The following is a 263,974-nucleotide window of genomic DNA, read 5'->3' as shown; positions in this document are numbered from 1 at the left end:
CTGTGATAGTTCAGAATTGTGACTGGTCTGATAAAGCAAACACACAAGTGTCAAGCTAGTTTAAACTTAGGTTTTTTAATATTAATGCTTTCAGGTGTATTCCCTTTAGTACATGCACTGTAGACGTCTACAGTCATGCATTTGGGTTTGCATTGATATTCATATAGTTCTATTCACCACCAAAGGTCATATTGGTACGAGAATAGAGCCGTTCAGTACCGAGGGTCACGCTGGGACAGGAATATCCGAACACCAGCATATACTTTTTTTTTCTTTAAACATTTTTTAAAAAGAGAACTTTCATCTGTTCCTCCAAATTAACCACTTTGGATTAGCAACTTTAACAAATGAATGGCTCAGTTTGCTTGCTTAGCTATAATTGAATTGCTTCCTAGTAGTAGTGGGAGAAACATTTTTAAGCTAATAAGAGCTTTGCTGATACAGCAGAACATGGCCTGAAGATTGCATGGATTGATCTGTGTAGCTCTGTTTGTCACAGTAAGTAGAAACGAAGCTGGTTAGCCAAAACTTCCACCTAGAATGGGATTTTTTTGAGCAGGGCTAGCATTAAGCCTAAGAACATGAGAAGAGCCCTGCTGGATCAGACCAGTGTTCTTTCTAGTCCAGCATCCTGGCTCACACAGTGGCCAGGCAGTTCCTCTGGGGGGCCAACATCAGGGCATAGAGGCCACTGCCTTCTGCTGATGTTGCCTCCTGGCGCTGGGATTCAGAGGTTGACTACCTCTGAATGTGAAGGCTCCCCTCAGTCACCATGGCTAGCCATGACAGACCTTTCCTTCATGAATCTATCTAATCCCTTTTGAAAGCTGTTTATTCCCATGGCCCTCACTACATTCTCTGGCATTTTAATCACTCTCTGTGTAAAGAAGTATTTCCTTTTGTCCATCCTGAATCTGCCCATCCGCTTTATTGGCAGCTTCCCAAGTTCAGTGCATTTACAAATCAAATTTGCTCTTCTTGCAAAACCGTTATGCCTGCCATTTTAAATAATGTGTATGTTGCATGAGTGTGTGCTGGTTTTATGTCTTTGCAGTTAGTGGCATTCATCATTGTGCTTGACAGCGGTGCCATTCAGCTTTCAGCAAGTGCTCTGAAGGCATTGTGATGCATGATGCACACAGTGTTCTGGACAATGGTTGTATGGCCATCTGGGCAATGTAATGCCCTCACATAGGAACCACCGTTCCCAAGTAACAGTGTAAGAATAAAGTTAGAGTCCAGTGGCACCTTTAAAACTGACAAAGTTTTATTAATGGTATGAGCTTTTCATGTGCGTGCACACTTCCTCAGATAAGAATGTGTATGTGCATAGTATTTGTGGCTTGGTTTTTTATATCTGCGTCCATAAGGCAGCCCCATGGCGCAGAGTGGTAAGCTACGGTACTGCAGTCCAAGCTCTCTGCTCACGGCCTGAGTTTGATACCGGCGGAAGCTGGGTTTAGGTAGCCAGCTCAAGGTTGACTCAGCCTTCCATCCTTCTGAGGTCGGCAAAATGAGTACCCAGCTTGCTGGGGGGAAGGTGTAGATGACTGGGGAAGGCAATGGCAACCCACCCCGTAAAAAGTCTGCCGTGTAAACATCGTGATTCAGCATCACCCCAGAGTCGGAGACGACTGGTGCTTGCCCAGGGGACTAACTTTACCTTTTACCATAAGGTTTTATATAGACCTTTTATATCAGGTGAACTTGGAACACATGCTACACACCTGGCTGTTCCTTATCTTGGGAAGAGAAGCTATCACAAAACGGCAAAGCTGTGGCTGAATATTTTTACTAGCATCTGGGTGCGCTTGGCCAGCTGGGATGGGGAAAAGACAAGTGTTTATTCTGTACCAGTATTTTCCCTTGAATCTATGTACATGCCCACACAGAGCCCACTAAAACATGAGCTAAATGTTTGTGATCCAGTGTGTAGAACACAACATCAAAAGCAGGCCTTCTTTTTTAGTGTTCAAAGATGCTACTTGCAATTCAGTCAAGCAAAGGAGCAATTGCTCATGGCTACTGAAAACTAGTGTCTCTTGACCAATGAATGCAGAAGCATCTAGATGCTGAACAAATACTTGGAACTTCAATTTTTCACCCTTAAATGCGAATAAAATTCTTGGACACATGTAGGCATCAGACTATTTTTAGTCTTGGCTGTTCTCCATATGATTGCCTCTCCACCACAGTTGTAGGGTGTATCATAACTCCCAGCTAATAAGGCTTCTCCAGCAATGGAAAGTACAGCCTTCTGGAAAATGAATAGTAGCTGAATGAATGCTGGTTCTGATAAGGCATGCTGTGTTAGGAGCATGATAGTGACTCTGTCTTGCCTTTATAGCAAGTGGGAGGAAAGAAGGAAGAACAAACCAAGACAGTGAAACCTATGGAAGGGTTTCTAGCAGAAAGGAGCATGGCGTGGCTCTCATTGAAGTGCAGATCTTAGCTGTGTGACTTCTGGGCTTATGTGCTCTGCCATTCAGAGCTATCTGGCATCCCTCACTTAACATTCTGTAGTTGGTGACCGAGTCAAGAAGCAGATAACAGCACCATGGGTGGAAGGGTGATGGGGGCCAGCCTTGTATTCTCAAGAGACCCTGAAACCAGAGTTACCAAATAGTGCTCCATTTGTGTTGCACAGTTTGTGTTTTTGCAGTGCAAACTGTAGTCATCTTCCCTTCTCCCCTGGTTCATTTATTGCGATGAACAAACTTCTGGTAGGGCAAATGGCCTGAGGATCGTGATGGAGAACGAGGATTTGTGCAGAGGAAAAAAATATCCAGTGTCCAAATGAAAATGTTCACATTTTGCACAGATCTTTCTAGCTTATCAGTGTTCTTAGCAGGTACCCCCTGATGCTTTTCAACAGGTCTGCCTGGTGATCAGAAATCTGCTGCTGCTGGGTGCACATTAACATTTATTGAATGGCTGTGGCATGCTAGGTACTGCAAAAACATAAAAACTAACACGGTCCCTTGGAAGTGGCATACAGGAGGACATGACCAGACTGACAACTGACAAAGATAACTATGTGGATCAATTCAGTCACTCAGGAGTCCTACAGGATGTGGCTTTTAAAGGGGGATTTAACAAAGGGGGGAGGGCTTTCCATGCTCCATAATGGGGTTGCAAGACAACACCACAGAAGCATGGTTGCAAAGCAGAGCAAGGAGTGGTGAAGGCCAGGGCTTTTTTTGAGCACGAATGCACAGGAACACAGTTCCAGCTGCCTTGGCATCAGGGGGTGTGGCCTAATATGCAAATGAGTTCCTGCTGGGCTTATTCTACAAAAAAGCCCTATACTAAACAATGGTGATGTCAGGGGGTGTTGCCTAATATGAAAATGAGTTCCTGCTGGGCTTTTTCTACAAAAAAGGCCCTGGTGAAGGCTATAGGTGGAGAACTTTACACTTGATAAAGAAATTACAGAGAACATTTCAGATATTTCACAAAGTACATTATTGGAAATGGGTGGCTGTGGTTTTGAGCAGAGGTGTCCTGTGTTAAGAAGGGGGCTGATGAGGTACAGCAGAAACGAAGGCCAGTAAGGAGAACACAATAGTCTAGCCCAGGGGTGGCCAAATTGCAGCTCGGGAGCCGCATGTGGCTCATTCACACATATTGTGTGGCTCTTTAAATCACTTCACCAAGCCAGTTGGCGGCTTGGAGAATGCATTTAAAGTTCAAGTTCCTTCCTTCGTCTTGCAGCTCCCAAACATCTGATGTTTATTCTGTGTCGCTCTTACATTAAGTATGTTTGACCACCCCTGGTCAGCCAAAGAGTCTTCATAGTTTGAGAAGGTGTGTTAGCACTCAGCAGGAAGCTCAGTTAGGAAAAGGTACGAGCATGCCTTATTCTTATAAGAAAGTTTGTTAGTGAGAGACTGAAGGTATTGCCAGGGGTAAGTGTGTGTGGGCATTCCAGTATCATCTATCCATCTGCGAGGGAAAGCAGCGTTTTGATTGGAAAAACAAGAAGTTCAGTGATGACCTCGTTCAGTTTCAGATGAATGCAACCACCCACAAGGAAATGAAAGCGAGGGAGAGTTGGAGGTAAGTCCCCAAAGAGCTATCATATGCAGTGATTCATAACACAGTTGCAAAGGCATACACTGGCTGTTGCTCAGGCCTGAAACCACTTTCCCATGTTTCAATGAAGTTTATTGTGAAATGTTGTTGCAACTGTGCCATATGATATGTATCCAAATGACAGGAAGGGTGGCGGTGATTTTTGTCTGCTCTCCCTTTGCACTGTGGACCCCAGCTTTGTCTTGTATGCTGTTCCTGAGGGTTTGCTGACCCAGGAACAAAATTTAAGGAGATTCAGTGAGCTACAGCAGTAGGATGAAGCAGGAAAGTCTGGATGATCAGACAGGCTTCTGTGTGTGTGTGTGTGTGTGTGTGTGTGTGTGTGTGTGTGTGTTGTTATGCATGTTTAACTGGGGTATAGCATGTAGCACTGCCCTTTTTTCTTTCATGGGCTCCAGTCGGCACATTGATCACACTAATGTGGTTACATAGACCGTAGTTAAGTGTTTTATTGAAACTCCACCAAAAATTATGGTGGTAGGTGGCTAGTCTGATTGTGTGAATGTTCTGCAGAAGAAACTGGCTTAGTAAAACTGCTTGAAAGGTTGCCCTGGCCCTTAGGACTACCTTCTAATTTGTGATTTTCATTGACAGCATCAGGCTGAAGCTCTTAACTATCCTAGATCTGAATCTGGCTTAAGCATTGCCCTCTGACATCTTTTTACATTAAGCTTGCTGCCTGCAGCTGCTTCGTATCTATAAAATTAAGTTGCTTTTCTGCAGCTTTCAGGCTTTCCTAATCTCTCGTCTAGACAGCCTGAAAATTAAATTTCTTCATTTTTTTTTTAAAGCTGGGTTCTTAATGTATCCAGAGTTCTGCTTCAATGTTGACCTGGCACTGAATCCAATTTAATTTCCATATTGGAAGCCACAAAAACTATTATGCATAGAATTGTTATGTATGATGACTTAAATCCCTTTGGGGGATTCCTTCACTTCAGTTCCTCTTAGCCATTGTTGGGGGGGGGGGTTTAAACAGCTGTTTTGCCTTGTTGGAGTTCCTTGGTGATTCTTCTGCGGCCGATGAAAAGTACAAACACTGCTAAATTAAACTGTTAGCTTTATTTGTATTTGGTTCATACCCACTTCCTCTTTTTCCTTCTACGCATCAAGAGAACTCCTGACCTGGATAGCCCAGGCAAGCCCGATCTAGTCAGATCTCGGAGGCTAAGCAGGTTCAACTCTGGCAAGTTCTTAGATGAGAGACCTCCTTGGAATACCAGGACTTGGGAGGGGGGCAGGCTTTATTCAGCTACCTCCCTGAATATCCTTCAGGCCTCCAATAGGGATCAATCACCAAAGGTTGCCATGAATTTCCAGGTGTGCCCATGCACACGTGTACATATAAATACAAAATAAAAGCCACCCCCAAAACGACTGAGAGAAATACTTCAAGAAGACAAACCAAGGACAGCTGGATCCAGACTTCAGAACATCTTAAGCTACTTTCTACATCTCCTATATCTTCTCCCCCCACAACAGATACCCTGTGAGGTGGGTGAGGCTGAGAGGACTCTCGTAGCAGCCGCTCTTTCAAGGACAACCTCTGCCAGAGCTATGGCTAACCCAAGGCCATTCCAGCAGCTGCAAGTGAAGGAGAGGGGAATCAAACCTGGTTCTCCCAGATAAGAGTCGACACACTTCACCACTACACCAAACTGGCTCTCAAAAAGGCTTTTGGATGAGGCAGTGGTTGTCCATTTGTTAGATCGGTTGGCCTCCCCTGCTGTACCATCATCAGTGCTGGAAAAATTGTGCTATTAATATAGCATTGCTATTTCATCATTTGAACTGCTGTTATTGATGGGGGCCAGTAGGTTACATAACATAATACATAATACGTAAAGTGCTGATTAGTTTCTGAGCTTTTTGCTGTAACTGATTTTATCATGATTTTAGCTGTTTTAATTGTTTATTTTATTATCATATATTTGATGTACTCCACTCTGAGCCTCCATGGGGGAATGGGCGGAATATAATCATTTTTATTTATTTTTATTTACCTTAAATTTGTATGTCGCCCACTCCACACACGGACTCTGGGCGGCTCACAATCATAACACAACAATAACAATACCGTATGATTTTAAAAGCAGAAACAATAATAATAATAAAGGTCTGCATGTGGTTCTACTTGTAAGGAGAAGAGACAGTGTTTGAACCTTTGTGGAACCAAGTAGACTATGCTTCTGTGGTGCATCTCTCTTGGCATGTGAAGTCCAGTGGTGCGATCTGCAACTGAGTGCGTGTGCTCTATAATTGTGAAGCCCTGGCTGCAGGGCCCCCAGCTTCGTTATAGAGCTTTATCCATAAGCTGCCAGTTTGTTTTGTAAAGTCCACTGCTGATTTTCAGGCAGTTCATGGAAGAAGAGCAGGCCATGATGTGAATCTGGAAGTTGTCTAACCCTGCCTTGGGGAGATAGGTTGAGTGTTCATTTTGTGGCAGGAGTCCAGGACTATCCCTTTCCTTCCCTGATGCTCCATCCTGTGGTGAGCAAGAGAGCTGCATTGTCAAAGCACTGCTTTTTTTTGGTGTATGAAGACTGTACTTAAGAAGAGATTTCTCGAGCAAGTGGAGCAGCAGACTTGAGGTTTGTTGTTGCATGCAGTGTGGATGGTGATTGTTCTGCCTGTAATAGCAGGAGAAGATATTTTGGAGGGATGACCTATGCTAACCTCATCTCATGAAGAACATGAAGCTGACATGTTGAATCAGACCCTCGGTCCATCAAGGTCAGTATTGTCCACTCAGACTGGCAGTGGATCTCCAGAGTCTCAAGCTGAGGTTTTTCACGTCTATTTGCCTGGACCCTTTATAGTTGAAGATGCCAGGGAATGAACCTGGGACCTTCTGCTTACCAAGCAGGTGCTCTACCACTGAGCCACAGTCCCTCCCCAAATACTAATCACCAAGGATGTCCAGGGTCATAACACACAGGCAGGCAATTGCAACCCATCTCTTGCCTTGAAAGCCTTACAGGGTCACCATAAGTCAGCTGTGACCTAACAAAAAAAAAATAGGATGTTTGTGATACTTCTGTAGCTTTTTTTTTTTGCTCAGATCCTGTTTGTGTATAACTAGATCAGCAAGTATTTCAGCATTATCTTCACCAATGTGTTTAATAATAATGGATCCACACCAAATCACAAAATGTTCTTTGATGTAGCAGCAAGAATAAGAGTTCTGCCAAAGTCTGAATTTTCTACATAGCCCAAATAGATTCCATCTTCAAATAATTCATCAAAAGTACTCTACAAACACTGGCATGGATCTAGCTCTTCTGTTCAGTGGCTGCCTTCTGCACTTCGGTCAGGTTTGTTGGAAGGCATTCAGGACTGGACAACTTCATACTATTGGAGGGGAAATGTATATTTCTAAACTGCAGTAAGCACAGCAGGGAGAACTCTGCGCTAAATTCCCTCCACTGATGTGGTGGTTGACTACTGTGAAGAAGCTTTTTAAATGTGGTGTGACATTCCAAAGTATCCCCTAAACCCTACTTCTGCCACCTCACTGGGTGTAATGTGGTTTTTTAAAAAAAATTGCTAAATACTACAGTGAGTAGTGGCCAGATGATGTATAAAATATGTGAAGTACTGGATAATATATTTTAAACTATTTTTGTGATATTAACTTCAAGGGTTCTGTCCCAGGCATTCTGAGAAGCATTCCAAAGGAACATAGCAATGTCAATGCTTTCGTTTAACATGGTGGCTGTCTTTACAATTTTTACTATATTGTATCTTTATGGGGAACCATAAAGTTGGAAAGGACCTCCAGGGTCATCTAGTCCACCCTGCACAATACAATAAATTAACAAATACCTACCCCCCCCCCGTGACCCCTGCCCAGAGATGGCAAAAAATCTCCATGATCTCCAGACCTGGAGAAAAATTGCTAACTGATCCTAAATTGGCAGTCAGCATTTCCCAGGGCATGTAAGAAAGAGCCATGAGAACTACGCACTGATGCAACCCTTCCCGCTCTCCTCATGATCTGCCTAAATTCACCAAATCAGCATTGCCCTCAGATGACCATCTAGCCCTGTTTAAAAACCTCTAAAGAAAAAGAGCTCACCACCTCCTGAAGAAGCCTATTCCACTGAGGAACTGCTGTCAGGAAATTCCTCCTAATGATTTTAGGGAAGACCTGGAGCAGGAGGGGCTTCTCTTGATGAAGCATGAAGGCACCTGGCTGAGTGTGTGTGTTTGAGAGAGAGCTTTGCACCAATATTTTCAATTAAAGACGCAAAAGGTTGTGGTTGGGGCTCTCTGACACCCCACGTTAAATGCTATGGTGAACATGATGCAAAATGTTCACAGTGCCACTGGAGAAAAACATGAGGTGTTTCTCAGCCTTTCAGCTTTCACCCCTATGGCTGTGGCAAGGCTCCCACAAGCCCCACTATAGCTATAGGCCTGCTGCGTGGGAAGAGTAACTTTAGTTCCATACCCTTCAGGCCCTTGGAGGCAAGAGAACTGGATGTGGTGAAAAAATATAACAGTGCCCAGACCTGGGTGGCTAAGGTAGCGGGGTAGGGAACGTTGGTTTTCCGATGTTTTTTTGCCTACAACTCCCATCAGCCCCAGCCATTGGCCATGCTGGCTGGGGCTGATGGGAGTTGTAGGCAAAAAAAACATCTGGAGAGCCAACCTTCCCCACCCCTGGTAGCCTGATCTCGGAAGCAGGGTTGGCCAAGACATACCAAAGCACAGGAAGTGGTGTCTTATTGGTGTTACAAGGTTCATAAGGTTCCTTTCTAAAAAGGATATGTAATTTAGAAGTTATGTGCTTTTGTTTTCTTTTGGATGAGAAGAGGACAGAAGAATAATGAGGAATTGGAATGCATCTCTCTTTGTAACCGCTGGATGGAGTGTACGGAACACTCAATTTTGTTTTAGCGCTTTTATCGTGAGCGCTTTTACCTTCATTGACTCAATTTCCCAGAACGCACGGCGCTCGCCCTTCACCTTCGCGGCCGCCGTTACCTAGGGACCAATGTTCTTCCGCAGTTCGCCCTTTCCTCCCCGCCTCCGCTTGGAACCCTTCGCTGCTGTTGCGCCGGCGCACCACTTCTTCCTGTCAGGGCGTAACTACATCTCCCATGTGTCTCTGCGGCAACCACTGTCTCGTTAGGCGGCGGCGGCGTCACGTGACGCCGGCTATATAAACGGAGAGGCTGCGCCGGCAGCCCTATTGTTATCGCCGAGCGGAGCCGGGGCAGGTGGTCTGTCCGGTCCGGGCTGTCGCTGCCAGAGCCGCCTCCGCCGTCGGTTCCCTGCTCTTTCCCCTCCCCGCCCAAGGCACGGAGCTGCTAACTGACCATCTTCCCCTCCCCAGGGGACCTCGGGCTTCGCCCTGCAGCCCCGGCCTGTGCAGAGGGAGGGGAGGAGGCACCGGCGGGCGGGAGGAACCCCTACCCGGTAAGAGGCTTCCATGACGGCTTGATGGGGTGGAGGAGAAAAGGGTGTGTTTTTCCAAGGGGCGGCGCTGAGGGACGCCCCCGTTATTTTATTTTATTTTTTTGGTTGGGTAAGAAAATGTATGTTAATCTGTGCTCCCGTCTCCCCAAAGACATCTCATTCCTGTTAAGTGGGGTTGTCTTTGGGGTTTGATCCCCCTCCCCCGTCATATTCCATCACAAGATAGGAAATTCTCTTGATTTCGCTTTTTTTTTTAAGGGGTGGGCGTCTGGCCTTTCCTAACCCCATCCCCCCCACCCTTAGCTGTCTTCACTGAAGGCTGTTCTGGGTTCGCGTTACTGTTTCTTCTCATAACCCTTTTAACATTGTAGGACTCAAGTGTCAAAGTTTTCCTTTTAAATCTTTGTTACCCTTGTTGGTTAAGGAAGGGGATACCTTTTAGCCAGGCTGGGTGAAATAGGTCTCCCCGCCCCCCCCAATAATGCAGCACTTTGTTCTTGTGGTTTTTTCCCCCTTTTCTCAATATATGTTTACTGTCATTAACATCAGATGCATTAAGATGCAGCTGAGGCCTATATACGGGTATGCATGTCATGGTTTGGTACCTTGTTATAAACTTGGTTTTTGCCTTTTGGGTTTAAAGCTGCTGTCTTAAGTCTATCTGGCACAGAAAGGGCTGCAGTTAATTATCGTTTCGGCTTGCTGCTTAATAATAGACCTGTAGCTACTGACAGGTGAGGTCAGCAGCTGTCTCTTGGTGAGGCAGCTACTATGTAGTATATGAAGAAGGGAGCTGCTTTCAGGTGGACTTCTTGAAATTTCTTGTGTAAGCTACTGGACTGTGGGACTGAGCAGTAATATTGTGGCAAGGGCTCGTGTGTGAGGAGGTACTCTTTCACTGGATCAAGAGTGTACCCTGCGTGTGCTGATAATTTCCATCCTCTGCTGCATTCCTGTGCGAGGCTCTTACCTCATGATTTCGTAGATTGTCGTGGTACCCACTGGCACCCACCAAGCGTTTTTATAGAAAGTGGCTGGAACCAAGAGGGACTCCTACCAAGCATGGCTTCTGATCAGCTATTAGAGAACCAACTGATTCTGCAGATTAAAATAATATTGTTTCTTTTATAGTTGCCCACACAGTGTTGGTTTTATCCCCTCTCTCTTCTTGCCCAGAATATTTTTTAAATCATTCTTCCCTCATCCTCTGCACTTGGGCTTCCTCGCCCCCCCTTCTCCCCCTGTGTCTGTCTGTGCCATTCTGTGGTTGTCCCCACCGCCCTGTGTCAGAATTCCAGAGGTGCCTGCAGCCTCAAAAAGGATGGGAACCCCTTACATAGATTCTTACAGCTGCTTTGTGGTTGCTCAACCAGTGATGTATTGTGTATGCAATTCTTCATCCTCTAGAGCAGAGATGTGAAAATTATGGCGGAATTAGAGGGTAAGATGAGTGATTGTGGCAGGACAGTATGGCATTTGTAAGAAGGGCTTTCCACATTGATGGAGTATAGAAGTGACTCACTAGAAGTGCTGTTCTGACATATGCATCAGGAGACCCCATTCATTCTGATCAACAGGCAGTGATTTTTCTTTTGGGGACTTGAATGCTTTTAGAGAGCTATTATTAGGAGCACTACTTCATGCTCTTTAGTTATGTTTTTAGTGTATTCATACTAGAGAAGGGAAGTGTTCAGATATCTGACTTGGTCAGAGGAAGCCTGAAGAAATGCTATAGGATTTCTTTTTGATCCTTGGAAGCTCTTGTGCTTCTAGTACCTCTCTTTAGACAGCCTCTCTTTTGCCCCATCTCTTAGCTCTCAGGGACCAGGCCAGAAGGTCATAAGTGACAATACTTCCATGTTTATTTAAAGTAATACTAAATATCAGGGAAAGGAGATGGAATGTTTTTTTTAAAAACTGAGCTGTGTTGGCACATCCTGAGTCAGGATATGCTTCCTCCCACTCTTCCATTGTGACACATTCACAGTTAGTTGCCATCATTCATTTGGTAGCTGTGTGTGGTAGTTCTCCCCACCCCCCCCTCCATTTGCGTAGATGTTTGAGGCATAAAATAGTCCCTGTTTAATCACAGGGGAGAGGTGAAGAATACCTCTTCAACTTCTTTAAGAGTAGTTTTGTTATTCTCTCAAAGTGCAGTGACACGTTACACAAATTGGCCTAATGCTTTATGTACCAAAGCAAGGCATTGCAGGTATACTGAAGAGCAAAGGTTAATAAGGTGGGAGCTTGGGGATGGTGATGATGGAGGATACAACCTGTTTGCTAGACTGACCCCACATCTCTCCCCCCGTACTCCAATGGGCTGGGAAGAAGAGAGGCTTCATTTTCTCACCTCGCACAGCATTTTTGAGAAATGCTGCGACGCCCTATAGCTCAAGGAAAAGGTGGAGTCATTCATGGTGTGTATCACCACCGCCACCAGAAAGTGAGAGGGCTGAAGCATCCTCTGATTCTTCCTAATGTGTTGGATGGTTACTCATGCTGTGTGAAGAGAGTTCCTCTCTCCTGGCCAACAGTTTGATGATGTGAAGAGAACTTAAGGGAGGAGATCTCAGTGTGATCTAAATGTGTTGGCCAGAGAAGAGACTCTTGGTCAGTGGCTGGTATACTTCAAATGTCTGTCTCCAGGTCGTTGTTGAAGCCCTAAGAGAGGCAATGATATTTGCTCCTTAATTGGGATTTTGTGATTATGTGTCCTTAAGTGTTCTTTAAAGCTATTTGTAGTGATTTTCAGGTTAGAGCAAGTGGCCATCTCTAGGGCGCTCCTCCTGCATTCCTCTTTTTAAAGTGTCCGACGAGTTTCTATTCTCTTAGGCACTGTCTATTTGGCTGCTATAAACTGCTAAACAGTAGTTCTAGTGTGCATGACGAAAGTAGAAATAATTGGCCTTCTGATAGTGCAGGTGATCTTAGGCCCATAGTAGATGATAGAACAGCTGGTACTGGAGTTTTTGCCCAGAGCTTGCCATCCTTTTGGTTCAGGACCAGTGATGTCATAATGATTTTTCTAGGATATTAGCTTTCATGGTCTCTGACATGACCCATGAAGAGTCTGCCTTGCTTTCTGTGTCCAAGACCACAAACATAAAAATGGTGTTAATGGAGCTGACATCAAACATATTGTTTAGGAAGGTTATTATATGCTCATAGAAAATTCCAGATGGCATGCCTGCTTTTGAGCAGATTCAGGTTTAGTTTGATTCTCCCAGAGTTGTTGGACTGCAGAAACCATTTTGACATGGTTGTGAAATAATTTGTTTCATGTTTTATACTACTGCATATGGCACTGCTGCTACTATGTGGAGAATGAGAAGTCTGGATTGTCAGTTATCTCTTGTAAATTCTGCAGCTCTCCACTTTCAATCAAAGATACAGTATGGTCATGAGACCCTGCAGCTTCAAGGTGTGCAGAATAGACGTGAAGGCATGCCCATAAACCAGTTGGGCCTAGTGACCCTCTGAAAGAGTGAAGGAATGTAATACGTGGAGCTGACATACATTAATGTCTGACAGAGGAGCAAGATGAGCTGTCTGCTCATCATAGAACTGCATTCTAAAACAGTACATATTTAAACAAGTTGCAGGAAAATTGTAGTTTCTTAGTGGCCTGAGACTTCCTCATTCCTTGATCTCATTTGCAGGCTGTGCACAAGCACAGATGATGATGTAATGATACATGGGGTTCTGGTGCATAATTGAACAGTCATCTCCTGCAATCCAAATGTTATAACTGCTTTAAAACCCAAACAGCATTAAAGCATATTTGGTTGGGTGGGATCACATTTGCAGTTGGACTGCCTTCCCAGTGCTCCTTCCTTATTCTGTGGAAGTTGTGAAGGTTGTGCTTTGTCCTACTTCTTGCACACTCACATGTGTCTAGTCAAGAGAATGAGCACTGTGGAAGTCACACTTATGTTAACTACTCTACAACTAAGTATGATAGTTTGTGTAGAGACTCCTTTGGATTCTCATCTTTTCTTACATGTGTGGTAACTTCACAAGCAATGTATGCAAGTAGGAATATGTCTCATTTCTTCACCCAAAGGGTGATTAACATGTGGAATTCACTGCCACAGGAGGTGGTGGCAGCTGCAGGCATGGCCAGCTTCAAAAGGGGATTGGATAAACATATGACTCAGAGGTCCATCAGTGGCTATTAGCTGCAGCATATTGTTGGAACGCTCTGTCTGGGGCAAGTGCTGCTCTGTATTTTTGGTGCTTGGAAGGGACAACAGTGTGAGGACTTCTAGTGTCCTAGTCCCACTGAGGGACCTCCTGATAGTACCTGGTTTTTTTGGCCACTGTGTGACACAGAATGTTGGACTGGATGGGCTATTGGCCTGATCCAACATGGCTTCTCTTATGTTCTCAGTCCCCTTGTAGAAAAAGAAATTAATATGCCAAAGAAATTGCTGCTCCTTACTGAGACTTTCCAGCACCAGTCTACATGAAGCATTGCATGCTGTCAGACCTTGTGGGCCTTTCTGCAAGTAACTAAAACCCGGGGGGACAGCCAGAGGTGCAAGGCCCCAAAGCATCTTAACTTGTCATTCTTTGTGAGCGGGACCAGGTCCAATTCTGGACATCCGTGTTACGTTTGTATGGCGGAAGGAGGGTTGTTGAGTTGTACGTTTTTGTTTCTATGTGTGCTGTTTGCAAGCCCCTGTGAATCCCCAGTGTGGGAGAAAGACAGGCTAAGAATACTTAAACAGATGACCATTTTAAAAAACCCAGTTGTATGGATTGTTCTTCGCTTGTGCAGGGCATCAGCGTTAATACCAGTATTAAATCATCTTGTATTGAGCAGAGTCACCTAATCTGACCAGTGAGATTGCAGTGGCAAATGTTACGCCAAGTATATTGCTACAGGGTATTCCTGATGCTTTCACAGCAGGAGGTTACTGGGTGTTGGTGTACTTGTTGGGCCTCGACATGTTTCATCAAGTCTTCTGACGACATCACCTTAGACGGATGCCATTTTGCTCCTCTGCAGTGAATGGTGCCTTTTCGTTCTGGGCTGCATTACTTCTGCAGGGTGTGTGTGATGCCTAATATATAGCAACTGTGAAATCAGACACCGAGGAATTCCTGGTGAGCTGATTTTCATTGCAGAAGGGTCTAAAATTGTGAAGGTTAAGAGGGGGTTAGCCTAGAATAGCCTGGGAATTTTCTGTGGGACATTATATCTTTTAGCCTTCTGTATGCCCGCTTCCTGCCCTGTTTCCAAGTCCCAAGTTGGCTTCCATTGATGAGTTACATTTTTACATTTTTTTTTAAAAAAAAGCATTCCTTGAAATAACACTGTGGAGTCCCAAAATAGCTAGAGCCTTTTGCTAACAATAGAGGGAACAGGTGGCTGTTCTGATAGAGCTCGTGCTAGAAGTGGGCGGGGTTAAGCTGTCAAGCCAGTCAATGGGACCACACTGTCTTTGCCCCTTTGCCGGCAAGGTCGATCATCAAGGGAAGGGCAGAGGGACCAGCAAGTTCGGTTCCACTGTCCAGTGGATAGACTCAGAGTGTACTGCACCTTACAACTTGTGTAGGCTACAGTTCCTTCAAACAGATATGGAATCCTGTTTGTGTTCTGTTCATGAGCTGCTCTTACACCCAGACTTTTAATTAGGAATTAAAAAGGTAAGGTAGTCCCCTGTGCAAGCAGTGAGTCGTTAGCAAGCCATGGGGTAACATCACATCATGATGTTTTCCTGGCAGACTTCTTACAGGGTAATTTGCCATTGCCTTCCCCAGTCATCTACACTTTACTTGCAGCAAACTGGGCACTCATTTTACCGACCTTGGAAGAATGGAAGGCTGAGTCAACCTTGAACTGGTTAGTTGAACCCAGCTTCCACCAGGATCGAACTCAGGTTGTGATTAGGGCTTGGACTGCAGTACTGCAGCTTTACCACTCTGCACCATAGGGCTCCTTTAATTAGGTAAACCGCTTTCTGAATATCAGGTGCCCCTGGTTGTACTTCATTACTCTGCCTTGGGTACAAAATACTGTATTTCTGCAGATTGCATCTCCAGTTTAGTTGTCTGTGGGTAGCAATTTAATCGTTCCTTTATCTGTACCCCAGAATGCGTCTGACTTGAATAACGCTACTGTCTTCTGCATCCGATCCCACCCAGTGCAGATGTGGCAGTCATCCACCCACTTCCTAGTGATTAAAAGTAGAAGTGGGCTTTTCAGCCAACTGGCAGCCTTTATCCTTCTCTTTAGCCATCCTGCCATAAACAGGAATTTGTGTTTATGGCTATTAAGGCAGTTTGCTGTTTTTGATAGACAGGGTTGATAGCTCTGCCTGACTTACCATAAAACTTGCATGGCTGCAAAGAAACCATGGTGTCGATTCCTGCTGCTAGTTTCAGCTTTTGGGCCACTATAAACAATTTTCAGGATAGTGTGCAAGCTCTTTCCAGCCTTTTCAGCTTCTCTTACAGCTGCAGCTGTATCCAGTAGGGGGAAAGAGGACATAATTTGCAGTGAAGCTTGCCATGGCTGCTGCACCAGAATTGACCTGGGATTTGATTTTGGCTCACCGCAACTGCTTACAGCAATGTTTACAACATTTCAGACAATTGTGGTCTGTGTTTCCCCTCCGAATTATAAGTGAGAGACATATTTCATCCCTACACCTGAAATAGTTTTGCTTTGACAGTGTGATCCTTTTCAGGTTTAATCAGAAACATTCCTTCAGCCCCATGGGACTTTCTCTCAGGTAAGTGTTCATTGAGCTGCAGCCTTAAGAGCGAGTAGTAATTGCTAGTTCTTAAAGAGCTTGTCAGTTGTTGGTGTTCCAGAGTAAGTTACTGTTCTGAACATCTTCCTGAGGACGAGAGCAGTGATTCATTCAGAGGCTCAGTGGACAGCGTCTGCTGAGGATGAGTAATTCCGCTTCCTTCATCCAGTCCTACCCGGTGCAGATGTGGCACTCACCCATTCCCAGCATTTGGCTGACTGGAAGCAGGCAAGGCCAGAGTAGTGAATCATGGAGAAAGCTGCAAATAAACTTCTTCTGTGGATGGGTGTTCTGGGCTCTTGTGAGTATTTACTCTTCATAGCTTGCTGGTTTGCACTGGCATACAGCTTGATAACTGCTGGCTTATAGCATTGAACAATAAGCTTATATTTATGAGTTCATGGCCTTATTTTCACATTCTGCCATCACTTGCTTCAGAAACATTTCCCTCTAGAATTGCATTACCCACCTTCCCCTTTCTAGTATCTCATTGAACGGAGATTCCTAAATAGATGAGTCCTTATCCTTTCACCGTCTCCTATGACAGTAGGCAGGGAGATAGTAGAAGCACAGTGATTTTTTCAGTACCATTTAAAGCTAGCGTTGCAGTAGTTGCCAATCTGGTGAAAGTAAGGTCATGGGCAAGAAGTTTGTGCTTCTCTCATAGCTGTTTCAGGCTGCCTGCCAACTCTAGAAGACAATGCAGCATTAAATTACATAGCTGTTGTCCTCGGTTGGCTGTTCACACACATTTGTTCTAGAAGGAGTTTTCTTAAAACCTCAAGGTTGTGTTGCAGAGAATCAGGTAGTGATATTCCAGTCACATAAATACATCCGACAAGGAGTTGTCTGTTTTATTACCCTTGGCTCAAGCAGAGGATTTTGTGCTAGGAGTTATTTTAGAGCTGAATCGATGTCTTCCTTAACCAAATGGTTTTTAAAAATCAGCCCTAGAATAGTAGGATCAGAGTACTGTAAAGGCGCGATCAGAGGCAGGTTGGGGCACTTAGCGGGCACTGCAAATAGCTCAGTTCCTGTTTGAAATGGAGAATCGCAGTCAGACACTGCAACCCAGCGTGCCATTGTATTGCATGGGTAGTGCTGGTGCAGTCATACAGTTGCCTCGTGCTGTTTGGTTAGTATGTTTTTAATATAAAAAAATAGCCCTGGCACATGTGCAGAAGCACAGTGTGGAGGGAGGAAAACCCGCTGGGAATGGATTGGTGGATTCACACTGCCAATCTGTTTCATTTGCACTCCCCTGCATTCAGACATCCAGAAACGTAGAGGGAATGCACAGGAAGCCAGTACCACTGGATTTCACCTGGTATCTATTTACCCTGTCTCCAACTTATCTTCCAACGGGATGCTGACGACTGGGGAACAGCTGGTGGATGTGGCTGTGTGAACCATCCAGTTAAACCCTTCCTGGTAAGGCAACTACTTTGGCTTAAACTGCCTGTGTGATCACAACTCTAAGTTGCAGCATGGCTGGTTCCCTGTCTTTGCAATCTAGAGGGGTCGAAACTTTCCTAGAACAAGTATATTTACAGAAAACACTAGTTGTCTGCTCTGTCTGAGACTCTGCAGACTCGAGGAACATCCTGTGAACCTGGGTTGATGTTCTCCTTCCTTCAAATTGTGGAGCTAGCTCTGGGAGGAGGAGTGTCTGCACCTGTGTTCTGTGAACACAATAGGCACCGTATCATTGTCTGCAAACCCACTTCTGATTATGTTTATAACTTGTTAGCAAAATGTCAGTACAAATGTAACACTAGTGGTAGTACTCTGTAACTAAAGAGGCAAGGATACCTGCATGAAGATAGTATCTGCAGGTGAGCTCCGGAGGAGGTGCTCCAAAAAACTTAAATCATTAGTATAAGATTGTTATGTTTGTGTTGAGATGAAGGTGGTGAGGAGGAAACAAAAAAATAGGGTTTTAAACCTGGAACAGTTAGGTAGTCTGGAAAGGGGGGGATTTAACTGTGAAGGTATGATATATATGTTTATGATTTTGCTGTTGATTTTCTGGAAAAGGTTGCCTAACACTGAATATTGGGTTTCATATGTTTGCGGTACATATTTATGGAAAGCTTAACAATGAGGAATTCACAGATGTTCTGATCTTGGTTTAGAGAAACTGATGATAAAACCAAGAACATAGCAAACACTGCCAGAACACGTACTGCTGCAATGAGATTCTTTTTAAGGGGGATGGGGCGAGGGGATTTTGTTTGGTTTTTAAAAATGAAACTACCTTTCACCTAGTAAGGCTGATGAAATTCACAGTTACTTAGATCAATATACAAATTTTATTGCAAGCCTTGGGTGTCATATCATTTCTCTGGAAAGTTCTAAATTGGCTCATAATATAAAACAGCATTTTGGACACGCAAAATTGTATATTCTGTATAGCACCAATACTTTGTTTTAGATTGTTTTAAACTGTAAATTGTTTATGTCTTACTGTTTTAGAGCGAAATTGAGATGTTGGTTTTATTATGATTGTTAGCCACCCTGAGTCCATTCCCTGAGTCCATTTGGAATGGGTGGGATATAAATAGAAAGTAAATAAAATATATAAGATGCTGCTTACTTAATCTGGTGTTTTAGTTCTAGGCATGGACAGTGATGTGGGGTGGAAAATTTTCAGTGCAAATTTTTTTCTATGGGAAATTTTCTTTTCCATATAGCCTGCTTACCTAAAGTTGTCATGGCTGTTGTATTCCAAATTGGTCGCCATGTTAGATGGGCTAAATGAGCGATATAAAGTCTCCACAAATTCTGGCAATTGTACATGGTCCAGGCTTGTTCAGTGTATTTCCCTTATTTGCTAACATTATTTAACTGTTTATTTAAGCTGGAACTGGAAAAAATTCCTATTAAAAATTTCCTGCAAAATCCATGCTCCACTGGAAATGGTCACTAGTAGCAGCTCTCTCACACCTGAGCAAGGGCCTCCAAAAATTACGTGTAAATCTCCAAGGAATTCTGGGTAAGCCTAGGAATAATTTGTAGCTTGAGGAGAAGTGATGTGTATTCACTCCTTGAGTTTGTTTGGCCAGATTGGGGCGGGGGGGGGTGAGCATTTTGCAAATAGATTTTACCCAGAGGATTTGGGGGGCATCCCTCTCCCCCCACTATAACCAAAACAGCAAGAAAATGGAAGCCTTGGGTAAGTGGCTGGCAGATCTTTGTATAATAAGCCATTGGCTGTTCCATTGAGAGGAGTCCCCAGATTTGATCAGACAAGCAAAGGGATTGCATAGCATCTTCCAATTCCCACTCCAGATCATTTGGGGCTTGCCTACCATTCTGTGGTGCAGTGGGGGAAAAAATCATTTGGGGATGTTTGTCTAGCTCGAACAGAGCTGCAACCTGTGTTGTGAATGTGATGAGGTCTAAAAATAGACTTAGAGCAACATCATTGTCTGCACATGTGCAGGATCATTATTGGCACTACGAGTTAATTTAGAATTCTTGAGAAGCAGGCTCCCTGCCCCAGCTGCTACAAATGTCTTAGTGCTTGTAATTGTGAAGCGCTAACTGGTGGCAAGGGTGGGATGGGCTGAAGAAAAGAGAACTTGGTAGTTACAGGTTATTTCCATCTTAGAGTGCTTTCTCTTTCTACTTAACTGCCACCACCACATGTATTCCTCATTGAAACTGGAAAGCTGTCCATCTGGGCAGGAGTCCCAGTAACCCTTAAAGTGGAAGCGGAGAGAGTTGCAGTCACAGCCTGCAAGTATGATAGTGGTCAGCCATACAAGGATGTAAAAAGAACCCTGCTGGATTGGACCAGTGGCCCACGTAGAGCATGCTGTTTCATGCAGTGCCTGGCCTGTTGCGCTGTATGGTCAACAAGCCTCTGTGGCTTGTGCTCCAGTCAGGAGTGCACTTCCCAGCCCATTTGCCATCCTACTTGCTAGCGCCTTCTTTTAAAGTTTTGAAAGGTTAAAAGCTGAGTAGCTTTACTACTCATGTATGTGCTTGAAGGCCATTTTTGCTGGCCTCAAGCAAGGAGAAAAGTGGAATGTTGCAACATTTCTGTAAGAAATGTTTTCATTACCATGTCGCATCATAGTTATGTGTCATTGTCTATTTTGTTTACTGACTTAATGCTTTAAGTGCATGCTAGGTGATTTATGATAAAAAAGATACATTATGTGACCTCAGAGGGCTCACATATCTTAAGAGCTACTCAATAAAGGCGTTATTTAATGCGGAGATTAACCTGAACCATCTATACACACGCAGATTCCCTCATCCTCAATTGGAAGATACAATCTGTCAGCCGTTAGTACATCAGAAAATGCACATTGTTGATATCAGTCCAGTTTAGTCACTCAGAGTGAGCAAGAACATTTTCCAAGCAACCAGGCAGGAAGCTTTTGTAAGGATGAAAAGAGCCAATGATTCCTTCTCCCTCCCACTCAGTCAATCAGTATGCCACAAATGACGGCTTATGGGTGTCTGTGAACAGGCAGCTAGAGTAACTTGTAGAATTATTTGTAGGGGTGAATTAAAAGTTGTGTGTGAACAAGTAGGATATTAGTCTGAGCAACTTAAAGAGAATGTGTGTGTGTGGTTCTTTAACTATATTTTGAAACAAAGCAGGAGTCAAGTTGCACCTTTAGGACCAACGAAGTTTTATTCAAAATGTAAGCTTTCATGTGCGCATGCACACTTCTTCAGACGAGGAATCGGGTATTTTGAAACATGTTTGAATCCTGAAGTCTGCAGCTGAAAGGGACCGATTCAGTCCTTGGCCCAGGAGATTGATCTATCTGCATAGCAAGAATCTTATTAAGGGATGCTTTGCTGTGCTTTCACTGAAATATCATGCTGGTGGTTCATGAAACTGCTGTTCAGGTGTGCCCTCCTGTGCAGGTGTGCCCTGAGACTGGGCACAGGAGAAGGAGGAACCAGGAGTGAGATGAAGGAACAGAATCATGGAATCATAGGCACATTAGCTGGAAGCTGAGAGTAGGCCTGTAATTTAAAAAAGTGGTGTTGCCTGACCAAGAGTAGCATATATGTCCTAATTTAAGTGGAATGGTGGGGAAAGATGGCAGGATACCAGTTAGTTTCTCTGGAGCAGAGATCTTTAAATGTACAGAGTTCTTGATACTTAAAATACCAAATCAGGATTAGGCAGTAACAACGAAAAGGCCAAAATAACACATCTTCCACCCACAGTTCTGAGCTCAGTCTTGTGAGCGGAAAAGGTTAATCACAGGTGCTCTTTCTGAAGGAGGGCAGATTAGTAATTTCTCAGTTTGAAAAATAATTATTTGAATGCCTCTCTGAGAACTTTCTGATGTATAGCTTAGGGGTCAGTGATCTTTTTTTTTTTTACAGTATATTGATGTTAACGTGGCGTATGTGAAAAATTGGCTTCCAAAGACTTGAGTTTTAAACCCCTACAGCTCATTCCAAGGTTAATGTTCCCTTGTCAAGAAGCTGTGTTTCCTTACCAGAAGAGCTACGTTGATAATGTTTGTGTAGGAAAGGGAGTCTTCTGCTTGCTTGAAAGAAGGACACAGTGCCCGCTTTCAAGCATGTAAAAGCAAGTCACTGCTTCCTCCTGCTAATTCTGCTTCTTGTCCAGGCAGGTAGCCATTTTTGCCTGAGGCAGGTCAGAAATGAAAGCGGGGAAGGGGGCTACAGCTGGATTTAGTGACTGCGACTTGCCGTTTGACCGATAACTACATGCTAGTTTACACCTATGTGAATTTCGGTGTTAACTGTGTTGCTGCTCACTATGCCATTGGTACTTAACCGCACTCAATGTATAGTTTTTGTTTGTATGCTGTGAGTGTTTCATTTTGAAAAGGCTGGAACTCTGACTTCCACAGAGGTTCTTGCAAGGTGTTAGGGTGAAGAGAGGATCACAGTTTCTGTGTTTCATATTGAATGCCATTGTGGGCCCTTTTTGCAAAGGATGAGACAAAGTCCATGCATTGTGGTGGTCTGTCACAGTGTCCCCACTTCCAGCTGGCTTGCTTCCCCTGAGCAGTCATCCGTGATACTTGTGGTTCTTCTTTTGGAGCACTGTGGGTTGGTGGCAAGTCCAGTCTTTGGCCAAGATGTCTCTTTAGTTTTTCCATTCTGATTTTCAAGGCTGGTTCGTGCCTGCATTGCCACCACTTGATGATTTACAACTGAATGTGTGTGTGGATTCTGCTTGAAATTTGAGAGTTTATAAGAGGTCTCTGTGGTTCACCGGCTGCACTTTGCACATGCAAAGTTAATTCCTTTCTAGCCATGATATAGTTACATTGGCCGGTGCACAAAGGTGAGGTTGAGCTTTAAAACTGAAATACATAAACTAATTTTCCCCACAACAAAGGCTGCATTTACCCCTGAAATGCAAATTCTTTTGTGGTAAGGTCTTGAAGTGAACCCATAACAGGCTGGAAAGTACAAGTGAAAGTCCTTTTCAGCGCTCAAGCATGCCAAAAGATAGTAAGCCCCCACATATAGGGAGGACATTTCTTATGAACAAGAGGTAAGTGCTCAGGTCTGCAGTAGTTGTGTTGTTTTTGCTGAGCGAGAATTGGGCCTTGAGTGTGACTGCATTGGCACTGCTAGTTCTCATCCAGCCTTTGCTTTCTGGATTAGCTCTTGCCAACAGGAAGTCCTCGCAGATGATCTCAACATACATTCTGGCCCCTTTCCATCCACAATGCTAATGAGTTGACATAAGGACTTCTGACTGTGACTCAGGTCGGTTGCGGTGGCATATGACATTTGTGGGCAGTGATCACCTAAATGGGAAAGAGCTTACAATTAGGGTTTTACTGGAAAAGCAGCAACTAAAACAGTCTGTAATTTATTAACTTTGACTGAAAACAAGGGATCTCCCTAAAGCATGTGTGTTAAATTCAACTGTTCATCATAACCTGAACATAAAGTTCTCATACCTTTTCCTCTCTGCATGTTTATTTATTGTTCTACTAATAGTCCAGAAGAAGATTTAACATACTGTTTTGAAAGTCCCTGTCTAGACTAGAGTTTGAATCCTAATCTACCTTTCTGCTCATGGAAGAAAGAGAGGCCATATTTTACTGATCTCCTTTTCTTATGGCAGCCCCCACCTTCAACCTCAGTGATGTTTCTGGAGGTGTGTGTGTGGGGGGGCCTACTGACTTGTGGGGGTAAAATTTTCCATGGCATAAAAGACTGCATTTGAGGGAAAGAGAAGAAGGGTGCTATTTATGTGCACCAGTTTGGTATAGTGGTTAAGTGCGTGGACTCTTATCTGGACGAACTAGGTTTGATTCCACATTCCTCCACTTGCAGCTGCTGGAATGACCTTGGGTCAGTCATAGCTCTAGCAAGAGTTGTCCTTGAAAGGGCAGCTTCTGCGAGAGCTCTCAGCCCCACCCACTTCACAGGGTGTCTGTTATGGGGGAGGAAGATAAAGGAGATTGTGAGCCACTCTGAGCTTCAGAGTAGAGGGTGGAATATAAATCCAATATCATCATCACCATCATCATCACCTCCTCCTTCTCCTCCATAGAATCATGCTTGTGGTCCCCCCACCCCCACATAATTTATATTCCATTATTTACAAGGGAATAGTAGTTATTTTTGTATTGATCCAGAGTTTGTATTGATCGCTTCTCTTTCAGCATTTCAGGTTAAAATGTGTGCTGTCCTGTTACTTTTGTATATTCAGAGAAAAATAGTATTTTCTTCCCTTGGCCTATGTAGAAGTGTTAAAAAGCCTTCAAATCATACATGAGCCTGAATGGAACTAATTGTAGAGACCTCTGAAGTACTAATGTTGGCATTTCATCTTCCGATGCTTCTGTTTTGAACAGCCTTGAAGTATGAAACGCTTGACTTTTTCCCCTTGATGTGGCCAAATGAAGCGTAGTGGAATAAACGTGGCTTGTTCAAACTGCCCTCTGCTCTTGGTGATCAAGTGTTTAACCAGAGCATGTGTGAGAACTTAATTCCTGTTGCTTTGAACACATGCCTGAAGAACAAATTTCAAAAGCTTGCAACATTTCTCAGTTTGTGGATCCAGCATCATTTCAGTTTAGTGGCCAGTTTAGCGGCCAGCGTCATTTCAGTTTAGCGTGCATTCCTTTTTGTCTGTGCACTGTTTCCATTGTGCCTCATATGTAAGCTTTTGCTACACTAAAAGATTCCTGTGACTTCAGAACCGTGGACAAGATGGTGCCCAGGAAGGTGGGGGAGAGGGGTACAGCAGAATTCTGGTTATGGCTTTTCAAAAATGGCGTCCATGTGGTCACGCATCGGTGTGGCCCCAGAGCTGTAAGCAGGTCAGACACTGCACACAGTCATATGTGAGGGGTAAACATCGCCAGGTGAATAGGCTAAGGCTGTCCCTATTGCGCACTGTAATTCTGGTCAACAAATGGCTCTGTGTTAATTCCAGTCTTACCTCTGGATTTAGGACCCTTTTCAGACTTTGCCCCTCCATCTAATTAGCAACCTTATTAACTACCAGGATTAGTAACCTTATTAAGTATCAGGGTTTTGTTTGAAACCTTCATAACCTTTCATGAACATGTCGCAGCCATTTCTATGTGCATCTGCTCATGCATCTACACGCTTCTCTGTATTTTAACCCTGGCTCCTTTGCCCCCAGAGCACTAGACAGAAATGGCCTGTAAAACAATGATATATAAAGCACACGTCTGTCTCTGGCGGAGCCCAGATGTTCTATGAAAAGCAAGCACTCTGATGAGAGAGAGGAGTCCTTTAGCTTCTCATGTGTATAGCTGCCACTCCGGCCGAGGTGAGAGCTTGCATCTCTTGCAAATATAGCAGCTTCTAGCATGACTACTTAAATATTCCACAACTCGTGCACTCAGCTACGTGCTGGCCTCTCTCACAGGTGGGACAGCCTGCTGTGGTGAATTCTTAACCTTCACTGAGCCGGCAGCTGTTCTCCAGACAATAGGATCATTAACAATACAGACATTTTTCCTTAGCAGCCTAATTCTATCAGGCTGGCACAAACGGGCAGTCTCATCTTGCTTCCTGGAGCCAAAGGGAGGTGGGGAGAAGTCTTAAGGCTTGCATAATGCCAGGATTGTGGGCATTCAGAACTGGCAGGCAAGTCCTGCGGCTCCAAAGCATGCTTTTTGCTTGGATCCTAAACCTTGTTCCCAGTTGAACAAAGCTTGAGTCCAATGGCACTTTTAAAACTGACGAATTTTAATTCTATAAGCTTTTGTGTTGCCACAGAGCTTAAATTTTGGTCTGTTGCTTCAGACCAGGGGTCATTCCATAGAAAAAGAGATGCCGGAGCTCATTAGCACTGCTCATTTGCATATACCACACACACCCCCGACACCACTGGAAGGTGTACTAAATTATATCAGCTTAGCATCTACCTTAAAATGCTTCTTGAATTGTAATTGTCGTAATAAAACCTTACTCTCATCATACTTTTAAAATAACTTTCTCCTATGCGGCCACAGTGGCATGATGATGATTTCCATCTCTCCGCTTTATATGTTTTAGTTATTTTTCCTTCTTCTTTTTGGTGGGGAAAACATTAGAAAGTTTGTCAAATCTTGGAGTTCTGTAAAATTCTCACGGGGGGGGGGGGGAGGTTGAACAATGGAGCCCAGAAGCAAATATTTGGGGGGAGGGGGTTAGAAAGAGCACAAACTTTCAAAGTTCTGGAGCTCCACTTCTGTGAGCTCCTGCCCAAAATGAAACCTGCTTCAGACCAACATGGCATCCCATAATGCTGTAAGGCTCAAGCTACCTCAAAATATTATCAACATAAATATTTATTATATGGTGCACACAGTGGCAAAGATGAACATAAGGTCTGGATATTAAACTGCATAGAATATCAACATGAGCCTTACATAAGCTGTAGTAATTTCACGTACAAAGGTGATGACTTCATATACACAGTTGATGAATGTATCAAATGGCTAACAGACCATATGCGTTTTGGCCTCTAGGGACTTTCTCAGTGGTCATTAATATATACTATTTCAAAAAGACACACATTCAGAAGTTAATATATAAATCCAGACAAGGTGTTGCTTTCTCATGTTGTGTGGTTGTTGAAAGTTTATATAGCAGGCCATGAATACCTTCTCATGCACAACAAAAATCTTCAGTGATCTAAGAGTCTGGTATAAAGTTTCCAATGTCTCTGGATGTATGTGTGTCATCAGTCAAGAGTTGCAGTAAACATATGAGAAAGCAACACCTGGTCTGGATTTATATACTAACTTATGAATGTGTGTCTTTTGGAAATAATATATATTAATGACCACTGAGGAGGGCCCTAGAGGTCGAAATGCATATGGTCTTCCTGGTCATTTGATACATGCATCAACGGTGCATGGGAAATCATCAGCTTTATACATGAAATTACTACAGCATATGAAAGCTCGTGTTTATGTTCTGTGCAGTCTGACTGTACTTCATATAATAAATACATATTTGTTTTTTTTCTTTTTCCTTTTTTGCGTTTCCAATATTTCCTGTTCCAATATTTTAATTCAAAGTTTCCACACAACATAAAATATAGCTCAGACAAAACTTGAACACATATAACAAAACAAAAGTGAGGTAAGCAGTTACTCTCTACTGCCTCTATGTGCAACTTCTTTTTTATTTTTTTTCTCATTCACCCTCTATTCTTAGCCTTCTACCATTCTCATTTAATATTTGCATTCTCATTTTCATTTACATTTGCATAACTATTCATAGAACTTTGACCAGTCCTGTACTTTATTCTTACATGTTTGAGTGTTGAGCATATATGTCAATTCATCTACTTCTGCTAATATCCATTATCTTTACTATCAAGTCATCTATAGTCGGAATCTCTTTTTTCTTCCAACATTGTGCAAATATAATTCTTGCAGCTGTTATTATATGAATTATCATATATTTTGTCCATCTTAATAAATACATATTTGGATGATATTTTATTTGAGGTATCTTGAGCCTTGAAGCATTATAAGTAGATTTTGGATGGAGTAACCCCCCCCCCCCCGGTCTTTCCCTTCATTTGGCTCAACATGGCTACCCACCTGAATCTTGTTCCCAGTTGTGTCCCTCTTTGTCAGTTGTGGAGATGGTTCTGCCACAGCCCATTCCTCTCCTGCAAGGCATTTCTTGGCTTTTTGAAAGATGCCAGTCTTGCATGAGCGGATGTACCTCGATCTAGAGGAACACCTGCTCCACAGTGGAGGCCTGCCTCTGCAGTGGATGCAGAGGAGCTCAAGCAGAAGCACGGTACCAAATCCTCATATGTTTTTGCAACTCTTAACGTGGCAACTCTGAGCCGGCAGGCTGAGAGCTGATGCAGAACAGTTGTTAGGACTGGGTCTGAGTTCAGATGTGCTCGACTATGAAACGGTCATTCGGCGCTTGACAGCTTGCAGAGGGCCAGTTGCATAGTGTTGCTGTGAGGGTGGATGAGAAGAGAATTTATTTATTTTATCAGATTTATATCCCGCCCTCTCTAACGGGCTCAGGGCGGGATATATAGTCATAAAGTGTCTGAAGCACAGAATGATCTGTAAAGGATGGTGATCCATAGGGGTAGCCCTGTCAGTCTGTTGAGACAAACATATATAGAAGTTTTGGGATACCGCAAAGGCTAACAAAATTTTATTCAGGCATAAGTTTCTGTTGGACTGTCCCCAAAAACACGTGCTGGAAAAGAATTTTTTCTAGTCTTTCAAGTACTTCAAGACCCCAGCTTGTGAATGAGCAGTGCTTATTGCCTCCAGGATAGCAGAAATCCTTCTGCATCTGGTAGTGACCACATATTTTTGAAACAAAACAGAAGCCCAGGGGCACCTTAAAGACTAACAACATTCATTCCCGCATGGGCTTTTGTGAGTGAAAATTCACTTCTTCAGATGCAGTGGAAGGAAAACAATTTTCCTAATATTCAGAAAATGACAAAAGGGGAGGGGGAGGAGATGATCAGAGAGTCCTGATATCACAAATCCAGTGAGATTCTTTGTCAGGGACTTGAATGGCTGAGGTAGTCAGACATAACTGCTCATGCTGGAATAAACGTTATTAGTCTTCACAGTGCCACTGGGCTTTTGTTTTGCTGCATTGGACAAATGTATCTGGCCCTCTGGAATCAGATAGTTTGGGACATTCCAGACTTGTGGATCTGGTGAGGGAAGTTAATCTCTTTTTGACTCACTTCTTGTAGTGAATGTGCAGCTCTCTCTTCTACCCAGAGGGGAGAGCAAATAGGTTAGAAAACTCTCTTGAAGTTCTGCCGTTTGACCTTTTCTTTTGGGAGTTGTCTTCCCTTCTCTGACCTCTGCCTTTCAGATTCCTTGCTGTCTCCTCCTCCAATCAAATTAACTTCTCTGAAGGATGAAACTTTTTCTCCCCACCCCTTCCCTTTCTTCTTGCCTCCTTTGTGTATGGCCTGCTCCTGTTTTTCCACCAGGGAACTCCCACTGTTCAGCTTTCCAAGCGCCACAGGGTTTGCCCTCCAGATAGGTGGAATTCCTTTCCATAATGAGGAGCAGGTGAGGCTCTCCCTGCCTTCAGAAACATTTCTCACGTTGGAGTTTAAAGCCGTCAAGGTTTCGTTTTGCTGCTTTCTGGTTAGTTCTGCAGTCAGCATTTCAGGACACGGAACTTTGAAGAGAGGAATCTGTTATAGCTGGGAGCTTTTTTAAAACAGGGGTCTCAATATTGCTCCTTAAGAGTTGAAATAAGGATTAACATCTTGATGAGAGATACTCTTTCACTATGCACAATAAATATACAATCTTAACAATGTGGTGGGAGCCAGTATGTTGTAGTGATTAGAGCAGGGGTAGCCAAACTTGCTTAACCTAAGAGCTACACAGAATACACATCAGTCATTTGAGAGCCGCAAGACATGCACAAATATTACACATGTCTTTATGAAAACTCTTAATACTTTCTTTGCACAGAAAGATAAAATACATATGTATGCACTATATAACATGACCATGTTATAAGGAGACTTTTTAAAGAACAAAAACTGGGAATAACAGTCCCCATAAAACCAGCATAGGGAAGATTTGAGATTAAGTCTGCACTAAGTTCCTCCTTGACCTCCAGGAGCCACATAGTATGTGTGAAAGAGCCACAGCTTGGCCACCCCTGGATTATAGTGTCAGGTTAGGATGTGAGAAGAAAAAAATAAAGGTCCCCTGTGCAAGCACCAGTCATTTCCAACTCTGAGGTGACATTGCTTTCACAATGTTTTCACAGCAGACTTTTTATGGGATGGTTTGCCATTGCCTTCCCCAGTCTTTTACACTTTCCCCCCAGCAAACTGGGTACTCATTTTACCGACCTCAGAAGGATGGAAGGCTGAGTCAACCTTGAGCTGGCTACCTGAAAAACCAGCTTCTGCCGGGGATCGAACTCAGGTCGTGAGTAGAGTTTAGGATTGCAGTACTGCAGCTTTAACACTCTGCGCCATGGGCAGACTCTGGTTCAAATCCCCACTCGGTCACAGAAGTCTGCTGGTGAACTTGAGCCATGGTGCATGTTAAGCCTCACCTATGTCACAGCGGTGTTGTGAGAATGAAAAAGAGACAGAGAGAATGTTCATGGATATAAATTGAAGTAAATAAAGCTGCTTTAAGTGCAGTCAGAGCTTTGGACTATCAAGGCCGGCATTGTCTCCTTTAACTGCAGGCATTTCTCCAGAATACAGTTCTTTTGTATCACCTAACAGGAGATGCCAGCAATTGAACCTGGGACTTGCATGCAAACTGAATGCTTTACTAATGAGTTTACAGTCCCCATCCAAAGGTGATGCTTTGTTTTAGACCTGCTTGGGAAGCAGCAGGCAGGATGCTCCTTGACCTCTTAAGGAGCTCAGTGGCAGATCTTCTGTTTGCTTGTTAAGCTGCAGCATGATAAATTATCACTTGCAAGCAGAACATGCCCATCTAGTATAATGTAGTGTTGCTGAGACAGAAGCCTGAGACCTTCATGCACTACACCTTTGAAACTGAATTGTGGCTCTCTTCTAAGCAGTGGTGTGGGTTCTGATTGCAACAACACAGGCCTCCCTAAAGGTTTCTAGGGAAGGGCATACACATGCTAGGTACCAAGCCAGAAAAGTGTTGTGTTGTTGTTTTGCAAGATTAAGAAATCAAGAAGTGTCCGTTGACCACGTGAGTGAGAGTTGCAGAACATCAAGGTTTTAGATTAGGCCAGACTGTCATCATGGTCCCTCCAAGCCTTGCAAGTTAATCCCACAGAGACGTCATCCCAGCACAGAACAATGTACAGGAGAGCTCAGAGGGGACAAATGTACCTCTCTGTCCCAAATTGTTTTCAGACCAGGTTTTAATGAGTCTTCCTGAAAGCAGGTCACCCACTGAGGGTGGGGGGCGCGGAACAGAGCTAAGTGCGATTACCTTTTTAAAAAAATTAATATACCTGCTTTTTTAGATTGCAAACAATTAGCTGGATGGCTTCCCTAAAGCTCATAGCTGCACATGAGTGCTGTCTTCCCACCTGTTTCTCACTGTTGTGGGAAGGTAACATTTGGGAAGGGGGTTACAAATTGTGTGGAGGGATGCTAGAGGCATTTGGCAAGGTGAAGAGGGAAAGGAAGATGTGCAGTGTTTTGAATTTGAGCACCAAAAAAAATTGGGAGGAATGAAGCCTTCACTACTGCCAAAAGATAAGGAGTTCTTTTGCCTTTCCCTAGGTGGCGGCTCCTCCCCCCCCCCCCCACCCAGCACCCAGTCTGCAGTGTGGCTGGGCCTGCACTGTATGTGGATGCAGGGCTAGTTCCTGCCCAGAATTAAAGCTGACCAGGTTCTTTTGTATATTACAAAGTAGAGTGGCACTCAGGAAAGGTGGAAAAAGTTGTAGTGGGTAATTAGGGAACTGCCAAGCACATCATGAGTACTGTCTGCTCAGCTCCCTTCTCTCTGCAGAAGAACAGCAGAAACCTCTTGTGTGGGATTTTTTTTTTTTGGGGGGGGGGGGGTTTCAGGCTTGGGGAGGGTGGTGGTGGTTGAAATACATTATTTAAAAAGAAGCTGAGTGTTCAGAAGTGGAATTGATGCGTGTGACTGAGAATGTCCTCTCGAGTGTTTTGTTAGAGCGCAGCACCCTCTTCCTACCCCAGGGAACTCAGCCGCAGCAACCAGGATCCTCTTGCCGCCGTCTGCCACAGCTGGCGGGCATGCTTCTTTCAAGCCCATTTGTTCGGCTTTGTTGCCATGGGAACGGTTGCTAGGACTTTGAAGGGAACAGGCAAGTGCAGAGGGGAAGCAGGCAGGGTTGGTCTGGGTGGGTGGTGGGCTCACATGAACGTAGGCCTGTTCCAGGGAAGGTGAGATTCTGCATACACAGCACGTGAAAAAGAGGAGTTGGTGGCAGGGGGTTGTTAAAAAAAACTTGTGATGTAGCAGCTTCCTGGCTTCTCATGTTCTGCTTCGGGTGAAGTGGTACCTTCCTTCAAACTCAGCTGTAACTCCCAAGGGTGGAGTTCCAGCCCCTGCAAAGGGCTTTACTGTGTGATCCATTTTCTTTATTTACTCTGCTGCTTTGAAGGTTAAGGACCCGGCTGATGCTTACCAGCAAATGGTATTGGGGAAATGTAGGAGTTCCTCACGCACTCCTCCTCTGCTTCTCTTCAGTGTGTCATTTGTCTTGACATGTCCTTTGAGGATGGCAGTTGCCTCTTTTATAAACTGTTCCTTCTGCTCGTGTCCACCTGCCCCATTAGTGTTTCCTGGGGGAAGATGGAGGGGCGTGTTAGAAAAGTTGTTTCTCTCTTGGAAGCCCGGGACCGTTGTTCCCAGCCATCAGGCGCAGCACGCAAGCAAAGGCTCACACTAATCTTCTGTCCCCCAGCAGAGTAAAGGCCATTGTTCCATAATGAATGTCTTGGTGCATGACAGGAAACGAAACTGGGCAACACAGTAGAGGCCCTTTTGGATGTGATGTAAAAGTGTTAGCTGGGTTCCGGCATTTGGGTGTCTGGAGGTAAGCTGCTGAAGAGCTTTAGGGTTCAAGGTTTTGATTGAGTTTAGGTATAACACATGGATTTTGTTGTTTTTAACATTTTATGTTGCTATCGACCACAAATTCCAGCGGGCGGAGATGTGTAAGGAAGGTGAATCTGTATGCACTGTATAGTGCATTTATTCTTTCTAGAGACAATCTAAATATCTGTGCACTTCCTAGAGAGATAATGGGGATGGATGAAGTGCGAAAGGGCTTTAATTGTAACCACATCCCAAAGATGAACATCTCATTTATCTGTCTGTCTCTCCTTTCCTCCTCCCCCCCTCCCATCGTCAGACACTAAAGTTAAGTGGGCAGAGCTAATAAGACTCTGCTGCTTGCTATGTAGCAAGGGTTTTTTTTTTTTTTTACAGAAAGACAGAACCAAAAAATCCTAATTAATTTGTGTGTGTGTGTGTTTTCTTTTTTCTGGCTTTCAAACAGCCTCCTGTCTCAACTGATAATCAGAAGCTAGTCTCCCAGGGGAGGGGCCCACATCAGTTCCACTTAATAGCTGTACTCTTTCAAGAGTAGCCTGTTGGGAGAGATTGATATATGTATGGGAGGCCTCTGGCATCCATAGCTTTACCTGTACTGTTAACTATCTATGCTGAAAGGTTGCCTGGCCTTTTTAACTCAACTCATTTTGAGGCCCTGACTGGAAGGGAAGGAATACGTGGGCTTCAGTCTCCTGTTCTGCGTGGAGCTGTGCTTTCTGGCAACAGCTCGGCTGCAGACAAATGAATGACAGTGCTGCATATTTTAAGAATAGGGCCTGTTGCTAAATCCAGACTTACAGCCCGCATTTGTAGCACACGTGGCTTGGCCAGAAGAAAAATAGTAATGTTGCAGTGTTTGTATCTGGATGACTTTGTGCCATAGACAGGTGCAGGGATGACTGCTAAGAACCCAGAGGCGTTTTGAGGCTTGCCTGCTGCTATTCTTGTGACTGCTGAGAAACAATTCAGGTGGGGGAGATAAGCCCAGCCACCACCCCGTGAATTTGTGGCACACATCTCTGTGTGTGTGTGTGTGTGCAAGCTGTGTTTTCCAGCAAGCCGTTTGGGGCTTGCTCACTTAGAGAGATTTAAGCTCTGATTTCTTCCTAAAGGGCCCTAAAGCGTCGGGACACTTCTGCCAAAGTGGGACTCATCTGACCTTTTTTACCAGTTTCCTCTTAATGGAAAACTGGGACATAATCTCAGAAGCACCCCTACACACACACACACACACACTCACATTCACTCATAGGACATTGATGAAGCATGAAGGGGATATGGAGGGAGGGAACAAGTGACTTTGCATTTCTTTAGATGTGAGTTTAAATTAGAGTATCGCAGCTGGTGGCTTAACATTGGTAAGGGCTTGGCATTCAGCAAGGATTTCAGCTCCCAAGTATGCTGCATGCATGATAACTCTGCCATACAAGAAGGTCTGTGACCACTACGACTCCTCTGTGTAGTTGGAAGGGCTCCCCACGGAATCCTCAGGGTCCCAGCCTCTCATTATAATTGAGCATGTTCTGCGGTAGTGCCTTGCATACTACTTTTAAATGAGGTGTTTCTAATTAGTTGCAGGCAAGTATAATAGGCAATGTGTGTGTTTGTGGGCGGGGGGAGGAATACCAAAAGCTCCAACATTGCTCAAGGATAAGGTAGTCTTAATTCTGTCTCTTCCCTTCTATCAGGAAGAGAGGGAGAAGCATCTCTTGTCCCCGTGCTTGCATCTACCTTCCATTTCTTGCCTACTAGCATCCTGCTTGCTATGGAAAGGGAAGATACTCTGCTGGTGATGCGGTGCTGAGATGAGGGAGAAAGCAGTACCGCTTCCATACCTTGGGGCCTCTCTTTACAGACTGCTTAATGTTTTTGAAGGCAAAAAATATTTTCCCCTTTGTTCCTCCTCTGTCCTTACCTGCGCAAGGCAAAAAAGTACAAAATGGTTCATTGTCAATTCTGAAGAAGATAAAGATATTGGATTTATATCCCACTCTATACTCTGAATCTCAGAGCAGTTACAATCTCCTTTACACCCCCTCCCCCCACAACAGACACCCTATGAGGTAGGTGGGGCTGAGAGGACTCTCACAGCAGCTGCCCTTTCAAGGACAACTCCTACCAGAGCTATGGCTGACCCAAGGCCATTCTAGCAGCTGCAAGTGGAGGAGTGAGGAATCAAACCCAGTTCTCCCACATAAGAGTCCACACACTTAACGACTACACCAAACTGGCTCTTTTTCTCTTTCATACACATGCCACTCTTTCATATACATGCCACTGGTACAGGCGAAACGACTCATCTACTAGGACTCTGCCTCCTGGTCCCTTCTGCCTGTTTTTTGCCTCAGTGATGGCAAAATTATCAGTGGTGGTCCTTGGTGCTACAAATACTTTCTTGTTCTGCTGTGGGGTTAATGAGCAACTCTTGTTTCCATTGGCTCTGCACTCCATTTTAGAGTACTGGATGAAGACAAATAGGTGGTAGCAGGGAATCTATACTTCATTTTTGTGGATTTATACTTCATTTGCACTGCATCCATGAGTGAAGGCTCGCTGATCTAGGTCATCCCTTTGGTCACACCCATTTAAGCCTTTTGGAAGAAATATCATGACTTGTGCTTCAGGGTTTAACCTAGTCTCTCACTGTTGGGAGATTAGGATGTGACTGCAGTAGATTGGCAGGATTATCCCACTCCAGCCTAATGCTGTGTGTGATGCCAGCCCTGATTTAGGACCCATGCCAGCTACCACAGAAAGCCATACATGCCTTTATAGGTGGCGTTCAGTTGCCACCACACACTAAGATACAGATATTGTATAATAGTGCCACTGTTGTAATTGGCATAAACAAGTATATTCCTTTGTGGATTGTGTTCCCATTGCAGTCCAACCTTTGGTCCAACTCTGTCAAAGCCAAAGACCTGGTTTGTTCAGGATCCCCATTTTGTCATCTTGAGGAATTTTGCATGTGCAGGACTCTTGTTCTTTTGGTGTCTGCTCAGTGCACAACAAGCAAGGCCAAATTTAATCACTGGGAGTCAGCTGAATGCATACCGCACATGTCTGGCATGTAAACGTATTCAGGAATAGGAGAGCAATTGGTATCTTCAGAATCTTTATGCTCTTGTACAAGAACAGTTTGCATTCAGGGGGTCTAGAATTCTGCTTATGGCTTTGAAAAAAAAGAATTTTGTGCTGGAAGCATTGAAAATGAAGTGGGCTTACCTGGACTTTGGGTACATCTAGTTTGTTTGTTTTCCCTCTGGCTATCCCAGATTTTTCTGCAGTCTGTCATTTTCTAGTTTATTCCTTTCGGACAAAGAGCGAAGGGATTGCACTTTTAGAACAGCAATGCTCCACTGCTCATGAAGAGCTATGTTCACAGTTGCTGACAACCAAAAGGACTGCTGTGGTCCCTGCACATCCCTTGCAAGGCAGAGTTACAACATCAGACATTCTGCAAAACTCTTTATCAAGCTGGATGGGGTTTTGGGGGGTTGTTTTTTTTAATTAAGTTCACCTCTGGATGAATTCTCATGCTGCAGGAGAAGGGGTAGCTAGAACTTCTCTCTGTGCTGATTTTTCAACCAGCAAGGAGTTTTGTTTTCTTTGTTTGCATTCAACAGCAATAGGTCCCATTTCACCACATCACTCAGCTTCATATGTTGACCCAGCCCTCATACTCAGGGCCCCTGCATCATCACAGCCTTGATATAGATTAATCATTGACAGGTTGTGTTGTGTTTTTCAAAATAAAATTGTCTGTTTTTATCTTGGGTCCATTTTAATGATGAAATGGACCCCCATTACGAAAGAGCTCCCTTTACTTTCATCCCTAGCATGGAGCTCACCGCTCAGGGGCCTTGCAACTCACCCATTCTCCAGTCCCTCTGGCAGTTCAAGACTTCAATAACCTTTATTGGCATGATATCAAACATAACAAGGAATCAATCTACCCATTAAATGGCAATTTGCAAATGCATTAAACGCCTCCTAGATGCTAACTATAAAATTTTTGCAACAGTTTCAATTACCAATTGGTTCTGAGCTGACAACAGGAAGACAATTTTGTATTGGTCGCTCTTCTCTGTTTGCTCACAGGGGTCAGTGAGTATGGAGCGCAGGTTAGAGCAAAAAGTAGAGTTTAGGCCTTGCAACTCACCCATTCTCCGGTCCCTCTGGCAGTTGATATTTCAAGGTGGGAACTGCATGCCACCCACAAGCCCCACCAAGCAATGGCTGTGCCCACTTTTCTGGAACATGGGGCAGGGGCCTCATTGGCAAGCTGTTCTTAGAAGAGCCACCAGTAGCTTCTGAGCCACTGAGTGAACACCACGATTGTAGAATATTGGAGTGATGTACATTAAGGGCAACGGACAAGGCCTGCAGGTTATAGAAGGGTTCTTGAGAATGTGCAGAATGACCACTCCCTGGTCTGTCAAAAGTTTCACCCATCCCTAAGAAGGACAGATTATAACAGATTGCTAGAAGTGGCCCCTGTATCTTGGCAGGGGGACAACTGTTCTTTTGAGGGCTAGTGATGGTAGGGAGGCAACTGTTCTGTTTTAGAGACTTGTGTTCTAGAGATTACATAACAGGTATGGAGTTCTGTAAACCTTGACTGTACATAGTTAGATTTAGGAGGCCAAAGGCAAGGCTGGCCTCCAGAACACCTGTAGAGCTTTTAGACTGAACTGCTGCAGGTAAAGTCTGGAGAGAGCTTTCAAGTCCATTGTGTTTTCTCCTTTCTCCCATATTTTAACTTGTTTAACAGTCTAACATTTGGGCGCCAAGGACTGCTAGTTCACTGGTTGGCAGCATGCAGCTCTTTGCAAGCGTGGAACCATAGAGGCATAATTTGAAGTTGTGTGTGAATGATTCCCTCTCACCTTTCAAAACTAAAAGCATTTTCTTGCACTTTAGGGGAAGATGTGTTGATATAAGCTGCTAAGTACCCTATAAGCTGCTGTTAGGTGCCCTGTGGCTCAGAGTGGTAAAGCTGCAGTACTGCAGTCTGAACTCTCTGCTCACGACCTGAGTTCGATCCCTGTGGAAGCTGCGTTCAGGTAGCTGGCTCAAGGTTGACTCAGCCTTCCATCCTTCCTAGGTCGGTAAAATTAGTACCCAGCTTGCTGGGGGGAAAGTGTAGATGACTGGGGAAAGCAATGGCAAACCACCCCATAAAAAATCTGTCATGGTGATGCGACATCACCCCAGAGTCAGAAACGACTGGTGCTTGCACAGGGGACTACCTTTACCTTTTAATGAAAGCATTACAGATTGTGCAAAGAACAGTTTGGGTACTTGCAGTGAGGTTGGACTTCAAAACCTGTCTGTATGGGATGACCCTATAGCACACAATGGGTTAGGACCTAAGGTGAAGAGAGGACTTCTTCCTTAGTGGGAAGGAACCTTGGGATAATTCCTGTGATCCAATCCTAGGAATCCCATCCATGTGCCAGAGGTAGATGGTTGACTTCATAGAGTGTTAACTGACCTGGGCTTGCTCTGTTTTTGTTCTGAATGGAGAGAGCAACTTGAATATGGGAGATGCTTCTCCAAACTCATCTTTTGGGATCTATTACAGGAAGCAGGAAGCTTCTACTAGAGCTATTTAAACCACCGTGGGGGAGGGAGAAGAGCCAGCAACAGGTTCTGAATCTACACTGTCTCTTCCCTCTGTGTGTGTGTGGTGGGGCTATGTGTAGGCCATGCAGACACAGGGATTGCTTTCCCATGCCTGGCTTTCCAAAGCACTGGCTGCTTTGTGGGTGGCCAGAAGTTGAGGGTGGATGGGATGCTTGGAAGACTACAGACAGCTGTTGCTCTTGAAGCAAACTTGGGAGTTTCTTATGGCATTGTGCTGCGCTTTGATTTAGTGTTACGAAAGTGATGGGGAATCAGCAGGGGGCCAGGGCAGAAGGCATGGTCCCTAGATTTGTGTCCACATGCTGCATTGCTTTCATGGTGTGGCTATTTTTAAAGAACTCTTTCTTTGTTCCCCCCCGTTTCCTCCACCCGTTGTCCATTATTAGGTACCTGGTAAATCCCATCAGTAGGCCTGGGGTTGAAGATCTTCCGTTGACACTAGTCCCCTTTCTGTTCTTTGGCTCTCCATGCGAGCCAGAGACCAATGGATGCCATCGCAAGCGCCAGCCTCAAGAGGAAGTTTGATGATGTGGACGTGGGTTCGCCCATCTCCAACTCTGATGATGAAATCTCCAACAGCGACAGCGCAGACAGCTGCGACAGCGTCAATCCTCCCAGCTGTACCGGCTTCATACGTAAGTGGCCCGGTCACAGGGACCTTTGAAATGCACAATGCTCTGTTCGGGATATCAGCGTTAAACTTCCAGCTGTATTTGCAGTAGACTTTACCTGCTTTAACAGCAGATACTTGTAGACAGCCCCACTTAGTCAGCGCTTTTTCGGTGTTAAAACCAAATTGAATAGCATAACCAATGCAACAAGCAGTTTAAAGCGGAGCCTGTGGCAATGGCTTCAGAAGTTCAGAGGGACGCTGCCTAGAATATCCTTTTCTCAAGGGTAGCATTGTTCACATGACTTCAAACTTTCCGTCTGTGATTTAGCAGCAGTCCCTCTTGCAGAATGGAACTCAGATTCTGTAATGTCTGTGATCAGAGCATTTCGTGTAACTTTCAACTACAAAAGTAGTGTTGGCTGTTGGATTGGGACCTTATAGGGTTGGAATGTACAATAGGTTTCAAGTTTCCCTGCTGTATCCTAGGAGAGGATGTATTCAGAGCTATCTGCTTTTTGCATTATGTTTGTTCCCTTAGCAAATTAACCAAATACAGTATTTAGAGAGGAATCTCATAGGCCACAGTTTTCTTGATTGACCATTTGTTGTCTTTTCTCCCCACATAGGACATTAAATATACCAACAAATGGTTGCAATGGATAAGCTTTGGACTGAGTTAATTATGGGTTCACCCATTTAACAGGGTGGTATTTAGGGGTATCTATTTAAAATTATGTGGCTTAGTGTGTAGTATTTAAAATTCAGCTCTCATTTCTAATATTCTGGTAGGTTTACATATATTTTCTTAGTTTCACTATTGCTTAGATCATCTGGACTTTAAAGAGTGATGTGGGAAGCACGTCTTGGGTGGAAACTGGTGGCCACGCAGGACTGGGGGGGAAGGGCTTGACTGAATAAATTTATTTACTTCATTTATACCCCACCTTTCTGCCCAGAGGAGACCCAAAGTATCCTACGTCATTCTCAGCTCCTCCATTGCATCCTCAGAACAGCCCTATGTCAAGTTATTTGAAAGTGTGTGACTGGCCCAAGATCATGCACCAAGCCTCCAGAGCAGAGTAAAGATTTATGCCTGGGATTCCCAGATCCTAGTCTTGAACACAGGCCATTAAACCACACTGGCCCCATCTCAGCTCCATCTGATTTTTCCATAGGGACATTTTTTTAAAGCCACTCAGGTGACAACATATTGTTTGAAATACACTCCTTTTTTCCGCCCTCTGTTGTAGTAGAAGAATGGAACCCTGAGGTTTCTTGAAATCTATCAATGCAACCACCCTTGAAGTTTATTTTGCCTATCAATACTGATCTTCTCATGCATTGTACAGCTGCACGGTAGGGTGGTGGTATCATCAGTTGTTGCAGTCTGCATGTACTGTGTACTCTTACAAAATGCTTCAAAATGTCTTGTGATGTAGATGGGCTCTGTGGCAGATATAACCACAGTGTAATTGTACCCACGTGGATCTTTAGGCATCCTGGTGATAAGGGAGGGGGGAATACATGGGAATGAGGAGGCAGTTCTGCTTTGTTGGTACTTTTTCTTGCCTCCAGTGTTATCCAAAATCCTGTTTTCTCATCTCAGCAACCTCCATCTTGAAAAGGCAGAAGCAGCTGTGCAGGAAGAATGTGCGCTTTGACCAGGTGACTGTGTACTACTTTGCAAGGCGTCAGGGATTTACCAGTGTGCCCAGCCAAGGAGGCAGCTCCCTGGGCATGGCCCAGCGCCACAACTCCGTCCGCAGGTACACCCTTGGTGAATTTGCCCAGGAACAGGAAGTGAATCATCGAGAGATCCTCCGAGAACACCTGAAAGAGGAGAAGCTGCATGCCAAGAAAATGAAGGTACCTTTTTGAGTGGGCATAAAGACTTAGCTGTCTCTATCAATTCTGTCAGGGAGAGTTCTGTGCTGCTCCCTTACTTTTGGATATAGCTCTGTGCATGCTACAAGTAGTGTAGCCCTACAACCGGAGGGAATTTACTTTGCACATACACAAGTAGTATAGCCCCGCCACCAGAGGAAATTTACTTTGCACGTCTGTTACTTTGCACGTCCATTGTGCGGCATTTGTGGTACTAAATTGTTCCTCCTTCCCGAACTTTTAGAGACTTGCCTATGGAAAGGGCTGTGCAAGACATGCCTGATCTTTATTTCCCTGTGGTGCATGTGCAGGACTGCTAGTGTTCTGTTATACTTGCAGTGCAATAATGAAAACTATGCTATTTGTGTATACTTAGTTATTTTGCAGGTTTCCCCCCTACTTCTGTTGGTCTGTACTAGTGCTGTACTTAGTGTTGCCAGCTCTGGATTGGAAAATTGCTGGAGATTTGGTGGTGGAGTTTGGGGAGGACAGGCCTTGGGGAGGGAAAGGACCTCATTGGGGTTTAACACCTCAGAGTCTACCCTCCAAAGCAGCTGATCTCTGTAGGCTGGAGACCAGTAGCAGTTCCAGGCAATCTCCAGGTCCCACCTGGAGGCTGGCAGCCCTAGCTGTACCCTATATCTCAGTACTGAGGGAGGGGGGGTTGAAAACACACACAGGCCTTCACAAGTAGCAGTGAATAAGCAGGTGAGCTTGCTGTCTGCAGAAACAAGAGCACAGGATCTTTGAGAACTTTATCTCAGGGTACAAGAGCCTATGTTTGAAGAGAGCTTTCTGACTGGACATGGTGGAAGACCCGTGCTGGACATGGTGGAAGACCCATGGTTTTGCTTACTGGAGCTGAGGGCTCCCCCCAAAACATCCCTTTTTTGCTACAGAGTGCTTATAGCAGGACTGTGAGGAACTGATCGACTCGTGGCTCTAGCCTGGTCTCCTCTTATGAGCTGGCACCAGCTTTTGCACAAGCTGTCTGTTTTCTGACAGGCTGATATGAGAGGGGGCTTGGGAGTTACAGTCAAAGATTCTGGGTCTTAAGCTACTGCCCTCCCTTAGAAACAAGCTTCAAGCCCCAGCTTTCTCTATATCGTGCCTTCTGGCCTTCTGGCTTGTGTGTCCCATGGGTTGCCTAGCAACTAGGTTTCCCTTCCCAGACTGGATGCTTCTGTCTACAAACCTAGAATTTCCAATCAGGCCTTCCTCAGTCTCCTGCTGCCATGACAACCGGCTCAGCAGGAGACACAGACCCATCCTTTAGTCCAACTGATCCCTTCTCTGTGGCCTAGTTCTCACAAGCAGCAGATGAATTGCTAAACTGATGTCTGGACCTGGATTGCTTTAAGGAGACAGGAGATGGGCACACGGTGGACAGCATCTCTGTACAAAAAAAAAGTCCAAAAGCTGGACTGAAAATTTAGAATGTTTGGGGGAAATTTTAGGTTAGAACCTTTTCTCTCTGACACACTTAACACCGTGCAAAGGATATATTTATTTCCCACCTGTAGCTTGAAGTGGTACAGCACTAACACTAGTCTTTTACACTATCTCCATGTGTGATTTGTGAGAACTGGGCCTAGTGCTGTTTTTGACTTAAACCTCTTTGTCTGAGAACCAAAGGGGGGGGGGAACCTCTTGGAAATGCGTGAGCCACCTCTGGCGAAGGCTTAAAGTATGAGGGCAAACAGTTTTGCAGAACTGCGGGTCTGAAATCTGCTCATTTTTCACCTTACTTATTCCTAGCTTCAGTATCCATCCTGCTTCTTAGTCATCTGACCTAAATGACCATATCCTCCTCCTTTTTAAAAAAAATATGGTTTGCCCACACATTACTCAAAACTCCTCCTTGGAAGCAAAATGAGCTATAAGAAGTGAAGTTGCTTCTCATTGCAGGAAAGATAATGCAACCCAGTTTACTGCATCTTCATGCCCTGGAGGACAACGTCTCTGTCTGTGAGCCGAGAGAATGTTGTGCTCTCCAAGTGGCCAGTAGAGTGGAAATGTTCATAATCTCTACCACGTATAACACTCATATTTCCCCCCACTGTCTTTCAAAGAGCTCCATATGGGGTCTCAGTCACCTCCCCGCTTATGTAGATTCTTAGATAGAGAAAAGGAAAAAAAAATTGTTGCTCATGCCCAGACACTATGTAACTGATGCCTATAATCGTCTAGCCCACCCTCAGTTGGATGTAATCGCTTGCAAACTGGTTTCTTTGATCACCATTTGCCTGGCAAATAAATCTTTAAGCTTGTTACCCGGTTGTCTTCCTGTTTGGCTGTTGGCTACACAACAAATCTGGTGAATTCCACTACACCACACACACCTTGTAAAATAGCAACTTGCACACCAGGTACCAGGCTGCCAGTGAGAGACTCCTTAGTAACGGTTTGTGGTGTCCCCTAAGTAGTGTGGCCAGCCATACCACCCTGGCTGTCACTGCTATCCCTTTGAACAGCGCATCTTGGCTGTGAAGGGACAGAGAATGGAGCCATCATGCAGGTAGCATTGTTCTGACCTCAGTTGCTCCTGAAAGGTTTCGTTGCATCATGTCTCCAAGGTATTGGTCCCTCTGTAATCTCGCGAATAGTCTGATGAAATTGCTTCCACTGATTTTGTTTGTGCCACCAGATCTTTTTGCCTTAAGCCATACTAATATTGGTTGTGAGGATTTACACAAATTTGGAGAAAACACAGCAATGTCTACTTTGCCCTGGCAGCAGAGAAAGGGAGAGAGAGAGAGAGAGAGAGAGTGCTTGTGAGATTTCATAGTGGAATTTACTTTCGAAGCTTATGAGGCCATAAATGCTGTCTCGGGAGTAAGATAACTGCACATCTTACTGGGAACAGATACTTAGAGACCTCTGAATTTTACAGGTCCTTTTTAAAACTGCCTGTTTATAGAAACTAGAGCACTTTGGCTGTTTCTGAAAGATGGAGGGTTTTATGGATTCTCTGAGGCTGTTCACAGAATAAAAATGGCATGAATATTCGTCCTTTTTTGTTTGTTTGTTTGGTTTTCTTTGGGATGCTGTAACTTTTAATTTCTGCAAAACAGAAGTTTTATAAGCTAAGCAGATTCCAGTTGCATTGGAAGAATGTGGAACTTTCTTGTTACAGATAAATATTAGAGTAGAACAAAGGAAAGGATATAGAACATGATACATGGTGTGTGTGTGTGTGTGGGAGAGAGAGCACTTTGGAGCCTAGAATTTTGCAAAGAAAATCTTTCTATTCTGAGGAATGCAGTAAGTTCTGTGCCTCATGGTACAACAGCAGCCATGTAGGCTTTTATCCTTCCTTGGAAAATGCACACAACGACTTGTTGGTTTGTAGCTCCTTCATTAGAACTGCTGTTGTGTGCCCCATTTGAAGCATATTGTAAATTCCTTCGGGCAGGTGGCGGAAGGTGCTGTCAGGGCAAGAGACAAACAGATGGTTTGCCTCTGTGTAGCAACCCTGAACTAACCGGGGCCAACCCTGCTTAACTTAACAAGATCCAACAAGATCAGGCTTGCCTGGAACATCCAGGTCATGGTAGCCATCTCTTATTTTGTTGAATACATAGGTAAAGGTAAAGGTGCAAGCACCAGTCGTTTCCGACTCTGGGGTGATGTCGCATTACGATGTTTTCATGGCAGACTTTTTTTACAGGGTGGCTTGCCATTGCCTTCCCCAGTAATCTACACTTTATCCCCAGCAAGCTGGGTGCTCATTTTACTGTCCTCGGAAGGATGGAAGGCTGAGTCAACCCTTGAGCTGACTACTTGAAGCCAGCTTCCGCCGGGATCAAATTCGGGTCGTGAGCAGAGCTTGGACTGCAATACTGCAGCTTCCCACTGTACACCAGGGAGCTCTATGATTAAATTGATAGCACTAGATAAGTAATATAAACTTTACCTATGGCACCATGTCTCCCGTTACATCCCCACACAAACAACTTCCTTCAGTCATCATCTAAGGGCGTCTTGTAGGTACCTGGTCTCGAGAGCTCATTGAGCTGCCTCAATTCTGGCCCCTACCCTCTGGAACACACTGTTGGATGATACCTGTGCCCTTCTGGGCTTGTTTAGTTTCCGCAGGGCATGCAAGGCCTATTTTGTTCAGGTTGGCTTTTTGAGGTTAACCAGCTGTTCTGGGTTTTTATTAGTGACATGGTGCTAGCTACATATTTTAATAGTTTAATATTTTAATGTTAATATTTTATTATTTGTTTTTATGTTGCTTTTATCTTATATGGTTTTAATGTTGTAAGTCATCTTGACACTCTTTGGGTGAGCAGTGACCTTAAAAAACTAATACATAAGAACATAAGGGAAGCCATGTTGGATCAAGCCAGTGGCCCATCAAGTACTCCGTGCCACACAGTGGTCAAAACCCAGGTGCTATTAGGTCCATCAGCAGGGCCATAATTCCAAAAGCCCTCCCACTGTTGCCCCCAAGCACCAAGAATACAGAGCACCACTGCCGCAGACATAGTGTTCCATCTACGCCTTGTGACTAATAACCACTGATGGACCTCTCCTCCATGTGTTTATCCAAATAAATAAGGGCAGATTTATTTTGCAAGCCATCACACAGAACACCAGACATACTCTCTTCTTCTTTTGTGCTTTTTTTGTGCTTTTGAGGAAAATGTACACACTTTGGTCCGGGAGTTGTTCCTCACAAGAAGCATTTGTAAAAGCTTTTCAAAAACCAAATGTAGCGTGCAGATACAACAAGCAGGTGTGCATCTGTGATTGCATATGTCATGCAGCAAGTAGACTTGGCAGGAAGCTAGAACTGGCTCCTTCTCTCTCTCTCTGGTGACAAATTTGGGTCTGCTGCCACGTGAAATGGCCCTGAGGGAAGATGGCATCACTTCCTTCTCTGTGTGTCTTTTCTGCCATTGTGGGAGGGAGAGCTGTTTGGCCTGGCATGAGGAAGAAATACAAGTGTGGATTTTGGCAAAACTGAATTCCATAAGGCCAGATCCCCTTGCTGAGATGGTGTGAATGTAACTTGCTGTCTGTGGTCCCCCAACATCTGCTTCAGGTAAACCTGAGAATAGAATGCAGTATCTGACATGTTTGGGGCTTTTGTAAATTGTGGGGTTTCAGGAGCCCCCCCCCCCCCATTATGTGTGTGTGGGTGGGAGAAGCTTGATACAGAAGCACAAGGGTCTGTGGCAGCAGCTGGAAGGGGGAAAAGCCAAATAAAGCCCTGTTTTGGAGGTTAGAGCTTATTCCTCTGACAAGGCAGGTATTGGGTAAGGCTGGAGAGCAGCATATGAAAGGCCCAGGAAGGAGCTTTGTGGCTCTCCCTTGCCAGAGAACAAGCAGGGTGGGAATAGTCCCTTTTCTTCAGGGTGGAGGCTAAAAGGGGATCCAAGGTTTGTCCCACCACCTCTCTCTGCAGCAGACCCACTTGGGAAGTGTCCTATCTTAAGGACTAGGTTAGGGGAGGGAATAGGGAACAAGGGGTGAAGATTGGGGATGGTTGGGCTGGCAAATAGTTGCAGTAGCAAAGGACATGAAGACAGTGCAGGGAACCAAAGACCCTACCCCTTTACCAGGAACTGCTCATATGTTTCCAAGCTCTTCCCTCCAAAGTGTGTAAATGCTAGGAGTCTGGGATGTGTGTGTTTAAAAGATATCCAAGGTTCTTAGGATGTTGAATTCTCTGCCAGGTACCAGATGTTTCTCTTGCAAAGCAAACACCCAGATGTGTTGAATACATGTGATTTTGGCAAACTGCCTGGATTCTTAAAGGCTGCTTTTAAATTTGATAATGGTGATTTAGAAAGATTTGCGTGTAGAACATGGCCCTGGTGTAGTGTCTTGTTCAAAGGGGGGCTGCTACCCGTGCAAACCAGTGGTCAGTGTTTAGTTGGAACATGATGCCCGCCAGTTTGCCCCGTGCCTAGTTTGAAACCAGATGCTCTGCATCTTCAGAGCTCTACTGGGGGTGGGAGCACCATTCCCTTGCTGTCCTTGCATTTTTAAATGCAACCTAAGTGTGGCTGGGTTGTGGCGGGAAGAGGATGGCTCCTTCATTGCTGCAGATTTCAACCCAAGGGAAATCTTGTCTTTCACAGGCTGGAAAGCTGAGTGCACTTGCAAGATCTAAAGATTAACTTTGCCTCTCTGTGACCTGTGTTCCCCCCTCCCAGCTGACGAAGAACGGCACAGTGGAGTCAGAAGAGGCGGACGGCCTGACTCTAGAAGACGTCTCTGATGACGACATCGATGTGGAGAACGTGGAGGTGGACGACTACTTCTTCCTGCAGCCGCTGCCGACCAAGCGGCGCCGGGCCCTGCTCCGGGCCTCTGGGGTTCATCGCATCGATGCTGAGGAAAAACAAGAGCTCCGTGCCATCCGCCTCTCACGGGAGGAGTGTGGCTGCGACTGCCGACTGTACTGTGATCCTGAGGCCTGTGCCTGCAGCCAGGCTGGAATTAAATGCCAGGTCAGTGGGGAAACCGCTAGGCTTTGGCCTGAACTATGCTGCGTTGTCTGTGTGTCTGTCTTGGCTATTGAGGGACATGGCGGGGGGGGGGGTCAGAGCTTGCAAGGTGTGGGTTGTGGGAGGGACGTGAGCCTCCTTAACAGCTGTCAACTGCCACACTGCCAGGGCCTGTTGAGATTTTCATATTCCAAAGATTTTGTGGGATGTGACAGCAAGAAATATGGCCTTTATTCTCTCTGGTCTCCAAAGCAAGAAATCCGTCTCCATGACCAGAGTGTCTTTTCAAAAGGGAAGGGTGTCTGTTGAGATCGTTTCCTGCTGGGACTGTGGTGGAGTGGAAGCAGCCATGAGCGGAGGCAATTGGGGAGTAGATGGAGGGGGAGGTTTCTTCCTGTGCTGAGGAGGGCAAGAGGACTCAATCTCTTGTGGGGGGGAGGGGGGGCGGCATCTTGTCCTGTTGCTGAGAGCATGTGGCATCTGCTGTCCCTCTGCTGCCTTCTGCTGGTTGCCTTGTGGAAAAGGTTAATTTGAGCCTGGATTTCTGTGACATTTGTGCAGTTTTAAAGCATGCTTGTGGATGTTGTTGCAATTTCACTACTGCTAGACTTAGGGAAGGACAGGGAACTGTTTAGGATACTGCAGTCCTGTCTGCTAGAAATCCTGAACTCTCGTAACTCTCTTCTGTATCCCCCCACCTCCCAGTTTCTGAAATGCTCAGTATCGCTTATACAATATGATGCATTTCAGAAGCCACGAGGTTTGGGTTGTATTGATGGATCTGTGTCCACCGTCATCCAATTTGGAGTTTTTAGTATTGCTTATAGCCTGTAAGTCTTTCTTTACACCCATAAGAGTGAGTAGCTCACTCTTTGAACGTTGATTCTTAGAATGCTGAACCTGGTTCCAAATTGCACACTTCCTCTGCACACTAGCGTTACATCTTTCCTGCTTGTTTTTCTTTTCAATTCCATCTATGTGCATAGGGCATATCTTTATTTAACATTCTTAATGCTTTCTGGACAGTTTCTCTTTGCATAATAAACATGTCATAGTGATTGGGAGGGAGGGTGTCAAGGTTTTTATTGTCTGAGGGGAGTTTGTTTGTTTTTTTCTTTTCAGGAAAGTGCTTCTGTTACAAAAATTTTGTGTTTTCCCAGCGTCAGAAAATTATATTATTTGGTCACTTGGGAAATCTGCTTCTGCTAAGCATGCCTCTTTGCAACCTCGGCAGTTGGGCAGATACTCCAGGATGCAGGATACTTGGGGTTCTCCTTGAAGTTTAAAAATGACGAGGTAACCAGAGAGCATCCACAGGGATTGGCCAGGGGACTGCATATACTGCCCTGTAGTTCTGCTGTGCAGTTGCTTGCCTGTAAGCTTGCATTGGTTTTGCATGTTCCTTAGTATCCGTTCCCTTCCCCATCACAGCCAAACTTCTGTTCCACCCCGTTGCTTCCACTGTGCTCTCATTAGCCGTAGTTTCACTGTCCCTCGCTTCCCCCACCCAGGTGGACCGAATGTCCTTCCCGTGCGGCTGTTCCAGGGATGGCTGCGGGAACATGGCGGGGCGAATTGAATTTAATCCCATCCGGGTGCGGACTCACTACCTCCACACCATTATGAAGCTAGAGCTGGAGAACAAGCGGCAGGTGAGCCGAGCCCAGACTTTGGAGGAAGAGCCCCCTCACGGTCCCAGCAACGACTGGCTGGGCACCCAGTCCTCGGAGACGCAGGACTTCCAGGAGTTCATGGCAGAGAACGAAACGGCAGTCATGCACCTGCAGACGGCCGAGGAATTGGAGCGGCTGAAGGCAGAAGAAGACTCTAGCAGCGGTTCCAGCGTGGAAAGCCTTGGCGTGTGCATCTTGGAGGAGCCCCTCGCGGTCCCAGAGGGAATGTGCCCCAGCCTGGCCACGCCCATCCTCATTCAGGCCCAGCTGCCTCCGGGGTCCTCGGTCCTGTGCTTTACGGACAGCTCTGAGCAAGTGAGCTCAGCTGAGGGTGACCAGCCCTACTTGAACAATGGGCCTGTCGTGTATTACCAGGTCGACCAAAGGTCGGTGCTGGGGGTGAAGGGAGAGAGCAATGCGGAGGAGTCCGAGATCCCGTCTTGTTACACGGATGAGAAGGAGCTGAGTGTCTACTCTGTCCCCGTTAGCTCGCTGATGCCTTGTGGCAGAGCAGCGGCATCCGAAAGGGCGGAAGCAGGGAAGGCCGCTTTGTCCCTGGATCCCCTTCCTTCCGAAAGCACTCCGTCTGAAGGTCCCCTGCCTTTCCACCCAGATGTGCCACAGGACAGCTTGTGCCCCCAAGGAGTGGGGCAGTCCCCAGAGAGAGTCTGTGAGCTGCCTTCCTCAGAAGAACACTCTCTGGGCCCTGCACTGGCAGTGTGACGCACCCTAGTCTTATCGCAGCTCTTACCCTGAAGTCTATTTATTGACAGAGAGGTTTTATTCCGAAGGCTACGGCCTCTGCAAATTATGTAATATCGAGGGGAGGGGGAGGGAGGCTACTTTGTACAGGCTCATTATAGAATGAACTAAACCAAGCGCTCATGGCTGCCTTGAGGGAGAGGGGCTGCCTCCTGCGGATCGGTGGAGGGGGAGCGAGCTGTCAACGCTGGAGTCGCTGGACCATATACAGGGATAAAGGGACAGTCTCGATAGAACTCCCCCCGTGGCGGAACTGCAGGGAGGTTTCCTTGCCCATTCGTACGTGGACCAAACATGAATGTGTCTCTCATGTAAGCAATAGAGCGAAGCTGCCTTTTCTTGGAAGCGCTCGAAGTGGGCTGGGGGAGGGGGGGGGCGAGGTCAGCAAGGAGAAGGTTGCTATATGATATCAAAGGTCTGTGTGTGCGCGTGAATGTGTGTGCGTGCGTATGGCGGAGCGTCTCTCCATCCGGCTTCTCCTCCCGGGCGAAGCTACTGCTGCCACCTCCATCCGTATCATGCTCTCCGTCATCTTCAGTGCTGTCGTTCTTTGGAAACTGTGACCATATCAGCTTCAAAGTGCTCAAGCCGGTTGCACAGCCCCTAAAGCTCTACCGCCTCTTTATTTATTTGAACACTTGCTGCCCTTCTTTCCCCAGAGGAGCTCTTTTTTTTATTTAATGAAACTAAATTAATAGGGGTTTAACTTTGACAGTGACTGGTTTACATCTACAGTTCATGCGGAAACCAGTAGCTTCATCTGAAGAGGACCCACTCTCCGTCTTGCCAGCCTTAGCATGGGCTGGCGGGATCAATTTTTTTTAAACAAAAATTGTGCTGAATGTTTACTGGGACATCCTGTGATCCATGGCTAACACTCCAATCTGCGTTCCGAGCTGGAGGGGCTGCCTCCTCCGTGGTTAAAACCCTCCTCGAATCTGGTTCTGCAAACATGGACTTCGGTGGGGGAGGTGTGAGCTTTTTTGTGAAGCTGTAAAATCTCTAAAATCTCTTATCAAGAACTGAAGTTTTGAGCACTGGTGTGTATGTGGGGGGGATATGAAAGTTAGCTTCCCCTTCTGTTCTCTGGTTTTAAGAGTTATTTTCTCCCTTCACTTCCCCCTCCCCCTTTCCCCAATTTACTCGTTTCAAAATGTTCATACAGGTTGCACAAGAGTTTGGAGGTGGCTTTGCAAACTTTCTGCCCCCCCCCCCCCAGCTAGCAGCCTGCTCTTCCGGAAGGCTGCAAATGGCAGGCCTGAGCACAGTAGAGCCCCTGCTGCACGAGGGATGAGTGGCATTCAGACAGGCTGGCCCTTTCCAAGGGTTTTGCAAATGTGCAATAAGATAGGTATGAAGAAGACGCCCACATTGTATCCGTCTGCTAGGATCTCCCTCCAAAGGAGGCTGGCAATTAGCTGGTTCCACTGGGTCTCAGAATAAAAGGGGGTGGGATGCCTTGAGAATTGCCACTTGCGCTGTGGCTTGGATCCAAAGTAAGGTTTCCGTGGGCTTAAGGATCCAGACTAAGGTTTCTGCAGGCCTTGTAGAACGTGATTCTTCCTCCTCTCCCATATCTTTCTCCTGGGTCCCCAGGAATAGGGTATTTGGAAAGTAATTTGGGCTGCTGCAGGATGAGAAAAAAAATCATGCTTCCTAAGTGGGTCCCTGAGCCTGCAGAAATGTTTCTTTGGCTCCAACCCTGTATGTCTTGCTGACCTGTCCACTCACGCAGGAAAACAGAAGCACTTTCTCCTCCGGCTTCTTGGGCATCCTTCTCTCATTTCTTTTCGTAGTGAACAGACTGTTATTGCTTCTTTCTACAATCCCTGTTCTGGCCCAGCTCAAGCTGGAACTGTCACAGTGAATTATCTGTGGTGTTACCTCTAAATAGACCAGGGCCTACTAAGATGTTGGCATTGGATTTTCCCTATTGAGGACTTTCGGCCTATTCAAGATGTACCTGATGCGTAAACTCTTCTGAGCATTCAATTCCCTTCCAGTCCACATTCCTTAAGAGTTTCTTATGCAGTTAGAGGCTGCTGCACTTATATTTATTTATTTGGGGGGGGGGGGGTGGGGTGGCAGGGGAGAGAATCTAAGCAGCCTGTGGTGGAAAACATTCTTCCATTATGACTTGCCTCTCATTGGGAATCTGGGGGATGTAACACATGCATAACATTCTATGGAATGTATTTTCTCTGCTCTGAAAGCAATTTCCAAGCTAGCAGAGTTGCTTAGCTGACCTTGAACTGCGCTGCTGTTTATCCAGGGGCTTTAGATGCTCTTTGGCTTAACAGAGAGCTCCGTGTCCATTACCCGTAAAGGTATTTTGGGGGTGCACATTGGGAGCCATTGAGTTGCCTGTTCCATTGTCTAATTTGAGTGTTGGCCACCTTCTTGCCGCTAACCTCAGGCATAACAATAAGCACCTTTACCAGCTTGCCCAGAAAAGCCCAATCTTCCTCAGTGGCACTAGATTAAGTGTTCAGAAGGGGAATAAAAGCCACGTCATCTTGGCAGTGGCGATGGAGGTGAGGCTGGCGCGTTTCTTGTGACGCAGCCTCTTGGCTGTTACACCCTGGCTGGCTACGGAATGCTTTCATTGCTGTATGGATGGGACTTCAGAAGAGGTAGGTGGTTCTTTAACTCTAAAAAGCATCAGTTCATGTTAATGCTTCCCCTTGTTTTACATTCCCCAGTTTTCTTCTGCTGTGTATTTGCAAATGATGTCTGGGATGTACAGTCCACCTGCCCCTCCTGTACTTTTTGTTTCATTAGTAAGTACATAATTGCCGTCCTGCCACCTGCTGTGCAACCAGATATCTGGAAACGGTCCCCATGTATTGGGAAGGAGGCAAGCTTCTCCTTTTTGCGGGAGAGGGAGACAGGACCTCAAGCATCTGAATCAGCGTAGCCTTAAAACATCTATTGTAGTCCCATTTGCTGCCTTGTGCAGTGAAGGGTGATGCACGCAGAGGTTCCTGTGTGACCACTCTGGCCTTGTGGGGCTGGGGAGGTTCTCGCTGCTAGTATTTGAGCTCCCCATGCTTCTACCCACCTCCCCGGGGTATCGTTGGCCTTGAGAGGGCCACTCACCACACTACAAAATGACATGTCCACGTTGCATACTGGCCGTTTACAAAATGAAAAGGTGCTATTAAAAAAAGCTGGCTTTATTCTCAAAGGCAGCTGTTTCCAGATGTGGTCTGATCAGATTGATGATGGATATGTTGGCATTCTGGAGACGTGCCCCCCCCAGGTGGCCTCAGGCCAAGTTCGTGGCTCCTAAAAAGCAATGAAGTGTCTTTCTCTCTCCATTCAGCTTGAGCTGATGTGAGAACATGGTGCATGAGTTGGAGGGGCGAGCTGATGCAGCATTTCCAGTCTCCAGCATCCTCCCTGCCTCTCCAAGCAACTGGTGGCAGATGACAGCTGCAAAGCCAGCATTGTATCTACTCCCCCCCCCCCGCCCCCCAAGTAGGATACTTCTGTGCTCCCAGCTGGCTGTTGTAGCACAGAACCAGTCACCATGGGCAGCTGTAGTTTAGGAGAAGTAGCCAGAGAGACTTTTATGTTTATTGCGTTTAATTCCCATGGCATGACTTTTCTGTTCTGGGATTGGCTGTAGAACCCCCCCCCTCCCCCAACAAAAGCGGAAGAGATGATGGGGTTCACCTTCCTTCTGAGGAGTGGTTTTTGGGATGACTGTAAAACACTCCCCTCTGGCCCATTTCCCCATGCTGACTCATACAGCCCTGCCATAGTATGTCTTCTGCAAACAGAAGAAACATCACCCTTCAAGGATCAGAGTTCCTTTTTGGAGTAGAAGGAGTTCTTCTGATTTACATTCCAGGATGCAAAGATGGTTTTGGAGTAGGTTGACAGAAACCTAACAGAAGAAAGTTTGTAGTCTTAACTTGCGTAGTACGTGTCCTTCCCAGCGGCAGACGACTCTGGTAGCATTTGAACTGCTATCCCTGGCCCTTTGCCATAAACTGCCTCCCTGAGCCAGCAAGTCCTCTCTGCTGATCTTTTGTGCCTGTGACCTTGGCAAAATAAAGCTGTTTCATGCATTGCTTGGAAAGACAAAGTAAATGGCTTTTTGCTAGGTAGTCCAGCATGGGGGAAGGGGGAGTGCGGTTCAGTGTTCCCTTGAACAGTATGGAAGAGTAACTTGAGAATGCAAGTTATTTTTTAAAGTCAAACTACAGAATCTGAGCTCTCGAGTCTTAGAAAGAAGCTGAGGTCTGGTTTTTATCAAACTTTCTTTTTTAAAAGAATGCTCTTTAATGGAATGAAGTGTATTCCCCTTGCTGCCTGGTCTCTCTCTCTTTTTGGGGGGGTGGGGGGAGGGTTTAACACTAATGTGGGCATCTTTGTACTCCTACCAAAACAATTTTTTTTTCTTGATTAGCGAGAGAGTAAAACAATCACCCACCTTTCCCTCCTTTTTGGTGCTATTGAACTGTTTACAGGAGAGCAAGCCTCCTATTACCTGCTTGGAAGACAAGTCTCTATTGACTAGGCCCTGGTCTGAGATGCCAGGCACAACAAGCCGTGCCCTGTTCTCTACATCAGTTGTGACTCTGGTAATTTTATAACTTATTCTCCACTCTCCCGTATTACATGGTATACAGGTGGCATTTTCAATGTGAATCCAAAGCTTGTCAGGTCCTCAACATTTGTTCTGCCTTTTATGTTCTTTTCATTGTGATAATGCTGTATTTAAAGAGGATATTTAAGTGTAAAAATAAAGAAATGCTCGAACTTGCACCAAACAGCTTACGTTCTTTCTCTCTTTTTAAATGACAGTTGAAACTCCTGTGTTGTCACTGTTCCTACTTACAAGCTGTGAGGAGATATGGTTTTTCCACGATATTTCCACTGCATTTACAAGTCATGTAATTTATTTTGTAATGGCCAGCCAAAATGACCTAAGTGTGCAAGAGTTTAATTATTCAGAACTCTTCATTAGGCTGTTCTTATTCTTAAGGAGGGGGAGTTGCCTTGGACCATGATTTTGAAGGCCTTCCCTTGTAAATCATCCTGCATAAAATGCTGAGCAGGTAAAAATGGTGCTGGTGTCACCATATAGAACTGCAGAAAGCTGGCACAGTTGTGGCTCTTCAGTTGGTCCTAATAAGGATTGTTTAAAAAGGTTCTGCTTTGGACCAATGCGGTTGTCTGCAGTTTGTTGCTACAATTAGGCTAACATGAGCATGCTGCTGGTTTTCTGATCTTCCCCTCCGTAGTAGGCTTTTAACTTTGGTTGTTGTATTATGATTTATCAGTGCCAACCACTGATTTCTTGCTAAAGAGGTCTTTAATGGTTTCATTGTATGTTTAAGAGGGGAAGTCTGCTTAGTGAAATGTGAAATTACAAGATAATGCATGGGATGGAGAAAGTAGAGAAAGAAGTACTTTTCTCCCTTTCTCACAATACAAGAACTCGTGGGCATTCGATGAAATTGCTGAGCAGACAGGTTAAAACGGACAAAAGGAAGTACTTCTTCACCCAAAGGGTGTTTAACATGTGGAATTCACTGCCACAGGAGGTGGTGGCGGCCACAAGTATAGCCACCTTCAAGAGGGGTTTAGATAAAAATATGGAGCACAGGTCCATCAGTGGCTAGTAGCCACAGTGTGTGTGTATATATAAAATTTTTTGCCACTGTGTGACACAGAGTGTTGGACTGGATGGGCCGTTGGCCTGATCCAACATGGCTTCTCTTATGTTCTTATGTTAAATGTAATGCTACATCAGTTAAAACAAGCTGTGGGTTGGAAGGGGGAATTTTGTGCATGATGCCTGTTTCATGCTCCCACTGTGCCCAAGAAAGATCAGAAATGTTGCACTGCAAATGCCACCATCTTTCAGAGTGCTTGGTGAATGTTGCAACTTGGAAGATACTTGCTCTATACTGGTCACTGGTTCCCTTGAACGAATGGTTTACCTCTTAAATGGTAAAACACTGCAACGAGCCTTTCCCAAGGGATACTGCTTAGTCCTCTGCTGAGTCTGTGTAAGGTACAGAAATGAAAATTGTTTGGCCACTGTAGCTTAAAACTGGTATGATCCCCTGGCAAGCAGGCTAGTTTGCCTTTCTTTCAGGGGAGACTCTAAGGCCTTATTTAAAAAGAGAATTTGAGGTGTGGTTTACTCTGTGCCAATGCAGACTGTGGGCCAAAACAGTTGCGCTGGGTTGGGGGGAGAGAGCAGGATCCCGGGTTTTGTTGCTGCAAGATCCTAAAGCCCAGTCCTGTTTTGATGGTGTGTGAGCACAGTGATTTGAAAGTAAAACAGAAAACAAGCAAAATAGGATGGTTCCAGAGATTGTGTTTATTGGCCATCATTAATGAAATATTCACAGATAACAATATAATCAATTCAATACATGTTTCCTGCATTTGTGTTCAATTACTAAAAAAAGTGGGGCAGAACTATCCATATTCAAGCAGCCTTGGCCAGAATTCCAGATTCTAAAGGGTTTTTTTTTTGTTGTTTTAAAAAGTTTTATTTAACCAAGGGGTTTTTGCTTCGGGCTGGATAAACAACACCTTCCCTTTAAGTTTTATGGTTGCATTTAAGACCTAGAAATGCAGAAATGGGATGAAGTGCTTTTGGGAAACTGTATTATACATAACCTGTTCTGCAAGAGGTAGCAGCCACAGGCTGGAATCCTGAGTCCCTCTATAACTCCAAAATGCATTTTATAATGCCCTCTGAAAGCCAACTCATCTGTCCAGCAGAAGCACCACAGTTTAAGCACTTATTATGATTTTAAATAGAACAGTATAGTGTTTTGAAGGAAACTACTAATGACCAAGCTTTGCTGATGCTCTTGCAGCGTACTGTGACAACTCAGGAATGGATCACTGAGTTATCACCCATGTCACTTTAACTTTTCCTTAATTTATGGGGATTGGGTGGGGGGCAGCACAAAAGCTCTTCCCCAGAGAATCAGGTTGTGCCAATTTTTGAGGAAATCAGTCCTTTTGGTTGCATTCAAGAGCTCCTTCTCACTGCAGATAAGCAATGAAAACAAACATGGAATTTGAGCTTAGCCTGTCACTGCTGAGCCAGACCAGAAAGTCCTGTGGAATCTGCATTTCTTGTGGAGACATCTCCATGATGCCTGCAGTTGTTTCTTCTCCCTGAAGGTCAGAGCGAAAGACTTCACTCATCCTCAGTGCAGTGCTCTGAACAGACTTATTAGCCTCTACAGGAGGAATGACCTCTCCTGCTGGACTACTGCCATCCTCTTTGGTGCAAACAAAACCTCCATTCCTTTTTTCTCCCTTTGCTGTAGCCCAAGAGTCACTGTCACAGCATTTCTTCATAAGTGGTCCAGGAGGGAACTGCACATTCGTCAGCCCTTGGAGGAAGAGAGGTAATTGGTGGAAAGTAAGACCATGCCATGGGCCAAAAGGGATGCTTCAGTGTCTGAAAGACAAGACAGTATTGTGGTTGCTGTAGTTCTATATTGTACTTGCAGAGAGAGAGAGAGAGAGAGATGGCTGTAACAGACTGCTCTTTGGGGTAAAGACCAGAGAACCACTGAAACTGAGGCTTCAGCCATGATCCTGTGCCTTTGGTTTCTAACACTGTTCTGATTACAACCTAAGGGCACATTCATCCTGTTCACATCACCCAGTTGCTTCCTTGTCTCTTCTGCTCTCTCCTTGTCTTCCCCCTCTTGGGATTAAAATTCTTTGGAGCAGAGATCTTAACGTAGGAAGCTGTCCTTTACAGAGAACTACTGCACTATCCAGCCCAGTGTTGTCAACTGACAGTAGCATGCCCATGCAACTTCCCCAGCAGCATGCCCATGTTCATTGCCACAGATGCTGGCTTACAGACTATCATCATACTACCTCTTTAGGTTTCAACTGATGACAGGTTGCTTTGTTGAACAAGGGACTGTGAAGAACCAGTAGCCATTGCACATTGATAGGAAAATGCCCTCTATCTTGCTACTGGAGAGAAGGTGTGAGCAGAAGTTGACAGGAACAACAGAGGTCAGTGATTGGGTAGTGAATACCACCAGAGCAGAATCCAACTTTTCCCAGTTCGGCTGTGTGAGAGCCAAGAACGCTAGTAGCAGAAGCTCCTTTGGCCCAACTACATTCAGTTTTTCTTACCTTTCAGTGAGCAAGACAGTTCCAGCCACTGATCAAGCCACAGCCTGCACTGTAATGGGCTGAAATGGACAGAATTCAAGCCCCGGGTATAACAAGCCTGCAAAAGATTTAAAAAGCATACTGTTGCGTACAGAAAGATGCCTTAATTTTGAAGTCAGGTGCCATGTTCTGCTAACTGCACAAGAACTGGTTTAAGGGATCTGATGTTGCCCTGGTCCAGCAATGTTTAACCTTTCTTAAATAGGGTAGTGTGACAATGAGAGAGCAGGTAACTGATTGTTCATAACAGGATACGCACAGGCTGAAGAGTACTTGCTGTTCAGAGTCGCAGATGTTCAGGATCTGAGGGCATCAAGATACAAATTTTGATCCACCAATGTTCTTAAAGAGTTGCCACTGAAATCCAGAAGCTCAGACAAAAAAATGAAGTGTGCTACTGCATATATGGATGCTTCCATGCAGATCAGGACCCTTAATGTTTTTCAAAAGGGGAAAGTATAGCAGCATTCCAAAGTGTGTTAGCTATTCTTCATTTGATTGTATGAGCCTGTTTGTTGGCATCTGCATGCTATGCCTAGTATTAGGTGGTGATAATTATATTATTTAAATGCCCTGACCTGGATAGCCCAGGCTAGCCTATTCTCATAGATCGGTCCTGGTTAGTACTTGGATGACAGCACACCAAGGAATACCAGGGCCGCTACACAAAGGCAGGAGATGGCAAACTGCTTCTGAATGTCCTTTGCCTTGGAAAGCCCTATGGGGTCATTGTAAGATGGCTGCAAGCTGACAGGCAAAAAGTTTATTTAAATTAAATATTTTCATTACTCTGCTTCTCTCTCACCTCCATCTTCTAATGGCAACGATTTATAGTTATGCACGGGATGGGGCCCCCAAGATAAGAGAAAATTGACACGAGTTATGACTACTTCCTGGCCACCAGGGGGCACTACTGTAGCTCTGTTACCAGGCCATAAAATTCTGTCTCACCACTTGTACTTCCTCATCCGACAGCTCTCTCACTCCCAGTTTCAGCATGGCTCGGTCCAGGTGGGAGAGTTCTAACAGGTGAGTCCGCAGGCGGTATCTTAAGATGAAAGGCGGCAAGCGAGGCGTCAGGAACAGAACACGACTTAAAACTTTCTGAAGAGAAATAAGGAAATAGCAAGCAATCCACAGAGACTTCAAAACCATCCTGTTTCCCACTGCAAAGTGTCATGTAAAGTAACTCTCTTATTCATCCTTCCTCTCTCCCCCCACCTCCAATAAACCCAGGCAGCATAAACCAAGAGCGGTAAGGTCTAGCAGTCTCCAAGATGTCATAGGCTCACATCTATAGCTCCTTGAGACTGTCCGTTGAGGACCAGGTGGAAATACAGTAAGGCATGGATGATATATTCATAAAATGGGTTGTCTTTATTTTTTAATGGCACTTGCCGTTTGTTGAACATTGAGAGTTTGGATGCTAAAGGGATGCCCTTCAAATAATGTCCTCACAGCTTTAAGTTCTGTTACATCTGGGTGGGATCCTTCTTGCACCTTGAAGAAGATAAGAGGTTAGTGTGGACAGGCTTTCAAGAGTTTTCCAAGAGCAGGCAGAGGCAAAAGACATCATCTGCTGAGGACCACAAGACTCTGCACAAAGTGTATCCTGTTAATTTGTGTCTAACCGTGTATACAGTTTTCATGCCAGGAGCAAGAGAGAAATCCCTCATTTTGATCGCTGTGTGCAGAAATAGTCTCTCAACCTGCTCTGCTTCACACCTTTACTGTGGGGGAGGGGGGAGGTTGCTAGGTAAGGAAGATAAGAGCATCTCCCAGTACTTGGGTTGGATCCAAAGGTGGTTGAACAGATGAGGCTGCCTTTTACTGAATCAGATCTTTGGCCCATGAAGATCAGTATCCTCTATGCCAGGGGTGGCCAAAGTGCAGTTTGGGAGCCACATGTAGCTCTTTCACACATATTGTGCAGCTCTTGAAGTCCCCACTACCCCGTCAGCCAGCTTGGAGAAGGCATTTGTCTGTTTAAATCACTTCCCCAAGCCAAGCAGAAGAATGCATTTAAAGTTAAAGTTGTTTTCTTTCCATCTCTTCCTTCCCTGTGTGTTGCAGCTCTCAAACATCCGATGTTCATTGTATGTGGCTCTTGTGTTAAGCAAGTTTGGCCACCCTGCTCTATGCAAGTTGGCAGCAACTGTGCATGATCTCAGGTAGTGTTAGCAGGCAGACCCCTCCTCTCGCAGAGGGCCAGTTTATAGCTAAAAAACCATAAACACCCCTATGTACTTAAACAGGTCACACATGCAATGCACTGCCTGGCCCAAAATGACACAAAATGAATGTCAGCCAGGACGAGTCTGGACATACAGTTTAGAACTGAACTGACAACCTCCTTCCCACCCTAAAGAGATGTGTACTTGAGGACAAAGGGTCTCCCAGGACAGATACCCTCACCTTGGATTAACCTCATCCACACCCAGCCTCCCTTGCCCATCTCCCTAATTAAGCAACACTTAACACCATTCACCAAACCTGGTAGCTTCTCCTGTCCAATACCTAGAGGGTCATCAAGCACCATTAGCACCTATAGTTCACCTCAGGTAAACTCTTCAAGGTTTTCCCAAATTGTCATTCATCTCCAAAAAACCCATCAAGTTGTTTTTTGGGCCAATACATCACCTTGCCCCAAGGAATGTTTTGCCCTATAAAGTATGGCATCCTGTTCCTTAGCAGTGTTTGTGTTCCTGGTACCAATAGCATGCACTCCATTTGAGTTGCTTCTCTTCTCCCTGTGAAACACTGGCTGTTTTGCTGCTGCTTTTGTGGATCTCTACAAAATCTGGTAATTATAGCCTCTTTTCCCTCATCTGTCCCCTGATTTCCTACTAGCTAGCCTTGCATGTGTTTAAGTGTGTTTGTTTTGTCTTCTTATTTCTCTTCTGCCTGGTTTGAGAGTTCTTTCAAAAGGGAAAAATCCTGGTATACGTTGGTGGAGATCCCAGTTACCTGCTTCTTGCTCTGTCTCCTTAAGCTAATTCTCCCAATTAAATAGGTCCTCCACATCAACTACTATATTAACCTTTATACTGGAGATGCTAGGGGTTGAACTTGTGGTCTTCTGGCATGCCAAGCAGATACTCTACCACTGTACTACAGCTTTCCACTGACAGGCGGCCTTTCTGCAAGCAGAATGGAATGCTCCTCTGCCAGCCCACTGAACTCTCCAAAACACTGTTCCTGGGGGAAAGGGGCACCAAGAAGCTGTGCAAAGAGTGAAATGGGAGACTGCAGAGGAAGGGGGAATTGGTTATAATGCCCCCCACTGACAGAAAAGATCTTTGGATTCAGTCTCTTGTCATAAAAAAGGAACTATGGGTTGGATCCTTGCATCCTGAGAATACAGCATTGACAGTCACTGCCATTTCTGACCCTTGGATATCACTTATGATATCACTGACTACAATATCGCTTTTCTCCTCCCTCTTGCGTGACTGGAGCTCTGCTGATAGAAAACGAAGAAAGGAGCAATTTCACTCCCTTTCCCACTGCAGCCTCCCAACCCATGTGGCTATTACTCCATGTGGGTTTTGTGCCTGGAAAAGTTGCTAAAAGGTGGGAAAGCCATAAAGATCAGGGATCTCTGTGTGGACCTTGTACGGTCTGTGTGCAGTTCAGGTCTTAATTAACAATAGGTTTTTAAATAATCTCACTGAATTTTCACAAGGTTACAATAGTAAGATGATGACTGTGCAAAAAGAATAAGCCATCTTACAGTATGAGTCCAAAGAGCAAGCTGGATACTTAAAGACCTACACAACTGTCTCCCCTGCCTGTCGGGTGGTTTTATTTTAGGATTATATACCTTTCTGCAGAGATGCAACATCCGTTTTCGAAGCTGTGGATCGGCTAGGAAACGAGACAGGTGCATCAGGTCTTCAACCACTTCAGCATATGCCTCCTTCCTTGTATTGTGATATGCATCAAGAAACTCAACTTGTTGTTTGGAAGTCCAAAAGTGACGGATCAAGAGTTGTCTTGGGAACAGATACCTTGGGAAGGAGAAACCTTTCAGAAGAAGTGGCACACTTCCCAGCAAAGATGCAGTAAGTGTTCATACCTGCCCAGTGCTTTATATACTGTACGCTGATGAACATCCCAAGTCAAAAATGTTTAGGTGTCAAGGTAAGTTAAATTTTGCACCAAAAAGAAGTGGATCTTGCAGCTTTTAACTACTCAAGTGTGTCTGTTCTTTAAAATGTACTCTGCTCCATCTAGTCAAGGAAGGGACAAACAGCTTTGCAGAAACTGAAGCCTTGGTCTGTGGAAATGCTACTGAGCCCCTCCCCCTTCCCCTTAGAAAATTAGGCCCTCACATTCTCAAGCCCCATGCTAAAACATGGCTTTAAAGAAAGCAGACATCAAGCTGTAGTCTGTAGGATGCTGAATTCTTTGACCAATATTGACTGCTTTTTTGTTTTGCACAAAATACAGCTTTCTCTGTACTGCGCTGCACAAATTCAGCTGTCTTTGTGCTGCAGTCACAGGCCAGAAAAGTGGATGCTCCAATTTAATTCCTGTTCAGCCTCATTTGACTGACTGGACAACTCATCTTCAGGTTCTCTACAAAATAGGAATTACATCTTATGTGTGGCAGTTATATGATTTAACTGTAATTGATGATAAAATTAAGATGTTTTGGTGATACAAAAGAAGGTGCTCTTTCAAAATACTGTTTGCTAGCAAATGGTATTGTAGCTAGACTAAAATTTAACAAAAAAACAGCAGGAAAAATTCAGAGTTGCCACTATGTCAAAATTTTAGCTGTAAAGATAGTTCAGGTTATTAGAAGTGAAAAATTATATTTAAATAACTAGAAAGGGAGCAGTTCTACCTTTCCTTATGGAGTCAAGGGATGATTCTGCCTTGAATTTGGGTTGAGACTTACACATCAAATTATCTCCCATGCAATACTGTATTTCAGAGCCAGATGTGCTTAATATCAATTACGTATAAAATCTGTCTTTTAAAACTGTATTAAAAAGCTGTAAAGGGACAACTTTTGAAATGAAAGAATCAAATAGAATTTAAGCTTCCCCCTCCCTTCTCTTTAGACACACACCCAGACTCATTTTCTTTTAATCATCTGTTTTGTTTTTTAAATTCCAGGGATTTAGAGAAGCAGTTTAAATGTTCTGCTGAAAACAGTACCAAAAGTTTCCCAAAAAAGTGGGTGGCTGACAGCTGCAAACACATATTCTCCAGAAACTAACAAAAAATCCTTTTTATGCCACAGGCAGCAGGGCATGAAGCAAAAACACAGAATTCTCACTCACAGCTCACAAGCAGAGAAGGTGCCAGTTTCTGATTAATAAGGCATGTTCTTTTTTGAGCTACGTTTGTTGCAGCTAAAACACACAGCTGTACTGTAACAGCCCCCTCATCGAAGAGCTAGGCCAGGGGTGGGGAACAGTGGCTCTCCAGATGTTTTTTGCCTACAACTCCCATCAGCCCCAGCCATTGGCCTTGCTGGCTGGGGCTGATGGGAGTTGTAGGCAAAAAAATGTCTGCAAAGCCACTGTTCCCCACTCCTGATAGGCAGAGCACTTGGCAGCTGATGAGCAAAGAAACCACAAACCACTTAAGTCAAATGCCATTCCTGCTGAGTGACAGGGTCAAGTTAAGCTCCTACAATTTCACCAAAAACCCTGAGGACTCTCCATGTAAACAGAGAAAAATATACTTACATGAGCAAAAGTACCAGGTAGTTAGCAAAGGGTGGAAGTGAGAGAATCCCAATAGGAATGGCCTTGATCAGATCTCTGCGAAACTACACACACAAAACATGATTAGTATGGCTGCAAGGTGCAATCCATGTAGCTATAGCAACCAGGAGAGATGAGCAGGCGAAGGGACTGATGGGGCAGGGGTGTAGAAGGCAGCTGCTGCCTAGCCTGCCATTGGCTGTCACTTTGAAGTGCCTGGAGGCAACGTGTCACTCTTTGCCCCTAGCATGCTAGCAGTTACAATTTCAGTAGCATTCCAGTTGGAAATTGCTTCTTAAAAACAGCAGGGCTGGGCTTTCATATCCCCACAAAAAATGGGGAAGGACTCTTAACTGGGAGAACCGGGTTTGATCCCCCACTCCTCCACTTGCAGCTGCTGGAATGGCCTTGGGTCAGCCATAGCTCTCGCAGAGTTGTCCTTGAAAGGGCAGCTTCTGTAAGAGCTCTCTCAGCCCCACCCACCTCACGGGGTGTCTGTGAGAGAAGAAGATAAAGAAGACTGTAAGTCGCTCTGAGAGAAGGGTGGAGTGTAAATCTATGGTGGTCTTCTAAAACCATGACAAATGTCACCTCCTTCTGCACAAGGTAAAATTTGCAGAGTTGTACCAAAGTGGCCCCAATGAGAAATGTTGTAGGTAGTGTTTCTAAGGTCTTTGGTTTGGGTAGACGTGCCTAGTTGTTTATATATGTGATGGAAAGTGTATTCCTAATCCCCAGCATCCTACTGCCCTCTACTCAATGGGGGCTCCTAGGAAAGTGGTTGTTGGATAGTAAAGGGACTCAATGCCCATGACCCTGAGAGATTATGCAAACATGTTAGGCAAGGTACTGAAATAGCACAGAGTGAGCTCATCCATGCAATTCTTTATCAACACCAATACAGCTCTAATGAGAAGGAATAAATGCAGAAAAGCTGAAGGAAAGTGAAATGGTATTATTTTCCACAAGAAGCTTGGTCAGTTTGTTGTTGAAGCAGACAAAACTCAGTGAAGCCTGTCTAGGAGCCAGAAGATGGGCACAATTATCCCTGCCTACGTGACTGGTGATCCCCAGCCCAACAGATGTCAGGTTGTCCTCAACTAGGGCTGGGGCCCTTTTGGCCCTGGCCCCAGCCTGCTGGAACTCTCAACTTAATAACATCCATAACCTGCAGGACCTTGCTCAGTTCTGCAGGGTGTGTAAAATGGATACGTTCCACCAGACCTACAGTTGAGGCAGCAACAGTTTTTGTCATGGCTTCCATCTGGCCTTGCCAATCCCAGCATGCAATCCACCCTCTATGGATGGAGCAAAATGATGTTTATGTCATTTTTTTATCTGAAGAAACTATACTTAACCGTTTTAACCATTTGTTATTTTCTATTCATAGTGTTAAATGGTTTGTGTTTAATTTATGATGTACACTCCCCTGAGCCTTTCAAGGGAGGGCAGTTTATAAATTTAATAACTATAATACCGGATGACAGTCTAACTGGGTCATCTCAAAATAGTACTAACTGCAGAAAACTTATCTGTACCAAACAGAAGCCAGCTTGCATCCAGTACAGCCCTGATTCTCTTGTAGAACTCCTTTACAATATAAATGGGAGTGGTTAAACAGGACTTCTCATGCAGGAAAACAGAGGCCTTTGCCCAAAAGTGGGAGCTACAGAGCACATGGAAATCACAAGCAAGAGTGCAGGTCAAACATTAGTCTCTGAAATTCTGCCAGGAACATCAGGCCTTGTGTTAAAGCCTACCTGTCTTAGTCTCTCCATCTCCCTGTATGGAAGCTGGTGAAACTGGATATTTTTATGTGCCATGTTGACCTTTATTCTTCTTATTTCTTTTACCTCTGCATAGAATACCCGAACCCCTGTATGGAAGAAACAGACTTTCAGATCTATAGAAATGTTCTTCTTTCTGTGATGTCCATGCCAAAGCCGTTCCTGAGCCTTTCACCTTTCTTTTTGTTTAAAAACAGAGCCTACTGCACATGAAGCAACGACAAAAGATCTTGTCTTCCTCATTCTCTCAAGTTGATTTTTGTGGCCTACTTTAGTTCTCATACTTTCCTGTCTGTAAAACCTTAGTTAACTTAATAATTTTTCACATGTTTCAGTTTCCAAAATTTCAGTGGAAAGGTAGGAATGGAAGTGGAGAGCCCCAACTTTCACACTTTCAAGGTTCTTCGGAATGTGGCCCTAGTCTGTCTGCATCCTTGTCTACTAAGATTTTTTAATGTCATCACCCTTATGGTGATAGTCTTAGCTACAGTGGTGGTTCTCCATGTGACCTCTAGCCATGACTGTAAGTGAAACCATAAGATATACATGCTAGCTGCTGCAGATTCATCCTATAAAAATCAGTGGAGAAAACTGGTGCCTTATGGCAAGCAGTGGAGAAATCATGGATTAATTTCACTGTTTTCAAACTGTTCACGAGAATCTAAAGCCAAGAAGTTTTCTAATGGTAGAAAAGCGTGTCTACAGCTTGTCTACAGCTCCTGGCAGGGCTTTTTTTGTAGCAGGAACTCCTTTGCATATTAGGCCACACCTCCCTGATGTAGCCAATCCTCCAAGAGCTTACAGGACTCCTAGTACAGGGTCTACTGTAAGCTCTAGGAGGATTGGCTGCATTAGAAGAGCTTGGCCTAATATGCCAAAGAGTTCCTGCTACAAAAAAACCCCGTCTCCAGGTATAGTAGCATCCACTGCTGTTTCCTTGTAGTTCACAGTAATTGAAAAGTGTTGGATACGTTCAACTTGCCCCACAATCTTCTACAACAACGCAGAGATTCTGGGCTCAGGGATTCCACAATAAACACTTCCATAGGGAAAATGCTCCCTAAAGGTAAGCCAATGGGCTACAGCATTTAATTTCCAAGTAGAAAACTTGAGATCAACACTTATGGAATTCACTGGTAGCTGTGGGCATGCCACTCAGTCTAACCAATCTCACTGGACTGTAGCTAGAATAAAATGGCATTATCCTATTTGTATCCTAGATTTCTCTCAAGAATCCCAGCTTTCACACTTGGAATGGGGTGATGGAATCTTCTTTATTTCCCGCTGGTTTCCTATTTGTAGGGAGCTAACAACAAAAAGAAAGCATTCTAAAAACAATCTATGATTCTCCATCTGCAGTCTGATGCAATCCATTCTGTCACCACCCCCAGTCTCTGCCAAATAATTGCTCTGCATGTATGAATCAGTTTCCTCGCTTTTCTCCGTTTCTCATTTCTCTCCCCTCCACCTTCACTCTCCAATTAGACTGTGTACACAGGAATTACACTATATACATCATTAGGAGAGAACTTCTAGCACCTGAACAAGGAGCTGTGGGATCTGCTCTCCATATATGATACTGCTCTGATTCAGCCTAAATGATTGGTTCAAATACTGTCCCGATGCTGAAATCATGAAGCCTGTGCAAGGGTTTGGGCTAGATACCCTTGTTTCTTAGTGTTAATACCTACCTTTGAGAAAGGTTGAATAGAGCATGTAGAAACGTGGGAATGTCCTTTCCAGATATCTTTCATATTTCTCATTTATGTATTTGGCTTTTGAGGCCAGGGCAGAAATTATAGTTTTGGAATTTGCCTTTGCAGAGAATTGGCGCACTGGTGGTCTGCAACAAAAGAAAGCTCATGCAAGTATGTGCATTGTTACTGAATAAATCTTTCATGCCCTTTAGATTTCACACACACAAAAGACACAGCTACAAGAACCAAAAATAAACTACCGGGGAGGGAGCAGCTGCATCTGACAAATGTGTCATAGTTTTACACATTATAAAGCAAATCTAATGCTCATAATCCAGAAAGATGGAGCAAATGTCCACAGGAATTAGGGACAAGATGTGATAAGATACACCATTTGTTCATTCTCGTTGCTACTAAAGTATACTTGGACTTTTAAGATTTTGGGGGGGGGGGGGATTTTTTATATAAGATCCCAGATTCTATCTTTTCCATCTGCAGCATAAAGGAGATGCTGAACACCAAGAAAGATAGTTTTTTGCCTAAAACCCTGGAGAGCCATTGCCTATCAAAGTAGGCAATATTGAATCAAATAGACTGCCTGATTCCTATATAAAAACAACTTCACTTGTCCACATCAGCAATAAGGGGCCATGACTCAGTGCTACAGCTAATGTTCTGCATGCACAAAGACCCACATTTAACGTTTACCATCTCCCAGTACATGACCTCAAATTGCAAGTGTTTGAAAAGATGCTTCTATGCTTGAGCCTCTGGAGAACTGATACTAGTCACAGGAGGCATTATGGAGCTGCACTAATAATTTTATTTATTAGGTAGTTTCATAAATTCAGACAAGGGTGTGTTCTCTAACCCCCACCCCCACCCCGTGTTCATGCACAAATGCATCTCCCTTACCTGCATCCTGCAATACTGGAGTCCATTCTGTCCCCTGCTCTGCTACAAGTAACCAGTTCTTATCTGAGTCAAACACCAATGCAGAATAAATAACGGGTGCCTTGATAGAGCAAACCAGTCCATCTATTTCAATATCCTGTTTCACACAGTTACCCTGAAGGCCAGCAAACAGGGAATAGAAACAAAAACCTTCCCCAAAAATTGCCTCCTGAAACTTACTACCCCTGGATGGGGAGATTTTTTAGTCATCACAGCTAGCCATTCATGGATCTCTCCAATCCTTTTTGGATGCTGTCTATTCTAGTAATCATCACTACCATTCACCAGTAGTGAATTCCGTAAATTAATCACCCCACTGAATGACGCACTTTTGTTCATCTTTAATCTACTGCCATCAACTTCATTGCATGCCCCCAAATTCTAGTTTCATAGACCTCATCAATAACTTTATGAACTTATATAGTGCTCCCCTTCTCTTTTTTTTAAACAGACACCCCCACCTTCCAAAAAAGTGTTATAACCTCTTGATCATTTTGACTACCTTCCTCTGTGCTTTTTCCAGCACTGTGATATTTTAGTAAGATGCAATTTTTAAAATAACCCAAAAAGGAGTCTTAGAGCACCTAAAAAAAATTAAAATTGTAGTTCATAGGTATGGTGTGTTCACACTACACTAAATAACGTGTTTTACATCCGGATTTTTGTTATTCTTACACAGTAAAAATCTGGATGTAAAACGCATTATTTAGTGTAGTGTGAATGCACTCAAGAGAATCCAGGTTCAATTCCAGGTTTAATTCCAGGCGTAGCCTGGGCCTGAAGAGGTCTTCTGCACCACCTGCTACCAGATCCTTCTATTCAACCCCACCCTGAAGAGCTGCTGCTTGTCAGACTATGGCTGCGATCACACACACTGAATAATGCACCTTCAATCCACTTTCAATGCACTTTCCAACTGGATTTTGCCAGTTCGAAAGAAAAAAATTAGTTGGAAAGTATGTTAAAAGTGGGTTGAAGGTGCATTATCTAGTGTGTGAATGCAGCCAATATTCCTAAAATGGGGTCTAACTCAGCAAAAGGTAGCATCTTGTATTCACTGTGAAGTAAGGTGGTGGAGGGACACAAAGGGCTAAATGGCGACTGTAGGATTATGGTCTAATACCAAATTATGACTGGTGACTGTGCTTTAGAAACACTGTACACAAATCCTGCCTAACAGCCCCTTGGCAATGCAGAGCCTATTTGCAAGCTAGGTTCAATGTGCTACCATCTGCGATACTTCTTGAAAGATTCCATAAAACCCCCTATGCTAACAGACTATGCACTTGTGCATGTCCAAAGAGAAACTTTAGAACGTGTTCTTAAACTGTACTTTTTACTCTGACCTGCGCGCCATACTCATGGACCCGTTTGAGTGAGCAAACAGCAAAGCACAACAAATATAAAATTGTCTTCTTCTTGTCAACTCGGAACCAATTGGTAATTGAAACTGTTGCAATTTTTTTATATCTATCATCTAGGAGGCGTTTAATGTATTTGCAAATTGACATTTGATGGGTGGATTGGTTCCCTGTTATGTTCAATAGCATGCCAATAAAGGTTATTGTATTGTTCCCAAATTTTTCCCTTTCTGGGTGTATTTTGAATGGATGGATTGAAGTTTATGGCCCTGAAGAGGGTAGTGCTTCAGAAAAGCCGGCGCCCCCACCAGACTCCCTTTTTGTTTTCCCAGCCAAGCGTGCCAGGAGGGGCTTGGCGGGACCCGACGGCAGGTGCCCCATGGGAGCTGGTGCGCTTAAAGCCAGACGGTTTTCACTCACTCACCTCAGCGCCGGCCAAGGCGGAGGGTCGGGCGGCCGCAGGGTCCGATACAGGGAAGCGGCCGGCACGGGAAGGCTGGCGAGGCCGAAACGCAAAACGAAGCGACAGCTCAGCCCCGCCATCCCGGCAACGCCCGGTAAAAATACGGGGTCGTCGCTCAGGAGAAAGGGGGAAAAGGTCGCGCCGGCGCAAAAGAAGGCAGCGGCGGCGGCAGAAAAGGCGGAAGCGGGAATAGTACCAGTCACGTGACGTCAGGCGGAAGGGAAGCGGAGGGCACCGCAGGGAGCGGCTCTTGCAGAGATGTAGACGCCCCCCCCCCCGTCCTCTCTTAAATGAGTTAGTGTGAGCTAGCAAACAGATTTTCGTCTTAGCTCAGGAAGGATGGCCCCAGAGCATACTGATTTACGCAGTAGCCCACAAAGTAGAATTTTTGCTCGCAAGACTGCAGCTTAGAGGAACATTGCCCTTCCCCCCCCACACACACACACCCGTACCTATGATCAAGTGAATCGTCTTTCTTGCCATATAGAGATAGGCTCTAGAGAGGCAGCCCTATTTGTCTATTGCGGCTAGCCCCCCCTGAAGAGTCGGGGAGGGGGCTTAAAGGGCCTGATTCGCCCACACCAGAAGGGGGAATGAGCAGTAGAAAGAAAGGGTCTGGTCACCTGTCTTTGCTTGCAGGGCAACCAGTGGTAAAAACCACTGAGTAAAAGTAACAACTTTATTGGTATTGATAGGGCTTTTTGGTAGAAATAGCCTAGCTGGAACTCATTTGCATGTTAGGCCATACCCCCTGATGTCACCATTGATTCACACGGGGCTTGTTTTTGGTAGAAAAAGCCTAACAAGAATTGATTTGCATATTAGACTACAGACCCTGATGCCAAACCAGCTGGAATTGTGTTCCTGTGCGTTCCTGCTCAAAAAAAAAAGCCCTGGGTACTGACTGAGAGGGGGAAGGCATGAAGCAGGAGAGGGGTGATACCACATCAGCCACTTTGTAAACTGGTACTCTGTTGCCAGCATGTACTCCTTTGCTGTGCTGGTTTTCTAGATTCAGGATGGTAGTTTTTAACGTAGGGATTTTTCTAAAATTGGATCTTCTGGGTAGGGCTGCCTTGAGATGGGACCTGAAGACCTCATGGAATTATAACTCCTCTCCAGAAAAATAAAAGTTCCCCTGAAGGAAACGATTCCTTTGGAGGGTGGACACTATTTGAGATCCCTCCCTAGTTCCCACTCTTCCCAGGCTCCAGCCCCAAAATCTGCAGGACTTTCCCTACCCAGATTTGGCAACCCAGCTTCTCATCTATGCAGTCTGAAATGGTGCAGTTTTTTTCTGCCACATCTTTGCAGAATTGTTCTCTCCCTTGCCAACTCTACAAAGACCAACAGTAGTTGATGAGTGTTTACTCCTGAGAAGGCTCATCACAAAAAGCACTGGCTTTTTTGGTGGCAGCTGGCTGCCCTCTAGAGCTGCATATCTCAGGAGAGGTGTAAATTGCTGCTCTGGTTATATTCCATAGGATGTATAAAGTGACTTTTCTTGCAGCAGGCATTTGCTGCCTCCATTTTTGATGGTGATCATTCCCAGAGGGTGTCCTGTAAGTTGTTCATTGTTGCATGCCTTGAGCTAACTGATTTATACATTTCCTGCCTAGTTGAAGTTATTACATTGGTTCTACTGTTACAGCTGTTTCTGCATGTTTTTGATAGTGTATTTTATCAGTTATTTGCAACTGTTCAAAGTACAGTTAGAAGCCTGGTAGAAGTTGTTAAAGCAGGTCCGATAAATGTCTGAATTGACTCATACGTTGTGATGTATATCTTTCTGGACTGGACCCCCATTTTCTCAGTGACATTTGGGCTTGGTGGTTTCACAAAGAGGTTTCTGTAGCATGCAAGAGAAAGGGGCAGTTAGGGAAGGAGGACGGCTTGCCAGTAGGAACTTGAGGAATTATTGTGGCTGAGGAATAGGTGTTGGTCCAAGATGGGCTAAATGTCTCCCTAGCAGAGGGTTGGCTGCTGACCAACAACGGGAGATAAGTATTTTATGGTAGCTACTAGCTACTTCCATATGAACCAACATGACCACACTGATACTCTTCATGGGCCCTGCTTCAGATGCACCCTCCATCTGAGTCTAGACAAGTGGCAAGACAGGGCCTTCTGGGTTGTGACACCCAAACTTTGAGTTCCAGCAGAGATCATTACAAAGTCTTCAGTTTAATAGGTTAATTTGGACAACTTTGCTGTAAGTTATTGGAAGGAGAAAAATAACTATTAACAAATTTAAATTGTTTTATTTATTTAAAACAATAACATTGTTTAGCATATGTATTCTTGTACTTGCTTAAACATCCATGAGGTTGCACTCACAACGATCTCAAATTCTCTGGATTATGCTGCTCAGAAAGTCACTTTCATTTGTACTGTTTGCCCATCCCTCCTCATACTTAGCTCTTCGCAGACCTATTCCATCCCCCCATCTTTTGTTCATTGAACGTTTTTAAATGTAGAACTTAAGAGGTAAGGGATTGATTCTGCTTGCATAGCTTTGCAGAGGAACAATAGGATTGAGCTGTCTTTCTCAACTCTTTATGTTTATTTTTAAACATTTTTCCTAATAAGAAGAGGCATGTTATCTCTGCAGGCACAAATTCAGAATTCTGAGAACTGCAAGCATCTGTAATGGTATAGGAAAAGTACCCAAAATAATCTAACAGAAACCTCAGGGAGAGCATGTGATGGGAGCCCTTATGAATGAATTAATGTACGTAATTCATTTGCCAAAAATTTTAAACATTGTGTAGTGTATCGTGCTTCAGTTAAGCACTGCGCGACACGCAATAGAGGTGACCAAGGGAAATCCCCTGGTCACTAGACACAGCGCGCGAAAGCGACCCGCCAATCAGGACCAGTGGCGGGAAGTTTGACGGGACAGGATAGGTCTGGGCCAGCTAAGGAGCCGTTACGGGTAGAGTGTATATAAAGCGGGTCCCGGCCCGCGTTGCCCCGTCTTGTTGTGATGTACCAGTAAATAAAGCATGTTGCCTTCAACACGTCTCGTCTCCGAGTACATTACACATTGCATGAATAATAGTCTCAGACTGCATAATTCAACATCAGTCTTTATGAAGAAAAACACTAGCACATAATGCATCTTAAAGGGAAATCTATCTTTTCCCTCAATAATAATAATAATAATAATAATAATAATAAACAACTTTTATTTATACCCCGCCCTCCCCGCCTAGGCTGGCTCAGGGCGGCTAACAAGACATGGTAAAACCATGATACAATAAAACAGTATATAATATAATTAATAATTTAAACAGTAAAACCAATAAAACAGTATGACATTATGGTACAATCAAATTATGTATAAAATGGCTCGGTGTTATTGATATTATCAGGAGTTCCGTCTTAAAAAGCTAGCTGGAAGAGGGCAGTTTTGCAGGCCCTACGGAACTGGTTAAGATCCCGTAGGGCCCACACCTCTTCCGGCAGTTGATTCCACCATTGGGGGGCCTTTGTAGAGAACGCCTGTTCTTTGGTAGTTTTTAATTTGGTTTCTTTTGGCACAGGGATTTCGAGAAGATTTTTTGAGCTTGATCGCAGTGCTCTCTGGGGATCATATGGAGAGAGGCGGTCCCTAAGGTAGGCAGGTCCTCGACCATATAGGGCTTTAAAGGTAATGACCAGCACCTTGTAACGAACCCGCTAAACAATTGGCAGCCAGTGCAACTCCCGCAGCCCAGACTGCACATGTTCCCACCGAGGCAGTCCCAATAGCAGCCTGGCTGCTGCATTTTGCACTAGCTGCAGTTTCCGGGTTCGGTACAGGGGCAGCCCCATGTAGAGGGCATTACAGTAGTCTAACCTCGAGGTGACCATTGCGTGGATCACTGTTGCCAGGTCGCTGCGCTCCAGGAAGGGGGCCAACTGCCTCACCTGTCTAAGGTAAAAAAAGGTGGACTTGGCAGTAGCTGCTATCTGAGCCTCCATTGTCAAGGAAGGCTCCAGTAGCACTGCACTCCCAAGCTCTTAACTCTGCGCACTGCTACCAGTTGCGCCCCGTCAAAAACAGGGAGAGAGACTCCATTCCCTAAACCGCTGCGACCCAGGCAAAGGACCTCTGTCTTCGCTGGATTCAGTTTCAACCCACTCAGCTTAATCCAGTCTGCCACGGCTTGCAGCACCCGGTTCAGATATTCCGGGGCATTGCCAGTCTGGTCACCCATCAATAGATAGAGCTGGGTGTCATCAGCGTACTGATGACAACCCAGCCCATATCTCTGGGCAATCTGGGCAAGGGGGCGCATAAAGATGTTAAATAGTATTGGAGAGAGAACTTCTCCCTGTAGCACCCCACAATTAAGTGAGTGTCTCTGGGACAGCTCTCCCCCAATCGCCACCCTTTGTCCCCGACCCTCAAGGAAAGAGGAAAGCCACTGTAAAGCTGACCCCTGAATCCCTGCGTCGGCAAGGCGGCGGGCCAGCAGGCGGTGATTGACCATATCGAACGCAGCCGATAGGTCTAACAGCAGCAAAACCGCCATGCCGCCTCGATCCAGATGTCTCCGGAGATCATCCATGAGAGCGACTAAGACTGTCTCCGTCCCATGTCCCAGGCGGAAGCCGGACTGGAATGGATCTAAGGTGGAAGCGTCCTCCAGAAAACTCTGCAGCTGCAACGCAAAAGCATTTAATCAAGCAAAATCCAATTTAAATTTTAAAAATCTAATTTTTAATTTAAAAAAAATCATTGATTTTTATCCACCTTGCTCCTTCCCCAGGGATATTCTTCTGTCTCCCTGTATAATTGTCTTCCCCCAGCAGGTGAAGACTTTTTTGTTTGGTGTTCCCTGACAAAGTCTTATTAGTCCTTCTCCCTGTTCATGTGTTTATATGTGTCTCAGTGTTTAAAATACAAAGAAATATATATTTGTGTTTTAAATACTCTACAAACATTTGGAATGTTTCAATGTTTGTAACCTTGGGGACCCTGCACTGGGTAGAAAAGCTGTATCTATTATTTAAAATGTTATAGATAAATTAAATAAATAATAAATAGCAAGTGTCCTGAGTGCTGATGGTATGTATGTGTGTAGAGGTGGCTTTTGCCAGAGCTCAAGAATCCGGAAGGGCTATGAAGAATGCATATACTGAGATGGGCCTTAGTAGGGGAGTTCAGATATGGCGCTAATGGTTCCATGGGGTGGGCAGGAAACAGGAATCAAAGCTTGTGTGGGAGAACTTTGGTGGGGTAGCCCACGTAAACAAACACTAAAGGAAGCAGAATAACATATGTAGGAAGAACAAACAGGGAAAGTGAAAGTACGTTATATGCTTAGAGGCTAAAAGAATCTTGGAATGGAATGGGGGAAGACTGCATTATATGAAACTGTTAAATGGGGAAAGGAGTAATAAAGGAAAGACCTTGCAAAGGAGAAGGGGAGAAAGAATTGTAATAATCAGTCATGTCGGATATAGGAGACTCTGTCCTGGTAGCTTGTTGGGTTACATTGGGCCAGCTATATCAGCCTAACCTCCCTGACAAAGGTAGCTTTGGTTCTCAGAAGTTTAAGATTTAGAACTTTCTCTGTCCACAGGGTGGGTAAAAAGTCCAAACAGTGTTGCTGTTCTTTTTGGTGAGACTTCGTTGATCCAATTGTTTTGCTTTTTAAAAAAATTACACCTAGGAGAGAGAGAGAGCTATAACAAAACAGGTGTTATAGGAGCCATCTAGCTTGAGATCTTTGTTTCAGGCACCAGCCATTAGAGGGCACAGTGAAGTAACTCTTGCTTCTCCTCCTGGCTGTTTATCTGCTGTTCTTTCCCCTTCTTGCCTTGAAGTCTGCTGAATAAAGCTCAAAGAGCTCAAAGTACTCAAAGAGCTACCCAAGAAGGAAAGTCCATGCACTTGCAGTTGCCCCATAGCAGCTCCCTAAGAGGCTGATTAGACCTTGAGTCAGCCTAGTCCAGCATTCTGTTTCCACAGGGCTTTTTTTGAGCAGATATGCACAGGAACGTCGTTCTGGCTGGCTTGGCAGCAGGGGGTGTGGCCTGATATGCAAATTAGTTCCTGCTGGGATTTTTCTATGGAAAAGCCCTTTGTGAAGCAATGGTGGCATCAGGGGGTGTGGCCTAATATGCAAATTGGTTCCTGCTGGGCTTTTTCTACAAAAAAAGCCCTGTGTTTCCAACAAAAGACAATGCTTGGAAGTCTGCAGATAGGCAAAACCTTTCCCGCATTCCTTCCCTTCAAGTGGCTTTCTGAGAGTCACTGCATGGAGAAACATGCCATTTAGTTTGGTCCTTACGTGGTTTTGAAAAAGGACTCAACAAACTCACGCAGGATAGACCCATTCTGAAGTGCACTAGGGCTTGATTTTTGTCAGGACTGTGGCATGAGGAAGGAAGGGCTGTCTTACCCATGTCATTTTCCTGACCTGAAATTGCCTCTGGAGGGCATTACTCGCCCCATTTGGGTGAAGCCATTTATGTGGTGGGCACATGAGAGAGGGCCTTTTTAGTGGCAGTCCCACACAATTATGAAACACCCTCCCCAAGGAAGTGTGCCTGACTCCCTCACTTTTGATCTTTAGGAGGCAGCTGAATACTGTTTTATTTAGGACTGCATTTGATTACAGCAGTGCTAAAGTGTGATTTTAATGTAATAATCAATACAGACTGGGTGTTTGGGGGGAGGTTAGGAGAGAAACAGAAGCAGCACTAATTTATTTAAAACAACAGCCACCTTTCTTCCTTATGAAGCTCAAGGCAAGCGTTCAATATTAATAAAATACATAAAACATTACATAAAAACAGTGGATTTCTTCATTTTTAAAAAACCAACAATTGACATATTGTTACAGTATTATAACAGGGTATCTGACCTTCCACCCTTCATGTTTTTGGAACATATTGTTACAGTATTATAACAGGGTATCTGACCTTCTACCCTTCATGTTTTTGGAACCTTTTGGAGCCTGTGGGCACCTTTGGAATTCTGACACAGGATGGTGGGTGCAACCACAATATGGCTGCCACAGGAAGTGAAGTTGTGACAAAGTTGCCACAGGAAGTGAAGTCAACAACTGACTGACAATAGCTGTCGCAGCTTCAGTTAAACAGTGAAGATCCTTGTGCTGTGGTGGTAACTGCTGACAAAGTAATATTTTTACAAATCTGTGCAGCCCATCAAATATCCAATGGTGAATCAGAAGCCTTGTTGGACAAAAGCCCCCTAAAAACACTTTGTGGGTGCCAGGATGGGCACCATGTTTGGGACCTTTATGCTAGCCCCTTCCACTATGTAAGGGCAAAGGCATATCTCCATAACAAAAGGGGTAAGCGGCTTTTTTTTTTAATGAAAGTTGGGAATTCAGAGAACATCCTAGATAGGTCTTAAGGCACTGATACTATAAGAAATGCACATGACACTGCCTTATACTGCATCAGACCCTTAGCCCATCAAAGTCAGTACTGTCATCTAAGACTGGCAACAGCTCTCCAGGGTCTCAGGTAGAGGTCTTCCTCTCACCATGTATTGTCTGACCCTTAACTGGAGATTCCAGGCATTGACCTTCTGCATGTCAAGTTGATGCTCTACCACTGAGCCATGGCCCATCCCTAGTATTATGTCAGTTGTCATTTTTTAAAAAGTCCAGCCTGGTTGAAGAGGGTGGAATGACCACCACAGGGAGCTGAGGAAGGGAAAGTGGCATCGATGTGGGAGAAGATCTGCATTTTCCTGTCTACATGGGTGCTATCCTAATCTTTGCTGCATGAAGCATTACAGCAAAGCAGGTTTGGGAAAGATCACCGGAAAGATAGTGGAAACCTGTGAGATGCACAGAAGCACCAAGATGCTGGGGGAAAGTGGGCTTCTTCCCAATAGCATCCAAGTTGGGGCAAACAACGTTTAAGTGACTCTGCATCAGGTTTCCCCTTCAGTAGAGTTCCCAACCTTGAGGTAAGGGTCCCTGCCCTGAGGGCCATCCAAAGTTAAGCAGGGCTTTCTTGGAAGTGGTGCTCATTTTACTAGAAGTCCCTATGTGAGGAAGCTTGTCAAGCCAGCTCCCTCTTGACCAAACTCATTGTAATTGCTGTGAGATTTGAGTCCAGGAGTAAAAAGGTAAAGGTAGTCCCCTGTGCAAGCACTGGGTCATTACCGACCCATGGGGTGATGTCACATCAGGACATATTCTTGGCAGATTTTTTACAGGTTGGGTTGCCATTGTCTTCTCCAGTCATCTACACTTTATCCCAGCTTTCTGAGGGTAAAGCATAGATGAAAGGAGTGCTGTAGAGACCAGCAATTGTGACTGCTGTGTTCCAAAGGGCTTCTGAGGGTGTTGGCTAAACACTACTTCTGTATCACTGTTTGTTTTATCTGGACTTTTATTGTTGCCCCTGTTGATTGATCGGTTTTAATGCTGTTGTTTCAGAGCATTAATTTCCTGCATTCAGGAGAAACTTTCCTGGAGCTTTTGTCTGCTGAGAACCCCAGATATTTGTAACAGAAGCCTACAGCATTGCAGGCAGATCCAAGGTAGATTTCTAATAATTCAGTTCATCAAGATTGTAGGCAGGCTTCACCAGCATCCTAGACAGTATGCCCTAGGACTCACCTGGCTGATAGAGCTGGATCAACTACTTGGCAGACCTAGGAAATGGCCTAGGCTAGGGCACCAGATTTTGAGGGGCACCAAACAGGTGAGAGGAGCCTCATTTTTCCCTTGTGCCTTTCTCCTGGATGCCAAAAGGAAGCTGCTACTCTGACACCATCTTTCTTTCCCTTCCTCTTATTAGCCCCCCCGCCATGTGCCAGCTGCCTCTACCACCACTGCTCTGTCACCACCATCCAGTAGCCTAGCTGGGAGACTGGCACTGAGTGGACCTGCCTATCCTGTTCCTGCCAGCCCAGTAGCCACAACACAGTGCAGGGGCAGATTTGTAGTGATAGATGAGCTGCTCTTCAGAGAAGCCTGTCTGTTGTTATGGATCCTTATTCATTTACTTACTTTATTTGTCTCCACTAATATTCACAGTGAAATCCTAACTGGCAGCATTTCACATTTTCCACGACAGGCACATGCAGCACTGGTAAAGTCTATTGGGAAGATAATTTAATAGAATGCGTATTGCCAGTTGCTGGCGATTCAGATGCTTCTCACTGAGTAACCCTAATAAATGTCTGAGGAAGTTCTGGGCTCCCCAGAACACAGTCTGGAAACAGCCGTTTTGGAAGATTTTTAAAAAATGGTATTACTGTTGTGCCCTGATTTGGATAGCCCAAGCTAGCCCAGTCTCATCAGAACTCAGAAGCTAAGCAAGGTCAGCCCTGGCTTGTACTTGGATAGGAGACCACCAAGGAAGTCCGGGATTCCTATGCAGAGGCAGGCAATGGCAAACTGCTTCTGAACATTTCTTGCCTTGAAAACTCAATGGGGTCACCATAAGTCGGCTGCAACTTGATGGACTAAATGGTTGCATCTCTCTCCCACGCACAGTCAGGTCCCACCACACTCTTGTATGACCAAGCAGCATAGCAAAGATGAGGTCATGCAGGTAGAACGTTTGTATTTCTAACAGCTGAGGTCATCAGAAGTAGGAAGATGATACATCTTCTGTTTCAGGAGAACCCATGAGAATGCTCCTTTTCTCTCTTTCAGAGCAGTGACTGGCTGCTAGTCACTCTTCTGACTGAAGAAAAGTAAAATGCTGAATGATCTCACGGTGACAGCAAAACCTAACCCCAGTGTTGAAGGGTTAGGAGTCTCAAGGAGAGTGCAATGTGCGTCCTTACACCAAAGAGCTCTTTACAAATACAAGTCCTTCCTTTATGCTTGTATATATGCAGCACTCCATAATTACAGCCATTTTGCTCGTAACAAGCACCCTGCTGTAATTAGCAAGTAAGGTACATGGTCTACCAGTGTTCTATAGATTGCCATAGATACCTTGGCTAGACAGGTTTGCTTTGGTAGATGTTCTGTTCCTGAGATCTTGTGTATTCAGCCTTTTCTTATCAGAAGCGAAGCATGGGAGTCAGGAGAAACTCCTGAAAGTCTTCAGGTCACTTGGCTGATAAAATCCGTCTTCAGAGTGCTTTTGAATCACCAGTCATAGTTGGTACCCTTTGAATTAATCTTCCTGATGGGGATTTATCAGGGCTGCACGTACCTGTAGTGGAAAATGTGAAAGTGTGCCAGTTCTGATGCTTATGTGGAGGAAGGAACCAGTGCAGAGTTCAGAATACATTCTACATTAATCTTCAGAATGTTACCATAATCGATTTTCACCAAGCAGCTTTCAAAATCCCCTCCCTCCAATCAGTTAACGCTTGTCCAGAATAACCCTGCAGTGTCCAAGTCCAGAGCAGTCATTGGCCCCAACAGAAAGAAAATCTAGGATCAAAGTTTCTTGAGCCCAATTAATCCTTCATTAATTATTGGAGAGTCAGTTACATAGTTGTTCTTAGGACAGTCATAACTTCAGGAGGCAGGACTGTGTATATGCCTTTAAAAACAAGCAAAGGTGCAGTTGGTTTAGCCAAGATATTTTGAGCAACACGCCCATTGCCTGGCTGAGAAAGGCCATTTGGATGAGTTCTTATCAGTCAGAGACACTTGCTATATAGCAAGGGAGGAGAGGGAGTTTTCATCCATTAAGGCGTCTGGGATGTAACAGTGCTTCTGGAGGATGGCAAAGAAATATCTCCCAAAGCAAAACTGTGAACTGGGTAAGTATTATTATTTGGGTTGCAAAGACTTAAAAAGTACCCAAACTGAAATGAGACTTCTATTGGGCAGCCCATACAATTTTTGGTTGCTTTCCCCTGTAGCATCTATCCATTATGTGGAGAGATCCTATGCATGTCTAAGCAGATATAAGGCCCAGTGCATTTAATAGTATTTGTTCCCAGGTAAGCATGCATAGGAATGACAGCCTTAGGAACCCGTCCTGAACAGGTCTATCCAGGATCCCAATCAGGTCTATTCAATAGGGCTTACTTTCCAGGAAAGTGTTCTTGAGAGCACACTGTAAATTGACTGGGATTATTTGTTCTGTAGCTCAGTTTTCCTTGTTCTTTGCTCTAGTTTCTTTGGTGCTTTCTGGCTTGCAGGTGCTTGTCTGGATGGTGCAACCTTACTGTGAGGACTTTTTTTGGGCTATGCAGGAAAAAGGAGAACTAGACCCCTCTAACTAACATTGATATAAAAAAGGATGTTTCAGCAGGTGATTTTCTCATGCCTGCATGACAAGCTGCACCCACTGAAATGTCCTTATACGTGACAATTAACAATAATAGCTTCTCTGTACTTCTCTGCATTTACTGCCCCCTGTGTATGAGCCCTTCCTTCTGGCTCTATTCAAAGAAACAATCTAAAAAAGACACAATAAACATCTACATAAAAGGCTGTTGTTCCCATAGTACATCTCATTCTTTGAATAGGAGAAATTGCAAATTAAATTGGAACTCTTTAAACATTTCAACTTTAAAATGTGAAAAACCCCTGAATTGTTTTTCTGTATTTATTTATTGACCACTTTTCTTGCTCAGGTTCAAGGCAAATTACATAATATAAAACAGTGGAATCAGACAGTTTAAGACAACCAAGAAACAATGCATTGTGGACACAGAGAACAATTTGAACAAACTGTCTAAAGCAGGGTGTACAATGCAGAAAGTGGGACTACAAAGGTATAAAACAAAGCAGTGAAAGCAAGACCAATACCTACAATAATAACTGCAGCAGGCTACATTCGCAGTGAAAAAGGCAGTCTATAAAAGTAAATAAATTCTAGTGGGATTTCTTAATAATATGGTTGCATCAAGAGGCTGAGGAATCTGCTTGGATCCTGGAAGACTACAAGGTAAGATCCTGGCAAGTTTCACCCTAAATTAATTTACAATGCCATCCTAAGCAGAGTTCTACCATTTTAAATCAACTAAAGTCAATGCATTTAGAAGGGCACTACTCTGTTTAGGATTGCACTGTTAGTGCCACTCTTAATGCCATGAGCCCATACTGCTTTTTGTTGTTGATTATGTACATGCACAGGTGCAGATCTTGGAAAGACTCTACTATTTCAGTCTGTTATGAGAACTGTCCATTTCTGCTTCCTGTTTGTTCTTCAATCAATCATCAGCCCTGAGCCCATGAAAGGATTTATCTTCCCTAGACTTCTGTGTTAACTCAGGAGCCTTTTGTAAAGGTGTTTGCCAGAAGCCCACATATGTAATGTCTGCAGGATCCTTTCTATCACCATGTTTGACACTCTCAAAGTATTCTGAAAGATTGCTTAAGGCAGGCCTTCACTTTGCAAGATGTCATACACTATATCCCTAACTGTTACAGAAGTGAACAGAATCAATCTTTTATAGTTTTCATATGCTGAAATTGGAATGCTAATGCACTCTACATTTTCAAACTGTGTTCTAGAGAAATCTGGGGTTCCTCCTTGTAGACTTAAGATCAGTATCCTCTGTAAGATATCTTCTCTGCAGACTACCTTCCCTGTAAGGCAGCCTGCCCACCACTGTTAATCTTCCTCTGCAATGCTTACCTACACAGAAAGCGTTGTTGTACAGTATATTGTCTGTGCCCACATCCGGATGGCCCAGGTCAGCCCAGTCTCATCAGATCTTGAAAGCTAAGCAGGCTTGACCTTGGTTAGTGCTTGGATGGAAGGCATTCAAGGAAATCCCAGGTCGTTATGGTGAGGCACGCAATGACAAACCACCTCTGTTAATCTCTTGCTCTGAAAACCTTATGGGGTTGCCATACATTGGCTGTGACTTGACACCACTTTCCACCTCCCTACTGCCTACAGGATGATAGCAAGTCTCTCAACAGTCCTTGTATACTGACTGTGTGCCAAGAACATTCTTCATAATTTGCTGCAGTATGTTGGTAGTTCATAGCAAATGCTTTGGGAGTCTTGGTGGATGACTCCAAGAGCTGGATTCCAATAGCTTTTCTGTTTAACCTTGCCTAATTCCCCACTTCTTTGCAGCCTCCTCTCCAAGTGTATTTTGTCTTCCTGGCTCTCATTATCCCCACCTGAGCCTGTTCAGTGTTCCTAAGAGGTCCCTCCTAACTCTTTTTCCAGTGGAAAAACTGGTAGTAACCATCCCAAAGACTTCCTTGAATCAGTTGCCAACTCTGGCTGCCATTCCAGGAGATTTGAGGAGGCTGGGGAGGGGAAGGAGAAATGTGGTGCCATCTAGTTCCCCCTCCAAGTTCCAGAGCTTCCATTTTCTCCAGGGGAATTCCTCGCTAGTCTGGAGATCAATTGTGCTTCAAGGAAAAATTCAGGACCCACCTTGAGATTGGTGACCTTGTGGGAGGTGAAAATTTGAAAGCCAGGAATCTACCCCACTTGGAATTCTGCATACTGAACGTTCTTACATAAGCGAGAGTTAATTCCCAAACCAGGTTCAACCAGCATGTTACAAAGCACTGCTCTACAGAATATGCTTTAGGGTTCCCACCCCACACAGCAGCCTCAGACAGCTGATTTGCCACTAATGCAGAGTTATTTGTCTTCGTTATTTGTTTGAAAAGCCAAATGCTGTTGGTGAGGATATGTCCTAGTTTCAGCTTTTGGAATCCTGTGCTGAATTCTGGAGTGGTGTCCTCACTTTAAAGTGAAAGGGGGGAGGGAAAGAAAGATGCAAAGAGCTGAAAAAATAATACTATGCTACTGATCTTGTTTTTCTTAAATGCTCAGAACTGTTGCATGCAGTATCTCAGCAATCCATACAACAGCCATATAAGGTAAGTTGGTACTATCCTCTTGTATAGATGGTGGATCCTGAATAGGATCAAGTCACTTCCTGGCTCACAGCTCATGCTTTTTAGCAGGACATCATACCCAGCCTCATTAATCAGTTGAGGAATACATGGATTAATGGTTCCAAGAGGGCAGCCGTGTTGGTCTGAAGCAGTTGAACAAAGCAGAAGTCAAGTTGCACCTTTAAGAGCAAACAAGTTTTATTGAGAACATAAACTTATTGAGAACGTAAGGATTAATCGTGATAATGGTATCCACCAGAAAGGAACACTTGCTCCTTTTCCTGGGTATTCAGTGCAACATGTTTATAAATCTTTGACCTTACCATGGAATTTTACCTGATGTTGAATTTACAGGAGTAAATTTCCACCTATTTGCACACCACAGTACTCATACCTGTCCTTAATACCTAGGGTTCAGCCTTGGATGATTAAGACCTTCTCTATAAGGCAATCCCACACTTTTGTGTGATCAAGAACCCTGTTAGTCTGCTGCTGCAAATACGCACAGGAGTCTCCAAGCACTTGACTAAGAACGTTTTTATTCTAGCAAAACTTCCGTTGACTACTCTTTTCTGTCTTCACAGTGCCCCCCCCCCACTCCAATTCCTATGCAATGTAATGAAAGGCTTATGCACCTAGAGGGAAAAACTCTGGTATGTTGTGTTCCGGAACGGGGGGGGGGGGGGGTTGTCTTACTTCTTAGTCCAAGAAGTGGAACCACCTCTGCTTCCGCGGAACTAGGTAGACCACTGGTCTAAGTCTTAGCACGGCTGCTCTTGTGCAGTGCTCCTTACCCCTACGATGTCCCTAACGCACTGTACACCTTTCTGCTTTTCCGTGATTTAAGTGAATGATGGAATTCATCCCGCTGGAGGAAAGAGTTCTAAAAATAATAATTATAAGAGTTCTAAAAAATAATTATTTGTTTATTTGTAATGATAAAGGACTACATTTAGGGAGCCCAAAGTATCCACCGCTGACAGGGGCCGCGTGCAAAGAAACAAGGCTTCTCATTCCGAACAGGCGGACTTCTGACGCCAGCAGCCTCGCTCGGGCTCTACAGATCCTGGGCCCGCCCCTTGTCCTTTCGGCGCAGTTACACCCGGGGGCGCGCCGCTCTCTATGCAGAGCCGCTCTGTTGCCTATCTATGGTCTCTTAGCGGACCAATGAGGGAAGGGTAGCGAGGTGGGGCGGGGCCGAAGGGGGTGGGCTTCGCCGTCCTGGAGGGGAGCCGGAGAATGGAATGGAGCCGGACGGGCTCCGGCGGAGGTGGAGCGACGCTGCTGGCTGAAGTGAGGGAGGGGAGCTGGCCGGCTGGTGGGCTGGCGGGCGGGCGGGCCGCACGGGGCGGTGTCAGTCTGTGCGGGTATAGTCGGAATGTGGTTGGGTGTGCATCAGACATAAAAAATACGTGTGTGTTGGAAAGAGGCTAATTAACTCATGGCGAAGAGAGGCGTCCTGGTGCGTAAGGATGTAGTGAGTCTTCTTTGGGAGGTGTAGCTTCGGCGTATAAAAAGTGTGCGCGCGTATACACGTTCCTGTATCTGCATAAACAATGTATTATCTGTATATATACACACAATACATATGTTCTGTGTATCTTAATAGATACATATATTTCTGTTTGTTGTGCATGCATGTGCAGTGTGTTCATGAGTGTGTGTGTGCCCTTTGATAGTGCAAGACTTTCTGCAACAGCAGAAAAGAGCAAGAGTCCAGTAGCACATTAAAGACTAACGAAATGTGTGGCAGCCTGGGCAAGAGCTTTCGTGACTCACGGCTCACTTCTCGGAGCCAAGGTGTCCCAGAGAGAAGGAGTCAGAACGAGAAGGATAGATCAGAGAAGCGTGGTTTATTACTGTAATAAACAGTTCAGAGCTAACAAAGTACCCACTGGAACATTAATTTAAAACAACAACAGTCAAACAATAGCGCCTGGGGAGAGAGGGAGACTCATTCTGCCAGTGGGTGTATTTTCTAAAAGGGTGAGCAAGGATGTATGCAGTATCACAGACTGCCCAGCTTGCCTTCAAGCCAGGCCGACCATGTGTTTAAAGGAAAGGGTTCTGCAACTCTGCATTTACTTACATATGTTCTAATTTATCTCACTATGCATTCTCTGCTATAAAGTCAGTTGGTTATCGCGGGTGCCTCTAAAGGTCATTGGAGGGCATTTTACACTGCAATCAAAAGGATAATTGTTATGTCTGTCTGTCTATAAAGTTTGTGTTTTTAAGTAGTCTGGAAATACCACCGCCCCTGGTTGTGTATTCCTTGGCTGTTGCTAAAGTTTGTGGATATTCCCATTTTGCACATAAAGCTTGCATTAAAAAGATGGAAGGGAAGGAGTAGTCTGTCTCGCTTTCCTGCAATTTTGTAGATTTTGGAAGAGTTCTGAAATTCAGCTAGTATTTACATTGAAGTAGGAGACATCATACACTGTTTGTGGAAGCGCTTGTAAAACACCCTTCAAATATTTTTTTTCCTGAACTAGTCAAGGTTGAGAGTCAGCCTGACCCGAGGTGAACATTCTTTCTCAGTTTTAAATAAGGTGATCATTAACCTTTGCCTTTCTTATCTCCCTCTTCCCCCTGGATCCATTCCATTATCCTAGCTTGTATTCCTGGACTTGGTAGTGTTTTCAAGATAGTCCAATCCAGGTTTTCTAGTGGATGTGAAAGACTGGGGGCTCTCTGGGAAAAGGAACTAGGCAGTGGTGACTCTGCCTGCATGTGACTTGAGACATTTACAAGCATGTTATCTTGGGCACAAGGCCAGTTGATTTCAGGGGCATTAATTCCCAGGTAAGCATACCTTATGAATGAAGCCTAGATTTCTCATCTTTAAAAGCTTCAAACTTTTGTATCTTACTTCTAAGGATCTGGCTATATAGAAGCACAATGACTCAAACCTTATGGAAGTATTATGTCTTTGAATTTAATGTGTTGGGGACAACTAAAAAGCAATGGCCGTTATATTTATTTCTAACATGAGCTTCCACAGACACTTGTTTGACTCCCTGTGGGAAAGGAAAGCTGGGCTGAAGTAACCTCGGGCGAGCTATACATGTTGTCTTGTTATAGCTAATAATACCTTTGTGTGGATCTGGTGTAAGAAGTTGGTGCCATTTATGTGTTATCTGCTTTGTGGCAGTTTTCTACAGAGAGTGATACTCTCTTATCTGAAAGCCCCAATTTCTCCTCGCATAGCTCTGTTGCACTCTTTCTGTCAGTGGAACAGAGTGCTCTTTAGGTAGCATTTCTGCAAAGGAATTGCTGTATTTGGATAGTCTGTGTTAGAAGGTTAAAATACTTTTGAAGGGTTTTTTTTCTTGCATAGGTTGTCATTTTGCGGAGAAGTCATGTGAAAAGCATGACTGATGTTCGAGAGAATGTCATCCTTGCAGTTTTCCTAACTTAGCAGAAGGGGAGGTTGAGTGGGAGCAGATACTGTGCTGGAGGAAAGGATGAGATTGGTTGTCAACTGGGTTATCACAGCTGTTCTTAGTCTTTCTCATGTTACTAGCAGCACAAATGGAGCTACAGCCAATGTGGAGTAGTGGTTAGAGTGCTACACCAAGATCTGAGAGATGCAGGTTCGATTCTCCAGTCTGCTGTAAAAGCTAACTGGGTTTTCTTGGGCCAGTCATAGTTAAACCAACTTCACAGTGGTGTTGTAATGAGGATAAAATGGAAGAGGAGAGAACAGTTGTCATAAGCTTCTCAGTATAAATATCTAAACAAAGTCTCTCTCTCTCTCTCAAACAAATTGCATGCTTCTGTGTGGGGCTGCTGCTTCAGCATGACCCCCACATGTCTGAATGTTTCTTTGTTAGCTAATCAAACAACAAGCACAATAGCAAGAAAAGTCCAAGGACTCTGCTTAGCAGAGTTCCACAACAGCAGTATGCAGCCCTGAAGTGGATCTCAAATACGTCGCTGACTACAAAATTTCCAGCAAAGCTGACAGCATCACTGGCATCTGAGTACAGAGGAGGTAGTGTTAGCTAAAGAATGACACACTGTCTGTCTGAAAACCAGGACCGGATCTACATGTTTTTTGAGGGGGAGCAAAATTTAAAAATGGTGCCCCTTTATGGGCCATTCTAACATGGTCCCATAGAATACAATGGACTCCATATCAAATTTGGTGCCCCCCCCCTTGTGCCCAGGGCAGGCACCCCTCTCTGCCCCCTCCCTCCCATCCAGCCCTGCTGAAAACATCTGCAGTCTTAAATGCAGACGGTCAGACATGATGGTGGTGATCATTCCATCAGGATTGCTGCTGCTGGGGCCAGGGGAGGAGGCATGATTCAGAGAGCTTAGTCTTAGTTATATTCAGGATGACAGTGCACAAACAAAACCAGACATGCACATACAAAGCCCTAGTATATTTAAAGAGCATTTATTATGAGTTCTTTTTAAAAATCTCATAATAATGCCTCTGTTATCACCTCAGGTTGCACAAATTCCAGGGAGGTTGCTGTGTTAGTCTGATGCAGCCAAAAAGAAAAAGAACTAATATTTTTAAGTTATCTGGAAGAATTGGTTGCAGAAAATGATTGAGAAATAATTTTATGTCTGCTGTTTGGAAAATGTGAATTCTGCCTATCCAGGGAACCTGCTTGAGCTTACAAAATAATTTGGGCTTACAAAATAATAAAGACATAAAACGTTAAAAGTTATTAATTAAAATGCAGACTTTTAAAACACAGCTGGAACATGAAAACAGATAATTAAGCAGTTTATAATAATGGTTTTTCAGGCTATAAAATGGTGCTTAAAGAACACCCCCAGAATTAAGGGGCTGAGTTAACAGAAATATTTTGTCTACTTAATGGGTAGTCAAGCATTATATGGCCCTTAGCTAGAAAAATTCAAAAATCCCTTCACTCACAGTTTGTTTTGATGATGAAACTAACTTATTGTGCAAGATCCAGAGCTATATTTAGTACTGAAGCTAATGAGTTTGTAAAGAAGAGGTCTTCTAACTTTATAAAACAGAAAGGAATCTTTTGATGCTTTAAAGGCTAGTAAGTTTATAGTGGCATCTGCTTTCATGAGCTACAACAACTTTGTCAGATGTATGATGTTTGTCATCCTTTGGCAGTTATAAATTTCATAGGTACCCAGGGGGAAAACTAGTGAAATCAGAAGGCAAGGAAGTGAAATTCCTGTACTTTTTGCAGTTCATTGCCTTTTGAGCCCACTGCTTGTATTTTTCTGTATTTAAATTTGATAGCTCTGAGGCATTAAAACCTATGCAACAAATCTCTCTCTCTCTCTCTCTCTCTCTCTCTCTCTCTTTTTTTTACCACTGTGTGACACAGAGTGTTGGACTGGATGGGCTATTGGCCTGATCCAACATGGCTTTTCTTATGTTCTTAAGCTAAAAGATTGTTGTTGCATAGGTTTTAATGACTCAGAGCTGTGTATGTGTGTATACATACACTTTGTGGCTAATAGCTACTGATGGACCTCTGCTCCATATTTTTATATAACCCCCTCTTAAAGCTGGCTATGCTTGTAGCTGCTACCACCTCCTGTGGCAGTGAATTCCACGTGTTAATCACCCTTTGGGTGAAGAAGTACCTCCTTTTATCCATTCTAACCCGACTGCTTAGCATTTTCATCGAATGCCCACAAGTTCTTGTATTGTGAGAAAGAGAGAAAAGTACTTCTTTCTCTACCTTCTTCATCCCATGCATAATCTTGTAAACCTCTATCATGTCACCCTGCAGTCGACATTTCTCCAAGCTAAAGAGCCCCAAGTGTTTTAACCTTTCTTCATACGGAAAGTGTTCCAAACCTTTAATCATTCTAGTTGCCCTTTTCTGCACTTTTTCCAATGCTATAATATCCTTTTTGAGGTGCGGTGACCAGAATTGCACACAGTATTCCAAATGAGACCATACCACCCTGTATTGATTTATACAGGGGCATTATGATACTGGCTGATTTGTTTTCAATTCCCTTCCTAATAATTCCCAGCATGGCATTGGCCTTTTTTATTGCAGTCGCACACTGTCTTGACATTTTCAGTGAGTTATCTACCATGACCCCAAGATCTCTCTCTTGGTCAGTCTCTGCCAGTTCACACCCCATCAACTTGTATTTGTAGCTGGGATTCTTGGCCCCAATGTGCATTACTTTGCACTTGGTTACATTGAACTTCATCTGCCACGTTGACGCTCACCCAGCCTCAACAGATCCCTTTGGAGTGCCTCACAATCCTCTCTGGTTCTCACCACCCTGAACAATTTAGTGTCATCTGCAAACTTGGCCACTTCACTGTCAACCGGAGTCTGGACATTCAACATCATGACTCCTGATCTGTGAAATGGGCTCCTAGAAGAGGTGGGGTGACCCTCCCTCCTTAGAGATCTTCATGAGGCACTGCAAGGCCTACCTGTTTTTCTGACCAGTTGAGGGGGTTTGAATGTCAGGCAGCTTTTAAGGGGGGAATTGGGAGCTTGCTATTTTATCTTTGGTTTTAGCTGGGGATGTTTTAATGTACTTTAGTGTATGTGTGTGTTTAAGGGTGTAGAGTATTGTGTAATTTGGGAAGTTCATTTTTTTAGTCAGGTTGCAAACTTTACATACACTTCTTGCCAAAAGTTGTTTTCAGACATGCTAGTCCAAAATAAAAACCTCAAAACAAAGCATAATCCATGTAATACCTTTCATGACAAATGTAAGTGCTGTCGAGTCACCAGCGAGGAGCTTTCAAGTGAGGAACAGAAGTGGTTTGCCATTACCTTCCTCCGCAGATTGTTCTTTGGTAGTCTCCTATCCAAGTATCAACCCAGCTTAGCTTCTGAGATTTGATGACATTAGCCTGTATCATGCTACTTTCCCTCCAATACCTTTTATTAGAACCAACCAAAATTACACAAAATCGTCTGCAAGCTTTTGAGTCTGTTAGCACTTTTTATCAGGCTGAATGTGACAAACTAAGCAAGGGATGGAGGAAGAAAAGGTAAGATGTTTCAGGCACTGATTTTTTAAGGCCTGTTCTTGCCAGCCTTCTTGGGCTTAATGTTAATAGGCAGGTAGATATAAAGATATATAAACTGTTGCTGTTGGCATCAGGTTGCAGCCTAGCTTCTGTGAGCAACAAAAAACAAATGGCATGTTTACACCGAAATGACAAAAAGACCATCAATTTTCCTTGTATCTCTCTGACAGTGAGCAAGAATCACAGATCTCTTGTAAGGTGAGAGAGTAATTACTTGGTGGTCATTGTATCGGTAATTCTGGAGATAAATTTAAGGTGACACATGAGATGTTAACTTAGTTGAAGCCAAATTGGGTAGTTTTATCTCATGCCAAGCAACTTGAAATGTACTATGTGCTGTGCTATAGAATAGCAGCGTGGAAAGCATGTAAAATGGGAAACTTATTCCATCCTTCCTTCTGTAAATATACAGCAGTAAACAATGGCCTATTAAGCACAAGTGTTTTTTCTTGTTTTCACTGTCCGTGTCCATCGGGTTTTCTTTTTCATTCTGCATTGATTTTTTTCCCTTCAGCTGTCTGTTTGCTTTCTGGTTGCTGTTTCTCTGGGTTTTCTGAGCACTTTTGTGCCATGTTTTTCCTTGTTTTGATTCCAAGCCAAAGGTAATTCAAAAGCATGCAGATTCCCTCTGATCTCTCCTGCCCTTTTGCCATCGCTCAAAGGTCAGTCCCCCGCTCACATTGAGGTTGTCCTGCCCACTCTTCACCTTCTGCCATCTTCCCCCTTCATCAGTATACAAGTTCCATTTATAAATTCTCCCCTCCTTGTTGTAATGTGTTTTTTTGCGGGGGGGAAGTGGTATGAGTTTAGCTATATGAGATTATCACTAGTCTCGTATTGCTGAATTAAAAAAAATAAAATGACAAGGGAGAAATCAAAAAGTTGTGTGAGAGGATGCAGTCTGTCTTGAGCTTCTCTTCACAGTGCTAGAGATAGTTAGCTGGGCAGGGCTGACTAGTCTCAGATCACCAGATTTTTTAAAAACTTAAAATGGGAAGGGGGGAGTTTAAAAGATGCTATGTGAGGTTTAGTTCCCTGATGGTATTGACTTGAAATGGGGATCAGAGAGGAGACAAATGGTAGCATCCCTGATTGCGGGGGGGGGGGGGGGGGGAGAAATGATTTCAGTGCTGCGTGCAAGCATGCCAGAGATCTGCAACCCATGGCTCCAGCACCAAATGTGGCTCAGTGTGCAACCACATATGACTCTTTAAAAAGAAAAGAAAAGAAAGCCTGGACTATCCAGGTCAGGGCACTTAATGGGTTAAAGCTGAGCTTTTGTTGTTGTACCAGAATTGGTCAATATTATGCAGAAGATATAATCAGTTGCCAAACTTCTTGTAAACTCTTATCTAAGGCAAACATGCTTGCTAATTCTCATACATAGACTAGTAAACTCACATTCTTTCAAACTGGCATAAGTTATCTCCATCAGAAACTGTTAAACATTGATTGTGTGTTCTTCATTAATCTTTCTCCAGAAAAAAGCAATTTACCACTATCTTGAAGAGGTCATTCTTTTTAATGCACACACAGAGATGTAGGGAGGACCTGCAAAGGTGTGTGCTGTCCCATCCACCTTGCGTTCTGTGGATGCAATATTTCCAAATGCAATATTGGATGCAATATTTCCAAATATTTTAAGTACTTCCAAAAATATATCAAATGAGGTTTGGAAGAGTCATAGCAAAGCGGCAGAAAACACAGAAGCAGGATAAATTCAGTGTCACGTAGATCCCCCTGAAATTGCTGCTGTGAATCATGATGGTTTTCCTTGAAAATTTGAACTAGAATATTTTTCAATTCCAGTTTAAATAAATAATTGAAATAATGTTAGCAAAACTGAAATAATATTAGGAAAAGACGACAAATACGCCACATACAAACCTGGGCCATATGCAAGCACTGGGGTTTTGACCATACTTCATGTCCCATCTTTAGACCGTCTGACAAGATTGATTTGGAGCAGCTGTCTGGCAACTACAGATACACAGACTGTATTTACATATGAGGGGCAAAAAAAATTTTCATGGGAAAAGATAGCACTGGAAACTTTTCTGGAAGATTTTCAGTTTTGGACAGTTTTCTGCCCCACATCACTGGCTGTCAGCAAGCCAAGATGGAGCAAAACATATGAGGAAACAGTCTAAGTCTGCCGGCCTTCACTTCAGCTGTTAGAAGACCATCGGATTTAGAATTACCTGACAATGGTTAAGTTCATAGCCCTGACATCTTTGGTCAATATTATTCATCATTCCACTTGACTTTTGCATATGGAAATTGTCTTAGCAGCAGGTGAAACTACAGATAAATGTATGCTGGGATATATTTGGGGTGATCAAGGTTTGACGTGCATTGAAATGTGTATCCCATTCAAAATATGACATCTGCCTTTGATGGGAGTTGAAGTCATTGTTTGCAGCCACAGTATATCTGAAAACAGTCTTGTGTTTTGTTTCTGTAAATTGGGTCTGTGGCGGCACATTAGACAGGGTGATCATGCACAAGCTCTGAAAAACTGTCTCAAATTAACCAACTGCTTTCTTTTTCTAAATAACATTTTCTTTCCAGGCGCACATTAGCATGAAGCAAAGATATGCTTCTGTGGAGTCTGGTCTTGGTAGGACCAAACTGGATGTCTAATAAGGAAATATGCTGTTAAATATTAATACCCCTGGATTGCAGCCAGCGCCCCACTCAGTGTTCAGTGGTGGGATTTTGTGTGCCCTTGATGACTAACCACTTGTCAGAAGAATTTTGCTTCCTGCAGCATTAAAGCTAAAATAGTGTAAGACTGCTAACATAAAAGAAGGATGACCAGGGACATAGCATCAGGAGACATCGGCAGTGCCCTTGCAGTACCAAATTAACCAGGTGGCCAGTTCCTGTCATCATACTATGGCAATTTTTTCCCATGCTACTGGGAGTAGGGCTGGCTAAGGCAGACATCAGTGGATTTCCCACATCAAAAACCCAAGAGAAATGTGTACTCAGTATCTCCTCTTACTGGGGGTAGTCAAGTCAATATGGGTGGACAACCTTTGCCTAAGGAACTACACACAAAACAAAAAAGTCAGTGTTCCACCAAATGAAGCAGTCACCATAAGGATGGCCAGTTTGCATGCTTGGTGGTCATTCTGTAGAGTAATCCAGGTCACAAAACAGCATAATCCCTTTCACAATATCTGGACTGTCTAAAAAAAAATCTGTCATCACAAAGCTCTAATATAGAGTGTGTTTGATTGGTATGCAGTTATCAGTTGGGGGGCGGTGGGCAAACATGTGAGCCAAGAAGTCATATGGCAACAGTCCTTTCCTCTTCCACAATGCATGCAACACATCAATACATTAACACTGATGTGAAAGTTTTGAAAATGTGCTTTATTGGTCCCAACCAATGTTCTCTCTGAGCTGTGGAGTCTTGTGAGCAGAGATTCTACTTTGTGAGCTACTGGCATTAAAATTGTGAGCTACTTCATAGATTAGTTTGCTCTGAGGCCATTTTTTGTGAGCTAAGACAAAAATGTGTGAACCAGAAGCTAAAAATCGGTGAGCTAGCTCACACTAACTCAGAGGGAACACTGGAGGAATTGAATCCCCCCATCCATCTTCTTCTCCCTCTCCCAGCTACTCTTGATGCTGAATAGCGCTAATGTTCCATGTATGCCAAGTATTAAAAAAAATAGTTTGAGGCACACTTTTCTTCATGCCAGAGAAAACTGAGCAAATATTCAGGAATGAAGAACTCCTTTTCTTAAAGGGTTAACACTGTTGTGTACCTCTTGTGTACCTTTTCCCTGGTTTGGCCCATGCTGGAGTTGAGGGGCACTTTGTATGTTACATGCATGTTCCTTAGTGGAGATTCTCACCTCTTCTCCCCCCTCCCTGTGTAAGTTCCTACAGTGAGCAACTGTTGCATGTATTGGCTGATTAATTTATATACCTGATCATGTTCCTATAAAGTAGATTCAAGAACCTGCTCTTTGGTTCCTAATACAATGTTGGCAAAGTACAGATTGGAAATGGCAGCCTTGAATGCAGTTTGCTAAGTGGACTGAATGAATCAAGTAACTAAGCAAAGGCAAAAATTGTTACCTTCCCTGTGAACCTCCTGTTGCTGGATGCCGCCTTAATTCTTGCTTGTGATGTATGGTAGGATGCATAATGGGGATGAGCCTGACAAGTGAATGGATTTGCCATAGGATGGGCGGTTATTCTATCTTTTACGGTTCTGATTCCATAAGCTAAATCAGGGGTGGCCAAACTGTAGCTCAGGAACCACATGTGGCTTTTTCACACATTTTGTGTGGCTTGGAGATGGCATTTCTCTCTTTAAATCACTTTTCCAATCCAACCCAGCTGGCGGCTTAGAGAATACATTTAAAGTTGCTTACTTTCCACCTCTCCCCATCTATTTGCCTTCCTTCCTTCCTGTCTTGTGGCTCTCAAACATCTGATGTTCATGTCTTGTAGCTCTTCTGACATTTATTCTATGTGACGTTAAGCAAGTTTGACCACTCCTGGGCTAGATGTTGGGCCTAATGGCAGATCCATAGGCTTACCTGGCAGAGGAGTGGTGGCTTCTAGCCTCACCTCTGCGTCAGTATCTTGGTCAAGATATCATATATACTCCAGCATCCTTTTCTGTTAAGACTGATATCAACCATCTCTTCAGCACTCTCTAGTTTTAGAAATGGAACATACACTCTTAACTCTCTGATCAATTTCTCTTTCCATCCCACCACATTTCCTTTATACTTAATGACAGATTATGTGCATTTCCTTCAGTCCCAACATTTCTAGGAAAAGGAAAGAGAGAAGAACAATTCAGAGGATGGGGCTGATGGAAGGGTCTGTAAAAGAGCTACTGTGTCTTGTGCAGTCTGGCCCTGATTTTATTCCTTTGCTGTCTTGCAGTTTGCGTGACCTTTTCTAAAGATTCCGGTTCCAGGCAGAGAGCGCCCACCATGACACCTGGAAAGGAACGGGAAGCATTATATGGTAATGTTGCTATTTTCACTGGTATTTGTTCAGCATATTTTGTGGGCAAATTGAGAAGAAATGCCTATAATCATCCAATCCTGGTCTGAATGTTTGCTGCTTGAACTTTCTTTTGACTTATGCTAGAATGAAACATTAATTTACTGTTACTGATTTGAAGGCAAGTAGGGAAGTATTCAAATGATCTCTGTTGACACCCTGACCCTTATTTATCAAGTACTTCAGAATGGGAGTATACAGCATACTTACTAGCATATGGTAACAGCATATAGGGTATCTACACAGACAGTGTGGCTAAACTGTTTGTTATGGCATAAACTGATCTGAGACAAGCCCCTTTCCCCTAAAATAAGGAGCCATCACATAGTCTTGTCTCTTTCTTGATAGTGAGTCCAACCCAGATCTTTTCAACAACCAAAGACAAGCTGTCCAGTACCTAGCACAAATCAATAACAACTTTCCTTTTCCCAAACCTGCTGACTCATCTACTGTAACATTTAAACTGGCCCATTCATCTATTTTATCTGATAGAAAGCAAGAATATTTATTTATTTACTTACTTACTTGTGACATTTTTAATCTACCTTTCTCTTAATGGACTCAAAGGTGAGTTTCAGTGATGCCTTTTTATACAAATGGAATGAAAAAAATAATATTAATAAATACATTTAAACTACTTCAGTGACTCACCAGGCAATATACCATCCTTAGCGATCAAAAGTACTCTTTTTAAAAGCCTCTTCTGAATAACTCTGCTTGACTTGTGAGGGCCTTTCTGACATTTTGAGGAAGGCTGTTCAGAAATACAGGAGTCACTGCAAAGAAGACACTGGTTTAGATTTACAGTGCCTCCCATTTTTCAACAAGCAAAGGATGCATAGAAGTGAATAGCACCACTAAAGCCATTTGAGATTATCCGAAAACAATCCCTGGTAACAACCCCCCCACCCCGTTTTTCATAACTAGGAAAACTGTGGGAATATAATGAAACAAATCTCAACTTCAGTCTGTTTTCCCCTCCCTTTCTTCTGGAGTCCCTATTCTTCCATGAAATTCACTAGGTAGCCTTGAGTTAGCTGTACACTTAGCTGGACCCTACCCCTTGGGGTTGTTGTACGGGGAAGGAAGAATCCATGAATGGAGCCCTGCACTCCTTGGAGGTACAGCAAGGTAGAGGTTACATAACTAACTTAGCTAACTTATCTAGCTTTATGGTTTCTAAATTGATAATTCTTAAAACTTTTTGGTAGTGTAGAAAAGTTTATGCAAATTGAACTGAAGGCCTTTGGTTGGGCTAATGAATAGCTTGGAACAAGGGAAGAGAGACAAAATTTAAGACCCCATTCAACATACTGTTAGTCCATGTCTTCTTCAAGAGGGAAAAAAAGTTGAGTTAGAATGGAGTGTTGAACTCTTGCCACTGAACCGCCTTATCCCAAGTTTCTCTTTGGCAAAGAGACTTCAAGTCTTTTATCAGCCAACCTCTGCAACCCCCCTGCAGTGTTCCACAAGATATATTGGCGAGCTTGTACTGTAAAACTTAGAGAGACTGTGTCTGTACAGATGGCAGTCAGTTTCCTCTAGTCTTTACCATATTTCATAAGAGAAACAGAGCTCCTAGAGCAGCCTCCCTCTGTAGCCACTCTAGGACTTCTCCAGGACTATGTAGTCTGCTCTTCAAAGTTGCCATTTCTTTCAGGGGAATTGATGTCTGTAGTCTGGAAACTGGTTGTAATTCTAGGAGAACTTCAGGAGTTGTCTTGAGCTTGGTTACCTTAGTAGGTATACCACTGTTGGGGCTGATTTGCTATATCAAGGACTGATCAATTCATATAGAGTAGTTGTGAGTGTAGAATATGCAAGAAGACGAATGCAGGATGAAATAAAAACAGGGAAGAAATTAGCATCTGCATGGGCAGGATATATGAGATTACTACTTACAGTAAGTTAGGAATCAAGGTCAAATGGGGTGGGGGCAGGCAGGTAGGGTACGTTACCTTGAATTTGTGAACAAACCCTAATTCCTTTGAAGGACAGGAGTAACAGAAGCAAGTGTCCTAAAAGCGCTGTTAAGATGTGGAGGGAAAAAGAGAATAGGTGAGGTCTCTTTCAGGAGGAAGAAAGGGGGCTTTTTCTTTACAGAAAACACATTTCTCTGTTACCAGGGTACAATCTGTGCAACTTTGTAAACTGCAGTGGGCTTTGTCATATCTGGGGGGCGGGGAACTCACCACTGTCCCCTTTTTAGCCTGATAAATGTTTTAAGATCCATTTTTAAGCTGTTCCATGTTTTATGGTTTTGCTGTCTTTGAAACCTTGGGTTTTGGTAACATTTATGACTTAAGAAGTTTTAATTTGTAAGCTGCCTTGGGCAGGTGCCCTGGAGAGCTGACAGAGAAAATAATGCTTATCATCTCTTCCTAGAGGAACCTCTTAACCTTTCTTCTCTCTCCCGAGCAAGGAGTTGTGGGATCTCTGTTATCCCGTTGCTAAGACTTAAGCAAAGCCAGTAAGCATTCTAAGGCTGTGTTCACACACGCTGAATAATGTACTTTCAGTCCACTTCAGTGTACTTTCTGATTGGATTTTACTGTATGAGCTGGCAAAATCCAGTTGGAAAGTGCGTTGAAAGTGGATTTATGTTTATGCCAATGTTTTTTTTCCTTCTTTTTTGGACTACAGTGTAGAAGAAAGAAAGTTTTCTTTTTCGTTAGTTCTAGACTTAGCTGAGGTAGATACCCTGATGGAGATACTAAGAGAAGAAATTAACAATTAGATAGAAGGAAAATGGAACTTATTGTATTAAAGTGTATTCCAAACTTGCTGGGGGTTTTTTGTTGTTGTTGTTGCAGGGAATTAAATTGATACTGTGTAATTTATAAATAAAGTAAGATGACTTGAAATGCCAAATGTTCTTTTGGATCACAGTGTAGAAGAAAGAAAGTATTTTTGGTTGGTTCTAGACTGAGCTGAGGTAGATACTCTGATGGAGATATTAAGAGAAGAAATTAACAAATAGACAAACAGAAGGGAAATGGAACTTATTGTATGAATGGTTATGGGGGAAAGATAATAAGAATATAGTTTAAAAAGGGGTTAACTGTAGTATGTATGATTTGGTTTAGGTTAGAACAAAGGATTTGTATTCTAATGATATAAGTATATAATGCATCCCGCTGTCTACATCCCTAAGTTTATGTTTTGTGTGTATATATATATATATATATATATTGTTATTGTTGTTAAATGTAATAAAAAGTTAAAAACTCCAAAAAAAAAAAGTGGATTGTTTCATGTGTGCAATCAAAGTTTAAGCGAGGTATGTGATGAAGTTCTTTTGATGGGGAAGAAGCAGACGTTGAATAGTGGGTGTTATATGCTGAAACATTTGGGGATGTCTGCTCTGTTCTAGAAAAAGAACCAGAAGGATTCCATTGTTTTTAATAGACACAATTGTATTGGAGGCTTGCTAGACTCACCACCTTAAATGGGCCAAAGAGAGGTATAAACTAGGCCAGTATGGAACTTGCCTGTGATTGCAGCTAATTTGTCTTATGGCTTCTACAGCATATTATTACAAAGGTAAGGTTGGCAGAATCCCCAGCATCTAGTTAACTCCAAAAGTGCCAGGTTGAAATCTTCCCCCGTGCTGACTTGGTACAAGACCTTAGTCAGATTAGGACTGTGTAAAGAATCAACTCGATATTCTCTGTCCTCCCTCCCCCCGGAACAGATCTTTAATGACTTGCATTTGCAGTACAACCTACATACCTTTGAGGACATTCTAGACTCTCACTGCTTGCCGAAGTCTTTCAGCACCTTAAGGCTTTTGTCATGTAGCCAGTTTTCAGAATGCAACTTCTGGGAAGTTGTCAGGATCAGGTTGAGTCTGTGGGTTCCACACAGTTCCTTAGATTTCTCCAGCTTTGTTTAACGTGGCCAGGTAAGGTGACTTTATTTGTTTTTGTTTTGCTTATGGCAGGTAGAATTCTTCCTGTGGCAGTTTGTGGGGTTTCCCCCAAATTGTACAACCCGGCTGTTGCTTTAAATCCCCTGTGTAAACAGATCTACTGAGTGGCATCTCTTCTTATTGGGGAGGCGGGGAAGGTGGAGGAGGAGAAACCAACTTCAGTGTTGCAACAGGAAACTCTTTGTGTGTCTCTCTCTCTCTTTCAAAAAAAGATTGAGTTAATTTATGTTTTACTGCTCCTGGTTGGAACTATAAATGGGACACTTATACGCACCTCAAGAGGCAGGTTTAAGTTGAGCTCTTTTGGGTTTTTTGTTCCCTGGAAGCAACAGCACCATGCCAGGGAGAGAGCTCAGGAGTGAGTACAAGAGTAAGTACAAGCAGTGCAGTGGTATCTGCTCCTTTGAAAAGGGCTGGGGTTGCCGGGCGGTAGATTATAGAATGAAGTTTCAAGACACTCTTGCTTCTTTCATAGCTGTTTTAAAATAATTTTAAGGAAGACTATTCTGAGTTCCACCTGTGGAGTTGTGTCTGTGCAGTGCTTTCCCTTGCTAGGTGGAGGGAGAGGTGATTAGCTGGACTTGGCTGAAAACAGGTTTTGCTTTGTACGGAGCTCTTGAGGTTGAATTCAGTGCACTGTGAACTAGTGTACTTGGTTAGAGTGTCGCACTTGTAGTGGGGAGGTTCCTACACAGTGGTGAACCTCTCTGGGTGATCTTTTTAAACAAAATTATTTACTTCAGTAGTACCCCACCTTTCCCTCCAGTGGGGACTCAAAGTGGCTGGCGTTGTTTTCGTCTCCTCCGGTTTATCCTCACAATTACTATGTGCAGTAGGTTAGGCTGAGAGTCTGATTGGCTCAAGGCTACCCAACAAGCTTCTGTGGCAGAAGTGGGATTTGAACCTGGGTCTGCCCAGATTCTAGTTTGACACTCTAGCCACTACACCACAAAATGAGATCAAAATGAGATCAAAAGATCAAAATGAGGGAGACCTGTGTATGCTGTTCTGAGGTTTTTTGATGAAGTGCAGGATATGAATGTACCGGATGTGCCACATCATCTTCAATATCGTTGTGGGTAGACTAGAAAGCTGCAGGATTCAGTTACCAAACATAAAAGAATTGTACCAATGAACAGAGGAAGAGCCCTGCTGAATCAGATCAGAGATCTGTGTTCCGTTTCCAGCATTGTCCACTTATGTGCCAAGGAGACACTCACAAGCAGGGCAGGAAGAGAACACCCTTTGCATTGACACTTGCATTCAAATAATGGCGTCAGCCCAAATCTCTGTAATACAAGCAGTGGGCAATGTATAAAATTTATAAGAGAGCTATGAAAAAAAGGAAATGCTTGAAGTCCAGAGCAAAAGAAAAAAGAGTACCAATAAGATTTCGGGTGTGTAGAGGGAACAGGACAGAGCAATGGTTTTCCATAACTACTTGGTCAGGAAAAGGAAGCTCTAATTCCAGAAAGATGTTATGTTAGAAAGGAGAAGCTGGGCTCTTCTGCGACTATATTATAGAATACTGCTGCCCGTCAAGTAGGATATGTTGTGTTAAAGCTTTGCATCCAGATGGAGGTCTCTTAGGATCTAGGTAGGGCAGGTGATTTAGTATGCATCTAGGAGTCCAGAAAGCTTCTTAAAGGACCTCCCCACCTCAGTTCAACCCTGGGGTCACTGCAGTCATTTGTAGAGTGCTAAGCTGGCCATGGTCCCTCTCAGCCATGACGACTGATGGGGCTGAAGAACTCCACAGGTTTCATCCCAGATAATTAGTCTATGCTTCCAGGTAGCAATGTCTACATGCACTGGTGGAGCCATCGAATGGGGGGGAAAGTACCAGGACTATTTTTGGGCAGGAATGAAGTTCTGGCTGGCTTGGCATCAAGGGAGGGGCCTAATATGCAAATGAGCTCCTGCTGGGCTTTTTCTACAAAAAAAAAACCTCTGGAAAGGACCACCTTCTGAGAAGGAATTCTCACTTTAATTTTATGCTTATATACAGGCTTGTGGAAGCTGCTACTAATTCTGCCTCTTTCCCTCCACTTCTGATTTACAGATTGTTGGATTTATTTTATTTATTTATTTTATTTTATTTATATCTCGCCTTCCCTGCTGAGCTATAAAATAATCCATTCAATAAAATTATACATTCAGAATTAAAATCAGCATTACATATCATTTGGTGCTAAGATCTAAATATTATTCCATTTTTCAGTGTGACAGCATTCCATCTGCACTGTAGGCACTACGTTCGTTAAAGGCCAGGTTGAAGAGGATGGTTTTGCAGGCCCTGTGGAATTGACCAAGATCCCGTAAAACTTGTATTTCTTCTGGTAGCTGGTTCCACCAGTGGGGGGCAGCAATTGAAAAGGCCCTTTCCCTGGTGACTTTCAGGTCGGCCTCCTTTGGCCCGGGGATTACCAGTAAGTTTTGAGAGCCAGATCCAAGTACCCTCTGGGGAATGTATGGGGAGAGATGGTCCCTAAGGTAGACAGGTCCTTGACCATATAGGGCTTTATAGGTAATAACCAGCACCTTGTAACGAATCCGGTACACTATTGGCAGCCAGTGCAGTTCCCGCAGCCCCAGCTCTATGTGCTCCCACTTAGGGTGCCCCAATAACAGCCTGGCCACCGTGTTCTGCACTAGCTGTAGTTTCCAGGTTTGGCACAGGGGCAGCCCCATGTAGAGGGCATTACAGTAGTCCAGCCTCGAGGTGACCATTGCATGGATCACTGTAGCCAGGTCGTTGCAATCCAGGAAGGGGACCAACTGCCTCACCTGCCTAAGATGAAAGCATATTTAGCAGCGGCTGCTATCTGAGCCTCCATTGTTTAGGGCAGGCTCCAGTAGTACCCCCAAGCTTCTTGACCTTGTGTGCTGCTTTCAGTGGCTCACTGTCAAGCGCTGGTAGGGGAATTTCCCTTCCTGGACCGCCCTGACCCAGGCAAAGGACCTCTGTCTTCGCTGGATTCAACTTCAACCTACTCAGCCTGAGCCACCGTGCCACAGCCTGCAGCGCCAGATCTAGATTTTCTGGGACACAGTCAGGCCGGGCGTCCATCAGTAAATAGAGCTGGGTGTCATCAGTATATTGGTGACAGCCCACCCATACCTCCGGGCAATCTGGCCAAGGGGGCGCATGTAGATGTTGAACAACATCGGGGAGAGAACCGCCCCCTGTGGCACCCTGCAATTAAGTGGGTGCCTTTGGGACAGTTCTAACCCAATCGCCACCCTTTGTCCCCGACCATCAAGGAAAGAGGAAAGCCATTTCAAGGCCAACCCCTGAATCACCGCGTCGGCGAGGCGGCGGGTCAGTAACTGATGGTCAACCGTATCAAACGCAGCCAAAAGGTCTAACAGCATCAGCACTGCCGAGCCACCTCGATCCAGATGCTGTTGGAGGTCATCCATCAAAGCGACCAGCACTGTCCCCGTCCCATGACCTGGGCAGAAGTTGGATTGGTGGGTGTCTTAAGATGGAAGCATCATCCAAAAAACTCTGTAACTGTAACGCAACTGCCCTCTCAATTTTACCCAAAAAGGGTAAATTCGAGACCGGTCGGTAATTTGCCAATTTGGCCAGATCTGAAGTAGCTTTTTTCAAGAGAGGGTGGACCACAGCCTCTTTAAGAGGAATTGGAAAAAGCCCCTCCGAGAGGGATCTATTTATGATGTCCCGTATAGGACATCTAAGCTCCCTCTGGCAAGCTTTAATTAGCCAGGAAGGGCAAGGGTCCAGATCACACGTTGTTGGGCGTACAGTGGAGAGGATTCTGTCAACTTCCTCCATATTGAGCACGTTGAAGCTATCTAGAGCTGGTCCAGAAGACAGGCATGGGACCTCGAGTTCACATACTGTTTCCAATGTGGCGGGGAAGTCGTAGTGGAGAGACGAGATTTTATCTGCAAAAAATTCCGCAAAAGCCTCACAGCCTATCTCCAATTCCCTAGCATTTGGCCTGCCTTGCGGCATTGTTGTAAGAGTCCGAATTGTTCTAAACGATTGTGCCAGGCGCAAATTTGCAGATGCATTCTTGGCTGCAAAGTAAGTTTTCTTTGTGGCTTTGACAGCCATCTCATAGGATCTCATAAACTCTCTATAAGATGTTCTGGTCTCTTTGTTTTGAGTACGCTGCCATTGCCTCTCTAGCAGTCTGAGCCCTTGTTTCAGCTGCCACAATTCCGGGGTGTACCACGGTGCCAGCTTAACACGAGGGCACAGAGGGCGCCGAGGTGCAATCTCATTGATGGCTCTAGAGAGCCAGACATGTCAGGACTCAACCAGGTCATCGAGAGAATCGCCAGGGGGCCAGGGATCCCGTAGAGCCTTCTGGAACTGCTCAGGTTCCATCAGGCATCGCGGGCGAGCCAAAATGTTTGCCGCCTAAACGGGCTTGGGGTGGGACATCCATATGAGCCTTAAGGGCAAGGTGGTCCGACCATGGCACTCCTTCCGCAGTAATATCGTCCACCAAAAACCCTGCCACAAAGATCAAGTCTAACATGTGCCCCGCCTGGTGGGTGGGTGATGTCACTAATTGGGAGAGTCCCAGTGTCGCCATGGATGACACTAGGTCCATCGCCTGGCTGGAGGCTGCGTCGTCAGCATGGACATTGAAGTTGCCCAGGATCACTAGCCTTGGATACTCCAATGCCCAGCCTGCTACAGCCTCCATCAGGGATGGTAAGGCGCTGGCCAGTGCGTTAGGCAGGTGGTACACCAGCCATATCGCCAACCCCTCTCCCACATCCCACGCCAGACCGACACATTCAATGCCATTGACCTCTGGGGTTGGGAGCGCCCGAAAGGAGTAAGCCTCTCATATGAATAGAGCCACCCCTCCTCCCCCCCGCCCGCTAGTCTGTGATTGGTGAAAGACTGAGTATTCCGGGGGAGCCGTTTGGGAGAGAGCTACAATCTCTCCATCTCGCACCCAGGTCTCAGTCACGCAAGCCAGGTCCATGTCCTGCTTGAGTAGAAACTTTCGGAGGACTGAGGTCTTATTATTTATGGACCTGGCATTGCATAACAGCAATGATGGAAGCGAGTAATTCAACCTGACCCCACTACCTGCCATCGTCGGGATGGGACACAGACTGGAAGGGGGCCGAGCACCTCCATGTCTCCGTCTCCTTCCCTTATAACAATGGCTGTTCCCACCATTATACCTTCCGCTCCCCAGAAGTACTGGAATCCTCAGGCCGGTCATCCCCCCACTGGTCTCCACAGCAGCCTCAGACCAATATATAAATAGGATACCCTGCTTACAATCCTGTATTATTCTAGTTTCTAATTTCTTCTCTCCCTTCCTTTGCTAAAATTCACCCACTCCAATCAGCCTACCATTCCTGCTAATTAACTTCTCCTAAATAGTTACCGTATTTTTCGCACCATAAGGCGCTTCGGAGGATAGGACGCACCTTCCTCCTGGGGGGCGATCCGCTGCCTCTGCCTCCGATCCGGCGCTTCCCCCACGCCTGCTTGCCTGGCTCCATCTTCTTCAGGCAAGCACTGCGATCGCTCCACGTGGCCCCAGCGCTTCGCAAGCGCCGGCTGCGGAGGGGGCAGCGTGCTTCCTACTTCCCTGTGTGCCTGCCTTCAGCTGTGATGTTTAAAGCAAGCGCTGGGATCGGAGGGGGGAGGGAGCGATCCCAGTGCTTGCTTTAAACATCTCAGCTGAAGGCAGGCACACAGGGAAGTAGGAAGCACCCGCCCCCTCCGCAAACACAGCGCTTTGCGAGCGCCGGCTGTGGTGAGGGCAGCGTGCTTCCTACTTGCCTGTGTGCCTGCCTTCAGCTGTGATGTTTAAAGCAAGTGCTGGGATCGCTCCCTCCCCCCTCCGATCCCTGCCCCCTGTGCTTGCAAAGCACTGAGGCCATGTGGAGCGATTCCAGCGCTTGCCTGAAGAAGATGGAGCCAGGCAGGCAGGCGCGGGGAAGCGCCGGATCAGAGGAAGAGGCAGCAGATCCCCCCCCCCCCCCGAAGGTACGTACCTTCGGACTATAAGAGGCACACACTTTCCCCCCAACTTTTTGGGGGGGCAAAGTGCGTCTTATAGTCCAAAAAATACGGTAATTAATTCTAAAACCCCTCTCAACCTCAGCCCAATTAATTAGCTAAATCAATTTATCCCTGATGGCCAATTAAATTCTAAGCCCCAACCATCCACTAATTTATACTCTCCCCCAACTCAACCAGTTAATCAAATTTCTCAGTAGCTAATTAATTCAAATAACCAAATTCCAACCCAGTTTAATTCCTCTTCCCAATTAATCAACCACTAATGCAATAGGTTCAATTAATTTAGCAGCTAATAATCACAAAAACATAAATTTAAATCCCATAGCTAGCAATGAATGACAAGTTGAATTAAGTGAATAATCAATAAAGTGCAGATTGTAGTAAGTGCTGAGATGAAAGTGCTGAGAATTAAAGTGCTAAGATGGTAAAGCAGAGATGTTTAAAGTGTGGTTTGTGTGCAGGAACCTCTTCTATCCTATAAGCCTCCGCTAATCAGCAGGCACAGAGGAGGTTAGGGACCCTCCCTTTGTCTCCCGGCTGTCAAAAACTCTTCAGCGGAGAACTAAATGCAGCAGTACCGAGCTGAGCACGGTATGCATGGTAGACAGACTCCCATCCTTCTGTTCTCTCATGCCTGTGACTTGCCTTGTTCTTGCTGCACTGCTGGTTACTATTGTTGTTTTTTATGCCCCAAATCAGAAGAGTGATATATAAAGCATCCCAGTCTCAGGCTTTTCTAACAATTACACATGTGGAGTCTACATGTGTACCAGGCTCCTCTTTTCTATTGTGGAAGTATTCCCCTGTGGAGCAGTCAGTGAATGGGGAGCAAGCTTCTTTGATATGAATGCTATTACCATAACACTTGTACAGACTTCTTAAAATTTTAAGCAGAATCCTGGATCATCATTGAGGAATGGACTGGATGACCACTTGTAGTAATATGCATCCCTAGAATCCTTGTGATGTCTTAAAGCAGAGGTCCCCAACATAGAAGAGAAGAAGAGATTGGATTTATACCCCATGCTTCACTTGGAGTCTCAGAACAGTTTACAGTCTCTTTTCCCTTCCCCTCCCCACAACAGACACCCTGTGAGGTAGGTGGGGCTGAAAGAGCTCTGATAGAAACTGCTCTTGAGCAGAACAGCTCTGAAAGAACTTATGACCAGCCCAAGGTCATAGCAGCAGGTATATGTGGAGGAGTGGGGAATCAAACCTGGTTCTTCCAGCTTAGAGTCCGTTCACTTAACCACTACACCAAACTGGCACCTTGGCGTCTGCTGACACCGCTTTTGTCACCCACCAAGTGTTTTTAAGAAGTGGGTGTGGCCAAGTAGGGCTTTTACCCAGCAAGACTTCTGATTAAGTATTGGATATTTGATTGTGCAGATTATTCTAAATGTTGTTTTGGCAGCAGCTGTTTTACTGAAGTTAAGCTGTCGTTAGCTTAGCCTCCTGTGGCAGCCATTTTGTTCCTGCACTCTCATGCTGTGTCAGAATTCCAGGTGTGCCTGCACACTCAAAAAGCCTGGAGAGCCCTGCCTTGAAGACTATTAAAACTTTATTCCAGGATAATCTTTTGCATACTGGTGGCCACTTCTTCAGTTACAGCAGAGGGTTTCTCACTAGGAAGCCCTTTTAGGTAGAGGTGTAGATAGAACAAGCAGAAGGACAAGAGGATCAAGAGTCTGGGAAGTGCCATCAGTACAAAGTGAGAGGTAATAATGTAACTATATAAAATTCACATCTAACCAAGAAAAATAGAGACCACTTGTTGGTTTTGCTAACTTTAGTTATTGTCATAGGTGGAGAGTCCCAAGTTCTGCTAAGATGGTTAACATTTGTGATGACTAAGAGATCCCAAGTCCTTTTATGTAACTTGACTTACCTTTCCAGAAAGAACCTTGGATAATGAAGGCGGTGTTGTCCTGATGAACCATATTAATGGCATTCTTATTATGCAGAGCACTTCAGCATATTTATCTCATCTGTCTTGATACCAGCCTGTACTCTGGGTCACTTTGGTGGCATTTAGTTGCAGATCATTGAGACCAAGAAGCCTGGTCTGCAGTTTGATTCTGCATCTTTTCAGGTCCACATGTTATATACTCTGTCAACTAAGTGTTTGCTAAGTGCTGTGATGTCATTTGTCCTGAATCTAGAAGTGTTAACCATTTGGATTTCATGTTAGGCTTGTTACAGCATGATACAACACCATTCACTGTATCTTTCGCCTTACCTTCCACACTGTTTCTCAAAACCTCTGTTGCTGATCACTTGCAGAAGATGCTTCTGGGGAGGCTGTTACCACAGTTTACAGCAATGCAGCATCACCGCAGGTTTCAGACTCTCCAGATGAATTCACTACCTACTTTGATCAGAAAATCCCTATCCCTGAAGATGAAAAGGTGAGTATGATAACCCCAATAACCACCTGTGGTCCATGACTCTTAATCTTTGTGGGGTAGAAACCATATGTATATCTAAATAGGATAGTAGTTACCAAATTAGGGGGAGGGATGAGCACCGTGTTGTGATCTGATATGCAGCAAGAACTAAAAGGTTCCTTGAATTCCATAGTTTCCACCCACACAGGATTCTACTGTACCTGCATAATCCTACTGTGTTTACTGAATCCCTGCATGAGTTCTGGCCTGGCTACCTTGTGATCATCTTCCACTTTGGGTGGGTCCTTCAGTTACATCTTTGCATCTGGTATGGAAGGATCATTCCATATTCCAGCAAAATTAAGCCACCTTCAGAGGAGGTTACTTATTGTGCTTCTGCATGAGTCATGCTCTGGGGTTATTTTCAGCTAGTGTTAATCCAAGGCCAAACCAGTGACTTATGCAGAAGAACAGCGAGTGGGTTATTCGGAGGGCAGATATTTCTAGCTCTCTCAGACTGCGAAATCTTTTCACATGTGAAAGCAAAAAAAAAAAGTTTCTAATTCTAGTTCTGAAACACAGTGTGTTCTCAGCTATTTGAAACATCTGCTAAAGTGGTTTTCAGTAGGCTTCCTTCTAATCTGGAACTGGTAATATCTAAATTCAAACTTCTGGCCCTTTCTTGTATGCAATGCATGTGTTTGTCCAGCAACCTTCCTTTGACCTGCAGGACTACTTGTAGGTGATTTGAGCCTCTTCCTTCTTGTTTTCTTGCCAGGGGCAAAACGGTAAGCAGTAATTTTCCTTAGTAAACTAGTCAGTGCAGTGATTGGTTGGTGGGAAACAACGGCGCTGTGTAGAAGCAGAAGCCTTTAATCTTCAGGAAAACAGTTGATGAGCCGATGCTTACTTATGGTCCTTTCTTTTAAAATAAAGTTAGCTATTTAGTGGGACACCTCTCTGACTGTTGCTGAAATGACTACAAAGACCTCCCGTCAGGGCCAGATCTGGGGGGGGGGGGGGCAGAGGGGGGTGCTTGCCCCGAGCGCCACCGGAGGGGGGGGGGCGCCAAATTTGAAATGGAGTCCATTCTATTCTATGCGTCCATAAGGTAGAATGGGCCCATAAGGGGGCACCATTTTTTAATTTTGCTCAAAAAAATGTAGATCCGGTCCTGCCTCTCCTTCAAAGGTCTGCAGTGTGGAATTTGAACTAAAGTAGCCTGTGTTAAGCAGAATCTTTATCCTAAGCTGACCGTTATTTTAAAAGTCTTGAGTTTTTTTATTCTAAACAAATAGACTTTGTTTCATACAAATGAATGTATGCACTGGGAAGCCATAGATGCTTCCCTCTCCCTTTCTTCCAATTATGGCAGTTTTATATAGGGAGACCTTAAACGTGGTGTATTCTTTCAACTGTCATGTATCTGACTACTAGAGTGCTCTCTCTCTCTCCCCCCCCCCCCCGGCAGTAAATTTCAAGCATTCTACTTTCTGTGGTCATTCTTGCTGGATGAAGGAGGAGGGGTATCTTGTCCAGTTCCTCCCCATATTGTAGCCTTCTCCCCAGCTCATGACCTTTTTTTCCTATAAGGATCCCCAGTTCCCAGCAATGCATTTTCACAAGGTGTTGCTGGGGCAAGGGAAAAATTTGTTTTATTTCCTTCATCTGTAGTCCACCTTCCTCACTGAAACTCACAATGTAAAACAATGCAGTCATATACCACAAAACATCTGAGAAGCAATGCAACCAGATTAGGTTTTCAAAAGTTAGAAACAATATGTCAAACAGTGCAAAAATGGTATTACAAAAGTTGAAAAACAGTGTGGTGAGAGAAAGATAATACATATGGTAAACGGAGAACGCACCAACTTCTGCTAGCAGAATATCCACTACCTACAACCCTCTGTTCTAAAGAAGTGAGCAGTGACTCATGAAAGCTCATACCCTTCCACAAATTTTGTTGGTCTTTAAGGTGCTACTGGACTCTTGCTCTTTTCTACTGCTACAGGCAGACTAACATGGCTACCCATCTTGATTTAGAACCCCCTGTGTTCCACATGGAAGCCAGAACTGATTACCAGGTGGTCACTCAAATTGTGCAGTGCTCAAGGCAGACTTTAGGCACCTGGTGGACTCTGCACATCAACAAAGACAACAAAGCCACTAATGTAGGTTATTGTTGTGAGAGAGTTCTTCCTCTATTATCTCAGCCTGGTGGAGCATTGTCTTGAGTGAGATCAGGGCCCAGCAGGATCTGCTTCAATTCCACAGGGCCTATAAAACAGAGATATTCCCCCAAGCCTTTGGTTTAGGTAATGGGTGTCTCATCATTTTGGCCACCTCTGCTCCACCTCCCCCCCAACTTAGCTGACTCAATAATTGGGGGGGGGGGGTTGCCCACACACCACTGTTTTTAATCTTGAGCATTTTATAGACCCATGAGCTGTCTTGGTTAAATTCTGTTGAGCTATTGTATTACAGAATTTTTAAAATTGTTTTGTTTGTAATTTTAATCTGTTGTGAGCCTCCCTGAGCCCTGCGTGCAGGGAGGGGTGGGATAAAAATCTAAACAATAAATAAATAAATATCCCACATACATTATGTGATGCTACATTGTGGAATTCTTCAATTTATAGCATGACAAGTTTCCCTGGATCTAAACTGGCAATATATCTTCTTTTGTGTATGAACTGCTAATGTTGTGGGTTCATGCCTTGCTTCAAGATACTCTCCTTTGTGGGGAAGAAGCCTACAGAATTTAAATGCCGCATTTTTGTCTCTTCATTCCTGTTTTTAAAGCATCCCTGGTTCAGTTTTCGAAAACTCTGGGCCTTCACTGGGCCAGGCTTTCTCATGAGTATCGCCTACCTGGATCCAGGCAACATTGAATCAGATCTGCAGTCCGGTGCTATTGCAGGGTTTAAGGTAAGACGTTAAAAGTCTCTCTGTGAAATCTGGATCCTGAGCATCCAAAGTCTTCCGTGGAATTTCAGATCCAAAAAGGTACCTTAATTGTAGTCTATGCTCTGATACACTGTTAGTTTGATCCAGCCATTCATAGGCACTTAAATAGCTTGTTTAAATTACTGGTTTATTCTGTCTGCATGTGCCATGTACTGTACCTGAATAGCATTGAAACCAAGCAATTGTTAAAGTGAGTTGTTAAGGTCTGGTTAATTGGACACTCTGTTCTCTGTCCTCACCTGCAGCTCAGCCCTGGGTGTGAATTGATACTGATACTGTACACAGGACAAGAGTTAGAGGAAATAGAATATCTGTTGGTACTTTAATCTGGGGTTCCCTCCTTTATTTCATAATCGGGAGCAGCTGTGGCTCACTGGTAGAGCATCTGCTTGGCATACAGAAGGTCCCAGTTTCAATCTCCAGTATTTGCAGTTGAAAGGACCTGGCAGTAGGTGGTGTGAAAGACCTCTGTCTGAGACCCTGGACAAGTCTTGCCTATCAGAGTAGACAATACTGACCTGGATGGTCTAATGTTCTAATTTAATAAAAGGCAGCTTTATGTATTCTGCTGATGGCTTACAGTGGAAGAAGGCCAGCTATTTTGGAAAAAGCCCAGAACTTTTAAATGGGAATATTTTAGCTAAAAGGAAGAACATATGGACAGCTGAAGCAGATAGCAAAAAGGATTTTAAAAACAGAACTGTAGTTAATTAACTTCTTATCCTTCGGCCTGTCCCAAGTGAGCAGTGTTTACACTTGATTAATTACTTTATCTGAGATGGTGTCTTTTTTTCTTTTTTTCCAAAAAGGATACAGGGTAGAACACAAAGTTTTATACCCATCTCAAAAAAAAAAATGCCAGTGCTAGAAGCATCAGGTAATTCAAAGCTTCCTTTTTACTGCCAGCCCCTCCTGGAGACCTAGGAACTGTGGTCAAGATCTCTCTCTCTCTGAGGAGTGCCGGGACACAAATACAGAAGCACATTAGCACATGTTGATGTGTCCTTTTGCAACATTGTGTTTCTTTGAGCTTATGGGCTCACATTCTAGCTGTATTTGAAGAAGTGAGCACGAAACCTCATACCCCAGCACAAATGTTGGTAAAGTGCCACTGGGCTCTTTCTCTTTTCTACTGCTACAGACAGACTACCACAGCCACCCATCTTGATTTCTCCCCTCCCTTTTGGCAGTAATGCTCAGCTTCAGCAGTAGATTGCAAAAAACCCAAAAAAACAAAAGCACATACATTGGAAAACCATATCTAACTCCTGGTTGTGAATAATGCTTTAACCCCTGGAATTGGATTGAATTTCCCTGGAATAGGAGATGTACTTTAGTTAGTAGACACTCTGGTCTGTTGAGCTGCTTCCACAAGCCTCATTGTTCAGCCATTTTTGATCTTTTCCCACACTTTGTTTTTCAGCTGCTGTGGGTTCTCCTGCTGGCCACTGTCATTGGTTTGCTCTTACAGCGTTTGGCAGCAAGACTAGGGGTGGTAACGGGACTTCATCTGGCAGAAGTATGCAACCGGCAGTACCCAAAGGTGGGTAAAAACTAGCTGTGCTCCTTGTTCTTTTGGAGACCAGAGTATTGCCCTGTCATTGAGCTGCCCTGTTGTTGGCCTCCCACTGTATGATAATCCCAGGCAGGATTGTGATATAGACAATCATAATAATTTGGGTGGGGTCCACAACCTTGATGAGTCTGTGGGCAGTCTGGAATCTTGAGAACAGGTCGTAGGCACTCCCACAAAATGGCTGCTGTGAGGGAGGTGATGCAGTTAATCAAAAAATGGGTGCCATGGAGGCTGGGGCCAATCACAATAGTTGTTCGTTTTTATTTACAAAATTTATACCCCACCTTTCTGCCCTCCACAGAGCCATCACGATGGCTAACAGATTAAAAACATATCTAATAAAAACACAGGCCAAAAAAAAAGCACATCATTAAAACAAGTAAACCACACTTAAGGACACATATTTTTTTAAAAAAATTAAAATATAGCACATGAAGCAGGGGTCACTGACAGAATGACAAATTAAAGAAAGAAGTCACCACCCACTGGCCAAGTGTCCTCTTATGAAGAAATTGGCTGTTTTCCAATGGATGCTCCCTGGGGACACAAAGAAGACTACAAAGAGCTTGGATTTATACCTCATGCTTCACTAGCTGAAGGAGTCTCAGAGCGGTTTACAATCTCCTTTCCCTTCCCCTCCTCACAGCAGACACCCTGTAAGGTAGGTGGAGCTGAGAGAGCTCTGACAGAAACTGCTCTTGAAAGGAACAGCTCTGTGAGAATTTGTGACCATCTTAAGGTCACATCAGCAGGTGCATGTGGAGGAGCGGAGAATCAAACCCGGTTCTCCCAAATAGGAGTCTAAGCTCTTAACCACGACACCAAACTGGCTGATTAATGCCTCCTGGGCTCTTTTGAAGAACCTTCTCCATTGAGGTGAAGGAAGGCTAGGATTGATCCTTTTCTTGAGGAAGTGATGCTTTGGAGATGAAGGAAGTGGGCACCATGTTGGTGATCGCTGAACAGGAGCATGGTGGAGCAGGAGGGCTGGGATCAGGAAGCCAAAGGAGACTTGCTAAATATCCACTGAGTACACACACATTCTTCAAGAATTTTGGATCAGGGCTTGAGATTTCCAGACAAAGTTTTTTATTTCTTTCTGAGAGAGGTGACCTTTCTCACTGAGGTTCAGGGCAGATTACAGACTATAAAACAATGCAGTCAGACACCATAAAGCATTTCATGAACAATATAATAGGATCATGGAAATAGAAAACACTGAGAACAAACTAAGGCTAAGCAAAGTATACACAGTGCAGAAAATGGAATGCTGTAAAAGCAAGATGGTATCTCAGGTATCACTGCAGTACAGTTCTTTTCCACTATAAAGGCACCCTGCTGAATTTCTTCCTCCTCTTTACAACTCAGCCCACCCACTTCCTTCTGTTCTGATATGCCTATACAGTGTTTGCTTAAGTGTGGCCTCTTAATTACTTTACTGATCTTGGAGAATACTTCACATCTTGCATCAGAGGAGCCAGTCTTCAAAAGCCTGGATTTAAACAAGCATATAGAAGAATTGTTCATTATGAAGTTCTTGGAGGGAGGGGCCTAGGGATGAGGAGCTCTTTTGAAAACAGTCTGCCTGATTCCTCCCCCCTCCAGTGGTGCTAATCCCCCTTCTTTCTCCATTCCTGCATTACACTGGGTGGCAGGCCTTTAGAATAATACTTTGGGTGGTCTCATATAACTGACTTGGGAATTAATTATCCCCTTTGGAGTATTTCAGATTCCACCTGGAAGGAACCCAAATCCTAAAGCAGTTAGCAGCAGCTCTTTCATTTCTCCATATATGTGCTAATTAAATATTATCTTGATCTTGGTAGCTGGGGGATATTTCAGTTCAAGTTGAATCACAGGTCAAGCTGGACAAATACAAGTAATAATTTTTACTGGAGTGAGGAGAAGAGGGGGTGATTTCCAAGGTATATTGAATTAAAGGACCCACACTTCCCTTTCACGTTACCTTTGTGGTGTGGAAATTGCTTTCCATGCCGACAAGGCTTCATGAGAAACCCTGAGTTATGTGGCAGGAGTTTCTGGGAGGGAAAGTACTGGCATGAAACGGACTCTGGGCTCCTCCCCTGCAGCCTGATGTTTCTGACCCACTTTTTGTTGTACAGGGAAGCAGTGTGAGATAGAGCTGTAACCACTCAGTCATTTATGCAGCAAATTAAGACACCAGGAATGCATTTCCTTAACACTGTACAATGGGAGTTCTTGGCTTCAGGAGGCTGAATAGCATCTCCTGTTAGGAACCCTCCAAAAATTTTCCAGAGAGTCTCTGATTTGGCTGCATTGCTGGTTTAAAAGGGTGACTCTTGCTTAATGGTGTGTGTGGGGGGGAATTACTTAGCAATCTTGTTATTGTGTGTTGGTTTGTGTCTTGCCAAATCCCATGCATGTAGGTGGTTCCTGATCTCTGCAGACAGTGAATCCTTCTTTCACAGGGCATTTGATTTCTAAAAATAGAATGCTATGGTAGCTTTTAAAAAAAAACAAAAAAAACCTTTTGCACAAAGCATGTGGTAACTGGGTGGTGGTTTTAATAGGCTTCTACAGCTGCAGGGCTTTTATTGAGCAGGAATGCAGTTCTAGCTGGCTTGGTGTCGGAGGTGTGGCCTAATATGCAAATGTGTTCCTGCTGAGCTTTTTCTGCATTAAAAAAGCCCTGTGTAGCTGTAGCCTATGCCAGGGTTTGTTAACTAGAGTTAGTGCCCAGTATTAGACCAGAAGGAAAAATTAGCATAGCAGGCTTTCAGTATCCACCATTTTGTTTCCAGTTCCTTCTGCTGAATGTATGTAAATGCATATTGCTGCTTTTGTGGGGTTTGTAACTGTACACTTACACAGTTGCTGATTTTTCTGCTCACTTTGAATATAAGGCATTGCTGTCCCTGGTGTGGAAAAAGGGAGCAGAGGTTCAGATTAGGGCTTTCTCTCTTCTCTTCACCAACCTATCTTGTGCCTCAGTTTCCCAAGCTGATTAGATTTGGAAAAATAAAATGTCTCTCTTTCCTGGTTATAGATACTGTTTCTCCATCAGTCTTAGAAGTTGAGTGAAATAAAACAGGAGTCCCATGACACTTCAAAGACTATTGAAATTATCCCTGCATAAGCTTTTGTGAATCAGAGCTTGCTTCATTGAATGCCTTGGAGTATGTCTCTATCAGGCCATTCTGTATACAAAACAGAATGGTGGTGGTGAGGGGGTTGCAAAGGGAGGCCAGGTCAAAACAAGATCTGGTCCAAAGACTAATCGACTCACTGATCGGTAATCAGTGGGTATGACACACGCCCGGCTGTTGTTAAATAGGCAAAACCTGTTACATGTTGAAATGAGATGAGCAGATTCAATAGGAAGTTACAAAGATACAGATGAAATCATGAACATCTATAAAGGGTAGGATATGTGAGATATTAGCAAGCTACAGTGAGTTAGGAAGCAGTCTGAATCGCCCCGACTAGCCTGAGCTTGTGAGAGCTTGGAAGCTAAGCCGGCTTTGCCCTGGATGGTACTTTGATGGGGGAACACCAAGAAAGATGAGTTGCTACGCAGAGGCAGCTACAAACTACCTCTACTCATTTCTTGCTTTCAGAACCCCATGAAGGGTCACTATACGTTGGTTGTGATTTGACAGGTCTTAATTTAGTTAGGAATTCTAGTTCCCTATTTAGCTCCAGCTGGTGTATTTGTCATGAATTTGTTCATTCTAATTCAGCAATTTTGTGTCGGTTCTCCCTTTGAAGTTCCCTTATCCAGTGTGTGTAGCTTTGGGTGCCGTTAGAACAGGCTTCAATGGGATAGTGTTTCTGGCAGTATTTGTTTATTTTATTGCATTTATATCCCACCCTCCCTTGCCGGGCTCAGGGCAGCTAGCAACAGTTAACAATTTGATAACAGATTTAAATTATCACAATAAAACATTATTAAAATATTAAAAGCAGTTTTAAATACAGTTTCAGTTTCAGATGGCATTCTGTCTGGTTCAAAATAATTTATGTTAATGCTGTGGGATGGTGGATACTGCGCACCCCTGTAGATGTTTGGAGCACCTCCCGTTAGTTATTAAAAGCCTGCCTAAACAGGTATGTCTTACAGGCTCTGCGGAATTGTGGCAAATCCCACAGGGCCCTGGTCTTTTCAGGGAGGGCATTCCAGAGGGCAGGCACAGCCACGGAGAAGGCTCTTGCCCTCGTAGTAGTCAGACAGGCATCCTTTAGCCCAGGGATCTTTAACAGATTTAACAAACGTAGTGTTAACTTGGAATGAAAGCTACGTTTCAAGTCCAAAATATTCTGAATTTATTTTCTGTATCCTTGAACAATTTCATTTATTTCATAACCTTCAGCTCAGAGCCCTTCAACAGATGAATAAACTGCCTGACTCTTTCCCCCCTCCCCTTGACAACTTCTATACAGTGGAGGAGAGGGAGAAAAATTGTGGTTTGATTGAACACGTATTCTCCTTAAATTGAACACACATTCTCCTTTTTCTCACAATGTTTGTGCCTAGGTCCCACGAATTATCTTATGGCTGATGGTGGAACTGGCTATCATTGGGTCCGATATGCAAGAAGTTATTGGTTCAGCCATTGCTATTCACCTCCTGTCTGCTGGGAAGTAAGTCAGCTGTTTTATTGTCTTGAGTACTGGGGCTGAGGTGTAAGTATCTTCCTACAAATTCTGGTAGAGTCACCAAGAAAAATAATTCCTCAGTATTGTCTTCTCTTACTGGCAGCAGCTCTTCAGGGCCTCAGGTAGAGATTTTTCCCCATCAAATGTTACCTGATCCTTTCAACTGGAGATGCTAGGCATTGAACCTGGAATTTTCTTCAAGCAGAGCAGATTGCCCCATCATGGAGTTAATGCCTTTCCTTTACAAAGATGAGTAATTCAGGTGGGTTGCCACATTGGTTTGAAGCACCAGAACAAAGATGGAGTCCAGTGGCAATTTTAAGACCTACAAAGTTTAATTCTGGGTATAAGGTTTTGTGTGCATGCACACTTTTTCAGATACTCAGATATTCAAAGGTGAGGAATGGCCTATCCCTTTGTATAAGCTGGCATTTCTGAATATTGAACTGCACAGGCTGTGCTATTTCAGAATATAGAGGGGAAGACTCAATTTTTGAATTAACCGCCATGACAGCTTATGTCTGCATGTAGAAGCCTAATGTGTCAAGAAGAAGCTACAACAATTTTCTTTAGCTTGCAGCCTTCCATGTTCTGGGAGGGGGCATTTTTGGAGTGTGTGGGTGTGTGTCTTTCTTGCTTAAATGTTCCTGCATAGGACTTCCCATTCTGCAGTCTGAAATACTACTATCTTAGGGGAGCTGTACCATGTGGAATGTCTGAATGTATATAGTTCAGTTCTCTGTCTACTACAGAAGCAAGGCCCTGTTGACACAGACATTAGATGTGTTGAAGGACTGAGAAGTCTCAAATTAGTTTTAAGTTCTGAATTTTTCTGAGTCTTGACCTCCCTAGTCTGTGTTTCATGTTACAGTCCTGTTTCTTTCTGTTACTTCTGTGAGTGCGTTTTGTAAAATTTTGGTGCAATACTTATCCTTTTGGATTCCTTAACCCAGTCACCTCTGTATCTTCCTTCGTGATCTTCTGTTTTGCTGCTCTTTGTGTCTGAAACTGCTTTCCTTTCTCTCTTTATGACACTGCTTTTTAAAATTCCCCATCAGAGTCCTTCTTGAAGAGTCACTTCCTCAGCAATGCCCTTTCCTGATCTGTATTAATCTTGGTCTAGGGCAGGGGTGGCCAAACTTGCTTAACGTAAGAGCCATATAGAATAAATGTCAGATGTTTGAGAGCCACAAGAAGGCAGGCAGGCAGGAAAATAGATGGGGGACGGGTGTGAGAGGTAGAAAGAAAGTAACTTTAACTTTAAATGCATTCTCCAAGCTACCAGCTGACTTGACTTGAAGTGATTTAGAGACAAATGCCTTCTCCAAGTCAGCTGACGGGGCAGTGGGGGCTTTGAGAGCCACACAATATGTGTGAAAGAGCCACAGTTTGGCCATCCCTGGTCTAGGGGAAACTTGTGTCTTGGTCATGTGACAAACTGCTACAGCCAAACTATTCTTTCTCTGGCAAGGCTGTTCCACCCTAGTGATGATTTCATTTTAGGAACATAAGAGAAGCCTTGTTGGATCAGGCCAATGGCCCATGCAGTCCAACACTCTGTGTCACACAGTGGCCAAAAAACCCATCAATATGATAGTGCCATCAAGAGGTCCAACAGTGGGGCTAGAAGCCCTTCCACTGTGCTCCCCCCTCTAAGCACAAGAATACAGAGCATTTTGAACCTTCTCTGCATATTTCCATACATTATGGAAGTGTTTGCCCGCTCCAGAATTACTAATTTTGGAAGGGGTGTTGAAAGACCTGAGTCAAATTGAGGTGACAAGAGAGGAGATCCTACAACTGATTGACGAATTAAAAACTAATGAGTCACCAGGTCCATATGGCATACATCCAAGAGTTCTGAAAGAACTCAAAGTTGAACTTGTGGATCTCCTGACAAAAATATGTAATCTTTCATTGAAATCTGCCTCCATTCCTGAGGACTGGAAGGTAGCAAATGTCACCCGCATCTTTAAAAAGGGTTCCAGAGAAGATCCGGGAAATTACAGGCCAGTCAGTCTGACTTCAATACCGGGAAAGTTGGTAGAAAGCATTATCAAGGACAGAATGCGTAGGCACATTGATGAACACAGGTTATTGAGGAAGACTCAGCATGGGTTCTGTAAGGGAAGCTGTTGCCTCACTAACCTGTTACAGTTCTTTGAGGGGGCGAACAAACATGTGGACAAAGGGGACCCAATAGATGTTGTTTACCTTGACTTCCAGAAAGCTATTGATAAAGTTCCTCATCAAAGGCTCCTTAGTAAGCTCGAGAGTCATGGAGTAAAAGGACAGGTCCTCTTGTGGATCAAAAACTGGCTAATTAATAGGAAGCAGAGAGTGAGTATAAATGGGCAGTCTTCACAGTGGAGGACGGTAAGCAGTGGGGTGCTGCAGGGCTCAGTACTGGGTCCCATGCTCTTTATGTTCATTAATGATCTGGAGTTGGGAGTAAGCAGTGAAGTGGCCAAGTTTGCAGATGACACTAAATTGTTGAGGGTGGTGAAAACCAGAGAGGATTGTGAGTGCAGAAAAGGGCAACTAGAATGATTAAAGGTTTGGAACACTTTCCCTATGAAGAAAGGTTAAAACTCTTGAGGCTCTTTAGCTTGGAGAAATGTCGACTGCAAGGTGACATGATACAGGTTTACAAGATTATGCATAGGATGGAGAAAGTAGAGAAATAAGTACTTTTCTCCCTTTCTCACAATACAAGAACTCACGGACATTCAATGAAATTGCTGAGCAGTCAAGTTAAAACGGATAAAAGGAAGTACTTCTTCACCCAAAGGGTGATTAACATGTGGAATTCACTGCTACAGGAGGTGGAGGCGGCTACTAGCATAGCCAGCTTTAAGAGGGGATTGGATAAAAATATGGAGCAGAGGTCTATCAGTGGCTATTAGCCACAGTATGTGTGTGTGCATATATATATGTGTGTGTGTGTATATATATATACACACACACACATATTGGCCACTGTGTGACACACAGTGTTGGATTGGATGGGCCATTGGGCTGATCCAACGTGGCTTCTCTTATGTTCTTATGTTTAGAGATGGCTGGGTCAGAACCTGTACATAATGTTTGAAATGTAGCAGCATCATTGAAAATGGGAGGGTTCGGGCTTCAGCCAGGCATATACAGCAGTAGCAGGGAGGTTGTCAGTGAATGGCTTTTCTCCTGTTCTTCTGAAGCTGGAAACATGTACCATTTCACTCAGAAAACAAAACTGCTCAATGGTCCGTGATTAAAGTGTTTTTCTCTTATCTGGGTCATTTATTGAACATTGTATGAGGTTTTTTGTTTTGCCATCAAGTCACAGCTGACTTAGGGCTACTCCCACAGGATTTTCAAGACAAGAGACATTCATAGGTAGCTTGCCTTTGCCTGCCTCTATGTTGTGACCCTGGACTCCTTTGGTGAATAATCTCCTTTCTGAATACTAATCAGAGCTGACCCTGCTTAGCTTCTGAGATATGATGAGATTGGGCTGCATGGTTTATATTGTATTCTAAATTGATCATATCTTGCAAACAGATTTGGGGTTCATTGTGACAAAAAAAAAGTTGGGTTGAAATATTTTACTAGTACTGAATTAGGAGTCCCCCAATCTCTTGCCTCTAAACTTAGCAACCTCCCCAAACAAAACCTCAAGGTACGTTTACACTCTTCTGTGTCACTCTGATTTCTCCCAAAATGGTGATAAAGGCATCCCTTATAATGAGGACAAAGGAAAGAAGAGTAACATGGTCATGGTGGGGAGAGAAACCTGGCAGAGAGGGGGGAGGCATTGTCTGTATGTGATGAACAATGCCTTGTTTTAATTGTCACAAAGTACTCAAATTATTGGGGTGAGAAGCAGGAACTTTTAATGAATGTTGCAACCGTCGCTATCCCCCAATAGGTTTCTGAGAACAATAACTGCAAGGGGATCACACAGAACAGACTTCCTGTAATTCAAGCACTTTTCTGTTTTATAACTCACAGTCATTAAAATAGTGATTTCTGTATATGTGCACAAGCCCAGAGATGAAGGGGCGAGAATTCTCAGTGACTGCTCTGTATGTGAGGAATGCTTGTCTGAACTGTGATAGAAACAGATGTATTTGGAGCAGTAAGAAATCAACAGATCCCCTTTTGTCTTCCTGCAGGGTCCCTCTGTGGGGTGGGGTTCTCATAACCATTGCTGACACGTTCATGTTTCTCTTCCTGGACAAATATGGTAAGTGGCTTTAATTTAAATAAGTTCTTGTTCAGGAACTCCTTTGCGCATATTAGGCCACAAACCCCTGATGTAGCCAATCCTCCTGGAGCATACAGTAGGCCGTGTACTAAGAGCCCTGTGAACTGCTGGGGGATTGGCTACATCAGGGGTGTGTGGCCTAATATGCAAAGGAGTTCCTGCTACAAAAAAAGCATTGGTGGCAGCTGCCATAAAAGGAAGATTTTTAAGAACTTGCACAGCTAATCAAATCTCCAGTGACCAGTCAGAAGTCTGGCTCGGCAAAAGCCCCATCTGGCCCTGCTAATAATTAATGGCACTTCTCAGTGACAATGCTGAGAATGCCATTGTTAGAGTCGCCAGTTCTGGCTCAGGAAATACCTGGAGCTTTGAGGGGAGTGTCTGGGGAGTGGAGGGAGTTCAGCAGCCATGTGACCCCATATGGTTTTCAAGGCAAGGGACATTCAGAGGTGGTTTCCTGCCTCCACATCACAGCCCTGGTTTTCCTTGGAGGTCTCCCATCAGAATACTTGTTTAGCTTCCCTACTTAGCTTCCAAGATCTGACCAGATAGGGCTAGTCTAGGCTGTGCAGGTCAGCCTAGGACTTCTTGCGTTCCTCCTAGATTAATGGTGTACTGTAGAGTCTACCCTCTGAAACTGCCATGTCCTCCAGGGGAACTGGAGATGAGTTATAACTCCAGGAGAACTCCAGGCCCAATCTTGAATTTGGCAACCCTAGCCATTTTTAGTTATCATCCAGACATCTCCTTTATGTCCATTGAAGCAGTGCAATTTTGCAGGACTTTGGGGTGCTCACCTGACTTTGAAGAGTATGGTGCAGGAAGTTGCTTCTGTTTTTTAAAAGGCACATAGCAAAATCTTTACTGGCAATGTGGAATGAGTTGCCTAATTCTCTGAAGCTTCCCAACATGTTTTGCAAAGCTTGTGAATACCATTAGCATGATGTGTTGAGTGGCAAGCAAAACCCCCCAAACATGCAGCTTTTCCTGTTGCTGCAACAATTGGTTATCAGGTGCTACTTATTTCATAATAGAGAACCAGCCTTTGGTGCTTGACCTCTAATGCCCCTTGGAATTGGGTGGAATTTTATCTCTCTCAGGCTATAGTCCCATCCACCTTTACCTTGGGAGCCAGTCTGATTGAACTCTGTGGTCTTTGTTTTTGTATGCATACGGGTAAGGTGGGAAGAACTTCCAGATTGTGTCTCAGATCCACCAGAGCAGTACCACAAACAGAACAATTTCCATTTGTAGAGCATGACTTTCTGACCTCCCATTTCCACTGCCATTCCAAATGTCCTTCCCCTGCGGAAGTGGAGGGGACAAGAAAGTAGCATTCCACAGCTAGAAATCATTCCATCCACAGAACTGCTGTGATAGAACCAAGGCTGTGTTTTGCATAATAAATAAGATGCTCAGTATTGTTGGGTGTTGCAGAGAACTGTTGGAGATTTTTTGTTTCACCCCATCTCTCAAATAGCAATATTGCACTTTCTGGAGAAAATATTCTGCTGTTCCTGCCAACCCACTCAGGTTTATTGGTTCTATTGTGCATAAAGCATTATGTGACTTAGGCCTCTGACCTTGCTAATGAGGAAAGGCACAATACTGCCTCCCTGTTTATTCTCCCCTCTGTGCCATTTCATAACTTTTCTCCTTTTTTTTTTTGGATTTGTCTTGATTCCTGTAAAACCTGTTTCCTTCTGCTATATTACTTAAAGGCCAAGAGTGCGGGTGTGGCCTTTAAAAATCCAATACCAGTAGAGAAAGTGTGCCATAACAGTGAACTGTTGTTTCCCTTCCTTTCCATTCTGGTTTCTCTTCCTTTCCATTCTGCACTATTGGTGCAGGTTATTTTTTTTCTTGTTTATTTAGGTACATATTAAGATGACAGCAGGGATGAATGTGTGTGGATGACATACAACAGGAGTCCCCAGTTTTTGAGCCTGCAGGCACCTTTAGAATTCTAGCACACATGGTTTACTCAGGCACAAAATGGCTGCCCCAAGAGGTGGAGCCAACCACAAAATGGCTGCTGTGTCTTATCTTCAATTACGCAGTGAAGATCCTGGTGCATTGGTGGCAGCTGCCATCAAAGCAACAGTTTCAAGAACTTGCACAGCCAATCAAATCCCCAGTGGCTAGTCAGAAGTCTGGCTCGGCCAAAGCCCTATCCAGCCCTGCCTGCTTTCTAAAAGGCAAGTGCCAAGAAAGGGATTTCTGGGTGCCAGGAAAGGGATCTGTGGGTACCATGGTACCCACAAGCACCACGTTAGGGATCCTTGCTTTACAGGATATGATGATATTAATTACAGTTATGTAAAATGTTATCCTAAGATTGTGTAAGCAAATGCCCATTGCAGCGTTATTATTTTATTATGCCTGTCTTGGGAGGGCACAGTAAATCTTCTGACTGCTAACTGGTGCACATGTGTCTGTCATTTTCAGGCTTGAGAAAACTGGAGGCATTTTTCGGCTTCCTGATTACTGTTATGGCCATTATGTTTGGATACGAGGTAACCCTGATTTTGAATATTGAGATTGGCAATTAACTTCTTTGAACATTCTGCTGAGCTTTCCTAGTCTGTTGGCACAACAGAAACTCTTGCAATACAGGAAGTGTTTCTACCCTAGAACAGGTGTTATTAAAGTGGCCTTGATGTGTGATGTTAGCAAGCACTACTTACATTTTTGTGACCACATATGAATTTCTGGTGGCCACTGTAGATCTTCCTCTTTCGGAGGAGTGTTTCTGACACCCACAGCCCAACTTCATATCAATAAAGGGCTGTTGTTTGTGTTCAGTGTTCCGCTAAGCATTTTAGACTCTTCTAGTAATTGGGTGTCTTTGACAAATGAGAGTTCCAGGTTGCAACTTTCTTGAGGAGGTTTCTCAGCTATTTAGATACCATTTTCAGAGAGTAAACCAGGGGACACCAACCTTTTTGAGTCTGTGAGCATGAGCACCTTTAGAATTCTGACAGAGTGTGGTGGGCATGACCTCAAAATGGCTGCCACAGGAGGTGGAGTGAACCACAGAATGGCTGCCACAGCTTGCTTTCAGTCACACAGTGAAGATCCTTGTGGTTGCAGTAGCAGCTACTGCCAAAGCAACATTTTTAAAACTACACAGTCATTTGAAACTCCAGTGGCCAATGAGAAGCCTTGCTGAGCAAAAGCCCCCCTTGGCTCCACCTACTTTCTATAAACACTTGATGGACATCGGGAAAAGTGTCAGCAGCTGCCATGATGCCCACTGGCACCACATTGGGGATGCCTGGAGTAAGAGAACCTCAGGTGTCTTTCTTATTCTTATATGTATCAAAGGACAGAGTTCCTTAGAGAACAAAAATCAACTTTAAAATCTTAATACTATACTTGTTCCAGGGAAACCCCCTCCCCCAATCTTTCCTCAGGCTGTTTGAAGCAGTCCCCTCTCCCTCAAGAGCAGCATTTTAGCAAGCATTTTGGGTTGCATGGGGGTAGGGGGAGTGAGGAAGGCCTGCTCTGCTGATGGAAATCCCTTCATTTAGCAGACATTTTCTATTGGATTCAAGCTAGGGTCTGAGCCGGGAAATACCTGAAGAGTTGAGAGGTAGAATCTCGAGAAGGCTGTGTTTGAAGAAGAGAGAGACCTCAACAGCATCTACCCTCTAATACAACCATTCCCCCCCCCCCCCCCAGGAAACTGATTTTGGTCACCTGGAGATCAACTGTAATAGCAGGAGATCTCCAGGTGCCACCTAAAAGTTGACAACCTAATTCAAGATGATAATTTTAAACTAAATAAAGTCTAGAGGGAGGGCAGTAATGCATTCCTAAGCATAAACATGTATAATTTCCCAAGTTAATTCATAGGCATTTAAGGTTTAAAAAATGGTTGTGAAAGTGCTGTAGTAAAACAGTATGGGCTTAGATGAATCCAATGGCCTTGCCCCAAGCAGCTCCTTATATTATCACCACATTACAAGCTATTAAACTGGATGGAACTCTTCCTTGAAGCGGATATTTAAAGTCTGACCTTTTACCTTGCTTTCCAAGTTGAGTGATTTCTTAACTGCCTTATGGTGGCTCTCCCACCAGAACCAGACCTCTGCATTGGCCTAGGCCAGTGTGAATGGCTATTGTTACCTCAGCAAGACTAATTCATGTTCTGTGTGTGTTCCACAGTATGGTACAGTAAAACCAAACCAGGCTGAGCTGCTAAAAGGGATGTTTGTGCCGTACTGCGATAAATGTGGCCCTCCTCAGCTGGAACAAGCTGTGGGGATCGTGGGTGCTGTCATCATGCCCCACAACATGTACCTGCATTCTGCTTTGGTTAAGGTAAGGTGTATTCTCCCCACCACCACCGCTACCAAGAGCATTCTTGAGCATTGCACAAGTCTCACAGATGCCATGTGAAGTATGCCTAACTTCACGTGGTTGTCATGAGAATAAAATGGGGCTAGAGACTATATGTGCCACTCCAGGGTAATATAAAGAAGCAGGAGTACCAACTTCTCTTTGAAGAGTCACAATACTTCAGTTCTTGCACTTTCTGTAAAGATTATAAAGCACCCCTCAGCCTCCTCCCCATATAGTCTCTGTTCATTTTCTGCTATTGGAAGCAGAACAAAGAACAGGCCTGCACTGTCCTCACAGGGATTCCCTTGGATTTATTTTTCATTGTAAGGGAAAGCAGCATAAAAATAAGGCATATTTTTACATTGAGACTGGACTACTGTCATACATTTCACATTGCAGCTCTCCACAACATCTGGAAACTGCCATTTGTGTGCTGTTTCAGTGCTGTTGTGGTATAAGGGTTAGAGTATTGGCCTAGGACTGAAGAGACCTGAGGGCAAATCAGCTGCTAGGTGCCTTTTGAGGGCAAAAGACTGCTAGGTGCCTTTTGGCCAGTCACATTCTCTCAGCCTAACCTACCTCACATGGTTGCTGGTAACAAATATTATGTTCTGAAAATGACTAGGTAGGCTTCGTTCTTTAAATACTGTGTTATCTCCTGGACTTGTGGTGACCATGATTAATGAGGGAAGATAACAGAGGAGTATTGCACAAATCACTGTTAAGAACTGGCCTCATGGAGTTTTGGATTGATGTTGGTTTGTTGGTGATGCGTGTTGCAAGATCTAAGAGCTATAAGGGTCAAGCTATAGCAAATAAAATTATACCACAATAAATATTTGTTATAAGATCTACACAAAAATGTAATTTAAAATTACTTAGATTTTTGTGTGTGACACAGAATGTTGGACTGGATGGGCCATTGGCCTGATCTAACATGGCTTCTCTTATGTTCTTAATTTTATTTGCTGTAGCTTCACCCTTGTAGCATTCTCAGTAAATTTCGAGTTGAGTTTGTTTCCCCCTTATCCTTTGTTTGCAAAATCTAAGCACCATTTAACCCATCCTGTGCTTAACTTTTGATGGAGGTTTAGAATTTTCAGAAGTGCCTTCTGGTACCTAAATACCAAGTCATGACATGGAACTCTTTTAACAGCTTTTCTTCCAACCTAGATGACCCTGTTGCTTTTCTCTCTAGTCTCGGCAGATTGATCGGTCCAACAAGAAAGAAGTTAGCGAGGCGAACAAATATTTCTTCATAGAGTCCTGTGTTGCCCTCTTTGTCTCCTTTATCATCAATGTCTTTGTTGTCTCGGTCTTTGCAGAAGCTTTCTTTGGTCAAACCAATGCGGAAGTGGTGAGTCTTCCTCTTTCTCTTCCTGCTGTGGCCCTTTTTTTCCCTGGGGCAACTTTCAATTGATTACTAGAAGGCAAAGAATTTTTATTGCAGTAACCACAAGATCTTAGAACAAGTGCACCTTTAAGCCCAACTAAGTTTTATTCATAATGTAAGCTTTTGTATGCTCTTAAGCAGACTTCATCAGACAATAGAACAAAGCAGTAGACAAGTGCACCTATAAGACCAACTAAGTTTTATTCATAATGTAAGCTTTTGTATGCTCTTAAGCATTCAGAATGTAAGCTTTCATATGTTCTTAAGCAGACTTGATCAGACAAAGTCTGATGAAGTCTGCTTAAAGAGCATACGAAAGCTTACATTCTGAATAAAACTTAGTTGGTCTTAAAGGTGCACTTGTCTATTGCTTTGTTCTGTTGCTTCAGACCAACACGGCTGCCTACTGGGATCTATCTACAAGATCTTAGATTGAGCTACAACTCTCAGTGACACTAAAGCAAACAAACAAACCTAATTGTTGCTTGCCCCTTTATCCCAGCCCAGAAGAGCTAATAAGACTCTTCTGTCTGCATCTCACAGCCCTCTGAAGCCAGACCAGGCAGCTCCATAGTATTTTTTGCAGCCCACTCTGCAGGATTAGTTCTGCATGGTGCTGTTTGCTAGTGTAGCTCATCAGCATCTGTGGCAATGCTTCTCCTGCTGTTTATGACTTTCAGGACCATTCTTGTCCTTTCCATGCTTAATAGCTGTACTTTCATAACATGGATATTCTTGTGAAAGTGAATTGCTTTTCTGTTTAGGTTGCTCTGTTCTTAATGTGATCCCCTTCCCCTCCCCGAACAGTGCTTCTCCTTTCTGGTACTAAACTAAAATCTCAATTCACTCTAAATCTGTTTGCAGCACAACGTGTGTGCAAATACCAGTATTGAGCATGCTGGACTGTTTCCGTTGAACAATGATTCCCTGGATGTAGATATCTATAAAGGGGTGAGTAGTTTTTTTTTAAGGGCATTCTGCATGGAGGGAAGGAGCTCTCGCCTCTGTACTTTGGGGGTTTTTAGCACCTGCTGCCTTTGACATAAATGGAAGCCATTGCCAGACAAGTGCTTACAAAGCAAACCACTCTCAGTCAAAGCAAGCATTTGTTTCATGTCATACATTTTCATTTAGGACTTCTTTTATGCATCGTAGCCCCCATGGATGGTGAAATCTCTTTCCTGGTACTTAACAAATTGGCAACATTTCATTAATTGCCCAGCGTGGCATAGTGGTTAGGAGTGGTGGACTCTAATCTGGAGACCCAAGCTTGATTCCCCACCCCTCCTCCACATGAAACCTGCTGGGTGACCTTGGGCCAGTCACAGTTCTCTCAGAACTCTCTCAGCCTCACCTACATAAAGTACCTATGGGAACAGGAGGGGAAGGAGACTGTAATCTGCTTTGAGACTCCTTAGGCTAGAGAAAAGCAAAGTATAAAAACCAACTCTTCTTCTACAAAGCACCCATGAAGCAGTGGCAAATCATGATTAGGGATGGGTAGAAACTGGGGAAATTCTGTTCAGTTCATGGCATGCCTGGTTTGTGAACCATGAACCTTCATGAATTTTTAGCCACCGGTTCACTTCATGAGGTTCACAACATGGTAGAAGCAACCCCTCCCCACAGCATGCTAGAGGCACCAAACTTGCAGGGGATCTCTGGCTGACTCTTCTTTACCTTCCTTTAAAATATGGTGAGGATGGGATATATGGGATCAAAGTTATAGCCTCCTCCAAGAAGGTGCCCCCAGGAAAATGCTTTCTGGGGGAATGACAGTCGGCAGGTGGTCATTTTGACAGGCACAGGTTCAGGAGTGCATAGAATGGATCCTGTGCAAATAAGAGAGGTCAAAGTCTCAGGGGACTGCCCCCAGATGCTCCTCTACGTGCCCTCCAAGGTCCACCCCCCTGTTGCTTTGAAGTTTGTTAAACATTTTGATTGAGAAGAGAGAGTCTGTCTGGAAATGTATCCATTCATGAACCAGCATAAATCACCACTAACAGCTTGAAAGTTCATGCTAGTTGACCTGTCACAAACTTCACTATGTGAACCATGAACTGGCCAGAATTCACCACAAACTTCAGCTCATGAGCCGGTTCATACCCATTCCTAATTGTGATCCACTGCTTGGGTGAGTACTGCTGTGACAGATGAACTGAGGGCTGCATAAAATTTAGCTGCATGTTTGTAAAAAATTTCTGTGTACTCTATGGGCTCAAGGTCCCCTAGTCCTCATGGATGTAGAACCCCAAGAGGTGATGGCTAAAAAGTTATATCCAGTGACATCCAATGATGTAACATTTGGCTTGAAGAGCACTTAGATCCTTTACATGTTTCTCAAAACATTTGTTCCATAAGGGCTAAAAGTAAATGTTACTAAAGAAAATAATGTAGTAGAATAACAGTGCAGATAAACATCTTACATTTATTCTTTTTAAAACCCTTCTGTGTATCAGGGTGTCGTTCTCGGGTGTTATTTTGGTCCTGCTGCTCTCTACATCTGGGCTATTGGGATCCTTGCAGCAGGACAGAGCTCAACAATGACTGGGACCTATTCTGGACAGTTTGTCATGGAGGTATTTTGTCTCTCTTCAGCCACGTTCATTTATATCTATCAACTGGGGGGAGGTTCTTTTTCCCTGTTGGGTTTATACAGACGCAGAAAGCTTAGTTGTTGGTGCCTGGAGAATGGGTTTTAAGTGTCCTCACAGAATCTCTTTGTTCCAGAGCAAGCATCACAGCGATATTGTTTTCTGGCATATAGGGCACCGTGTCAGCTCCTAGACAGTCCTCAATAAGCAGGCCTCTCTCTGGTGTTCAGAGTATTTTATTGATAGACTTATGACAGCGGTATGTCTCTGTGTCAGATCTGGCTTTGAGCCTTGGGGCCAGATCTGTATACCCTCTCCCAGGCTGTTACAAGTTCGCCAGACTTCAGAACAAAAAACCCACACAAAGCAAAGGTAGCAGTTGCTCACCCAGCTCCCCTTGCATGCTAACAGGTGCCAAGACAGTCTCTGAGGAGAAGACAGCATTTCCTTGAATTCCAGACACAAATATCTCTGCCAGGGTAGAATAATTACTTTGTACGTTACAGACAAAAGCAAGGCAAGTAAGGCATAGCAGAGCAAAACTCCTCCAGCATTCCCAATACAGTTACAGCAAGTTCAAGAACCAACAATACTAATGGCAAGGCCCCCTGACATTATGCTGAATAAGCACTGTCTTTAAAATTGCATGCAAGAAAGAGACCCGTGACTACTTCCAAGCAGCCGTGGATTCTCATCTTGTAACAGTGTGTTCATGCAGTCCTCAAAAACTATTAATTTGATTCTTCTGCTTCCTGCATGATCCTGGTCATGCTGCAGGTCATGAAGTCTCAATTAGCAGTATGTGAAATGGGCCACCTACAGGACTCCTGAAAGAATTCTAGCTACCTTTGCCAACCTTCTCTGTTTGTGGCCGCCCCCTTAACAATCCCAAGTCCTATGCACAATAATCTGGACTCTACATAAATTTCACAAGGGGGAGAGAAGAATAAATCATGCACTTGGAAATGTTCATTAACCTAGATGCAGAAGGTAGATATTTTGCTTGGCAAAGTCCCAATTTGTAGGGTCTTGAAAGCCTCAGCCTTCATTTTAAAAAAGCAAGGCAGATTTCTAGCCCTCATTGTTGTGAAAAGAAATCAGAAGTAGAAATGGGTTGTCTTTTAAGAGATATTGGGATGAATTGCCCTTGGACAAGGGCATACTTCTAACAGTCTGGAGTCTCTTTCCGTGTACTGGAGCTTCATTTTTGCTAGCCAGGTTATATAACTTAGTGTGTATAGTATTGTCCAGCTTCTGTCCATACTCTAATAAATTTGACTTGCGGTTTTTGCTCGAGGTGAGATTTGGTAGCTCTTTGTTGTGTCTGCACAGATGGGATTTGTCAAGCTTGCCTTGTATCAGCTTCCTATTTGTTTAACTTTTTCTCCCTCTTCCTTGTTTCAGGGGTTCCTGAATCTGAAGTGGTCACGTTTTGCTCGGGTGGTTCTGACCCGGTCTATTGCCATCACCCCAACCCTCCTGGTTGCCATTTTCCAAGATGTGGAACATCTGACTGGCATGAACGATTTCCTAAATGTCCTGATGAGTTTACAGGTGAGGGACCTGGTGAGGTAAAAGCATACCCTAAAAATGAACCGTGTTGCCCTGTTCCTTGACCACAGTAAAATTTTAAGTTTGGAGAGACATCACAATCCAAGTTTTGAAAGGGAATCATCATGCAAAGTGACAAAAAAGGTTCAGCTGCACACCCACACAGAAGAAACTTAGCAATTTGGGCTCTGTTATTTTGTTCTGAGAGGCAGGAATAACCACATAGCAAAGGACACAAACATACAAGTTCATCTTTGTATGGGCATCAAGTGAATTTGGACCAAGGAGTCCAAGTCTATGAGCCACTGAACAAGGAATCCCCTTCATTATTTCCTATGGAGGGGAAAAATGTAAACCCCAAGAATCTCCCTGATAGGAATGTGATTGATAAGCCTGGCATATGTAAAATGTGAGAATCTGAACCTATGTAAAATATGAGAATCTGAATATTTACGGTATGGCTGCAATCACACACAATAAATAATGCACTTTCAGTGTACTTTCCAACTGAATTTTACTGTGTAACTAGCAAAATCCAGTTGGAAAGTTCATTGAAAGGGCATTATTTAGTGTGTGTGATCATAACCTAAGAATCTCAACTTATGTAATATGCAAGAATGTAATATGATAAAACTTGAGAATCTTAATCTACAGCAAACAGGAGATGCTTAACTAACTAAAACATGAGAATCTCAATGTAAAATGCAAGGATTGACAAAAACCTGACACAAACCAACTTGCTTAAAGAACAAACTTTTAAAAAACATCAAAAACACTTGAAACTCACAGGATCTTACATAAAGCTGTCTGGCAAACCAATATGAAGCCCTAGCAGACACAGAAACGTGGGGCATGGAGCATGAGAAAAAAATCTGGGAGCATGCATATGTCAGCTCCCAATAGTCCTGGGGCCTTTCAGGACCCGTTTTTCAGTTTTCCAATAAACCAGATATATTTGAGAGATCTGAATATATCCAGAAAATACTGATAAGTATTTTTTTAAAAAATATATTTTCAGCTCAGGAATGTCCAAATGCATGTTCGTAGTGTAGTCACTCACAGGTAGACCAGATGGGAGAACTTGATTGGGGAATGGTCATGAAACAGGGTGCAAGTTTAAGTTGGATGGGTTCCCAGGTTACAGAAGACGGCTAATGCTCACCCACGGAGGGGCAAAATGGTGGTGTTTCTTGAGCCCCTTGGTTATCTGGAGGGAACTGAGCATTTATGCCCCTTGTTTTCTGAGTACCAAACTTCTGAGAACTATCCTTCCTTTCCCTCTGCCTTGACTGAGGAGTCTTCCGCTTGACACACAGAAGGATTCACTTGTTGAGTGAATATGGGTTCTGCTTTTACAAGAAGGAACAGCCTTCACATGGTTGATGGTATCAGAGTTGCTAATAGGGAATAGCAACCAGGGGTCTGCTCTTGAGTTGTTGCAAATAGACACATTGTGGATAAACTAGCTTTAGCAGTCTGTTTATGTGTTATTTGGACTTCTAGGGTGTCTTTCTCTGCCTGCAGAGCTCAATCAAGATTAAACACTCTAAAACAATATACAATCTAAATCAATTATATTAAATAACATTAAAAATACAAAATTCTAATTTACAATAATTATGATGGCGAATAAGTTAGAGGTTGCCACTCCCTAGCTTCTGAGGATAGGTAATGGGAGGCTGGGGAACCTGTTGTGACTCAGACTTCTATAGGAGGCTTCTTCAGTTCATTCTTTTTAGATAAAGAAGCTATCATGTATTATAAGCAGGGGTGGAATTCTAGCAGGAGCTCCTTTGCATATTAGGCCACACACCCCTATTGTAGCCAATCCAAGAGCTTAAAAAAAGAGCCTTGTAAGCTCTTGGAGGATTGGCTGCATCAGGGTTGTGTGGCCTAATATGCAAAGAGGCTCCTCCTGGAATTCCACCCCTGATTATAAGCAAGGTTACATTGAGACTAAACAGCAAAGGGGTGCAATACCTTTGACTTGAATCTGTTTCTCTGCGTTTTGCCTTCCAGCTTCCCTTTGCTTTAATTCCAGTCCTCACCTTTACCAGTCTGCGTCCTGTGATGAATGACTTTGCCAATGGGCTGTAAGTATGAAAAATTGCATGAGCATCCCACCCTTGAGCAACTGCACAACAGCCAAATTTTGGAACTTATTATAAATATCATTTCCAAGCAAGGAAGGGCAGGCACAGCAAAGAATCACCAAAAAGCATATCACTTGCCAAAGCTGCTTTTAAACTCCTTAACATGAATGGCTGGCTGACTTCTCCACAATGGTTGCAGTCTTGAGGAGGGGTGTGCTTGGAGAGGAATTATTTCTTTGCACATAAGGTTGGGTGTATCCAGTACATTTTGTGCTCACAGAAAGGGACAGGAAGGATTTGATTTGTGGAATATGTTTGTAGTTAGCAAGAGGCCTAGAGTCTGTGAATTTGTAGCTATTCCAGCAGGGTAGCCATATTAGTCTGTTGCAGCAGAAGAAAACAGAAGTTCAGTGGCACCTTAAAGATGAGAAGCACATATTCCATGTAAGCATTACTGACTAAGACTCAAAAAAAAGCACAGAGCCTATGCTGGAATAAATATTGTTAGTATTTAACATACCTGTGGATTTATTGTGATGTCAGAGAGAGTGACTCCAGAAAGCTTGGCTCACTCTCTTGCCTTCTTCAGTATGGTGGATCCCATGACTATGTCTGCTTTCAGCCCTTGACTAGTCCATCACATACATCTGCTCTTGCTGGAGGCAGGACCTGAATTTTGGCCCAAATGCTTGAAAAGCAACATTTTTTGCAGTGAATTTCCAAGTGCTGCACATGTCAATAGATGCCTTCACTGGCCTGGGAGTCAGTGTGTGCAGGGCTATTCAGTTGCATGAATAATTCTGTTGAAATCCAGGGGACTTGAAGCTGCATTAGGGAGAAGATTGCTGGAAACTGGCTTCATTAGCCAGTTGTGTGAGTTCTGCTTAAATTAAAAGAGGGAGCTTCAGCCTGTGGTAATGATCTCTTTATCTGGAAACTTTGATCTCTTTTTGTTGTTGTTGTTGATCTCCTGTCTCATTTGGTTGAATCCAGGATTCATTTAGGAAACGCCGGCTTTAATGGAAAAAACAAACTGGGCCCATGCATTAAATGTAGTCTGGAAGCCTCAGTGCATATGAGATGTCCTGCTGGATCAGACCTGTGGTCCACATAGGCCAGCATACTGCTTCACACTGTGGCCAACTAGTTGCCCTGGCAGGTCAACAAACAGGGCATATAAGCCAAGGCCTGCCCCTTTTAGCATTGGCATTCAGAGGCTTACTGCCTCTGAGTTGGAAGTCACTGTGGCTCATAACTCTTCATAGATTTATGCTCTTCAAAATTATGACAGAGCATGGCATGCACAGCCACATAATGGCTGCTGGAAGAGGTGGAGCCAGCTACATCATGGCTGCCACAGTTTACCTTCAGTCACACAATGAAAATGCTGCTTGTGCTGTGGTGGCAGCTGCCAAAACAATGTTTTTTAAAAATTTAAACAGCCAATCAGAAGCCCTGCTGGGCAAAAGCCTCACCTGGTCCTGCCCACTTTTTGAAAACACTTGGAAGGCATCAAGAAAGGTGTTGGCTAAGATTGTCAAGTGGAAGAACCTTCTCCGCAGGCTGCAGGGAGCCTTTAAAATGAGTGTTCGGTCTTGTGAGCACCAGTTTGTAGTGCTGCAGCCTAGGAAGTACATTTCAGTAGATTGGAGAGGAGGAGGGACTATGTTGTCGGGCCACCTGTGTGGCTTTTGCCATTTTTCCAATCACAGGCTTGAAGGTTGGCCTGTTCCATGCCCCCTCCCCAATTTGACTGGGATTGTAATGCTAATTGGTTGATTGTACCTGTTCATCCCTTTTCAAAGCTTGCTATCCTCTATGTTTTGTGTAATAGGGAAACAAACAGTGCTGCGATTTTTCTGTATGCATGAACACAGTCTCTGGCTTGCTCTTCTGTATTGTATTTGTTTCCACACCAGTTATAGCTCTCCATCCTGTCACGTTTTAGAATGGTTAGCTTGTACCTATAAATGTGTGACTAGACATTAACACCAATTTATATTCTCAGCTTTGCAAATGTAGCCAATCATTCCTAGTCTGTCCCTTCATGTTGTAATACATTTTTCTCTATATGTTTTTCCTTTCCAGGGGCTGGAAGATTGCCGGGGGGATTCTCATCATTATAATAATTTCCATTAACATGTACTTTGTGGTGATCTACGTCACCGCTCTGGGGCAGATGGTATTGTATGTCGTTGCCTCAATTATCAGCATTGTGTATCTAGCCTTTGTGGCATACTTGGTAAGTTGATGGTCTCTGTGTGTGAGTGTTTTGTAAATCTTGTACCTTATTAGAATTTGAATATGCATAGCCTACTGTGCCTTTTACCCCACTTTTTTCAGAGAATGTACAGATTCTTGATTATTGTTGCCTTTGATCATGGGCAGCAGTCATCATCCATTCACTAGCTGTTACCTATTCCTGCTTTAATACAAATCCCCACCCCTGTAGATCAACATATAGCTGCCTCAGTGCATGTCTAATCTTCCATTCTGAAATAACTACTAGAGGAAAAAGTGGGGTGCGAGGCACAGTAGGCTATGCATATTTGTCAAGCTGCTGGCACTAGCTGGCCTAGCCCTTACACCCAACATTTGCAGGGGCACGGCCTACACAGATGGAATCTATTTCATAGCCAAAATAGCAGGCATTTTCCCAGTTACTGTAATGAACTGGTCAGAAAGTTGCTTTGCTAAAGGGATAGGGAGGGACTGCAACCCGCTCCACTGTATCACTATCTTACACTGTAAGTATGTTCTAGACTTGGTAGTTTCTGCAGCACTTACATTGCAAGCTCATGCTTTGTTTCAGCTGTGTGTAAAGTTTCTGTTTATTTTCAGACTTCTGTAGTCCAAAAAGCCTATTGCAGGGGTGGCCAAACTCACATAATGTAAGAGCCACTTAGAATAAATGTCAGATGTTTGAGAGCCATAGGACAGGAAGGAAGGAAGGCAAATAAATGCGGAAGTGGGGGAGGTGGAATGAAAGCAACTTTTAACTTTAAATGTATTCTCAAAGCCACCAGCTGGCTTGGCTTGGAGAAGCGATTTAAAGAGAAATGCCTTCTCCAAGTCGGCTGACAGGGTGGTGGGGGCTTCAAGAGCCACTCAGTATGTGTGAAAGAGCAACATGTGACTCCCAAGCCACAGTTTGGCCACCCCTGGCCTATTTTATCACTCTTTGGATGCCCTGGTAATTGTACTTGATTTACACTATATAAACTACCTTGAGTCTGAGTGAGAAAGTTGGACTATAAATAACCAAGTAAAATAAAAAGAAAAGAAAACTTCTATAGCCCAGATCAGCTTGGGCTCTCTCAGCTTAGCTTCACTGAAGAAAAGGCAGTTTCATCACCACTGAGCTGCCACTCATTAACACAGGAAGCCCTACTCAGCGGCAGTCTGGAGGCCTGCAGGGTCTCACACTGCCCATTTTAAGATTACAGCAGTTTTATTCTGCTCACGATGTGAACTGCTCCACCCGGGGGCGGGATTAGAAAGAACATTGTTTGTCACCTTCCCATCTGCAGACTCCTAACCCCAGGGTCCCCCACCTTTTTGAACTGGAGGGCACCTTCTGACACAGGTGGCTGCACACAGCCACAAAATGGCTACCTGCTACAGGAGGCAGAGCCCTACACACATGGAGGAAGCCAAGGTGCAGGCGAAAAGGAGAGTGTTTTTTTTAAAAAATACACTGGGAAAGAGGAGTGAGAGAGAAAATTAAACTGGCACTGTGGTGTCAGCTGCTGCAGAAACAGTGTTGTGGGGGTAAAAGAGAAGCTAACAGTTCCTTTGGAAGTCTGGCCTCTATCTCATGAGCCCTGAATGTTCACATTTTTAATCTCTCACATTTTAAATATTGTTAACTTCCCACATGATTGATTTAAAATTCTGGGTAAATAAACTGAGTTGATTGGTTAGTAGTTAATTAGGAAAAAACACTTTTGAAGAGTTAAAAATTGCTTCCTCATAATTGGCTGAGCCTTTTTTTTTTTAGTGGGCTGTTTACCTGACTGTCTCATCAGGTATTCCATAAGATGAGCAAAAACTAATTAGCTTTTAGAAGACAACTCTTATGTTCTTGGTCACTTATCTTGGCTGTGGGTTTTTATAACTTAAATAGTACGTGTGTGTGATTTTTATAATATTGTCTAATTTTTGTAGTTTGCTTAAGTATTGCATTGTATATTGCTTTGAAAGACTTTTTAAAAAATGCTGTATAAATCTGCTACATAAATAGGACTGGTAAGGGCCCTGTTTGGAGAAGCACTCTTCTCTAAGATAATGGCTGTTGCATTGAGAAAGCATGCACCGTTTGTTTGTTTATTTATTCATTCATTTATTTAACATTTCTGTCCTGCCTTTCCACAATGCCCAAGACATCTTACAGAATATAGACACAATTAAAAACATAGTTAAACACACACAATAAAAGGCAATTAAGGTAAAATTGCCATATTGTCTGCCAGCTGCCAGAGAAATTCTTTAGTTACTTCCATTAAAAGCACCTCCAAATAATTCCTCTTTGCACCTTTTACAGAAGTAAGAAAGTGTCAGCGCTTTCTGCACTGGATCTGGTTGGCTGTTCCAAAGTGTGGGTGCAGTCGGTCTAAAAAACCCCCATCTAAAACCAATGTATTAATGTGTATCGAATGGATTGATTATATGAGTTTTAATCAACAAGCTCAGATTTCTTCAGTTGAGAAACTAGATATAGCTTCTCATTTAAAATAACTAAGCAACCATTTGCCAGTTTGTTGTAGTGGCTAAGAGTGACAGACTCTAATCTGGAAAATCGGGTTTGATTCTCCATTCCTCCACCACATGAAGCCTGCTGGGTGATCTTGAGCCAGTCACAGTTCTCTCAGCGCTCTCAGCCCCACTTACCTCACAGGGTGTCTGGAGAGGAAGGGAGGGCAATGGTAAACTGCTCCTTCAGGTAGCAAAGGGCAGGTATAAAACCGGCTCTTCTTCTCTCTCGGAAGGTAGAATCAGTCTCTTGCCCTGAAGACCCTACTGGGTTTGCCATAAGTTGGCTATGACTTGACAGGGAGCTTCCACCACCACCAAAATCAGATCCACACCCCACCCAAATCCTGATTGGTGCTTGTCCTCCACAGGAGAAGGCATGATTTGGAAGGGAAGGCACCCAGGAGAAATGGTCACTAGCAGTTTGGAGGGAAGTGCCTTGAACACACAGGGAGAGTGCTCAATAAATTAGTATTGTAGGCTGCCAAAAATATGTTGCAGCAGCCAGGCTTCTGTATCTCTTTTAAAAACAAAACAACATACATACATACATAAACCCAGGGCTTTTTTTCAGCAGGAACACACAGGAATGCAGTTCTGGCTGGTTTTGTGTTGGAGATGTGGCTTAATATGCAAATGAGTTCCTGCTGGACTTTCTCTACAAAAAAAGCCCTGCATAAATCCACAACTAATTTGAGATTTTTTTCTTTCTCTCTCTCTCCCTCCAGAGTTGGCAGTGTTTAATTGCTCTTGGGGTCTCCTTCCTAGCCTGTGGGCACACGGTAAGAGTCACGAGATCCTTGCTTACTGAAGAGCCATCTCCAGTGCGAGTTAATTAAAATACTGGGTCTGTCTGTGTCCACAGCAGCTAGCCATCAGGGCCAGTGCGTTTCTATGGTTTACTGTGTGAACAAATACCAATGTATGTGCAGTTTGGCACAGAGCATTAAGGTTGTAGTGTAATAGTGTTAATGGATGTACACAATGAGAACTATTTAGGCTGTTCTTTTTTTTTTGTTGATCATCTCTGCATTTGCATTATGGAAATATGTAATTGCTGCTTTTGTAGTACCAGATTTTCAGGGAGAGTGCTACATGCGAACTGGAAACACTAAAAAAAATGCTGTCAGGTTACACCAAGGGACAAACTTATTCCAACTAAATTTGTCCCATTAATGGATGATTTTTTAAAAAAGTTCTAAAGAGGGCATGAAATTCATAGGTGGAATTCCAGTCTAACAGAAGGGGACCAATAGATCTGCAATTCGAATATGTACACTTACCAGTAAAAGGGCAAAAATTCTTTGGTGCCAAGAAAAGTTTCTACATTTAAGCAAAACCTTTAAAAGCTTTATATGGGATGTACACTTTAAACATCAGGTAGGGAGGTATGAGGAGATGGGGGTAGAGAAAACCTCTGCATTCAGAAATGTAGCATAGCTAGGAAAACGTTTGGCAGAACCTTTGTTGCTGCGAAACTAGATGTCTGCATGCAGAGAGCTGATTCTCCATAGGACTTGCAATGCACCCCTCCCAACCTACAGCTGAAATGGTACAGCTCTCAGAAAGCTTTACCTGCTTGATTATTCTGAATGTAGAAATGGAGGCTAAGTCTGAAAGCAAATCCCACAGCTTTCTGTCTGAGCTGGATTGGCTCACCCTTCCTTCTACCACAAATTCAAGGAAGGTGTGAAATTAGTGACCCTAAAGCAGTCTTCTGAAACCAAATGACTTCTTTACCAAATAGAACAGCACAGTAGTTCTGGTATTTCCCTCAGTTAACAAAGCCGGCACTGCAAGATGAGCACAGAATTTCATTTCCAATGGTAAACTTGCTCTAATTCTGATCAAGTTGCCATACTTTTGTTTGTCTGTATCCTTCTGTAAGATTTCTGCCCAAAATACCCTCAAAACTGAGTCATGTGTCCATTATAGGGGCCCAGGAAGGGGGAGAGAATGTGTGGCCCAGCTACAAAACATCTGTTTCTTGGAAGAAAATGCACTTGCTTTTCAATAAAGGCTTGCTCTAGAGTTGTGGTGTGCCCTTGTAGCCACCACACTGTAATTTTCCTGGAAGTTTTCCTCTGAGTTATCTGCCCCCAAGGAATCCTTTAACTGCCTTTTCAATTTCAAGTTCCCCAAGGCAGTTTGTGGAGAGATGACAGTATAAATGTCTTCCCTCCATATTGTGTGAACGCAGCTTGAATGCTTTTATCCCCCACAAATCATGGTTGATACAAAGTTTTGAGAAGGTGTATCTCTTCTAAAAAGAATTTTGAAACAGAAATACAGAGAATATTTGTTGGCGTCACACAATTTAGCCTTTCTTGACCAAAAGAAATTTGCCCCAGAAAAAAACACCCCTCAATCTGGCCTTATACATATAACAGATAAGCTTTTTCATGTTGCTTGGTGTGCAATTCTGGCAGCTGGCAAAAGGGAAAGAATTCTGTGTTCAGTGTTTACAAGTCCTACTGTCTCTTTTTGTGATTAATCCTTGTATACCATAGTGATATAATGTCTCTATTTCCCACAATTGCTTGTGTCTTGACTTTATGGAGTGTTAAAAACTTATATAATTAGGAAGTTTGACTCCACTGAAGTAACTTGAGTATGAAAAACTGAGAAGAGACTTTCAGCCAAGAGTCTCCAGTGTCATGTAATACAACCACCAATTTGAAAACCACACGCTCAGTTAATCTGGCATGTGTTTAAATTTGCTCAGACCTTCTTTTTGTTGAATAGTTTTGAATGTGTTTTCTCACTTTTTGTTCTAGTGGTTGCAAAATCATGGCACAGTTCACTTATAAATCAGAGCAATGATAACATTAAGAATTTGTGAAAGGTGTGTCTCAGAGTATGAGCTGGAAAATATGTTTATAATGTATAATGAGAAGTGATTTCTTAGAAATGAGTACAGATTTTCCTCTAGGGATTTCCAGGGTACTTTCATTAGAGTAGTTTGAATAGGCTCAATAAGGAATACGGAGTCCCTGGGCGTGTGTGTAGGGAATATAGTGATTATGTTTGGTACATACTGAAGTATGTCCCACAGAAATAGGGTGGCCCACCACCTAACTTTCCTTTTGTGTTTCGACTTGGAATTTGACCTGGAGGTAGCCTCATGTTGAGTCAGTCCAAAACAAGTTCTACATTGTATGCCTTTTAGAAGTGAAAATAACTTTTCAGTCTCTTCAAGAAACAAGCTTACTGAGAGGCCTTGAGAGTTTGGTCCAGCAGTACTTGCAAGTATTGTCATAAATCTTAAACATTTGTTTTTGCTGTATTAGAATGTGAGGAGGCGTGGTAGGTTTTTTTCTTACCTGTTTGCATTAACTTTGTTTCAAATTCTGGCCCAGGCCCCCAACGAAGCTGGCTTCTGAGGGATTCTAACATAATCATGTTTTTCCTTTGCTCTTAAAACATGTATCATGATACTAACTGTCCCAAGTTGTTTAAAGCCCCAAGATGGTTTGTGGGGTTGCACTCATAACTAAAATGCACAGGCTGAATCCTTAACTTGGCCACGGTTTCAGTTCACCACTACATTTGGCTTTCACTTACTCATAGGTGTGTGTTTCTCTCTTTTAAAACACTGATAACAAATCATTTCTTAGAATGGCCTCTTCATTGGTGGAAGCCTTTGTGTTTGTCCTTTTCTAACCAGATTTCTCCGTTCTGTATTGGCTCATATTCCTTCACTCCCCATCTTGTTTACATAGTTTTGAAAGAGTCAATACCTTTCTATATCTCTCATACTTGTGGGGGTTTGAAAAGACCCCACAGCCTTTTTAATCCAGATTATTTTTATATTTATTTGTGCAAATGTCAAAGGCTGTGTTTCTGCACGTAGTTTTGCCTTCTGCATTCCTATTGACAGAGATGGAAATGGAGAACACTATTGTGTACAGAGCTAAACCAGTCATCTAAGGCCATGTAATATATTCTACTAGCCCATATGGGAAATACCACACCACAAACCAAGAATTTTCCTTTAACACCTCTGAACAATGGGAGGATACATCTAGTTTAGAAAAATAAATTTAAATAGTATTCTGCTTTGTACATTGGGGGTTTATATTGAAGGGAGCTGGGGGTAGGAAACATTTCAGCAGAGTTCCAAAAAAGGTGGCTTGAATGGTTTCATCTTTTGAATTTTTGATATCTTTGAAAGATAGATGGACATTAAAGAGAGTTGAAATTTTGTCAGACACTTGCATGCTGGGTTTGTCTTGTTATTCCAACAATTGGATGTAGTGGCATAAATCTACCAAATGTAGATAAAGTAAAAAAAAAAAATCTACCTCAGGCAGCTAGATTAAACATTATGTGAACAGTTTCCACCATCATTAAAGAATGTCTGCCTCCCCTTGGTGTTTAGCATATGTGTAGCTTTTCTGAACATGAAATGCTCAGGTCCACAGTAGAGGAGTTACGAAATGCAAAATGTGGAGTTGACTTAATACACTTGGGACAATCTCCATTTAGCAATTCTGCTCTTCACACCTCCATTTGTTTCAGTGGGACCTGCATAAGATTCCTGCTTCTGTGCAAAGTCTTGTGATTCCCATTGTAATCAAAAGAGAGACTTTGCTGAAATAAAGTGGCTAAATTGTAATTGGTATTAATCTGCATGATCATCTTTGCACTGTATTTGTTTTGACATATATTGAGATGCCCTTTTCCAGAAGAAATCATTTAACTCCTCCATTCACCATCTACTGAACATTATTTTACAATTCTCTTTCGCAACCCTGAGCCTCCAGTCTTGCATTTGTTCTATAGATTTTTTGCAATGTAGCTAAAATGGTTTGAGTATGGTGTGTGGCTGGATGTCTTCCATTTCTGAGTAGCAGAACAGTTTACACTAAAGCTTGTTGGTGACTGATGCCAGCAGCCTTCAGAAGCCCTAATTTTTTCCTTCTTCTATGCACTTTAACCTGGCAAAGTTCTCAGACAAACCTTCTACTTGGGATGTTAATTTATATTCAACACTGCTTGAACATGATGAAAGAGTCTGGAAAAAAATCACAACTCTGTAGCAATCATGTACTAACACATCAGAGCTACAAATGCTTGGCTTGGATAATCTGTGAAACAAATGTCGATTTTTATCTACTATTAACCCGTCTGTATAAATGATGGTTTCAATTAAAAGAATGGAACATTTTTCAACTTGGGTCTCTTTTTGCATCATTATTTTATGAGGCCAATGATGTTTTATGTTTATCGCAAACACTAGCAAATGTATATGAAAAATACCCTAAGTTTGTAGTGCTGGCATGTCCTCACTCCCTAACCCACTGGAACCTGAAAGAATATTGTGCAAACACACATTTGCAAAGCACTGTTTGACACTGAGGGCACTAAGGGAAAGGCCTGTACTCTCATTTGGAGGCCATGTGCATGTATCAGAACCTGTGCAGAGATTGGGATTGCGGTCATAGTCTGTGACTGGCAAATCCGTACTCAGGGCAAAGTTCAGTTTCCTACTTTGGAAAGTCAAGATACAAAATGATGGACCATTGACGAACAGGTGACACTAAGAATAAACCTCCTGGCTGGCCATAGGAAATATAATGGCCAGGAACACAAACATAAGTCAGCCTCCTGGATATGAAAGTTGCTTTGTTGGATCAGTTTAAGATTATGACAGAGGCTAACTAAATGTCACTGGAATGTCACAAGCAGGTTACAAAGCCTCTTCCTCAATTGGCTGACCTTGGCATCTGTAATTTGGAAGTATAGTGCTTCTGTAAAAGGAAGTTCTGCTTCCCTGTCATAGCAGATAGAGATGTTCCATACACGTCCATAGTTTTCTTTGGTCTTTTCTGAACCTACCACAAATTAACATTGTGGGTGTCCCCAAGTTCTGTCGGTGCCCAATAACGGGAGCTTTACCTGCCTTTGTCAAGACCTGCTTCTAGGTCTCCAGCTAAGACATCTTTGCAAATGACCCTGAGTTGCTTCTAAGCAATCCCATAGGGAATATAGGCATGCTGTCTATTTTAGGTCTCTAGCCAGCAAACGAAGAGTCATGTTTTGGATTGAAGAAATATCAAAGTCCTGTAACATGTCTTTCACTCATTGGTTTGTTCCTGAGTCAACTGAGACCACCAGCAAGGAGAACTCTGACTCCCACCTGTGAGTGAAACAGCAGCAGATTTCAGCTGAGCTCTTCCCTTGAGGAGCAGCTTAGTTGTTGACTCTGAGACTGAAGCAACTGAGAATCTGCAGCTGATGTCCATAAGAGAAGAACTCTGCCAGCCACTGCTTCTGCTTATTTTGGAGAGAGAGAAATAATCCAGGGTAGGGGTGATTCATGTTGGGGATTAAAGTGAACTACAAACTGATCCAGAACCACAAAACTGACCCTTCAGTTTACCTGCTGTCCCTCCTTATTGATTGGACTTATTGTTGCTTTCTTGTTTGAGTATCTTATTGTTCCATACTTTGCAATCCAGAGAATTAACTTTTATTTTAAAAAAACCCTGGAAGTAGCAATTTCCTACTAACACAACAAATTAATTGCTGACAGTGGAATACTTGCAAAGAGTCCTCTTGCAAGTCAGCAAAATCATTTTTAATATCACTCCTTTGATTTTGCCCCACTTACCCTTCTGTGGCAAATAACTGGTTGCTTCAAGTGATTATGTGTTATGGGAGTCTTTCCTCTTTCCTCCCCACCCCTCTTTCATTACAAGCTTTCCTTGCCAGCCCTAAGGGAACTGGACGGTGTAAGTAATTTTTAATGTGAAAACTTCCTGTGATATTTAAAAAATATAGAAACCATTTTATGGTCCTGAAAATGTTTAGTAAGTGTTAGCCTATTAAAAGCACTTGGTCTGTCTTTTTTTTTTTAAAAAAATTAACACCCTTATTTAATTTAAATCATTTAATTTAAAACTTCCAAGCTTACTAGGATTGACCAATTTTGCATGTTAGATGGTTGCCAATTTTCTTCTATGCAAATTAACATGAAATAGTTATTTTAAAAAATCAGCAGCCGATGGACTTCAAACAATGTGTGTGTGTGTGTTTTACAAACCTTAAATGACTAGATCCAGGACTTTTTTGGTAGAAAAAGCCCAGCAGGAATTCATTTACATATTAGGCCACACCTCCTGACACCAAGCCAGCCAGAACTGTGTTCCTGTGCATTCCTGCTCAAAAAAAGCCCTGACTGGATCAATCCAGTGCATGTTGGGCAGCTTAGATACCAAACCAGAAGAACTGCTTTTGGCTCCCAGAAGACATGGGTTGTTTTTCAGGTGTTTTCCACACCAGGACGAGCTGGAGTAGTTTCCCAATTGCTGCTGTGGATGCTGACACAGTGCAATGACAGTGAAGTCTCCTTATGGCAGAAATCCCTGCCCCAGGTCCCCTCCATTACCAATTTCTTCCTACCACCAATGCCACAAGGGCCTTTACTTTCTAAAACATTGTTATATCCCTTGCCTTTCTTTTTAAATGTAGGTACCAAAAGGGACTAGAGATTTTTTAAAAAGGGAAGTGAGGCATTTAGAAAAATCTAACATTCAGATTCATATAATGTTATGACAATATACAATTGCTGATTTTAAAAAGTCCCCTCCTCCCATGTGGTGGGGTGAGGAAATGGCTTCTGAGGAACAGGGCAAGGAAGATGGCTGACGCGTGGATGGGAATTCAAACTTTCCCATCTATGTGGCAGCTGTTCATGCCAAAGCAGGTTTTGGGGAGACTGGAGAAAAACCAAGGAAACCCTGTGAGGTACACAAATACACCACAATGTTGTGGAGAACTCGAGGTGGAGGGAAGTAGAATCAAACTCAGGACAAATAACCTATGAGAAAATACCCTAGTCTCTCTTGTAACAGATGCAGAGTTGGATCCAGTAGAACTGTCCACTGACAGAAGAAATTATCTCAATGGAGTGAGGCATTCTTGCCTTTTTCTCCTGCTGTAGTCTGAAAAGCTGCTTCTGGGGGACAGCCAGGGAATCTATGAAACAGCAGGAGGGATGAAATGCAGGACTAGAGGGAAGAATTGGTGAAAAGTCACTTTCAAACAAAGGGTAATTTGTTTCTGTTCCCAAGAAGGCATGGCCCACATCTCTCCAAAGCAGGGTTCTCTTTTGAAATTCACACATCTTAAAAGCACAGCGTAAGGCTTCCATAAACCCAGCCGCCTCTCTAGGATTAATCTAGGAAGTGATGTTGGCAGTCTCAGTTCCTGTTGCTGTTACTCTGGCTGTGAGTCACAAGAACCCTCAGTCTTCGGTTGTAGTATCTTTAACACCACTTGAGACAGGGTGAGTTTTTCACAGAACAGGACAACAGTGTAATGCAAACAATGAAGAGTCTTGTAGTACCTTTAAAGATTAACAAATGTATTGCAACAGAAACTTTCATGAGGCAGAGGCACGATCTCATCACAGGCCCAACGGGGTCATCTATGCAACTGAATAAAAAGGAAAGGAGGTACAAACCAATCCCCGAATAGTGCAAAAGATTGTAGTGTTACACTAGTCGCTTGTGCTCTACTTGGTAGTGTATCAGCTCAGCTGAATTAAAGATCCTGCAAATGAATGCATAGCAACCAAATGGGTGTGTGTGAGATCTTTTCCTAGAGAGCAGCTCTTGGTAATACCGTAGGCAGAGCAAGATTGGGGGTATAAACAGACTACATGCCTATCTTCTTTACGGCTGAGAACTATGCTTTCTCTGAGTTTCTCACTTTCTTACACACAAAGACTCCATCACCAAGGATACATCGATGACATTTTCAACGTCAGTAGCCAAGGAAAGAATGCTCTTGAGAAATCCCACCATGTTCTTAATGATCTCTGCTTTTCCATAAAGCTACACCTAGACCGTTATGTAAAAAAAGATCACTACAGTATAGAAGAAGACTGCAGATTTATACCCCACCCTTCTCTTTGAATCAGAGACTCAGCGGCTTACAATCTCTTACCCCCACAACAGACACCCTGTGAGGTTGGTGGGACTAAGAGGGCTCTCACAGCAGCTCCCCTTTCAAGGATGACAACTGTGATAGCTATGGTTAACCCAAGGCCATTCCAGCAGCTGTAAGTGGAGGAGTGGGGAATTAAACCCGGTTCTCCCTGATAAGAGTCCACACACTTAACCACTACACCAAACTGGCTCTCTAAGCAAAGGGCCATTTGAACACCATCATTTAGGATAGGCTTTGCAGAAAAAAGAACAGAACGCTACTTGCCCACTACAGAACCTTCCTAGTGCACCATCAAGTATCCATAATTGAAAATAATCCTTCAATCTCAAAGGACTTTGGAAACCTGTGCTTGCTTACAAACAATCCCCCAGACTAAAGAGCAACTTCCCAGCACCCGTGGGCCACCAAAGGGAATCACAGACACACATTAAAATAATAGTACCTAAAACTAGTGAGGGAGCCATGAACTGTCAACATGACATTGTAGAGCAGAGCTGAATGTTCCAACAAAAATTCCAAAGACATTTCAAAGGGAAACTCCAGTATACACTTGCTGAGATATAATTTATTAACAAATACAATGTGAAACTTGAATTCAGCGGAGCTTGGGAGAGTGGGTGGTTCAGACCAGGAATTAATTGATTGGACCAAAAAAGAGGGGGGAAACCAACCCAGTACAGGAAAGGTAACAAAAAAAAAAGGTTGAAACAACTGAATGCAGCTGAACATACAGTCCTGTTATATAAATATACAGTATATTTTAGTTATGCTTAAGAAATATTAAAATCAAACTAAAAACTACTTATCTGTGGTTCAGTATATAAGTTCCTTATACCAATATCAGGACAAATGTCAAAATATATGCACCCAGGTTAAAAGGTACACAGTGCCAAAATACAAGAACAAAATGTGTTTTGGCTACAAAGCCTTCTTCAGTGGTAAAGTACAAGCTGAACATTCCATCAGATAAACCTCAAACGCATTCAAAACAAATCATATACAGAATGGACGTAAAAACCAACAATTATCAAATGCATTATGGGCCTTACACAGAGATGTTCTCCCATGGAGTAACTGGAAATAAATATTCGTAAGATACAACATGGGCCACTGATTTCAGGATGATTTCTCTTACGTTTGTAGCTGAGCACTCCATTTGGATTGCGAATCTTGTAGGTTCGGCCCATAAAGATCCATGGGCACATGAAATACGACACACTTGGATGAGTGGTCCATGTTGTATCTCATGAATATTTATTTCCCAATCTGCAGTATTACACAAGCCATATGCAAAGGTTACACTGTTCTGTTTGCACGGGGTAGAAGCCTATGAGCCATGCATTCTGTGAGCAAAGTTTGCACAAGCAATGTATTGTCTGAAGAGAACAACATGGGGATTTTTTATGCCAGTACAACTTCTGTTCATGCAAGGTTCATGTAAATAGGAGCTGGGCCCACAGAGAAAATTCATGTGTTGCCCTTGGCACATGATATGGCTGTTGTGCTCCCAAAACGATGAGACGTTCTTGTTGTGCATTAACAGAACATTGACATAATGTCTGTACAGGGCTAAAGCATTCAAGGAAGGAACTCAGGAGGTTCAAAAGCCATTAAAAAGTTACACTGCCAGATTGACTACCAATGTCCCGTAGCTTGGGTCTGAGGAACCAGAATTGCATTGAATATATTAAGTGAACCCGCCTTCTGTATCAGTCAAGAGTCGGGGAAGGAACTAGCATGTGTTTCAAGCCTGTTGTCTAGATTTGATTATCTCCGATTTCCGTTTCCTCTTGGTTCCAGCTTCCCAAAGAGTGTTCCTAATCACTGCCTCTCTTTGCCTTCTCTAGTATCATCTGGGACTCACTGCTCACCCTGAACTCTTCCTTCTCAACAATATCGATGCTGACCCAGTCATCAGTAGATGAATCCCTCTGAATTGCAGTAGTAAGAACATAGTGTTTTGTTTTTCAAAGAAGTCCTTCAATGCTGCACAGAACCAAGTTTTAATTGGTTCAGAAGGGAACATGTATTTTCAAGGACTATGAAGGGACTTGGAACTTTTCTTTGATGAGAGGAATAGAAAATGTACAAAGGGGATTGCAAAGTTTCTGGATAGTGTACTGGATAGTGTACTTTCTTAGAGTTGCACCCAAGTTTAATTGGGAAGACTGTTAATGGATTTCTGATGTTGTATACACAAAGTATATGATGCATCACAAGAGGGTAGGATGACACATGATGCCAGCAGACCCATGTCTTTAAATGTAGCCTGGAAAGGGTGAGGGAGGGGGGGGACAGATGGAAGCAGAAAAATGATAGGCTGGAGGAAAGTGTTGAACCCTTCCTCTATTCTATCTTCCCTACCCCCACCCAGTTGTTTTCTTCCCACTGGGCTTATTTCCAATCTCAGACCCTGTCTGTAACCAGTAGAGGTTGAAAGGGGAGAGAGGTGAACCCAAAGAAGGTTCTGCATTCTCTTTCTGCTTTTCCATTTAAAGTTCCCACTTGCTCTACAAGTGTTTAGAGGCATTCCTACATTTGAAGACACGGCTTGGCTACCATCTCATGTTCTTCCAGCCTAAGACTATACCTTGGTTTTAGATACAAGGTTTTGAATTTTTATCTTTTTTTAATGTAACTTATTTGGGGTACTTAAATGTTTCTCTTTGAAGCTGCTGATAACTGGGCTTCTGCTTAATACAGACTGTTACCTGTATGTCTAAGGTAGAAATGGTTGGACAATTCATTCCACCCCCAGATTTCTGGAACTCATCCAGAAATGGAGACTGTTCTATTGATATTTGATTATTATTTTATAAAAAGTATCCTATGGAAGGAAATCTGTTTGTACAAAAGAAAATTCAGATACATAAAGTCATCTTGGGGAGAGACCCTAATGTACACAATCCATCAGGAACAATTTCTACACGAGACCCATTGAGATGACCACAAGTTGCACAAGAGCACAAGTGCAGGTCTTTAAGACTGCTTCCACGTTGCAGCAATTTGCTGTGTAGCTGTTGTCACTGCTGTGAATGCAGAGGCATTTGCTGCAGCAACCGTGTCCACAGAGAAAGTATGGTGAACTTACCTGGCTTTGGCCAACCATGGTTGCCATTCTGTCCCCTCTCATGTCACCGGAAGGCTATTAGGGGTTTTTGTTTAAAAGTCAGTAATTGCTACATTGGTATAGCATTATAAGTATATTTTGCTTTGGTTTTCTAGTTTCTCCAGTCAATTTTGTTACAGAGACCTTTCCCCTTATACTTTTGCAATGAAAAAAACTAGATACTGATCCCAAAGGATTAAAGAAAAAACCCTAGGAATTCAGATGAACCAGTAACTGTGGCAATAAATTGTTAGACCATAACACTCTAGCAATTACTGATTCTTTTTTAAAAAGCCCATGGCTTGCATCAAATGTTTCTTCATTTATTTTCAATGCAAGTTGAAGTTTGCTACAAATCTAACCCCGTACTAATGCGTTGTCTTGTGTGCTGTTCATCAACAGTTTTCTTTCAAAATTAACTGTACCATCCTTAGCCATTGACTTAACTCTGCTCGAGATGGCACTTTCTATCATTCTAGTTTTTTCCTTCCTAACTGAGCTGCGTGTGTTCCAGGTTCCCACAAAACTGCATGAGAAAGTACACAACAATAGGACCAAAGAGAAGGCTTAGCCAGATATTTGTATTTTAAGAACATACCTACACGACACATTTCAGATAGTTTAAGGCCAGATTAACATCCATAGCCTGCCCCAAATAACAATGAGACAGTGTCGCTTTGAGACGATGCTGATGTTTTTTTGGTTTTGTTTATTGGAGATCTCTAAATACATCCAGAGAACTACCATATCTGGCAACTTCTGAAATATGAATAGGGTTTTTCTTAAAACAACTGCCATTTAATGCAACAACCAGTGAATTTAAAAAATCCACAAGTCCTGATACCTGAATCCAAAATACAGGTACTTGGAAATCATTGATTGCAGAGGTGTTCATTCCCAATAGTAACAATAATTTAGGATACCAGCATTTTCTGTTCATTCTGAATATTCAATATTTCAATGTTTGAACTTGGAACTGATTGCCAAATAGACATAGGGTGAAAACAGATTAATCCCAAATGAATCTTCTAAAAGCTGTCTTTGAAAAGTGCTGCTTGAATGTTAATATGCTTAGCCACTGATCGATCACCTTACCTTCTTTTTTAATAGAAACAACTTCAAAATTGCAAAACTGCTCTGGGAATAGGTGGTGGGAGCTTTCTTGGTGGCATCGGGGGGGGGGGGAGGTGGCAAACAGCACCAAACACAGCGGGCTTCTGCTTCCGTCTTGCAGAGCCTTGTCTTTTTCAGCACTTCAACCTGGAGAGGAATTGTTACATTTGAACTGACCTAAATGTGGCAAAGGTGCTTCCAGAGGAGCTCCACAGTTATAAAAGCTTTACTTTTGTCTTCACCCCAATGTGAACTAAGCATGTGAAATTCTGCTGCCAATATATACGGCACAATTGCCCTTTGGTGGTCAGATGGGTTTAAAATAATATATTTGTAATCTGTGTTCTGTTACAAATACAATTCTCCCTTATATTTTTGTGATTTTTTTTGTAAAAAATGGCACTAATTTATTTTAAATGTACTATTTGATTTTGTTTCAATAAAGGTTCAGGTTTTCAAATAAACATTTCAGCTTTCTAACCTCTAATCTCCTTGGTTGATTGTGATTATCTGGGACTTCTAACCTAAAGATTTAAAAAAAAAACCTTTGATTTTTAAAATGGTTTCTCTGCTAGAAGTGTTTGAAATGCACTAACAAACAGCACACATAGGCTTGTTATTGCTCAGTCCTACCTTGCTTCAGGAACTGAACTGGAAAGGGGGTTAGATAGGTGCATTTTTACATTTATACATGTACACACACACCCTCCCTAGAAGTGTATGGTGGGGTTCATTCTATTGTTTTTCTAAGATGAAGGGGATTTTAAGAAAGGATGATAATTCAGTGGTAGAGCCAGGTGTATTACGGGCAGCAGGTCCTAGGTCCAATTCCTGGTATTCTGTTTAATTTAAAAAAGTAACTTAGGTAGCAGAGAAACATCTGCCTCATATCCTGTAGAGCTGTTGCTCACAATAACAGATTGATAGACTAGGTATAACAATGGTCTGACTCAGTATAAGGTAGCTATATTGCTTCATATCAGGGTTAATATATCGATAACAGGCTTCTCAAATGACTGAAATAACTCTGAATACTATCATCTGGATTAAAGAGTTTCAAGGCTGGGTAGCCCACTCAAGTATAAGTCTAGTACTTGTTCTGAGCTTATAGCATCTGTTTTTATTAAACAAGGTTTCTTCAAAGTCGTAGTAGTATGCTTGGAATACTTGCTCTCCTTCTTTGCCTCTATGATGCTAATCATTTTTCCGGCTTACTGCTGGTCTGGCTGACGTAATCAGTAAACATAGAGTATAAAACGCCTAACAAGAGAAAGAAGGTACCTTTGTTAGCAATGGTTGCTTCAGTACTGCTCAGCAATTATTGTTCTTAATGTATGTAGCATCACATTTTATACTTTAGCAGGGGCAAATGATGTGATCATGGGATTTAATAGATTTTATATAAGCCACCGTCCCCCAAATTCTTTTCAGCGATAAACTTTGCCAACTTTTCCTTCTGCTCTTGATAAAAATGACATATATTCCAAATGTGAATTTTATATGCTATGAACTGTTTCCCCCACACAAAGAAGCCACAGTGGGTTGGGAAAGAGATGTTACTTACTACCAGTTTCTGGAAAATGTGATCATGGCGACTCTTTATCTTACCTAGTGTGATTGCCCCTACGACAAAGCTTTGTGCTGCAACTCTCGTGTGGATGAGATGGATTGACATTTTTTTGTTTCCTCTGTGTTTTAGCTTATAAAGACCATAACCCACTACAGTAAGGCAGCCTGCTAGTCCTGTAAGTTAAAGAGAAGGGTAAAGTTATTCAATCACTGTGGGGTAGCCTCTGCCTCTCTATAATCTTAGGTCAGAAGTTGTGGTAAAATGCAATAATCCTCCCTATAGTCCCCTGATCAGTAAACGACATATAGCCCAGGCAAGCCCAATCTTGCAACCCTGGCAAGTACTTGGATGGGAGACTTCCAAGGAATACCAGGGCTGGGATGCCAAGACAAGCAAGCAAGCAAGTCACCTCTCTGAAACATCCAAGCCCCACTAGGGAATGGCAGAAGTCAGCTATGACTTCTAGGAATGCATGCGCACGCACAAATGCAACATATATATATGGCTTTTTCTAGCAGGAGCTCCTCTGAATATTAGGCCACGCCCCCTGATATAGCCAATCCTCCTGGAGTTTACAGTAGGCCCTGTACTAAGAGCCCTCAAAGCTCTAGGAGAATTGGCTACATCGGGGGCATGGCCTAATATGCAGAGGAGCTCTTTTTATATAAAATGATATGTACAGGACTGTCTGCATCCTTTTCTTATAGCTTACCTGGCTCCCATATTGGATCCATTCTGGTAAATATTTCTGTGAGACACTGCATACATGAATGGATGAAGCTGTCCTAATGTCAACATTGTCTGCTCCATCCGGCACTAGCTTTTTAGGGTGACAGGTATGGTTCTTACACATCACCTACTACCCAATCCTTTTGGGGGGTTTTTAACTGAAGAGATGCTGGGGATTGAACTTGGGACCTTCTTCATGAAGAGCAGATGCTCCTACTGAGCCACAGTAAAGTCATTCTCAAGGATCAGGAAGGAATGCTTCCCACAGAACACACTGTCTAGTGACTTCCTTTGCAGCTCCTTTCCACTTCCTTAGTAGTCCATGGCTCAGTTCACTTGCTACTGTCGCCTAGAACTATCTGTTCCTGAGGCATCTAGAAGAAATGTTGTCTGTTTCCAGCACACAGTGGACTGAATTACATGATTCTTGCATGGCAGTGAGGATTGAGTTAAGTTTTTTTTCCAGTTCTGATACATGGGATGAATGAGAGTTCTAACAACGTCCCAGTTTTAGTTTGTCTTCACTAAAGTTGGAGATGTTCAAACAGGGAGACTGAGTTCACTTCTGAGGTTCTAAATGCATGAGAATATATCTGAAATGTGGAGTTTTAAAAACAGGGGCACAATACCAGTTATCTAAAGACTCCTGTGGCAGTCTGTGCCCACCTTTTTCATGGAATTAAGTTTTGGCAATTTCAGTTAAGTTAAGCTGATTTAATACATTGGACAAATTTAGAATGTTTCTTAAAATATGTTACATGATGCAGAAGAAGCCACAGTTTGTCAGCTTCATTAAATGCAGAAGCTGCCTTGATAATATGAGTGTTTAGCTAATAGGAACTGTAATATGCCAAATTTTCTGTTTACACTGGATCCATTATTAATTGTGCAGGTTTTTTAATTGGACCTGTTTAAAATCAAATTTTAAGACAGTAGTAAACATTAGTTTCAAAAGGATGTTTCATTTCCTGAGATAAAAGGTAGTATTTTGTTTTGGGATAAGCAAATTTCTGTTCTTTCATTGCTCTAGAACCTCTCCCCTGTGCTGCATTTCACTCTTTGTTTAACCATGAGAATTTCTCAAATTAATTCGAGAATTTGGTTCAGTTTTGACACAGCATTCCATTTTTTCAGTGCATCTTTTCCCTGTGTTACATTATCAATGTCCATGAGTGCCTTGATAAAACACTACAAAAGAGCAAGCTGCATGCGACCATACATATAACTTCATCAGGATTTTTGTTCTGTGCAGTCATCTCCTGACGTTCCCAATTGATTCTGTACACTTGGTAAAACACCAAACAAAAAGAATCTGGATACAGCTGTACTTCAAGAATGCTTTTTGTAGGGTTAGAGTTTGTTTGGTTTTTTGGTACATAGTATTTGAAAGAGGAAAAGGAAATAAACTGATGGAAATAAATGTTGTGCCAAACTGTACATACACAGCAATTTTTACAAAATTCAGAAAACATGGGAAAGAATGATGGAGAAATTCTAGTGCACCAGTTACACTTTGGAAACAAGGTAATTTATTTCAGAACTAATTCAGATTAGATAGATTCTGCTTTAAACCATGTTGGTTTAAAGCAGCAGAACCAAGTCCAACTCAAGAAATATCTGGGGACTTTGGGGGTGCAGCCAGGAACAAGGTTGTGACAAGCATGACTGAACTCCAAAGGGAGTTCTGGCCATCACATTTAAAGGGACTGCACCCCTTTTAAATTTCTTCCCTTCATTGGAAATACTGGAGGGTGGGGCACCTTCTTTTGAGGCTCAAAGAATTAGACCCCCTGGTCCAATATTTTTGAAAGTTGGGTGGTTTTTTCAGGAGAGGCACCAGATGCTGTGCTGAAAATATGGTGCCCCTACCTAAAAAAATAGGACCCCCTCCAAGCTCCAGATACCCATTCTCCATTATACTCCATAATGGTCCAGTCTCCATAGGGTTTGATGGGAAGTCCAGCAGATACTCAAACCCCCACCCAGCTTTTTGATAACCCTGAAGTGGGAGGAGGGACTCCAAACCAGGGGATCCCCACCCCAACTGGGGATTGGCAACCCTAAGCAGAACAAAGTTTGTGTGTCACTTAAAGGTCCTGCAGGACTTGAACTGAAAAATTCAAGTGAGCAGAACATCAGAAGCATCCTTAACTTCATTATAACTTTATTATAACTTTAATGACACACTGAATACAGATTTGTTTATTTTGTTATGAAGTGACATCCAGATGTGCAGAGCTCTTTCTTGGCAACTGGCTGGCTCTCAAAATATTAGTTAGGTGATGTAAATTGCATTTTTTTGTTTCTTCTGTTTTTGAGACGTAAATTCAACACAATGACGTTTCCTTTTTATCTTTGGACTACAAATGTGGTCAGAGAAGGCGAATGCTTTCATTGCAGCCAGCTTAATTGGCAACAGTGCATACAAATTAGCCTTTGTTCATGGGCATTGCATGTACAAATCACTTTAAATTCAGGGAAGGGCTCTGTTCCGATACACTTCTGGCTGAGCTGATAAATGGGTAGGAAGACTAATGAAGGCTGATTGGTGACAGCTTTCAAGGCTTCTGCTTTCTTCCCTCCATGTTGGCAATTTTTTAAAAAGGAAACCTTAATAGTCAACATGTGGTTTATGTGCCTTTTGAACTGTACTGATTTTTAAAAAGATCGTGCAAATCTGAGAGAGAGATGGAAACCAGACCTATCACATTTTGTGCCTGTTGGTGGTTAGGGCTGGGACAACCAACTTCTGTATCATCAGGGCCACCCTGATCTCCAAATATATTTTGAGATCTGGAACATTCTGACCCCCTCCCTGCCTAGTGAATGATCAAGCTGTATAGTAAATCTAGAGACTAACAGCATTGAAGGGTCACAGTTCACATGGTGCTCAGCTAATATTGGATCATCCATTGTGGGGGAGTTATTGACAGTTAAGAGAAAAATTAGGATTGGCCCTTTGACTTCTGAATTCATATGAAATATTTATTTTCTAAAATCCTCAGATGAAATAAACACATCATTTACTTAAAAGTGAAGCTGTAATGCTGCAAATTTGATGGGGCCAGTGTGGGGCAGATACAGCCACTACTCAGAGGTTAAGACAAATTTGTGGCAGATCAATCCATCAATGGCTATTAGCTATAATAGCTAGATATGTATCAGTTGCTGGGGAGCAATTGTGGAGGAAGGCAACTGCTTTCTTGCCCTGCTTGTGGGCCTTCTGGGGGCTAGTGGGCTGCTGGACTAGATTGACTTTAAGTATGATCCAGTCCAGCTCTTGGTTCAAAGGCTGCATCTGCCCACAGTCCAGAATATAAACCAGTGAGGATCATCTAACTGTGGGAAATTTGGTGGTAGAAAAGTGGCATCAAGTCACAGCCCACATATGGCGATCTCATAGGGTTTTCAAGGCAAGAGAAGAACAGAAATAGTTTGCCAGTGCCTGGTTCTGTATAGCCACCCTTGGACTTCCTTGGTGGTCTCCCATCCAAGGCCAACCTTGCTTATATTTCAAGATCTGACAAGATCAGGCTAGCCTGAGCTATCCCAGGCAGGTCTGGAATATAAACCAATGAAGCACATCTATCTTAAGGATCTGTATTTATTTACTTATTTAGTGCATTTGTATGTGTAGACCCAAATATGATTGCACTTTTACCAACAAAGGACCCAACAAAGATCTGAGAGCTGAGAAGAAGATACAATCATTAACTCTGATTGATTTAAAAGAAGACGCCCGTGGGTGAAAATATCACTGTCACTATGGAGCCATCTGGTTACAGCTGCTTCATAGTTTATATAAATGGCAGGATTTTAATTGGATGTCTAGTGTTCTTGGGGGGGGGGGGCGGATGAAAGATAAGGCTGAGACTTTGCAATGTTTTGCTAAAATCAAACAACTGATCAAAAGCTCTCTTTAGAAGAAAAATAATCTGTTGTGACTCTAAAAGCAGGCTATATCTAAGAAAGGGAATAAAGGAAAATGTTACTAAATATTGGCCCTGATCAAGAAGACTGTGCTTATGAATATGCATGCCTGATGCATACATGTGAGAGTTCATTGCAGAACACAGTTTCTCTCCTCCCCCAGAAAAACAGACTGTTGAGGACACAGCAGAATTAGAACTACTGCCCCTATGTCACTCTTGGGCATAATATGGCAGCAGGTGCTGCCAACAGCCCAAAGCCCAGGTAAGAAGAAATGCAGTTTTCCCTGGGAGGTATGAGATGAGCAAAACTTCCCCCTCTGGGCAGAAAACAGGTGTGGGGGAGTCAATTTAATTGTTTTCCAAACATGCCTCAGCTCACCTTCAGGAGGAGCCTCCTTAACTTGACATGACCTGTTCAGTGGGAGGATAAACAGAAATGATAAACACTTCTTGCCGCAGGAAAAGGCCCTCTCATGATGGATCTATCAGAGGAAGCAGATTTTTTAGCTGAGGTCTGGGGGGAAGCAGCCATTTTGAGCATGTGATCGTCTAAAGAGCTGGAACAAGTTTCAAAGTAATAGCAACTGTATAGAACTCCTAAGCTAAAGAGTCTGTCCTATTTTCTAACATCTGTTAGAGCACATACAGAGAGAAGGACAGAGGATTTACATTTTATCAAGAACTTTTGGAATCCCCTGCTTAATCTGGTGCTGTGCTAAAAGTATGCTTGTAAACATTTTCTTTTTGATAAGCACTCTATCACTTTGGATGCTGGAAGTGGTTCTCTGTACCACATAGACCTCCACTGTCTTGGACATGCCATTTTAAAAGGTGCTTTGGGGGAAGGCAGGCAGTTGGCAAGTGGCTATTCCTCCAGGGGCACGCAAGGCAGTAAATTGTCCCTGTGATGACCAGGCGTTGGGCAGCAGGTGACACAGAAGTAAAGCCTCTGAACTTGGAAGGGAAGCTGAGAGTCCTGACCTTCCAGTGGGCAATTCCATACAAAGGTCAGGTGGTAGGGTTACCAATCCCCAGTTGGGGGCAGGTGATCCCCCAGTTTGGGGACCCTACCCCCACTTCAAGGTTCTCTTCTCTGCTGGGCACTCTTTTATACCCTATGGAGACTGATTCCCATAGGGTATACTGGAGAATTGATCTGTGGGTATCTGGAGCTGTGGAGGGGGCTATTTTTTGAGCATTTTTTTTCAGCATAGCATCTGGTGCCTCTCCTCAAAACACTACCCCAAAAGACTTGGCCAGGGGATCCAATTATTTGAGCCACAAAGGAAGGTGCTCCTGTCCTTCATTATTTCCAAATGGAGGGAAGACATTTAAAAGGTGTGCGGTCCCTTTAAATGTGATTGCCAGAACTCCCTTCGAAATAAATTCAATCATGCTTGTCACATTCTTGGTCCTAGCTCCACTACCAAAGTCTCCTGGCTTCACCCCTAAAGTCCCCAGGTATTTCTTGAGCTGGACCTGGCAACCCTAGCAGGTGGCGGCAGATGACTACCCAAGAGTGGAAGAAAAGCCTTTCCAGGTGTTGAGAAAAATCTAGGAGGGCAGGGCAGAATTGGACCTGCAGGCCAGAGCAAGCATGTTCCATTACGCCAGCTATCACTTGAACCTGGCGGTCACTTCTTAATTGCGTAAGGATTCAACTTACCAATGGGAACAAAGGGGGTATCCTTGGCTTTTCTAGCTAGTTTAGATGCTTGACTGTCATCTTCACCTGAAGACCACTCCTCATCAGAAGACATTTCTTACACCTGAAAAGAAAAAGGGAAAAAAATAGTTGACTATTTAAGCCCTGGGGGTGCAAATGAGGAGCCACATCTTTGGAAAAGCAGGAACAATTATTGATGGTAAGTTTGGTAACCTTTTAGTTACTGCATCTCTGAAGAAGGAAATGTTGCTGGATTGGCTGGGCTGCATTTTTTCAGGGTTTTTCCCCGAGCATCCTCTATATTAATAGCTACATTGGAGCTGCTTATTGCATACAGTGACTCATTATCCCTGCTCCCTTCTAATAATAATAATAATAATAATAATATTTTATTTTTATATCCCGCCCTCCCCGCCAGGCGGGCTCAGGGCGGCTAACAGACATGGGGATCCCATGATTCACATAAAACAGCATAAACAGTTTTAAATATATCAGTCACAAATAAATTATTTAAAACAGTTAAAATATATAAAATGGTGCTAAAATACTGTATCATAATGTACGCAAGATGGCTAGATGTCCATTCGTTGGATTAATCAAGTTCTATCTCAAAAGCCAGCTGGAAAAGAAATGTTTTGCAAGCCCTGCGGAACTGGTTCAGGTCCCGCAGGGCTCGCACCATCTCAGGAAGGTCGTTCCACCAACGAGGGGCTATCACCGAGAAGGCCTGCTCCCTGGTAGCCTTCAACCTAGCTTCTCTTGGCCCAGGGGTTGTTAGTAAGTTCTGAGAACCGGATCTCAGCGCTCTCTGGGGCACATATGGGGAGAGGCGGTCCTTTAGGTAGGCAGGTCCTCGGCCATATAGGGCTTTAAAGGTGATGACCAGCACCTTATAGCGAACACGGTAGACAACCGGCAGCCAATGCAGATCCCGCAGCCCAGGCCGCGCAGGTTCCCACCGTGGTAGTCCCTCCAGTAGCCTGGCCGCCGCGTTCTGGACTACCTGAAGTCTCCGTGTTCGGTATAGGGGCAGCCCCATGTAGAGGGCATTGCAGTAGTCCAATCTCGAAGTGACCGTTGCGTGGATCACAGTTGCTAGGTCGGTGCGCTCCAAGAAGGGAGCCAACTGCCTCGCCCTCTTAAGGTGAAAGAAGGCGGATCTAGCAGTGGCGGCTACCTGGGCCTCCATTGATAAAGAGGATTCCAGTAGCACTCCCAGGCTCTTGACTTTGCGCACTGGTACCAGTGGCGCACCGTCAAAGGCCGGTAAAGTGATCTCCCCTCCTGGTCCGCCGCGGCCCACGCAAAGGACCTCAGTCTTCGCCGGATTCAACTTCAGCCCGCTCAGCCTGAGCCAGTCAGCCACGGCTTGTAATGCCCGGTCCAAATTTGTAGGGACATCGCCAGCCCGGCCGTCCATCAATAGATAGAGCTGGGTGTCATCTGCGTATTGATGACAACCCAGCCCATACCTCCGTGCAATCTGGGCAAGGGGGCGCATAAAGATGTTAAACAACATCGGGGAGAGAACTGCCCCCTGAGGCACACCACAATGAAGTGGGTATCTCTGAGACAGCTCCCCCCCAATTGCCACCCTTTGTCCCCGACCATCAAGAAAGGAGGAGAGCCACTGTAAGGCTAGCCCCCGAATTCCTGCGTCGGCGAGGCGGCGGGTCAGCAGCTGATGGTCGACCATATCGAACGCAGCCGATAGGTCTAGCAACAGCAATACCGCCGAGCCGCCTCGATCCAGTTGTCGTCGGAGGTCATCCATGAGGGCGACCAGGACTGTTTCCGTGCCATGGCCCGGGCGGAAGCCGGACTGGCATGGGTCTAGGACGGAAGCGTCCTCCAGAAATTCCTGTAACTGCACCGCCACAGCCCTCTCGATAATTTTGCCCAAAAAGGGCAAGTTTGAGACCGGCCGGTAGTGTGCCAATTCGGCCGGGTCTGATGACGGTTTTTTCAGGAGAGGGCGGACCAATGCCTCTTTCAGGGGTGTTGGAAAAACGCCTTCTGAAAGGGATCGATTTATAATATCCCGTATAGGATATCTTAATTCCTCCTGGCAGGCCTTAATTAGCCAGGAGGGGCATGGGTCCAGATCACAAGTTGTGGATCGTGCCGTGCCAAGAATTCTGTCGACTTCCTCCAAGCTGAGCGGGTCGAAGCAATCCAGAGTTAACTCAGAAGACACGCATTGGGTTTCGAGTCCACTTACTGCCTCAAAATTGGCGGGGCAGTCCTGGCGGAGCGATTGGACCTTATCCGCAAAGAATTTTGCAAAAGCCTCACAGCCAATCTCCAATTCCTTAGCTTTTGAATTGCCTTGAGGCAATGTAGTCAGATTCCGAATTATTCTAAATAATTGGGCTGGGCGCGAATTTGCGGATGCAATCTTAGCCGCAAAGTATGTTTTCTTTGCGGCCTTGATTGCCATCTCATAGGACTTCATAAACTTCCTGTAAGATGTTCTAATCGCCTCGTCACGAGTACGTCGCCATTGCCTCTCTAGCCGTCTAAGGCCTTGTTTCAGCTGGCGTAATTCCGGGGTATACCACGGAGCCAGCTTAGTCCGAGGTCGCAGAGGGCGCCGAGGCGCGATTTCCTCGATGGCCCCAGAGAGCCGGCTATTCCAGGTCTCAATCAGGCCATCGAGGGAATCGCCAGAGGGCCAGGGGTCCCGTAGAGCCATCTGGAACCGTTCCGGGTCCATTTGGCTCCGCGGGCGAGCCATAATCGGCTCCTCGCCTAAACAGGTTTGGGGGGGCATATTTACACGGGCCTTGAGAGCGAAGTGATCCGACCATGGCACTACCTCTGCGGTTATGTCGCTCACTACAATCCCGGCCGCGAAGATCAGGTCTAACATGTGTCCGGCCTGGTGAGTGGGGGTTACAACAAATTGAGAGAGTCCCAGTGTCGCCATGGAAGACACTAGGTCCGTCGCCTGACTGGAGGACGGGTCATCAGCATGGACGTTGAAGTCACCCAGGATTATCAGCCTTGGGTGCTCCAGCGCCCAGCCTGTCGCCGCCTCGAGCAGGGACGGTAAGGCGTTGGCCGGTGCGTTAGGCGTACGGTACACCAGCCAAATCGCCAACCCCTCTTCATCCCCCCACGCCAGACCGGCACATTCAATGCCCTCAATCTTTGGGGCCGGGAGCGCCCTGAAGGAGTAAGCCTCCCGTGCAAATATTGCCACTCCTCCCCCCCGCCCACTAGTCCGCGATTGGTGGAAGACTGAGTAACCTGGGGGAGCTGTTTGCGAGAGGGCTACTGTATCACCCTCCCGGATCCAGGTCTCAGTCACGCAAGCCAGGTCCATATTCTGCTCGAGCATAAACTCTCGGAGAATTGAGGTCTTATTGTTAATGGACCTGGCGTTGCATAACACCAATGACGGAGGCGGGTTACTCCTGGCCCTACTACCTGTCACCCTTGGGATGGGCCGCAGATTGGAGGGGGGCCGAGCACCGACTTGTCTCTGTCTTCCTCCCTTATAATATCTGCTCCCACCGCCATACCTCCCCCTCCCCAGGAGCACTGGAATCCCTGAGCCGGCCATTCCTCGTTGGCAGCAGCTGCAATAAGACCACTATCAAGGTTGGCAGCAGCTGCAATAAGACCACTATTCTATGCACCCAAATGATGCTGGGACAGACCAATGATATTCCTGTGAGCAGGAGAAAAGGTTGTTTTGGATGCAAAACAGAAAAGGACTGAAGTCATAAGTAATATGAAGTTAACAATAAATGAATGACCACATGCCCCTTTATGTATACAAGAAATAGAAAACCATTTTATTTACCTTCAAAATTGTTTCTCCAGCAGTTTTATCAAATCCACAGTCTGGGTAAACATTTACACCCAAATCCGTCCGTAGTTTTGTTTCATGAAAACCTGCTGATTGACACAAACAAGCAAAACAGACAAAATAACATAAAAAGACTTTATATTTTCTAATGTTTGTTTCACTCACTCTTGGTTCAACTGTTTTATTGCTGTTCTTGTTTTAGAATTTATTGTATATACATATTATAGTATTTATGAGAATGTGTTTATAACTTGTTAAACAGTCCTGAAACCCCAACTGGGGGGAGGCAGTTTATAAATCAAATTCTTCATCATCATCATCATCATCAATCATCATCATCCTGCCAACAAATTCTGAATACTGTTTCTGTGTACTTTTGGTGAGTGTTAAAGCTGCAGTACTGCAGTCCTAAGCTCTGCTCACGACCTGAGATCGATCCCCGGTGAAAGCTGGGTTTGCAGGTAGCTGGCTCGAGGTTGACTCAGCCTTCCATCCTTCCGAGGTTGGTAAAATGAGTACCCAGCTTGCTGGGGGGAAAGTGTAGATGACTGGGGAAGGCAATGGCAAACCACTCTGTAAAAAAGTCTGCTGTGAAAATGTTGTGAAAGCAACGTCACCCCAGAGTCGGAAACGACTGGTGCTTGCACAGGGGACCTTTCCTTTCCTTTTCCATAGAAAGTATTCCATGGCTTTTATTTTCACAGTGTTTTATATATGCTTTGTAGCTTATATCCAACAAAATCTGCCTGCAGAACAGACTTTACAAAGTGAGATTTTCCTGCTTTCCCATCCTGCTGCAACCCACTGAACCCCATGAAATTTTGTTCAGTCAGGGGAAAGTGGGAGTCTGCAGTGGGAGGAGCAATCAATGTAAATCATCCCCTCTCCTATTCAAAACACAGAAATCCCCCTAAGTGTTCAGAACCAAAGAGTTGCATACAAGCCAATACAACAGTCAAAAGTATGGCATGCATCTGTGGATTAAAGTAAAAATTTAATCTCTATATACTCCAACCTAATGGCTCTACTGTTAGATAGCTCAGTTTACATGTCCCTTATACTTGCTTTTAAGTCTGAATTCATCTGAACATATATGAACATATGAGGCTGCCTTATACTGAATCAGACCCTGGGTCCATCAAAGTCAGTATTGTCTACTCAGACTGGCAGCGGCTCTCCAGGGTCTCAAGCTGAGGTTTTTCATGCCTACTTGCCTGGACCCTTTTTAGTTGGAGATGCTGGGGATGAACCTCGGACCTTTTGCTTACCAACCAAATGCTCTACCACTGAGTCACCATCCCTCTGGATTTGGTTCCCTGTCAGTTGTTTATACATTCTCTGGAAGATTTAAAGCCATGTTACTCTTGGAAGCTTTTATATCCAAGTGGAAGATTTCTGCAACCTAAATACAGCAGTTCCTAAGGATTTGCTCTTAAGATCAATTCTTCTGACTTGTTTCGGTCTTCCTATATAATCCAGGAGCAGAGAAATAGTAGTAAACACATGGTGAAATCTAATACACTTGTCTATATAACCATATAACACTTCTATAGCCTTCTTTGTAATTAAACAAAATAATTGCATTTGGTATATCTATGTCAGTTCCAAACAAGATCTGGTCCAACTGGGTGCTTTGCCTTCCTTATTTTTAATTAATGCAATAATGTCAATCTTTTTACCTGAGAAACAACCTTCATTCTTGGGATATACAATTAACAGAAGGTAAAATTGTTACATTACCTTTGCTGCTGAAGCATTAGTCACCCATCAACTCTGTGGTCTGATCTCGAGGAGAGATGATCTTGTTTTGCAAGCTGAAACTGCTGCCTGTAATGAGAGACAAATATAATTATAGATCCTTTGAAGATGATCTATGACAAAAGTCTATTATGTTTCTTCCCACAGATTCTGCAAGTTTTGTTAATTATTTTTAAAAGCAGCCAGAAGGGCAGAAAATATCTAATATAACAGATTTAAGAGAAGTGATCTTTACGTAGCACAGGGGTGGCCAAACTGCGGCTCAGGAGCCACATGTGGCTCTTTCACACATATTGTGTGGCTCTTGAAGTCCCCACTACCCCATCAGCCAGCTTGGAGAAGGCATTGTTTAAAACACTTCTCCAAACCAGCTAGCAGTTTGGAGAATGCATTTAAAGTTAAAGTTGCTTTCTCTCTACCTCTGCCTCCCTCCCCATCTTCCTTCCTTCCTTGTCTTGTGGCTCTCAAACACCTGAGGTTCATGTCTTGTGGCTCTCAAACATCTGACATTTATTCTATGTGGCTCTAAGTTTTATTCTAAGTTTGTCCACCTATATTGTAGCAGATAAAATTTAGCAATGCCTCAAGTGATTTCTGGCCGAAAGAGGGAAAAAATTAGTTTTTTAAAAATTCCCAAGGTACTAGATTTTATTTGACCAGCTCAGAACTGAAACAACATACAAGCTTCTAATATTAAATAAAAAATGTCCACTGTTTTCCATCACTGAATCCTCTATCAATAGGTACATCTGGAATTTGGGTAATCTTTTTAAAATTTACAGTACATGCTAAAGCAGTGGTTCCTATAGCAATTTCACATGATTGCACAAGTTTATTAATAACATCTGTGCTCATAATGCCACTCAGTTGAAAAAAAAATCTCCATTTTTTTTTCTGTGGGTGCAATGTTGTATCCTTACTTCAGTGAAAAAGGTGGCCTCTTACAGATCCCACAATCTAAATGGAGAAAGTGATTCTATGTGCAGTTGCTGTTTTAATGCAAAGAAACTTCAAGAATAGAGAGAGAAATTGCTGAATTACAAATTGTTATGCAACTTGGAACAAACACCTCCGCAGGACTGAACAGGGATATTGGGGTTTTTTTTATCTCATTACATATGCTAAACCCACTTTCATCAAGTACAGTGTAAGCCAAATTGCCCTCAAAAGAGGATGGGGAATTAATAGGTGGGCAACTATGGCTCAAAGGGATCTAGAATTTATGTATACAGGATTCTACTTCCAGAAAGTCTTACTAAATTGTCCAAGGACACTAATTAAGTAAAATAATTAAGATTTTATTACAGAAAAATTAGAACACACATACAGGGTTATGGATACATACAACACACAAACAGACCTAATAAAAATAGAGAGAAATATACAGAGATAACACAAGGATGGACAAACAGGGTGATAATTACCTATCGTAGTTTCGAGGAAGGCTCCAGTGGCGACGAATGAGGGAGATGGGGGGGAAAGGACCCTCAACTGATCAGGTATTGGGGGCATATCTAAACAGCAGGATAGGGGTACTGTCAGGTGCACACATGTGGGATGTTGGGTCAGAGGTTATAAGGACCACCTTGAACCCATAGGGGGAGGAGGTCCAGGGGTTTATGACAAGTGGTCAGAATGGTACATGATGCTGTACCACATGAAAAGGAGAGGGTCCAAAGTGGCAGTTGGGGCAGGGCTGAGGTGGGGGCAAGGGTTGAAGGGATTAACGCAACTTATTCAAACTTATCTAAAAGTGACAATAGAGAGTCAAATTGATACCTAAGGTGACACCCGATCTACACAATAGCTCTAGCTCTGGCTGAAGCTGTTCTTCCTCTTCTGCTGGCACCATTCTTTGTCTAGAGTTCCGTTTGACAAAAGCTTGGGCAGTCTGGCAGGGTCCACGCCTAAAATAAGCTTGATTACCTTATGCAGATGTTTGAGACATCTGTTGAGTATGTGAGCCTCTCGCTTTACTGTAATGGAGTCCAGAAAACAAGATGGATCCTGGTGGTGTTAGCCTTTGATTCACGGAAGCATATTGGAAGGCGCTTTACCGGATAGCTCATGGTGGCGCAGCTTCTTCCACTGCAACAACCGAGGCTGTGCATGCATGGAGCGGCTAGAAGCTCATCTGTACTTGTGGCTAGCACACATCCAGAGATATAGATTGCTGCTGTAAAGCTGAGGCTTTTAATATCCATATAAGTCTCTCAGAAACTAGTGGGCAAAGTCCATTTCTTAAAGCAGATGTGTGTGAGTTGGAACCCCAGGCACTCCGGCAACCAAACTGGTGATCACAATGTCCATATACATATATGAAAATAGGGGGGCTCTTGCTCACAATTGCTATATATCCACAGTATTCCAATGTGTTTCTCTTTTAGAACAGTCTATCAGAATAACGTTTTTTGTATTGACATACTCTGATAAGGGATATTGGCTTTTTATCTCATTTCAAATACTAAACCCATCTTCCACTATATTTTAATGTTTTTTTTTTCTAATGGCAAACTAGAATGATGTTTATATGTATGTTACATGTTAAAAGGTAAATTAGTTGGACAGGAAAAACCTCTGAGAAAGAAATGTCTTCATTTTGGCCCAGGTTTGCTAGCAATAGAATAATTAACAGGCATTCTCACATTCTGACATGTTACTGTTTTATTGGTTTCTCATGCAAATGCTATCCAAACCAAATGTTCTCTCAATTTGTTAATTTCATTATTCTGCCATTGGATTTTAACTTTGTACCACTTTGCATTTTAAACCACTACCCACCAGCTATATGTAGCTCTGCTTTCTGTACCTCATTCCTTGTCTGAAGAAGTGTGCATGCATACAAAAGCTTACGTTCCGAATAGAACTTTGTTGGTCTTAAAGGTGCTACTGGACTCCTACTTTGTTCTATTGCTTCAGACCAACATGGCTGCCCACTTGGATCTACCTATAAAGTAGGTTAGACTGATGGCACTTTCCCACATGCTGAATAAGGCCTATCAATCCATTTTCAAGTGCATTTTAGAGACCAGCTGCAAGTGGATTTTGCAATTTCATAGTTAAAAACTAGCTGCAAACTTGCATTACTCAGCATGTGGGAAGGTGCCGTGAGAGTGTGCAACTGGCCCAAGGTCACTCAAGGAGCTTACCTGGCAAAGTAGGAATTCAAACCTGAATCTCCCAGATCCTAGTTCAATCCTCCAACCACTAAACCACACTGGGAACTAATGTTAATTCCCAAGTTTCTGTTGCACCCTTGTGTTGCACTAGTGCAACAGGGATACTAGTGCACAGCTTTCCTTTCCCCCTTATAAATTAATGATTGCCATTAACTTCTAGGGAACCCAATGTCATCAGAACTTGGAAGCTAAGCAGGGCTGGCCCTAGTTAGTACTTGAGAGGGAGACCACCAAGGATGTCCAGAGACAGGCAATGGCAAACCACCTCCAATTGTATCTTGCCTTGAAAACCCTATGGGGTTGCTATAAATTGGCTGTAACTTGATGGCCCTTTTCATCAACCTCCAACTTTTATGGGAAAGAATCATGGGAAGTTAATCCTTTGATACCGAGTGGCCTAGCCACAGGCGAGAAACAGTGTGTCTCTGTTGAATCCCTGCAATATCCAGTCCTTTCCTTCAAATAACATGACATTATCATAATGAAATAAATCTCAGTATGAACAGCTAGGCATACTAAAATTTTGAGCATCTGCACAGTTATAACTATAACTGTTGTGTCTGGCGTTCGTTCCGGAAATACAGCACAGCGCGCCTGTGGGTGGTGCCTGGAAGGGATGAATGCAGCCCACCTATGGCGATCAGTGGCAGGAAGTTTAATAATAATAATAATAATAATAGATTTTATTTATATCCCGCCCTCCCCGCCTAGGCGGCTCAGGGCGGCTAACAACATTTCACACAATTAACATAAATAGATAAAACTTTAAATTTAACAATTAAAAGGAAATTAAACATAAAAACCAGTTAATTAAGTTAAAATACATAATTCAAATTACATTAAATATATCTGGCAGCAATAAAATTGTTTGGTGCTGGTTCTGCCAGTTTAGATAGTTCCGTGATCGTATTATAGATGGCGGTTCTTTATTCTTAGCAACTCAGCAGTCGATATCAGCATAGGCTTGTCTGAAAAGGGCGGTCTTGCAGGCCCTGCGGAACTGGTCAAGGTTCCGCAGGGCCCGCACTTCCTCCGGAAGTTGGTTCCACTGGCCAGGATTGGACCTGACCAGAAAGAAGGTTGTTCCAGGAAATGTATATGGCCCCGCCATGTTGTCTTTGTGATGTACTTGCTAATAAAGCATGTTGCCATCTGAATATCTCCGACCTCAGTACATTACACTGGCGACGAAGGTGGGATACCGGTGAGCACAGAGCAGCCTCCAGCCGCTCGCAAGTCCTGCGATCCGAGCTCTAGTGCTTCCGCAGCCAAGGCCATGGCTACTGCTCCTGGACAAACCATACCAGCGTTCGACATCACCCGGCCCGACTTATGGGAATCATGGGTGGACCAGATCAACTACTACATAGAGCTGCACAGAATGGAGGCAGCGGCAGAGAAGAAGGCGTTTCTCCTGAGTTCGTGCAGGGTGGAGACCATCCAGCTGAAGAAGCGACTCATCGCGCCGACCACCCTCGCAAGGGCCACCTATAACCAGCTGGTCAAGGTGATGACAAACCACATGGCGCACCAGCCGTCCCGTCTTACACGCAGGCACGTGTTCTACACGAGACAGCAGGGACAAGCTGAGTCCATTGCCGAGTATCTTGCAGAGCTCCGTGGATTAGCCCTGAGATGCGATTTCACAGGGGACCTGGAAGAGATCCTGCTGGACCGCTTTGTGGTTGGCGTCAGCAAGGAGAAAATGCACCAAAAGTTGCTAGCATACGAGGACAAAGACAACAACCTCGCGAAAGCGCTTCAACAGGCAACTGCCTTTGAACAGATTCACACCAGCCCATCTCGTATGGCCCTGACAAGGAAGGGGCACACCAGCTTTGCCACCAATCACGCAGCGGGCTGAAAACACTGCAGACCACAAGCCACTGCTCGGCCTACTTGCCCCAGACCGCCAGATGCCGCAGATCCTGTCGCAGCGGGCTGAAAACACCGCAGACCACAAGCCACTGCTCGGCCTACTTGCCCCAGACCGCCAGATGTCGCAGATCCTGTCGCAGCGGGTCCTGCAGTGGAACGAGTTCAACTCATACACCTAAAAGCTTGTCTACCGCTCTGACAAGGCAATGAGCCCCGCAGACACCCTCAGCCGCCTTCCGCTGCTGGAGATGGACCCCGATCTGACCCTGGCCCACCACGTGATGCTTCTGGAGTCTCTACCGGAGCAGCCCCTCCACACAGCTGAGGTGGCCAGGTCCACAGGTAGAGACCGCATACTTGCACGCGTTTCAGACTGGGTGGGGAGGGGTTGGCCCAGGGGCAAATTGGACGCTGAATTCCGACCGTTTGTTTCCCACCGGGAGGAACTCTCCTTACACAAAGGGTGTATTCTTTGGAACAGCAGAGTGGTGCTCCCTCCCCCACTCCGGAAGCAAGTGCTTGAAGCCTTGCACGAGACACACCCGGGGATAGTGCTTATGAAAGCTCTGGCATGGAGCTATGTATAGTGGTCGGGGATGGATGAAGAGATAGAGGGATGGGTTAGGAGGTGCCCGCCCTGCCAAGAGTCTCGGCCAAATCCGCTTGGAGCCCCCATTCACCACTGGGAATCCAATCGGGTGCCGTGGTCCCGGCTACACTTAGACTTTACGGGGCCATACCAGGACCAAATATTCTTTATCTTGGTGGATGCTTACACGAAGTGGCTGGAGGTCATCCCAGTTGCTTCCACCTCCACTGTGGCTGCAATCAGAGCCTTACGGAGGGTGTTTTGCACCCACGGAATCCCTGACACCATAGTGATGGACAACGGCACCGCTTTTACCTCCTGGGAGTTTTAGGAATTCCTGAATAGGTACCTCATCCACCACATTTGGTCCGCTCCCTTTCACCCTGCCACTAACAGCCAAGCGGAGCGCATGGTTCTCACAACCAAGGAGGCCCTGGGTCATATAATCCAAGGGGATTGGGACCACCGACTGTCCACCTTCCTATTTGGGAACAGGATCAACCCTAATCTGGCTACGGGCGTAAGCCCTGTCGAGTTACTCATGGGCAGAAGGTTAACCACCCAGCTCGATAGGCTACACCCCAACCGGGCCCTGGAGCTCAGCAGTTCCTCCGAGACCAGGGAGGCCACTAGGGGGTTCTTTCTGGTCTATGCGAAGAACTTTGCAAGTGGGCCAGTGTGGATACCAGCTCGGGTGCTGCGGCTCACCCGCTCTTATGCGGTCTCGTCGAAAGGGGGGCAGCTTCTCCGCAGACACATAGACCAACTTCGCTGCCGCACCCTGCCGGAAGAACCGGCAGGGCCAGGGGGAGTGGGGAATGGAGAGAGCATGGGGCTGCCGCAAGAAGCAACACTGCCAGGTTCGCTAGTGGAGGAGACTTTCAGGGCAGGGGAGATACCTCCACAGGCTCGAGACAACGCTCTGCCAACTGTGTCCCAAAGCGAGGAACCAGCGGTTACAGAACCCCTGGCAGCAGCCCCAACTCCCCAGATCGAACCTTGGCGGTCGCACAGAGAACAGCGGCTGCCCGCCCATTTGAAAGACTATGTATCTTGAACTGGGGGGGGGGGGGGAGAGGAGTGTTGTGTCTGGCGTTCGTCCCAGAAAGTACAGCACAGCGTGCCTGTGAGCGATGCCTGGAAGGGACGAACACAGCTTGCCTATGGTGATCAGTGGCGGGAAGTTGAACTGGCCAGGATTGGACCTGACCAGGAAGAAGGTTGTTCTGGGAAATGTATATAACGGGGGACCTGGCCTTGCCATGTTGTCTTTGTGATGTACTCGCTAATAAAGCATGTTGCTATCTGAATGTCTCCGACCTCAGTACATTACAATAACAAATGTCTGTGTTTTGGGGACAACTGCAAATACAAAGGCAGGACTTCCAAAACTTCCAAGCTGTGTGATCCTAAGCAAATTTATTCAAAAGCAAGTTTCACTGAGTTCAGTTGAATGTATTCTGTAGCGTGTTTGGGACTGTCGCCTTTACAGTGCTCTTCTAATCACAAAGAGAGTTACTGGAACTTACTTTTGAGTAAACAGGCTTAGGAACAGTCTACCAGACTTCCGGTGCAATTCTAGACCAAGTTACACCCTTATAAATTTATTGAAAGCAGTGGGCTTAGAACACTGTAACGCTGTTCTGGATTGCATCATTAGGAAAACAGCCTGTAGCTATGCAACACCTTTGGCAAATGCCCACTCAAGATTGTTCCAGAGGACAACCAATTCAGCCCAGTTTGAGCACTGTCTCTAGGGTTCATATTCTCCAGACGTGGTACTAGGAAAAACAATTTATCCTAACAGCTCCTTGTCTGTAACAAGCTTCTGCACAGTCTAGCAACATCTCCTTGGGCTCTTCTCAGTACATTCAAAGCATCTCGACATGGGAACTTCCAGACAGCTCCTGGAAAATGCTATGCAATGTAGCATGAGCATTGCCAGTAACAGGGCATCATCTCTCCTATAGGAGCACCACAGATGACAGGGCTCCTACAGATTTTAGCGGAGGCAGCTCAGGTCACAGCACTGCTGGTAGAAGTTTCAGCTGCTGAAATTTCCTCTTCCTACTCAACTATTAAGAAGCACAGAGCCCTGGCCTTCTATTGCATCTTGTCAGTGGATGAACTGGCACAAATACACAAACTGTTTCTCAAAGTGCCCAAGGAACAAACGGGGGGGAGGGGGGAGGAATACATATGATTTGTACAGGCAATGAATGGCTTTTGCAATTTTTTAAAGATCCTGTGGAACAGGATGTAAGTGTATAAAATGTGAGAAGGCTAGGTTACACGTTAAAGGTGCTTCTTATCGCCTGTCTCAGATTTGTGGGGCTAGCAAGGTTGTGGTCAGTGGTGAGAGAGGGGCCGTGTCTCAGTGGCAAAGCATCTGCTTGGCACGTGGAAGGTCCCAGGTTCTATCCCCAGCATTTCCAAGTAAAAAGATCAAGTTGTAGGTGATGCAAAAGACCTCCCTGGACAGCCATTGCTAGACTGAGCAGACAGTATTGAAGGAGACAATATTCAGTAACAGGCAGCTTTATGTGAAGAGACACTTTGTATATCCAAATTGGTAGCAGAGTACTTCTGAACATGTCTGTAAACAGGCTCTGGGGCTAAATCCTGGGGAGTCTCTTGGTTCTCTTTAAGCACTGTTCCCTCCCCTTAGACTTGCCACGCCCCTCAGATCAATACTCCTCTCGAATTTCTTCTCTCTCTTTCCTCTGTCTAGCACCATCTTCCCTTCCATCCCTGAGCCCTCTTGCCTCTCTTGTTAGCCCTGACCCTAATTATCTGGTATATTTTTATCCCGCCCTTCTTCCAAGAAGCTTGGGGGAACACACACGACTCTCCCGTTATCCTGGTAACAACCCTGCGTGGTGTGACTGGCCCAAGGTCACCCAGTAAGCTTTATGGCAGAATGAGGATCGGAACTAGTCTGATGCTCTCCCCCAACATTTCCCCCACAAAGAGCAAAACCCACAACCCTAGAGGCAATTCCACCCCGCCCTCTATTTTCCCATCATTTCCCACTTCTCTCTCCAACCTGTCAGTAGAAGCTACGTAAATCACAAGAATAGAATCGCTAAGGCACTCTCCCATCCTTCCTCCTCCCCCTTCTAAAACGTCGCGCTCGAGTGACCAATGGGGAAGAAAATACTTGGAAGTTGGATGGTGCGGGCGGCAGATTGAGGAAGCGAAGACCCGGATGTTGCAAGGCGGTTTCTACTCAGCTCACTTGAGCGCCCCCTCCCCCCTCCCCCCGGCGCCATATTCCTGACAGTTGGCCAAGGAAAACGCGGGAAGCGTTTTAAGGCGATTTCCCCGCCTTTGGTTTATGACGACGCTCATGCTGTCGGCTTCTAGTATGGGAAGAATTAGTTTTCCTCCGGTGCAGGGTTGAGGTATTCACTGAGCCACCTCCATGTTATGGAGGGAAATATTTTCCTCTTATAACAGAATCTCTGTGAGGTAGAGAATCACAGGAGCTGTTGCCACGCTCCCCCTGCCCTGCAGAGTTTCTGGCTCTCTGAACAGCTGCTCTGACATGTTGAGACTTTTGGCAGCTGCAACGAGGGGTGGGGAATGAGAGACGGGTCACCTGTTAAACTTGTTCCCGACAGGTTGCTGTTAAAAAGAAAAGGGGGGATGCGGCAATACTAAAGAGGCTTTAGAATGGAAGGGGAAGTATTGACCTTGATTTTTTTTTAAAATGTAAAAAAGAATTATCGGAGCAGGGGTGTGCTCACTTTCCATGGTGATGAATAGCCTTCATTTCCTGCTTTACTGAGATGAAATACAGGCATACATTTTTGTGCCTATAACTCCAGACCTACTCTTTAATCCCTGGTGGGGGAGAAAAGGACAATAAAAATGAAAAAAATAAAATAAAATACTGTGCAGCTCAAAAATGCATGCTACTATCACAACTTCTTGTCTGAATTGACCTGTATAGTCAAAAATAGCTAATGCAATCTACTTTCAAGTTCACACACCTCTGAATGATGAAATATGCCTGACAAAATATACTTTTTTTTAAAGCCCAGAGATTTTAAATATAGTTTAATACTTCCATTTGTCCAAAAGAACTGACGCATCATTGGTAAGAAAATAAGAATGGCATTGCTAGATCAGACCTAGAACTAGTTCCTCTGGAATTCCTTTCCCACCTGCGCTGTACATGCAAGTTCCATTATTTATTATGACATTGATCATAGGCCTAACCTTCATGAATTTGCCTACTTTTAAGTAAAAACCCCACATACTAACTGCTATTCAGACCACTATAAAGATTCACATAATGATAATAAAGTATATAAAACCCAATAATTCGTTTATCTCATCTACAAGTTCATATATGGTTTGTAGTCCAAAACCAACATAAAAGTGTGTAGAATAAACATATGCCTAATACAAAAGAATTTACAAATCATATTGTCCAAAGTATGTCCCAATGTATACTAGTCTTGTTCAGTCGCACAGTTAAGTCCGACTCTTTGTGACCCCATGGACCAAATCCTGCCAGGCCCTCTTGTCTTCCACCATCCTCCGAAGTCCGCTCAAATTCATCTTTTGCCGTCCCCTTCTTTTGCCTTTCCCATCATTCCCCGCTCCTCTCTCCCACCTGTCAGGATCTTATTCAGTGAGTGCTCCCTTCTCATTTGGTAGCCAAAGTATTTGAGCTTCAGCATCTGACCTTCCAGGGAACAGTCAGGGTTGATTTCCCCTTAGGACTGACTGAGAGTCCAAGGGACTCTCAAGATTCTTCTCCAGCACCACAGCTCCAGAGCATCTATTCAAAAATACTAGTCTTATGCCTGCTGAAATTATTTCCTCTTCAGTCTGCGAGTATATTCCATAGTTCCTTCAGGAGTGGACCGATGTTCATATGAATTGAATTCCAAAAGCCAAAGGATGACGCTTTTCCAGGAACAATATAATGTTCTGAATGGTTCCTTGTCCAAACTATATTGGCTTCTAACTTGTGGGACTCAATCTCAACAACATTTCAAGCAGACTAAACCTCATGCCATAAAGTGGGCTCAATCCACTGCCCATCATCATGATGCTTAGTTGCCTCCAGATTCTAGCAGTTAGAACAAGTAGAAAAATTTTCTCTAGCTACCGTGCACATTTCAAAAATTACAGCTTTTTTACCCTTTATGTGAATCTCAGGCAGGGTCAGCACTTTTTTTGAAGAAAAAGCCAAGCTGGAGCTCATTTGCATATTAGGCCACACCGCGTGGCCTGGGAGCATGTGGTTGCCACATGGCAGGTCGGGCCAGCTGGAGCCCTGGCCAGCCCACACGGAGCTTTGTTTCTGTGGGCTCCAGCATAAAAAAAGCCCTGGCAGGGTTAATATATCTGCAGCATGGAGACCCAAAACCACAGCACCTTGGGGGAAAAAAGCCAACTGCCTTGTCTGGATCAGTACCAGCTACAGTACACATATCTCTGTTCAGGAAGCACAACAATATCTTTTTGAAGGTAGGTGCCCATTTTATTGTGCAACTTGGTGAAGACTGTGACTGGAAATGGACATTTAGGTGGGTCATCCTTGAAATCTGAAGAAAGCTTTCATGAGAGTCATTCAAATCTGTGTAAATCTCATCCACAGCCAGGAGTTATTCAATGCTATAGCTCTATGAAATATAGGGTTGCCAAGTCCAACCCCAGAAATATCTGGGGACTTTGGGGGTGGAGCCAGGAGTCACTGGGGTGGAGCTAGGGGGGAGGGGGAAACGGCGCCGGGGACCGTGGCGAGCCGCCCCGCCACTGCTGCCTCTTCTCTGCTCGCCGTGGCTGCTCCTCTGAGATGGGCTCAGCCTGAGCCCATCTCGGAGGAGCAGTCACAGCGAGCGGAGAAGAGGCGGCAGCGGCGCGGCGGCCTCTTCTCCGCTTGCCGTGGCTGCTCCTCTGAGATGGGCTCAGCCTGAGCCCATCTCGGAGGAGCAGCCACGGTGAACAGAGAAAAGGCGGCAGCGGCGCGGCGGCCTCGCCCGCTCCGCCTCTGGGGTGGAAGCGGAGGGGGGTGGAGGCGGGCTGGGGGCATGGCGAGCCGCAAGTCCGGGTTCTAGAAGGGCCCGGATTCACGGCTCACCATGCTCCTGGCCTGCCTCGCCCTCCCCTGCGCTGCTGCCGCCTCTTGGCTGCTCCTCCAAGATGGGCTCAGCCTGGGCCCATCTCGGAGGAGCAACTGCGGTGGGCGGGGAGGGGGCGGCAGTGGCGGCCTTGCCGGCTCCAGGATCGGGCGGCTCGGCGCTGTTTCCCCCCTCTCCCCCCGCTTACATTTTTTGGGGGAGTGGGGGAAGAGGGTGGAAATCCTGGGGTCCCCCGCCAGGGCGGGAGGGTTGGGAAGCCTAATGAAATATAGTCAAAGGGCATCCATTTGCTCAAAGATACACCAGTCAATCTAGCTGAACTAAAGCCAGCAAGTGGAAATTTGCGCATCTTCAAATTCAAAAATATTTGAAAACAGGAAAACTAGCAAAGCCTTTGGAAACTCTGGTTAACACATTGCTGGCCTTTGGGGAAAATATTTATGGGCTTCATGCACAGGTGAAATCTTCCCCTGTGTCTCTTCCAAACTTTAAACTGCTATTTACCTGCCTCCTTGCTTCAGCTAGGGTGAATGCTCTGATTGATAAATAGTTTAAACACAAGATTTCATAAAGCAGGAAACAGTCTCCTTTGGCTTCAGCAGACTTAACATGGCTTCCACAGTAGGATTTTTTAACTATTAGAATTCATTGATTAAACATCAGCTGACCTTGCAAAGCTATTAGAATAAAATAAATGGCCATCCAGCAACCATATTCTTGTTTTATAAAATAGTATATATTCTTTGTTTTGATCTCTCTTGATCGCTAGCTTTTAAGTGTAGGGAACCAGCCCTTGCTCCTAGCTTCTCCAGGTCAGGGGAAGGTAGAATTTACATTTCTGGCAGCTACTTAATTATTTTAAAGGGACTTGGGAACCTCCAGTCATGAAATACCAGCCTGCTGGGTGGAGCTAGTCACAAAAATTGTACAAAGATTATAGACATGGAGAGCAGGTCTAGAGAGTTTGGGTGCAGAAACCTTTACCCTTCTGTTTCCCAAAGCAAACCAGCACCGTGCAGAGGGAAAATACAGTTACCTCAGCATTTTCCCTAGAAGAGAGAAATATGAGTATGATGCAGGGGTAAAGAGTCAATAGAATTCATCTTTCCCATCCAGAATGGGTGTACACAGTGATGGAGGAGGATGAGAGGCAAGCAGGAAAGAGTGCTGTTACTGCCATTTCCCCATCCAGAGCAAAGGTGCACGTACCATCTCATGAAAGAAAAGGAGAGAAGCTGCTGCAGTGGCTCTAAAGGGAAGGATAGAAAAGTGATTATAGAAGCACTAAAGGAAGGCAGAGTGCTACTTTCAATTGCTTGAAGAATGACTGGTCGCTCCCACACTTGCTGTAGGATACAGCAAGGGAAATATGTGCTCGCACTTTAGCGATCATAGTAATTCCATCAATGTTTAAGAATGGGTTTGTTGCCAGAGCTGCAACAACCATTTCTAATATTTCGTTTTAATGAATAATATAGGTAGAATTGACAGTCTGATTTTGAATTCAGATGAAGCTGATATTGAATTTAGATTAAACCATTTCTAATAATTCCAGTTTTAATGAGTAATGTAGGTAGAACTGACAGTCTGGTGTTGAAATCAGATGAAATTGATATTTCTCAGTGAACAATTATAGGTGCAGCCTCCAGGCACTTGCTGGTTAGTGTATTTGGTTTTCCCACTTGCTTGAGTTTGGCACTTCTAGCTTAAAGGCAGAAAGAAGTTTTGTAGTTAGCTCATTATATCTGTCCTGGGAAATGATCCATCTCTTTTTCAGCTGAAGTTTTGAAGCCTTATTTCTTAAAGCAGGTGGTAGTTCCAGTGCCTATTACTCTCTTGAAATAAAACAGCATATCCAGTACTCTTGTTCTTCCTCTTGGTTTCCAACAACTTTTATTAGCAATTCGAGCACATGTAGCCTCATTAGACAGTAAAATGAAAAAGGAATTTGTTGGTTTTCCAGTGACCATCAGCTTTCACATGACTGTGCTATGGAGCAGATGGTCTGTGAACCTACCAGGGGTGGGGCGATCCTGGATAGCTCTGCTATGCAATTGAGAGAGTCTGGCAAAGCAAACTATTCCTCCTCCTTCAGCTAATGGAGAAAATAGAGACTTGCTCTATAGCTCCTGTGTGATTGAGCAAGCCTGGCAAAGCAAGCTGTGATGCAGAAGGAAGCAAGAGAGAGGGAGAAGGTAACAAATGATAGCCAGTTGCTGAAGGGCCTGACAGGAGCACTCCAGTGGCCTGATTCAGCTCTTGGGCTGCATGTTTGGCACCCCTGCTTTAGGCAGTTCATGGGCATGGTCACAAGTGAGAACAAGTAGTGCTAAATGATTGTGGCTAAAGAAGATGGGTTAGGATTATAAGACTTTTTAAAAGTATCTACAAGAGGTTTTTCTCACTCCCTACATTATTGATGCTGGTACTGTAGAACTTGCAGGTTTTTCTCCAGCTCAGTGAAGGGCTGGCATCTAAATATATGTTGCCTAGGAATTTAGTAATACTTTTTTATTCCTGCAGAGATGCATTTGTTCTCATGAGAGACTGGAACAGCAAACACTGCCACATTTTTTTAAAAAATAAAAGATTTTCTAGCTATTTATTTTTCTTAAATAACCTATTAAAATTTCCATTAATAATCTAATAAGTAAAATCATAATCAGTGATTTTTAAAAGTAATTAAATGAACTACGCTGAAGACAAAGAATACAACACCAATGGTTGCCCTCATAAATAAGTATTCCTGTAAGCCATATCCAAATACCACAGCTGAATGAACATTTATTATTAACTAAAATTAGCCATCTTAGTTTACTGTCAGAAATAAAGATGACCAGAAGAGGGAGTAGTTGGAAAATAGTAGTGGAACAGAATGTTAGATGAGGATAGTCTAGTATCTATGAATCATATCTTCTCAGTGCTATGTCAATGGAAAGCAAAGGAATTTGTTGTAATACACAGAAAAGTTGCTCATTTTATGATTGGTGAGCTCTGCAGCTTTTCCCCAGCACATCTTGAAATTGTAGCATACTAAAGGTGAGACATCACGCTGGGACAATATTATGGGTTATGAGCACCTCCAGGGCTTTCTTTGCAGCAGGAACTCCTTTGCATGTTAAGCCACACACTTGTGATGTAGCCAATCCTCCAAGAGCTTACAGGGCGCTCAGTACAGGGCCTGCTGTAAGTTCCAGGAGGACTGGCTACATCGAGGGTGTGGCCTAATATGCAAAGAAGTTCCTGCTAGAAAAAAAGCCCTGAGTGCCTCAATTCTTAGCTCTCATTGCTGGCACAACACCATGGTGCTTACATAGCTGGTCGATGGCCTATGTTTATTCACCATTTAAAATATATATTTTAAAAGACCCAACTCCAAGCTGTTGAAGGAGTATAGGAAATGCACTAGAGACCGCACCCACCAATCTTGGAGGGGCGATGTGTGGATGATGGCTCCATACATGGAAGCCATGTGTGCAAACAGCAAAGGAAGACTGGCACACCATCCTAACCCCCCCCCCCTCCCTACCCACAAATCACACAGCAAGGAGCACAGGAAACACAGCATATAGTACTGTAGGAAGAGCTGTAGCATGCCCAATAAAACCCCCTGTTATTAACACTGATCTGAAAACTATACATTTAACAAGTGGACATGGAGGAAAGTAAATATGGCCATTCCAATCGTATCACCAAGAGCTCAGAAAGTAAATATGGCCATTCCAATTGTATCACCAATTGTATCACCACAGCTCAGTTGGCAGAGGAAACCCCACAGCAAAGCCTTTTCCTCTTCCAAGCAAGGGTCCAGGTCCCAGGTGGTAAAGAATGCACTATGAAGCAGTTTTTGGGACACTGAAATTAGGACAGAAAACTCACAGAAGGCATTTCCATTATTTCCCCCAGATACCTAATAGCTCACTATTGAAAAGCATTCATATGAGAAACAGGGAAGGTCATGAATTTCAACGATGAGGGTGAAAATAAGGCAGTATTCATCTTTTGATGAGCTACAAGCCAGTTGGCAGCAAACTAGAAGGAAGAATAAAGGTTGGAGCCTCACCAAAAACATTGCACACCTAACTGGGCACACAGGAGAAAGAGACAGCATGGGGCATTTGTAATCTTCCATTCCCTAAACCAGCCACATATAGTAGGTCAGGAAAGACTATTAAGGATGACATGCATGTGGTCCATAGCCAGAAGACAAACCTGAAAGGAATTTGAGGAGCAGCTGAAATGTACCACTGGAACCAATCAGTGGATATGGATCATGCATGCTGGTTGTCCCAAACTTCAATCATTTTAAATAGCACCTTCCTATGTAGCCATCACTCCACTGCATTCATGAAAATCATATGAATGGAGTTGCCAGTTCTCTTGGTCTAGCAAAGCTCCTATGCCATTGAAAGCTGCATTGATAGATCACAGTTGGAACTATCCCTGTTTTTGATTACCTACTTTTGAGGGTTTGGAATGGGCACTGTGGAAGATTTTTGACTATTGGATATATATGTTATATTGACTGCAGGACTACCAATGCGTTGTTTCTATTACATTCTGGTGCAGGGGTGTCGAACTCCTTTGTTATGAGGGCCGGATCTAACACAAATGAGACCTTGTCAGGCCAGGCCATATGTGTACCTATTTAAAATTAGGCAGCAGTGATATAAACTTTTTAAAGGACACAGACAAACATGACTAAAGATTTTTTTTAAGAAAAAAAGCTTAAAACATACTTAAAACATTAGCATTTGTTGGTCTTAAAGGTGCTTTTTTTGTATTTCTCCCGTGGGATCCAGGGAACTGGGCAAAGGAAGCGCTGGCTCTTTCCCTCCCTCCCCAGGGGACCAGGAGAGGGAGGAGCCTCAACCAATGAAAATCAAGGTTTTGCTCTGTAGTTCCTGTGCGATTGAGAAAGCCTTGTAAAGCAAGCTGAGATGCAGAAGGAAGCAAGAGATAGAAGGAAGCAGACAAGAGCCAGTTGCTCAGAGGCCTGATAGAAGCCCTCCGGGGGCCTGATTTGGCCTCCGGGGTGCATGTTTGACGCCCCTGTTCTAGTGTGATATTGTTGTAAATTTTGTACTGACTTTTGTTAATAGCCTTAATTACATTTATTATGATTAGTTTGTCTCCCACGATCCCTCTTGTTTTGCTACTACAATTTTAAAGACCATAGTTTCCCTTTAGTGTTTATCTCTTGCTCATAATAACAGCCGGAGAAGGAAGAGGAAGAAGATGATGATATTGGATTTATATCCCACCCTATACTCTTGAATTTCAGAGTCTCAGAGTGGTCACAATCTCCTTTACCTTCCCCCCCCCCCACACAACAGATACCCTGTGAAGTAGGTGGGGCTGAGAGAGCTCTTATAGCAGCTGTCCTTTCAAAGACAACTCCTACAAGAGCTGTGGCTGACCCAAGGCCATTCCAGCAGGTGCAAGTGGAAGAGTGGGGAATCTGGGAATTCTCCCAGAAAAGAGTCTGTGCACTTAACCACTACACCAAACTGGCTCTCTGGATGTATGCCCCCAAATCTCTTAAGTTATGCCACCATGAGGCTTAATTGTTATCTTAAGCAGTTTACAAACTGACTTTAGAATTGCTTCCTAGGGTTGCCAACTCTGAAAATTCCTGGAGATTTTGGGGCAGTGCCTGGGTAAGATGGACTTGAAGGAGGAGCTCAGCAGGGATTTGACATATAGGGTGATAACAAATGGGCAGTTTGGGCTGACTCAGAGACGTCTTGGAAATTGACCCCCAAAATCCTTACAGTTGCTAACATCTGCCACCCGTCCCCACCCCATACTCACCACATCCTCCAGCATCCTCAGAGTTGTTGAAGTGGTAGCAAATATTTGAGCCACATTCCAGTCACCTCCTTGGCATCTGGACACAGAAGCATGCAAGCTAGGTGCCTTGGTGGTGCAAACCCACCAAGCCGCCCCAAGCTGCTTCCAGGTGTTTTTTCCCTTAAAAAGTGACTGGAGCACTTGAGCACTTAACTTGTGTGTGTGTGAGGGGTGGGGAGAATGGTCCAGCGTCTGGGGAGCCCCCCCCCCCGGTCTGATCACACCAAGCCGCCTTGGAGACGGGATAGGGCTGCCTCACCAGGGAGCATGTGGAGGCTTCAGGACGGCTCTTTTGAGCTGGCCCAATGTGGGACGCCTCCAATCTGCCCCTAAATGCCCATCTGTTAACAACGATAGGGTCACCTATCAAAGCTGTCATTTCCCCCAGGTGAAACAATGTCCATAGTCCAGAGATCAGTTGCAATTCTGGAAGAACTCCAAGCCCATCTGGAGGCTGGTAGCCCTAATTCTTTAAACATTTTAAAAAACAATGGGATCAGGCCTTGTTCACTGTTCAGTGTATAAAGAAAGGTGCTGAAAGTGAAGGCTGCCTGGAAATCATATCCTCTAGATAAGCTGTTCATACATTACATAAACTACACTCAAGCAGAAGAACTAGACTTGTGTCTAGTGGCACCTTAGAGATCTGTGTATCTGATGAAGGGAGCTTTGACTCTCAAAAGCTTATATCTCCCACATCCTGTTGATCTCTGAGGTGGTACTGGATTCAAATCTACCTCTTCTAATGCAGACCAGCATGGCTACCCTCTGAAAAAACCTAGCAGAAAAGTTTGCTGTGTAGCCCATTTAAGTTGTCGTACCCATGTCTCTTTTTAATTTGAGGCAATGTACTTTTAGGTGACTTTGTCCTGGCGTAACTTTGTCCATGGGGTCGCAAAGAGTCGGACTCGACTGTGTGACTGAACAACAACAACTTTTAGGTGAACATGCCTAAAAATAGCTAAGCACACACTTTAAAAAATTAAGTTGTGTGTGTTAAGTGCCATTGAGTTGCTTCCGATTTATGACCCTATGAATTAAAGTATTCCAAAATGTCCCATTGTTAACAGCCTTGCTCAAGTCTTGCAAACTGGAAAAACAACAAAACATTTGTATTGCCATTAGCTTTAATAAAAAGCAAATATATTTTAAAACATTGTCCATCACATTCCAATGTTTTATGGTGTATACCAGTCACTTGATAATTCCAATCTTCTTCTTCTTTGTCTGTCTGTATCTTTTTAAGGTGAAACCCACCAGTTGGGTTAAGTGGCAGATTACTTGTTTACTGTTATACAACAGAAATAATTCACAACGACATGTATTCATAGTTTGTCCAGCAGATGTCGCCAACTGCTCAAACACATTTTTTTAAAAAGATGGAGCTCATTCTATTTACACAAATGCATTACTCTGTCACAGACACTTTATGTAATTTTCTTCTTGACCTAATTAGTTGTGTACTCAAAATATGGAAGGTTATGGATCTTTAGGCACCCACTGGAAGGTTAAAGTTAAAATCTAGTGCACAGGGCTGGCTCTACAAGGAGTTAAACCTAGGCAGTCTCCTCAGGCTTGCCAATGTGCTCTGCACCAGAGCAGCTGATCTTCCTTGCACCTCTGTTCCCCAGACCTCTTTAAAAACAGTGCAGCAAGCCATGTATGCCCTGTATTGCTTCCCAAGTCCTTACAAGATTCTTGCTTCTTGAAAGAGTCCCCATTTTGATTGCTCTGGGATTCTGTTGGACATAGCAAAAGGCTTAGCAACAAAATGGGAGCAGGATAGGAAATGTATTTACAGTAAAAAGTAGTCCTTGTCACCCACGGAGAGCCATTCTATGACTGTCATACCCATGGATTCACCAAAATACAGCCAAGTATTCATTCGGCAGGGTTTATTTGCATTATCTGTCTCTTTAAATGCAGGTGGCTTCTGTTCATCATTGGTTTTGCTTAGCCCACAGAGCAGGGGTTTATCTCCAACCTTTGTCCCTATGTTCCCTGGGATTCTGCATCAACCCCTGAGCTATCCTTCTGCCAGGCAGGCTTCCCCCAGTGGAGAGGTTTCCTCTGCCCTCTTACAGTCTCTTCTCCTCCTCCATTTGCTTCAGTGTCTTGAGGCCATAGGAGGGTCTGTGGCTCAGTGGTAGAGTATCTGTTGGCATGCAGAAGATCCTAGGTTCTATCCCCAGCAACTCCAGTTTCAAAGTAGGTGATGTGAAAGACCCTTTACCTGAGACCCTGGAGAGCCACTACTGGTCTGAGTAGACAGTACTGACCTTGATGGGCCAATGATCTACAGGGTTGCCAACTCTAGCTTGGGAAGTTCCTGGAGATATGGGGACAGAGCCTGGAGACAGTGATGTATAAGGAGGGGACAAAGCTCTGCTGGGATGTGATGTGATTATAGGACTTCTGGTTCTCCTAGACTCTTTAGCATACCACAGAGTCTGCTCTCCAAAGCTGTTATTTCTTTGGAGAAACTGATCTTTGTAGTCTTGAGGGAACTCTAGGCCCCCCAGGCTTGCAACTCTAATAGTCTGATTCAGTATAGGGTAGCTTCATGAATCAATGGCAATGCCTGAGCTTCCAGAAGCCCTATTCAATTTCTTAATATGAAACAGAGGGAGGAGAAATTGCATAAGCAGAATTTACTGGGGAATCACACTGGTTCATATAGGGTGCTTCTCCTGTACAAATGCAGCAACAGTGCCACTCCCTTTGCAAGATGTTTATATGTATGAGGCACATGATCCTGATACAGTGGTGCATGTTGGACAAGCAAGAGCCTGTTAAATTCTGTAAATACCGCTGAAAGAGTAGTTTAGTCCGCTTGTACCCCAGGTGGAGTGTTCAGAGTTGATTGTTTTCACTTGCAGTTTAGCCTACCTCTTATTGTTTCTCTGCTGTGTGTTAGTATGTATTAGTGATTGTGCTCTGAAGGCCTTTCTGTTGTATAGTGACCCAGTCAGTTACTTGCTTTTTGCAAAGATCCTGTTGCAGTAAATTAATTGAAAACAAACTCCAAAGCATGGACTCAATTATTTCCTGAACTCTGCCAACAGGTTATGGGCCCAGGCCCCAGCATAAATTGCAAAAAAGCTATAACTATGAATCAGTAAGAGAAAGAAGGGGCATGCCCAGTCTAGATGAACATGGCAGATAGTGTAGATATTAAGTTTGCAGTGACCAAATTGAATAAAAGCAGTTATCAGTTGTGAAAGTTCAAACTGGAAATGCTGCTGTGCAAAGATGACCTCTGAGATGTTTTAAGCACTCACAGACTAATTAATGATCCTGCAAAATAGCACAAGAACAGCAGGCAAGCAAAGGCAACTATAAGCCTGTTAGTGGAAGATAGTCAGCTGATCCACATAAGGAAACAAGGTACAGCTAAAGATATATGGAATGCACTCCAGAAAGTACATGAGTGTTCAAACCTAAATAGCAAGCTATACCTGCTGAGTAAACTGTATAAAATGACACTTGGCAGGGACCAACTTGAACATGTAAATACCATGCTAGAAAGAGCAGTACTTAACAGAACAGGGTATAGAGCACCAGACAATTATGCCATCTACACCTGAACAAAATAGAACAGCAGGCAGGAAGAAACACACCTTGTTGAAATGGTCATATGCATGCTTCTGGATGCTAGATTGCCAAATAAGTATTGGGGCAAAGCAACTATAATGTCAACATATCTACAAAAGAGATTACCCTCAATTGATAGTACTCTATACAAATAATGATATGAATCAAAGCCGAGCATCAAGCACCACAAAGTGTTCAAATGCAAAGCCTATGTCTTCATTCCCAGTGAAAAATGCTTGAAACTGGACAATGGAGCCACAAAAGGAACACTAGTGGGTTATAGTGATTGCTGTAAAAGGGTACAGAATTCTATTCCCAAAGACAGACAAGGTTGCAATAAGTGGTACAGTATACTTCGATGAAACTCCAGGTGTAAATCTGATACAACCTGCAGCAGTTAAAATTCATTAACAGGTGAGCAAGAGACAACAAAACCAAGTGAAGTAGAGGTGGAATTCAGTCTAAACTTGTCAGGGTTTCAAGGGGAAACTGGACTAAATGAAGTTACAACCCTCAAACACTCAGCCACAGCAAATAAAGGTATACCACCTATCTTATACACCCAAAACTGAAAAAAAAATACCTGAGTCCTCGTCTTGGGAAGGTATCTCCAAGTTGCCTGAAAATGAAGCCACAAAATGGAAAGAGGCAGTGACAGAAGAGATACAATTACTTCACAAGAATAAGACTTGGGTGCTTACCAAATTGCTGCCTGGATAGAAAACTAGGATGCAAATAAACATTCAAAATTAAATATAACACAAAAAGGGAGATTTAAAGGTATAAGACAAGACTTGTTGCAAAATATTAGTTCCAAAAATACTGTGAGGATTATGATAACAGTTGCTCCAATAGTAAAGCATCTTACTGTAAGAACCTTCCTGAGCATGACAGCTGGAAAGGGAATGCATGCCACGAATTTAGACATAAAAACCATCTTTTTGTATGGTGATACTACAAAAGATATTTACATGAAGAATTAGAAAACCAGACCCTTGCATGTAAACTTCAAAAGAGTATTTATGGCCGAAAGCAAGCAGCCAGAGTGTGGAATGAGAAATTAAATAAAGTAGTCATGGGTGCGGTCACACGTACCATTAGTGGCGACACAGCTCCGCCTCGCTGACGGATTAAATATATTCGTCCAGACATCCACATCTGGCAATCGAGCGTCATCCAGGGTCATTCCAACTTGCTGCGGATCAGTGCCGCATTAATTTGACAGCGCGGAAAGTCCGGCCCTTTTTCAAAAAAGCAGCACAAGATCGGCTTTTTCCTGTTTGGACAGCTCACGTGCGATACTGCCCCTTGGAATGTTTACCACTCCTTCCACCTTTTTTTTTTTAAAAAAAAAGCCCCAGCAGACATGTGCATTGCCAGATCATCTAGGAATCTGAGGTGACGCTTCTGCTTCTCCAATCAACACAGGATCGGGGGGGGGGGGGGACGTTATCCCACTATTCAGAACAGGAAAAAAACCTTTTTTTTTCCAATGTGGAGGATTTCCAGATATCATTGTCACTGCCAATTTCTAGGAAAGTAATTCCTGGCAGTTCCTTGGTTTGAATCGGCAACGTTAATTCTGGAAACTTTCAATCAATCAATCATTTTATTTATATCCCGCCCTCCCCGCCGAAGCAGGCTCAGGGCGGCTAACAACATTAAATCAATACATTAAGTTATACAATAATGTTTAAAACAATAACTAGTTTAACAAATTTAATTAAAATTCTAAAATTAATAAAATTAACATCCTGGTGCTAGAGAATGTTAGAGAATTGGAAATAGGCTGTGAGGCATTTGCGAGATATTTTGCAGATAAAATCTCGTTGCTCCGCCAAGACCTGCCTACCACCTTGGATACAGTGAGTGAAATTGAGGCTCCGTGCCTGTCTTCAGGTTTAGTGCTGGACCACTTCGACCCGCTCAGCCTGGAGGAAGTCGACAGAATCCTCTCCGCTGCTCGCCCGACAACATGCGATCTGGACCCCTGCCCCTCTTGGCTGATTAAATCCTGCCAGGGGGAGCTTAGATGTCCTTTACGGGACATCATAAATAGGTCCCTCTTAGAGGGGCAATTTCCAACACCCCTAAAAGAGGCCTTGGTCCGCCCTCTCTTGAAAAAAGCTACAGCAGACCCGGCCGAATTGGCGAACTATCGACCGGTGTCTAATTTACCGTTTTTAGGTAAAATTATTGAGAGGGCTGTGGCGCAGCAGCTTCAGAGGTTTCTGGATGACGCTTCTGTCCTGGACCCATGTCAGTCAGGCTTCCGGCCGGGCCATGGGACGGAGACGGTGCTGGTCGCCTTAGTGGATGACCTCCAACGGCAACTGGATCGAGGCGGCGTTGCAGTGCTGATGCTGTTAGATCTGTCGGCTGCATTTGATACAGTCGACCATCGGCTACTGACGCGCCGCCTCGCCGACATTGGGGTTGAGGGGTCGGCCCTGCAATGGCTTTCCTCCTTTCTCCTAGGTCGGGGACAGAGGGTGGCTATTGGGGGAGAACGATCCCGGAGGCGCACACTGGATTGTGGGGTGCCTCAGGGAGCAGTTCTCTCCCCGATGTTGTTCAACATCTATATGCGCCCCCTCGCCCAGATTGCCCGGCGGTTTGGGCTGGGTTGCCATCAATATGCAGACGACACCCAGCTCTATCTGCTAATGGACGGCTGGCCCAACTCCGCACCAGGGAATCTCGACCGGGCTTTACAGGCTGTCGCGACATGGCTCAGGCTGAGCGGGCTGAAACTGAACCCAGCGAAGACAGAGGTCCTGTGCGTGGGCCGCGGCGCCCTGGGAAGGGAAATAGCTCTCCCGGCCTTCGACGGTGCGCTATTGAAAGCAGCGCGCCAGGTAAAGAGCCTAGGTGTTTTACTGGAGCCTTCACTATCAATGGAGGCCCAGATAGCAGCCACTGCCAAGTCAGCATTCTTCCATCTGAAGCGGGCAAGGCAGTTGGCCCCTTTCCTCGAGCGCCGGGACCTCGCAACGGTGATCCACGCAACGGTCACCTCAAGACTAGACTACTGTAATGCCCTCTACTTGGGGCTACCTCTGTGCCGGACTCGGAAGCTGCAGCTAGTGCAGAACGCGGCGGCCAGGCTGTTGTTGGGACTTCCAAAACGGGAGCATATACAGCCGGGGCTACGTGAACTGCACTGGCTGCCGATTATATACCGAGTCCAGTACAAAGTGTTGGTCGTTACCTTTAAAGCCTTATATGGCCGAGGACCCACCTACCTGAGGGACCGTCTTTCCCCATACGAACCCCAGAGAGCACTGAGGTCAGTCGGGAAAAATCTGATGACCATCCCCGGGCCGAAGGAGATTAAACATCAGAGCACCAGAGTACGGGCATTCTCGAGTGCGGCTCCTACTCTATGGAACCGACTCCCCGAGGAGGTGCGGGCCCTGCGGAACCTTGAGCAGTTCCGCAGGGCCTGCAAGACCGTCCTTTTTAAACTGGCACATCCGGACTGTTAGGAAGATCAAGAATTAAGGAGCCGCCAATGCGGTCGGAAGATTCACACCGCAGAATAATTATATCATTGAACTGGTTTTTAATGTTAGTAGTTTCATTGTTGATGTTTTATATTGTTGGATTTAAATGTTTTTATAATATCACTGTATGTTTTGTAATATGCTGTTAGCCGCCCTGAGCCCGCTAAGGTGGGGAGGGCGGGATAGAAATAAAATTTATTATTATTATTATTTCAGCAGATGGTAAATTTACTTAGCAGTTTCTCTCTTTAATTGGTGAAGGCCATCCCAAAGAGGATGGTCTTGCAGGCCCTGCGGAACTGTTCAAAGTCTTGCAGGGCCCGCATTTCTTCCGGGAGCTGATTCCATAGGTGTGGAGCCATAACAGAGAAGGCCCGCGTGCGGGTACTCTGTAGTTTTACCTCTTTCGGCCCGGGGATGATCAGCAGGTTTTTCCCTGCTGACCTCAGTGCTCTCTGGGGTTCATATGGGGAAAGACGGTCCCTCAGGTAGGCAGGTCCTCGGCCATATAGGGCTTTAAAGGTAATAACCAGCACTTTGTAACGAATCCGGTATATAACTGGCAGCCAGTGCAGCTCGCGCAGCCCTGGCTGTATGTGCTCCCACTTTGGGAGCCCCAATAGCAGCCTAGCAGCCGCGTTCTGCATCAGCTGCAGCTTCCGGGTTTGGCACAGAGGCAGCCCCATGTAGAGGGCGTTACAGTAATCCAGTCTCGAGGTGACTGTTGCATGAATCACTGTTGCCAGGTCCTGACGCTCTAGGAAGGGGGCCAACTGCCTTGCCCGCCTCAGATGAAAAAAGGCTGACTTAGCAGTGGCTGCTATCTGGGCCTCCATTGATAATGAAGGCTCCAGTAGAACTCCCAAGCTCCTGACCCGGCATCAAAAACTGGGAGAGGAATTTCCCTCCCCAGAGCGCCCCGACCCAGGCAAAGGACTTCTGTCTTCCCCCTTCCCCCCTGCCTCTGAATCAACGTTTGATTTCCCACCTCCAAACAGTTGGGTGCATGCTCAGTGGACCCCCCCTCCCAGAAATCACTATCTGATCACGCATGCTCCAAGAAAAGAGTGTGATAGTATTGGATGTCTGATTGCTCAACAACAGAATGAGTCGCATTCTTGGATGCTCGTCTGAACAACCCTGCATCGAATCAATATTCAGCGGTTCAAATTTGAGCGCTACACACCCGCTTTTAATATTACATGTGACCGCACCCCAATGAGAGGCAAAGCCAATCCATGTTTGTACACCAGAAAGCAAGATAACTGCTGGGCATACATCCTGATTTATGTGGATGACATAATACTTTGTTTTGAACAAGAAGGGAGCTATGATAAAGTAATACACCAGTTGAATCAGAATTCTGAAATGAAACAACTGGGAGACATCACATATTATCAAAGAATTCAGGTAGAAAGAGAAGCTGGTGGAATCTCATCAATCACAAACAAAAAAAAATCTCCTGAGATGCCAGAGCATTTTGGGCTAAAAGATGCAAAAGAGATGGAAGTACCAGTGGAAATTGGATACCTGAAAATGACAACAGTCAAGAACCACTGTCGTATAATAATCAATATTGTGAGGCAATCTGAAAGCTACTGTATCTAGTCACAGTATCTAGACTGGATATAAGCGCTGCTGTGGGATTTCTGCGTAGAAAAGTTTCTGCACCTAACCAGGTAGACTGGAACAAAGTTAAAAGAGTGATGTGTATCTGAAGGGAACAAGCCAGTTGAAGCTGCGACTACTAGCAACTGCAAATCCAAAATTAAAAGCATATGTAGATGGGGATTGGGCTGAGGACACCATTGATCAGAAGTCCACCAGTTTCAGTATGGAGAAGAGACCATTAGTTGGGAGAGCTGAAAACAGATAATTTTAGCACTTTCTTAAACAGAAGCAGAACATATTGCAGCTGCACAAGCATGCTAAGAGGTTATCTGGATTTTCCAATTAATTTTAGACAGTACTGGATAGACCTGAACCAATAACAATATTTGAGGATAATCAAGGATTTATAAAAGAAGACTGAAGAAGAAGAATGCAGATTTATACCCTGCCCTTCTCTCTGAATCAGTGTCTCCGAGCGGCTTACAATCTCCTTTATCTTCTTTCCCCACAACAGACACCCTGTAGGATAGGTGGGGCTCGCAGCAGCTGCCCTTTCAAGGTCATTCCAGCAGCTGCAAGTGGAGGAGTGAGGAATCAAACCAGATTCTTCCAGATAAAAGCCCGCACACTTAACCACTACACCAAAAGGTCAACCCACAGTCCAAACACACTGATGTTAATTATCATCTTCTGAAAAATATGCAGAATTCTCTCCCCATTTCTTTTTAACATCTATATGTGCCCCCTTGCCCAACTGATCTGGGGGGGGGGGGTTGAGCCATGGGGCCATCAATATGCAGATTGCACCCAGCTCTATCTGTTAATGTATGGCCAGCCAGCCAGGCTCGGCCCCAGATATGTTGGACTGGGCCTTGGGGACTGTGGCTGGTTGGTTGTGGCAGAGTCTGAAGTTAAATCCATCCAACGAAGACGGCAGTCCTGTACTTGAGCCACAGGGGTTTGGTGGGGAAAATACAGCTCCCAGCCAATGTTCCCTCTAAGCTACAGTGTCTTGTGAGCAAAAATTCTACTTGGTGAGCTGCTGGCATTAAAGCTGTGAGCTACTGCATAAATTAGTGTGGTCTGGGGTCGTCCTTCCTGAGCTAAGACGAAAATGTGTGAGCTGGAGGCTAAAAACCTGTGAGCTAGCTCACACTAATTCAACTTAGAGGGAACACTGCTCCCAGCTCTGGGCAGTCCAGGGCGGGGTGCCATTAGTGCCAGTGCCAAGCGTAAGGATCCCTCAAGAGCTGGAGATAATCTATTGGGACAGTTTATGACTTATTGGATCACCTGGAACATAATGAATTAGTTGGGAACAGCATTGTTTTTATTATTGAATAGCAGTTTTAATTGTGAAAATTTTAAATATATTTAAGTGTAAATTTTATTGTTTGCAGGGCTTTTTTTGAGCAGGAATGCACAGGAACACAGTTCCAGCTGGCTTGGTGTCAGGGGATGTGGCGTAATATGCAAATAAGTTCTTTTTTCTACAAAAAGCCCTTCTTTATGACTATGTTGTAACCTGCTGGGGAGGGGGGGGAGGGCTAAAGATCAAATCAGATCTTTTTTGTAGCAGGAACTCCTTTGCCTATTAGGCCACACACCCCTGATGTAGCCAATCCTCCAAGAGCTTACAGCTCTTAGTACAGGGCCTACTGTAAGCTCCGGGAGGATTGGCTACATCAGAGGTGCAGCCTAATAGGCAAAGGAGTTCCTGCTACCAAAAAAGCCCTGAATCAAATCATATCAAGGCCATTAACATGAAAAATTAAACATGATGGAGTACTACAAATGCTGTTGCGGAAGGGTATTGGAGAACGACAGTGTGCTAAAAGACTAGTTAATAGAAATACAGCTGAAAGAGTAGTTTAGTCCACTTGTACCCTAGGGGGAGCTGTAGTGCATTCTCTAATGTTCAGAGTTTATTGAATGTTTTGACTTGCAGTTTAGCATACCTCTTGTTCCTCTCTCTGCTATATGCTAGCAGTCCTTTAGGCCTCTGAAGGCCTTTCTGTTGTGTTAGTGGCCTGCAGTCAGTTATTGGGTTGTGTGTTGTTGTCTTGAAAAAATACTTTTGCAGTAAATTAATTGAAAGCAAACTCCAAAGCATGGGCTGATTAATTTCTGACTCTTCCAACACTGTAAACATCTGGAATATACAATATTATAAACCCAAAATGGTGGCCCAGGCCCCTTCTGCGCTTTCTTTTTTTTTTCTGCTGGAAGAACACAAACAAATTAATTTGGTGGAACTGACAGCTGCTACAGGCTGGAGAAATCCAGTTTAGGAAAAACAAAGTTGTCACAAAGAAGGAGACAGAAGCAACGCTTCCTAAATTACAATGCTCTGTGCCTGTTCACAATCCCATGACAAGCCCATTGTTCCCTGATCTAGGATTTTTTTTTTAAATTAAAGTAGACTAAATGGAGCTAGAAAGGTATGAGAAAAGGTTGTAAACTCTGCTGTCATATTTAATTACATACCACTGTTTTATTATGAAAGGAGGAACATAGCATGGTTGGAATAAAATGTAAGACTTGGAACATATTAAAATGTGAGTGAAAAAATACCTACAGGTATATAATGCTTACTATTAATATTACAGCAGATCCAGAAATCTTTCCCAGGCCTATGAAAAGAAATATATAAAATATATATCATATGTATATATAAGTGCGCAAAAAATATGAAAAGGGTAGAAACATAAAAAGAAATATAAAAAGAGTAGGTGGGACAAATCACATAGATATGAGACACAATTGAATTCCAGTTTTGGAGCTGAGGCTTATAGCAGTAAGGCAGTTTATGGTGATGTTGGTGTCAGCCCAAGACATTTTGGTGCTGGAGGCAGAAATTTCGAGTGGCATTTCAAGTAACAAAAATATAATAATAAATAAATAGTAATGGTAAAGTCTGCAAAGTTTTCCTTGGTGGGCTTCCTTCAAAGTACCAACCCTTCCTAGCTTCCAGGATCTGACAAGATCAGTCTATACCATGCCACCATTCCTTCATTGATCCACTGACCCATAGAAGAACTACAGTTTGGGGGGTGGGCATGGAAGATTGTAGCACGAGATGGGAAAACTGCCATTTACATGCCTTATCTACACTTGTGTTGCACGGAATCCAAGCCAAACTGTTTAGAAAACAGTTCAAAAGCATTTGATTGACTGGTTCGGTTTTTGTGCATAATTTGATTGTTTTAATGTTGGTATAGGAGTTCACAGTGTTTTATCATTAAAGAGTCTAACTACATCAAAATTCAAAGCAAGAGATCTCCCTGACCTGGACAGATCTACAAACAGTCAGTATAAAAAAGCCAATTTACGTGACTGAAAACATACATCTTAACATTGCAGATCACTGACATGTTGATTGATGATCCATAAAGTTTCTGCACTTCCATAAGGAATCTGCAGCCCAAAAACTGATTGTTCCCATAATTTTATTAAGTAAGGAGCACACACAATACATCAACGTAAGTTAAAAATATACACAGGAGCACTTGCACAACTTTTTGCCCTTAGCATACTGGTTATTCTAGCATCCTACCCATCCCTCAAATATATTTTATATTACATACTGCATTTTCTTTTCAAATAGCCATATTTTGTTTGATACAAACTGCCATTTGGCTGCAGAGCGATAGGCTGTAAAACCTTCTACAGAAAATCATATATCCATGTAACAGTAAAGCAATTTGGAAGATCAAATCCCCCCCCCCCCCTTTTTAGAAGGAACGATTTGGAAAAATAATTACTTTATTTTGTGAATTTATATGTTGTGTTTCTGTCCAAATAAGCATCCAAGACTACTCACAGAATAAAAATTAAAAATACTGTAAAATGAAAATAAAAATGTTAAGAGAAAGCACAACATTAAAATCTCAAACATAACTGTGGAAAAAACCCCTCCACCCAACAATTCACCTCATAACTATTACCATATATACAAAATTTTTAAAAATATAGACCCAAATAGTAGCTTCAAATCAGAATAAAATCATACAATTATCTCAAACTTAGCCCATTTGTGACCCTGACCAAACACATTTCAGCCAATTGGCCTTCTTCAGTGGTCAAACATTGTTATACAATGGTTCCAGACATTATTTCATACAATTGCTCCAGACTGCATCTAAAAACATTTTTTTGGGGGGGGGGACCTGGAGAGGAAGGTAATTATATTTATGGATTTATATTATGATTTGATTTTAATTTTCCATATTGCTTAAGTTCTTCTCAGTAATTTTTTTATTGTGTTAATCAGGAAAGCCTTGAATTTTTTTAGGTACACAACGGAATTACCATTCAAGACACATATACCTGGCCAGGGCAGCTGGATGACCTTGAGTCAATCACAGTTCTTTCAGAGCTCTCCCAGCCCCACCTACCTGTCTGTTGTGGGGAGAGGAAGGGAAGATGATTGTAAGGCTCTCTGAGACTCCTTTAGGTAGTGAAGTGTGGAGTATAAAACCAACTCTTCTTCTCTAATTTGTAACAAATACATACATTTTTGTATATATGGAAATATTTATGTTTTAAGTTTTGATATAGAACTATTGGGCCCAAACATTTTGACTTCCTTAAGTTTTTGGCTCTTAATTCAATTATTTGCAGGTTAAGTTTTCCCCTCCCCTTTCTTGTGTATTTTGTTGTAGTCCTAGATGGGTACATTAGAACATGCATCCAGTGCATCCAATCAGTTTAATGGGATGCAGATGAACCTATTTCCATTGCGGATTGGATTGTAGGGTGCTTAAAAATGTTGATGAAGTACCAACTTGTGTCTTGATAAACAGATCAGATTAATTAAGTTTTATGTGAACATATCACCAATTCAGGCCACAATATCTTAGTCTGTAGTTAATCAAGCCATCCTCTTACTACCATTTACACGTCTGTGATACGTTTATGATATTCAGGACTAGGATTCAGAAATAGGCAAAGTAAGTTTGGTTGTATGTATTTTAAGTAAGAGTTGAGTCAGAACTTACAAAAATGAGATACAAGTAAGACGCTTGTACTACTGGTTGGTAATGTGTGAATGTATTCATGACATGCCCCTTTCACTAACAATAAACAATCTTCAATCACTTAGCAAAGAGAGTCACAGCTCCTCCAATCTTAAGGATGCAAACAAACCTTCAATGAGCAGGGTGTAATCAAAGCACCATCTTTTTCAGCAGGCTGCAAATAAGAATTTTTCATCCTATGCCCCAAATGGAAATACAACATAGGCATGGAGGGCTTAGGAAAGGGGGGGGAGGGATTAAAACAGCAACTGCAAACACATTTCACACTAATTGATTTCAATGAAATAATTAAGTCCATCATTTTCTCCCACTCAAATACATGGGACAGAAAGAAGTACCTCAACAAGGCCTTTAGTATTTTCACAAGCAATCTGATTGCAACTTGCATGAGTTTTCAACCTCTGTTTAGGAGCCTTCTGTACTAGCCTCAGTGGAAACATAATCCCCCATGTCTTCAAACTATGTTTAGGAGATTGTGAACATTATGATTGTGTCAGGCCACAGACATTATTATTTTCCCACATTCCCGAATGCTCATCTTACTCATTGTATGTCCTCATCACTCTAAGTGCAGATGCACAAAGGCATTCAGATCTAAGAGAGAAATGAGTGGCATAGGTTGCAACCATAATTTATAGCCTGCCATCCCCCACAGGCTCAAAAATAAGTAACAACAAGCTGTGTTATTTTTTAATATGAACCCTATACTTTTCAATGCATAAACAAAAAAACACAGGCAGACAGCTGGTTCAAATGCAACTAGAGGAGAAAACATTAGGTCAAAACTTGATACATTTTATTGTTGCCAAGATAAATTCTAGGGAATTCAGTGATTGCGGTGAATCTAATGTGACAAGAATACTGAGGATTCCTTTCATGCATGCAGTTTTGCTTAACCGTTAGCACTGTGTATTGTAATGACTTATTGTAGTGGCCAACATTTTTTAAATGCTCCCTATATCCCAGAAGTCTCAGAATGGATGAAAGGAAAAAAAAATGGGCATGATCCAACCCTTTGAGGCCAAATTGATTTCAGTGGGAGAGATTTAACTCTCCCTTTTAAAATCAATAGCACTTAAAGTGCTTTAGATGGGTTGGATTGTGTCCAGCAAGTAATAAGAGCACTTTATTAAAATCCATCTGACATTTAAAGCTCCTGCTCCTCTCCAACTTAAATGTATTCCCAAATAGAAATGTCTTATAGTAGTTCTGGAACATACTCAGGTGTGGGATTTATTGGTCTTTTGGATTAAAAGAAAGGTATTCCAGAGTTGTAGAGTGGCCTATCTCTCACTTAACGATAGATTATAAACAGTGTCTCGGAGAAAGCAGTCTTAGAGCTGTTCAGTTGTCTGCTCAATCTTAAGCGTGTTTCCTTAGCGATAAGCCCCTCTGACTTCTGGGCAGTCTTACTCCCCAGAAAGCAAGTTGAGAGACAGAATTTAAGTCAGCATCTTAAATTGCGCTCAGCAGCATCCTCAGTTTTGAAAAATAGCAGCAGAACTGTCCCCCCCTGGTATATATGAGTTTCCACTACAAAATTATTTACCATTTTCCTTACTTTCCTAGACCAATTTATATTTCTCTGAATTTCTCTGTCTTCCCCGAAAGTGGCAACCCTGTATATGTGTATGCAGGTAGACAAGCACTGCCCTGACACTTCAGAAAACTTCATTTCCTTGCTGGATGTGCCTTGTGGTGCAAAGTCATTACCTGAGTATTCAATAATGGCAAGATATTTGCATTGTGGAGAGAAATTGCTAAGCTGCCTTTTTGAGGAAGAGTTGCCAACTCTTTATTATCAAAAATATTGATGTCTGAGCAAAGCCTAGAGATGAAGCCAAAGAATTAAGCCCTTTTGTTTGAGGGTGGATCTGGAAGCAGTTTCTGTGTGCACTGCAGAGGGCTAGTTTGAGAATTGCACCAAGAGTATTAAAAAACTAGAAATGTATCAATTGCGCAGAAAGTGATGGCGGAGCAATTAACATATAGTTATGGTGCACAACCTCATTGAGGAGTAGATAAAGGCTTATTTAGGAACTAATATACTTGATAGAAAAGGAGATACAGAGATAGGTTCCTAACATCTCTGAGAAAGAGAGAGACTGAGTGTTGCACTTCCAAGAAGAAGGGGGAAATTGCCGTAAGAGTAGCAATTTGAAGACAGACAAAGAATGACACTTAACAGGAGAGAAGGTACTGTCCTCGCTATCCTATCTGTCTAATTGTCTTCCTGCTGCCTTCTTTAGGGCCTTCTTCTTTGTACACCAGACATTGCCTTTACCAGCAGAAAAAATCCAAAGAGAGAATCACAGGATCCAACAGAAAGGCTGTCAAAGGTATAAGAAATGCTTTGCTGAGTCAGACCAAGTTCAGTCTAGACCTCCATATTGTTCTGGCATCTATCCAGGTGTTTCTTAGCTCTCACAACAAAGATTTGAAAGTAATGGTTTTCCCATGTTTGTTCTCAGCATCTGGTAAGAACTGAGTTCCCCATCAGCAGTATAAACCATGAGAAATGCTTTGATCTTCAGTGACCAGTTCTTAAGTAATTCCCTTTACAGGTCTTGTGAGCTTAGACAATGCTTCAGTGGTGATGGTGCGGAATCTTTTTAAGGACTGCTGGAAGTTTTCCTGAGAGGGCAACAGGCAGAAACATATCTGCGTAATCAGTACTTCAAATAATTCTTCCTCATCCTTCTTCTTCCTACAGTTATCTCAGTGATAAATCACAGGAAACTATTGTGTAGTTGTGCCGCAAATGTTTGGAGTGTGTGTGTGTGTGTATGCAAAAACCAAGCATTAGCCTGCCTCCTTATGCAGTTACTTAACAGCCCCAGTTATGATCCCTCAATCTTTTTATATAATGGTTTCATGATTCACCAGCTTATCTTCTGATCTGTTTATTTCTAGTTTAATTAGTCCCAGCCCTGCTCACAGAACTATAGAATGACCACAAGAGCCATTTCTATCTGACCTCTCTAGATGGTCAAGCCGAGTAGAACTGTGCAAGTGGGAAGAATGGGGTTATTAGGATTGCAGGTATTGAGCCTGCCCCTCAATCTTCATATGCTCCGATCATCACATCTGCTGGTTTTAATGCTGCATTATACTAAGTTTGTGTCCTGGGCCTTGTTTTGGAAGGCTTGCTCCATGTCTGTATTCTCATCTCATTGACTCTGCAAAGTTATGCCTTGCTGCTCTATAAGGTTTTCAGAGTATCAGCTTTCAAGAGTTCCAACTCAGAGTTCCTCTAAAGTGCTACTGGACTCGTATCTAACTGTTCTACTGCAAACTGACATGGCTACTCTCTGAAACTGCTTTAGAAGGGGAGATGATTGACAAGAATAGAGCCTCAATTAGCCCTGACCTGGATAGCCCAGGCAATCATGATCTCATCAGGTCTCGGAAGCTAAGCAGGACCCTGGCAAGTACGTGGAAGGGAGACCTCCTTGGAACACCAGGACTGGGAGGCGGAGGCAGGCTGTATCAAGCCTGAACATCCTCATCTTTCATGCCCCAGTAGGGATTGCCAGAAATCACCATGACTTCCAGGCATGCACGCACACAAAAGAAAGAAAAGCGAGAATATAGCCTTGATTTATTGACAAAGCCATGTCCTTTTCTGCTCATATTATATTTATGTATTTATCTATTTTTATTTATTTTATTTACATTCTTTATAGTCTGCTTTTCTCACTGAGAATCAACAATCAACAGTATGGGACAGCTAATAAACAATGCAACAGGGTTTGGATTGCAGATATCTGAAAAATCAGCAGAAAGAAGGCAAAAGCATTTGTACGCAACTCATTAAACAATGTGGAAATTACATAGTAGGAGGATCTCCACAAAATGGATGAGTGGGTGACAATGTGGACATATGAAGTTCATTGTTGGTAATGTAAAGTGATGCACATTGGGACAAAATATCCCAACTTCAAGTATAGGCTAATCATGGGTCTGAACTTGCTGAAGCTGAGGGAGACTGCCTCTCCCCACATGTTCCCCAGAGGGCACAGCATTCAGAAGCTCAAAATCTCCTCTCCATCCCTGGGCCAAAGGAGGCTAAGCTGAGTTCTACCAGGGCCAGGGCCTTCTCTGTGGCAGCACCAGTTTTATGGAACACCCTCCCGGAGGCTATCAGGGCCCTGTGAGACCTCTCCCAATTCTGCAGGGCCTGCAAAACTGAACTGTTTTGGCTTGCATACAACATCTAAGATGGGAGAGGGATGCCGCTTCGCTTGGACTGGTTGCTGTTACTCGTGACAGTAGTAACATCTCCGAGGACTACCAATGGTTATTGTGAAATGCTGAAAGAACTTATTGAAAACTCACCTGTTTTATACAGAAGTATAGCACTACAGAGTTTTACATTCAATATTTTTGTAATGTTTGTGTCTGTAATGTTGTACTTGTTTTTTAGATGCCATTCGGCCTGTTAGCCACTCTGAGTCTGTTTGCAAAGAGGGTGGGATATAAATATGATGTAATAAATAATAAATGAATAATAAATAAAAAGATCTTGGGGTCATAGTGGACAACTCACTGAAAGTGTCAACCCATTGTGCTTCACCAGTGAAAAAAAAGGCAAACTCTGTGTTGGGGATTATTGGGAAAGGAACTGAAAATAAATGGCTGATATTATAGTGCTCCTGTATAGATCTATGGTGCAGCCGCATTTGCACAGTTTTGGTCTCCATATCTCAAAAAGGACATTGCAGGATCGGAAAAAGTACAGAGGAGGGCAATCAAGATAATTGGTTGGAGCACCCTTCCTATGAGGAAAGACTGAAGAATCTGGGACAAGGGGGGATTTGATAGAGGTGTATAAAATTATGCATGGCATGGAGAGAACTGACACAGAACTTTCCCCTCCCCTCCCCTCCCCTCCCAGAATACCAGAACTCAAGGGCATTCAATGATTCAGGTTGGACAAAATGAAATACTTCTTTACACAGAGAATGATTAAAATATGGGATTTGTTGCCAGAGGATATAGGGACAGCCACAGGCTGTACCTGAAGAAGTGAGCAGTAACTCACGAAAGCTCATATCCTATCACAAATTTTGTTAGTCTTTAAGGCACTACAGGACTCTTACTGTTTTCTACTGCTACAGACAGACTAACAGACTACTCATCTTGATCAAGCCACAAGCGCATAGATAGCTTTAAAAATGGATTAGATAGATTCATCAAGGTTAGATTGTCAGCAGCTACAAGCCATGGTGACTAAAGGGAGCCTCCACATTCAGAGGCAGTCAAGGGAGCCTCCACATTCAGAGGTCAGGAGGCAACATCAAGGGAAGGCTTCAGGATTTAGGGAGGGGCACAAACTAGCTGACAAACTAAGTTCATCATGAATTTTGGCTGGTTCAAGGTTTGTAAAGCAATTTTTGTGAACTGAAGAACCATGAACTTATTTTTATTTTATTTTATCAAATTTATATCCCACCCTCCCCTGACTTTCATGGATTTTAATGCAGTTTGTGGCGGTTTACAAAAAACAGCTGAGCAGCAGGTTTAAATGTTCCCAGCGAAAAGCCACATGGATCAGAAAACAGGTTTCAACTTTAAATGGCTCACAAACCAGGTCTCAGGACCATAGCCAGGATTTCAAATTTGGTGGGGCCACAGGCAGGATTTTTTGTTTAAGGGTGCCAAGGATGGAAGACAGGGAGGCTAGAATTCCCAAAGGGTGAATTCTCAAGCACAACTTGGTTCCCAGGGATTTCACCTCCTTCAAGTTTGCAGAACTTCTAAGGGCCCTGCTGTCACTCCGGAGCACTCCCCTCTTCATCCCATCAGTCAGCTCTGGGCCACAGCTCCCTCAGGCCGACTTGACTGACACCTCCCAGGGCTCTCCCCTACCACAAATCAGGACAGGCCACAAACCTCCCTCCCTCTGTCATTGTGCGCCTTTTCATATGGTCCCCCATGCACTGCTCTCCGTGCTCAGCCTCAACCTACCTACTTAGCTTTCTCTTGGCTGTTTCTCCTTGAGGAAATGGGCCCCAGCCAAGAGGCTGCCCATGCCCTGGCCTGGGAGGAAGCCACTCCCTCCCTCCCAGTTGCCTGGCTGGTGGGCGCAACTGCCCCTCCACCAACAGCTCTGCACTGGCCCTCTGCCTGAGTGTGAGCAGCTCATCCATCACCTCAGGTGGCACACCCCACTCCTCCACAGCCTCCGCTGCCACAGTCCACCAACTGGAGCAGAGAAGGGCACCCATTAGGCAGAGAATTAGACTCTGGGCCAAAGCAGTCGCTGCACCACCCACCTAAGAAAGCAGTGGCAGCAGAAAGTGTGGGAAAGCAGCAGCAGCTGTAAATGATGGGGCCAGGTAGTTTCCAGGAGGATAAGGGTGGAGGGTCCAGGACCCCATGGGCCCCACCATAGCTCTGGGCCTGCTGGGTCAGTTCACGAACCAACTTCTCAGTTCTTATGGGTTCGTGGTTCAGTTCATGGTTCATCCCCAAACCACAAACCGAACCGCACAAATGTGGTTCGTGCCCATCCCTACTCAGCATCTATGCCCTGTTGTTGGCCCTCCACAGGAACTGGTTGGCCACTGTGTGAGGCAGGATGTTGCACTAAATCAGGGGTGGGGAACCCTTTTTCTGCCAAGGGCCATATGAATATTTATAACATCATTTGTGGGCCATAAAAAAAATTATCAACTTAAAAGACAGTGCTCCGCCAAGGGAGAATGATTCAGGCCAGCAAAATTAATGCAAATAATTGTTTTTCTATTTGAAGTCATGGGGGGAGAGCCTAATCTGGCACACACACACACACAGCCCACCACCATAGGCAAATGCATAGGTCCAGAGCTTTTTTGTAGAAACAGCCCAGCAGGAACTCAGTGGCATATTAGACCACATCCCCTAATATTAGCATATTAGGCCACACCATCTGGGATAAACAAGTGCAAACTGAACTGTGACAGTAACTTTTCCAGGCCCTGCATCAATTCTGGCCGGCCAACCAGGCCCCAGGAAGGCTGCTGCACAGTACATCTGGGCCCTGTGATCCCTGCCTGGCCCTGGGGAGGCTGCTGCACAGTGCGGCTGGGCCCCACGATCCTCGCTGGCCAGCCAGGCCCCAGAGAGGCTGCCACATGGCTTGGTTCGATCCAGCAATCCCCGAGGGCTACACCAAGTGACCTTGAAAGCCGTATACAGCCCTCAGGACAGAGGTTTCCCACCCCTGCACTAAATGGACCACTGGTCTGATCCAGCAGGGCTCTTCTTATGTACTCAAAGCGCAGGCAGTACACTGTAGTCCCCAGTTCCTATCCCTTTACAAAGCATCTTTCTCAGCCATTTAATTACAGTACAGACCTATTACCTGTGTTAAAAAGCCCTCCTGAATAATTCAGCTTTGCATAGTTTGCAGAAAGCCAGGAGAGCAGGAGCCTTCCTAATCTCATCAGGCAGGCCATTCCATAAGGTGGGGGCATTTACTAAGCACACACATACCTGTTGAGCACACTGTTGATCAGTTCAGGTTACATAGTTAAGTAAATACATGTGCTTGTCATGTGACTATATCTGCATTCAGTTCTCCTGTAGGAGACATCAAAGTGGGCCTTAGATAGCAGAGCAAATGTGTTGTATATATGCTCAAACTATGTATTTTTTAACCAGGTACAGTTCCAATTTTCTGATTCTGCTTCCAGATAAATCAGAGGCTTTAATTCCCCCCCCCCTATTTTTCTCCATGACTTATTAAGACTTTGTTAGTGTGAGCTGCTAAATTTGTCATTTCTTAGGTACTCGATCCCTTCTCCAAAGTAGTTAAATCTCAAGAGAAGACATCTTCTCTCTTGCATGTGAACGCAAGAACATAAATGCTAAGACACATACTCTACCCCAGTGCACACACTTGTACATTTTGAGCTGTTGTTGTATAACATATTGTTGGACATTTTTTCCTAATGTATTTTAAGTAGTATAACAAATGTGCCCTTTGTTTTTAAATTAGTGCTGGGTAGGCTAGAGTATGACAGAATAAATAAACATGCTGGGCAGATCAGAACCTTCAACAGGGTGAAAAGCTTGCATACTGATTCTTGGTGTGTTATATGAATGTCCCTACTTTCATCTATGCCCTGACCTGGATGGCCCAGGCTAGCCTCATCTTGTCATATCTTAAAAACTATGTAAGGTAGGCCTTGGTCAATATTTGGATGGGAGACCATCAAGGAATACCAAGATTGCTATGCAGAGGCAGGCAATGGCAAATCACCTCTGAATGTCTCTTACCTTGAAAATCTTACAGGGTCACCATAAGTAAGCTGAGACTTATTTGTAGACTTTTGCAGAAGGCTGTGACTTTTGTAGAATTCCATCTACAAAGTGTTGAAGGATAGTGATGTTGGAGAAGAGTTTTACAGACACTGTGGACTGCCAAAAAGACAAAGAAATGGGTTCTAGATCAAATCAAGTCTGAACTCTCCCTAGAAGCTAACATGACTAAACTGAGGTTATTGTACTTTGGTCACATTCTGAGAAGACAAGTCTCACTGGAAAAGGCAATAATGCTAGGAAATGTTGAAGGCACCAGGAAAGGAGGAAGACAACAAGAGATGGATTGACTCTGTAAAGGAAGCCACTGCCCTCAATATGCAAGGTGTGAGCAAGGATGTTTTAGAGGACATTAATTCATAGGGTCACCATAAGTCGGAAGCAACTTGACAGAACTTAATATGTACATAGACGCACGTAGTCAAGGCTTTTTTATAGCAGGAACTCATTTGCATATTAGCCCCCCCCGATGTAGCCAATTCTCCAAGAGCATGCAGTAGGCTGTGTAATGAGAGCCCTGTAAGCTCCAAGAGGATTGGCTACATCAGGGGTGTGTGGCCTAATATGCAAAGCAGTTCCTGCTACAAAAAAGCCTTGCAAATAGTGATTAGAATCCTGACAGTAATCCACATTTTTAAATGGGAAGAAAAAAACCCTTGGTATATGCACTATGACAATGAGGAGAGGACTAGTGTATATTTCTGGTGATGTCCTATCACAGTGTGTTTCCACTTAAGCTGCTTTTGTGATATATGTGATTTACAAAGCAATCCTAAACTGTTGTGCTCACCATTCTAAGTCCATGGAAGTCAAGGGGTTTAGTAAGGTATAACAGTGTTTAGGACTAGAGAGTTAATACCCTTCATATATTTGCTATATAGTTTCACATATTTAAGCTTGTGCTTTGAAAACACTTCTCCCAAAACTACATTTGGAGTTGGATTTCTAGCATGCTTTCATTTTCCCCCAAGTTCCGGTATAAAAACTGGGTAGTAAGTTCCCAAGTAAATGGTTTTAAGGATATGAACCTCATAATCAATATTTCTCGGCTTGCCTACATTATGAATTTTCTGAAAGTTAGTGCTGAATTTAATTGATTTTGCAAGCAGTGTCTCTGCTGAAAGCATAGGCACCACTGGATGTTTTTATTCTATGTGTCAAGATGCATCATTTAAGATATATTGTTGCAGACAGGAACCCCAATATACCTAACACCAGCTGGTATCTGTTGACAAAGTTGGATTGTCTTTGTGCCCATTCTCATATTTCCCCCAATTCTGGTCACTGAAGAAGATGACTATCTGTGCAGGTGTCGCACAAACAAAACCTCTGTCAGCAGCACCAGAAAAGAAAAGTTTGGAAACCATACCAACAAAGTCTGCCATTGTGGCACAGAGTTAGGCTATTTCTGTGTAAACATAGAGTCTCTTTGTAATCTGGAAGCTATTTAGAGGTAGATAGTCAAATGTAAAGATGATACAAGAGCCACAAAGTAAGCAGGTCGAAGTACAGACAAACTCTTGGTTCTAGTTCACCCGTGGACAAACATCAACAATTTCATTGTATCATAAGAACATAAGAGAAGCCCAATGGATCAGGCCAATGGCCCATACAGTCCAACACTCTGTGTCACACAGTGGCCAAAAATATATATACACACACACACATATACACACTGTGGCTAATAGCCACTGATGGACTTCTGCTCCATATTTTTATCTAACCCCCTCTTGAAGCTGTCTATGCTTGTAGCCGCCACCACCTCCTGTGGCAGTGAATTTCACATGTTAATCACTCTTTAGGTGAAGAAGTACTTCCTTTAATCCATTTTAACGTGACTGCTCAGCAATTTCATCGAATGCCGACAAGTTCTTGTATTGTGAGAAAGGGAGAAAAGTACTTCTTTCTCTACTTTCTCCATCCCATGCATTATCTTGTAAACCTGTATCATGTCCATCCCATGCATTATCTTGTAAACCTGTATCATGTCACCCGACGTTTCTCCAAGCTAAAGAGCCCCAAGCGTTTTAACCTTTCTTCATAGGGAAAGTGTTCCAAACCTTTAATCATTCTAGTTGCTCTTTTCTGCACTTTTTCTAATGCTATAATATCCTTTTTGAGGTGCGGTGACCAGAATTGCACACAGTATTCCAAATGAGACCGCACCATCGATTTATACAGGGGTATTATGATACTGGCTGATTTGTTTTCACTTCCCTTCCTAATTGTGACGGAACCGGCCCGATTCTGCCTTCAGACCCGGTCCCGTCAACTCCCTGCTGAGTCTCCAACTCCTGGAGGGAGCTATTTCTCCTCCGGCCACTTGGGCTCGCTGCCACCACCTGCTCAGTCTAGGGGTTCAGATTGAGAGGAACAGGACTCCCAATCCCCCTCTCCAGCTATGAGGCCAGGCCTCAAGGTCCTCTGCCACCCTGTACTTGGGTATCACAGAGTCCACAGCACTTCTTTGGGGAACCCCTGGAGGATTGGCACCTTATCCAACTGCATGCCTTCCCCCTTCCCCGGGGCCCCCTTCATAAAGCAGCGTGGTCTAAGCGGTCGGGATCTATGTGGTACAGAGTTTGACTGCCAGCATTCAAAACAGTAAAAATATTTAATTAAAAGAGAAAAAGAAAAGAAAAGAAAAGCACAATGAAAACAGTTGCCTGTAAAAGGTTAGCACAGCACAGCACCCGCACAGCAAACAGCATGACAAAGAAAAGGTGGTTATAAACGCATCCTACTGTCCCTGGTCTAAACTTGCCCTGTCTTGTGGACGACTTACTTGGTCTGACTACCTGGGGGCCTTTTCCTCTTGAATAGGCCTCTTCCACAGGCAGGAGCCCCCACCCTGGCAACCTCTTCCTTTGAGCGCCAGCTGAGAACTGCCTTTCTTCCTGGTTAACTCAAATGCAAAGGACAAAAGAACTTCCTGCCGCTATAGGAGGCTTTCCCCCTAGAGTTGCTGGTTTGGCTCTGGAAGGGAGGGGGGGGGGGTTGGAGGGAGGCTAGGCCAAAGCCTGCTTAGCAGTTTCATGTTCCCTCCCAACTAAGATGGCGTTTCTCCACACTAATAATTCCCCGCATGGCGTTGGCCTTTTTAATAGCAATCGCACACTGTCTTGACATTTTCAGTGAGTTATCTACCACGACCCCAAGATCTCTCTCTTGGTCAGTCTCTGCCAGTTCACACCCCATCAACTTGTATTTGTAGCTGGGATTCTTGGCCCCAATGTGCATTACTTTGCACTTGGTTACATTGAACCTCATCTGCCACGTTGATGCCCACTCACCCAGCCTCAACAGATCCCTTTGGAGTGCCTCACAATCCTCTCTGGTTCTCACCACCCTGAACAATTTAGTGTCATCTGCAAACTTGGCCACTTCACTGCTCACTCCCAACTCCAAATCATTTATGAACAAGTTAAAGAGCCTGGGACCCAGTACTGAGCCCTGCGGCACCCCACTGCTTACCATCCTCCACTGCAAAGACTGCCCATTTATACTCACTCTCTGCTTCCTATTAATTAGCCAGGTTTTGATCCACAAGAGGACCTGTCCTTTTACTCCATGACTCGAGCTTTCTAAGGAGCCTTTGATGAAGAACTTTATCAAAAGCTTTCTGGAAGTCAAGGTAAACAACATCTATTGGGTCTCTTTTGTCCACGTTTGTTCACCCCCTCAAAGAAATGTAACAGGTTAGTGAGGCAAGATCTTCCCTTACAGAACCCATGCTGAGTCTTCCTCAATAACCCGTGTTCATCAGTGTGCCTACGCATTCTGTCCTTGATAATGGTTTCTGCCAGCTTTCCCGGTATTGAAGTCAGACTGACTGGCCTGTAATTTCCCGGATCTCCTCTGGAACCCTTTTTAAAGATGGGGGTGACATTTGCTACCTTCCAGTCCTCAGGAACGGAGGCAGCTATCAATGAAAGATTACATATTTTTGTCAGAAGATCCACAAGTTCAACTTTGAGTTCTTTCAGAACTCTTGGATGTATGCCATCCGGACCTGGTGACTTATTAGTTTTTTTAATTTGTCTATCAGTTGTAGGACCTCCTCTCTTGTCACCTCAATCTGACTCAGGTCTTTCAACACCCCTTCCAAATTTAGTGGTTCTGGAGCGGGCTAACACTTCTCGTCTTCCACAGTGAAGACGGAAGAAAAAAAATGCATTCAGCTTCTCAGCCATTTCCCTATCCAGTAATCCTTTTACCCCTTGGTCTTCCAAGGGCCCCACTGCCTCCCTGGCTGGTTTCCTGCTTCTAATATATTTGAAGAAATTTTTATTGTTGGTCTTTATGTTTTTTGCAATATGCTCCTCATAGTACCTTTTTGCCTGCCTGATCACAATCTTGCATTTGATTTGCCACAGCCTATGTTCCCTTTTATTAATCTAACTCGGACTAGCTTTCCACCGCTTAAAGGAGTCCTTCTTACCTTTTACAGCTTCCATTACTTTGTTTGTTAACCATGCAGGCCTTTTCTTATACTTGTTTGTGCCTTTCCTAAATTGTGGTATATATTTTATCTGAGTTTCTAGGATTGTAGTTTTAAATAGCCTCCAAGCTTCCCCAAGGGTTTTGACTGTATTTACCTTTCCTTTCAATTTCCTCTTCACATGCCTCGTCATCTCAGAGAATTTACCCCTTTTAAAGTTAAACGTGGTTGTGCTGGTCTTTTGGGGCAACTCTCTATTTATACAAATGGTGAACTCAATAACGTTATGGTCACTGCTCCCAAGCGGTGCGATCACTTTTACATCTCTCACCAAGTCTTGGGCATTCTTTAGGACCAAATCCAGGATCGCCCACCACTGGTAGGTTCTGAGACCATCTGCTCCATAGCACAGTCACTGAGAGCATCAAGAAACTCAATCTCTTTCTCTCGACCAGTACACATATTGACCCAATCAATCTGCGGGTAGTTAAAATCACCTATTACAACACAGTTTTTACGTTTAGCCACTATCTTTACTCCCATCATATTATAATCGTCCTCTATCTTTTGATTTGGCAGGCGATAACAAACTCCCATAGTTAAATTTCCTTTTGGGCCCTCTATTTCAACCCAAAGCATTTCTAGAAGGGAATCTAATTCTCTGACCTCAATCTTACTGGACCGTATACCCTGGTATCTGAAGAAGTGTGTATGCACTCGAAGCTTATACCTTGAATAAAACTTTGTTGGTCTTAAAAGTGCCAATGGGGTACAAACTTTGTTCTGCTGCTTCAGACCAACATGGCTACCCATCTGAATCTATCAACAATTTCTGTGGACATTGACTTGATGGCTATTGGCCAAAAGTTTGAACTGACTCAGTCTGGAAAGCCTTCTGTTTGAAGAGTTAGATTTGAGTTCAGTAGCACCTTAAAGACCAATGAAATTTCCAGGGTTTAAGAGTTTGAGAGGCAAAGCTCCCTTTACCAGAGTGTTTGAAGTTATTGGAGAGTTCTAAGTGGTAGTCTTCAAGCAGCAGTTGGACAAACCCTTGTCAGAGATGCTTTAGCTGGATCCTGCCTAGAGCAGGGGGTTGGACTCGATAGACTGTATGGCACCTTCCAGTTCTGTGATTCTAGTACGTTATTTATGTATGAGTCGGAAACGACTGGTGCTTGCACAGAGGACTACCTTTACCTTTTTTTTTTTTTACAAATGTGTATCCCATTTTTCAACTCATCTCCCCAAGCAGCTGCTTTCTGTATTTACACATTATTATTATTATTTGTTTATTTATATTCCGCCCATTCTTCATAGGGGCTCAGAGTGGAGCACAACATGAATAATAAAATCACAATAAAACAGCATAACAGTAAAAACCAATTACAATGTTCAGTCCAACAGAATAGTTCAGCAGGACCAAGATGGTGTAACAATACAATGCATCAAAACAGTGCAGTAGGATAGTACAGTAGGGGAGGCCAACCAATCTAGTGAATAGATGCCCACCACCTCACTCAATAAACTGGCAGAACAGCTCCGGTTTACAGGCCCTACGAAAGGCTAAGAAGCCAGGTAGGGACCGGATCTCCATTGGGAGCTGATTCCACCAGGTTGGGGCCAGGACCGAGAAAGACCTGGCCCTGGTAGAGGCCAGATGGGCATCTCTTGGGCCGGGGACAGTCAGAAGATCTTGGGAGGCTGAACGAAGCGACCTCCGGGGCGTATATGGGAAGAGACAGTCCCGCAGGTACGTTGGTCCTAGGCCGCATAAGGCTTTAAAAGTCAGAACTAACACCTTGAAGCCAATCCAATACTCTATAGGCAGCCAGTGCAGGCCGCAGAGCACCGGCCGCATGCTCACCCATACAGGTGATGCAGTCAGCAGGCGAGCAGCTGAATTCTGCACATGCTGCAGTTTCCGCATCAGCTTCAAGGGCAAGCCAGGGTAGAGCGAGTTACAGTAATTTAGTCTGGAAGTGACCATTGCATGGGTCACCGTAGCCAGGTCTTGGAGGAAAAGATATAGCGCAAGCTGCCTGATCTGCCATAGCTGGAAGAAGGCAGACCGATTAAAGGTCATTGTGCAAGGAATTAGTTTCTGAACATGCAGACAAATAAGATGGATATTCATTAACATACCATCAAGTCTGATGGTTTCCAACTGAGTTCCGAATCCAGAGAAAATGTATTTTGTTATTGACTACCATGGCTTGTATGTATTATTCCATGTTACATACTGAATCTTTTTTTGTAGATTTCTCAGAATACATATGTTTTCAGGAAGATAGCCATGTTGGTCTGCAGTACAAGATGAAAGGAGTTTTGATTCTCAAACGGTTATTACCTCCCCCCCAATCTTGTTGGTCTCTAAGGTGTTACTGGACTCTAATTTACCTCACATATCATATTTGTTATCACTGGTTTAGGATCTTCTTTTTGTTGGTTATGTTACTCAGGCTTCCCAGAAGGCTTAATTCCTTTTCTTTAATGAAATGTGTAACATACAGTGAAATAGCGAAGTTAAAAATGCTGTCGACAGCCAAGAAGTAGTCTATAGATCAGTGGAATCCAAAATCAATGACAAAGAATCTTCTGAAGATTGGGAGGGACCCAAGCATGCTTTCTGAGGAAAAGAATTCCAAAGTATGGGTTGCTACCCAGAAGGCCCTGTTACATATGAACACCTGCTGAACCTCTCTGATAGCAATGGAACAGAGAGCAGAGTTTTTCTTACACTGCAGTCCCAAACAGAGGTCTCTCTCGGCTTGACTTCGCGAACAAAGATTTAAGAAGGGTGCAGTAGTCCACGTCTGCTGCAGGCTCGCTGGTGGCTGACAAGACCAATGCGGGACAGGCAGATCCGGCCACAGTGGCTGCAGGGAAAAGTCTGATTTGGGGTTGGTGCTGTAGCAGTGCGATTCTTCCTCAATCTCCTTTTGTCCTCAGACCAGCTGTGCGTGCGTTCTCAAAGGAAGAGACAGCCTGGTGGATGGTGTGCCTCCATGCTTTGCGATGTGAGGCTAGGTCAGACCACTGGTGATGGTTGATGCGACAGGTGCCAAGGGATTTCTTCAAGGAGTCCTTGTACCTTTCTAAATCCACAGAGGTACACCTTTCTAAATCCACTGGCTGCAGTGGATTTACTTGTTTAAAACAATTTTATTTAGTAAGATATGGTAACAATATCAATTTCCTGCATCATTAATAACTTCTTTTTATCTATCCCATATATTACTTTCTAACCACTTCTCCCCCCATTACTTGACCCCCGCTGTTATTTACTTATAATACTTATATTTACTTATAATACTAATATTTAAAGGTACCCTTAACCAATAAAAAAATTAATATTCTTCTTCCTTCTAAAACTTATTATCATTATCAAAAATTGTCCAATGTCCTTTTATTTTCCACTCTTTCTACATATCTTCTAAACTTTTTCCACTCCATCTTTTTTTTTTTAATTAAAATTTTTATTAAGGAAATTTAAATAACTTTAAATAACATTTCAATAACCAACAACACGCCCCAACATGGGGTCTACGACATTACCTTGAATGTACCGTCACATTCGATATTGTCAGCAAATTTTAACAAAGAAACAAGGGTCTCTCAGGAAATACATATAGATCAGAATTTCAGGAAGCTATAAATTACATCCGATCAAAATTAATAAATCATAAAATTCACATATTTCGCTGGCAGTTTCCCAAATATCGTATCAGAACTATTTATGTAATCAAGGAAGCCAAACCATTTTTGTAAAAACCAATCTCCTGCTTTGATATCATCAAGCATAGATATAGCCGTAGTTAGCTTGTCCTGGATCAGGACGTCCCATACTTTTGTGCACCATTTCTGAAGTGGGGGGGTATCTGGGTGTTTCCAGTATGAGGCCAAAGTGATTTTAGCAGCAAGCAAAAGTAAAGCAACCAATTCCTGTTTTGATGTTGAAAGCGATCGATCAGGCCATAAATTTAACAGAACCACTGCAGGAGTGCAAGGGACATTAACCCCTATTATTTTTGATATTATTTCTAAAATAGACTTCCAGAAATCAGTTACCTTGGGACAGTCCCACCAACAGTTCCACTCCATCTTAAAAACTTCTAAGTCATAGTCTCTTAAAATTCTTGTTAATTTGTCCATTTCACTCCATGTCATAACTTTTACAATCCAATCCCATTTCTCTGGCATTTTTTCTTGCTTCCACAACTGCGCATACAATGTCCTAGCAGCTGAAAGCAAGTACCAAATTATAGTTCTATCTTCTTTTGGAAATTTTTCCATTTGTAATCCCAACAGAAAAGTCTCTGCAACTTTCTTAAATTCATATCTCAAGATCCTAGAAATTTCTTGTTGAATCATCTGCCAATACTTTTTTGCTCTTTCACAAGTCCACCACATATGTTAGAAAGAACCTTCATGTTTTTTACATTTCCAACATCTATCTGGCATCTTATTGTTCATTTTTGCCAACTTTTTAGGAGTCATATACCATCTATACATCATTTTAAAACAGTTAGCTTTAATATTATGATAAATCGAAAGCTTTATAGAATTCTTCCACAAATATTCCCAAGTTTCCATCTGTATTTTTTTATTTACATTAATTGCCCACTTAATCATTTGAGATTTCACTACTTCATCTTCCGTAGACCATTTTAAGAGTAATTTATATAATTTTGAAATTAATTTTTCATTGTCTCCAAGTGGAACTTTTTCCATTTCTGTTTGCTCTTTTCTTATTCCTTCAGTTTTAATATAATTTTCCATCAAGCTCTTTATTTGTTGCATTTGGAACCAATCATATTTATTATTCAGTTCTTCAGCAGTTTTTAATTCTATTTTGCCACTTTGTATTTTTAATAGTTGATTATATGACAACCACTTTCTTCACCCGTCTCAGCTGTTATTTTTATTACTTCTGCTGGCACTAGCCATAACGGTTTTCTCTCATCTCCATATCTCTTATATTTCATCCATGTATTTAGCAAATTGTTTCTTATATAATGGTGAGAGAAAAAAACATCCATCTTCCCCCCCCCCATAATACATATAAGCATGCCAGCCAAATTTATTTCCATTACCTTCCAACGCTAAGAGTTTTTTGTTTAACAGCGTCACCCATTCTTTTATCCACACTAAACAAACTGCTTCATGATATAGTTTTAAATCTGGTAATTGGAATCCTCCTCTCTCTTTAGCATCTGTTAAAATTTTCATTTTAATCCTTGGTTTCTTCCCAGCCCACACAAACTCTGAATTTTTCCTTTGCCATTTATTAAATTGTTTACTGTCTTTCACAATCGGAATAATTTGAAACAAATAGATTATTCTTGGCAGAATATTCATCTTAATTGCAGCTATTCTGCCAAGCAATGACAAATTAAGTTTATTCCATTTTATCATATCTTCATCCATTTTACGCCATAGCTTCTCATAATTGTTTTTAAACAAATCAATAATTTTCATTGTTATCTCCACACCCAAATATTTTACCTTAGAGTTAACTTCACAACCCGTTAGCTTCTGCAGTTTCTTTTGTTTACTTACTTGCATATTTTTACAAAGAAGTTTTGATTTTTCTTTATTAATATAAAGTCCCGCCAGTTCTCCATATTCTTGTATTTTAACTAACAACAAAGGTGTTACTTCTATGGGATTTTCATTTATAAACATTATATAATCTGCAAATGCTCTATATTTATAAGTAAATCCTTTTACTTTTAATCCTTCTATTTCTTTGTCTTTTTGCATTTGCATCAGTAAAATTTTAAGAGTCATTATAAACAACAGTGGGGAAAGGGGACAGCCTTGTCTTGTACCTTTGCTAATTATCATATCTTCTCTAAGATCTGCATTTATACATAGCCTTGCACATTGTTCAGTATATATTGTTTTTATCATCCTTATAAAGTTTTCCCCCAATTCCATTTTCTCCATTACTGCAAACATAAAGTCCCAGTTTAAATTATCAAATGCTTTCTCTGCATCCGCAAAGAATAATGCAACTTCCTTTTCTGGATGCCTTTCATAATATTCCACAATATTTACAACAGTTCTAATATTGTCTCTTATTTGCCTTTTGGGAAGAAACCCCGCTTGATCCTCCTTTATAAAATTTATCATATGATGTTTAAACCGTTCTGCCAATATTCTTGTATATATTTTATAATCATTATTTAATAGTGAAATCGGTCTATAATTTTTTACATTTGTGACATCTCTATCTTCTTTTGGAATCAATGAAATAACAGCTTCCTTCCATGTATTTGGTATTTTCCCTTTTATTCTTATAATGTTCATCAATTTCTAAAGTTTTGGTATTAATTCCTCTTTGAAGGTTTTAAAAAATTTAGCTGTATATCCATCTGGCCCAGGTGCCTTTCCATTTTTCACTGCATTAATCACTGCTTCAATTTCTATTTTTTCAATTGGATCATTCAAAACTTTTTTCATATTTTCTGTTAAGGGTGCTATTTTAATATTTTGTAAGTACGCTTCCATCTTTTCTTTCTTTATTTTAACACCCTTAAATAATTTGGCATAGTACTTAAAGAATTCTCTTTTTATTCCTTCCTGATCTACCAACTCTCTTCCATCAGCCACAATTTTATTAATAATTTTACTTTCTCTCTTTTTTTCAGTTGGCTGCAGTGGATTTAGAAGAGTGTAACTGCTTCAGATTATGCTGTTGATCACCTCAGAGTCAGGGCCAGCTCTGCCACTAGGCAAAGTAGGCAACTGCCTAGGGTGCTGGCCTTCTGGGTACACCAAATCAGGCACCCCCATGCGGCGCCAGAAGTTAGCTTTGCCTAGGGTGACAGAGAGTCTAGGACTGGCCCTGCTAAGAGTACATGGAGGTTCATGTAGGACAAGGCAGTCCATAAGATATCCGGGTCCCAAACTGTTTAGGGCTTTAAATGCATACACCAGCTCTTTTCATTGGCTGAGGAACAAACTGGGAGCCAGTGAGGCTGAACTGAAACTAGAGTAATATGATCAAAATAGTGTAAGTGGGGTAGCATTATTTAGTGCTGCTAAAAGTCAAGAAATTAGAAATGTAAACTGACAACCTTCAATGCTAACAATGCTCATGTCCCCATATATAAGATGGGAGGTTGAAGCTGTTCACCCTGAGAATGTTATTAGGGTAAAGCAGTGGTTCTCAGACTGTGGGTTGGAACCCAGAAGTAGGTCATGGCTCTCTTGTTGGTGGGTCACAAGACTCAGAGTGCCCAGAGTGAGGAGGAGGAATGGGGTGAGTTGTGAAAGGGCATTCTGGAAATCTTGGGTGTAAATTTGAGTTCTGAATCTACATAATGTGTATGTGTATAACTGATGTAACATTGTTGCATTTTATTTATTTTTTTATGAATTTTTGGTATATTTATTTATTTTGCAGGGTTGAGGGAAAGTAGGGTTTCCCTATATGTAGGGCTGAGGGAAAGTAGAATGGAGATACATTTTAAGAGGGTCCCCAAAAATTAGGCTAAGCTTAGAAGTGAGTTCCATTTCAAAAAGCACCACTAAGGCAGAGAATGCCAGTACCAGTTAGGATATGGCAAAGGGGACAGATATGGAGAACATGTGCTGTAAAAATGGAAAATGTATCCAGATGTCTGTGTTATGTTTCTGGCTGTTTGAATCTGTGAGGAACAAACTTCCCCTTCCTAAAATGCATTTTTTTAAAAAATGGGAGTTTTCCTCCTCTCATTTCATGGAGATATTTTTGCTTGTCATGCCTGCGTCAAATGGGCCTGTTAACACCAAGGGCCTTTTAACACCAAAAATACTATGTGGGACCATCCCTGACAGTCAGATTTGCATGACAATGTGAGCAGACTCCTAAGCTATCTAGAATCTCTCTTATGAATGTAAGTACTGCTGTCAAGCTGCAATGATTTATGGCAACCCCAGCAAAGTGCTTTCAAGGCAAGTGGGAAGCAGGTGGTTTGCCCTTGTCTTCCTCTGCAGAGCCTTCCTTGGTGGTTTCCCATCCATGATGTACCAACTTTGCTTAGCTTCCAAGATCTGATGAGGTTGGGCTATACTACCATACCTCCTTCCTTCTGAAAGTATCTCTTACACAGAACCCCCCCCCCAAAAAAAAACGGGGGGGGGGGACCAACCCTATTTGGTACAGCAAAAAGGGCCTTATGGTATTTTAAAGACAAAACACATTTTGCCACTGGAAAAAGTTTGAGCCCAGTGACACCTTTAAGACCAACGAAGATTTGTTCTAGATATGTTTTTTTCCCTGTACAAGTGTGCATGCACTTTTAACGGTGCCACTGGAGTCAAACTTTGTTCTGCTTCTTCAGACCAACAGGGCTACCCACTGGAATCAAAATATGATCTTAAAGCAGCAAAGTGCTATTTATGCACATTCAGAAGCAAGGTCTTACTGTGTTAAATGGGGCTTACTCTCAAGCAAATGTGGTTAGGAATTGCATGCTTTTCAGGTGCTAGAAAAATAATTTTTTCATGCACGCAAAAGCCTTTGGAAACGCCGCAGCCCGAACGTACCACTGAAAGGACTGCAGAATGGTTGACGCTGTATCTCTACCGGGGGAGGGGGGACTGCACATCTATTGATTTTGTTAAGAATTGGCACCCACACGCTACGTTAAATCGAGTGTGCCGGTTGAAAAGTCCCAAAACCATATTTCCATTTCCCTCCTCTCCAAAATTGAACTCTGCGCCTTTAAAACTCCGGCAAATCGAGAAAAACAAACTGAGATTTATATAAGCTGGGTAATCATGTGATTTTCAGGAAAGCGCCCTCCACCCCCTCCCAGCTTCTCATCCCCACGCTGGCCTCCAACTGGCTCGCAAGCGGAGTTTGAAGAAAGAGGCACCAGCTCTGGGGCCTGATCAGGGGGCGGAAAGGGAGGGATTCATTCAGAAAGAGAGAAAACAAAACAAACAGCGGCAAGGCGGGAAAGGCGCGATGGGAAGGAGGGCGGGAGGAAGAACGAGGCCTCTGCATTGTTCACATTTCTGCAATTCTTTTTCCTCCGTGGAACCAAGGTCTGTCAGAAAAGCCAGTTTTCTGCTTTTCAGGCACCAAACCATCATCCCAAACCTAATTCAAAAGCTGATCCCTTGGAAAGAGGTGGGGGGAGAAGTAGAGGAGGCATCTTTTTCTGTTCATAATATTTCATTCACATCTGATCCCTCCTTTACAATGCAAAAGCGTTCCTTCCCCCCTTCCAAGCTGCCAAGCTTGAAAGGAATAAACACATTTTAATCTCTCACATATATGCTGGCCAGTATGGCTGTATATACATATATGCCTTGTAATTCAATCTTTTTTAAAAAAAAAAAAAACCCAAAGCTATGGAAGAGGGGGGGGGGGAGATTTATTCCTGATAAGAAAATCAAATTACTGTGAGGGAAAGAGAATAAAGTTGGAGGAGGTGAAACAAGTAGCTTAGGTGTTTTGTGCTAGAAAGAAATCTGACTGGGAAAATTGCCTCTTTTTAAAGCAAAATGATACCTTCATAAGCATTTTAAACATTTTGTTTCGGGGAAAAATAAATGAGCATTTACAGCAAGTAGAGAATTTTGATGTGACTGCAAAAGCAAGAAAGCCTGGAATATTTTCATTTGATATGGAAAGGAAATAATGCATGGCAGCCAGACTCTCCTTTTTTGTTGTTCATTCTTACCAGACATTCCTTTCCACAGAGAGTAAAGAGCAAATATTCAACGTATCTTGGTATCTTATTACACCCAGCTTTTTTGTAGTCACGTCTGACTTTTTGAGGTATTGAAAGTGAAGTATATGACTGTAACCTAAAGGAAGCTGAAGTCTGAAACTGGGCAATGCAAAAAACAAAAACAGGAGACAATTGTAGCCTCTAGGACAGTCTTGCAATCATGAGTCCCTTAACCACACTGAGATGTGCTTTGGTGTACACTGAGATGTGCTTTGGTGTGTTAACAATGCATCTTTGAAATCCAAAGGCTTTTGTACATTAGTGATTCTCTAAAGAAATGTTGCTACTTGGAAGCATGATGAAGTCTGTAAAGGACTCCTCACTGGCTGGCATTTGGGAGCTGAGTTGCATATCAAATACTAAGGAGCTCCAATTAGCTGCTTTGATTGTAGAAACTGAAGAATATCTTGGTTTGGGGCACTGAAGGAAAACTTCTGAAAACAGGTTTCGTTTATATATTGTCTTTCAACTAAAAGTCCCTATGGTAGTTTACAACTGAGTACAATACAATCAATTGAAAATAAGGAACAATAAAAATTAAGTTAAAAACTATGAAAGTCAATAACATACAAAATTCCAGTGATACTGCTCTGCCTGCATCCGATATCTTACTGCATTAACAGCTGTCCAGAAAAGACAGGTCTTCAAATCTTCTAGGAAAGGTGTTTAGGAAAGTATGTATTCTCAGCTTCTGTGGGAGGGAGTTTCAGAAGGAGGGCAACAGCCAAAAAAGCCCTCCCTCTAGTTTCCACCATCTGTACCTCTGCTATAGTTGGCTTCTGTGAGAAGTTCTCCTGGGACAATCTGAAGTCTCAGAGATTTGTTTTTAATACATTTTTAAAGATGGAAGCCAGCAGCATGTAGCAAGAACAGAAAGACAGGGAGCCAATTTAGATTGTCTAACACTGGCTTAATATTCTAGTGGGTGCCCATAAGGACCCTAACTGCAGCATTTTAGACCAGTTGGCTTTTCTGAACCTTCCAAGGACAGCCCCACAGAACAATGTGGTACAGTAGTCAAAGCTCTGATGTTTCTAAGCAATGTGTGACTGTGACCAGGACAGCTGATAAATCCAGTTCATTTGGTGAAAGGCATTCCAGACAACTTCTGACACTTGTCCATCTAAAGGCATTGAATCTCAAGAAGTAGCCATGACTTGTAAAACGGATTTTTAGGGGTGATGTAACCCAATCCAACATAAGGAAGAACCTCTATTTACAGATCAGCAGTAATCCCTACCTATAACACTTTCATCTTGTCTGGATTGAGCTATATTTCTGTAACTGTCGCTAATGCAGTTCTGGATGATTTTGTCCACAATAATTGATTACAGCAAGCTGTTGAGAGGCCTGCTATTTCCTCCAAGAGTCCAACTTGTAAAAGGCCTTTTACTATCCTAAATGGCATCCTTGGATGGCTCTGTGCTGGGATGGGAGAGAAGTATAATTTCTTTAGTGACATTATCGCTGCAGATAATGCTTTCAAATGTGTTCAGAGTTGTATTGGGACAAACAAACAGTCCAAAGCTTCCTCCACTATCATTTTTGTTGTTGTTTATATACCTTCCTTGCTGAGATTTAGAGTCACCCAATGTCTACTATTTAATCATCTTCCCTTGTGCTTCAGATCCCTTAGATTCACTGTGAACCAGAAGGTCAATCAAGTTCCCACGAAACAGAGAGAATGCTCAGAGGCGATCATGTATATTGCCAGCCTTCAGATGGGACCTGGGGATCCCCTGGAATTACAGCACATCTCCAGATGACAGAGATCAGTTCCCAGGAAGTAAATGGCTGCTTTAGAGGGTGAATTCTCTGGCACTGTATTCCACTGAGGTCCTTGTCCTCCCCATGCTCCATCCTCAAATCTCCAGGAGTTTTCCAACCTGGATCTGGCAACCCTACCAGCTGGCTGCTTTGGAGGGCAGACTTTATGGCACTGTATTCCACTGAGCTCCTTGTCCTCCCATGCTCCATCCTCAAATCTCCAGGAGTTTTCAGCCTGGGCCTGGCAAACCTACCCTTCCCATCCCCTGCCAGTGACCAAGGGGGACCCCAGTATCTTTTTATAGTTAATCTGTTTTCATTAGGAAAACACTCTCTGTCCCTTTTTATGTTGTCTTTTTCTGTACCTTTGGTGGTTCTAGAATACCTTTTTTGAGATGAGGCAACTAGAACTACACACCATATTTCAAAAGTGGCTGTGAGAAACAGTCAGTCAGTGGGTAAAAAGAGAACCTCTTTGAATTTTGTCACCTTTACCCAGTAACTCAGGAGAACCCAAAATTAACCTTGTCAGAAATAATGAAGGCACTGATAGCATTTTAAGGTTCAAACCAAATAATAGATTTATTACAGAAAGGCTAGGAAGGGAGGAAATAATATCTGATGGATGTTTATAAAAATCAGTTGGCAGGCAGAAAATCAAGTACTAACAAACTCAAGAACACTACTGATGTTGGCAGGCTGATATTATAATATAAAAACAGACAGTTTCCCTCATTCTGGATAACATTCACTACAAAAAGACTTTCAAAGATAGATTTGGCTTCTCAAATATATCTCCACACACTAACTTATTCAGAGGACTGACTGAATATGTGACAGATCTTCCTTTCGCAGACCCTTTCCCCTAACAAAGATTAGGTATCTTCTAGACTGTAGAGCTATACCTTGGACCCTAATACCCTTGAGGACTCTTCACACGTGTTAAGTCCCCTTTCACAGCTAGGATCTCTGTCTGACTTCTGGGATCTCCACAAAGCCACAAGAAGCTTTTGTCCCTCTCTCAGTATATGTTTTGGTGTTCTATCTTAGAACCAGGAGTTTGCCCTTTGGTCTGACAGAACTCCTCAGCAGAGTCTTTAAGCCTCACTCTGCCTTGTGACACTCTGTGCCGCAGCCTTGAGAGTTTTCCCCAGAAAGAGCTTTTGTTAACCCCTTCTCACAATCAACTCTCACACAGACAAGAGCTCTAAAACATAACCAGTTCTATCTCAGGAACTGAACTGAACACTCCCGCTTAGTATGCTCTCAGCTCCAATCTCCAACTGTGAACTGAACACTTTCCTTTCCCTGGCTGCCTCCCTCAGCTTGATACATTTGCTACCATGGGAGCGGCAAGCCAATCAGAGTGAGCTTCTCAACTCTCACTCAGGCAGACTGCTTTCAGTCCATCACAGTTGCTCGTACCATAGTTTATATAATGGAATTGGTGTTTGCCTTTTCATTTTCACTTACAGGAGGGCGTAGTTCAGTGCTAGAGCATTTGCCCTCCATACAGAAGGCCCCTGGTTTAATCACCAGCATCTCCAATTAAAAGTTTTAGTTCAGAGGTGTCCAACTCATGTGTTACGAGGGCCGGATCTGACACAAATGTCATTTTGTTGGGCCAGGCCATGTGTACCAGAAGAAGAAGAAAACTGCAGATTTATACCCTTCTCTTCTCTCTGAATCAGAGACTCAGAGCGGCTTGGGTGTGGGGCTAAGAGGGCTCTCACAGCAACTGCCCTTTCAAGGGCAACTGCAATAGCTATGGCTGACCCAAGGCCATGCCAGCAGCTGCAAGTGGAGGAGTGGTGAATCAAACCCAGTTCTTCCAGATAAGAGTCCACACACTTACCCACTACACCAAACTGGCTCTCTGTTTGACATTACATAAAATGTAATGTCAGGTATGGAAAATATAAAGGACACAGGCAAACCCAATTAACGATACTATTTTTTGTTCAGAATAACAAAACATGCTTAAAACATTAACACACAGTATTTCCTTACAGTATCTCCCTGATGCCCACCCTTCCACTTCCACTACCCATTACTTATTAGCACTGGGACAGTATACAGCAGGGGTGGCCAACAGTAGCTCTCTAGATGTTTTTTTGCCTACAACTCCCATCAGCCCCAGCCAGCATGGCCAATGGCTGGGGCCGATGGGAGTTGTAGGCAAAAAACATCTGGAGAGCTACCATTGGCCACCCCTGGTATACAGGGACATAATTGACAGCCTCTGTCATCTGGCAATAAAGATAATTACCAGTTGCTTGCGGGATGGATAAAAGCCCTGGATGAGCCAGTTCTGGCCTGCAGGCTGTATGTTTGACACCCCAGGATTAGTAGATAATGTGAACCACCTCTACCAGAGACCCTGGAGAACTACTTGCAGTCAGAGTAGATTGGGGTACCCAACATGGTGCCCACTGATACCTTTTCTGGTGCTTGCCTAGTGGTTTTAGGTTGTGGACAGAGGCAGGGAGGGCTTTTGCCTTGCAAGGGATTTCACTGCCTATCGGAGATTTGATTGGTTGTGCAGACTTATTACAATATTGCTTTGGCAACAGCTGCCACCGCAGCACAAGGATCTTCACTGTGTGACTGAAGTTAAACTGGGGCAATCATTTTATGGCTGGATCTCCCACCTGCGGCAGCCATTTTGTGGCTGCATCCAACCATGCCGTGTCAGAATTCCAAACGGGCTGCAGGCTCAAAAAAGGTGGAGAATGGGGACCCCTGAAGTAGACAATCCTGACCTTGATCAACCAACATGACTCAGTGTGGGACAACTTCATGTGTATAGAAATAGTAAGCACTGGATTTGTTCCTTGGTGCTAGTTTATTATTAGGAAAAACAGTGTGGGTGTGTGTATCGGGGGTGGCCAAATGTGCTTAACGTAAGAGCCACAAAGAATAAACATTGGATGTTTAAGAGCTGCAAAACATGAACATTAGATGTTTGAGAGCTGCAAGATAGGAAGGAAGGAAAGCAAATGGATGCGGGAAGAAAAGAGGGAGGGAGAGGTGAAAAGAAAGCAACTCTAAATGTATTCTCCAAGCCATCACCTGACTTGGCTTGGAGAAGTGATTTAAAGAGAAAAATGCCTTCTCCAAGGCAACCAATGGGGTAATGTAGGCTTGGAGAGCCACAATATGTGTGAAAGAGCCACATGTGGCTCCCAAGCCACAGTTTGGACACTGATATAAGAAATGGCCCCATTTGCCCTTTTCATTGCTGTTACACTGAGTTGACATTTGTTTTTCATCACAGTCCGAAGATCCCCTTCCTGGATCATTCCAGCATTCATGACTATTTCTTTCACTTTAAGGTCTTTTATTTTCCTTTGCAGCATGATTGAGCACCAAGGAAAAGCTACCCTGTGAACATTTCATCCACCACCCTGTTCTATTCCAGGGGCTTCCCTTCATTTGTCCTGGTGCTTGCTGCGGCACATGTTTACTGTGTTCTGCCAAAAGCTGTCCTGCCAGTTTGCTTTGTTCTGCCAGAAGTTCCAGTCTTCAAAACTGCTGTGTGTGTGTTTGTGCACGCGCAGAGAAGCAACATGACTGTGGGGCTGGCAGGATAATTTAGAAACCGGAGGAGGGAGGAAAACAGTTATAAGAAACCAACAGCATGGATCCACAAAAAGAAGCATTAGCACAGAATAGCTCCCGCCTGCCCTTTTTGTTTTTGTGTTTTTGCACTGGTGAGTGCGTGTAAGTGTATCAGAGCTATCCTCCATCAACCCCAGTACAAACAGTACTTGAAGGGCATGGTAACATATGTAAATGAACTGTTTTTCTTCTATCCAACCTTCACTGAACTAAAAACACACAATTCACTGAACTAAAACTGAAGATATCGTACTTTGGTCACATTATGAGAAGGCAAGAGTCACTGGAAAAGACAGTAATGCTGGGGGGAAAAGAAGACACAACATGAGATGGATTGTCTCTATTAAAGAAGCTATGGCTCTCAGTTTGCAAAACCTGAGAAAGGCAGTTAACAATAGGATGTTTTGGAGGACATTAATTCTTAACACACACAAAATCCAAAGAGATAGCTGCTTGATCCAATGATATCCACAGTACTCACTGAGTCAGTCATTGGTGCAAATATTTCTAATTTGCATTGTGATTCTTATCTGGATGCACCTGATCCGAATGGACGTGTATATCCCCATCTGAGGTCCACCAGTTATTGTAAGTGGCTAGTTCCCCACTATTCCAGTTGGATCAAGGTAAGCATGTGGCAGTCTTCCTGGAATTCAGTGGAAATGTTTTGTTGCTCTCTCTCTCCTCCCCACAGACACACACACACACATATATTTATGAATCTTCCCTCCCTGTTTCAGACTTCTAATAAATAGCAGAATTGTCACTGCTTTGTTTTTTTAATCAAGTTTTAAACAACATCATTTGTGGCAAGAAAAGCAAAAAGGCTTTCTGTAAACTAGAAGAGAATGAGGACTCCTTTATAAAATCTGAGTGTAAAAAATGATAGAAGTTCAGAATATATTATACTTTTTTTGTTCCAAGAGAAAATGACAGTTCACCACAAATAAAAAAAGCATTTTGTGGCAACTTAAAAGACTAGCAGATTACATTTTCATGGGCTAGAGCCCAGATAGATAAAGTGAAACAGTCAGCTGATGTAGACATTAAATAAACAGGGTAAAATAAATGTATTATGTACATCGTATTAACCAGGGCTTCAACAGAGAAAACTCATTCATTATAGATGTTAATATAGCTCACAATAACTAGGGAAGCTAGCCTTATTACCAATTTCAGTTTTGTGAATTGTCACCGCCTTTGTATATTTTTGCCATTTGCAATGAAATGTCATAGGAAGGCTATCTATTGTGTTTCATGATCTTTTAGTCCAACTACTTACATTTTTTCTTCTAGATATCTGACTGAGGTTTACTTTCCCACATCTCATAATGTGGGAAATGATACAGCCCACAACAGATTTTCTCAGGGGGAAAGGTGCAGAATTATATGATTACTTGGTACTATTAAACATCATGGGACTTACTTCTGAGTATACACAAATAGGCTAGAGTTAGTCATTAATATATGTTAGTCATTATTATATTTCGGATGTTTTCAAGCCACTTGTGGAGGGTCTCAAAGTAGCTGATAAGATTTCTTTCAGTTTTTGCTATAAAAGACTAATACAGATACAACTTTAAAATGTACAGCCCCCCCACAATGTAAAGCGATGGATTTGTCTGTCACAGAAATGAACAAATAAGATGCAGTTTTTGCATTCTTTTCAATTACTTCAAGATACCTGAGTTTTTTAGCAGGAATTCACACCCTTATTTTGATTTGCTTCTGAGGGAGAGGTACTTAATTCTTTTGCTAGTCAAACTAGGATGCTACTGAGCAGTTTCAACATGGGGTTACTCAATCCACACTACACTTTCCTTCACTGGGGGGGGAGACTTTTTTCTGCTATGGGCCCCTGCTGTTTTCTCACCAGCATGGGATGAATTGTCGATGCTGATTTCCAAGGGAGCCGTAATTTATCACCACAACAAACAATTTGAGCTAATTAATTGGAGGAATGTTATCTTTGTTAAATGCTTTCAAAAATATCCACACAGATTACTATGGCATTCATTTTTTAATGGTGTGTATTAACTAAATGGTTCAAAGCAAGACAATGAATCCGGTTATGCAAACAAAAATCCACAAAACTGACTTGCCCACAAATATTTTTTCCTGGCCTGGCTGCACACACATATCATGTTAGTCAATTGTGGCACTGCATAACAGCAAAAAAAATGTGTATGAGAGATAGATTCAAAAACTGACAAAATCTTTGTATTTTTATGATAAGGTAATGATATGGGAAGTTGGCAACACTGGTCAGCTATGGTTCCTACCACAAGATGGTTTTTCTTTTCCTTGACTTCCAAACTGGAGCATTCATATGGTGTTGCACTATAACCATCCTTTCCCCATCTTTCCCCTACCCTCGGTATGTTATTTCTTCCCGAACCTGCTTTTCTCTTATCTTTTTTGAAAGAATGTAGTTCCAGTTCATTGATACACTGTCAGAAAGGAATGTTTTGCATTTTCCCACCACCAGTCCCTTGTGGGCCCCTTTTTCCCAGCATTTTTCCTTACTGTACCACTTCTGCAATAATAATCTATTACCAATTACATGTTTTAAATTTTAATAGAATTGTTATAGCGCTATAGCTCATGTGAAGAAAAGAGCACCAAAAGGGGATTGCGAGTCACCACAGCAGCCATGATGATCTTTCGGGCAGTGTGAAACTGCCATGGAACACACATGGAAGGTAAAAGCTGGGGGGAGGAATTTAGAAGAACATGTGCAGAAAATTCCATGTGTGGAAGCTGTGCCACCAACATGCATGTCTCTGCATTCACTGTGGCAATGAAAGCCACATGGAAAATATTTGCTGTGTGGAAGCAGCTCATGTTATTCAGAGAGACAGACAGATCAAATCACAGATAAATTGAGTAAAAACTAAGATTTTAATCGTTCATTACACAGCAGCCATAACTCAGTCCACTTAAATGATATAGAATCATGAGGTGCTTCCTATTGTGGCTTTGTGGGAATTACAGGGGCCTACCACGTTGACAGACTTCAGCTAGTGGTGTCCATCCAATATGAAGGGGGAAAAATTGAGAAAAAAGAAATAATGAAGGAAGACAGGAGTTACATCATTTGCAGTTGGGCTGCTTTTTTCACCTCAGAGGTTGCTTCCTGGCTTCTCTTTCATGGTTTTGGAGTTGGCTTATTGTAAGCCAAAATGCCCTCAAAACCAAGGTTGGGGGAATTGACAGGTGGCACTTAACTTTAAAAGGAACAAGAGTCTATATATACAGGTTCCACGTTCAGAAACTATTGCTCAAATATACCAGGGACACTAATTAAGTAAAAACAATTAAAATTTATTCCAGAAAAATTTAGATCACACACACGAGATCAAAATACTCATAAAATCATACATACAGTCCTAAGAAAATTAGATAGAGATATAGAGAAACACATGGGTAGACAAACAGGGTGATATTTACCGATCGTAGTCTTCAAGGAAGGCTCCAATGGCAACGAGCGAGGAAGTGGGAGAGGGGACCCGAAACTTGGCCTTAGAATTGGGGATGGATCTAGACAGCGGAATTGGGATACTGCTAGAAGCACCCATGAGTGGAGTTGGGTCACAGGTTATAAGGACTACCTTGGACCCTCGGGATGGGAGGTACGAGGGAGGAAAAAGGGGAGGCTCTACAGTGACCATAAGAGCTGGACTGCTGTAGTAGCCAATAGCAAGTTAATTGGTGGCACCTAATTGGGTGCCCATAACTGACCAATAAACAAGCTTGGGCCCTGGTTACCTGATTGGCTGTACAGGTAACCATGGGCCAAGGGGGAGGCTCCAGGATGACAGTTGGGGAGAAGAATGGGGAAAATTCCTGGGTGGAGGTGTGCTTAAGACTATCAAACTTATCTAAAAGGGTGACAATAGATGGCCAAATTACTACCTAAGGTAACACCCTGTTTATACAAAGAACTTGGCTCTGGTTGAAGATGGTCTTCCTCTTCTTCAGTGTTCTTCTTGCCACCAGTCTTTGTCCTGGGTTCCATTGGACAAAGGCTTGGGTGGTCCGGCAGGGTCCACACCTGGATAAGCTTGATTGCCTCATGGATGGGTGACATCTGTTGCATACATGTGCCTTTTGCTTCGCTGAAATGGAGTCTTGGTATTGCTGGAAGACAGCTGGTGTTAGCCTCCCAAAGTGGATTCTATAGTCAAGGCTGAAAACCGCATGGCCTGGATAGCTCCTAGCGGCGCACTTTCTTCCGCTCCAAGATAGAGATGGCGTTCGCCCGAAGCGACTGGAAACCATTCGTTCTCCTTGTTAGTGCTACTCCAGGGACCCGGAGCACTGCTTTAGCGTTGTGGCTGTTAATATTCATAAGTCCTTTCCAGTCTGGTAGACAAACCCACGTCCTCCTGGCAGATGTGTGAGAGCTCTGTCTCCAGGCACTCTAGCAACCAGACGGGTGACTACGATGTTCTGGAAATTAGGGGCATTTCCTTACATTATATTCAATATGCTCTTTTTTCACTTGTTGCTTCTACTATCTGGAAGAAGACCCAGCATTGTCTAGCATTTAGACTGTCAAACACGAATCTCCAAGATCTCAGTTCAGATCCTCTGCCATGATGTTTGCTTGTTGACCTTGGGTCAGTCACGACTCACTCCACCTAATTTACCTCATAGGGTTTGTTGTGAGGACAACATGGAGGAGGGGAGAACAATGTATGCCACCCTAAACTCCTTGGAGGAAGGATGAGATTAAATGTACTAAATAAAATATAAATAAATGAATGCTGGAACTCCACTTCCACCATGACTTAATCCGATAGCCTAGAATTCCAGATGGATACCTGTGTTTGTCTGCAGCAGCAAAATAAAACAGGAGTCCATTGACTACTTAAAGATTAACACATTTTATTCCAGCATAAACTTGCATGAGTCAGAACTCACATATGCCTCTGATGAAACCTCAGACTTATGCATGCTGGAATTAATTTTGTTAGTCTTTGAGGTGCCACAGGTCTGCTGTTTTATTTTATCTGGCAACATATCTCCCTGTTCAGCAACAGAACAGATACATTTACTTTTGCTGAAGATGGGATTCCCTTCCCTTCCTCGCTTTGGGACCCACCTTCTTCTTGCCTCCCTGACCTCTGTTGGCTCTGACTGTTTAGCAAAATAGGATATGGATCAGTAAAGACAAATCCTGCCAACATTTCTCCATGCAGTCTGACAGGTATGGAGATATTGAGCCAGGTTGTATGGGTCATGGTAACATATTCACTGTTCTCAGACTGGGTTTCCTAGAGCAGGGATTTTATGAATTTCTACTTTCTGGGAATTTCTCTGCCTCCTATCTGCCAAGAAAAAATGCAGATTGTGAAAAATTCCAGAGCATATTTTAAGGCAGGAGCCTCCAACAGGTAGCTCTTGAGTTACCTGTAATTTGCTGGCTTCTGCAGAAACCCTTATGCAATCCCAAGAAGCCCTAAGAAAAGATTGCAAAGATCTAGATCACCATTAGGCTTGTTATAAAAGCTTTTATTTCATAGGATTTTTTTTTATGCTGCTTGGCTTCATTTCCAGGGTTGCCAACAACAATGGAGAAAAAGAGTATTGGTGGGATGTTATTTACCAGGTGATGTTAATTACCTGCATGCCGTGAAAAGTTTCAGCTGCCCATTTCCTCACATTTAAGCCTCTAGGGACAGGGCAATTTTTTTCTCCAGATTTTTGGCAACTCTATATAATTTCTGGTGCACTTTCTAGTCCAAACTGTTTCTAGGACAGAACAAATCTAGGCACAGCTTTTTTTGTAGAGAAAGCCCAGCAGGAACTAATTTACATATTGGGCCACAACCCCTGACTTCACCATTGTTTTGCACAGGGCTTTTGTGTAGAAAAACCAGCAGGGACTCATTTGCATATTAGACCATACTCCCTGACACCAAGTCAGCTGGAACTGCATTCCTGCTCAAAAAAAGCCCTGAATATAGGTAAGTTGCTGAGTGTGTGTGTTTGTGTGTGTGGAGGAAGTAGCTTAGGATACCTTTAGTTACTCTCTGTAGATAAAATGGTGGCAACAACTGTTCCTAAGGTCACAGTCAATAGACATAATGTGCTGGTCTCCTGAACAAATGGAGTTACTGCATGCTCTAGAACACCATGACGTTAGAATTTTCAAAAATCCTTGTGGTTTTACTGTAGAGATTTTGAAAATCCTGGAGTGTCAATGATATCACTTCCTGTTCAAAACAGGAAATTGACTTCCCTCCCGAATGCTCCTGGAAATTGCCAACTAAAGGCAGGTTTCCCTGCATGTAGAAGCAGGAACTGCTCTATCACCAGTTTGGTGTAGTGGTTAAGTGTGCAGACTCTTATCTGGGAGAACCGGGTTTGATTCCCCACTCCTCCACTTGCACCTGCTGGCATGGCCTTGGGTCAACCATAGCTCTGGCAGAGGTTGTCCTTGAAAGGGCAGCTGCTGTGAGAGCCCTCTCCAGCCCCAGGTGTCTGTTGTGGGGGAGGAAGGTAAAGGAGATTGTGAGCCGCTCTGAGACTCTTTGGAGTGGAGGGCGGGTATAAATCCAATATCATCATCATCATCATCATCATCATCATCTTCTTCTTCTTCTTCTTCTTCTTCTTCTTCTTCTTCTTCTTCTTCTTCTTCTTCTTCTTTTTCTTCTTCTTCCTCTAATTTCAAGGAGGCTGCCACAGAACCAGCACCAGGGCCAACAGTGCAGTCCTAAACAGTTTCCTGAGAGTGATATACCTGAATAAAATTCTGAGTAGACCTGCTTAAGATGGCACTGGAAATTTGCCACTCTAAGAACAGCAGACATTCTTGGGATAATTAACTCCCAGTGGGTGATCTCACAAGCTTATGTGGATGAAGGATAATAAATCCTTTTCCTATCCTGACAGCAAAAGTTAGTCTAAGGTACTTTTTCCCAAATGGCATCTGTGTCTTCTGCTATCATGTGACACCACCCACATGGAAGGAGCAGCAAGACCTGTCAAAGAGAAAAAGGCTACCGTAGTCATTCAGCTGTGCAATTATATCTTGCATACATCTTGCACTGAGAAGGACACACAGATAATTCTCTACAAAGCCATTAGCACTAAGCACTTTCCAAAGGCACATTTAAAAGTAAAATCCAATATGCACATTTTGATCTGCAATTAATGCTCTATTGTTTAATTCAATTAATTTCTTTTCCTGCCCTGATAAATAGTAACTTTCAGAATCCAAAAGTGTAACAGCTTTTGTCTGCCGCATAACAATGGGAGATTGGCAATGGAAAGGATAGATCAGAGGAAAGCTTGTTGGAATTCCTCTTCCACATGGATTATCTGTTCTGGGTTCAGTACCGTTGGAAAGCAGTTTTTTTTTCTCTGCTTCCCCACAGCATCATAGTGCATTTGTGTGCTTCCTGGGTTTTCCCCTGGGGCTTCTCAAATCTGCTTTTGCTGCAAATTTTTGGGAAAGACTGCAGCAAGGTCTGGATGGCAGTCATCCTCGCCTTTGCCACAGGTGGTGGTGGTATGTTTTAATCAGCAATTGAATAGCATTATACTGCTGATTTCTTTGAATTCCCAGCTTCCTTTAAAAAAAAAAAAGTCTCTAGCTCCTTTTGTTGTGGAGATACACCTTTCCTCTTATATCTCCATAACAAAAAGATTTTCTTTTTCTTTAAATGAAAGCTGGAAATTCAAAGCCTATAATATTAAAAAAAATATTTAATTTTTAATTTTTTAAAAAACCGGGAAAAGCCTTGGTGATGTAGGGTTGACTATTACCAGAAGCATGGGACAGAGAAACTGCAGGGAAATCTGCCACATGGAAGCCCTGTTGCTGCTGAGCTGCAGCAGCAATGAGGCAAACACATAAGCCTTTTCCTATGTGGAAAACACCACATTGGTCTTTCTGCATAAACTGCATGATCAGGTTTTCACAGTGTTTGTAATAAAGTTGTCTTGGCTGGTAGCAGTTAAGAGATGGGGGTGGGGCATAGATTTGAAATGATATCTGACTCTGCTGGAACATCATGCCCCTCCAGCTGCTGAACTGAAAGTGATCTCATGACATCATAAGATGCTCTAAGGTTTCCCTGAAATCTACAGTGCCCTGCAACAGGAGCATCACCTCCTGTTTCACAGCTGGAAGTGAAGTCATGGCATCACCACACGCTCTTTCAGACTACCCACACACACACTTTTGTCCTGTTGCAGAGAGAGGCTGAAGCTAGGAGCTTGCCTGCTAGTTTAGAATGTACAGCAGCACTAAGCTAATTTATTCAGAATCTATTCAGTGGGGCTTATTTCCAAGAAAATGTATTTAGGATTGCACGGTTAATTTAATGGCAAGTCCTTCTTCTCTCATGAAATCCTAGAATTCAGTTGGTGTTGGAGAAGTCTCAGCACTTAACAAAACAATACCTCATTATTCTTTTAGGGAAGCCATGATGGTTAAAGTGATGTCATGTCAATCTGGTATAGGGTTGCCAGTTCTAAGCTGGGAAATACTTGGAAATTTTTGGGGTGGAGCATAGGGAGGGTAGGGTTTGAGGACAGGAACCTCATTGGTATATAATGCCATAGAGCCCACCTTCCAAAACAGCCATTTTCTCCAGGGGAACTGATCTGTGTCAACTCATCTGGACATCACCTGTAAAATTGGGAGCTCTGGACATTGGCAACCCTAGTCTGGTACAAATATACAATGGACTGTTACTTTTGATGTAGCAGTTAAGTGCGTGGACTCTTATCTGGGAAAATCAGGTTTGATTCCCCACTCCTCCACATGCACCTGCTGGAATGGCCTTGAGTCAGCCATAGCTCTCACAAGAGTTGTCGTTGAAAAGGCAGCTTCTGTGAAAGCTCTCTCAGCTCCACCCACCTCACAGGTGTTGTGGGGGAAGAAGATAAAAGAGATTGTAAGCTGCTCTGAGTCTCTGTTTCAGAGAGAAGGGCGGGGTATAAATCTGTAATTGTTCTAATAATAATAATAATTTCTTCTGATATTTAGATGGAAGGTGTTTTAATGCTATTTCCCATTCTTCAAAGCATTTCTGAAAGCCCACAGAGTCATTGTTTTTGCCATTTTATTATGCAAAAACTGCATTTAATCACCCTTCCTCCAAGGGGCTCAAGTTCCTCCTTCTCCTGTATTTTATCCTCACACACACAAACAATCAAGTTTTCCTCAATGATAGGCTTGAGGTCATATCTTCACATCAGCCCTGTGAGGGAGAGTGATAGGTCTACTGAGCATCATGGCCAAGCAGGGATTTCATCCTGGGCTTTCCTGTTCCTCATCTAACTACTAAATAGTCCTACATCATTTGCTACAATATAATTTTGGTAGTTGTGCATCTACCCATAGCAATTTGAGTGTTTAATGGTATGGTTCAGTGACTAGAGAAGTTCTGCGATATGTATGCATTATGTGAAATTAGTTTTTGAAGCAAACAGGGTTGGAAATCTCTAGAGTTTTGTTGTGTTAGAGTCACTTCCTTTTTCTTCTCACCCTTTCACCTTGTCAAAAGGGAGGAGGCCATTTATCTATGTTGAAAAAAAGGTTAGTTCCAGTCAGTGGTTATAATTTTCTGGCTGCTGGAGAGTTATTTGAATAAAAACAATTCAGCAACTATAATTTCTGGCTCACGCCCCTGCCCACATATAACTGTAAAGTATTAGGGGTTGTGTTAATCACTTAGAGAAAAGAGGCCCTTAAGATATAGAGATACTCCTAGAGAAATGCCAAAGGAAAAGACTCATATTTCACAGAACTCCTCTCCATCACCTCACTAAATTTCTTAAGGAAAATTTGCTCATTATAAGAAAATCTCACAATAAATTGGTATCTGATTGCTTGTAGATACTGCCATCAAACTCCTCTTGTTTTATTCATGGGACAGAAAGTCAAGTCATTTTTGCTGAACCCTGAATGATGTGGCCTAAATTTTGGAACTTAGCTACCTGTAACCTTTTGTGCTTCGGTTAACCTGATCCTACCATAATTGCTCCAGGCAAGGTAATAAAACTTGAGTAATTAATAAGCTCTACTCTCTTTCGCCAAGTCCAATACAACACTTTGTCCAGCTTCCTTGCTAAATTGTAAATAAGCCTACCTACCCAGTTCAGGGTCTTCTAGAGCTAGGATGGGGCCATAAGATGCTGTACCTAGAGCTGCCGGGTCTATGTTGGGAAACTCCTGGAGATTTGGAGGGTGGAGCCTGGGGAGGACAGGAACCTCAGTAAGGTAAAATGCCACAAGAGCCCACAAATCATCTATTTTCTCCAGGGGAACTGATCTCTGTTGTCTGGAGATGAGCTAAAATTCCAGGGGGTCCCCAGGTACCATCTGGAGGCTGGCATCCCTAGCTGTACCTGAATCCCAGCTTGGGATGTATGCTGCCAGTCCAGAAGCCAGTGGGAGAGGGAGAGGCAGAGAATATATGAACATATAAAGCTGCCTTATACTGAATCAGACCCTGGGTCTGTCAAAGTCAGTATTGTCTACTCAGACTGGCAGTGGCTCTCCAAGGGTCTCAAGCTGAGGTGTTTCATGCCTACTTGCCTGGACCCTTTTTAGTTGGATATGCCAGGGAATGAACCGGGGACCTTCTACTTACCAAGCAGATGCTCTACCACTGAGCCACTGTCCCTCCCCCAACCTACATGGGAAAGAGAAGTGGCTACCAACCTACAGGTGGGGGTTGCAGATCCCAGAATTACAACTGATATCCAGAGAACAAAGATCAGTTCCCCTGGAGAAAATGGCTGCTTTGGAAGGTGGACTCTATGGCATTATTTTATTTATTTATTACTTTAAATTTCTATTCCGCCCTCTCCACAAGCGAACTCATTATGCCTCAAAACTACCCTTCCTCGACTCCACTCCCAAAATCTCCAGGGATGGGAGAAATGGTAGCATGCCAATAGCATAATGTCACTTCTGGCAAATGCTGAGAAATGATGTCAAGGCACTGACATGATTCTCTGGGATTCACCAGAACTATAGCAAAACTAGAGATTGGCTGAATCATAGAGCCTTATATTGGCATCGCATCGACAATGTGATGTCGCTTCCAGATGCTTGTTGGAAGTAATAGGGTTGACAACTCTAAGTATAGAAATTCCTAGAGATTTGGAGTACAGCCTGGGGGGAAGGGAGGGACAACAGTGGCACATAATGCCATCAATTCCATCATCCAAAGCAGCTGTTTTCTCTGCAAGAAATGATTTCTGAAGCATAGAGCTCAATTGCCATCCTGGGAAAACTCGAGGCCCCACCTGGAGGTTGGCAACCATATGTTGCAGCATGGGCACAGCTCTCCTTTCCTGCTAAGAGAGAGGCCGGGTTGTCTCCCGGATCTCGTCTCCTCATCCTGAAATCCAGCATGCAGCAGATACTGCTTAATTGACCAAACCAGAGCAGCAGGCCTTGTTTCTAGTATTCATACAAGGACTGGCCTATACTGAGCTGCCAGTCTCAGTGGGACCTTTGCTGCCTACTGCTTTTCCCCCTTCTGTACCTGAAGATGACTCTTATTATCTACAGCCGGACTGGCTATTGCAGCCAAATGGATAGATAGTTCTACACCAAATTTAGAATTATGGCATGAAAACATTTGGGAACACTTTATTATGTGTAAAATGGCAATCTTTCCAATGCACCACCTGACTAATATCATAATAAAGTTATAGCAATATGGTATCCTTTGTTAAATTACCGTAAATGGCAGAACAGGATATGATTCCTGAAAATCATTACTATAGTAGCTTAATATATTTTTAGCGATGCAGTGATTTTTTTATATTGTATACAAAAGTACCAAATTGTGTTTGTTTTTCTGTATATTATTTTATTTGCTTATGGGATTGCCATAAATCAGCTGTGATGGCACCTTCCACCAACAACAATACGTATTCATGTCTCATGAAGATTACCTACCTCTGATGCTTTGGAGAACTATTAGAACGTTGGAACTGTCCTGACAGTATGTACTCATCCCCTCCACCATGGAGTAGCAGAGGTTTTGTCAATATCATGTTTCCTGCTGGAATGGCCTTGGGTCAGCCATAGCTCTCACAGAGGTTATCCTTGAAAGGGCAGCTTCTGGGAGAGCTCTCTCAGCCCCACCCACCTCACAGGGTGTCTGTTGTGGAGGAAGAAGATAACGGAGATAGTAAGCCGCTCTGAGACTCTGATTCAGAGAGAAGGGCGGGGTATAAATCTGCAGTCTTTTTCTTCTTTTATGCTTTAAATGCCAAGTCATTCTGACTTCCTAATTAATAAATGTACATTTATTCACTGTGTAACTTGCTTGTGCATTCACAACCTCTATGCTCTGCCATGCTTTACCACAGATATTTTCTTTTACATCAGAAGTTTGGGCATCTCTTGTTTGCTTGGTGTTTTATGGAAAAGCTTATCCTTTTAGTCTTTCATCATTCTTCAACCAAAAGCAGAAAAACTTAAGACTATACTTTGCTCAGTACTTCAAGGATTAATGTGCCTACTAATTAGAAGAGCAGCAGAACTGCTAGTATTTATGACCACCTAATGAAATTAAGGCAAAGCCCTGAAATGTTGCAGTGAGCTAACTATGTTTGAATTATAGGGGGATGTAGGGGTCCCAACCCTCCCGCTCTAGCGGGGGACCCCAGGTTTCCGAGCCTCTTCCCCCGCTCCCCCCAAAAACGGAAGCGGGGGGAGAAGCAGCGTCCTCCTGCTGCTGCTGCTGCTGCTGGCGGCGTCGGGGGCTGCCGGGGAGGATGCTGGGGGTGAACAGCATCACCAGCGGGGGTTGAGGGGGCCGCCTGCGCTCACGCTCCATGTGCTCCTCATCGGCTGCTGTGCTGCTGGAGGCGGCTGACCATGCGGTCGGTGTAAAGGACGGGCTTGAGGGTGCGCAAGCGCTGCGGCCAGCCATAGCAGAAGGTCTCCACGCCCCGCCCGCTGCGCCCGTAGCGCTCGCGCACCCTCAAGCCCATCCTTTACACCAACCGCGTGGTCAGCTGCCTCTAGCAGCACAGCCGCCGCCGCCCCCCCAAGTCCCAGTAACCCCAGGTGAGTAAGCGCCCTGCCCTGCCCCGCCCCGGCACGGGAGGGAGGGAGGCCGGGGGGATGGAGCTGCCGAGGCCCGGTGGGTTGTCCTTGCCGCCCTCCCTTCTCTGCTGCCTTCGCGGCTTCCCCGAGACGGGGCAGGCGGCTTCTGCGGCCCCACACTCTCCTCGGAGGCCCAGTTGCCCAGCGGTGTTTCCTGCAGAAACTGCCGGAAGAGCAGGGCCGCCTCTTCTCGGCTTCATTTTAGCTGCTCCTCCGAGATGGGCTCAGCCTGAGCCCATCTCGGAGGAGCAGCTACGGTGAGCGGAGAACAGGCGGCGGCGGCAGCCATCCCCCCCTCCCCCTAGCTCCACCCCAGTGTCTCCTGGCTCCACCCCCAAAGTCTCCTGGCTCCACCCCCAAAGTCCCCAGATATTTCCGAAATTGGACTTGGCAACCCTAGGGGGATGTCATAGAATGGATATATTTACAGGAAAATGCACTCTGTTTATTAGAGGAAGAAAAACCATTACAATAACTCTCATCCATTTCCATTATTCACCTCGTTATGATCATGTATGTAATGTCAGACTTTTACTATATGTATGATATTTATTTTGTTTAGATCTTAATCACAAAAGGATTAAAAAGTATCATGTGCTAGTACATGGGGATGTAGTGGCCTACTGGGTCACTAAACTACATCCTAGTGACCACATCCTTGGATCCGTAAGCTGAGTCCTTTCAAACAAAGGATCCCCAATTCAATGCTTGTGGGCACCATGGTACCTCCAACACCTTTCAGGAAGTGGGAAGGGCTAGTTGGGTCTTTTCCCCCACAGGGCTTCTGATTGACTGTGCAAATTAAAAAGTGTCATGTTAAACAGGGCTTCTGCTTAAAATATTGAACAGTATATAACCTTAATCCCTGACATTTGTGGTTGGCTGCACTTCCTGCTGCAGCAGCCATTTTCTGATTGTGCCCTAGGGATGCCAAGCTCCCGCCAGGGGTGGGGGATCCTCCAGTTTGGGGGGCCCAACCCGGCAGCATGGAGCAAGCAGCCAGGAGGATCCCTGCCCCCAGAGTGCCCCGTTCTCATGTGACATGCTTCGTGTGATGATGTATCAAGGAGTTTTTGCTGTGAATCCTAGAGCGTCCTTGGCATGACGTGCCTGGTACGATGACATCACTTCCAGTTGATGTCATTGCACCAAGAAGAGTCCCCCGCCGAGGAGCAGAGGGACTTGGCGATCCTATTGTGCCCACCACCCTTTGTTAGAATTCCAAACGTGCCAGAAGCTCAAAAAATTGGGGGGCCCTGTTCTAAGCATATTCATGCCTCCTAAAAGGGCTCACAGGACCTCACTGCTTAGAGGATTGGGCCCTGTGTCACACTTCTGCTTTTCCCTGCATCGCAACCCTTTTTCCCAGCAAGCTGCAACAGATAATGAAGTCTGAACACGTATAAAATGCTTTAAATGAGGATCTTGCCTTTGATTTCTTGTACGTTGGCAAGCTGCCTTTTCCTCCCAATTACCATGTACTATATTTTAGTGATTACTCTTTGTACTGAAGGGAAAAAAGTGCAGGACTGGGGGTAGAGCTGTGAGGGAAATGATCACACATTTTCTCGGGTGGGGGTGTTATGGATTAAGTTGCAAAGTATTTTAAGTGCATCAGGGTTTCTTCCCCCCCACCCCCACCCCTTTGTGAAGATTCTATCGCTCCACTGGAGAAAAACACAGATGCTCGCCTCATTCACCACAAAGATGGTCCAAGTATGTGTCGGATGTAACTGGGCTGAATAAACTGCCCTGTTCTTCCTCCTCCGCCAAGCTATTCTCAGCCTTCAGCATCTTTCTCCCCCCCCCCCCGCCTCATAAATTCATGGAGCACAACTTAATCTGATTTACTATTTCTGAATCATCAGAGAAAATGCTGAATGCACTCCAAATTATTTGAGAGAACGTACACACAGTGAGGCCTGTTTAATTCACTAGGGCCTGATTCTCAGAAATGAGAGAGCTACAATAATGTAGTCATGACTGTTGGCTAAAGAGACAGAGCTGTGACCCAGAAGCCCCTGAGTAAAAACTCCACAGGGCCATGAATTCATTAGGCAACTCAGGCCACATCCTGCTTTCTCAGTCTCAAATTGAAATTGGAGAGTAATGGTCTGCCTAAAAGGCTTGTTGTGAGCTTTGCTGAGAAAACAAGTATGAAAGAATGCTTAAAACAACATATAATTTCTCAGTATTGTTGAATGTTACAAAAATCAGGGTTCTAGAGTTCCATGATGCTTGCTTTCAGTTTGGTGTAGTGGTTCAGAATGATGGAATCTAATCTGGAGAACCAGGTCTGATTCCCTACACCTACAACATGCAGACAGCTGGGTGACTTGGCTCTGTCACAGTTCTCAAAGTTCTCTTTGAGGGAGGACTTTTCAGGGCCAGACTTGGCATCAACCACGACAACTTGATACTACTTGATCTGCCTGACTCAGCCAAGACCAGCTGCTTGCTACTGTTCAATAGCAGCCACCCCATGGAAGCCAGTATAGCGGTTACAGTTTCAAGTCTATGACTTGGGAGACCCAGTTCAAATTCCCACTCTGTTGGGGAAGCTCACTGGATGACTTTGGGCCACTCCCATACTCTCTGCTAACCTAACTCAGAGGGTTGTTAGGAGGATAAAATGGAGGAGAGTAGAGTGATGTTAAGCTGCTTTGGGTCTCCATTATAGAGAAAAACAAGATAATAAATGAATAGGGTTGCCAGGTCCCTCTGAGTCCCCAGTGGGGGACTTTGGGGGGCAGTCCAGGGGGTGGGGACAGCCCAAACGTGATGACATCACGCAGAAGTGGTGTCATGTCAGGGACCGGAGATCGCAGTATTTGCACTCCAAACCATGATTTCACGGCTTGGATTACAGGCAGGTGCCCTACCCCCCAGCTTTCCTAAAGCATTTAAAGGATACCTTTTAAATGCTTTGGGGGAGAAGTGAGGGGATCCCCAGCATACGTGCATGCAAGCTGCAAAGCTGTGGCTTGGAGTTGCAAACATACATGCCCCCACCTTCTTCCCAAAGCATTTAAAATCCTTTGAGGGAGAAGAGGGGTTGCATGCATTTGCACTCTAAACCACGATTTCATAGTTTGGATTGCATGCGCATGCCATTCCCCCAGTTCTCCCCCAAAGTATTTAAAGGTATCTTTTAATGCTTGGGATGAAGTAGAGCATGCAAATGTTTGTTTGCACTCCAAGCTGTGATTTTGCAGGTTGGATGAAGGTGTGTGTCAGCCCCCCCCCCCTCACTTCCTCCCCAAAGCATTTAAGGTAGGATCATACTTACAGCAACAGATAGTATGTACTAGATACTGTAGCCCAGTCCACAGCACCTATTCCTTTACCAAAATGTAATTCTGAAAAACATTTCATTAAACTATTGTCCTATTATCCGCGTAAAAAGCTCTGCTGAATAATTCATTTTTGCATAGTTTAGCCAGGTGGGTGAGACCTCTCCAGACAGGCCATTCTATAAGGTGTGTTGTGTGTGGGGGGGTCACAACAGAGAATATACGTGTTCAGGCAGTTATCGATTTTGCCTATTGAAGGGGAGCATCTGCAGAATGCCCTGCTCATGGTGGAGCACAGGGGGAGATGCAGACTCATGAATTGTGGGATCCAGGCCATGAAGGGCTCTTTATGTGATGGCCACTTCCTTGAATTGACCCTGGTAGCTGATGGGCAGCCAGTACAGTTAGAGGAGTGACTGTGAAATGATATCCATAGGAATACCTTGGAACCATTTCTTCTTCTTCTTCTTTTGCATGTGTTTGCACCTGGAAGTCATGTCTACCTCTGGTGACTGACCCCTACTGGGGGCCTGGAGGATATTCAGAGAGGTGGCTGAATAAGCCTGTCTCCACCTCCCAACTGGGTATTTTAAGGGGAGTCTCCAATCCAAGTACTGACCACTGCCTGCTTAGCCTCTGAGATCTGACAAGATTGGGCTTGGCTGGGCTATCCAGGTCAGGACATCTTGGGGCCATTTCAGATCAGGAAAATGGCAAGAGACAGATACCTACTCCTTTCATGTTATGGTTAATTCAAGTTCAGGCCCCACATGTCTTTTTTTTTTTTTGGAGAGGGAGACAACACTAGGAGTTTCATTTCCAATATTTCCACATCTTGTCCAGTTTGGCCCATAATTTCATTGAATTGTGTTGCTATTATGACACATTTAGAAGCTCAAGGCTTGTTATCTTGGTAACCCCTACAACCCTCTTATAAAGTAGGCCTCTTTATTATACATTTTTACACATAGGAGCTGGGAGAAATGTCTTGCCTAAGGCTACCCAGTGCAGTTGCTGTGACTTTGCAGGGTTGCCAGCCTCCACGTGGGGCCTGGAGCTCTCCCACTTTTACAACTGATGTCCAGCTGCAGAGATCAGCTCCCCTGGAGAAAATGGCTGCTTTGAAGGGTGGACTCTATGGCATTGGACCATGCTGAGGCCCCTTCCTTCCCCAAACCCCACCCTCTCCCAGATCCACCCTCAAAGTCTCCAGGTATTTTCCAAAACAGACCTGGCACACCTAAAGCTAGATATGAATGAAGAACTTCTGGCTCACAGTTTTAGCCGCTCTATCTCACCAGGTTTTTTGAAGGGGTAAAGAGATCTGCTTTGATAGCTTTACTGAACTGCCAAAGTGCTTTCCACTCTGTCAAAAACTTTCTTTGTGCCAGTTTTTTGTTTGGCCAGTCTTTTAACCTGGGGACATTTGCAAAGGGATAGCTAAATAAATCCACATGTCTTAATTGTTCAGGAAAGGAGGGGTAGAACTCTCCAAAACAGGTTGGTGGTTTTCCCATCGTTATCACTGCAAAGACATTCATTTTGGAAAGAAAGATCTATCTTTTATCACTTGGCTTACAACAGAGTTTGTTATGTCTTCCCATGAGTCACTCTTGCCAGGAAATGTATGAATTCAGAACACCTTTTAATAGCTCCACAAATACAAAATGATTCTAGATAAAGACTAGTTCCATTTCCACTTGATCATTCCAGATAAGGTGTGTGGTCCAAAAGAAATGAAGAGACTGGTTAGACAGAAAGTGCTGAGTTGTAGCTAAGACCAACCTAGAGCTGCCAACATCCTGGAGAAAAAAGATGCTAGAAATGCCCTGTCCCTCTAACAGAGGCTTAATAGGATGTGGTTTACCTGCATGTCATAACAAACTTTCCCTGCCCATTTCCACAAATTAAGCCTCTTTGAAAAGGACAGGACATTTTCCTCCAGGTCTGTTGGTAACCCTACCACCCTGTCTCTTTCAGTATGAAGCAAAAGTTTCTTTTAAGGTGTTCTCTTTAACTCCGTGGTACTCATTCAGTGGTTCATGGAGAGCAACATCTACGATTGCCATCAACCAAAAGAGCCATATTTATTTCCATCCCTGGCAGGAGGACTGCATTTTAAGGAGGATTGCAGCTTACCTGTTCCACTGGTGGCTATTTCAAAGCGAGAACCAGCTATCAACTACAAGCCCCATTAGGCAAAGTCTTTGGTCTACTTTCCTGAAACATGGGCCAGGTCCTACGCTGGGGGGGAACAGTACTCAGAAGAGCATGCCAAAGAGCCACATGTGGCTTCCAATCTACTGAGTGAAAAACACTGATCCAACTGTAACGATATACAACTGGAATCTTTGTGGCAGGGTGCGGCTCTTAAAGAGCTCTTCTACACAATCCTTCAGAGCGCTCCCTAACCTGCAGTGCTGTACAGTTTAGTGGCTCAGCCACAAACCACAAAGCTCCAGGTTCATATCTCACCTATAAATGAATTTAGTGGGTGGTCTTATGGAGGCAACACTCCCAGGTTGATTCTATGTGGTTACACCCTTCTAAGCCTGTTGTCTTCAATGGATTCAGAAAGGTGTAACACTGTTTTGGGTTGCACTGTTCGTCTAACATGTAGGTGGATAATGACCTTCCAGGGCTGCTGTAAATTTCACTGAGATTGTAGCTTATGACATTTAGCATTCTGCAGTTCTTGTGAGCTCTTCACAGACGTCGTACTGTTTATACTAGTGCAATTTTTAATATTAACATTTATTTGAGCCCACATTTTCTTGCAAGGAAAGGTAACCTAAAAGTTTTTAGATAAGTACTTTTAAAAAAAAATCCTGCCTGCCTTTCTATCTAAAGGTCTTTGGAGTAGCTCCAAAGGGTCCAAACATCACAAACGTTGTGGAGGAAAGTGCCATCAAAGTAGAGTTGCCAAGTCCAATTCAAGAAATATCTGGGGACTTTGGGGGTGGAGCCAGGAGCAAGGGTGTGACAAGCATGAGTGAACTCCAAAAGGAGTTCTTGCAATCACATTTAAAGGGACCACATTCCTTTTAAATGCCTTCCTTCCACAGGAAATAATGGAGGACAGGGACACCTTCTTTGGGAGTTCATAGAATTGAACCCCCTAATTAAATCTTTCTGAAACTTGGGGAGTGTTTTGAGGAGAGGCATTGGATGTTATACTGAAAATTTGGTGCCTCTACCTCAAGAAACAGGGCTCCCCCCCACCCCAAATATCCACAGATCAATTCTCCATTATACCTTATGGGAATTGATCTCCATGGGTATAGTGGAGTTCCCAGCAGACATTTCCCTCCCCCCACCCCCTTTTTATAACCCTGAAGTGGGGGGAGGACCTCCAAACCAGGGGATCCCCTGCCCCCCAACTGGGGATTGGCACCCCTACAACAAAGTTGCAGGCAAGAGATGTTCAGAAGTGGTTTGCTATTGCCTGACTCTGCATGGCAACCCTGGACTTCCTCAGTGGTCTCCCAGTCAAGTACTAACTGAGGCCAACCCTGGTGAGGTTCTGAGATCTGATGAGATTGGGCCTGCCTCGACCATCCAGGTCAGAGGAGCAACAAGTGTTGTAAATGGAGTTATTCCCCTTTGAGGGAACAGGCCCATAGCCAGGATTTTTCAAGTCAGGGGGCATTTTAATTTCTTGGGGGGGGGCACTAATTAAACACTGCTAAACAACTGCAATGTGTTCAGAATCAGGGTATCAGTACGGGCCTTCAGGATTGGCATTGGTATTATAAAGCTTCTGTGCTCTTGTGGGTAAGAGAGTGGATAGTATTGAATGATAAGAGACAATTGCTATTAGAGGGACATGATCTTAATTTGGGCTGGGATGCATACTTATGGTATCAAAGACTTGAAGGACATTCTTATTTTAAGAATAATTGGTTTTGGAAATCTTTGTATCACACATGGTTATGGCTAAAAACAAGAATTTACCAGAAAATTCCAAGATGGGTATCTCCAGTGGAAGCATTCGCTCATCCATATCTTTTAAAATCTAACCAGAGTTATAGATATAATGACCTGTTGGGAAAAGATAACCAACTGAAAACCATAGAAGAGTTAGAAAGCATGGACATTAAAATGAGTCGGTGGTTGAAAATGCCAGTTGAATCTAGGTATGCCAAAGATACGACAATAGACTTTAACACAGAGCAATAATCCTTCTAGGTCCTCAAGAAAAGCTAATCTCCAAATTATATGCATATCTACTACAGATGAAGATGCAAGATGAAGTTGTAAAAGATTGTATGGTCCAATGGGTGAAAAACTTGGGTCATAATATTATGTTAGAATAATGGGAGAGATTATGGAAATTTAATATTAAATTAACCAGGTCAGTAACCTTTAAAGAAAATTTGTATAAGATGTTTTACAGATGGTACATGACTCCACAGAAGTTGTGTAAGATGTATACTAATATGTCTAACAAATGTTGGAAATGTGCTAAACAGGTGGGTTCTTTTTATCATATGTGGTGGACATGTGAGATGGTGAAGGACTATTGGAAAATGGTTCACGAATTACGGCAGAAGATTATGAAGACACAGATTCAATTCAAACCAGAACTATTTTTATTGACTATGTTTCCTGAGGACTACTCTAAAGAGATGAGACATTTGTTGGCGCATATTAACACAGCACCCAGGATTCTTCTGGCACAGAGATGGAAACTTCAGGAAATTCCCACGAGAATGGACTTGGTGGGGAAAATTCTGGAAACAGCAGAGTTGGACTACTTATCTCAGCTGTTGGCTGGGAAATCTAAGGAAGAAGCAAGAAAACATTGGTTGAAATTCTATGCTTGGTTAGATACTCAAGACTCTTAAGATTCTCTGGTGTGAACTTATATCTCCTTTTTCCTGTACTTTGTATTATAAGATTGCTTTTACTGGAAATGTCAAATTAAACAGGTATTTTAACAAGAAGATTTACAATACAACATATCAAAATGCTGATGATATAAAGCTAAGAGATAATAACGTGACAATTTATGTATTTTAAGAAAGTATAGTAGATGCAGACCGGTATTTTATGAAAGTAGTTTCTATGCAGATATAGATTGATGTGTAACTTTAATTTCTTATCCCTTCTTTACCCCCTATCCCCAATTTCTAGAAACTAATAAAAACCTTTAAAAACAGAATCAGGGTATTAGTCCATTCCCTTTGGAAACTTTCCGGTGGGAAAAGTCACAGTGGTTGTGGCAACATCGAGTGAGCGAGCCCTTGCCAGCTTGACGTGAGGCTGGGCAGGTGCATGTGCACATACTTAGCCAACTCCTTACCCCAGCTAGAACATGCACCTTGAACATCCCATAGAAGCAGCATGACGGGGGTAGTCCAAGAAAGCCATCTGCTGCCAAGCAATACTCGGCAGCTGCAGCACCCCAGTGTGGTTTTTTCTGTCTCCCTACCTGGGGTTCCACCTCCTCCATTGGACAGCTCTCAACAGCCACTTGGCTGGAGAGGCAAAAAGCCAGCTCTGAGAGCATAAGGACCCACTGCAGCCACTTCTCACTCTCCCTTCCTGCTCTTCTGGGTCATAGGGTCTTGAGGTGGGGGGCCTCATTAGGAAGTTGGGGGCAGGGCCGAGGCATTTGAGAGTTAGTTTACCTTATAGCCAGATGATAAGGGCTGAGTGCAATTCTACTGCGCAACAGGACTTTGAAAAGGAACGAGACAATATCTGCCAACAATTTAGATCCCGAGGGGATCCTAATAATATTTTTCAGGAGGTGGTTACCAGAATTAACTGGGTTCAGAGAATGACTTTACTTACAAAACCTCAACAGAAACAGAGTGACAGTGGATGTAAGAGGATTACTTGCGCTATGCAGTATTCTCCATTAACACAGTCCATTTACAATATAATTTAAAATTTTTGGTTTGTTGTAAAGGATTTGCCAGGAAATTCCTAGGATGGGGTTTAAAGGTCTAGAAATATTAGTGAACTTCTAATTAAATCGGACTTTGCAGTACAACAGGAAATGCCAAAAAATACGGGTGGGCACTTTAAATGCGGTGCCTGTTCCACTTGTGGTCTGTGTATACAAACAAAGGAATTCATTCATCCAACTTCTGGGTTTATAGTATCCTTAAGAGAAACAACAACATGCACAACGAAAAATGTATTTACATAATTCTCTGTCCATGCAATAAAATTTATTTGGGTTCTACAACATGAGCAGTGCGCACAAGCGTGTTGGAGCATAAATCACGGGTGAAGAATCATGTGATAGATGCTCCACTCGTAGAACATTTTACAACCATGAATCACCAACCAGAATTGATGCGCTTTTGTGTTATTCTCAAGTTTCCTTCCAGATGGCAGGATAAGGTGGATTGCCACAGATGGCTCTTGCAACAGGAAATGCGCACGATTTTTAAATTAAACACTCTAACTCCTCATGGACTAAACAATGAATGGGACTTACTTGTTTTTTATAACTTTATAACGGAGTACTGGATTTTGTATGGGATTTATGTAAAAAGTGTCCTTGCTGTATATATATATATATAGAAGAGGATTGTTACTGGGGACGTTTCTGTACCATGGAAGTTGTATCTTTAAGAAACGCTAAGAGGTTGCACCTGTGTGTATATATTGGCTTTAATTGATATGTATGGGAAATGCCTTCAGGGTTATTCACTGACGAAAGTATTTGGCATTCTTCCCCAGTGTATAAAATTATTTATTGGAAGGTATGTATTTGGAGAATTTGCTGATGTGTACACATATGATAATTTTTAAATAATTTTTATGAAATTGTAACAATATTCTTCCTCATGCAGCTTGAAAAAGCTATATGTGAAACAGGGGCACTAATACAGACCTGTAGCCTTTGGATTGCTTGCTGCACCTTTCATGAATATGGATTGATTGAACATTGATCAATTTCATCAGAACTTTCCTGAAGAAGTCTGGGCATTAATTTGCTGAAGAATAATGGGACTGGTGTTCTGATGCTTGAGTTCCTTGGACTATATATATATATATATATATATATATATAACTGTATTTATTACAATTGATGCTACTTGAATATATTATATATTTGTATTTATTTTGTTTTTCAGTTTGAAATTTTTTGGAGGCTGGGGTTCACGAGAGCATTGCTTCTATTCCTCTGCCAAGCAATACTCGGCAGCTGCAGCACCCCAGTGTGGTTTTTTCTGTCTCCCTGCCTGAGGTTCCACCTCCTCTGCTGGAGAGGCAAAAAGCAAGCTGTGAGAGCACAAGGACCCACTGTGGCTGCCTCTCACCCTCCCTTCCTGCTCTTCTAGGTCATAGGGCCTTGAGGTGGGGGGTCTCACTAGGAAGTTGGGGGCAGGCCCCCCCAAAGGGCCCTCCCAATAGCTATGGGCTTCCAAGGAGGGAAATACTCTTGTGAAAATTGGCCATTTAAGCAAGGGTGGCCAAACTGCAGCTCAGGAGCCACATGTGGCTCTTTCACATATTGTGTGGCTCTCAAAGCCTCTACCACCCCATCGGCCAGCTTGGAAAAGGCATTTGTCTCTTTAAAACACTTATCCAAGCCAAGCCAGCCAGCGGTTTGGAGAATGCATTTAAAGTTGCTTTATCTCTACCCCTCCCTCCTTCCTTCCTTTCTTGTCTTCTGGCTCTCAAACATCTGAGGTTCATATCTTATGGCTCTCAAACATTTGACATTTATTCTATGTGGTTCTGAAGTTAAGCAAGTTTGGCCACCTGGGCCATATGATATCCTCTCAATCCCCCCCCCCCCCAGTTTTATAAGTTTATTGATCTTCATAAACTTATATACAATAGAAACAAAATATAGCATTTGGTTTAGTTACATTGCATTTTCATATAAAATAAAATACACCCATGAAGTCAAAAGTTACTTTGCCTTTTCCATGCAATATAGCAATAACTTAAAGATATAAAGAAAAAGTTAATCATCATGTCCTCTCAAATTGATTTGAAACTGCATACTCATTCCTTAGACAGGATTTCCAATCTCAATAGGCTGAAGATCTCCCGAAATTACAACTGATCTCCAGAGTACAGAGATCAGTTCCCCTGGGGGTGGGGGGGGGACTGCTTTGGAGGGTGGAATTCATGGCATCACATCCCCACTGAGCTTCTTCCTGGTCTCAGGCTCCAGCCTTAAATCTCCAGGAGTGTCCCAACCTGGAGCTGACAATCCTGTCCTCTGATAGTGAGGTCATTACAAACACTTCCAAATGGAGATGGACACTGGGGTGCTCAAGATCACAAAATTCATATCAAATATTGAGATTCTACTTGGAGGATTGCTTGAAGGATCAGAGAAGTCTGCAAACTTGTTTTTTAGAAAATACTTCGCACAGTCCTGTGGCATGTTTGAGCAGGTGCGTTCAGCAACTAATGGAATGTGGTTGAGCAGAAGAAAGGAGTTTTGCTGGTCTCCATCCCAAACCATGTTCATAAAGTACCGGTAACAAGCTTTGAGACTAGATTTTTCCCCTCCAGTACAAAAATGCATTGCATTGATTGCTCAGTAATTACAATCAAAGAAAGATGGACTGTGTTCCGTAAACAGGATACCAATAAGAACCAACTTCTCAGGAAAAAGCATGTTTATGTAGAGAGGACATTTAATTGTACAAATTTTGGCCGAGTTGCATTGTGTTATAAATGTGGATGGAATTTGTGGTGTGGAAACAAATGAAATAGAATGTAGTGTCTAGTTCTTTTTAATGCACCATCTCAAGGTTAGCCTCCTCTCTTGACAAGAATGCAGTATTAGAATGGGGAGGTTTTGCATTTCACTAGTAATGTAAGTACATGCAAATAATAAAGTTTTCCATATATACACCAGCTTACTTGGAACTATCAAGCAAAAGTTGGCAACAGGGCAAAAATCCACTTCCCTAACTTGTTAATATAATTTTCATGGAGCTGAACTTGAGGTATAACAGTTCTTAACTGAGAATTGTAACATCTTGGGGTGAAGATATATAATATTTTGAAAAAAATTGTGGTGGGGAGGTTTTGAAATATTTAATAGTATTCCATTCTGTTCATTTGTACCATATTCTATACAAGGTGAGCTCTGCAAAAGACGTCCTCAACATGGCTCAGTTTCTACCAGGGAAAAGCCATTGCTAGAAGGTGTCTACTGGCTAATAGTGCTTTTGACATTGTCATCAATACACTCTTTCTCACTCACCCCCCCCCCCCCAAAAAAAAAGATGAGGTGGCAGCTCAGTTGTAGATTATCTGTTTTGCATGCAAATTGTCCTAGGTTCGGTTCTCAAGATCTCTTGTTAAAATGATCAAGCAGTAAGTTGAAAAAGCTTTTTCCTGAGACCCTGGAGATAGTGAGAGCAGACAATACTGTAGGCCTCTTTGCATTCTATTTCCACTTCAGAAGTTTTAGTTTATTATTTACTTCATTTATACCACACTAGTTTTTCACCCAGGAGCCCTGGGGTGCAAAGTGGTAAGCTGTAGTACTGCAGTCCAAGCTCTGCTCATGATCGGAGATTGATCCTGGCGGAAGCCGGCTCAAGGTTGATGAGTCAGCCTTCCACCCTTCCAAGGTCAGTAAAAAGAGTACCCAGCTTGCTGGGGGTAATGTGTAGATGACTGGGGAAGGCAATGGCAAACCACCCGTAAAAAGTGTACCATGATGTGACGCCACGCCATGGGTCAGTAATGACTTGGAGCTTGCACAGGGAACTTTGAAGTTGTTGTTCAGTCACACAGTTGAGTCCAAGTCTTTGTGACCCCATGGACCAAGTCACGCCAGGCCCTCCTGTCTTCCACCATCCTCCAAAGTCCACTCAAATTCATGTTAGTTACGTTAGTAACGCTGCCCAGCCATCTCATCTTTTGCTGTCCCCTTCTTCTTTTGCCTTTATCTTTTTTTACCTTTCGTCTTTACACCCAGGCAGACAAAGCTTGAAGCCACCTTTGCTTTGTATGTCTTTAACCCCACTTCTCTAATGTGTAGCATAGCTCGTCACACAATGACCAGTATCCTAGCTAAGACTGGAGGAACTTCTTCCAGCCTAGGAACTCTCCTTTAACTTAAGTGGCTCTTTTGCCTGTAGGAGTGGTAGGATGAACCCCAGAGTTCCCTCATTATGTGCAGAATTTTCACATCAGAGAGAATGGTCATGGAATCATGACAGTTCAGATGCTCCGCAAACAGGAAATTATGGGTTCAGTATCTGGTATCTCCTATTAAAAGGACTTTAGGTAGCAGAGCATACTGGATGAGAACTAGGCTCCCAGCCAGCAGCTCTTGACCCCAAGTAGATGCTGTGAAAATCACCATCACTCCAACAGCATGATGTCATTTCTGGCATGACTCTGGAAGTGATGTCATGTCAGGGTGATGTTCTAGGATACCACCATAGAGTTTCAGTGGAATCCTAGAGTATTGCCCTGCCACAATGACTTCACTTCTGGATTTTGTTACATGATGTCACACTATAGGAGCACCAGAATTTTAAATGCCCCCACCCATCAGAGCATCTCACTGGCTACCGGCACTTGGCTGGCAGCCATAAATAGACTAATGGTCTGATTTGGTATAAGGTATCTCATATACTTTTATTTCCATCTCCCCCATTCAGGCTTGACTATGCTTTTCTGATACTGTCAGGCCTGATTGACACATGCATGAAGATGAAGTAGGAATCAAAGGGCAGTATGCTGGAGTGGCAGAGTAGGCTGTACCACTTCAGGCTGCAGGTGATGGATCATGAAGAACCACATTTTGGGAAGCTCCCTGCCAACAGAAAACCTGGCATAGAAAATAATGAGAAGGGATAGACCAGGAGTGGCCAAACTGCAGCTCAGGAACCACATGTGGCTCTTTCTCGAAGCCCCCACTGCCACATCGGCTGACTTGGAAGAGGCATTTCTCTCTTTAGATCACTTTGCCGAGCCAGCCAGCGGCTTGGAGAATGCATTTAAAGTTGCTTTCTTTCCACTTCTCCTTCCTTCCCTCCCTCCCTCCTTCCTGTCTTACAGCTCTCAAATATCTGATGTTTATTCCAAGGCTTTTTTTTGTAGAAAAAGCCCAGCAGGAACTCATTTGCATATTAGGCCACACACGCCTGACACCAAGCCAGCCAGAACTGTGTTCCTGTTTTAAAAAAAAAAAAGCCTGGTTTATTCTATATGGCTCTTACATTAAGCAAGTTTGGCCACCCCTAGGCTAGATGCTGGCCCTTTGCTGTGCTCCTTATGCTATTTGCTTATGTAATGGAGCATTCAGAATGGTCATCAGCAACCACCTGAAGTCCATCCTATGGCCTCATTGTCTGGTTTGTGTAAACCAGGCCTCAAGGGAACAGTCCATTTTTGAGGAAAATGGGATGTCACACCCATTACAGGTTATGGAGAAAGCACTATGTGAATTCTGTTTCAAATGGCATATGATAAAGGGCAACTTGCCCCTTTCTGACTGTCAGGATTAAGTTGTTTCAAAAATAATGTCTCCTCACCTAAAAACTGAAGAGAGATCTATAGGGACTGTACCACATAATTTAACTTGTTTGAATCAATGGTTGGCCTGGTCACCAATTGCCCCCAGACATGATTTATTAACCAAGTCCTGGCAGGATGGCAGCATAAATGTAACTAATTAGATGAGGAGAAAATGGTATTTCCTTGCTGTCTTCCATACCTGAAGCTCACATTCCCAACAGGGGTTCCTGTGTTTAGAAAAGGGGACCCCTTCCCACAAAAGTAATTGAGGGTGCCTTTTGTCATTATTAGATTTCTTAAAAAAAACCAAGATGGGTGATGATCATTCTCTGTATCTGGCAGATTCTGCAAAGTACACCCTGCTACAGTTTAGTGCTTGTATTTTTTCCCTCCATTGGAGTTGGGTGGTGATTGAGAAACAAATACAGGATTAAATATCATCTTCTCCCCCAGTATGTCAGCTCTGGTATAGATCATGGCCTCCGTTGCAGCTATTCTAAACAACAAACAAAAATATCCAGAAATCTCACTAGAAGCATCACAGATTTAGGGCCCTTGATTCCACAGTTATTTCCCCGCACTTATTCTGCTGATGAATGCTGAAATAGATATGAAAATAGAACCAGCATCAGCAGGAAGTATTTGTTTCTTCCTCCATCTGATGCTTTCCAGCCAAGGAAGGCACATAACAGGGTGGCAAATGGGGGCGGTTTTGATGACAGAAATCCATAAATTGGCTGCAAGCTTTGTGATTGCATACTCAGCCCCTCCCCCTTACTTCTCTTGAAAAATTTCCATCCCCCATCTTCAGGGCCAGCCCTGTCACTAGGCAAACTAGGTGATTGCCTAGGGTGCCAGCCTTCAGGGGTGATGAATTGGGTACCCCCCATGTGACTCGGTGACATGGAGGAGAGTCACACAAGGCAAGGCTAGCTTTGCAGGGGGGCATCAGAAGTTAGTCTTGCCTAGGGTGCCAAACAGTCTAGGGCTGGCCCTGTCCATCTTAACCAAAATTAAGGAAACGTCAGCTGTAGTTTACACTAACCAGTATCCAGGGCTTTTTTTTGGTAGAAAAAGCCCAGCATGAACTCATTTGCATATTAGGCCACACCCTGACATCACCATTGTTTCACACAGGGCTTTTTTTTTGTAGAAAAAGCCCAGCAGGAATTCATTTGCATATTTGGCCACACTCCATGACGCCAGCCAGCCAGAACTGCGTTCCAGTGCGTTCCTACTCTATGGACTATTTATGGACTATCTATTTATGGACTATTTATGAAGTACTGGCATAGAACCTACCCCTTATGAATTCTATTGTTCACAGGGTATCTTTGTATTTTGTTTGAAGAAATTGTTTATATTAATTTGTGTACAGTTGTTTGTTTATTGTGCTCTTGTACTGTGCAGCCACTTTGTTACTTCTTTGGTATCCCTCTTCAGCAGGTTTGAAGTGGGTCAGCAAATCAAGCTTAAAAGACTTGGTTAACATTTGCTCTTGTGATTAAAGCCTTCTGAAATTGCCACCATGCAAAGGTGAAAGATCATCCACTGCCCATTCTAGGGTTGCCAGGTCTGTGTTGGAAAATAACTGGAGACTTTGGGGGTGGATCCAGGAGAGGGACCTCAGCAAGGTATAATACCACAGAGTCCACCCTCCAAAGCAGGCATTTTCTCCAGGGAAGCTGATCTCTGCCAGCTGGAAATCAGCTGTAAAAGCAGATCTCCAGGTCCCACCTGGTGGCTTGCAACCCTAGGCCATTCACACAAATTCTCCATGGTGGCTTCTCACATTTGGAACAGCCTGCCTGTGCATGTCAGGAAGCCTCCCACAGCTCCATTGACCTGCAGAATTTACAAAACAGACATTTTTGTATAGGGATCAGCATTTGCAGTAATATGGGAGGGCAATTTTATAAGAGGATTAGGATAGTAGTCCACAGCAATATTAATTACAGGTACTCTTACTTTTACTACACTACCTTTGTAATCCCACTTTCTGCATTGTTTATATTTGCCATATACAGTTTGTCGTTCACATTGCTTTGTAGTTCTGTAAACTGAGTTGTATTTTGTTTTTCATTTGATGTTTTATACTGCCTGACTGTATTGCTTTTATAACTTGCAGTCCACCTTGCGTGTTAGCAAGAATGGTGGCCTATAAATAAATAACATTAAGATCCAGTGAACCACAACAGCTCTGAGACAGCAAAGAGGCAGCCCAGTGCTGAGGTGGTAGAATAGACTGTTCTGTTTTACACTACAAGTGGAAGAATACGGGACATCTCATTTTGGAATGCTAGCCTGGATTAAAACTCCTTGCAAATAGAAAGCCTGCAACCAGAGGAACAAGAGCCTTTCTCCCTACTGTGGTAATTTTTTTTTTTTTGGGGGGGGGCGGTAATGCGAGGGAATGTTCAAAACTGGAACCTGGCATCTCCATCCCTTTCTCCCACCACAGCATCCTACCGCTTCATTCTCCTATATGCAGGGCCAGCCCTGCCACTAGGCAATTGCCTAGGGCACCAGCCTTCCGGGGCTGCTGAATTGGATGCGTCCATGTGACTCAGTGACGTTATCAGTGCGGGTGTGTGTGTGTGTGTTTGCCAGCCTTGCCTAGGGAAGCAGACCATCTAGGGCCAGCCCTGCCTATATGTGTAAACCAATTCTCAGTTATGGAGGGGAATTCTTTCTGGAGAAGGGCAGGAGAGGAAGGGAAAACATGATTACAAGCACAGGTTCATAGTTCTTTGCATTATGTCTGCATTGAATCAAAGAGAGAAGAGACCAACCAAAAGTGGAGCAAATGTGGGATCTGTATACTTAGTTCTCCATGGTCTAATGCTGATCTTCCCTTTCAGATTCCATGGCACATGGTTGCTTTGCCCGGGCTGGTTGGCACACATCTGCTGCCATCTGCATTTCACCCTCCTCCTTGGCTATTTGCTTCCATGCCATCTAGTTTATTGACCTGATTCATGTTGTCATTAAACTCAGCTAATATCTCTCATGTTTCCCGGGGACATTCCAACTTGTTGGTGCTTGTTCCCTTCAGCTTCCCTTGTCTGGAGTGAATCACAAGAGGTTCTCTGCTTTTTACACCAGAACATCTTGACCACAGTTGAGTGAGAAGTGGATCTTATGTTTACACATCCATCAATGGCTATCACTTGCTACAGATGAACCCCCCAAGATGTGGGGATTTCTTCCTCTGTTGTCAGTTTTCCCTTGCCTACCATCTAGAGTACTGGAGTACTTACAGTACTCTTTTCACAGTATAGTTCTTTAAAATATACAAGCTGGAAATGAGATAGCAGTTAAGATAGCAGTGTTGATACTAGCCAGCATTAGCTCCTTCTCACAAACAGCATGCCCTTTAACACTGTCTCTCTCACACACAATAGTTGCAAAACCTCCAATTTCCATCTCATTTGCTAATTGTTCCAACTTCAGATCTCTTTTGCAACCATGTATGTATCGGTAAAGTCAGCACACTGGCTGGAAGAGCTGCCAATGCTGGCCAGTGTGGTGTAGTGGTTAAGAGCATCAGACTAATATCTGGAAGACCTCTGTTTGAATCCCCACTTGTGCCATGGAAGCTCAAAGGGTGACCTTGGGCCAGTCTCACTCTCTCCTACTAGCCTAGCCTACTTCACAGAGTTGCTGTGAGGATAAAATGGAGGACAGGAGAATGATGTGTAAGCATGTGTAAGCTGCTTTGGTTCCCCAGTGGGGAGAACAGTGGGGTATAAATGAATTAAATAAATAGTATCCAGCAACAATTATTGGCCATTTGAAAGTATCTTCTAAATATTAGCACCCCATAAGGAAACTTCTTTGGCTGGTAGCAACACTCAGGATCAGAGAACTTTATGGGACACAACAGCATTCCCCATTGCATCAGATATAAGATGAGCATAGGGTCTACAATCTGTCTACCGCAACAATGTCCTTGATACTCTTATTTGTCTTTTCACTTCCAATTTTTGTCACACCCACACATGAAGTATTACCTCTAGAATTTTAATGCTGTGACTTTGGATCTTGTTCTATTAGCATAAATATTCCTGTTTACAGATGTGTGGCTAGATTCAAATGAGCAAAGATAATTTAGGCAGCATATAAATGTACACCTTGTCATCTATATGCTGCCTGGGCAAATATACTTCACTACAATTCTGAAACAAACACTTATCTTCTCTCCCCACTTGGGTTTGGGGAGGGATGCTTTCCTGCTTTCGGAAATGCTGGCTTTGCACAGTATTGACAGGTTTCCCCTTGAACCAATCAGGAAGCTACCTTTCCTTTGTCAAAGCATGGCTGTGAGCGGTGCTGATTGGCTAGCCCTGGTGTCATTGTCATTCATGAATGCACTTCCACCACCTTTGTTGGAATGGATTTCAAAGCGCAAAAAACAGGTGGGAAGTCTTTTTAAAAATAAAATTCTGAACAATACTTTATTCAGAAGACCATGCAAGCACAATAAAAACTAAACCAAGAGCTCACCTTAAATGTTGTAGAGGGAGCAACTATCAACTTCCTTTCCAGAGCCAGGAACAGATGAAGGAAGGGGAAAGCAGAGGCTGCTTCACAAGCAGAAAACTTTGCATTCATTTTGGGATCCTCTCAATGCCCCATACCCTTTTACATGTATAAGTCAGTATACGACATTAACCACACAAATTGTTCTAATAACAATGTCTATTGACTTCTCTGTCTAACCTGTTATTTTTAGGGATTAACCTGAGCAACAACTTTTATAAGCCAGGTGTTCTGTACCATTATGTCCTTCCCAGCTTTGCTGTAAAAGATAATCCAGAGAGAAGTGAATAGGGAGTATCCCCACAATTGTTGATGTTTGATCAAATGCCTGCCATCACACAGGAGAAACAAGTTTGGTGTGAAATAATACGTAACTGCTAGAAAAAACCTTAAAAGATTTGACTGATGGGATGAGGAAAGGAGGGGATAGGCCTTCTCTACCACTCCTTGGTCCTTTCCCGGTCTACTGACTTTTTATTGCTTATATTAAGTACATTTTATCCCATTTTTTCTCAAAGAAGCTCAGGTGGTGTACAAGGTTCTCTCTTCCTTCATATATTTTTTTAAATAAAAGTTTTATTAAGTTTTCAAGAAAGAAAATAGGGTAGAGTGGAGAATAGGGGGAATAAGGGAAAGAGCTTAATATACATACAATAAGTAAATATTTCTACTAATATGATATATATATATATATATATATATATATATATATATATATATATATATATATATATATATATATATATATATATATATATATAATATAATATAATATAATTATATAGCCGCCCTGAGCCTGCCTTGGTGGGGAGGGCGGGGTATAAATAAAAACATTATTATTATTATTATTATTATTATTATTATTATTATTATTATTATATATCTATTACATTCTATGATCTAAACTACCATTAGATATAGTGATTTGGCATGCAACTCTAGTATCACCTACTGACTTTATATCCTACTACATAGTATATCCTCACTATGGCTTTCTATACACCAATAACGCTCTTCATGTCCAAAAGTTCACTTCATAGTTGAAGAAGATGATACTGTATGATTTATATCCCACCCTCCACTCCAAATTTCAGAGTCTCAGAGCGGCTCACAATCTCCTTTATCTTCCTCCCCCACAACAGACACCTTATGAGGTGGGTGGGACTGAGAGGGCTCTCACAACAGCTGCCCTTTCAAGGACAACTTCTGCCAGAGCTATGGCTGACCCAAGGCCATTCCAGCAGGTGCTAGTGGAGGAGTGGGGAATCAAACCTGGTTCTTCCAGATAAAAGTCCACACACTCAACCACTACACCAAACTGGTTATTTATATCTTCTCACAATATTATCATATTCAAGCCTGGTAATGATAAAGGTTAATCAATTGTGCCTTACATTTTCCCTGTCCTGTAACAGTTAGCAGTGACTGCTAACAGAAATAAAACCACCCCGTCTATCCTTTATGTTCCTCATCCCTCATATTGTTTCTTTCTGGCATTACAGCAGAGCTCATTCTTAAGGTTCTGTCTTCATATTATCTTCATGTTATGATTGATTCAGGGTCATTCAGGGAGCTTCATCATAGACTGTAGATTTGAACCTGAGCCTTCCCAGTCTTAGTCTGGATTTTAACCTCCAAACCCACGTCTGTTCTTCCGTTTGTGTTTCCGCCACAATGACCCCTCCCATGCCCTTTTGTTTGCTCCTTCTCTTACTCGCCCATCTCAAAACTCCAGTTTCCAACATTTATTTCTTAGTCAAGCTTAGTGTGACACAAATAGAATGCAGGGAAGTGGCTTTTATACAGAAACATTGTGTCATTTAGACGCTAAGCATAAAGATCAGAAGCCCACCTGTGATGAAGATAAACGTAGAATTGGCACCTGTCGACCTGGTAAATTACAGCCAATGCAGCTAGAATTGCCAGCAAAATTTGTCCCTTGTAGAATTATTATTGTTATTTTTTTGTTAAATAGCACCGATAAAACCCAGATCACTAATAGCAAATGTCTGTTCTAGGCTGCACAGCATTTTTCAAACTAACAATCCTATACATTATATTTGAACAAAACAACTTATGTGTGTGTGGGGGGGAGGTGTTCAGCACGTTTGTTGTTTCATCTGTCTTTTTACAAAAGACTTTCTAAAAATCTTAAGTGCTTATTTTTGAACAAACAAAATGGACGAACTTAATTCACCATTCTCTAATTATTAGAAAACTTCCAGAATACAAACTGTCCACAAAAATTATGAACAGGTAGCAACCCTATACTTAAGTGGAGAGTCGAGTCTCCTTGAAAGCTGAGTAAAGAAGATATGAATCTGGTGCGTGGGTGTTTTGTTCAGTTTAAATTGCTTGATACAAATAAGACGGAAGGTGGGCTGGAGAGTAGAAAACTAGCTCCGTTTGCGAGTATCCTCATTTTTTTATTGTTATATTTTGTTGCCTGGATACCATATGTCTAAGAAACTACCAGTGTCATTCTAAGAAGAGCTACACCCATCTGTCCATTGAGGTCAATGGATTTGGAAGGGTATAACTACTTAGGATGGGACTGTACATCCCCTCATTTGGTACGTCATGACCTTTGGGACAGTACTGTGTGTCCTCCCATTGGTATCTCATGACCTTTGAGAGCTTGCGCTATATGTCCACCTATCTGGTACCGCATGACCTTTGAGAAGGCACTGTACATTCTTCCATTGGTACCTCATGACCTTTGAGAAGGTGCTGTACATCCTTCCATTGGTACCTCATGACCTTTGAAATGGCACTGTACATCCTTCCATTGGTACCTCATGACCTTTGAGAGCTTGCACTGTACAGGCTCCCATTTGGTACCTCATCACCTTTGAGATAGCCCTGTATGTCCTCCCATTTGGTATCTCATAGCCTTTGAGATTAACCAGGAATCTTAACTTAAGCCCTGACCTGGATAGCCCAGGCAAGCCCAATCTCATCAGATCTCTGAAACTAAGCAGGGCCAACTGTGGTTGGTACTTGGATGGGAGACTTCCTTGAAATACCCATTTGGGAAGACAGGGGCAGGCTCTATTCAGCCACCTCTCTGAATATTCTCCACACCTTCAATAGGGGGCAGGCACCAGAGGTCAACATGACTTTCAGGTGCACACTGCACCACTGTCCTGTGGTAACAGCTGCTGTTGCTTTTACAAAATCTGTATAACTAGTCAGAAGCCCTGCTGGGCAACAGCCCCATCTGGCCCTGCCTACTTTCTAAAAGCAGTTGGTGGGCATCATAAAAAGTGTTGGTGGATTCCATGGGTGTTCATGGATGCCACATTGCAGACCTCTGATTTAAGGCTTTAAAGGTCTTGAACTGGCTGCAGAAGCAGACTATAAGTCAACATAGCTGTTAACAGAACAGGTTTTATACGTTCATTGGAGCAAGTTCTAGTAAGGACTCCAATAAAAGTCTTGTGTTCTAAACTAGTGAAACCTTCCATACCATATTCAAGGGCAATCCCATTAACAGAGGATGGCAGTAATCTAATTTGGGTGATATTAAAAGATGCATAACTACAGATTATCTTTTTTGCACCACTGTTGGTGAACCACTCTAAACTGGAAAAAAACCTACTTCCACCAAAATTGCATCCTTGCTCCTTCACAGTGAGTGTAACCCTGTCCAGAATACACCTGTTCCAGATTTCTGACCTCATCTTCTCAGGGCTGTAACTAGGCAGGGGCTATGGGGGCAACACCTCCTCCCAAATCTGCCAGACACACCTTCTCCTGGTCCCCCGACCCCCCTCTCCTATTGTTTATGCTTCACTAATTAAATTCCCCCAGTAGCCCCTCCAGAAAAAAAAAATCCTAGATACAGGCCTGTGTCTTCTTTCCCCATGTTCTCTCATGTTCTTCTGTCAATCATGTTTTGTTCTCATTTTCTCAGTCAGGATATCTCTGTGTTATTCATGGTAAGGTTTTGCTAGTAGAAAGGCAGAAGTATCAAAAATTTGAGAGTTGAGCCTCTTCCTCTTTCGTGTTACTGCTTCTACTTTCACATCCAGTTCCAATCTGACAACAGGGGGCAACATCAACAAAACACTCTTATCTTTATGACCTTTTTTTTTTAGGGGGGGGGGGGGTGTTTGCCAGTGGGACTAAAATCTAATGCCCAAATTGAAATCACAGTAAGATGAGGACCAAATGATAATATACAACATGGATCCAGTACATCCTACACATCTGATGCCAGGGAGGTTTCTTTGAGGAAGGGGTAAAGATAGGTTCATATCTAAAAAAACAAAAAAAACCATGTGGGGAAATGTTTATACAAATGTCCTTGCCACAGGAAAATGAGACCCACAGAATACAGTGAGTGTAGAAAGTGACAATTAAAAAAAAACCCCAACCCTGAAAACCATTATAGTCCACCAGGTGCTTGCTTGTTAAGAACTGGTCTGAGGTGTGTTATTAGATTAGATTGCTGACTCCGGTGTTCTTAATGGTTTTATAAAATGTTATTGTATTTTATAGTGGTTTTATGTTGCTTTATGATGTTAAAAACAACATTATGAATGCTCCTGAAGGTCAAAAAAGCAGACTGCTGGTTTTAAATAAATAAAATAAAGAAATGGAATGATAGGTAGGTGTAGAATATGACTGACTGAGGGGGAAGAGAAGAATGACAGCCAGGCAAACCTAAGATTTTACTCTGTGAAGAAAATCTATCATACGCAGTCAATCAGCTAGGCACCTTGGGTCTCTCCTTTCTAGCAATTAATTTTTTAAAAAACAAAACAGGAGTGCTGCTTCAATCTCTGCATCTCAAACCAGAAATCCATTAGGCTGTATGAACCACTTTGAACCACATAGTCATAGTGGGGACACTCCCCATAAAGACACCTTGAAATAAAGGCTGTGACTGAATCAATGTCTTTGGGGCTGTTGGCAAATCTCAGACAAAATGTAGTTTCTCATAGAAGTGTTCTATTAGTGTCAACCACTCCTGAGGATAAATACAGCTTTTCCTTAGTGTCTGCTGAGAGGGAACCAAGAGACAAGTGACAAAACATGACTTTTAAACATTCCCCCCCCCTCTGAACAGCTATAAATGTAATAATGAGTCATTAGTAAAATAACAGTTTGGAACTGGAAGAAAGGATTTGCTTGTGATATTTTTGGGCTAAGTTGCTCAGAGGTTCTGTGCCAGGGTACATGCTATGTGGGATTCTGTGGAGATTCTAGCTCCAGTCATCAATTAAAACAGCACAGCCTTGCTTCTCACAAACACCTCCCTCGCCTGCTTTTTAACTGTCAAAATTCAGTTACATATGAACAACCCTCCTTCGCTTCACTTCACTGTGGACATGTTAAGCTGACAGAAGATTTTGTCTTTTACTACAAATGAGGGTAGTGAGATTTCATTCCTCAGTAAAGGTTTACAAGATTATGCATGGGATAGAGAAGGTAGAGAAAGAAGTACTTTTCTGACTTTCTCACAATACGAGAACTTGTGGGCAATCAATGAAGTTACTGAGCAGTCGGGTTAGAATGGATAAAAGGAAGTGCTTCTTCACCCAAAGAGTGATTAACACTTAGAATTCACTGCCACAGGAGGTGGTGGCAGCTACAAGCATAGATGACTTCAAGAGGGGATTGGATAAACATATGGAGCAAAGGTCCATAAATGGCTATTAGCCACAAGGCATAGATGAACTCTCTGTCTGGGGCAAATGATGCTGTGTATTCTTGGTGCTTGGGGGGCAACAGTGAGAGGGCTTCTAGTGTCCTGGCCCCACTAGTGGACCTCTTGATGGCACCTGGGTTTTGGCCACTGTGTGACAGAGTGTTGGACTGGATGGGCCATTGGCCTAATTCAATACAGCTTTTCTTATGTTCTTATTTACATCAGGTAATAGATAAAAAGCAATAGACTATGCCTTAGTGACTGGATTAGGACCAAGGACACCCAAGTTTGAATCCCCCATTCAGCCATAAAACTCAGTGAGTGACCTTGGGCCAATCAGTATCCCACACTCACAGAGTGACTATGTGGATAAAGTGTAGTGGGCCATGGATACCATGGTTCTTGGAGGAAGGGTAAGATTAATTTAAAAAAACAACAACAGGGGTACTGTAAAGGTCAGTAGCTGGTGTCTCCTGGGAGGCTGGATTAGAGTCATATTCTATCAACCTTCACCTCCTTGTCAAAATGGCCTTCCTGCAAAACTAGTTGCTGATTATGGTTGCATTCAATCTAAGATCAAAATCAGAGCTCAAAATAGTGTGAATGTTGAGCATGCCTGGATTGAGAAAACAAAATGAAATTAGGCAGAAACCAAAATTTGAAAATTTTAGATGTAAGTTTGATGAAAGCCAATGGTGTACAAGACTATGATAGGGTTGCCAACCTCCAGGTGGCACCTGGAGATCTCCAGCTATCACAACTGATCTCCAAACAACCAAGACCAGTTCCCCTGGAGAAGATGGCTGCTTTGGAGGGTGGACTCTATGGCATTACACCCTGTTGAAATCCTTCCTCTTCCTCAAATCCTGGCTTCTGCAGGCTCCACTCACCAAATATTCAGGTATTTCCCAACCCAGAGCCAGCAACTCTATTCCTTAGATCTCAAGATTAATCCTGCTTTGTGGCTTATCAACATTTTGAATTTTTGACAGCTTCCTATTCAGAGTTGCCATTGCAGTAGAGAGAGCAAGAGACTGGGCCGGGAGGAAGAGATAGAAATGTTAGCAAGATCCAAAAGAAGTCTTCAATGAGTACTTGGATACACTCAATGATAAACTGCAAAAGGTAGAAACAATGTAATTAACAGTTTTTATTCTACTGTTATACTTCATAAGAATTATAATATTGATCTCAGCATGTACAGACTTAGTTATTGAAGAACACATGCAAGGACTTGTGTCTGCACGCAGGTAAGTTTTAATTCTGAAGAATCCTCAGCTTGTGTTAAGACTAGTTAGTTGGCCACAAATGCTGGTGCTCTTGACAAATAATCATGTCTGGTCTTAGGGGATGGGTAAGAGAGGCCCTGCCACTGTCCCTAACAGGCATTCACCTTCCTTTTGGTCTCTAACAGAAAACAATACTTTTAATTTTCTAATTAATTCCCACTTGTATAGCAATTCTTTCCTCTTCCATACTGCACTGTACCATTATTTATAACCTGCCTTTCTTGCTGAGAATCAAGGCAGATTATAGAATAATAATAAAAACCCAAAATGCAAGCATACAGCATAAGACATCCAATGAACAATGCAATTTGACTATGAGTACAGAAATAGCAGGCAGTATGAACCACAAATGCTTAAGCAAGATATAACGAATGCAGAAGGAAGGAAGGAAATGCAGTAGAAGGAAGATGATACCTAGAATTATCACTGCAGCGGACTACAATCCTATTCCATTGTAAATGCACCTTCCTGAACTGCTCTGTTAGCATCAAGACTGATGTTCTGCTTCCAGCTGCAGCTGGTACTTTATGTTCCAGGAGGAAAGTAAAACACCCAAAATGCACTTGGGTCAAAGGTCTCTTTGAATTTCTGTTTCCCATATGGTGTCGCTTTCAGTGCAGTTCATAGTTGCTGTAATGTTAGAGGATTTTTTAAAAAACATCTTTGCTAGGAATCTCATAGTAACTGGTCAAAAACTGATAATCACTCATCCTTAAATGAGATTCCAGCCCCAGGTTTTTACACATGTAAGAACCAGGGTGACCACAGCCTTTGTATTTCACCCTACAGACATAATCTGCAGGGTCACCATAAGTCAGCTGCGACTTGACAGCAAAAACAACACCAAAAATTGCGCTCAGAATGAAAACATTAAATCTTAGTGACTCCATGAATAGTCGGCTAGAGCTGGGGGTTGT

At 43.5% G+C, this 263,974-nt stretch overlaps 4 protein-coding genes across 7 annotated transcripts; 2 read left to right on the top strand and 2 right to left on the bottom strand.

Annotated features, from left to right (window-relative positions):
• Nucleotides 1–9,287: 9,287 nt before the first annotated feature.
• CSRNP2 (cysteine and serine rich nuclear protein 2) lies at nt 9,288–50,007 on the top strand. Its single transcript, XM_060252431.1, has 5 exons — nt 9,288–9,519; nt 38,326–38,574; nt 40,159–40,418; nt 46,607–46,903; nt 48,412–50,007. The coding sequence occupies exons 2-5, from the start codon at nt 38,424–38,426 to the stop codon at nt 49,294–49,296; spliced, it is 1,593 nt and encodes a 530-aa protein (XP_060108414.1). The 5' UTR covers nt 9,288–9,519; nt 38,326–38,423; the 3' UTR covers nt 49,297–50,007.
• Nucleotides 50,008–55,655: 5,648 nt separating this feature from the next.
• Nucleotides 55,656–69,737, bottom strand: LETMD1 (LETM1 domain containing 1). Its single transcript, XM_060252340.1, has 9 exons — nt 69,466–69,737; nt 66,721–66,872; nt 65,003–65,118; nt 63,225–63,307; nt 61,343–61,529; nt 58,914–59,019; nt 58,471–58,619; nt 57,481–57,577; nt 55,656–56,782 (listed from the first exon to the last, which is right to left on the bottom strand). The coding sequence occupies exons 1-9, from the start codon at nt 69,582–69,584 to the stop codon at nt 56,709–56,711; spliced, it is 1,083 nt and encodes a 360-aa protein (XP_060108323.1). The 5' UTR covers nt 69,585–69,737; the 3' UTR covers nt 55,656–56,708.
• Nucleotides 69,738–84,491: 14,754 nt separating this feature from the next.
• On the top strand, nt 84,492–151,510 carry SLC11A2 (solute carrier family 11 member 2). 3 transcript variants are annotated; one of them, XM_060253393.1, is made up of 17 exons: nt 84,492–84,569; nt 95,212–95,295; nt 107,583–107,707; nt 110,489–110,614; nt 112,077–112,196; nt 116,746–116,852; nt 121,022–121,092; nt 123,562–123,629; nt 125,284–125,439; nt 126,659–126,817; nt 127,718–127,804; nt 129,313–129,432; nt 130,852–131,001; nt 133,018–133,091; nt 135,180–135,333; nt 138,572–138,625; nt 148,649–151,510. In XM_060253393.1, exons 2-17 carry the CDS (start codon nt 95,262–95,264, stop codon nt 148,724–148,726), a joined length of 1,683 nt encoding a protein of 560 aa, XP_060109376.1. In that variant the 5' UTR covers nt 84,492–84,569; nt 95,212–95,261; the 3' UTR covers nt 148,727–151,510. The 3 variants fall into 3 exon arrangements, with proteins under 3 accessions (XP_060109376.1, XP_060109377.1, XP_060109378.1); XM_060253394.1 differs by lacking the exon at nt 84,492–84,569 and adding an exon at nt 85,927–86,081; XM_060253395.1 differs by lacking the exons at nt 84,492–84,569; nt 95,212–95,295 and adding an exon at nt 99,484–99,635.
• A 613-nt stretch (nt 151,511–152,123) lies between these two features.
• HIGD1C (HIG1 hypoxia inducible domain family member 1C) lies at nt 152,124–173,368 on the bottom strand. Of its 2 annotated transcripts, XM_060252710.1 has the most exons (6): nt 173,302–173,368; nt 164,478–164,560; nt 162,732–162,826; nt 158,921–159,023; nt 152,632–152,766; nt 152,124–152,283 (listed from the first exon to the last, which is right to left on the bottom strand). In XM_060252710.1, the coding sequence occupies exons 4-6, from the start codon at nt 159,012–159,014 to the stop codon at nt 152,222–152,224; spliced, it is 291 nt and encodes a 96-aa protein (XP_060108693.1). In that variant the 5' UTR covers nt 159,015–159,023; nt 162,732–162,826; nt 164,478–164,560; nt 173,302–173,368; the 3' UTR covers nt 152,124–152,221. The 2 variants fall into 2 exon arrangements, with proteins under 2 accessions (XP_060108693.1, XP_060108694.1); XM_060252711.1 differs by lacking the exon at nt 162,732–162,826 and having other exon boundaries at nt 164,478–164,557.
• Between the last annotated feature and the right edge of the window lie 90,606 nt (nt 173,369–263,974).

Source organism: Heteronotia binoei, chromosome 13 (assembly GCF_032191835.1).
Source record: "Heteronotia binoei isolate CCM8104 ecotype False Entrance Well chromosome 13, APGP_CSIRO_Hbin_v1, whole genome shotgun sequence".
In the NCBI taxonomy this organism is placed as follows: domain Eukaryota; kingdom Metazoa; phylum Chordata; class Lepidosauria; order Squamata; family Gekkonidae; genus Heteronotia; species Heteronotia binoei.
Note: the sequence above shows the minus strand (reverse complement) of the source record. Positions and strands in the feature narration are given on the sequence as shown.

Excerpts from the sequence above, each read along its gene's own strand:
- HIGD1C (XM_060252710.1), bottom strand. The coding sequence starts at position 159,014 with ATGTCTTCTGATGAGGAGTGGTCTTCAGGTGAAGATGACAGTCAAGCA. Across the intron at positions 152,767-158,920 it reads TACCCCCTTTGTTCCCATTG|GACTAGCAGGCTGCCTTACT; the intron begins GTAAGTTGAATC and ends TTTAACTTACAG. Across the intron at positions 152,284-152,631 it reads CGTAGGGGCAATCACACTAG|GCGTTTTATACTCTATGTTT; the intron begins GTAAGATAAAGA and ends TTCTCTTGTTAG.
- LETMD1 (XM_060252340.1), bottom strand. The coding sequence starts at position 69,584 with ATGGCGGGGCTGAGCTGTCGCTTCGTTTTGCGTTTCGGCCTCGCCAGC. Across the intron at positions 58,620-58,913 it reads CAATGTTCAACAAACGGCAA|TTTTAAGTCGTGTTCTGTTC; the intron begins GTGCCATTAAAA and ends CTCTTCAGAAAG. Across the intron at positions 57,578-58,470 it reads CGGATGAGGAAGTACAAGTG|GCTTGTTATACCCGGGGCTT; the intron begins GTGAGACAGAAT and ends AATCTTTTGCAG.
- CSRNP2 (XM_060252431.1), top strand. The coding sequence starts at position 38,424 with ATGGATGCCATCGCAAGCGCCAGCCTCAAGAGGAAGTTTGATGATGTG. Across the intron at positions 38,575-40,158 it reads CAGCTGTACCGGCTTCATAC|CAACCTCCATCTTGAAAAGG; the intron begins GTAAGTGGCCCG and ends TTCTCATCTCAG. Across the intron at positions 46,904-48,411 it reads AGGCTGGAATTAAATGCCAG|GTGGACCGAATGTCCTTCCC; the intron begins GTCAGTGGGGAA and ends TCCCCCACCCAG.
- SLC11A2 (XM_060253393.1), top strand. The coding sequence starts at position 95,262 with ATGACACCTGGAAAGGAACGGGAAGCATTATATG. Across the intron at positions 121,093-123,561 it reads TCTCTTCCTGGACAAATATG|GCTTGAGAAAACTGGAGGCA; the intron begins GTAAGTGGCTTT and ends TGTCATTTTCAG. Across the intron at positions 127,805-129,312 it reads ATGTAGATATCTATAAAGGG|GGTGTCGTTCTCGGGTGTTA; the intron begins GTGAGTAGTTTT and ends TCTGTGTATCAG.